Here is a 288,358-nt window from a genome sequence, read left to right on the forward strand (position 1 = left end):
CAATCATTAAACAAGTCATGCTCCGACTTAATCACATAACGGTTCACCATACGTGCATGCTACGGGAATCACAAGCTTCAACACAAGTATTTTTGCTAATTCACAATTATTTACTAGCATGACTCTCATATCACCATCTTCACATCTCAAAACTATATGCAAGAAATCAAACTTCTCATCATATTCAATGCACTTAATATGAAATTTTTATTATATCCCTCTTGGATGCCTATTATATTAGGAATAAATTCATAACCTAAACCAATTACCAAGATATTTAAAGAACTCTCAAAATAATATAACTGAAGTACGAGAGTTTAATAATTTCACAACACTGCCGTGCTCTAAAAGATATAAGTGAAGTACTAGAGCAACATTGCCTAGCTCAAAAGATATAAGTGAAGCATAAAGAGTGTTCTAATAAATTCATGATTCAGTGTGTCTCTCTCTAAAAATATGTGTGCGGCAAGGATGATTGTGGCAAACTAAAAATTAAAGACTCATATCATACAAGACGCTCCAAGCAAAACACATATCATATGGTGAATAAAAATATATCCTCAAGTAAATTTACCGATGGATTGAAGAAGAAAGAGGGGATGCCTTCCGGGGAATCCTCAAGCTTAGGCTTTTTGGTATCCTTGAATATAGCTTGGGGTGCCTTGGGCATACCCAAGCTTAGGCGCTTTCCACTCCTTATTCCATAGTCCATCGAATATTTACGCAAAACTTGAAAACTTCACAACACAAAACTCAACAGAAAACTTGCGAGATCCGTTAGTATAAGAAAAATGAATCACCACTTAGATACTGTTGTGAACTCATTCTTTATTTATATTGATGTAATATTTACTGTATTATAACTTCTCCATGGTTCATACACCCCGATACAACCCATAGATTCATCAAAATAAGCAAACAACACAAAGAAAATAGAATTTGTTAAAAACAGAACAGTCTGTAGCAATCTATTTACTTAGAATACTTCTGTAACTCCAACAATTCTGAAACATTATGAAAACCTGGGAAATTTCTAAACCAATATTGTGTAAAAAAATCAGATCAAAAGCACGTTCGGGTGAGTTTATAAAAATCCTGGACTGAGAGCGGAAGTTTCTATTTTTTTAGCCAAATCAACTTGCAAGCACCATAGATCATCCCAAAGGTCTTACTTGGCTCAAACACTAACTAAACAATAAAACACAATTATTACAGAGGTAATAATATGTGCAGCACACAAAAACAGAAACAAAAGAAAAAGGAAAACAAATAGAATTCGGTTACCTCCCAACAAGTGCTATTGTTTAACGCCCCTATCTAGGCATAATGCAATAGATCTAAGTATTATCATCTTTGGTATGCAATTCCTCCACTGAACACTTGTGAACCCGAGGAGATCCTCTGGTTTTATCAATAATCATACTCCTAGGTGAGAAATCCAGAATTTCACTAGTAGTAATAAGTTCCCTAATAAAGCTAGGGAGAACGCTTATCATCTTAAGATCTTCATCGCTTTTTCTAGAGGATTCACCCTTATTTTTAGGAACATAAATAAACTTGGCAGTCTTAGGAGGAGGAGTGGTTTTAATAGAGGCAAAGTCAGAACCCAAGTTGGTAATAATATCCTCAAGCTTTCCAATTCTAGAAGAATCTTGATCCAAATTTTCGTTAACTATGGGTTCCTTTTCCCTTAGGTTTTTTAAAGTAATTCCTACCTTAGATCCCAAATGAGTAATATGATTATGAATATTTTTGTCCAAGTTTTCAATGATCTCAACGGTAGCAACTTTATTTTCAATAGCATCAAGCCTACGCATCACATGTTCCAAAGTTAAGATTGTATCATTAACCATGAGTGGGGGTGAACCTACCAGATTTGTCATAGCATTGTAAGAATCAAAGGTGTGGCTAGCCAAGAAGTTTCCTCCCATGATGGTATCCAAAATTTATCTATTCCGAGGAGAAACACCCACATAGAAATTGCGAAGGAGAACGGTAGTGAATTGCCTACGAATAGATCTATTTTGAGCATTGCAAATTCTATACCAAGCATCCTTTAAGTTTTCTCCCTCCCTTTTCTTAAAATTAATAACTTCATTCTCATGAATATTAGCGACAGTGGCAAGGACAACCATGAGTTTAAGCGATCTAACACCTAAGAAAAAGAGAAGCGAACGAAAAGACGGACGGAAAAAGGTCGAATAAAAAGGCAAATATTTTTGGTATTTTATGAAAATCTTTTTAGAAGTGGGGGAGAGGAAAATGAGAGGCAAATGGAAAATAAAGTAAATGCAAGCGATGAGTTTGTGATGGGTACTTGGTAATATTGCTATGTATCCTCCCCGGCAACGGCGCCAGAAATCATTCTTGCTACCTCTTGAGCTTGTGTTGGTTTTCCCTTGAAGAGGAAAGGGTGATGCAGCAAAGTAGATAAGTATTTCCCTCAATTTGTTGAGAACCAAGGTATAAATCCAGTAGGAGGAACAAACAAGACTCCAATAGTAGTACCTACACAAATAATCAAACACTTGCACCCAACGCTATAAAGGGGTTGTCAATCCCTTCAGAGTTATTTGCAAGGAAGAGATCTGATAGAGATAGATATAAAATATTGATAGATCTGAAATTAAAACTAAATTAAATAAATTGCAGCAAAGTACTTTTGGTTTATAGATCTGAAAATATGATAGGGAAATCAAATCTCGGGGCCATAGGTTTCACTAGAAGCTTCTCTCATAAAGGAAAATAATACGGTGGATGAACAAATTACTATTGAGCAATTGATAGAAAAGAAAATAATTATGAAGATATCCAAGGCAATTATTATGCATATAGGCATCGTGTCCATATCAAGTAGACCGAAACGATTCTGCATCTACTACTATTACTCCACACATCGACCGACTCGTGCCTGCATCTAGAGTATTAAGTTCTGAAGAAGAGAGTAACACATTAAGTAAGATTTCATGATGTAGAGTGATAAACTCAAGCAATATGATGAAAACCCATCTTTTTACCCTTGATGGAAACGATACAATACGTGCCTCGTTACCCCTACTATCACTGGGTGAGGACGCCGCAAGATTGAACCCAAAACTAAGCACTTCTCCCATTGCAAGAATTACCAATCTAGTTGGCCAAACCAAATGAATAATTCGAAGAGACTTGCAAAGATATGAAATCATGCATATAATAATTCAGAAGAGACTCAAATAACATTCATGGATAATCTGAACATAAACTCACAATTCATCGGATCTCAACAAACACACCGTAAAAGAGTATTACATCGGATAGATCTCCATGAAGATCATGAAGAACATGGAATTGAAGATCAAAGAGAGAGAAGAAGCCATCAAGCTAGTAGCTATGGACCCGTAGGTATGTGGTGAACTACTCACACATCATCGGAGGGGCAATGGAATTGATGTAGATGCCCTCCGTGATCAAGTCCCTCTCCGGCAGGTTACCAGAAAAGGCTCCTGGATTGGACCTCTCACGAAAAGAGGCTCCCGGCAGCGTAACAGTATTTCCATAGCTCTTTTTGACGTTTATGGAATATTTGGCAATTTATAGGCAAAAAATTAGGGTTGGGAGACCTACATGGGGCCCACAAGTCAGGGGCGCGGCCACCCGCCCAGGGCACACCGTGCAGGATTGTGGCCTCCTGACAACTTCCTTGCCCCCTACTCCAAGTCTGTTGTGTGTCTTCTGGTCCAAGAAAAATCTTACCGGAGATTTTATTCCATTTGGACCCCGTTTAATAGTCCTTATCTACATTATTCAAAAGCATGGAAAAAATAGAAACTGGCACTAGGCTCTAGATTAATGGGTTAGTCCCAAAAATAGTATAAAACAGCAGATAAATGCATATAAAACATCCAAAAATATAATATGATAGCATTGAACAATAAAAATTTCTAGATACGTTGGAGACGTATGATGACGAGATGATGTATATACTTCTCGCACCTCGTTGGTTACCCCAAGTGGAAGGTTGAGATGTAGTCAGCAGCAAGTTTTCCCTCACACGGGAACTGTAAGGTTTATCGAACCAGGAGGACTCCTAGGATCAGCAAGTACGTGTCTTCCACCCTGAAGCTAGCAGAAGACGTGGAATTGCACACACAACAAATAACTTTGCTCCCATGGAGTACAGAGAGGTTGTCAATCTCTCCGGCCTTGTAGTTTGCAAAGGATCAAAACACAAGCGAGAAAGTAATAGTGATAGCAACGGAAAAGTAAATGAAAGTAGTAAATGATGGAGGTGTAAACAATGATGATGATATGGACCGGAGTCACATGATGTTCACTAGTGATGTCTCTCTCCCAAAATACGATAGATAACTATGCTTGGGTAAACAAATCACAGTTGGGCAATTAACAGAATTATCAACGCACCGCAATGCTAATTCTGCTACTTGATAGTTAGAGGTTCAATAGTAATGGGCAGTATGCCAAGACAAGTAGACCGTTTATTCATCAACATCTACTTACCAATCATCCACCTTGAGATGTCTATCAAGAACATCTCTCCGGTATTAAGTTGCGAGTCCTACCCAAAGTGTAAACTCAAAGCAACGGACAACCGCATTAACAAACTATGCGTAAGGTAAACAATCCTTGCAACCGTGGTCACATGCACCGTTGTTTTCTCCCTGGTGGCAACAACACATCCCCTTGTATCATGTTTCTGTCACTCAAGCTAGACATCAATGGGCATGAACCCACAATCATGCATAACGCTCCCTCTTGGAGTTATAATCTACTACTCGGCCAAAGCAATAAATAGCAACGAAGAACATGCATGAATCACTAAGGAACATAACATCAAAGGATAATCAAATATATAACTCATAACAATATGAACATAATCTCATAATCCATTAGATCCCAACAAACCAAGCATAGCAATAGCAAGAGAATTTCATAGATGCCTTGATCATGTAGGGCAGCTCACAAGGACTAACCATTGAAGCACAAGATTGGAGAGAAGACATCACATAGCTACTGGTCATGGACCCTCCGGGAAGTGTCCATGGCGGTGGAGAAGCTCCCGTAGGTCAATCCTCCCTCCGACAGGGTGCCGGGAAGAGGTCTCCTGACGCTCTCGATCTCGGAAGCGCTACGGCGGCGGAACGATGGAGAAATTCACGATTCTAGAAGTTGTGGAAGGGTTTCCTCTCGGAGGACTAAATATAGGCCAAAGGAGGGCACCGGAGGAGGTGGGGCCCACCTAGGCGACCTCCTAGCGCGGCCTAGGGCCTAGACACACCAGCAGGTCGCCTGGGCAGCCCCTGGCCCTCCTCTGGCCCATCTTCGGTGATCTGGAAGCTTCTGTTTCGCTGATTTTTTATATATTTTCCTGGAATTTTTCAGGCTTCGGAAAATTGGGTAAAAGCCCCTTCAAAATAGACATCAGCAGACAGAAACTGGCACTGGGTGCATTGAGTTAGTAGGTTAGTCCAAATATGTGTAAAATGATATAAAAGCGTAGCAAAACATATAACATTGTCACCCAAAAGACCATGGAACAAGCATAAATTATAGATACGTTTGGGACGTATCAACGTATCAATACTAAATCTCAAAATTGGGGATGCCCAAGGCACCCAAAGTAAATATTACAATAATTATCAAGCATCTCACATCTCGTCGTTAACAACTATCGGTTAGACAATGTTGATCCTAAGTTTTTATTTGTTAACATGATATGTGCTATTCTTGGATTGTATTTTTGTTTTCTTTGCTGTTTGAAATAAATCTAAGATCTGGAAACCTTTATTGAGAGAGAGTCCTCACATAGCTACTCAATTGTTTGACTGCTCATTGATCTTCACTTATATCTTGAGAGTAGTTTCATGTTTGTTCTTGTGCTTCACTTATATCCTAACTCCTAAGAAAAAATTGCGAATGAATCAAATATAATGAATCTGAAATTATGAATGTGCTTTATGCTTAGTAGTAGTTTCACATTCGATTTAGAAAGTAAAATCTATTGAAGTTCGATGATCACAATATTGGTTGATACGTCTCCAACGTATGGATAACTTATGAAGAATTCATGCCATATTTACCAATGTTTACAATACTTATATATGGGTTTGATGCATTTTATATGATTTCATTAGAACTAACTCAGACCGATGTTGTTTTCAGCAGAATTATCATGGTGTAATTTTTACGCAGAAAATAAAATTTCTAGGAATAGTGTGAAACTTTTTGATGTTTTTCCTGGACAATACGAGAAATACCGGAGCGAAGAACCATTGTAGGGGGCCCACCTGTAGGCCACAAGCCAACAAGACGCGTCCACCCAGTGGGCGCGCCCTGTTAGCTTGTGGGGACACGTCGCTTCGTTTGATGAGATTCCAACGCTAAACATTCCTATAAATCCAGAAACCCCCGAAACTAAACCTAGAACTTTTGCTCCATCGCTGCAATGCTCTCGATAGAAGAAATCTCATCCGAAGCCCTTTTTAGTACCTTGTCGGAGGGGGCAATCATGACCGGAGGTCATCTTCATCATCCGGGTGGTGTCCATGAAGAGAGGGATTAGTTCACCCTAGGGGTTGAAGGTATGTATCAGTAGCTATGTGTTTGAACTCTCTCTCTCTCTCTCTATCTCTCTCTCTCTTGTGTTCTTGAGATGTCCATCGTGATGTATCATGAGATTTGTTTATATAATTGGATCATATGGTGTTCGTCCCTTGCTATCTTGATGTGATGAAATTAATCTTTCCCTTTGAGATTTTGTTATGTCTAATTGAATATTGGATTTGAGATCACTTGATATATGTCTTGAATGTTGACACCCTGGTGAAAATGGGGTGTTCTATAGATTCACTTGATATATGTTTTGGTACTCAACTTGCGGATTCCTGAGGTGACATTGGGGTAATCCATGCATAGGGGTTGATACACATTCTTTTCCAACTTTCTCGATAGAAATCTTGGGTTGCTCTTTGAATTTCTTTGTGTTGGATTGAATATGATGAATCTGAAATTGTTTGATGGATGTCGAATAATTAGCCCACGGATACTTGAGGTGACATTGGTGTATCTAGGTGACATTAGGGTTGATTGATATGTATCATAGGTGTTATTCTAGTATGAACTCTAGGGTAACTTTCAGGTAATTCGCTGCCTACAATAACTTATTCTTATCTTCTCCATTAATAAGAACTTTGGAGTGATTCTTTGTCACACTTTGAGGGATGATCATATAATTCTACTATGTTAGCATTGTTGAGAGATTGCACTAGTGAAAGTATGAACCCTAGGCTTTGTTTTTAAGCATTAATATATCGTTTTGCTCGTTGTTTACTAATCATTACCTTGCTGTTTTTATTTATTCAGACTATAAAAATCTATTTCTAATAGCCATACTACACTTTTATCACCATCTCTTCGTTGAACTAGTGCACCTATACAATTTTCCATTATATTGGGTGTGTTGGGGACACAATACATTTCTTGTACTTGATTGGAGGGTTGTTTGAGAGAGACCATCTGCATCCTACACCTACCACATATTATAAACCTTATTTCATCAACTTGAGGAATTTTTTTTGTTGTTATACAAAACTTTGCACTCGGAGGCTCAACAACGTCTACATGAATAAAGTTGCATAATAGACATCAAGTTCTTTTCTAGCACCGTTGTCGGGGAGGTGGGTGCTTTAAGGTATATCTTTAGATCTTGCAATTGAATCTTTTAGTTTCTTGTTTATCACTATTTTGGTTTATAAAATAAAACTACAAACAAATAGAATTGAGGTGGCCGCAAATGCTTCATCTTTACAATGTATTTCGTGAAAATGATGGTTCGGAAAATTGTGCTCAATTGTTAGAGGAAGAATTTATAGAAATGCTTAACATGAAATCCTTAAATGATTAGAATGATAACAATGTTGTTAGTATTAATTCTAGGAATATTCATGATGCTAATGATATGCAAAGCCGCAAGCTTGGGGATGCTATGTCTGATGAAGACGATATTTATAGTCCCCCAAGTTTTGAGGAGAAAATTTGTTATGATGAAAGAATGACTCCTATTTATTATGATTATATTTATCAAGTGGGTGGAAGAGTGTGAAATCAAGGTACTAATGAGCCCACTAATTTGTAGGGTGCTGAATCCTATTAGGATAATGATGAAATTGGAATTGGAGAGGTCACGACTTTATCCAGTGATGTGTCCACTATTTTGGAAGAGGTTTTAATTGATTATGACAACAAAGTTGCTATATATTTTGATCATGGTGGTGGTGACATGTATGATATATAGAGTAATAATAACCATGAAACTTGTCATCATGATTTTAATGTTCAATTGGATTATTCCAATCAAGTATCACATGATAGTTATTTTGTTGAGTTTGCCCCCACCACTATTATGAATGATAAGAAGTTTACTTGTGCGGGTAGTAATGAAAATTATATGCTTATGTATCATGGAAATAATTATTTAGTTATATTGTTGAATGCCTTCAAGCATATGTGCCTACAAGAAAATTATTATGAGAGAGGAACATATGCTTGTAGGCACTGCAATAATATCAAGTTTCCTCTCTTTGTGTTCAAACTATTGAAGTCATGCTTGTTTTGCCTTCCTATGCAGGTTGATTATTGCTAAAATAAAAAAATTCCTTGCAAAATCCCTATGCATAGGACGAGGGTTCGACATAAATGTGGTTGTCATATGCTTCATGAGCCTCCCATTGTGTTTCAGATATTACTTTTTATGTGAGCATCCTTAAAATCATCATGCCTTTCTAGAAGGTGTTAAAGAAAAGTGCTTGTTGGAACACAACCCCACATGTTTCCTTAATTTTTTGTGTGTTCAAATGATTAAGATATTGTTTTAATCGTGTTCTGTGTCTTTTATTTAAAGAAGGTGCCAAGTAAAGGTTTTGGGATAGTGTGGCTACTTGTTAGTTTGATTGTGTGCAAAAATAGAAAAATTTACGTGAAGTGTAGTATTTCTCTGGTTTTACTAGAAATTCATAAAATTCCGATTTTTTACAAAGTTTTTCTCTGAAAATTCTCTGTGTTTTCCTATTTCTTTCTGAATTTTTAGAATCAGGGAAGTATGGTGTTCATTCAGATCTTCATAGACTGTTCTACTTTTGACAGATTCTATTTTGCATGCATAGTTTGCTTGTTTTAATGTTTCCATCACTTATATTGAGTGATATAAATTATAGGAATGATAGAATACACCTAGGTATTATGTGAGAACAATTATGAATCTTGTCTTGGTAGTACATAAGTGAATGATCTATCTATATTACACTAACCCATCTCACCAAGTTCCGTTAAGTTTTGTGTGATTTAAGTTTTCAAGTTTTGGGTGATATACCGATATGAGGAGAATAAGGAGCAGAAAGAACCTAAGATTTGGATGCCCAAGGCACCGCCAAGGAAATATCCAAGGAACACTCAAGCGTCTAAGCTTGGGGATTGATACGTCTCCAACGTATCTTTAATTTTTGATTGTTCCATGCTATTATATTATATGTTTTGGATGTTTTATATGCATTTATTGTTGGAAATGTGCCCTAGAGGCAATAATAAATTGGTTATTATTATATTTCCTTTTTCATGATAATTGTCTATTATTCATGCTATAATTGTATTAACCGGAAACCGTAATACATGTGTGAATATATAGATCATAAGATGTACCTAGTGAGCCTCTAGTTGGCTAGCTTGTTGATCAATAGATGATCATGGTTTCCTAATCATGGACATTGGATGTCATTGATAACGGGATCACATCATTGGGGAATGATGTGATGGACAAGACTCAATCCTAAGCTTAGCACTACATCGTGTTGTTCGTCTGCTAAAGCTTTTCTAATGTCAAGTATCATTTCCTTAGACCATGAGATTGTGCAACTCCGGGATACCGTAGGAGAGCTTTGGGTGTATCAAACGTCACAACGTAACTGGGTGATTATAAAGGTGCACTACAAGTATCTCCGAAAGTGTCTGTTGGGTTGTACGAATCGAGACTGGGATTTGTCACTCCGTGTGACGGAGAGGTATCTCTGGGCCCACTCGGTAATCCATCATCATATTGAGCTCAGTGTGACTAAGGAATTATTCATGGGATGATGTGTTATGGAACGATTAAAGAGACTTGCCGGTAACGAGATTGAACAAGGTATAGGGATACCGACGATGGAATCTCGGGCAAGTATCATACCGGTAGACAAAGGGAATTGCATACGGGATTGATTGAATTCCCAACATCGTGGTTCATCCGATGAGATCATCGAGGAACATGCGGGAACCAACATGGATATCCAGACCCCACTGTTGGTTATTGACCGGAGAGGTGTTTCGGTCATGTGTGCATGTCTCCCGAACCCGTAGGGTCTACACACTTAAGGTTCGATGACGCTACGGTTATACGGGTATAGGGTACATGGTTACAGAAGGTTGTTCGGAGTCCCGGATGAGATCCCGGATGTCACGATGAGTTTTGGAATGGTCCGGAGGTAAAGAATTATATATAGTAAGTGAGGATTTGGTCACCGGAATTGTTTCAGGCGATACTAGTAATGTACCGGGACCACCGGAAGGGTTCCAGGGGTCCACTGGGAGGGGCCACCATCCCCAAAGTGCTCCATGAGCCTAAATGTGATGGGAGCCAACCCATATGTGGGCTGGTGCGCCACCACAAGAAGCCCAAGGCACAGCCAAGGTGGAGAGGGGCAAAACCCTAGTCGTGGGGAGGCCAACTTGGGCCTGAAGGGTCACCCTAGGGTGCTCTACCCTTGGTCGCCGCCCTCCTTGGCCTCTAGGGCCCACACACCCTTTAGGGTGGGCACCTCCTCCCTCTCCTATTATATATAGTAGCGGCTCTTGGGCAGATTTCACACACAATAATCTCTCCACGGTGCAGCCATACTACTCCTCCTCGTCCTCCATAGTGCTTGGTGAAGCTCTGTCGGAGTACCACGTAGCTCCACCATCACCACACTGTTGTGCTGCCGGAGCTCTCCCTCAACCTCTCCTCCATCCTTGCTGGATCAAGGTGTTGGAGACATCACCGGGATGCACGTGTGTTGAACGCGGGGGCGTCGACGTTCGGCGCATAGATCGGAATCGACAGTGATCTGAATCGCTGCGAGTACGACTCAATCAACCGCGTTCTAGCAACGCTTCCGCTTAGCGATCTTCAAAGGTATGAAGATGCTCTAGAAACTCTCACGTTGTTGGTTTCTCCATAGATAGATCCTTGTGTGGCGTAGGAATTTTTTTGAAATTACTACGATCCCCAATAGTGGCATCCGAGCCAAGGTTCTATGCGTAGATTCTATGCACGAGTACAACACAAAAGTTTTGGGCGCTAATTTTTTCAATTGCTTGCCGTTACTAGTCTTATCTTGATTCGGCAGCATTGTGGGATGAAGCGGTCCGGACTGACTTTACACGTACTCTTACATGAGACTGGTTCCACCGACCGACATGCACTTGTTGTATAAGGCGGCTAGTGGGTGTGTGTCTCTCCCACTTTAGTCGGATCGGAGGTCCTTATGAACGGTAAATAGCATTGACATATCAACGTTGTGGCTGTCATGTAGGTAAGAAACATTCTTGCTAGAAACCCTAATCAGCCACGTAAAACTTGCAACAACAATTAGAGGACGTCTAACTTGTTTTTGCAGGGTATGCTATGTGATATGATATGGCCAAAAGGATGTGATGTTACATATGTGATGTATGAGATTGATCATGTTCTTGTAATAGGATTCACGACTTGCATGTCGATGAGTATGACAACTGGCAGGATCGATAGGAGTTATCTTAATTTTTTGTAAGAGATGCAATGCCATGTGATTACTTTACTTCATTGCTAAACCGTTAGCTATAGTAGTAGAAGTAATAGTTGGCGAGATGACTTCGCGACGACACAATGCTGGAGATCATGATGATGAAGATCATGGTGTCATGCCAGTGACGATGATGATCATGGTGCCCCGAAGATGGAGATCAAAGGAGCAAGATGATATTGGCCATATCATGTCACTATATGATTGCATGTGATGTTTATCATGTTTTTCATCTTATTGCTTAGAACGATGGTAGCAAAGATAAGATGACCCCTCATTAAAATTTTGAGATAAGTTATCACGACCCTAGCTTAGCATTGCTTGGCATTGCATACTCATGCATGCATTCTAAATTCAAAAGGATTTGAATTGAGATATGATCAAGTTTCATAAAGAATTTTGTCAAATGACCAAGATAAAAGTTACTTCAAACAACTACACTGAAATGTTCCTGATTTTCCAATGAAATATTGGAGTGAGATAAAAATGTCAACCAATATTATTGGATCACAGAACCATTTCATATTCGGCATTTGAATTAATTCAACTCTATTTGCATTGGATTTATAAATGTTATAAATAATTTTGTAGATCCAATAATTCTGGAAATTGGTGAGTGATTCTGAATATATTATAAGAGGCCACATATAAATTTTCAGAATTTTATTAAGTGATTTGGTATTTTAAACAAATCTATACAAATCACAGAAATTAGAAAACAAGAAATAACAAAAAAATAAAAAAAGAGAAAGAAGCTTACCTCGCTCCTACCTAGTCCAGCCCAGCCCACCATGGGCACCGCTGTCTTCTTCCTCCTGCCAGTAGGAGAAGCACCTGCGTGCCGACGCGCCGGCGAGCGAGGCCAGGTCCCGCAGCCACCTCCTACTTGCACCCAGCCACGTAGACGACGGGGATGAGGACCCCGTGCACGTCTCCTCCTCTTGCCCCAAGCTCATCTTCTCCCTCGCTCTCTTCTCGCCGTTCCCGAAGCCGCCATGGGTAAGCCGCCGCCGTCCGCGCAGCCTCCGACCTCCCCTCGCCTCCTCGAGAAGACCAGAAGGACCGCCTCGACGCCCTACTCCTCCTAGCGACCGGAATCAAGCCCGGAGGCCCCGTGTCGTCGCCATCGCCGCCGTCTTCCTCACCTCCGGCCGCCGGTCCCCTTCCATCGATTCACCCCCTCCGACGCATCCCCAGCCTGCTGTGAGCTCTAATCGAACCCCTGTGAGCCGCCGAATTCATTCCCCCTCTCCTCGTCGAGCTCCCCCTCCTCCAACCTCCCTAGCCGTTGGAGCCTGAAGCTCCTCTTCGCCGGCCATGTCGCCATCGTCGTTGTGGTCCTCTAACCAGGTGCCCGAGCCCGAGAATGAGCTCAGTGAGCTCCATAGATGCCGTAGAGACCCTGTCCCAGCTCGCTTGTGCCCCACAACCCCACGCCCGAGGAAGCCCGAGTCGCAGCCACCGCAGACCTCGACGTCGGCGTGGATTCCGACAACCATTTCATCTAGCTCCTCCCCCTCTTGATGTGGCCGAGCCTCAGCTACCCGTACCACCTCTCCGCATCTCGAAAGGTTGACCGTAGCAATTTTCTGATGAGCCCCGATGCGTTTGGAGTCGCCGGTGTTGAGCCGCCGGTGGCTTCGCCCCTTTTGACCGGGGGGTGACTCCCCTGAGTCACAGACATGAGGGACCAGCCCCTGGCTTAATTAAGTTAATCGCCTAATTAAATTATTTAATTTATTTCACTAGCATAGGTCACTCACATTGGGCCCTTCGGCTCTAATTTAGGAATTAGAGTTAAACTAATCCTGTTAATAAAATGTGAGACTAACGTGTGGACCCCACACGTTAGGTTTGACTGTGACGAGGTCAGTTGACCTGCTGATGTGAGTGCTGATAAAATAATAGTATTTTCTGTTATAAAATAATTCCAAAGAATGTTATAAATTTTGAAAAATCATAGAAAATAAAATATAACTCCAAATAAAATAAATAATATATGAAAAATGATCAGAAAAATTCAAGCAATCTGATTATGACATTTTCATGCATGTTTGAGAAAGTTAACAACCAACTAGGCAAAATAATGATTAGAGAAAATTTAATACATAGTTTGGAGTTGGAATTTGGAATATATTTGAATTCCACTTCAATTAATAAGACCAAACATTGACCTACGAAACTTAGTACCTCTATATCCCATCTTCATGCATGATAAAACAAGTTATGCATGAGCATCATGTCGAATCAATTAAAAGGGTATTCGAAAAATACCTTGTTTGAAGTGATATTTGAGTTTTGATTCAAACCAGCTTCAACTTAAGAAATGGTAGCTACATTAGCTCTGCCACATTTCATTTTCATGTCATGATCATGCATCATAGTCTTGCATTTCTGTGAAGTAAATATAATTCTTTCTTGTTTGCCGGTGTTGTCCCCCCCCCCCTCGGTAGACGATGGTTCCGATGATGTGATCGTTGAAACTGATGAAGACTCATTACTATCTTCAGAATTGTCAGCCAAGCACACCCCCTTGAGCATTCCGATACAATCCTACTCTCTCGCTCTTGCTCTCTTTTATAGCATTAGGACCAACACGATTCAACAGTTACATGTTCTTTGTAGTTGAACCCATTCCTGTGCATGACCTGTTTTCGCCACAGTAAATACTTGAAACCACTTAGCATGAGTAGCAACTGCTTGAGCCTTGTTGTGCTTACTCATCCATGCTTGCTTACTGTGCCTGCTATGCTTAGAGTCGCGTCGGGTCTGATCCATCTGGACGATGAATCAAAATGGTGGTGTTCATGCTCTACAGTGTGAGAGTAAAGGTGTGAATCCGATTTGGTAAAGTACCGATGAGAGGTTGTGTAGGAGTACATGGCGGGTTGTCTCATTGGGATCGTCCTTAAGAACGGAGTTCTGTGTATGTTATCCAAGTTAGATACTACCATGCATTGGGCCCGAAACCAATGCACCCTATCATCTTATTAATCGCCTAGATCTCTGTCCAGGAGTTGCAATTAGTTTCTAGTGTTTGTAGGAAAAGTGTTGGCGGCCGTGTTTAGCTCTGCCCGATGGGGTAGGCTTCAGTGCGGTAGATACACAGTGGCACGGTGTACCAAGTGTCACCCGAATGGTGGGCTTGGGAACCCTGCACACATCATTTGGGGCCGTAGAGGAAACCTCGGCCGGACTTCCTTGCGGGTTCAGTCTCAAATAGGTGATAAACCTGGACTAGGGTCTTGTGTGGTTAACGGTCGTGGCCGACACCCACGCCAGTGCTTCCGCTTGAAGGTTGCCGAGATGCATGACATGCATATGGTGCTAAGTGGTGAGAGCATGTGTGAAGAAGTATACCCGTGCAGGGTGATTTAATCTGTTCGAATAGTCGCGTCCTCGGATATGGACTACTTGGAAACGAGTTAATTTCTTCTATAGCGTCTACCTTCTTACTAGTAGGTGACGTTTCAGTGTGCCACTGAGAATAGTTTGTCATGATATTGTCTAGGAGTTTTGTGGCTTCCCCTAATGTAATTTCCATAAACGTTCCACCGGAGGCGGAGTCCAAGATATTTCTAGAAGCGAAATTCAAACTAGCGTAGAAGATTTGTATAATCATCCAAAGACTCAAGCCATGAGCGGGACAATTTCTAATCATCAATTTCATTCTCTCCCAAGATTGTGCAACATGTTCATGATCAAGTTGCTTAAAATTCATAATATCATTACGGAGAGAGATAATCTTAGTCGGCGGAAAATACTTGGATATATAAGGATCTTTGCACTTGTTCCAAGAATCAATACTATTTTTGGGCAAAGAAGAAAACCAAGTTTTTGCTCTATCTCGCAACGAGAACGGAAATAGCTTCAGTTTAATCACATCATTATCCACATCTTTGTTCTTTTTCATATCGCAAAGCTCAATGAAGGTATTAAGATGGGATGGGGCATCTTCACTAGGAAGGCCGGAGAATTGCTCTTTCATAACAAGATTCAGCAAAGCAGCATTGATTTCGTATGATTCCGCACTAGTGGCGGGAGCAATCGGAGTACTAATAAAATCATTATTATTAGTATTCGAGAAGTCACACAACTTAGTGTTTTCAGTCATGGTGACTTCAGCAAGCAGACAAGCACACAAGCGAACAGAAAGAAAGTGAAAGAAAAGGGCGAACGAAAAAGGCAAATATTTTTGTAATATTTTGTTTTTCAGAAGTGGGGGAGAGGAAAACCAGAGGCAAAAAAGTAAATGCAAGAGATGAGTTTGCGACAATTACTTGGATAAGCTTCACTTAGAATAATCCCCAGTGCCAGAGATTGACACGTTGACGGGAGACTATTCTTGACTTGATCATCCCCGGCAACGGCACCAGAAATCCTTCTTGCTACCACTTGAGCTTGCGTTGGTTTTTCCCTTGAAGATGAAAGGGTGATGCAGCACAGTAGCAGTAAGTATTTCCCTCAGTTTGAGAACCAAGGTATCAATCCAATAGGATAATCAAGCCAAGTGTCCAGAGTACCTGCGCAAACACAAACGAGCTTGCACCCAACGCAATAAAGGGGTTGTCAATCCCTTCAAGATTGATTGCAAAGTGAGATCTGAAGGCCGAAAGTGCAACAAAGTAAAAGCGTAAGGCTGAAAATATGATGTGAAGTAGACCCGGGCGACATAGTGTTCACTAGAGGCTTCCCTCAAGATAGCAAATATTACGTTGGGTGAATGAATTACTCACGAGCAATTGATAGAACCTCGCAAAGTCATGACGATATCTAAGGCAATGATCATACATATAGGCATCACGTCCGAGACAAGTAGACCGATACTTTCTGCATCTACTACTATTATTGCACACATCGACCGCTATCCAGCATCCATCCAGTGTATTGAGTTCATCATGAACAGAGTAACGCCTTAAGCAAGATGACATGATGTAGAGGGATAAATTCATGAAATAGATATAAACCCCATCTTTTTACCCTTGACGGCAACAACACGATGTGTGCCTCGCTACCCCTTCTGTCACTGGGTGAGGTCACCGCACGGTATGAAACCAAAACCAAGCACTTCTCCCATTGCAAGAATCATAGATCAAGTTGGCCAAACAAAACCCACAACTCGAAGAGAATTACAAGGATATGAAATCATGCATAAAAGATATCAGAAGACACTCAAATAAGATTCATAGATAATCTGATCATAAATCCACAATTCATCGGATCTCGACAAACACACCGCAAAAGAAGAGTACATCAGAAAGATCTCCATGAAGATCATGGAGAACTCTGTATTGAAGTTCCAAGAGAGAGAAGAAGCCATCTAGCTACTAGCTATGGACCCAAAGGTCTATGGAGAACTACTCACGCGTCATCGGAGAGGCAATGGTGTTGATGAAGAAGCCCTCGTATCCGAATCCCCCTCGGGCAGGGCACAAGAACGTGCCCCGGATGGGATCTTGCGGAGACAGAAGCTTGCGGCGGCGTAAAAGTATTTTCGTGGATCTCTCCCGTGGTTTGGGATTTTTCGGGGATTTATAGGCGGAAGAAGTAGGGCAGACGAACCACACGGGGCCCACAAGCCTGTTAGGAGCGGGGCCCCCTGGCCGCGCCTAGGGGGCTTGTGGCCTCCCCCGATGGCCTATGCCTTGGTTCTCACGCCGCTTGCGTATCTTCTGTTCCGAAAAAAATCTTTTCGGAAGTTTTATTCCGTTTGTACTCCATTTAATATTCTCCTCTGAAAAGGGTCAAAAACACGGAAAAAATAGGAACTGGCACTTGGCACTGAGTTAATAAGTTATTCCCAAAAAAGATATAAAAAGCATACAAAATATCCAAAGTTTGACAAGATAATAGCATGGAGCCATAAAAAATTATAGATCATTGGAGATGTATCAAGCATCCCCAAGCTTAACTCCTGCTCGACCTCGAGTAGGGAAGTGATAAAGAATGAATTTTTGATGTGGAATGCTACCTAGCATATTTGTCCTTTGTAACTTCTTTCATGTGACATGAATGTTCAGATCCGTAAGATTCAAAACAATAGTTTGCTACTGACATGAAAACAATAATACTTCCAGCAAACTAGCAAGGTAATCATGAACTTTTGAAATAACAAGGCTAAAGAAAGCTATCCCTACAAAATGATATAGTGTGGGTAAGCTCCATCATCCCCACACAACTAATTTAAATCATGCACAACCCCGGTATTGGCCAAGTAATTGTTTTCGCACTCTTACTTTCTCAAACCTTTTTCAACTCTCACGCAATACATGAGCGTGAGCCATGGATATAGCACTATAGGTGGGATAGAGTGTGGTGGAGGTTGTGAGACAAAAAGGAGGATATGGTCACATCGACTTGGGATATCAAAGGGCCATGGAGATGCCCATCAATACATATCAATGTGAATGAGTAGGGATTGCCATACAACGGATGTACTAGAGCTATAAGTATGTGAAAGCTCGAAAGGAGAACTAGTGGGTGTGCATCCAACTTGCTTGCTCCCGAAGACCTAGGGCAATTTGGAGGAAGCCCATCGTTGGAATATACAAGCCAAGTTATATAATGAAGATTCCCACTAGCATATGGTGGTGACTAAACAAGAGACTCTCAATTATGAAGAACTTGGTGCTATTATAAAGCACAAGTGTGGAAAAGATAGTAGCATTGTCCCTTCTCTCTTTTTCTCTCTCTTTTTTTGTTTGGGATCTTTGGCCTCTTTCCATATTATTGTGGGCATCTTTGGCCTCTTCTTTTTAATTTCCTCACATGGGATAATGCTCTAATAATGATGATCATCACACTTTTATCTACTCACATCTCAAAGCTTAGAACGATGATGACTCTATAGGAAATGCCTCCGGCAGTGTACCGGGATGTGCAACAATCTATCTTGGCATATGAATCGCTAGCTATATTACGATCATGCAATGGCAATATGAGAGTGAAGGCACAATTCATGAGATGGAACTGTGGGAGTTGCATGGCAATATATCTTGGAATGGCTATGAAAATGCCATAGTAGGTAGGTAAGGTGGATGTTTTGAGGAAGGCGTATGGTGGGTTTGTGCACCGGCGAAAATTGCGCGGCACTAGAGAGGCTAGCAAAGGTGGAAGGTGAAAATGCATCTATACATTGGACTCACATTAGTCATGAAGAACTCACATACTTATTGCGAAAGTTTTTCTGAGTAATCGAAACAAAGTGCTAAACGCATACTCCTAGGGGAAGGGTTGGTAGGTGTTAACCATCATGCGATCCCGACCGCAACACAAAGGATGACAATCAATAGATCAATTATGCTCCGACTTCCTAACATAGCGGTTCACCATACGTGCATGTTACGGGAATCACTAACTTCAACACAAGTACTTCTAGATTCACAACACCCTACTAACATAACTCTTAATATTACCAAATCCATGTCTCAAAACTAATTGAGAGGAATCAAACTTCTCTTTCTAATCAATGCACAAGAAGATGGAAGTTTCATTGTATCCTCTTTGGGTGCCTATCACCTTTGGGACTACTTTCATAGCATAAGCCAACTACCAAGTTACTCAGAGAGATCACTCTCAAAAGATATAAGTGAAGATCGAGAGTTCTTATTTCTCGAAAATATGACATCGTCGTGCTCTAAAAGTTCTAAGTGAAGCACAAGAGCAAAGTTTTCTATCTCAAAAGATATAAGTGAGGTACATGTGAGCTAAATTGCCTAACTCAAAAGATATAAGCGAAGCTCAACGAGTATTCTAGCAAATTCACGATGAGTGAATGTCTCTCTCAAAAGGTGTGCAGCAAGGGTGATTGTGACACAACAAAAAGAAAAGACTCCTACAATACAAAACACTCCAAGCAAAACACATGTCCTGTGGTGAATAAAAATATAGCTCCAAGTAATGTTACCGATGGATTGAAGACGAAAGAGGGGATGCCTTCCTGGGGCATCCCCAAGCTTAGGCTTTTTGGTGTCCTTGAATTTGGCTTGGGATGCCTTGGTCATCCCCAAGCTTGAGCTCTTTCGACTCTTTATCCCTTTGTCCATGAGAACATCACCCAAAACTTGAAAAGTTCACAACACAAAACTTAAACAGAAACTCGTGATATCATTAGCACAAGAAAACAAGCTACCACCTCTTGAGGTACTGTAGCAAACTTGATTTCTATTTATATTGGTGTTAGATTACTGTATTCTCACTTTTCCATGGCTAGTCCGCCCCCCCCCCCCCCGATAATATCCATAGTTTCATCAAAACAAGCAATCAACACAACAAAAACAGAATCTGTCACAAACAGACGAGTCTGTAGCAATCTGTATACTTCGTATACTTCTGGTATCTCAAAAATTCTGACAAAGTATGAAAACTGAGGAAATTGGTGTATCAACCAGAAGAAAAAAGAATCAACTCAAAAGCTCTTTCTGGATAGGAATTAAAAATATTTCGTGAGCGCAAAGTTTATGTCTTTTTCAGCAAGATCAAACAACCATCACCAAAACTAGTCATAAAGGTTTTACTTGATACAAACACAAAAATAAACACAAAAAACACAATCATAACAGAATTATGATGGTGTGTACACAACAAAACAGAAAGCAAAAAGCAAAGATAAATCCATTGGGTTGCCTCCCAACAAGCGCTATTGTTTAACGCCCTTCGCTAGGCATAAGGTGATAGAATCACGTATCGTCTTCTTTGGTGCTCAAACCATAAGTAGCCCTCATCATGGATTCATAAGGCAATCTTATTTTATTTCTAGGAAAATGCTCCATGCCCTTCTTTAAAGGAAATTGAAATCTAATATTCCCTTCCTTCATATCGATGATAGGACCAATAGTCCTTAGGAAAGGTCTACCAAGAATGATAGGGCATGTAGGATTGCAATCAATATCAAGCCCAATGAAATCCATGGGTACATAGTTCCTATTTGCAATAATAAGAACATCATTGATCCTTCCCATGGGTTTCTTGACAGTAGAATCCGCAAGATACAAATTAAGAGAGCACTCCTCAATCTCATTAAAGCCTAGAACATCACATAAAGACTTTGGAATTGCGGAAACACTAGCACCCAAATCACACAAAGCATTTCATTCATAGTTTTTGATTTTGATAGTAGGTTTCCACTCATCATGAAGCTTTCTAGGAATAGAAATTTCCAATTCAAGTTTCTCTTCAAGAGTTTTCATCATAGCATCGACGATATGATCGGTAAAGGCCTTGTTTTGGCTATAAGCATGTGGAGAGTTCAGCATGGATTGCATCAAGGAAATGCATTCAATCAAGGAGCAACTATCATAATTGAATTCCTTGAAATCCAAAGTAGTAGTTTCATTACTACTCAAAGTTTTGATATCCTCTACTCCACTTTCAATGCTTTTCGCATCAAAATAGATAGACTCCGAATCATTGGATCGTTTTTCAACCAAAGTGGATTCATATCCAGCCCCATCATCATTAGGTTTGACACTATAAAACAAGGATTCAATGGGAGTCACACCAAGCACTTTAAATTCTTCGTGATTCTCATCACGAGAACACGCCTTTTCAAACCATTCATGTCTAGCACGAATTTGGGCGGTTCTTTCTCTACTCTCATTCATGGAAACACGCATAGCTTTCAAAGTTTCATCCACGTTGATTTTGGGAGGAGCACATCTAGATTTTAAAGCATCAATATCAAGAGACTTTCTATCAACGCTCCTAGCGAAATCATCTATTTGGAGTCGTGTTTCCTCTATGGACGCATTGAAAATCTTTTGCGAGTTGATAAACTCTTTGATATTACTCTCTATATCAGAGGATAATTTATTGTAATTTCCATGAGCATTGTTGTAGGAGTTGCCAAAGTTGTTAGAGGGATTACTAGGAAAAGGCCTAGGAATATAGTTTCCTCTAAAAGCATTGTTGTTGCCAAAATTATTCCTACCAACAAAACTAACGTCCAAGCTTTCATTGCTACTCTCAATCAAGGAAGACAAGGGCATATCATTTGGATCTAAAGGAGCACCTTTACTAGCAAACAATTTCATTAACTCATGCATTTTAGCACTCAACGAGTTAATTTCTTCTATAGCGTCTACCTTCTTACTAGTAGGTGACCTTTCCAGTGTGCCACTGAGAATAGTTTGTCATGATATTGTCTAGGAGTTTTGTGGCTTCCCCTAATGTGATTTCCATGAACGTTCCACCGGAGGCGGAGTCCAAGATATTTCTAGAAGGGAAATTCAAGAGATGGGTTTGCGACACTTACTTGGATAAGCTTCACTTAGAATAATCCCCGGTGCCAGAGATTGACACGTTGATGGGAGACTATTCTTGACTTGATCATCCCCGGTAACGGCGCCAGAAATCCTTCTTTCTACCTCTTGAGCTTGTGTTGGTTTTTCCCTTGAAGAGGAAAGGGTGATGCAGCACAGTAGCAGTAAGTATTTCCCTCAGTTTGAGAACCAAGGTATCAATCCATTAGGAGAATCAAGCCAAGTGTCCAGAGTACCTTCGCAAACACAAACGAGCTTGCACCCAACGCTATAAAGGGGTTGTCAATCCCTTCAAGATTGATTGCAATGTGAGATCTGAAGGCGGAAAGTGCAACAAAGTAAAAGTGTAAGGCTGAAAATATGATGTGAAGTAGACCCGGGGGCCATAGTGTTCACTAGAGGCTTCTCTCAAGATAGCAAATATTACGGTGGGTGAACGAATTACTGTCGAGCAATTGATAGAACCGCGCAAAGTCATGACGATATCTAAGGCAATAATCATACATATAGGCATCACGTCCAAGACAAGTAGACCGATACTTTCTGCATCTACTACTACTAGTCGGTAACCCATGCTTTTGCACGGGCTAGTTTTGTTTATAGTTTGGGTGATATATTCCTCCTATGATGAATTGATGATGGACATTATAGTACTGGATATTGTAGTACTGGTTAAGTGAGAATGTATCAAAATTGTTCTTCAGCCAAGTATGCCACTATCTTTTAAGAACAATATATATATTACCTAAACAACTAAATAATTAATCAATTAAGTCATTTAACTTATGTGGTATTTCAGGAAATATTATGTGAGTTTGCACATTTTACATTGAACGGAATGAAAAATTAAAACAATTGATTACCACACTTACTTGCGATAAAATAAAAGAAGGACTTAATTAGGAACTCAGCATAAGAAAATGGTAATACTAATGTGGAACGTTGTTTTGAGAGAAATCGAAACAATTTAATCATCCAGAGGAAGACCATGCAACTTTATTACCCAGACCGTGTATCTTTTCCCTTGATTCTGTCAACACAAAGACCCCATCGAGAGATTTATCACTGTTACTTATACATGTAGATGCATGTGCACACGGAACACCAATTTATCAAATAATTATCTATGCCTAATAAACCCACATTTAGTCCTACACCGCGTAGCTAATCATGAAAAATTGAAATTTGTAATGAATAGGAGACAAACTACGATTTTGATCCTTCCACCAACAGGATAATATTGCATGCCTAAAATACTAAATAGCACTTAATATGTAAAGCAACCCAAGACAGCAACACAACTAGAGATCCAAATAACAGGAAACAAATATATGCGCAAACAGTCAAATACACTGATTCAATGTTAGAAAGATGGAACAAAAATATTTTGTCATTTATGATATATTGTACGCATAAAAGGAGAACAATATAAAAGGTAGTTCTAATATCATGAAAAGTAATAGTTCAGCATGAAAATGTGGTATTGGTAGGTTTTTGAAAGAGCATTCACACATTCATCCAGCAATAAGTGATACTTTGTTTTCTATTTAGAAAATCTAGCAAATATGGTGGAGGCCATTAGTTTATTAAGAGCACAATAATGCACGAAAGCGACTATTTATTTAGAAGACCAAAAATTATATACCAACCAATTCGCAAAGATACTAAGGTTCTGAAATATATTGATCCTTGATCTCTTATATAAATATGTGTTATGTCAATGGATAGTCCCAAAGAACAATACATTATTTCAACATTCTTGCGGAAATGTAGAAGTAGAACATTATGTCAAGCTTGTAAAAAAAAGAGGCTCATGTGGTGGTTTGAACCAAAATTATTTTGTGTACTAACAAAGAATTTCAGTTAATGCTTCAAGTGATGCATAATCTAGCGTGTAACTGTATATCAAAGGAATATCAATTCATACTAACATATACTAATTTCAAGTAGCACCATCTATATAGACAAACATCATATTTGTCCATCCATTAATTAATTTACCTCACGTGGAAATAGAAAATACATGAATAATGAACCGTTGCACTAAATTCAGTCAAGTATGCCTTTACGTAGGAGATCACCTGAATTAAAATTGGCATTCCTACTGGGCATTTGATGATTTGATCGAACTGCATCAAAATTAAATGTGTCATGCAAAAGAAACAACTCAGATAAATATTCCATACATGAACTTAAGAGCATCCAAAGTGTACATACCAAGGATCTCTTAACTATCGCCATGGCTTGGCTAAAAAAAGGTCATTCGTTCTCGAATATGATTTCAGAATTAATCAGGGCATTCCCTCTTCCTTTCTATTTATATACATACAATTATTCTTTCAATTATATGTGAACGGAAATAGATGAATGCAAGGCATATTTTCTGCGTAAAGAAAGAAATAGAGACTGAACTTTGTCTGCTCTGTCCAGTAAATTCTGCACATTTCTGTATAACATAGTCAACTACAACAACATATGGTTTAGTATCAATGAATCTGTCTATACCACATATAAAATTACTGGAAGTTTCTTTGTGTTACTATTCAGATCTTAATTACATAGCACTATTGTTAGCACCATACAAAATAGAATATGTATTGTACAAAACTCAACTCACACATCAGGTTCTAATTATTTATTACATCAATTTATCAAAGGAACGTCATTGGAATAACAAACTATATATATGAGGACGATCAACCTAGAGGTTAACGTGGGTACCTTTTTTAATCTCCATTGCTGCTTCAAATAAATACTGCAAGGTGTCGCCTTCTTGACTCCTGAATGCATATCTACTCCATGTATATATGTACATATAGCACTATAAAACAGAATTCCATCAGAACATAGCCTATTTTGTGCTTCTAAGATGAAGTTACGTAACTTATTGGATCATGGCATGAGCATAAAATTGAACATATATCATAGCTTTGAAGTTTACCTCTTTTAGAAAGTTCTATGGCAATGGACATAACCCATTACAGAGAGCATGTAGAAAGATGGCCGTGTCTTCTACAATTGAAGGGAAATTGATAACCGGAGATAAACAAAAGGCAGCATGGAGAAGATGAGGAGAGTGACGAATTTTGCAGGCCAACATCAATAACATAAAGAGCAAACTACCTCTATAATAGGGCTAGGCGCTAGGGATGGAGATAGTGGATAAAAAGGCAGAGGAGGATGTGCTCACCTGCGGCATCATTGACGTCGGTAGGAGGGACGATCAGATTGATGGAGATGGGTCGGCAATGACAGCAGATCTAGGAGGTGGCCGATAGAGATCGCCAGATGGAGAGATGGCATGCACATGAGATATTTTGTGAGAGGCAAAGAGGAGGCATGCACGTGGGACTATGTAATCTAATGGCTAGAGATGATTCCTCTAAAGATCTGATGGTTAACAGTTTTATGAGGTTCTGACTAAGATGACCCACACGTGAGAGATCGTGTGAGATGTGGAGAGGATGCATGGGCATGTCTAATAGCTAGATATGCTTCCTAGGAAAATCTGATGGTTAATAATTCTTTTCAGGTTCTGAGTAACCTAGGTTTTTTCGGAAGATCTACATCGTAATAACTCGGTCCCACCAGATGAACGGTTATTAATTTCTAATTAACATGGGAAGTGTCTAATTAGTACATGTATAGATTACTCCACACATCGACCGCTATCCAGCATGCATCTAGTGTATTGAGTTCATGACGAACAGAGTAATGCCTTAAGCAAGATGACATGATGTAGAGGGATAAATTCATGCAATAGATATAAACCCCATCTTTTTACGCTTGATGGCAACAACATGATGCGTGCCTCGCTACCCCTTCTGTCACTGGGTGAGGTCACCGCACGGTATGAACCCAAAACCAAGCATTTCTCCCATTGCAAGAATCATAGATCAAGTTGGCCAAACAAAACCCACAACTCGAAGAGAATTACAAGGATATGAAATCATGCATAAAAGATATCAGCAGGAACTCAAATAAGATTCATAGATAATCTGATCATAAATCCACAATTCATCGGATCTCGGCAAACACACCGCAAAATAAGATTACATCAGATAGATCTCCATGAAGATCATGGAGAACTTTGTATTGAATATCCAAGAGAGAGAAGAAGCCATATAGCTACTAGCTATGGACCCGAAGGTCTATGGTGAACTACTCACGCATCATCGGAGAGGCAATGGTGTTGATGAAGAAGCCCTCCGTATCCGGATCCCCCCTCCGGCAGGGCACCAGAACGTGTCCCAGATGGGATCTTGCGGAGACAGAAGCTTGCGGCGGCGGAAAAGAATTTTCGTGGATCTCTCCCGTGGTTTGGGATTTTTCGGGGATTTATAGGCGGAAGAAGTAGGGCAGACGAGCCACAGGGAGCCCACAAGCCTGCTAGGCGCAGGCCCCCCCTGGCCGTGCCTAGGCTGCTTGTGGCCTCCCCCGGTGGCCTTTGCCTTGATTCTCACACCCCCTGCGTATCTTCTGTTCCAGAAAAAATATTTTCGGAAGTTTTATTCCGTTTGGACTCCTTTTAATATTCTCCTCTGAAAAGGGTCAAAAATACGGAAAAAATAGGAACTGACACTTGGCACTGAGTTAATAAGTTAGTCCCAAAAAGATATAAAAGGCATACAAAACATCCAAAGTTTGCCAAGATAATAGCATGGAACCATAAAAATTATAGATACGTTGGAGACGTATCACAACTCTTTAGTTATATAAGGGAATTGTTTGTGGAAGGGAACGTAAGGCTCTTTTTACTCCTTTCCTTATGTCATTCTTATTCTGAGTCATACTCTTCCTTATTCTACGGGGTTTAAGAATTAGGTTTTCTCATCTATTCATTAGGATGATGATTTACTATGCTGGAGACTTATAGAAAAGTTGTTGTCTTCCTGGATCAGTGTTTCCATAAGAATTCAATTGTTATGTTGTCACTTTTCTTGGAGGTTGCCTCATATTTCATGCCCCTGCAGCCGTTATGTTGTCCGAGTTTTCCAAGGTTTCTAAATAATCTGATGCGATTGCAAATCCTCTCATCCCGAGTTAATGTCTTTTTGGCCAGACAAAGCACACTAATCATTGTGTTGAGGTACTCTATTGCCTCGACATATTTGTTAAAGTGTTAGGAAACCATGTTATCTCCGAAAACCACCCAATAGTTTAGATGTGTTTTGGTTTCCAGTGTGATAATTCTTGCCATCATTTTCGAAAACATCCCATGATGTTATTTAGCTAGTATGTATTCTATTTCTGGGTTCTTGGATCCAAGGATCATTCTGCTCACTTCTGTTGATAGTGTTGCTAGTTCCTTTAGAATGATTAGTACCCCTGTTGTAGTTCCTAAGGTTCATGGTATATCATTCTTCCAACACCATGGACCATCCCTAGCAGAAGTTCTTCATGAACTAAAGATCATAACAAGAGTGTTCGTGATGAGTTCTCTACTCCATATTGTGATTCTGCCAACTCCGCCCCTCTGCATGGGTTATCTGGAAGAATTATGTTGAACTCGTTCGACATGCTAATCTATGCATCCACAACTCGAAAAAATCATGTTCTCTTGAGTTGCCCCTCTTCAATTGTTTCTGACCTTCATTTCTGAGAGGATAGTCAAGAGTAATTGTGCATTCGTGTCATCGATGTCTTTTACTCCTGTGGTCTGTCAAGTTGTTCTATTTCCCAATCACTAGGAGAAGCAAACTCCAGTACCACATCCATTTCTTGGATTGGGTCAAAGTAGTTGTATTCCGCAGATCAAAATGCCAATCTGGCTTTTGTTCTGTTCTATTTTGGAGTATTACCCTCTTTTTGTCAAGAGTGTCGTGAGAATTGCACCATCTCTTATGAGCTCTTGATACAGTGGTACTTCTCGCTATCATTTTTCATCCATCAGTTTCTGTGTTGGTTGTAACCGGAATGTCGACAAGTGAACCATGATGTGTGAAATCAATACTCCTAGCAATGCCATTGCTTAGTAGTTAATGGACAATAAATTCACTCTTTTAGTGATGGTGATTAAATCTTCATCCTAAGATTGATCGTGCTACCTAGTCCATGTTTCATGGTGCAGTTTTCGTTCAATGGGTTAGGATTGTGTCAATCCCTCGCTCTATTGATCATATCATCTTGCCCTGAAAAGCGAGATTGTTCCCGAGCTTAATAACATATCGGTGGTTCGTGATTTTCTGAATATCTTCTCGGAAGTATTACCAGGTTGTTTCCTAACTGTTATGATAGAGCTCATGATCAAGTTGGTTTCCCTATAAGCCACCCCTTCTCCAAGAATCCATGTTGGATACCCCTGAGCTAGTTGGTTAAGCTAAACAACAACTTGGAGAGTTGGAAGATAAAAGCTTCGCCTAAACTTAGTTCATTTTAAAGGGGTATCTTTTCTGTTGTGTGAGTCTTGACGAAAGATGATATTGTCATTGGTTGATTCGTGTGATCAATTGTTGCATGTATTATCTTGTCCAATTTTGATTTGAGTTTGGGCTATTGTCAAATCAAACTCAGAACTAAAGATTTTTGTAACGGTTTCTTACTCGTGGATTTCCTTGAGCATACACCATTGTATTCTTTGATCTGACCAATGCTATTATATTGCTCACATAGTTCTGGAATTCCATCTATATGGATAATTTGATGAACTGTTGTTGAGCCCATTAGCAACACCTTTGTCTTCTCCATAATTTATGTTGAATATTAAGCTAGTGTTGGAAACTTTGTAGACATTGTTTTCATGTATATTCATAAAGTATATGTTAGGTTTAAGAAGTGACTTCCTCTCCATTCACGTGTAATTGGTGCAAGTTACCGACGTGAATTCGAGAAAAGTTATTTTGCTTCCTCTGGAATCATCCCAAGTCAGTCATGCACGTGCGAAGTATTCTATGGTCTGAGAGATTAGCTAACTCCATTCCATATATATTTCCTAGCACACCAACCCACTAATTGATTTGTTCAAGGAAAAGAAGTTAAGTGTTATTCCCGAAGGGACGAGACGGACTTGCACATGGCTTCGTTATCTGCAATGATGGTTCCCAAACCAGAACTCACTAGTGTTTTGTTGTAAGACTTTTCATGTGCTCATCATTTTCTTCGACAGTGTGTTCACGTGGATCTTGAAAATCCAGCTCATGTTTTGGAGTTGTCTTTCATAGTTCATTTTCCGAGAATCTCGCAAGTTTTCTCGTCGATTTGTGTTGCAAACTTTCTTTTCAGACATGCTGAGTCTGAAACATCATGTCACCAACCAGAGCTGAATCTCAGGCAGTTATAATGGTTGGAACTTTTCCTAAGAATTATAATATTGGTCTCTCTGTAACCCGGTAAAGTGATGTCATGTCTAACACACCTAGCTGGAAGACTTGATATTATAATATCTTGCATCAGCAACCTTAGCCACCTCCCCATGAGGACTTTGGATGACTTATTTTAGAAGATGTTTCTCATGGACCATTTGAACCCCGAAGTCCGACCTTTACTTGATGTTCTAGATACCAAGAACTTGAGTTATCTTATTACATCAATGAGAACATTAGAAGTGGAGTGCTAAATGTCTCTCGGTCGAACATCCATATTTCGTTTCCTTAGCATCGCTAAGGAGATATCTGAGAAAGTGTTGTCTTCCTTTGCATCTGCATCCTCCACCATTATTCATCATGTTAGTATGATGTGTCACCAAGATCTTGGCACGGAGGTTGGTAAAACTTTGATGAATAAGGAAATGCTCATGTTCTTGAGAGCACGCTCAGACACTAGGTTATACCCTCGGTATCAATTGGAATGTGTCTTCCGTTTGCCGAGCTACTCTATAACTCTTGTTTCTATCCAAACAGAGTATGCCATTCTTTCAAATTCCTTCAAACGATCACTGGTGAATTGCCTTATTCTGGTATGAAGAGTTTCAATGATCTTTAGATCAAAAGTAATTCTTTTTGCCACTTAAGGGAATAACTCCGTGAGTCACTTTCCTAAGGTGCCCTGTTATGGTATGAAGGGCAATTTAATTCCTCACTACTTTCAAACCCTGTCACCATCTCTTTAAGCATGGGATTGTTGCCTACCAATTGAACCTCTGTCATATGCTTCATTTCCTCGTTTCTGTTATGTGCTTTGTGGCTCAGCCCAAGGGACGTTCCTACGTCTCATTCTATGAGTTGATCATGAGTTGATCGATCTTCGAGGAGATCAAATCTTGTAGAGTCTTTCTGTTCTTTTGTCTTCGTGTTTGATGAAGAACTCAAAGACAAAGATGTCAAGATCAACATGATGCAATGAATCAACATCTTCGAGAAGGGCAATTGGATCATGAAGATTGTGATAGCTAGTGTCCCCTGTTACTCCTATCCTACGCTTGAATCTCGGGACGAGATTCTTGTTTAGTGGGGGTGAGTTGTCACAACCCTAGCTTAGCATTGCTTGCCATTGCATACGCATGCATGCATTCTAAATTAAAAACAATTTGGATTGAGATATGATCAAGTTTCATAAAGAACTATGTCAAATGACCAAGATAAAAGTTACTTCAAACAACTACACGGAAATGTTCCTGATTTTCCAATGAAATATTGGACTGAGATAAAAATGTCAACCAATATTATTGGATCACAGAATCATTTCATATTGGGCATTTGAATTAATTCAACCCTATTTGCATTGGATTTATAAATGCTATAAACAATTTTATAGATCCAATAATTTTGGAAATTGGTGAGTGGTTCTGAATATATTATAAGAGGCCACATATAAATTTTCAGAACTTTATTAAGTGATTTGGTATTTTAAACAAATCTATACAAATGTCAGAAATTAGAAAAGAAGAAATAACAAAAATATAAAAAAAGAGAAAGAAACTTACCTGGCTCCTACATAGTCCAGCCCAGCCCACCAGGGGCAACGCTGTCTTCTTCCTCCTGCCAGGAGGAGAAGCAGCTGCGTGCCGACGCGCCGTCGAGCGTGGCCACGTCCCACGGCCACCTCCTGCTTGCCCCGAGCCAAGTAGACGACGGGGATGAGTACCCTGTGCACGTCTCCTCCTCTTCCCCCGAGCTCATCTTCTCCCTTGCTCTCTTCTCACCGTGCCGAAGCCGCCATGGCTAAGCCATCGCCGTCCGCGCAGCCTCCAGCCTCCCCTCGCCTCCTCGAGAAGACCAGAAGGACCGCCTCGACGCCCTGCTCCTCCTTGCCACCGGAATCAAGCACAGAGGCCCCCTGTCGTCGCCATCACCGTCGTCTTCCTCACCTCCGGACGCCGGTCCCCTTCCATCGATTGAGCACCTCCGGCGCATCCCCGAGCCTGCCGTCACCTCCAATCGAACCCCTGTGAGCCGCCGGATTCGTTCCCCGTCTCCTCGTCGAGCTCCCCCTCCTCCAACCTCGCTAGCTGTCGGAGCCCGAAGCTCCTCATCGCCGTCCATGTCGCCATTGTTGTTGTGGTCCTCTAACCACGTGCCCGAGCCCGGGAATGAGATCCTGGAGCTCCATAGATGCCGTAGAGAACCTCTCCCAGCTCGCTTGTGCCCCGCAACCCCACGCCGCACGAAACCCTAGTCGCAGTCACCGCAGAACTCGACGCCGGCGTGGATTCCGGCGACCATTTGGTCCAGCTCCTCCAACTCTTGATGCGGTCGAGCCTCAACTACCAGTACCACCTCTCCACGTATCAAACGGTTGACCATAGCGATTTTCCAATGAGCCCCGATGCGTCTGCAGTCGCCGGCGTTGAGCCGCCGGTGGCTTCACCCCTTTTGACCAAGGGGTTGACTCCCCTGAGTCACAGACATGTGGGACCAGCCCCTGGCTTAATTAAGTTAAGCACCTAATTAAATTAATTAATTTATTTTAGTAGCATAGGTCACTGACAGTGGGCCCTTCGGCTCTAATTTAGGAATTAGAGTTAAACTAATCCTGTTAATGAAATGTGAGACTGACGTGTGGAACCCAGACGTCAGGTTTGACTCTGAGCAGGTCAGTTGACCTACTGACGTTAGTGCTGATGCAATAATAGTATTTTCTATTATAAAATAATTCGAGAAAATGATGTAAACTTTGAAAAATCATAGAAAATGAAATGTAAGTCCAAATTAAATAAATAATATATGAAAAATGATCAAAAAATTTCAAGGAATCTGATTATGGAATTTTCATGCATGTTTGAGAAAGTTAACATCACCAAGCAGGAAAAATGATGATTAGGGTAAATTTAATGAATAGTTTGGAGTTGGAATTTGGTATATATTTGAATTCCACTTCAATTAATAAGACTAAAAATTGAGCTAGGAAACTCAGTTCCTCAATATGCCATCTTCATGCATGATAAAACAAGTTATGCCTGAGCATCAGGTCGAATCAATTAAAAGGGTATTTGAAAAATACCTTGTTTGAAGTGATATTTGAGTTTTGATTCAAACCAGCTTCAATTTAAGAAATGGTACCTACATTAGCCCTGCCACATTTCATTTTGATATCATGATCATACATCATAGTGTTGCATTTCCGTGAAGTAAATATTGTTCTTTCTTGTTTGTCGGTGTTGTCCCCCCCCCCCTCGGTAGACGATGGTTCCGACGATGTGATCGTTGACACTGATGAAGACTCATTCCTATCTCCAGAATTGTCAGCCAAGCACACCCCCTTGAGCATTCCGATACAATCCTACTCTCTTGCTCCTCCTCTCTTTTATTGCATTAGGACAAACGCGATTCAATTGTTACATGTTCTCGGTAGTTGAACCAATTCCTCTGCATGACCTGTTTTTCCCACTGTAAATACTTGAAACCACTTAGCATGAGTAGCAGTTGCTTGAGCCTTGTTGTGCTTACTCATCCATGCTTGCTTACTGTACCTACTATGCTTAGAGTCGCGTCGGGTCTGATCCATCTGGACGATGAATCGGAATGGTGGTGTTCATGTTCTATAGTGTGAGAGTAAAGGTGTGAATCCGATTTGGTAAAGGTACCGATGAGAGGCTGTGTAGGAGTACATGGCGGGTTGTCTCATTGGGACCGTCCTTACGAACTGAGTTCTATGTATGTTATCCAAGATTAGGTACTACCATGCATTGTGCCCGAAACCAATGGACCCTCTCATCTTATTAATCGCCTAGATCTCTGTCCAGGAGTTGCAATTAGTTTACGGTGTTTGTAGGAAAAGTGTTGGTGGCCGTGTTTAGCTCTGCCCGACGGGGTAGGCTTCAGTGCAATAGATACACAGTGGCATGGTGTACCAAGTGTCACCCGGATGGTGGGCTTGGGAACCCTGCGCACATCGTTTGGGGTCGTAGAGGAAACCTCGGTCGGGCTTCCTTGCGGGTTCAGTCTCAAATAGGCGATAAACCTGGACTAGGGTCTTGTGTGGTTAACGGTCGTGGCTGACACCCATGCCAGTGCTTCTGCTTGAAGGTTTCCGAGATGCATGACGTGCATATGGTGCTAAGTGGTGAGAGCATGTGTGAAGAAGTATACCCCTGCAGGGTGATCTAAACTATTCGAATAGCCATGTCCTCGGATAAGGAGTACTTGGAAACATTACGTGGTACATAGACAATTGAAATGGATACACTAAAATATGCAAGATACGTGTGAGTGCTATGGATGGTGTTCTCGTAGGGAGACAAGAGTGGATCAATGGTGGTGTACTGATTGGTGAATATGTGGACTCGTGTGCGCTATCCCATCTCAAAGAAAGAACTTGTAGTCGTAGTACAGGTTAGCCGAGAGTCAAAGCTAGCTTGCTGCAATGAAACCCCACAATCCCTTCATTGATACTGATGCATATGTAGATAGTTCTGATGTAAGTCTTGTTGAGTACCTTTGTACTCACGGTTGCTTTATTTATGTTTTTGCAGATAAGATTTTAGTCTCATTAAAGGTTTCTACGCGATGTGTTCGATGTTGACCGGAATAGCTTGGAAATCCCAAACAGAGGTCTGGTTCCTTTGGTAGGGTTGTTGTAGCTTTTCAGGCTCTTCCAGCCACTCTTAGTAGATGTCTGTACCCAGACATGTTATGCTTCCGCTTGATGTATGTATGACTTGACTGTCGGGTCATGAGACCCCTGTTTGTATTATCATACTATGTTGACTCTTATGAGTCTTTAATAAAAGCTTGAGTCATAGTGTTATGTTGTGATGCCATGTTGTATCTGCACATATCGTGCATATTGTGTGTATGTTATGAAATGCATTATATGTGTGGGATTTGACACCTAGTTGTGTGCCTGTAGTAGTACCCTTTACGGGGAAATGCCTCTATGTGCTTCCACCGAGCTTTGGTAGCTTGCTACTGCTCCTGACACATTGATTGACCGGCATGTATCCTTCTTTGCTGATGTGTCTGTCCCTTCGGGGAAATGTCACGCGGTGTAATGGGATCCTTGTAGCTTGCTACAACTCGTCTACACACGCTGGTGACCGACACCTGCTTTGCTGGGTTATGTATGCATGTCCCTGTACGGATGTACCACTTGGGTTTATAACTAGCCATGTCGACCCGGGTTCTTTGTCATTTGAATGCTAGCAACACATTCACATGAGCCAAAAGGCACAAACGGTCTCGGCCAAGGTAAGGTGGCAGCCGTGGAGTTTTTTGTGCGTGCGGCCGCAAAGTGATGTGATGTGTTACAGGCTGGGTTCTTATGATTTAGGATCGGGGTCCGGACATAAGTATTCCCCTAAGTGTGCACTGATACGTCCATTTTGCGTCATGCTTTCATGTTGATATTTATCGCTTTTTGGGCTGTTATCACACTTCACGGTACAATACTTATGCATTTTCTCTCTTATTTTGCAAGGTTTACATGGAGAGGGAGAATGCCCGCAGTTGGAATTTTGGCGTGAAAAAGGGGCAAGTTTGAGATACCTATTCTGCGCAACTCCAAAAGCCGTGAAAATCAACGAGGATTTTTTTTTGGGATTTATAAAAAATACTAGGCCGAAGAAGTATCGGAGGGGCGCGAGCAGGAGGCCACAAGACTGCTAGGCGCGGCCTCCCCCCTGGGCGCGCCTAGGGGGCTTGTGGGCTCTCACTTGGCCCTCTGGCTCCCCTCTTTTGCTACAGGAAGGGTTTCGTTCCAAAAAAATCAGGAAGAGGCTTTTCGGAGGATTCGCCGCAGCCACGAGGCGAAACTTGAGCAGAACCAATCTAGAGCTCCGGTAGGACGATCCTGCCGGGGAAACTTCCCTCTCGGAGGGGGAAAACGTCGCCATCGTCATCACCAACAGTCCTCTCATCATGGGGGACTCGTCACCATCAACATCTTCATCAGCACCATCTCATATCCAAACCCTAGTTCATCACTTGTAACCAATCTAAATCTCGCGACTCCAATTGGTACTTGTAAGGTTGCTAGTAGTGTTAATTACTCTTTGTAGTTGATGCTAGTTGGATTACTTGGTGGAAGAGTTTATGTTCAGATCTTTGATGCTACTCATTACCTCTCTGGTCATGATTATGATTATGCTTTGTGAGTAGTTACTTTTGTTCCTGAGGACATGGGGTAAGTCTTGCTATAAGTAGTCATGCGAATTTGGTATTCGCTCGATAATTTGATGTGTTGTATGTTGTTTTTCCTCTAGTGGTGTTATGTGAGTGTCGACTACATAACACGTCACCATTATTTGGGCCTAGAGGAAGGCATTGGTAAGTAGTAAGTAGATGATGGGTTGTTAGAGTGACAGAAGCTTAAACCCTAGTTTATGTGTTGCTTCGTAAGGGGCTAATTTGGTTCCACTAGTTTAATGCTATGGTTAGACTTTGTCTTAATTCTTCTTTTGTAGTTGTGGATGCTTGCGAGAGGGGTTAATCATAAGTGGGATGCTTTTCCAAGTAAGGGCAGTACCCAAGCACCGGTCCACCCACATATCAAACTATCAAAGTAACGAACGTGAATCATATGAACATGATGAAAACTAGCTTGACAGAAATTCCCATGTGTCCTCGGGAGCGCTTTACCTCCTATAAGACTTTGTCCAGGCTTGTCCCTTGCTACAAAAGGGATTGGGTCACTTTGCTGCATCGTTGTTACTTTTGTTACTTGCTACTTGCTACGAATCATATTGTCACACAACTACTTGTTACCGATAATTTCAGTGCTTGCAGATTTTACCTTGCTGAAAACCACTTGTCAGATCCTTCTGCTCCTCATTGAGTTCGACACTCTTACTTATCGAAAGGACTACGATAGATCCCCTATACTTGTGGGTCATCAAGACTCTTTTGTAGCGCCGTTGCCGGGTAGTGAAGCGTCTTTGGTAAGTGGAAATTGGTAAGGAAACATTCATATAGTGTGCTGAAATTTATTGTCACTTGTCACTATGGAAACTAATCCTTTGAGGGGCTTCTTCGGGGTATCTTCACCTCGAACGGAAGCACAAAGTGTTGCTCCTCAACCTGCTGCACCTACTGAAAATATTTTCTATGAATTTCCTTATTGTATGCTTGAGAAACTGCTGGCTAATCCTTTCACAGGAGATGGAACATCACATCCAGATTTGCATCTAATCTATGTAGATGGAGTTTGTTGTTTATTTAAGCTTGCAGGTTTGCCTAAGGATGAGGTCAAGAAGAAGGTCTTTCCCTTATCTTTGAGGGATAAGGCGTTGACATGGTATAGGCTATGTGATGATACTGGATCATGGAACTACAATTGGTTGAAATTGGAATTTCATCAAAAGTTTTATCCTATGCATCTAGTACATCGTGATCGGAATTATATTTATAATTTTTGGCCTCGTAATAGAGAAAGCATCGGTCAAGCTTGGGGGAGGCTTAAATCAATGTCATATTCATGCCCCAATCATGAGCTCTCGAGAGAAATTATCATTCAGAACTTCTATGCTCGGCTTTCTCATGATTATCGCACCATGCTTGACACTTCTTGTACCAGTTCTTTTATGAAGAGAGATATTGACTTCAAATGGAATTTATTGGAGAGAATTAAACGCAACTCCGAAGATGTAGCGACCCGACTCAAGACGAGTCAAGCCTTTGTGTTTCTGTGCCATCCCTGGATCAGTATGCTGGCACACACAGTACATCAATGTATATATCAAAGTGCAATCACATGTAAATAGCGTAAAACTGATATATACCTTAAATATTTCAGCGGAAGCGGTCAAGGGGGTGGAGTCCCAATAAATACCAACGGCAAGTTGAGTGTAGACCGTAACCCTGAATCGTACTCTTACTCGTCGAATAAAAATATCTGCAACATAAGACGTTGCAGCCGTGTAGGTCAGCATATTGAATATGCCGGCAAGTCACATAAGAGAGGGGTGAAAAGTAATCATCTATACTATATGCATATATGGCAGGTGGGGCTATAAGTTTTTAGCGAAAAGCAAGTTTTTCTCCTACATCAAGAGAGGGCTAAAAGCAAAACGTTACTACATTGTTGGTTGTTAACGATATGGTTCCGCCAACCAATTCTCGTACCCATGTTGTCAATAATACCCACATCAATATTATTATTTGTGTTGAGAATTTCAGATAACTTCAGTTCCTTTGGCTCAAGTTGTCCATGACCGTGGACACGGCTAATCGATTAGGTGTCGGGACCCCGATCCTAAGCCATAGGAATCTAGCCTGTAACCCATCGCATCCCTTTGTGGTCTCACGCACGGTTAACTCCACGGCTGCAGCCTTACCTTAGCCGGGACCGTTTGCGTCTTTTGACTCACGTATGCGATAGTATCGCTAGCAATCCAATGTCAAAGAACCCGGATCGACATGTCTAGTCATAAACCAAAGTGGCAGTACCACACAAGGACAGGAATACATGACCCAACAAAGCAGGTGTCGGTCACCGGCGAATGTAGACGAGTCGTAGCAAGCTACAAGGACTCCATTACATTGCGTGACATTTCCGCAAAGGGGACAGACACAGCAGCTAAGAAGGACACATGCCGGTCAACCAATGTGTCCGGACCAGTCGCGAACTACCAAGGCTCGTTGGACCACAAAGGGGCATTTCCTTGTAAGGAGTGCTACTAAAGTTTGTGACTAGGTAATCGAACCCCATACATATCAAGTACGACACACGTACGCATGGCATACCGATATGTATAGATACATCGATGGCATCACAACATAACCATAAACATACAAGCTTTATTTAAGAGGCTCGGAAGAGCCACACACATAATATTACACATTAAGGGTCTCACGACCCATAATAGCAGTCATACAATACAAGCCAGCGGAAGAGTTATAAACTGTCTGGGTACAGACAGTGCAACTAGAAGGCACATGGCCTGACTATACTACAGAGCCGACGTAGGGCCAGATCGTAGCTGGGACACCAGCTACTCGTCATCGTCAATGTCTATGAAGAACCCTCCATTAGGGTCATTAGCAACCTCTGCAACATTTATTAAGCAAACATGAGTACGAAGGTACTCAGCAAGACTTTAGGAGAACTAACTACTCATGCAAGGTATCAAAAGGTATTGTGGGGTTTCATGCGGAAAGCCAGCATTTGACTCGTGGCTAGACAACTTGCATTTTTAAATTAGTTTTGAAAACTTGATTTCTCGCACACGAGTCCACTAACACCACAACAATACACTATCGTGGAATCATTCCGTCTCCATACGGAAATGCCGTCCACGACACTCACGCTTATCTTGACAATTTTATGAGTAGCCATTGAAGTTATCTATGAACAACATATGTCTCCAAGTAGTCCATATCCGCGGATGCGGCTATTCGAATAGATCATAACCCTGCAGGGGTGTACTTCGTCACACACGCTCCCGCCACTTATCGCCATGTGCACGTCATGCACCTCGGCAACCTTCAAGCGGAAGCCCAGCGAGGGAGTCGGCCACGACCGTTAACCACACTAGTACCTAGTCCAGGTTTATCGCCTATCTGAGAGTAACCCGTACGGAAGTCCGGCCGAGGTTTCCGCCACGGCCTCAAACGATGTGCGCAGGGTTCCCAAGCCCACCATCCGGGTGCCACTTGGTACACCGTGCCACTGCCTACCGCATCACAGTCCACCTCTCAGGTCAGCACCATGCACGGCCTCCAGCATTACTATAAACACCAGAAACTACTTGCAACTCCTGGACCGAGTACTACACGATTAATAGGTCGAGCGGGGTCATATTTCAGGGCCCAGCATGTGGTAGTATCTAGTCTTGGATTACATACACGGAACTCAGTTCCTAAGGACGGTTCCAATGAAACAACCCGCCATGTACTCCTACACAGCCTTTCACCGGTACCTTTACCAAATCAAGTTCAACACACGACCTTTGCTCACCGAACACATTCCACATTTCTGTTCATCTCCCAGATGACAGACCATAGACAACTCTAAGCATAGCATGCATAGCAGGATAAGGCACATCATAGCTCAAGCAACTACCAGGTATGCTAGGTTGCAAGGTTCGGCTATTTACTGTGACAAGGTTAAGTCATGCAAAGGAAGTGGGTCCAACTATCGTGGCAAAAGCAGTTGAAGCATTTGATCCTAATGCAATAAATAGGTGCAGGAGCAAGAACATAGGAGTTATCGGGATGATCAAAAGGGTTGCTTGCCTTGTTGCTCACAGGAGGAATGATATCCGTCAGACGGATATTCGGTGGAATCCGGGGGTGCGGAGCCTACCGAAATGAATGGCAACATTCAATAACAATCATATGCAATCAAAATGGTGCATTAGCATGGCATGAGAATGCAAGTGATAAGTTATTATAATCTAGATGTTTTAGGTTTAGAGTTGATTTGAATCACATTCGAATAGCAATTCAAACGGGTATTCTCGGATACCGCTTTAATTGATTCGACCTGATGCTCAGATCAACCTAATGTTAACATGCATGAAATGTCATGTTATGGTACTGATTTATATCTAGGGCAGTGTGTGATCATTGCATTTATAATGAAATTTGGATATTTTTGCAAATTCCATTTATAAAGTGATTAAAGAATTGAGTTATTCTTTATTTCACAATTTAGGGTCCTGTAACTTTTTCAAACATAGTTGAAAATAGCATAATCAGAATCCTTGAATTTTTCTGATACTTTTTCATATATAAATTATTTTCATTTGAGTTACAGATTAATTTCTATGATTTTTGCAATTTTTAGCAATTTCCTGAATTAGTTTTATATTGGAAATTCCATTTATTGCATCAGGCTGACGTCAGCAGGTCAGCCGACCTGTGCAGGTCAAACCTGACAGGGGGGCCCCACTGGTCAGCCTCTCTAGGACTAATCCCACGCTGACTAGCCCCTAATTGGGGTTTGACCAGGCGTGGGGCCCTCTGTCAGCGACTGAGGGGAGGGCGATTACGCCCTAATGGTCGGCCACATCGACGGCCACCGGAGGGTGGTCGCCGGCGACCAGACCCGTGGCGGAGGGCTCGCCAGAGGCGATCCAGACGGCGCTGCACATCACCAAAACGCACGTGGTTTGCAGCTATAGCATGCTCGCGAGGTGGCCGATCTGGCAGGACCATCTGGGGAGGCTAGGGTCGCCGGAAAAGGCGTCGGCGACGAGCCGGAGCGGCGGCCGAAGCTCGGGCGTCGTCGGGGGCTTTGAATCAGAGGGATCCACGCTCAGTTCTTAGCTGCTACGGCATCTACGCGTCGTCCTGGAGCTGATGGTGCCCTCAGAAGGACGAGCTGGACATCGGAGGGCTACCGGAGACGAGCGGCAGCGGCGGTCCTCGTCGGGCTCCGGTGAAACTAGGGCTAGAGGAGGGGATCGACGGGGAAAACTTAGGGGAAATGACCGCATGCTCACGGGGAGTGCAGAGCAGAGCTCAGACGGCTCGGGGAAGGCCTGGGGGCGACGAATCGACGGGAGAGGTCCGGCGGCCGGAGGAGGAAGACGACGACGTTGCGGGCGTTGCAGGGCGCGAGGAAGCTTCGGCTTCTGCAGAGACGACCAGGGCGACGAGTCGGAGCTAAAGGCGTGCTCTGGGAGGGAATCCTATGGCCAGGGGCACGGCCAGCTCGAGCTCGAGCTCGGCTCTAATGGCGGCAGCAGGGAGAAGGAGGGGATCCGGGAGGAGGGGAGGAACCGAGGCGGGGAATGGATAGGGGAAGCTCTGGGGAGCTTATCCCCGTCGTCGCCAGCGCGAACCGGTGGCCAGGCAGGCACGCAGGTTTGTGGCCGCGCCGGAGGAGGCGGCGGCCACCTCCTGCTGCCTACTGGTGCGAGGGAGGGGACGAGCGGGGAGATGGGCCGGGCCAGGCTTGGGCGACAGGTAAGTCTTTTCCTTTTTCTTCTGTTTTTGTTTTTTTTGTTTTGTTATTTATTACTTTGCTAATTATTTCAGCTCCAAAACAAAAAGTAAAAACTATTTTAGACCTCCTGAAATAATTGTTATAATATCCCCACTCATTTCCAAGACTTTCAACATTTTTGGAAAATTATAGTTTCTGATTTCAAATTTTAAATTTGAAACCAGTGGCTTTTTGCATTTATTTAAAAAGCTTAAAGTGTCAAGAAAATAGTTTTCTCCAATGCTCATTTACTTTCATGATTTATCAGAAAGTTTGAACATTTCTTGAGCACATTTTGGGTTCATTGATTTTGAACTAGTTTGAGATTTCCTTTAATTGAAATGGTGGCTAGGGTTTTGAGTTTTTCCTTTGCCACTTTGTTGTTTTTGTTGAAACTTCTCGGATGCAAATGCAAAGAAGACATGAGCACAATGCTATCTTGGTTAAGGGTTAGGGATGTGACAACTCACCCCCACTCAAAAGAATCTCGTCCCGAGATTTAGAAGTCGTCGGGAATAACGCAGGATATTCGAGTCGGAGACGATCCTCTCTTTCCCAAGTTGCCTCCTTTTCAGAATGATTTGACCATTGAACTTTAAGAAACTTGAGGTTTCGACGTCGAGTGGTACGCTCAGCTTGATCAAGAATACGCACGGGGTATTCTCGGTAAGAAAGGTTATCTTGTAGATCAAGCGTTTCGTGGTCCACTTCACGGATAGGATCCGAAAAGCAACACCTGAGTTGCGAGACGTGCAAAACATCATGAACCTTGGAAAGATGTAGAGGAAGTTCCAACTGGTAGGCAACTTCTCCTTGTTTGGCAAGAATGCGGAAAGGTCCAATGTAACGAGGAGCCAACTTGCCCTTGATACCGAAACGATGGGTACCCTTCAAACGTGTAACCCGAAGGTAAGCCTTCTCGTCAACTTCAGAGGTCACAGCCTTATGATGACGATCATATTGGCTCTTTTGACGAGACTGGGCTGTTTTCAACTTTTCACGAATAATTCGAACCTTCTCTTCTGCATCCTGGATCATGTCCGGGCCAAAGAGTTGCCTCTCTCCGGTTTCTGACCAATTAAGAGGTGTTCGACATCTTCGTCCATAGAGAACTTCAAAAGGGGCTTTGCCCAAGCTTGATTGATAACTGTTGTTATAAGCGAATTCGGTGAATGGAAGGCACTTCTCCCAATTCATACCGAACGAAATAACACAAGCTCGGAGCATATCTTCTAGAATTTGATTCACTCTTTCTACTTGACCACTTGATTGAGGATGGAAAGCAGTGCTAAAAGATAGGTGAGTCCCCATGGCATTCTGAAAACTTTCCCAGAAGCGAGAAGTAAAGATACTCCCACGGTCCGAGTTAATTTCCAGGGGAACACCATGAAGAGACACTATTCGAGAGATATATAACTCTGCTAGCTGGCTAGCTGTTATACTCTCACGAATAGGAAGAAAATGAGCCACTTTGGAAAGACGGTCAATGACCACAAAGATAGCATTATTTCCTTTCTTGGTCTTGGGAAATCCGGTGATGAAATCCATGCTAACTTTATCCCATTTCCATTCAGGAATAGCTAAAGGTTGAAGGGTGCCAGCAGGCCTTTGATGTTCTGCCTTAACTCGACGACAAACATCGCAGTTAGCAACGAACTCAGCCATTTCTCTCTTCATCCTAGTCCACCAGAACCTCTGGCGTAGGTCCTGATACATCTTGGTACTACCGGGATGAATGGTGAGAGGAGAATCATGAGCCTCCTTAAGGATTAACTGCCTTAGATGTGGGTTCTTAGGAACCACTAAACGATTCTGGAAGAACACCACACCTTGATCATTCATGGAAAATTCTTTAGCGTTACCGCTAAAAATATTCTCCTTGATCCGTGATATACCCTTGTCACGCTTTTGGCCAGCTATAATTTGATCCTTAAGAGTAGGCTTCGCCACCAGGGTAGAAAGGAATCCTTGAGGAACAATATGAAGATTCAACTTCTGAAAGTCCTCATGGAGAAGTGGTTGACCTTGTTGTAGCATCAAATTGTTACAATAAGATTTACGACTTAGTGCATCGGCCATAACATTGGCCTTCCCCGGGGTGTAAGTTATCCCTAAGTCGTAATCCGAGATTAACTCAACCCACCGTCTTTGCCTGAGATTCAAATCCAGCTGGGTGAAGATATATTTCAGACTTTGGTGATCAGTGAATATTTCACAACGATTACCCAGAAGGTAATGTCGCCAGGTTTCTAGTGCATGGACCACAGCTGCAAGCTCAAGGTCATGTGTGGGATAATTATCCTCATGTGGACGCAACTGTCGAGATGCGTATGCGATCACATGACGATCTTGCATGAGTATGCAACCTAATCCTTGTCGCGAGGCGTCGCAATAGATAACAAAGTCCTTAGAAAAATCTGGTGGTAGCAACACAGGTGCGGAAGTCAGGCGTCTTTTCAGATCCTGAAAACTATGCTCACATTGTGGTGTCCACTCGAACTTCTTATCTTTCTTGAGGAGTTCAGTCAGAGGCTTTGCAACCTTGGAGAAATTCTCGACGAAGCGGCGACAATAGCTCGCTAGACCAAGAAAACTCCTAACTTGCTTAACCGATTCAGGTTGAGTCCAATCAAGGACAGCTTGAACTCTCTCGGGATTGACAGCAATACCCTTACCAGAGATTACGTGGCCTAGATAGGTCACTTCTGGTAACCAGAATTCACATTTTGAAAATTTGGCATAAAGGCGATGCTCTCGAAGTTTCATCAATACCAGCCTTAGATGCTCGGCATGTTCTTGTTCATTCTTTGAGTAGATGAGAATATCATCGAGGTATACTACGATGAATTTATCCAAATACTCCATAAAGATTGAATTCATCAGCCGAGAGAAGGTGGCTGGGGCATTGGTTAAACCGAAGGACATAACGGTGTACTCATATTGGCCATAATGAGTAACAAAGGCCGTTTTTGGAATGTCCCCGTTCTTAATCTTGATTTGATGGTATCCCAACCTCAAATCCATTTTGGAGAAGACTGAGGATCCAGCGAGCTGATCGTACAGGTCGTTGATCCTGGGGAGCAGATACTTGTTCTTAATGGTGACCAGGTTAACTAGTCGGTAATCTACAACCATCTGATCCGTTCCGTCTTTCTTCTTGACGAAGAGGACGGGACAAGCCCAAGGAGAAGAGCTAGGACGAATGAAACCTTTGTTCAAGGCCTCATCTAATTGCTTCTTAAGTTCGGCTAGCTCTAGGGGTGCCATCTTATAAGGTCTTATGGCTATTGGGACAGTTCCCGGAACAAGATCTATCACAAACTCTACATCTCTGTCAGGTGGAATTCCTGGCAGTTCCTCTGGAAAAACATCCGGAAAGTCACGCACTACCGGAATGTCTTCAAGTTCCGGAAGAGGGTTGGCATTTAGGGAATAGAGCTGGCATTTGGCAACTCGAGTAGAGACATTTACGATCTCACCCGAGGGATGGGTAAGCTGGACATTTCTAGAGTGAGTATCAATCTTGGCATAGTGAGCTGACATCCAGTCCATGCCCAAGATGATATTAATATCCGAAGATTTCAATGCTATCAATGAGGCTAGAAAAACTAGCCTGTCTACTAGAATCTCATTGTCATAGGTTATCCTAGAGGTTTGCCATTTACTACCAGGGGTTTGGACAACCAATGGGATTGGCATATCACAAAATGACATGTTATGCAACTGTGCATAACTTTCTGAAATGAAGGAATGAGAAGACCCAGTGTCAAAGAGAACGGACGCTGGGTGATGATTAACAAGAAGCGTACCCAGCATGACGTCGGGATCCTCTGCAGCTTCTTCTGCTGACACATAGTTCACACGGCCACGTGCAAGAGTTGGCTTCACATAAAACGCTTTGCCCGACTTGGCCTGCCCGACGGACTTTCCGGGTTGCTTAGCACCCACATTCTGAGGACACTCACGGGAATAATGCCCTGGTTCTCCACACTTGTAGCATATCACCTGGTTAGCACGTGGTGCAACATTGCTAGCTGGACCACCATAAGCTTTTGATGGAGGGTTGGCCTGATTCGTCTGAGGTGCCACGTAGGATGGCCTCGGAGTATATCTTGGCGGTAGAGAACTGTTTGGAACCCACAGCCTGCGTTTTGGAAACGCGGAACCAGAAGATGAGCCAAAGTCACGGGAGTGCTTCCTTGTGGCTTCGAAGTCAGTATGACCAGTCTCCGCACTGATCGCTTTCTTGACTAGGACTTGAAAGCTTGCACACTCATGGAGGCGCAGATCACGACGAAGCTGAGGGCTCAGACCCTTACGGAATCTTTCTTGCTTCTTGGCGTCAGTAGACACCTCCTGTGTTGCATAGCGGGCGAGGTTACCGAACTCGCAGCTATAGGCATCCACAGACAACTTGCCCTGAGTGAAGGCACAGAACTCCTCTCTCTTTCTGTCCATGAGGCCCTCTGGAATATGGTGCAGACGGAAAGTTGCGCTGAAGTCTGCCCATGTGGCCACTGGTTCAACGGGACGCATAGCTTCAAAATTCTCCCACCACAGATTGGCGGGTCCCTCCAGGAAATACGCCGCGAAGGTCACCTTGTCGGCCTCAGACACATTCGCAGAGCGAATCTTGCGTGAGATGCTGCACAGCCAGTCATCAGCGTCGAGGGGATCGACGGAATGATGAAACTTTGGAGGATTCAGCTTCACAAATTCATTGAGGGACACTGCAGCATTCCTAGGCTGTCGAGCCGTATTCTGCTCAATACGCTCTAGCAGTCGGTTGGTCTCCCTTTTGTTTCTTTCTGCCTCAAGCATCACTTCTACCAGAGAAGGTGGGTGAGGCAGGTCTTCCTGCGACGCTTGACTACCCTCACCTTGCTCATGAGCAGGGGCACAGTTCAACCTGGTGAACACCATCCTGACAAACAAACTCATAGCTTAGACCAATATCATATCAATACTAACTATGGATTAAGAATGTACTGAACACACGGAATGCGGAATGAATATCCGAACAACATGGTAACAAGCAACTGCTATATATACACCATGGTTCATACACACCCTTACATAGTTCAGTACAAACTTACTCGAAGAGCAAACTACTGAAATGGTGGAACTACTCATCAGAGGCTTACAAGCTTCCTGTACATTATTTATCTAGGCCTCCGGAATTCGTTTCACATTACTACCATACTCCACAAGTCACGCAAGACTGTGAACGTACGGCTACTACCATACTATCCTTCCGCTCACAGCTTAGGCATCCGCATAGAACATCTCATAGAGATTACCTCCATGACCCGGAAGCTCAACCTGCGGATCAGGAAACACTCTAGCCTAAGATCCCTGGGATCCATAAGGACACGGATGTGGCCTTGGTCCCCTGACTGGTGGTAAGAGGGGTCCCCGAAGAGGTGTGACTCCTCCTATAGCTGGCCAGTCAACGTGGTCCGGAAGATGGTTCCTAACAGGGTTCAGCATCTCCATCTCTCCATACCCTGTCTGGACTACCGGTGCCAGCTGCGTCAAAGTTGTCCACAGACGGGCACGGGTAGCATAAAGCTCCATGCGGAGAGCACGAGCATCCTTGTTTGTGTTATCTAGCATCTCAACAGTGGACTGCAGAAGTGGATCCTCCATAGAAGAATCAAAATAGACTCCACTGAGGTATCCCTCTTCACCAGACTGAGAGGCCGGAACATAGCAGAACTCTGAATTCTGCAGCAGTGCATGTCTCGCTCTCATAATAGTCAGCATTGAATAGGCAGCATCTTGTACTGCCATGTCAACAGTGACTCCCAACCCATAGGACCAATGGATTGGCTTCTCAGCTCCAGGGTAGTCTGGAAATACCCTAACAGTGCAGATGTACTGGCTCTGGTTGAAGTCTCGGTACTGTTCCTCTACCGTGTACTCGGGGTACCAGCGGTAACCGCACACCGACATCACCCTGACCAGCATGGCCGTATGACCCGGTACATCAATGCAGCTGGTCAGACGTACCACCTGACGAGAAGGACGGCCAGGCATCTGTAAATAGAGAGTAATGCAAAAGCATTAGAGCTCCGAATGCAAAATTGGGCAGCATAACGGCTGTAAATGCTCGAAAACAAATTTTGAGACAACCCAAAAATGGAATAGCGTAACCACTCAACTATCAAGTTCAACTCTCTGGTCACCAAACTTACTTCCTGCTTCCTAGGAATAAAAGAAACCCAATATCTCTCGACCCGTAGTCCTATAAGCTACCGATCGGAAACACGGGCCTAGGAGAAGATGAGAAATCTAGTCCTTAATTCCCGCGGAAAAGACGAGGATGACCAGGATAGAATATCTTGAGAAGAGAACAAGAGTGTTACGTTCCCTTCCACAAACAATTCCCTTATATATAACTAAGAAATTCTAGACTCAACTTCGACCAGTTTGGCTTAGTAATCCTACAGTCAGTCAGGCTCTGATACCAACGCTGTCGGGACCCCGATCCTAAGCCATAGGAATCTAGCCTGTAACTCATCGCATCCCTTTGTGGTCTCACGCATGGTTAACTCCACGGCTGCAGCCTTACCTTAGCCGGGACCGTTTGCGTCTTTTGACTCACGTATGCGATAGTATCGCTAGCAATCCAATGTCAAAGAACCCGGATCGACATGTCTAGTCATAAACCAAAGTGGCAGTACCGCACAAGGACAGGCATACATGACCCAACAAAGCAGGTGTCGGTCACCGGCGAATGTAGACGAGTCGTAGCAAGCTACAAGGACTCCATTACATCGCGTGACATTTCCCCAAAGGGGACAGACACAGCAGCTAAGAAGGACACATGCCGGTCAACCAATGTGTCCGGAGCAGTCGCGAACTACCAAGGCTCGTTGGACCACAAAGGGGCATTTCCTTGTAAGGAGTGCTACTAAAGTTTACGACTAGGTAATCGAACCCCATAGATATCAAGTACGACACACGTACGCATGGCATACCGATATGTGTAGATACATCGATGGCATCACAACATAACCATAAACATACAAGCTTTATTTAAGAGGCTCGGAAGAGCCACACACATAATATTACAAATTAAGGGTCTCACGACCCATAATAGCAGTCATACAATACAAGCCAGCGGAAGAGTTATAAACTGTCTAGGTACAGACAGTGCAACTAGAAGGCACATGGCCTGACTATACTACAGAGGCGACGTAGGGCCAGATCGTAGCTGGGACACCAGCTACTCGTCGTCGTCGATGTCTACGAAGAACCCTCCATTAGGGTCATTAGCAACCTCTGCAACATTTATTAAGCAAACATGAGTACGAAGGTACTCAGCAAGACTTTAGGAGAACTAACTACTCATGCAAGGTATCAAAAGGTATTGTGGGGTTTCATGCGGAAAGCCAGCATTTGACTCGTGGCTAGACAACTTGCATTTTTAAATTAGTTTTGACAACTTGATTTCTCGCACACGAGTCCACTAACACCACAACAATACACTATCATGGAATCATTCCGTCTCCATACGGAAATGCCGTCCACAACACTCACGCTTATCTTGACAATTTTATGAGTAGCCATTGAAGTTATCTATGAACAACATATGTCTCCAAGTAGTCCATATCCGCGGACGCGGCTATTCGAATAGATCATAACCCTGCAGGGGTGTACTTCGTCACACACGCTCCCGCCACTTATCGCCATGTTCACGTCATGCACCTCGGCAACCTTCAAGCGGAAGCCCAGCGAGGGAGTCGGCCACGACCGTTAACCACACTAGTACCTAGTCCAGGTTTATCGCCTATCTGAGAGTAACCCGTACGGAAGTCCGGCCGAGGTTTCCGCCACGGCCTCAAACGATGTGCGCAGGGTTCCCAAGCCCACCATCCGGGTGCCACTTGGTACACCGTGCCACTGCCTACCGCATCACAGTCCACCTCTCAGGTCAGCACCATGCACGGCCTCCAGCATTACTATAAACACCAGAAACTACTTGCAACTCCTGGACCGAGTACTACGCGATTAATAGGTCGAGCGGGGTCATATTTCAGGGCCCAGCATGTGGTAGTATCTAGTCTTGGATTACATACACGGAACTCAGTTCCTAAGGACGGTTCCAATGAAACAACCCGCCATGTACTCCTACACAGCCTTTCACCGGTACCTTTACCAAATCAAGTTCAACACACGACCTTTGCTCACCGAACACATTCCACATTTCTGTTCATCTCCCAGATGACAGACCATAGACAACTCTAAGCATAGCATGCATAGCAGGATAAGGCACATCATAGCTCAAGCAACTACCAGGTATGCTAGGTTGCAAGGTTCGGCTATTTACTGTGACAAGGTTAAGTCATGCAAAGGAAGTGGGTCCAACTATCGTGGCAAAAGCAGTTGAAGCATTTGATCCTAATGCAATAAATAGGTGCAGGAGCAAGAACATAGGAGTTATCGGGATGATCAAAAGGGTTGCTTGCCTTGTTGCTCAGAGGAGGAACGATATCCGTCAGACGGATATTCGGTGGAATCCGGGGGTGCGGAGCCTACCGAAATGAATGGCAACATTCAATAACAATCATATGCAATCAAAATGATGCATGAGCATGGCATGAGAATGCAAGTGATAAGTTATTATAATCAAGATGTTTTAGGTTTAGAGTTGATTTGAATCACATTCGAATAGCAATTCAAACGGGTATTCTCGGATACCGCTTTAATTGATTCGACCTGATGCTCAGATCAACCTAATGTTAACATGCATGAAATGTCATGTTATGGTACTGATTTATATCTAGGGCAGTGTGTGATCATTGCATTTATAATGAAATTTGGATATTTTTGCAAATTCCATTTATAAAGTGATTAAAGAATTGAGTTATTCTTTATTTCACAATTTAGGGTCCTGTAACTTTTTCAAACATAGTTGAAAATAGCATAATCAGAATCCTTGAATTTTTCTGAAACTTTTTCATATATAAATTATTTTCATTGGAGTTACAGATTAATTTCTATGATTTTTGCAATTTTTAGCAATTTCCTGAATTAGTTTTATATTGGAAATTCCATTTATTGCATCAGGCTGACGTCAGCAGGTCAGCCGACCTGTGCAGGTCAAACCTGACAGGGGGGCCCCACTGGTCAGCCTCTCTGGGACTAATCCCACGCTGACCAGCCCCTAATTGGGGTTTGACCAGGCGTGGGGCCCTCTGTCAGCGACTGAGGGGAGGGCGATTACGCCCTAATGGTCGGCCACATCGACGGCCACCGGAGGGTGGTCGCCGGCGACCAGACCCGTGGCGGAGGGCTCGCCAGAGGCGATCCAGACGGCGCTGCACATCACCAAAACGCACGTGGTTTGCAGCTATAGCATGCTCGCGAGGTGGCCGATCTGGCAGGACCATCTGGGGAGGCTAGGGTCGCCGGAAAAGGCGTCGGCGACGAGCCGGAGCGGCGGCCGAAGCTCGGGCGTCGTCGGGGGCTTTGAATCAGAGGGATCCACGCTCAGTTCTTAGCTGCTACGGCATCTACGCGTCGTCCTGGAGCTGATGGTGCCCTCAGAAGGACGAGCTGGACATCGGAGGGCTACCGGAGACGAGCGGCAGCGGCGGTCCTCGTCGGGCTCCGGTGAAACTAGGGCTAGAGGAGGGGATCGACGGGGAAAACTTAGGGGAAATGACCGCATGCTCACGGGGAGTGCAGAGCAGAGCTCAGACGGCTCGGGGAAGGCCTGGGAGCGACGAATCGACGGGAGAGGTCCGGCGGCCGGAGGAGGAAGACGACGGCGTTGCGGGCGTTGCAGGGCGCGAGGAAGCTTCGGCTTCTGCAGAGACGACCAGGGCGACGAGGCGGAGCTAAAGGCGTGCTCTGGGAGGGAATCCTATGGCCAGGGGCACGGCCAGCTCGAGCTCGAGCTCGGCTCTAATGGCGGCAGCAGGGAGAAGGAGGGGATCCGGGAGGAGGGGAGGAACCGAGGCGGGGAATGGATAGGGGAAGCTCTGGGGAGCTTATCCCCGTCATCGCCAGCGCGAACCGGCGGCCAGGCAGGCACGCAGGTGCATGGCCGCGCCGGAGGAGGCGGCGGCCACCTCCTGCTGCCTACTGGCGCGAGGGAGGGGACGAGCGGGGCGATGGGCCGGGCGAGGCTTGGGCGACAGGTAAGTCTTTTCCTTTTTCTTCTGTTTTTTTTCTGTTTTGTTATTTATTACTTTGCTAATTATTTCAGCTCCAAAAAAAAAAGTAAAAACTATTTTAGACCTCCTGAAATAATTGTTATAATATCCCCACTCATTTCCAAGACTTTCAACATTTTTGGAAAATTATAGTTTCTGATTTCAAATTTTAAATTTGAAACCAGTGGCTTTTTGCATTTATTTAAAAAGCTTAAAGTGTCAAGAGAATAGTTTTCTCCAATGCTCATTTACTTTCATGATTTATCAGAAAGTTTGAACATTTCTTGAGGCCATTTTGGGTTCATTGATTTTGAACTAGTTTGAGATTTCCTTTAATTGAAATGGTGGCTAGGGTTTTGAGTTTTTCCTTTGCCACTTTGTTGTTTTTGTTGAAACTTCTTGGATGCAAATGCAAAGAAGACATGAGCACAATGCTATCTTGGTTAAGGGTTAGGGATGTGACATTAGGTTTGAGTACTCTGCAGAGTTTTGCACACGTTCCCCACAAGATTTGATCGCCTCCGTGTATGTCCTCGCACTTCAGGGGGTTTGAAGACTGGATGATCAAAACATGGTCTTTCAACGGGTCCATCTGAATCCCTGTCGGTGCCCATCCAATCCTACCATTCTTCTACATCTGCTAGCACCGCCTGTCCAGAGACGCCGCGTTGTCCAACCAAGCCAGAGCCCATAATGACTTTTGGCTGTGCAGGTAAGCCTTGGGTCTTGAAAATATCCGTCCGTCTCTTTGAGCCTGGGTGAAGCTTTCCGCAGTATGTCATCGCCTCTCCAGCATCCCGGGTCATCCACTGGGTTCTCTAGGGAGCCAATCAACCGTCCTTCACCCAGAGTTGCATTGCGTCCGAGGTCTTGAAAATCTTGTCTTAACCGGTCTTGATTATTTAATCAACCTCGCATCACTCGTGTTATGCACTCAACCGAAATCCCGGCTACTCAAGCATAGCAATATGAAATTTTTCGTCCCGGGGCCAAGTATCGGGGTTGTTGGGTGCCTACCACATGATACTACAATCTATACTACAATTTCCAAGTACCTAAGCAGCATGCAATTGGGCATAGGATGGTAGTATGATCAAAGTGACTTGCCTGGTATTACTTGATGAAGATAGTCGCTCTCAAAATCCTGATAATTCTACTCACCACACTCCGAGCAATCTATCGTAAACAAATAGCATTCAATAAACATTCATGCCAAAAAGGAAGAACCAAAAGAACATAAGAACAAAACATGTCTTTGTGCAAAATAACAACATACTAAGGTTTAATAAAAAAATAGGTTCTAAGTGTGTTGTAAAGTGAAGGTGCATGAATGAGATCAAAAGAGTTAATGGACGAGGAACCATTGCTATATAAGCTCGACTTGCATACACTATGGGAGATGATCAAAAATATTGGGAGAACAACATGAATGTTGTTTGACAAATAGTATACGACATAAGAATTTATTTGTAGAAAGAATTTCTTGAAATGGAGCACTACAACGCAAGTTATAGCGAATTGAAGTATGAATAGAATTTGAATTCCATAAAGGTCAAAAGTATTTGAATTGGAGCATGGTTGTTATGAATAGGAAATTACATAACACTAGTGTTTAGGGGCAAAAGAAATCAATGAAAAAGGTGCTACTGTTTGCAAGGTAAGATCAAATGAATGTTCGAATACAAATTTGAATCGCTCAAATTTGTAAGGTTCAAAGGTCGAAACTAATGATGTACTGGATATAGGAGATCAATATGAGAGTGTAGAAAAAAGAATTACTAGATTTGAAATAGCGGATCAAAAGATACAAATATTTGAATATAATATTGAATCGGCTTAGAACGATGTGAACACTTTTGGGCACTAATAGATAAATCTGATTTGATCAAAATTATAAGTTGAAAAGTTAGAACTAATGATACAAACGGGAATATTACTTTGATACGAATCCGACGCAATTGGATTCATCTAAAACGGAGCTATGGATAAAAAGATATGATCAAAAGAAGTTTGAATATGAATATAAACAAATTTCGAAATTTGAAAATTTCAAAAAGTTGATATGATAGGTTCACAGGATAGGTGGGATCAAGACGAAACTCTAGGCGTTGGTTTCATCAAATTCGGATAAACTAGTAAAAAGTTATGGCTATTTGAAAAATCAGGGCCAAGCTGTTTTACGGAAGAAAAGTGATATGTCTAAAAGAATTCTAATACTAATGTGTAAATACGAAGACTAATTAATATATCTAATTACTCTACCGTATACTAGTGTAGGAATTCTAGTCTAGAAATAATAAACTACGGGAGTACAAAAAATACGACGAAAAATACCTTTAGAATGCAGAGTAAGAATTAATTCCAATGAGGAGACGACTTCCAGAAATCCCGCCGAAAAGAAGGAAAAAATATTTTTATTTAATAAATCTAGTTAAACCAAAAGATTGATTTAACCCGAAATAGATGATTTTTGGATGCTCCTATGGGTCTATACTTATAGGTGGAAGGGAGGTCTAATGGTCCATAGATAGGCAATGTGGGACTAAACATATACGTAACGTGGAGATAAAAGAAACAAAGCCTCTCATGGGCCAGGTAAAGGTTCGGCCGGCCGCAAGAGGTTATTCATGCGAGCCGTGCCTTTTTTTTTTGAACAATGTTTTTTTCTTTAAAAAAAAGTGAAGAAAACGTAAAAAACGAAAATAGAGAGAACATTTTATATAGGCATATTATATATCAAAATTTTCAGAATAAAATTTTCTAAAACATGAACATATTTTCAAAACCAAAAAAATGCTTTTTTAAAAAAATTATTTTTTTGCAATAACTTTAAAATGAAAAGGAATTTGAATTTCAAATAAATTGCAAATACTTAAAATTTGAATCAAGACAGTGTCTCTGATTTTGGAGGGTCATTTTCCTCCTCTTGTTTGATTTTTTTTTAATCAAAGGGTTTTGAAAATATTCAAACTCAAAATTGAAAAGGGATTCAAAATAGAAAATTTTGGGAAAGTCATTTTATTCCCTCTCATTTTTTTTGAGAAGTTTCAAATTCCACTCAAGTTTCAATCACTCAAACAAACAAACAATCAATCTAATAATTATATTAACATTCCAAAATTTATAATTTTGGGATGTTACACAAGATTGGGAGCTTGATGAAGGTAAGGAGTTAGGTATGAATTTCAAGTTTGATTGCGTTAAATCCTTTGTTGAAAGAAATACTTTTTGTCATTTTAGCGCTAAGTATGGACTTGACTCTGAGATAGTAGCTTCATTTTGTGAATCATTTGCTGCTCATATTGATCTCCCCAAAGAGAAGTGGTTTAAATATCATCCTCCCTTAGAAGTCAATGTAGTTAAACCCAATCCAGTTGAAGAGAAAGTCATTGCCTACAGTGATCCTATTGTTCCCAGTGCTTACATTGAGAAACCACCTTTCCCTGTTAGGATAAAGGATCATTCTAAAGCTTCAACTGTGATACGTAGGGGCTACATTAAAACACCTACACCCCCTGAGCAAATTAGAGTTGAACTTAGCATTGCTATTATCAAAGATCTCCTGTCCGACAATGTTGATGGCCATGATATTCACTTCTGTGAAGATACTGCTAGAATTGCTAAACCACATGCTCGAGACAAACATAGGCCTGTTGTTGGCATGCCTGTTGTTTCTGTTAAGATAGGAGATCAATGTTATCATGGTTTATGTGATGTGGGTGCTAGTGTTAGTGCAATACCTCAATCCTTATATGATGAAATAAAAGACGAGATTGCACTTGTCGAGATAGAGCACATTGATGTCACTATTCAGCTTGCCAATTGATACGTCTCAAACGTATCTATAATTTTTTATGGTTTCATGCTGTTATCTTGTCATCTTTGGATGTTTTATGTACCTTATTTATCTTTTTTGGGACTAACTTATTAATTCAGTGCCAAGTACCAGTTCCAGTTTTTTCTGCGTTTTTGGCTCTTTTCCGATCTGATTTTGGAACGGAGTCCAAACGGAATAAAATGGCCAAAATAAAATTTTCCCGAATGGAAGAAGATCAGGGGGCTTGAGGGCCAAGCGAGGAGGGCTACAGGGGGCCCACAAGGCCCCTATCCGCCACCAGGGGGGTGTACAGTAGGCTTGTGGCCTCCCTGGCGCCCCCCTGACCTAGCTCCTTCGCCTATATATTCCCTAAAATACAGAAAAAATCAAGGGATCCACGAAAATACTTTTCCGTCGCGGCAAGCTTCCGTTTCCGCGAGATCTCAGCTGGAGACCCTTCCCAGTGCCCTTCCGGAGGGGACTTTGGAGTTGGAGGGCTTCCACATCAACATCATCGCCCCTCCAATGACTCGTGAGTAGTTCACTTCAGACCTACGAGTCCATAGTTAGTAGCTACATGGCCTCTTCTCTCTCTTGGATCTTCAATACAAAGTTCTCCATGATCTTCATGAGGATCTATCCGATGTAATCCTCTTTGGCGGTGTGTTTGTCGAGATCCGATGAATTGTGGATTTGTGATCAGATTATCTATGATATATATTTGAGTCTTTGCTGATTTCTTATATGATGATTTGATATCCTTGTAAGTCTCTCCGAGTCTTGGGTTTTGTTTGGCCAACTAGATCTATGATTCTTGCAATGGGAGAAGTGTTTGGTTTTGGGTTCTTACCGTGTGGTGACCTTTCCCAGTGACAGTAGGGGCAGCAAGGCACACATCGTGTAGTTGCCATCAAGGGTAACAAGGTGGGCTTTGTCGTAGATATGAGATTGTCCATCTACATCATGTCATATTGCTTAAGGCGTTACTCTGTTATTTTGGACTAAATACACTAGATGCATGCTGGATAGCGGTCGACGTGTGGAGTAATAGTAGTAGATGCAGAAAGTATCGGTCTACTTGTTTTGGACATGATGCCTATAGATATAATCATTGCCATAGAAGACGTCACGACTTTGCGCGGTTCTATCAATTGCTCGACAGTAATTTGTTCACCCACCGTCTACTTGCTTTCATGAGAGAAGCCACTAGTAAACACTACGGCCCTCGGGTCTATTCACACCTATCGTTTCCACTTTTGCTTTTACTTTGCTTTGTTACTTTGTTGCTTTTAGTTCTCACTTGGCGAACAATCTATAAGGGATTGACAACCCCTTCATAGAGTTGGGAGCAAGCTTTTTGTGTTTGTGCACGCACTTGTGATACTCCTTCACTGGATCGATACCTTGGTTCTCAAAATTGAGGGAAATACTTACCACCGCCGCGCTACATCACCCTTTCTGCTTCGAGGGAACACCAACGCAAGGCTACAAGGCCGCGGGGAAATCCTTTGCATATTTGCCTAGGAAGTCCCTAAAGGCGTAGCCATAGCACAAGGATTCCTGGTGCCGTTGCTGAGGAGAATCAAGACGTATCCCGTCAGCACGTATTTCTGGTGCCGTTGGAAGGTCTTTTGTTGCAGTAGTAGAAGTATTTCTGGCGCCGTTGCCGGGGAAGGAGAGATCTATCCAAGTAGGTCTCACAAACTCATCTCTTGCATTTACTTTTTTGCCAGTTGCCTCTCGTTTTCCTCTCCCCCGGTTCAATTTTCCGTTTTCATTTGCCTTTCTCCTTTGCCGTTTTCTTTTGCCTTTGCCGGTCTTCTTGCTTGCTTGTGTGCTTGTTTGTTTGTTGAAGTCATCATGGCAGAAAACACCAAACTTTAAGACTTCTCGAGCACTAATAATAATGATTTTATTAGTACTCCGATTGCTCCCGCCACTAGTACGGAATCGTATGAAATCAACGCAGCTTTGATGAATCTTGTTACGAAAGAGCAATTCTCTAGCCTTCCTAGTGAAGATGCCGCATCCCATCTCAATACCTTCATTGAGCTTTGCGGTATGCAAAAGAAAAGAGATGTGGATAATGACGTGATTAAGTTGAAACGTTTTCCTTTCTCGTTGCGAGATCGCACAAAAACTTGGTTTTCTTCTTTGCCTAAAAATAGTATCGATTCTTGGGATAAGTGCAAAGATGCTTACATATCCAAGTATTTTTCGCCGGCTAAGATCATCTCCTTACGTAACGATATCATGAATTTCAAGAAACTTGATCATGAACACGTTGCACAATCTTGGGAGAGGATGAAGCTTATGATTAGAAATTATCCCGTTCATGGCTTGAGTTTGTGGATGATTATACAAATCTTTTACGCCGGCTTGAATTTCGCTTCTCGCAATATATTGTACTCCGCCTCAGGTGGAACGTTCATGGAAATCACGTTAGGAGACGCTACAAAACTCCTAGACAATATCATGACCAACTACTCTCAGTGGCACACTGAAAGGTCACCTGCTAGCAAAAAGGTACACGCAATAGAAGAAATTAACTCGCTTAGTGCTAAGATGGACGAGTTGATGAATTTGGTTGCTAGTAGAAACGCTACTGTAGATTGTAATGAGGTGCCACTATCTTCCTTGACTGAGAGTAGCAACGCTAGTTTGGACGTGAATTTTGTTGGTAGGAAGAATTTTGGCAACAACAATGCTTTTAGAGGAAACTATGTTCCTAGGCCTTTTCCTAGTAACTCCTCTAAAAATTATGGCAATTCCTACAACAACACTTATGGAAATCAAAACAAATTACCCTCTGATTTAGAGAGTAATATCAAAGAGTTCGTCAACTCTCAAAAGATTTTCAATGCGTCCATAGAGGAAAAACTACTCAAAATAGACGATTTGGCTAAGAGCGTTGATAGGGTGTCTTCTGATATTGATGCTTTGGAAGTTAGATGTGCTCCTCCCAAGGTCAACTTGGATGAAACTTTGAAAGCTATGCGTGTCTCCATGAATGAGAGCAAAGAAAGAACCGCCCAAATTCACGCTAGGCATGAATGGTTTAAAAGGGTGCGTTCTAGTGATACAAATCACGAAGATCTTAAAGTGCTTGGTGTGTCTCCTCTTGAATCTTTGTTTTCACGTGTCAAACCTATTGATGAAGGGGCTGGATATGAATCCACTTTGCTTGAAAAACGCCCCAATGATTCGGAGTCCACCTATCTTGATGATAAAGGTGTGGAGAGTGGAGTAGAAGAAATCAAAATTTTGGGTAGTAATGAAACTCCCACTTTGGATTTCAAGGAATTCAATTATGATAAGTGCTCCTTGTTTGAATGCATTTCTTTGATGCAATCCATTGCAAACTCTCGACATGCTTATAGCGAAAGCAAAGCCTTTACCGCGCATATCGTAGATGCTATGATGAAATCTCTTATAGAGAAGCTCGAATTAGAAGTCTCTATACCTAGAAAACTTCATGATGAGTGGGAACCTACTATAAAAATCAAGATAAAAACTATGAGTGCAATGCTTTGTGTGATTTGGGTGCTAGTGTTTCCGCGATTCCAAAGTCTTTATGCGATATTCTTGGTTTTCATGAGATTGAAGAGTGTTCTCTTAATTTGCATCTTGCGGATTCTACTGTCAAGAAACCCATGGGAAGGATCGATGATGTTCTTATTGTTGCAAATAAGAACTATGTACCCATGGATTTCATTGTACTTGACATAGATTGCAATCCTTCATGTCCCATTATTGTTGGTAGACCTTTCCTAAGGACTATTGGTACTATCATCGATATGAAGGAAGGGAATATTAGATTTCAATTTCCTTTAAAGAAGGGCATGGAGCACTTTCCTAGAAAGAAAATAAGATTGACTTATGAATCTAAGATGAGGGCTACTTATGGTTTGAGCACCAAAGATGACTATACGTGATTCCATCACCTTTCGCCTAGCTAAGAGCGTTAAACAAAAGCGCTTGTTGGGAGGCAACCCAACGAATCTATCCTTTTTATTTCTGTTTTGTGTTTTCCAAACTTTCATAATTCTGTTATGATTGTGTTTTTTGTGTTTCTTTTTGCGTTTGTGCCAAGAAAAACCGTTATGATTAGTCTTGGGGATGATCGTTTGGTCATGCTGGAAAAGATAGAAACTTTATGCTCACGAAAAGAATTTTCCTTCTTTATGTAAGATCTTTTGAGTTGATTCTTTTTTATGCGGATTGCTATGCAAATTCTTCATCCTGTCGTAAGTTTTCAGAATTATTGAAGTACCAGAAGTATACGAAATATACAAATTTCTACAGACTGGTCTGCTGTTAACAAATTCTGTTTTTGTTGTGTTGGTTGCTTATTTTGATGAAACTATGGATAGTATCGGGGGCGTATTAGCCATGGAAGATTGAAGATACAGTAACCCAACATCAGCATAAGTAGAATTTAAGTTTTCTACAGTACCTAAGGAAGTGGTGGTTTGCTTTCTTATACTAATGTTATCACGAGTTTCTGTTTAAGTTTGGTGTTGTGAAGTTTTCAAGTTTTGGGTGCAGTTCTTATGGACAAAAATATAATGAGTGGCAAGAGCTCAAGCTTGGGGATACCCAAGGCACCCCAAGAGATTCAAGGATGCCGTAAAAGCCTAAGCTTGGGGATGCCCCGGGAAGGCATCCCCTCTCTCGTCCTCAATTCATCGGTAACGTTACTTGGGGCTATATTTTTATTCACCACATGTTATGTGTTTTTGCTTGGAGCGTCTTGTATCGTAGGAGTCTTTTATTTTTGTTGTGTCACAATCATCCATGCTGCACACCTAGAGAGAGATACATGCACTCACCGTGATTTTGTCGAGATTCACTTATATCCTTTGGTAGACAATTCAGCTCACTTGTGCTTCACTTATATCTTTTTGAGCTAGATACTTTTCCTCTTTTTGCTTCACTTATATCTTTTAGAGCACAGCGGTGTGTGGCTTGGTAGTTGATCTATGCTTTGAAAGTAGTCTCAAAAGGGGTAGTTATCCAAAGGGATACGAAAACTTCCACCTTCATGTGCATTGAATAGTTAGAGAAGTTTGATTCATCTCAATTAGTTTTGAGTTGTGATTGCGGTAATATTGAAGTTATGCTAGTAAGGTGTTGTGGATCTAGACATACTTGTGTTGAAGTTAGTGATTCCCGTAGCATGCATGTATGGTGAACCGCTATCTGATGAAATCTGAGCATGATTAGTCTATTGATTATCATCCTTTGCGTGGCAGTCGGGATTGCATGATGGTTTTATACCTACCAGCCCTTCCCCTAGGAGTCTGCGTTGAATGCTTTGTTTCGATTACTAATAAAACTTTTCCAACAAGTATATGAGTTCTTCATGACTAATGTTGATTCCATGGTTTAGATGCACTTTCACCTTCCACCATCACTATCTTCTTAGTGTCGTGCAACTTTCGCCGGTGCACAAAACCCACCATTAGCCTCCCTCAAAACAGCCACCATACCTACCTACTATGGCTTTTTCAAATTCATTCCGAGATATATTGCCATGCAACTACTACCATGACATGTGCCACCACGTCTACATTGCCATTGCATGATCGTAAGATAGCTAGCATGATGTTTCCATTAATGTCTATGCCATGCTAGATCATTGTCACGGTACACTACCGAAGGCATTCCATATAGAGTCATCGTTGCTCTATGTTTTGAGTTGAAAGTGTGATGATCATCATTGATGGAGCATTGTCCCATGTGAGGAAATAAAAGAGGCCAAAGAGCCCACCAAAAAAATATATGAGAGAAAAAGAGAGAAGGGACAATGCTACCACCTTTCCACACTTGTGCATATTAAGCACCATGATCTTCATGATTGAGAGTCTCTCGTTTTTTCACCACCATATAGCTAGTGGGAAATTTTCATTATATAACTTGGCATGTATATTCCAATGATAGGCTTCCTCAAAATTGCCTTAGGTCTTCGTGAGCAAGCAAGTTGGATGCACACCCACTAGTTTTCTTTAAGAGCTTTCACATACTCTTAGGTCTAGTGAATCATTTGTATGGCAATCCCTACACATTCACATCCATATCTATTGATGAGCATCTCCACAGCTCATTGATATGCCTAGTTAATGTGACCATCTTCTCCTTTTTTGTCTTGCAACCTCCACCACACTCCACACCACTTATAGTGCTAAAACCATGGCTCACGCTCATGTATTGCGTGAGAGTTGAAAAGGTTTGAGAAAGTAAAGGTGTGAAACAATTACTTGGCCAATACTGGGGTTGTGCATGATTTAAATTCGTTGTGCAATGATGATAGAGCATAGCCAGACTATATGCTTTTGTAGGGATAACTTTCTTTTGGCCTTGTTATTTTGAAAGTTCATGATTACCTTGCTAGTTTGCTTGAATTATTATTGTTTCCACGTCAATAGAAAACTATTGTTTTGAATCTAATGGATCTGAACATTCACGTCACATAAGAGGAGTTACAAAGGACATCTATGCTAGGTAGCATGAAAACATCAAAAATTCATTATTTATCACTTCCCTACTCGAGGACGAGAAGGAGTTAAGCTTGGGGATGCTTGATACGTCTCAAACGTGTATATCATTTTTGATGGTTTCATGTTGTTATCTTGTCATCTTTGGATGTTTTATGTACCTTATATATCTTTTTTGGGACTAACTTACTAATTCAGTGCCAAGTACCAGTTCCTGTTTTTTCTGTGTTTTTGGCTCTTTTCCGATCTGATTTTGGAACGGAGTCCAAACGGAATAAAATGGCCAAAATAAAATTTTCCCGAATGGAAGAAGATCAGGGGGCTTGAGGGCCAAGCGAGGAGGGCTACAGGGGGCCCACAAGGCCCCTATCCGCCACCAGGGGCGGCGGCCAACAGGCTTGTGGCCTCCCTGGCGCCCCCCTGACCTAGCTCCTTCGCCTATATATATTCCCTAAAATACAGAAAAAAATCAAGGGATCCACGAAAATACTTTTCCGCCGCCGCAAGCTTCCGTTTCCGCGAGATCTCATCTGGAGACCCTTCTCGGTGCCCTGCCGGAGGGGACTTTGGATTTGGAGGGCTTATACATCAACATCATCGCCCCTCCAATGACTCGTGAGTAGTTCACTTCAGACCTACGGGTCCGTAGTTAGTAGCTAGATGGCTTCTTCTCTCTCTTGGATCTTCAATACAAAGTTCTCCATGATCTTCATGGAGATCTATTCGATGTAATCCTCTTTGGCAGTGTGTTTGTCGAGATCCGATGAATTGTGGATTTGTGATCAGATTATCTATGATATATATTTGAGTCTTTAATGATTTCTGATATGCATGATTTGATATCCTTGTAAGTCTCTCCGAGTCTTGGGTTTTGTTTGGCCAACTAGATCTATGATTCTTGCAATGGGAGAAGTGCTTGGTTTTGGGTTCTTACCGTGTGTTGACCTTTCCCAGTGATAGTAGGGGCAGCAAGGCACACATCATGTAGTTGCCATCAAGGGTAACAAGGTGGGCTTTGTTGTAGATATGAGATTGTCCATCTACATCATGTCATCTTGATTAAGGCGTTACTCTGTTCTTTTGGACTTAATACACTAGATGCATGCTGGATAGCGGTCAACGTGTGGAGTAGTAGTAGTCGATGCAGAAAGTATCAGTCTACTTGTTTCGGATGTGATGCCTATAGATATAATCATTGCCATAGATTACGTCATGACTTTGCGCGGTTCTATCAATTGCTCAACAGTAATTTGTTCACCCACCGTCTACTTGCTTTCTTGAGAGAAGCCACTAGTAAACACTACGGCCCCCGGGTCTATTCACACCTATCGTTTCCACTTTCACTTTTACTTTGCTTTGTTACTTTGTTGCTTTCAGTTCTCACTTGGCGAACAATCTATAAGGGATTGACAACACCTTCATAGCGTTGGGAGCAAGCTTTTTGTGTTTGTGCAGGCACTTGTGATACTCCTTCACTGGATCGATACCTTGGTTCTCAAAACTGAGGGAAATACTTACCACCGCTTCGCTACATCACCCTTTCCGCTTCGAGGGAACACCAACGCAAGGCTCCAAGGCCGCGGGGAAATCCTTTGCATATTTCCCTAGGAAGTCCCTAAAGGTGTAGCCGTAGCAGAAGGATTCCTGGTGCCGTTGCTGAGGAGAATCAAGACGTCTCCCATCAGCACGTATTTCTGGCTCCGTTGGAAGGTCTTTTGTTGCAGTAGCACCGAGAGATACTATCTGCCCTGTGGGAATTGTTAGGGATGTTAAAGTCTTGTGTGGTAAAACGAAGTATCCTGCTGATTTCCTCGTTTTTGCTACCGCACAAGATAGCTTTTGTCCCATCATATTTGGTAGACCTTTTCTCAATACCGTCAATGCTCATATTGATTGTCAGAAGCAAACTGTCACTGTTGGTTTTGAAGGTGTGTCACACGAGTTCAATTTCTCCAAGTTTGGTAGACAACCTCATGAAAAAGAGTTGCCTAGTAAGGATGAAACTAGTGCCCTAGCTCCTACTAATCCTTTAGAGCAATACTTGCTTGAGCATGAAAACGATATGCATATGGATGAAAGGGATGAGATAGATAGAGTTTTCTTAGAACAATATCCTATCCTTAAGAATAATTTGCCTATTGAACTACTTGGGGATCCACCCCCACCAAAGGGTGATCCTGTGTTCGAGCTTAAACAGTTGCCAGATACTCTTAAGTATGCTTATCTTGATGAAAAAAGATATATCTTGTTATAATTAGTGCTAGCCTCTCAGAGCATGAAGAAAAGAAGTTATTAAAAACTCTAAGGAAGCACCGTGCTGCTATTGGATATACTCTTGATGATCTTAAGGGCATTAGTCCCACTCTATGCCAGCACAAGATTAAAACTGATCCTGATTCCAAACCAGTTGCTGATCATCAACGCAGATTAAGTCCTAAGATGAAAGAGGTAGTCAGAAAAGAAATACTAAAGCTCGTGCAAGCAGGTATTATCTATCCTATTGCTCATAGTGATTGGGTAAGTCTGGTGCATTGCGTCTCTAAGAAGGGAGGTATTACCGTTGTCCCTAATGATAAGGATGAATTGATCCCACGGAGGATTATTACTGGCTATAGGATGGTGATCGATTTTAGGAAGTTGAATAAAGCCACTAGAAAAGATCGTTACCCTTTGCCTTTTATCGACCAAATGCTAGAGAGACTGTCTAAACACACACACTTCTGCTTTCTAGATGGTTATTTTGGTTTCTCCCAAATATCTATTGCACAATCTGATCAGGAGAAAACCACTTTCACCTGCCCTTTCGGTATCTTTGCTTATAGACGTATGCCTTTTGGCTTATGTAATGCACCTGCCACCTTTCAAATATGTATGATAGCTATATTCTCTGACTTTTGTGAAAAGATTGTTGAGGTTTTCATGGATGACTTCTCCGTTTACGGGTCTTCTTTTGATGATTGCCTCAGCATACTTGATCGAGTCTTGCAGAGATGTAAAGATACCAATCTTGTCTTGAATTGGGAGAAGTGCCACTTTATGGTTAATGAAGGCATCATCTTAGGACATAAATTTCTGAAAGAGGTATTGAAGTCGATAAGGCTAAGGTTGATGCGATCGAGAAAATGCCACACCCCACATATATCAAAGGTATAAGAAGTTTCCTTGGTCATGTTGGTTTCTACAGGAGGTTCATTAAAGACTTCTCTAAGATTTCTAGGCCTCTTACCAATCTCTTGCAAAAGGATATTCCTTTTGTGTTTGATGATGATTGTGAGGAAGCCTTCGAAATACTTAAGAAGGCCTTGATAACTGCACCTATTGTTCAACCACCTGATTAGAACTTACCTTTTGAAATCATGTGTGATGCAAGTGATTATGCTGTTGGTGCTGTCCTAGGGCAAAGAGTTGATAAGAAGTTGAATGTTATTCACTATGCTAGTAAAGCTCTAGACAGTGCCCAAAGAAACTATGCTACTACGGAGAAGGAATTTTTAGCAGTCCTGTTTGCATGTGAAAAGTTCAGATCTTACATAGTTGATTCCAAAGTCACTATTCACACTGATCATGCTGCAATTAAGTACCTCATGGAGAAGAAAGACGCTAAACCTAGACTCATCAGATGGTTTCTCTTGCTACAAGAATTTGATTTGCACATTGTCGACAGGAAGGGTGCTGATAACCCTATAGCAGATAACTTGTCTAGGTTGGAGAATGTTCTTGATGACCCACAACCTATTGATGATAGCTTTCCTGATGAGAAATTGAGTGTCATCAATACTTCACGTAGTGCACCGTGGTATGCTGATTATGAAAACTATATCGTTGTCAAATATATACCACCTAGTTTCACATACCAGCAAAAGAAGAAATTATTCTTTGACTTGAGACATTACTTTTCGGATGATCCTCACCTTTATAAGCAAGGAGTAGATGGTGTTATTAGACGTTGTGTACCTGAACATGAACAGGGACAGATCCTACTGAAGTGTCACTCCGAGGCCTACGGAGGACACCATGCGGGAGATAGAACTGCACACAAGGTATTGCAATCAGGTTTCTATTGTCCCACTCTCTTCAAGGATGCCTATAAGTTTGTCTTGTCTTGTGACGAATGTCAAAGAATAGGTAATACCAGTAAACGTCAGGAAATGCCTATGAATTATTCACTTGTCATTGAACCATTTGATGTTTGGGGCTTTGATTATATGGGACCTTTTCCAAAATCCCACGGGTATACTCATATCCTAGTTGTTGTTGATTACGTCACTAAGTGGGTAGAAGCTATCCCAACTAGTAGTGCTGATCACAACACCTCTATCAGGATGCTTAAAGAATTTATTTTCCCTAGATTTGGAGTCCCAGATATCTAATGACCGACGGTGGTTCACATTTCATTCATGGTGTTTCTGTAAAACGCTTGCTAAGTATGATGTCAACCATAGAATTGCGTCTCCTTATCACCCTCAGTCCAGTGGTCAAGTAGAGCTAAGCAATAGAGAGATTAAACTGATTCTGCAAAAGACTGTCAATAGGTCTAGAAAGAATTGGTCTAAGAAGCTCGATGATGCATTGTGGGCTTATAGAACTGCCTATAAGAATCCCATGGGCATGTCTCCATACAAAATGGTGTACGATAAAGCATGTCATTTTCCTCTTGAGCTAGAGCATAAGGCTTATTGGGCAATCAAAGAGCTCAACTTTGATTTCAAACTTGCTGGTGAGAAGAGGTTATTTGACATTAGCTCACTTGATGAATGGAGAACTCAGGCATATGAAAATGCCAAGTTGTTCAAAGAGAAGGTTAAGAGGTGGCATGATAAAAGGATACAGAAGCATGAGTTCAATGTAGGTGATTATGCCTTGCTATATAATTCTCGTTTAAGATTTTTTGCCACGCAAGCTTCTCTCTAAATGGGAAGGTCCTTACATTGTTGAGGAAGTATATCGTTCCGGTGCTATCAAGATCAACAACACGGAAGGTAATTTTCCGAGAGTGGTAAATGGGCAGAGAATCAAGCACTATATCTCAGGTACTCCCATAAATGTTGAAAGCAATATTATCAATACCGTAACTCCGGAAGAATACCTAAGGGATATTTATCAGCGTGTTTCAGACTCCGAAAACGAAGAGGTATGCGATTTGGTAAGAAAACAGACTCCAAAACTTTTCCAGTAGGAATTTTTCTCCGTTTTGGAATATTTAGAAAAATAGAAAAATTTAAAGAAGTCCGGAAAGCGCACGAGGAGGCGACAAGCCTGCCAGGCGCGGGCCACCCCCTGGTCACGCCTGGGGGGCTTATGGCCACCTCGTGTGCCTCCCGGATTCCGTTTTCTAGCGGAGTACTCCTTCTGGTCTGGAAAAAATCATTATACATTCTCCCAAAAGGTCTGACCCTCGTATCACCCAAATTTCCTTTGTTTTCATTTCGAGTCATGTTTCCTGCCGTGGATTTGGGGCAGGATGTCTTCTCAAGATTCACAGGGGGAGAGCTATGTGGCCGATTACCTTGCTAACCCCAAGGTCTATGGGGACTTGGATCCTTATGGCTGGACCACTGATGAGGAAGAAAATTATAATCCCAAGGGGAAGGAACAAACAAGTTCCGATGAGGAGGAGGCTCCTCTACCTCAAATTGGACACACGCATGTGGAGTTCAAGAAGTCGAGCCTCCCTGACTCATGGAAGAAGCCTAAGACTTTTTTTATCCCTTCTCGTTTCTTGTAGGAGAGTAAGCAGGAATTATGCCAAAGGGTGTTGAGGCTTGAAGAGAAAAATGATGATCTGAGGGAGCAGAATTTTATGCTCAAGTGGAAATTAAACAACTTCAGGACCTCTGCAACAACTCCACTACCATCACCTCCAAAGGAAGACAACTGAGCATGGGTATGGGCAATCCCCTTGGCTTGTGCCAAGCTTGGGGGAGTTGCCCCGGTATCGTATCATCATCACATATTTTTCCTTTACCTTTGTTTTAGTTTGTTCCTTTTTGGTTTTATCTTTCTCTAGTAGAATAAAGGTCTTAGTGTTTTAGGCTTGAGTTTTGCTTTGTGTCACCCCCGATGTATTCGAGCTCATGAGCCATATAATAAAGAGTGTCTTAGTTAAGGGCCTTGCCTCATGCCATGATCAAAAGAATGAGAAAAGAACAAAAGCATGAAAAATCATGTAGTGATCTTATGGGAAGTGATGGCTTCACATATAAAAAGAATGATGATTGAAGCTTGTTGAGGGTAGACAAACGTAGACCTTGGTCATTGTTGCAATTAATAGGAAGTGATAAAGAAGGAGAGGTTCACATATAAATATATCATCTTTGACACCATCTATGATTGTGAACACTCACTACACTATTACATTCTTAGAAGTAGAAGTTGGACAAGGAAGACAACATAATGAATTGTGTTTGCTTGGTTCCGAACAATGTTATATGACTAGAGATCCCTTAGCATGTGACGATTGCTTCCACCTCATATTAGCCAAACCTCCCGCACCAAGTAGAGATACTACTTGTGCATCCATAAACCTTTAACCCAGTGTTGCCATGAGAGTCCACCATACCTACCTATGGATTGAATAAGATCCCTCAAGTAAGTTGTCATCGGTGCAAGCAATAAAAATTGCTCCCTAAATATGTATGATCTATTAGTGTGTGGAAAATAAGCTTTGTACGAATCTGTGATGAGGAAGACATAAAAGCGACAGAGTGCATAATAAAGTTCTTTTATCACAGGAGGCAATATAAAGTGACGTTCCTTCACACTAAGAGGACACACATCCAAACCTCAAAAGCGCATGACAACCTCTGTTCCCTCTACGAAGGTCCTATCTTGTACCTTCACTTTTTGCCCTTGTAAGAGTCATGGTGATCTACACCAATTCCTTATTTCGCCTTTATCTTGGCTAACGTCATATGCTAGGGAAAGATCTATATTTATATGTCAACCTGGAAGTAAGAATTCATGAATTATCATTGTTTACATTACCCTTGAGGTAAATGGTTGGGAGGCGAAACTATAAGCCCCTATCTTTCTCTGTGTCCAGCTGAAACTTTGATCTCATGAGTACCACGTGAGTTGTAGCAAATGTAGAGAACGAAAAGATGATTGAGTATGTGGATTTGCTTTACAAGCTCTTCTTTGACTCTTTCCGATGTTGTGATAAATTGCAATTGCTTCAATGACTAAAGGCTATCGGTGGTTAATTCTCGATAAGGTTCTAGATCCATACTTTACTTTGTGAAGGAATTATCACTTTAGTATGAGAGATTATATGTTGGTATTGCTGTTCTGACAATGATCATGATGCCTGCATGTTCGTATCTTGTTTTGTCGACACCTCTCTCTCTAAACATGTGGGCATATTTATTAATCTCGGCTTTTTCTTGAGGACAAGCGAGGTCTAAGATTGGGGGAGTTGATACGTCCATTTTGCATCATGCTTTCATGTTGGTATTTATCGCTTTTTGGGATGTTATGACACTTCACGGTACAATACTTATGCCTTTTCTCTCTTATTTTGCAAGGTTTACATGGAGAGGGAGAATGCCGACAGCTGGAATTCTGGCCTGAAAAAGGAGCAAGTTTGAGCTACCTATTCTGCGCAACTCCAAATCCATGAAAATCAACGAGTATTTTTTTGGGATTTATATAAAATACTGGGCCGAAGAAGTACCGGAGGGGCGCCAGCAAGAGGCCACAAGCCTGCTAGGCGCGGCCTCCCCCCTGGCCGCTCCTAGGGGGCTTGTGGGCTCCCACTTGGCCCTCTGGCTCCCCTCTTTTGCTACAAGAAGGGTTTCGTTCCAAAAAAATCAGGAAGAGGCTTTTCGGAGGATTCGCCGCCGCCATGAGGCGGAACTTGAGCAGAACCAATCTAGAGCTCCGGCAGGACGATCTTGCCGGGGAAACTTCCCTCCCGGAGGGGGAAATCATCGCCATCGTCATCACCAACACTCCTCTCATCGGAGGGGGCTCGTCACCATCAACATCTTCATCAGCACCATCTCATCTCCAAACCCTAGTTCATCACTTGTAACCAATCTCCGTCTCGTGACTCCGATTGGTACTTGTAAGGTTGTTAGTAGTGTTAATTACTCTTTGTAGTTGATGCTAGTTGGATTACTTGGTGTAAGAGTTTATGTTCAGATCTTTGATGCTACTCATTACCTCTCTGGTCATTATTATGATTATGCTTAGTGGGTAGTTACATTTGTTCCTCAGGACATGTGATAAGTCTTGCTATAAGTAGTCATGTGAATTTGGTATTCGTTCGATAATTTGATGTGTTGTATGTTGTTTTTCCTCTAGTGGTGTTATGTGAACGTCGACTACATAACACTTCACCATTATTTGGGCCTAGAGGAAGGCATTGGGAAGTAGTAAGTAGATGATGGGTTGCTAGAGTGACAGAAGCTTAAACCCTAGTTTATGCGTTGCTTCGTAAGGGGCTGATTTGGATCCACGAGTTTAATGCTATGGTTAGACTTTGTCTTAATTCTTCTTTCGTAGTTGCAGATGCTTGCGAGAGGGGTTAATCATAAGTGGGATGCTTGTCCAAGTAAGGGCAATACCCAAGCGGCGGTCCACCCACATATCAAACTATCAAAGTAACGAACGCGAATCATATGAACATGATGAAAACTAGCTTGACAGAAATTCCCATGTGTCCTCGGGAGCGCTTTACCTCCTATAAGACTTTGTCCAGGCTTGTACCTTGCTACAAAAGGGATTGGTCCACTTTGCTGCACCGTTGTTACTTTGGTTACTTGCTTCTTGCTACGAATCATCTTGTCTCGCAACTACATGTTACCGATAATTTCAGTGCTTGCAGATTTTACCTTGCTGAAAACCACTTGTCATATCCTTCTGCTCCTCATTGAGTTCGATACTCTTACTTATCGAAAGGACTAGATAGATCCCCTATACTTGTGGGTCATCATGCACCGTTGCGAAGGTTCGTTGTCTTGAAGCACCACGTGATGATTGGGTGTGGTAGATTCTAACATTCGCATACAACGGGTGTAAGCCAGTTTACACACGCAAAACACTTAGGTTGACTCAACGAGCCTAGCATGTACAAACATGCCCTCGAATACTGGAGACCGAAAGGTCAAACATGAGTCGTATGGATGATATGATCAACATGGAGATGTTCACCATTGATGACTAGTCCGTCTCACGTGATGATCGGACACGGGCTAGTCGACATGGATCATGTAACACTTGGATGACTAGAGGGATGTCGATCTAAGTGGGAGTTCATTAGATGAACTCAATAATCATGAACATAGTCAAATAGGTCTTTGCAAATTATGTTGTAACTTGCGCTATTGCTCCACGGTTTTTGATATGTTCCTAGAGAAAACTGAGTTGAAAGATGATAGTATTAATTATGCGGACTAGGTTCGATAAACTGATGATTGTCCTCATTGCTGCATAGAAATCTTATGTCCTTAATGCACCACTCGGTGTGCTGAACCCCAAGCGTCGCGTGTGGATGTTGCGAACATCTGACATACGCGTTTTCATAACTACATGATAGTTTAGTGCATAATGCTTAAATGACTTAGAATTGAGGCACTAAAGACGTTTCAAATGTCGCGGGACATACGAGATGTTCCAAGAGATGAAATTGGGATTTCATGCTCGTGCCCTTGTTGAGGGGTATGAGACCTCTGACAAGATTCTTTGTCTACAAAGTAAAGGAGAAAAGCTCAATCATTGAGCATGTGCTCAGATTGTCCGAGTACTACAATCGCTTGAATCAAGTGGGAGTTGATCTTCGAGATAAGACAGTGATAGTTCTCCAGAGTCACTGCCACCAAGCTGCTAGAGCTTCGTGATGAACTATAAACATATCAGGGATAGATATGATGATCCTTGAGCTATTCGCCATGTTTGACACCGTGAAAGTAAAAAATCAAAAGGGAGCATGAATTGTTGATGGTTAGTAAAACCGCTAGTTTCAAAGAAGGGCAAAGGGCAAGAAGGGATACTTCATGAAATAGCAAACCAGCTGCTGCTCTAGTGAAGAGATCCAAGGTTCAACCCAAACCCGAGACTAAGTGCTTCCGTAATGAGGGGAACAATCACTGAAGAGGAACTACCCTAGATGCTTGGTAGATGAAAAGGATGGCAAAATCGACAAAAGTATATTGGATATGCATGATATTGATGTGTACTTTACTAGTACTCCTAGTAGCACCAGGGTATTAGATACCGGTTCGATTGCTAAGTGTTAGTAACTCGAAATAAAAGCTACGAAATAAACGGAGACTAGCTAAAGGCGAGGTGTGTTAAAAGTATTTCCAAGGTTGATATGATCAAACATCGCATGCTCCCTCTACCATCGAGATTAGTGTTAAACCTAAATAATTGTTATTTGGTGTTTGCGTTGAGCATAGACATGATTGGATTATGTTTATGGCAATACGGTTAATCATCTATGAGAATAATTGTTATTCTTTTTTACTTGAATAATTCAATGGTCTTGCACCTAATATGAATGGTTATTGAATCTCGATCGTAGTGATACACATGTTCATAATATTGTTGCCAAAAGATACAAAGTAGTAATGATAGTACCACTTACTTGTGGCACTGCTGCTTGAGTCATATTGGTATAAAATGCATGAAGAATCTCCATGCCGATGGATCTTTGTACTCACTCATTTTTGAAACGTTTGAGACATGCAAACCATGCGTGTTGGTAAAAACACATGAAGAAACTCCATGCGGATGGATCGTTTGGACTCACTTGCTTTTTGAATCACTTGAGACATGCAAATCATACCACGTGGGCAAGATGACTGAAGACCTCGTTTTCTAGTGAGATGAAACAAGAAAGTAACTTGTTGGAAGTAATACATTTTGATGTGTGCACTCCAATGAGTGCTGAGGCACGCAGTGCATATCATTGTATTCTTACTTCGTAGATGATTTGAGTAGATATCAGTGTATTTACTTGATGAAACACAAGTCTGAATTATTGAAAGGTTCAAGTAATTTTAGAGTGAAGTTGAAGATCATCGTGACAAGAGGCTAATATGTCTACGATGTGATCGTGGAGGTAAACATATATATCTGAGTTACGAGTTTGGTAAACATTTAAAACAAGGTGAAAATTGTTTCACATGAAAAGTTGTTTCACAAGTCATGCCACGTGGAACACCATAGTCTAATGGTGTGTTCGTATGTCATGGTCATGCCCTATTAGATATTGTGCATACAATGATATCTCTTATCAAATTACCACTTTTGTTTATGGGTTAGGCATTAGAGACAACCGCATTCACTTTACATAGGGCACCACGTAATTCCGTTGAGATGACACCGTATGAACTATGGTTTGGAGAAACCTAAACTGTCATTTCTTAAAAGTTTGGGGCTACGATGCTTATGTGAAAAAGTTTCACGCTGATAAGCTCGAACCCAAAGCGGATAAATGCATCTTCATAGGACAGCCAAAACAGTTGGGTATAGCTCCTATCTCAGATCCAGAAACAAAAGTGTTTGTTTCTAGAAACGGGTCCTTTCTCGAGGAAAAGTTTCTCTCCAAAGAATTGAGTGGGAGTATGGTAGAAACTTGATGAGGTTATTGAACCATCACTTCAACCAGTGTGTGTAGCAGGGCACGGGAAGTTGTTCTAGTGGCGCCTACACCAATTGAAGTGAACGTTGATGATAGTGATCATGAAGCTTCGGATCAAGTCACTAACGAACCTCATAGATTGATACGTCTCCGTCGTATCTACTTTTCCGAACTCTTTTGCCCGTGTTTCAGACTCTAATTTGCATGATTTGAATGGAACTAACCCGGACTGACGTTGTTTTCAGCAGAATTGCCACGGTGTTGTTTTTGTGCAGAAATAAAAGTTCTCGAAATGTCCTGAAAATTTGAGATTTTTTCTGGAATAAGAGAAAAATACCTGTGCAAAGATCCACCGAAGGGGGCATATTAGTGGGCCACAAGCCCACAGGCCGCGGCCACCCCCTATGGTCGCGTCGTGCAGGCTTGTGGGGCCCGCGTGGCACCACCGCCCCCAATCTCAGCTCTATATCTTCTGTTTCGCCTGGAAAAAAATCAGAGAGAAGGTTTCATCGCGTTTTGCGATAAGGAGGCGCCGCCACATCCTGTTCTTCATCTGGAGGGTAGATTTGGAGTCCGTTTCGGGCTCCGGAGAGGGGAAATCGTCACCATTGTCATCATCAACATTTCTCCATAGACAATTCCATGATGCTCTTCATCATTTGTGAGTAATCTCATCGTAGGTTTGCTGGATGGTGATGAGTTGGATGAGATCTATCATGTAATCGAGTTAGTTCTTGACGGGGATTGATCACTAGTATCCACTATGTTCTAGCTTGATGTTGCTACTACTTGGCTATGCTTAATGCATGTCACTAGGGCCCGAGTGCCATGATTTCAGATCTGAACCTATTATGTTGTCGCCAATATATGTGTGTTTTAGATCCTATGTTGCAAGTTGTAGTCACCTACTATGTGTTATGACCCGGCAACCCCGGAGTGACAATAGCCGGAATCAGTCCACAGATGACCATAGTATGAGGAGTTCATGTATTCACCGCGTGTTAATGCGTTGGTCCGGTTCTTTATTAAAAGGAGAACCTTAATATCCCGTAGTTTCCATTAGGACCCCACTGCCACGGGAGGGATGGACAATAGATGTCATTCAAGTTCTTTTCCCTAACAGGTATGACTACATACGGAATACATGCCTACATTAGATTGACGAACGGGAGCTAGTTACATATCTCTCCGTGTTATAGCTGTTACATGATGAATCACATCTGTCACACTCATCCATCACCGATCCACTGCCTACAAGTCTTCTACTACTGGTTCTCGCTACGTTACTTTACCTAAGCTTGTCCCTTGCTACAAAAGGGATTGGGCCACTTTGTTGCTAATATCACTACTGTTGTTACTTGTTACTTTGCTGCTGTTGTCACTACTGTTGTTACTTGCTACTCGGTTGTTACTTGTTGCAAGGCTTTTTCGCACGCCGTTGCCGGGGAGGCTAGGTAAGCGGCACTAACATCCCGTCAACAAGGCTTTTTGTGGCACCGTTGCTATCATACTACCTTGCTACTGATACTTTGCTTGCAAACACTAATCTTTCAGGTGTGGTTGAATCTGAACCATTCAGCTGCTAATACTTGAGAATATTCTTTCGCTTCCCATCTTGGCGAATCAACAAATTTGGCTTGAATACTCTACCCTCGAAAACTGTTGCGATCCCATACACTTGTGGGACATCAAGGCTTTTTCTGGCGCCGTTGCCGGGGAAGCGCAGCTATATTCTCTGAGTAACTTGGGATTGACGTCTGCTGATCACTGTGAGGAATCCGAAAGATCCAAGAACTAAAATCCTACCTTCCACTATGATAAGAGGTAAGGAACTGCCACCTAGCTCTGCACTTGATTCACCTTCAGTTTTGAGTAAGTTTGCGACTTCGCCTCCTGCTAGAAATCTTGATATGTCGCATGTGCTTGATGATGCTACTTATGCTGCCCATGATGCTTATGATGATATGCTTGATACTATGCCTGATGATGCTATGCTAGATACTATGCCTGATGATGCTATGCTTGATACTATGCCTGCTATGCTTGATACTGCTTTGCCACTTGGTGCATTCCATGATGCACATATTGCTAGAGTTGCTGCTAGATGTGATGATACTTCTGAAATTGCTGATATTATTGAAGTAGAACCTACTACTATGCATGAATTGCCTGTTATGCCTGATATGCGCTATGTTATGGAGGGAGAGATAGTTGAGGACTTTCTTGCGTGTAAGGATAGCTATGATGTTGAGAAACTTCTCCGCAACTGGAAAGAAAAATCTTTGAACGCTAGGATGAAATACGACCCGAAGTTTGCCACTTCACCTATCTTTGTGACCGATAAGGATTATGAATTCTTTGTCGACCCTGAGTTAATCACTCTAGTCGAATCTGATCCTTTTCATGGTTATGAGTCTGAAACGGTTGTAGCCCATCTTACCAAACTGCACGATATAGCCACCCTATTCACTAGTGAGGAAAAGATCCGCCACTACTATATGCTCAAGCTGTTTCCGTTCTCGCTAAAGGATGATGCTAAGACCTGGTTCACTTCTCTTGCTCCTGGTTGTGTGCGTAGCCCCCAAGATATGGTCTACTACTTCTCTGAAAAATATTTCCCTGCCCATAAGAAGCAAGCTCCCTTATACAACTTTGCTCAAGCTGAAGAAGAGAGTCTCCCACGGGCTTGGGGGAGGCTTATCCAGCTACTGAATGCTTTGCCTGATCACCCTCTTGAGAAGAACGAAATACTTGATATCTTCCATAATGGACTTACCGATGCTTCCAAAGACCATATAGATAGTTGTGCCGGTAGTGTTTTTAGGGAACAAACCGTAGAACAAGCTGAGATTCTACTGAATAACATCTTGTGCAATGAGAATCTTGGACTATTCCCGAACCACCTCCTAAGCCAACTCCGAAGAAAATAGGTATTCTATTCCTCGGTCCTGAAGATATGCAAGAAGCCAAGAAATCTATGCGAGAGAAAGGCATTACATCTGAAGATGTCAAAAATCTACCACCTATCGAAAAGATCCGTGGTCTCGATAACCCGATACAGGTAGTAGAAGTAAATTCTCTGCGTAGGTTTGATGAGAGTGATATTCCTTTTGATAAACCTTCTAGCTTATGCATGGATGAATTTGATAACTTCGTTGTCACACAACAGAGTTTCAATGATTATGTTAGCAGACAATTGGAAAAGAATGCTCGTATGCTTAGTCATTTAAGTGCTTATGTGGACAGAAACGTCAACGATCTTAAGCTTCTGAGTAAACATGCTTCTATGGTTACTACTCAGGTAGAACAAGTACTTAAAGCTCAGAATGACTTGCTCAATCAGGTGAATGACAATTCCGTTAGAGTCGTCACTAGAGGCGGTAGAATGACCCAGGAACCTTTGTATCCCGAGGGTCATCCAAAGATAACTGAACAAGATTCTCAAGGAGTTAGCACTGATGCACCTAGTCATCCTAGAAAGAAGAAGTAAGATGATAGGAACCTGCAGGCTAGCAACCCTGTTGCTGCTACCCCTAAGAGTCCAAACGATGCCTCTATCTCTGATGCTGAAACACAATCTGGTGATGAACATGAGCCTAATGATGATATCAATAGTAATGTTCATGAAGATGCTCAACCTAACGATGATAAGGATGTGGGGATTGAACCAAGTGTTGATCTTGATAACCCACAGCCTAGGACTAAGAGATACGATAAGAATGACTTCGCTGCTAGGAAGCATGGTAAATAAAGGGAACCATGGGTTCAGAAACCTATGCCCTTTCCTCCCAAACCATCCAATAAAAAGGATGATGAGGATTTTGAGAGATTTGGTTAAATGATCAGACCTGTCTTTCTGTAGATGTGTTTGACAAATATGCTCAAAATGTCTTCGTATGCTAATTACATGAAAGATATTTTGACTAATAAGAGGAGGGTACCTGAAGTTGAGATTTCCGCCATGCTTGCTAATTACACTTTCAAGGGTGGAACTCCTAAGAAACTAGGTGATCCCGGTGTGCCCACTATACCTTGCTCCATTAAAGGCAACTACGTTAGAACTGTGTTATGCGACCTTAGAGCCGGTGTTAGTGTTATGCCTCTCTCTCTTTATCGTAGACTTGAACTAGATAAGTCGACACCCACTGAAATCTCTCTGCAAATGGCCGACAAATCAACTGATTTCCCTATCGGCATTTGCGAGGATGTGCCTGTTGTGGTTGCTAACACCACTATCTTAACAGACTTTGTTATCTTGGATATTCCCGAGGACGATGCCATGGTGGTCATCCTTGGAAGACCCGTTTTAAACACTGCAGGGGTTGTTATAGATTGCAACAAAGGCAATGCGACTTTCCATGTCAACGGTAATGAGCATACGGTGCACTTTCCGAAGAAACAATATCGAGTACATTGCATCAATGCTATCGAAAAAACTTCATCGATTCTTATTGGGAGCTTTGAATGCCCTATTCCTCGTGTCAAGATGAAGTATGATTTGCTTGTCCGGGAGATACACATCCCCATTGAGGTGACCTAGTGACTATTCAAAAATTCTCCGTTCTCTTTTGTGATTCGAGAAAGTTTTGTCGAGGGGATTTGATCAACCCCATTGACGGATTTCTTTCGATGACCATGAGATGGATGAATCGAGGAGTCACAAACCTCTATTCCAAGCTTTCACTTTAGGTTGCTTAGAAGAAAAATGATAGATTTAGTTTAGTTTTCCCTGTTTTCTGTTTTAGCGTCCGGTAGAAAAATACCCCGAAAATAAAAGTTCTCCGAACGCTGTGAAAATCTAGTATGATTTTTTCTGGAATATTTGAAAAATACTGGGACAAAGAGTCTGTCTGGGGGCCACACCAGTGGGCCACAAGCCCTAGGGGCGCGGGCACCCCTCCTGGTCGCGCCACCCAGGCTTGAGGGGCCCACAGGCACCCCCTCCACTCATTCTTGCTATCATGCGCTTCTCCTACCTCCAGAAAAATAGTTTCGCAGCTCAAACCCCTTTTCATGCTCCTCTTGCTGGGATTTTCGATCTCTTTGCTCAAATCACCGTTCTCCGAACTGATTTGGGGAAATTACTCCTTGGTAAGTGACTCCCCCATTGGTCCAATTAGTTTTTGCTCTAGTGCCTTATGCTCCACGTATTTTTGCTGCCTTGGTGACCATGTTCTTGAGCTTTGTATGATGATTCTAGCTGGTCCCAAGTAGTTTTGATGCGAAATATGGTCTCTAGGCACTTGTCGGAGTAGTTGCTATGAGTTTCATTGAGCCTTATTCACTTTTCCTTAGAATCACTAAAAATTTCAGAAAATTTCAGAGATAGAAAAGGGAAAAGATGAGGAGGTTCTTGAGAGGCTCTTCAAGCCGTGACCCCAAGGATGATGGGAGTGAGAAGAAGGCCAAGTATCCGGTCCCTCGAGTCGCAGAAGTTCGCGTGTGCGAATGGCCAAGCGACGCGTTCTTACGCGCCGCTGGAATTTTTGAGGACTTTTATCACTTGGTGGAAAACGCAGGCCTTACCGCCTTCATTGAAGATAAGTGTTTGCAATACCTCCTCCTCACTAATATCTTCATACAAAGCTTTAACTTCTATCCGAGGAAGAATCCTCCTATGGTCGAGTTTAAACTTTATGATGTCCACCAGCGCATGTCACTCCAGGATTTTTGCAATGTTTGCAAATTACCTTACGTTGGCGATATTCATGAACCTCGTCCACGGGACTTGGAAACTTTTATCGGTACAATTGTTGTAGGAGAGGAGAGAGGAGTGTCTTGCGCTAGAGCTGCTAGCATTCATTTTCCCGTGCTTCGGTACTTCTCACTATTTGTGGGAAAATGTTTGATTGGTCGTGGGAAAGCTGGGTCACTTAGTTCCCCAGATCTTGCGGTCTTGTGCGAAGCGCTTTATAACGATAAAACTTATAGCTTGGGCGCTATAGTAGCTCAATGGTTGAACCTTAACCGTTCTAAAGGTGTTGTCTATGGAGGTATCTATGCTACCCGTCTTGCCAAACACTTTGAGATACCTATTAGACTGGAGGAGGAAGAAGAGATCCTTCTTCCCGAGAGATATTTAGATTACGATAGCGTGGTTCACCATGACTTTCTTGCAGGCAGGTACACTATTATGCCCTCGGACATCTACGCATATTGGGGCTTGGCCCAACCACAGGTGCCCGTGCCTGAGCCGCCCGTCGAGTACCAGACGCCAGTTTATCAGTGAGAGCCAGAGGAGCTCACACAGTAGTGGCATCCTCAGTCCACTCCGGAGTACCCCGGAGCTGGTTATTTCCCTCCATTGGAGTAGACCAAGTTAGGCCAAAAGCCTAAGCTTGGGGGAGTACGTGTTCTCACCGACTTTACATTCTTGCTTATGATTTCGCTTTGTTCGTCGGTGTTCACACTTTGCGACTGTATCATCCATGCTAGTTTATTTTCTTTTTCTCGTTTTCTTTTCGTGTGTTTTTCTAGTTTGAGAATAAACCAAAAAGATTTTATTGTTCTTCTTTTGCTTGTTGGGAGCTTTCCCATGTAGATAGTTTTATTTTTCTTTGGGTCAAGGTAGAAGATATTGGTTACAATGTTTAGTGGCTCTTGCATGCATACCTGTTTAGCTTTCAAAGAGCCCTATTACTTTGTCTTATCCTTTGTATTTTCCTGCAGATTCCTGCTTTAGTCCAATGCACGAGCACGCTTATTATTGTTCACATCGTTCGGTCGTGCAAGTGAAAGACAATAATGACGATATATGATGAAGTGACTGAGCCTGGAAAAGCTGGTATGAACTTGATCTATTTTGTTTTTGTAAATATGACTAGCTCATCATGCCTGATTCAGCTTTGTTGTGCGAGAAACATGTTTGCATTGACAACTTAGAGATCATAGTTGCTTATGCCATGCTTACTTAGCTAGGAGCTTATAATGGTTTGTCTTGGTTGCCTACATGAATGTTGAGATGACTATGATGTAGTATGATGGGATGGTATCCTCCTTTGAATGTTTCAAGTGGCTTGACTTGGCGCATGTTCACGCATGTAGTTGAAACAAAATCAACATAGCCCCTATGATGTTCATGTTCATGGTGATTTATGTCCTACTCATGCTTGCACTCAATGTTAGTTAGTCTCAATGCATTTTGATGACTGGTGTCGCTCTCTAGTTGGTCACTTCCCAGTCTTCTACTAGTCTTCACTTGTACTAAGCGGGAATACTGCTTGTGCATCCACTTCCATAAACCCAAAGTTGTGCCATATGAGTCCACCATACCTACCTATGTGTAGTATCTACCTGCCGTCCCAAGTAAATTTGCATGTGCCACTCTCTAAACCTTCAAGAAATAATCTGTTTTGCATGCCCGAACCGCTCTTGTGGTGACAGGGGGCTATTAGTATCTTCCATGCTCGGCGTGTTATCCTCGATATGAGTTTATTCACTATCATTCACGAGAAAGGGGCCGGTAATTGGAATTCCCAGTTCCATGCTCAAATTCAAAATAATAATTGCAAACAAAACTCCCCCAGGATTATTGTTGGTTTGGCCGGTACCCGAGGATTCGGTTAGCTATGGAGTGTGATTGATTGGTGGTGGGGGAGTCAAAACTTTACTTTTCTGTTTGGGAACCGCCTATAGCATGTGTAGCGTGGAAGATGTTGAGAACTCCTAGTCATTGCATTGACAATGAAAGCATGCCACCCAAAATTATTATCTCTGTTTTCAAAGCTTGAGCTCTGGCACCTCTGCAAATCAATGCTTCCCTCTGCAAAGGGCCTGTCTATTTATGTTCCTCTTGAGTCATCCTCCTCTTACAAAAGCACCAATTAGAGAGCACCTCTGTTATTTTTATGCTTTGCTTTTAACTGTGTTGAGTATGACTATGACTGGATCTTCATTGCCATGAATTACAATGTTTAGTCAGCCCTTGGTCTTTGAAGGTGCTCTGCATTTATGTTTTGCGGTCTCAGAAAGAGCTAGCGAGATACCATCAATTCGTACTGCTTCATGTTGTTTTGATTGAAGTGTTGACATTTGAGGCTTATTATTATTTGCTCGATAGTTGATTATGCCTTTGATATGAGTTTACCGTGAGACCTTGATGTCATTTGCTTATGTGGGTTGCTTGTGATGTTGCTGAAATTATGGTTATCAGTTAGACATAGTTGCAACACCAAGATCAAACAGAGTTCATCAAAGTTTTTCTTTTGTCTCTCTCAGTTTGTCAGCTAAGTTGCTTGAGGACAAGCAAGGCTTTAAGCTTGGGGGAGTTGATACGTCTCTGTCGTATCTACTTTTCCGAACTCTTTTGCCCTTGTTTTGGCCTCTAATTTGCATGATTTGAATGGAACTAACCCGGACTGACGATGTTTTCAGCAGAATTGCCATGGTGTTGTTTTTGTGCAGAAATAGAAGTTCTCGGAATGTCCTGAAAATTTACACAGATTTTTTCTGGAATAAAAGAAAAATACTTGTGCAAAGATCCACCGGAGGGTGCGTGCCAGTGGGCGACAAGCCCACAGGTCGCGGCCACCCCCATGGTTGCCCCGTGCAGGCTTGTGGGGCCCACGTGGCACCACCGCCCCCAATCTCAGCTCTATATCTTCCGTTTCGCCTGGAAAAAAATCAGAGAGAAGGTTTCATCGCGGTTTGCGATACGGAGGCGCCGGCACATCCTGTTCTTCATCTGGAGGGCAGATCTGGAGTCTGTTTCGGGCTCCGAAGAGGGGAAATCGTCGCCATCGTCATCATCAACCTTTCTCCACCGACAATTCCTTGATCCTCTTCATCGTTCGTGAGTAATCTCATCATAGACTTGCTGGACGGTGATGAGTTGGATGAGATCTGTCATGTAATCGAGTTAGTTCTTGACGGGGATTGATCCCTCGTATCCACTATGTTCTAGATTGATGTTGTTACTACTTGGCTATGCTTAATGCTTGTCGCTAGGGCCCGAGTGCCATGATTTCAGATGTGAACCTATTATGTTGTCGCCAATATATGCGTGTTTTTGATCCTATCTTGCAAGTTGTAGTCACCTACTATGTGTTATGACCCGGAAACCCCGGAGTGACAATAGCCGAAACCACTCCCGGAGATGACCATAGTATGAGGAGGTCATGTATTCACCGCGTGTTAATGCATTGGTCCGGTTCTTTATTAAAATTAGAACCTTAATATCCCTTAGTTTCCATTAGGACCCCGCTGCCACGGGAGAGATGGACAATAGATGTCATGCAAGTTCTTTTCCCTAAGCACGTATAACTACATACGGAATACATGCCTACATTAGATTGACGAACGGGAGCTAGTTACATATCTCTCCGTGTTATAATTGTTACATGATGAATCACATCTGTCACACTCATCCATCACCGATCCACTGCCTACGAGTCTTTTACTACTGGTTCTCGCTACTTTACTTTGCCTATGCTTGTCCCTTGCTACAAAAGGGTTTGGGCCACTTTGCTGCTGCTGTCACTACTGTTGTTACTTGCTACTTTGCTGTTGCTGTCACTACTGCTATTACTTGCTACTCTATTGTTACTTGTTGCAAGGCTTTTTCTGGCACCGTTGTCGGGGAGGCCAGGTAAGCGGCACTAACATCCCGTCAACAAGGCTTTTTCTGGCACCATTGCTATCATACTACCTTGCTACTGATACTTTGCTTGCAGACACTAATCTTTTAGGTGTGGTTGAATCTGACACATTCAGCTGCTAATACTTGAGAATATTCTTTCGCTTCCCGTCTTGGCGAATCAACAAATTTGGGTTGAATACTCTACCCTCGAAAACTGCTGTCATCCCATACGCTTGTGGGACATCATAGGTCTACAAGGAAATGTCATACTCCAATGGTACAGTAATCCTGTCTTGGAGGTCATGTTGCTAGACAATGAACCTACGAGCTGTGGAAAAGTGATGGTGGGCCCGGATTCCGACAAATGGCTGGAGGCCATGAAATCGGAGAAAGGATCCATGTATGAAAACAAAGTATAGACTTTGGAAGAACCACTTGATGGTCATAAGACAATTAACTATGAATGGATCTTTAAATGGAAGACATGCGATGATGGTGAAAAGTCACCATTAAGAAAGCTCGACTTGTCGCAAAGATTTTTCCGACAAGTTCAATGAGTTGGCTACAATGAGACTTTCACAATCATATCGATGCTGAAAAGTCTGTTGGAATTATGTTAGCAGTTACTGCATCATTTATGAAATATTACAGATCGGATGTCAAATATTGTTTCCTCAACGGTTTCATTGAGAAAAGGTTGTATATGATACAACCATAAGATTTTGTCGATCCTAAAGGGTGCTAACAAGTATGCAAAGCTCCAGCGATCTTTCTAAGGACTGGAGCAACCATCTCGGAGTTGGAATATACGCTTTGATGAGATGATCAAAGTTTTTCGGTTTATACAGGGTTTATGAGAAACTTGTATTTCCAAAGAAGTGAGTGGGAGCACTATAGAATTTCTGATAAATATATGTGTTTGACATATTGTTGATCGGAAATAATGTTGAATTTCTGGAAAGCTTAAAGGGTTGTTTGGAAGGATTTTTTCAAAGGAAAACCTGGACTAAGCTACTTGAACACTGAACATCAAGATCCATGGAGATAGAACAAAAGTGCTTAATAGAACTTTCAACGAAATGCATGCCTTGACAAGTTTTTGAAGGAGTTCAAAATAGATCGGCAAAGAATGTGTTCTTGGTTGTGTTGTAAGGTGTGAATATTGAGTAAGACTAAATAGCCGACCACGGCAGAAGAAAGATAAAGCACGAAGGTCGTCCACTATGCTTTAGCCATAGGCTCTATAGTATGCTATATTGTGTACCGCACGTGAAGTGTGCCTTGCCATGAGTCAGTCAAGGAGTATAAGAGTGATCCAGGAATGGATCACTAGACAGCGGTCAAAGTTATCCAGAGTAACTTGCGGACTAAGGAAATTTTCTCGATTGTGGAGGTGATTAAAGAGTTCGTCTAAAGTGTTACGTCGATGCAAGCTTTAACACTAATCCTGATAACTTTGAGTAGTAAACCCAATTCATATAATGGAGCAGTCATTTGGAATAGTTCCAAATGGTGCATGGTAGCAGTATCTATAGGAAGACATAGAGATTTGTAAAGCACACACGGATCTGAAAGGTTCATACCCGTTGACTAAAACCTCTCTCACAAGCAAGACATGATCGAACCCCAGAACTGTATGGGTTTTAGATTCATTGCAATCACATAGTGATGTGCACTAGATTATTGACTCTAGTGCAAGTGGGAGACTGTTGGAAATATGCCCTAGAGGCAATAATAAATTGGTTATTTGTCGGGACCCCGATCCTAAGCCATAGGAATCCAGCCTGTAACACATCACATCTCTTTGCGGTCTCACGCACGGTTATCCCCACGGCTGCAGCCTTACCTTAGCCAGGACCGTTTGCGCCTTTTGACTCGCGTATGCAATTGTGTCGCTAGCATTCCAATGTCAAAGAACCCAGATCGACATGTCTAGTCATAAACTCAAGCGACAGTTCCGTACAGGGACAATCATACATGACCCAGCAAAGCAGGTGTCGGTCATCAGCGAGTGTAGACGAGTCATAGCAAGCTACAAGGACTCCATTACACCGCGTGACATTTCCCCAAAGGGACAGACACAACAGCTAAGAATGACACATGCCGGTCAACCAATGTGTCCGGAGCAGTAGTGAACTACCATGGCTCGGTGGAAACACGAAGGGGCATTTCCCCGTAAGGAGTGCTACTAAGGCATACGACTAGGTGTTCGAACCCCATCCATATCAAGTACAACACACATACGCATGGCATACCCGATATGCATAGATACATCGATGGCATCACAACATAACCATAAACATACAAACTTTATTTAGAAGGTTCGGAAGAGCCTCACACATAATATTACACAGGTAGGGTCTCACGACCCATCATCACAAGTCATTCAAGCAAGTCTTACAAGCCAGCGGAAGATTAAAACTGTGTGAGTACAGACAGATGGAAAGGTAAAAGGCACATGGCCTGACTATCTACAAACCCAACCTAGGGCCAGATCGTACCTGGGACACGAGCTACTCGTCGTCGTCAACGTCTAGATAGAACCCACCATTAGGGTCATTAACAACCTCTGCAACAAATTATTAAGCAAATGTGAGTACAAAAGTACTCAGCAAGACTTTAGGATAATCTATCTACTCATGCAATGTATCAACAAGGGGTTGTGGGGTTTCATGTAGAAAGCCAGCTTTGACTCTTAGCTAGACAAACTACAGTTTTAAATAGTTTTAACAACTTTGTTTTCTCGTACACGAGTCCACTAGCTCCACATCAATACACCATCATGGAATCATTCTGTCAGCCTATGGAAATGCAATCCACGACACTCACACTTATCTTGACATTTTTATGAGTAGCATTATAGTTGTCTATGAACAACATATGTTTCCAAGTAGTCCATATCCGCGGACGCGGCTATTCGAATAGATCATAACCCTGCCGGGGTGTACTTCTTCACACACGCTCTCGCCACTTATCGCTATGTGCATGTCATGCACCTCGGCAAGCTTCAAACGGAAGCCCAGCAAGGGAGTCGGCCACGACCGTTAACCACGCTAATACCTAGTCCAAGTTTATCGCCTATCTGAGGGTAACCCGCATGGAAGTCCGACCGAGGTTTCCGCCACGACCCAAACGATGTGCGCAGGGTTCCCAAGCCCACCATCCGGGTGCCACTTGGTACACCGTGCCACTGCCTACCGCATCATAGCCCATCTCTAAGGTCAGCACTATGCACGACCTCCAGCATGACTATAAACACCAGAAACTACTTGCAACTCCTGGAATGAGTACTAAGCGATTAATAAGTCGAGCGGGGTCATATTTCAGGGCCCAGCATGTGGTAGTATCTTGTCTTGGATTACATACACGGAGCTCAGTTCCTAAGGACGGTTCCAATGAAACAACCCGCCATCTACTCCTACACAGCCTTTCACCGTTACCTTTACCAAATCATGTTAAACACACAACCTTTATTAACAAAACACATTCTCACGATCATGTTCATCACCCAGATGACAGACCATACACAACTCTAAGCATAGCATGCATAGTAGGATAAGGCACATCATGGATCAAGCATCTACCAGGTATGCTAGGTTGCAAGGTTCAGCTAATTACTGTGACAAGGACAGCTCATGCAAAGGGAGTGGGTTCAACTAACGTGGTAAAAGCATTGAAAGCATTTTGACCTAATGCAATAAGTAAGAGCAGGAGTGAGAACATGGGATTTATCGGGATGATCAAAAATGGTTGCTTGCCTTGTTGCTCAGCAGAGGGGTGATATCCGTCAGTCGGATAATCAGTTGTATCCGGAGGGGCGGGGCCTACCGAATAACAACATACAAATAATAACAATCATATGCAACAATCATGATGCATGAACATGACATGAAATGAAGGGTGATATGTTTCAATATGTTTGGTGAAACCTTAGTTTGCATCTGGTTTGAAATCTGAATTCAAATATTATTTGAAATGGCATATTCATCTTAATTATTTAATTGATTTGACCTGATGTTGTTTCATAACTTTGTTTTTGATGCATGAAAGTAGCACCCATTGTGTTCCTTGAATTTCTTTGATCAATTTGCATATATTATTTGTCTGATTTGGAGTTATATTCAAATTTCAATGAATTTCCAAAGTTTTGCAATTATTCTGGAATTATATTAAAATCAGAATAAGATTTATTGCATCAGCATGACATCAGCAGGTCAGCTCGCCGTTGAAAGTCAAACCTGACCAGTGGGACTCACTGGTCAGTGACTCTCGCCAGTTTTAGATTAAGTTTAAACTTAATTAGCTAATTAACAGGGCTGGACCCACATGTCAGTGACTGTTTAACTTTTAATAAAAACAATATTTTTTATGTTACTGATCTTAATTAGTCTGGGGGCTGGCCCCACTTGCCAGATACACAGGGGAGTCAACCCCACAGGGGATGGGGTAAAACCCACCGACGGCGAGGCTCCGGCGACCACCAGAACAACGGAGGGCCTCAGGTTCGCTATTCCGGTGACCAAACGCACGGTGGAGGGCACCAGACGATCGACCACTCGATCGCAGCTCCATTTTTGCAAAGAGCAGGGGCTGAAACCACCGGAGATGACGCCGGCGACGAGCTCAGCGGCTGCCGGAGTTCGGGCACCCTCGAGATCATAGCTACGGGGCCTATCACACACGGGGTTGGGCTAGTACAGAACCTACACGATGCACTAAAGCTAACAGCGGCCTTAGAATGACCAGCCGATCACCGGAGGCTACCGGCGACGAGGTCCCGCGGCGGATCTCGTCGGGCTCCGGTGGAATCGGGGCCTAGAGCTCGGGATCGAAGGGGAAAATGAGGGGGAAAGCACTCTGAGCTCACAGGGAGTGCAGAGGCGACGAGAGCAGGCTCGGGGATGTTCTGAGGAGGGAGAACAACGGCAGCGAGCTCCGGGGATCTGAGGAGGAAGACGACGGCGACAGCTCGATGCAGGGCTCGAGGGCTTGCTGGCTCACTTGGAAGCTTCAGGGGGTCCAGGCGGATCTTTTGCGAGGCTCAGACAAGTCGAAGGGGAACTAGAGCGACGGGGAGCTTGAGCTCGAGCTCGCTGCAATGGCGGCCGAGAGGGGAAGAGGCACAGGGGGCGAATGAGGAGAGGGAGAGGATGGGAATGAGCTCGGGGAGGCTTATCCTCCCTCTCCAGCTCATCCGGGCGAGCCAGGCACGCTCACAGGTGCGTGGCCGCACCGGAGGGAGTGGCGGCCACCTCCTGCTCCGACTCGCGAAGGAGGAAGACGACAGAAGGGAGGAGATGGGCCTCGGCCAAGGTAAACGCTAGATAACTCTTTTCCCATTTGTTTTTCATTTCTATTTTTGTTAATTGCTTTCTGACTTTGTTTTGTTTTATTTTTGGCTCCGTACTATTCCTAAAATAGTTTGAAACATGCTAAAATGTTATTTGGAATATTTCCAAATATATATAAAAGTTTCAGCATTTTTGAAAACTTTGGATTATTTGTAATCAATTATATAGTTGTTTTCAGTAGCTTTTAGCTTTAAAATAAAATGCCAAAGGCATTTTAAAAATGTATTTCACCCCTGATATATTTTTTTCAACATTTATCAGAAATGATGAACTTTTCTAATGGCCATTTTGACAACTTTAATTTGCCACCAGAATTGAAAAGCTTTTGAATATATAGTTGCTAGTATTTGCTTTGGTTTTCTTTGCTTTGCTTTTGATTTCATGTCATTTTCTTGAATGCAATGAAGAAAACATGAGCACAAGCTTGTTATACTCTATTGGGGATCATGGATGTGACATTATTATTATATTTCCTTGTTCATGATAATTATCTATTATTCATGCTATAATTGTATTAACCGGAAACCGTAATACATGTGTGAATATATAGATCATAATATGTCCCTAGTGAGCCTCTAGTTGGCTAGCTCGTTGATCAATAGATGATCATGGTTTCCTGATCATGGACATTGGTTGTCATTGATAACGGGATCACATCATTGGGGAATGATGTGATGGACAAGACTTGGTCCTAAGCATAGCACTAGATCGTGGTGTTCGTGTCCTAAAGCTTTTCTAATGTCAAGTATCATTTCCTTAGACTATGAGATTGTGCAACTCCGGGATACCGTAGGAGTGCTTTGGGTGTATCAAACGTCACAACATAACTGGGTGATTATAAAGGTGCACTACAGGTATCTCCGAAAGTGTCTGTTGAGTTGTACGAATCGAGACTCGGATTTGTCACTCCGTGTGACGGAGAGGTATCTCTGGGCCCACTCGGTAATCCATCATCAAATTGAGCTCATTGTGACTAAGGAGTTAGCCACGGGATGATGTGTTATGGAACGAGTAAAGAGACTTGCCGGTAACGATATTGAGCAAGGTATCGGGATACCGACGATCGAATCCCAGGCAAGTATCATACCGGTAGACAAAGGGAATTGCATACGGATTGATTGAATCCCCGACATTGTGGTTCATCCGATGAGATCATCGAGGACAATGCGGGAACCAACATGGATATCCAGACCCTGCTGTTGGTTATTGACCAGAGAGGTGTCTCGGTCATGTATGCATGTCTCCCGAACCCGTAGGGTCTACACACTTAAGGTTTGATGACGCTAGGGTTATATGGGAATAGTGTACGTGGTTACCAAAGGTTGTTTGGAGTCCCGGATGAGAACCTGGACGTAATGAGGAGTTCCTTAATGGTCCGAAGGTAAAGAATTATATATAGGAAGTGAGGATTTGGTCACCGGAATTGTTTCGGGCGACACCCGTAATGTACCGGGACAACCGGAAGGGTTCCGGGGGGTCCACCGGGAGGGCCCACCAGCCCCAAACTGCTCCATGGGCCTAAAGGTGATGGGAACCAGCCCATATGTGGACTAGTGCGCCACCACAAGAAGCCCTAGGCGCGACCAAGATGGAGAAGGGCAAAACCCTAGGCGTGGGGAGGCTAACTTGGGCCTCAAGGCCCACCCTAGGGCGCTCCACCCTTGGCTGCCGCCCTCCTTGGCCTCTAGGGCTTCCGCACCCTTTAGGGTGGGAAACCCTAAAGGGTGGGCACCTCCTCCCTCTCCTCCTATATATAGTGGTGGCTTTCCGGAAGATTTAACACACAATAATCTCTCCACGGCACAGCCATACTTCTCCTCCTCATCGTCCTTCATAGTGCTTGGCGAAGCTCTATCGGAGTCCATGTAGCTCCACCGCCACCACGCCGTCATGCTGCCGGATCTCTCCCTCAACCTCTCCTCCATCCTTGCTGGATCAAGGCGTTGTAGACATCACCGGGATGCACGTGTGTTGACCGCGGAGGCGCCGACGTTCGGCGCATAGATCAGAATCCACCGCGATCTGAATCGCTCCGAGTACGACTCCATCAACCGCGTTCTAGCAACGCTTCCGCTTAGCGATCTTCAAAGGTATGAAGATGCTCTACAACCTCTCTCGTTGCTGGTTTCTCCATAGATAGATCCTTGTGTGGTGTAGGAAATTTTTTGAAATTACTACGATCCCCAACATTTATATGTTGTTTTATATTATTTTTGGGACTAACCTATTAATCTAGAGCCTAGTGCCAGTTTCTATTTTTTTCCACATTTTTAATATTGTAGATAAGGAATATTAAATGGAGTCCAAACGGAATGAAATCTCCGGAAAGATTTTTCTTGGACCAGAAGACACGCAACACACTTGGAGTAGGGGGCAAGGAAGTTGCTGGGAAGCCACAAGCCTGCAGGGCACGCCCAGGGGGGTGGCCGCACCCCCTAGCTTCTGGGCCCCCTACAGGTCTCCTAACCCTAATTCTTGGCCTATAAATTCCCAAATATTCCAGAAACACTAAAAAGAGACACGGAAATACTTTTACGCCGCCGGGAGCCTCTATTCGCGAGAGATCCAATCTGGGAACCTTTTTCAGTAACATGTCGGAGATGCAATTGATCACGGAGGGCATCTACATCAACTCCATTGCCCCTCCGGTGATGTTTGAGTAGTTCACCACAGACCTACGGGTCCATTTCTAGTAGCTATATGGCTTCTTCTCTCTCTTTGATCTTCAATACCATGTTCTTCATGATCTTCATGGAGATCTATCCGATGTAATACTATTTTGCAGTGTGTTTGTTGAGATCCGATGAATTGTGAGTTTATGCTCAGATTATCCATGAATATTATTTGAGTCTCTTTTGAATTTTTATATGCATGATTTCATATCTTTGCAAGTCTCTTCGAATTATTCGTTTGGTTTGGCCAACTAGATTGGTAATTCTTGTAATGGGAGAAGTGCTTAGCTTTGGGTTCAATCTTGCGGTGTCCTCATCTAGTGAAAATAGGGGTAGCGAGGCACGTATTGTATTGTTGCCATCAAGGGTAAAAAGATGGGGTTTTCATCATATTGCTTGAGTTTATCCCTCTACATCATGTCATCTTACTTAATGTGTTACTCTGTTCTTCATGAACTTAATACTCTAGATGCAGGCAGGAGTCCGTCGATGTATGGAGTAATAGTAGTAGATGCAGAGTCGTTCTGGTCTACTTGATATGAATGTGATACCTATATGCATAATCATTGCCTTGGATATCTTCATAATTATTTGCTTTTCTATCAATTGCTCAACAGGAATTTGTTCACCCACCGTATTATTTTCTTTTACGAGAGAAGCCTCTAGTGAAATCTATGCCCCCCGGGTCTATTTTCTCTATCATATTTTCAGATCTATAAACCAAAAATACCAAAAATACTTTGCTGCAATTTATTTACTTCAGTTTTACTTTCAGATCTATCAATATTTTATATCTATCTCTATTAGGTCTCATCCTTGCAAGTAACTCTGAAGGGATTGACAAGCCCTTTATAGCGTTGGGTGAAACTGTTTGATTATTTGTGTAGGCACTACTATTGGAGGCTCGTTTGTTCCTGCTACTAGATTGATACCGTGGTTCTCAACAAACTGAGGGAAATACTTATCTACTTTGCTGCATCACCCTGTCCTCTTCAAGGGAAAACCAACGCAAGCTCAAGAGGTAGCAGGGATGCCCTGGAAGGCATCCCCCTCTTTCGTCTTTAACACTATCGGTATATCTTACTTAGAGCTATATTTTTATTCATCACATAATATGAGTTTTACTTGGAGCATCATTTTATATTGTTAAACTTTGCTTGCTTTTATTTATAATCTTGTTTTTAAATAAAAGGTTCCAAGAGTTCCCTTTAGAATGCTTGAATTCCATGTATGACGTGGGCTTTACAAAAACATAAACTTTTCCTATAGTATTTGAATTATCATATTTTGTTGGAACATGTAAAATTTCTTATTTTGTTACACAGTATTGTAATACAAAGTATTTATCATGTCCTAAAGTTTCATATTTTTTGGAGATACATAGGTACACTTTTTAAATAAATTGCTACAGACTTTTCTATTTGGATAGATTGCTGCCATAGTCTTGTTATGTACTTCTCCTAGAGTTTTATGTCTTATATTGATGGATATAAATTGTGGACATGATAGTATACAATACCTAATGTTTCAACACTATTATACAATTTGTCTTGGCAGTACATGAAGTGTTGATTTATCCTTATGTGTACTAACCGATCTCATGAGTTCTTTTCAAGGTTTGTGTGGATGAAGTTTTTGAGACATAGGTGAAATTGGGATATGAGAGGATTGAAAGAGATATGAAAGCTCAAGCTTGGGGATTCCCAAGGCACCCCAATTAAATATTACAAGAACTATCAAGCATCTAATCTTGGGGATTGAAAGTACGTGGGTGTCGCCCAGAGGGGGGCGAATAGGCGCTTTAAAATAATTATGGTTTAGGATTGAACAAGTGCGTAATAAAACTAATGTTTAATTAGTCAAGCACAAAACCTAAAACAACTAGGCTCACCTATGTGCACAAACAACTTATGCTAAGCAAGATAAACAACTGAAAGTGTGTTATATCGACTAGAGGGGGGTGAATAGGAGATTTTTAGAATTTCATCACTGAGGAAATTCCTTTTGAGGAAATTCCTCACTGATGACTAACTTACAGCGGAAGCAGTTAAGGATCAGTAGTGCAATCGTTCACAACAGCAGTATTGCAGAGTGAAGATTATGAAAACAGATTGCACAGTAAGCAGGCATGCAGAATACAGATGATGATTAACTCAAGTGAAGAATTTGGGGTTGAGGAAATTCAGAGAAAGTCTTCAACAAATTCTTCAAACAGTCACAGTGAATGTCATCAACACATAATACAGAGAATGTAAAGAGTTGAGGAATTAGAACCCGATTCTTGGTGAAGACTGTTGTTGATGACCCAGTTCCAACTGCTGTGACAGTTGTACATCTGGTTTGGAGCGGTTTGGTATTGAAACCAAAGGACACCCAGTCCCGGGACACACAGTCCCTACCGTACTCTCCTTGAGCTAAGGACACACAGTCCTCGCCCAACACTCGTGGTAAGTCTTCAGGGCAGACTTCCAAACCCTCACAAACTCGGTCACCCGCCGATCCACAATTGACTGCTGGATTGCTCTAGACCATGACGCCTAACCGTCTGGAGGATGCACAGTCCTCAAAGGTAAAAGGCTTCAGTTCCACACAGGAACAACTTCTTAAGTGATGCTCAATCACTAGGTTTGGTTTGTGGTTTCGGTGGGTGGTATATTTCCTCACTGATGATTTACTCTCGAAAGCTCTGAGGAATTTGGGTTGCTCTTATGACAAGTGTCAGTTTCTAACGGAGCAGCCAACCAGCTAGTGGTTGTGGGGGGCGGCTATTTATAGCCTGGGAGCATCTCGACATGATTTGACATTAATGCCCTTAAATAATATGACCGTTGGAGTGGATAAGACCAGTGACTTGGCATGGCTATCGAAACGGTCGAGACCCTCAACTGTGAGAGTCCTCATGTCACTCATATTCCTCACTTGAGGCTTTTGGTAGGATTTGGCTTGGGTTGAGCATCATGAGGAAATTCATTCCATAGCGCTACTTTGACCCCCTTTAACAGTACGGTGTTCCTATTCATCAAATGCGAAGAAAGTAAAACAGAAAACGTAAATCTTCATGCTTCAATTTCTTCAGAACGATTTTCTTCAGGAACCACCGATCTTCTCAATATCAATATCTTCATGAGGAATATCAGTTTCATCGCAAATTCTTCGCGATTCATTTCTTTAGCTTCAGACCAATTTCTTCAACTGAAGACATATATTTTTAGGGGTCGATATTCTTCAAATATCTCAAACTGCTCAATGACTTATAGATCCTGTGTACACTTATAAACACATTAGATACTTAACATATAAGTCTTCAAACCACCAAAATCACTAAGGGGCACTAGATGCACTTACAATCTCCCCCTTTTTGGTGGTTGATGACAATTAGGTTAAGTCTTCAACAGGGAATAAAAATGTGAAGTGTAAATACTTAATTTAGGAATTTGAAGACAAGATTCACAGAGACTCCCCCTGAAGATGTGCATACCTTGAGGATTTTGCTTTTATAGCATATGCACATTGATGATTTATATCATGGAGATCTCCCCCTGAATCTTGTAAATCATGCATACATATAACATATCATATGAAGAAAATGAAGATGCATGATGAAAAATGGTATCTGACGAATTCCAGCATGCGTGCATTAAAACTTGAGGAATAAGCATGCGAAGAAAAACGTTCAAAAAACGTCAGAGTACCATCGGGCTTAAGTTACAACTCATTACATAAAAACTTCAGAAGAGCCAAGAGTTTGTAACTTAAATATAGTTCATAAGCCCCAAAAATAACTCCCGTGTGAAGACTAACTCTCAAGTTTCTCCCCCTTTGTCATCAAGTGACAAAAAGGGAGAAACTGGGGACTAACGCCCGTGAAAACTTCATTTCTTGGCGGTTGATGAAGATCCTTGGCGCTTCTTGGTTGTAGTCTTCTTCCTTGGGCCTGTTGCGGTGTCGAGCTGTTCCTCATCAGATTCGGCGGTGCGGAAGGACGAGAAGGAGCTGTCTTCAAGATCTGGCACTGGAATGGGCCTGAACTTCTTCTTGGGAGGCCACGACCAGTCAAAGTCCTGCTCAAAGTTCAATTCTTCAAGCTCAGTCTGGGTCTTCAGATGGGCAAGGGTAGCCCAGGTGCGATCAAAAACCTCATGCAGATAGTGATGATTAAGCTTCACACTGTTCTGTGTCTCAGTGAGGGTTTTCACAATGGCACCAAACTGGCGTTTGACCCATTTGTGGTTGTGATCCACCTTCTGATGAAGACTGAGAAGAAGCTCTCTGGTGTTTAGCACGCAAGGAGGAACTGGGCTTGGTGGACGAGTCTCAGTATCGTCCCATGAGGAATATGCATCTGGCTCTTTAAATTGACCATCAAGAGGCCTGCTTCCTTCATCAATTACAGACTTTCCTTTTCCCTCAATGGGCTCGAAAGTCTTCTTATTGACCCGGATAGGAGGCATATAACCAACATGGTTCTGGAAATCTGCGTGAAAGTTGATGCATGTCCTTGTCCTGAGGAATCTCATGATCCATGGTGCATAAATTTTGTGATCATATGGGCACATTGCATTGTCAGCCAAAGTCCTCAAGAAGAAATCATGGATATTCATGGGGATACCGTGAATGATGTTGAAGAGGATATTGTTCATGAGGCCGACGACATCTTCGTCATCATCATGGCCTTTGATTGGCGCTAGCACACTGCAGAGAATGCGGTAGACAGACCGGGGTGTGTACTTGAGCTCATGGACGAGGAATGTGGTTCTTGAGGGTTTTCCTGCAGCCAAAGGCTTCGTGAGGACTTCCATCATTCCATTTGGCAGCTCACGCTCACCATAAAGCTTCACTGCCCCTTCTGAAGGAATTGGTACGGGCAGTTCTCTGAGGAGTTCAGACGCTGGAGCCTTGTAGTGAGTATTTTGGGTCATCCAGTCGAACACCCAAGTGTTGATGTCATCAGCATTGCCCGAGATGTGCAGAGTTGAATAGAACTGAAGAATTAGCTCACTATTCCAATCTGATATGTCGGAGCACATAGGGAGCAAACCTGCATCATGTAGTACACTGAGGACTGGTTCCATGCAGGGAATTTCTTCAAGTTCATCATGAGGAATGTGCCTGTGCTGGAATATCTTGTTGCGGCCACAGAGCATAGAAGCATAGTAGTTCATCTGAGTCCTGGTCCAAAACTTCAGATGCCTCATTTGAGGCTTGTTATAAGGATTCTCTCCGATGAAATACATGCGTTCCTCAAAGAAATTCTCTTTCTGAAACTTTGGCCGCTTTGAGAATGGCAGGCGCTGAACTGGATTGAGATTGTGCTGAGGAATGGGAGGGGAAACAACCATGGAAGTCTCTGGGTTGAGCACAATGAATTCATTGTCAGGGGCGGGAACATTTTCTTCAGCAGTTTCCTCAGGGTGAGGAATTTCTTGCTCAAGCTGAGCATCAGGCTGAGGAATTTCTTCTTCCTTCTCAGCTTGAGGAGTTTGGTCAGCCTGTTCAGTGGGAGGAGCCTGCTCAGACTGGACATTTTCTTCAGCTTGATTTTCATCAGCTGACTTTGTGGCAGAAGCAGATTCATCAGCTGCTGCAGCTGAAGCTTCAGTAGTCTCTTTCTGAGGAATATGAGGTTGAGGACTGTCATCAATTTGTATTTCCTCATCGGTATGCTCCTCAGAGGCAGCATCCTTCATTTCCTCATCTGCCCTTGTAGTGTGGTCACCAAGGACGACCATTTCATATGGGGGTGCAACATTAAGAGGCACCAGGTCCAGAGGGGCAGATTCTCCAGTTTCCTTCAGGCGTTTTGCCTCAATCTTTTCTTCTGCTGAGGAAGCTTTTCTCTTCTTTGCTTCCTTCTCAGCAGCTCTTGTCTTTTTCGCGTCTGATGCAGACGGGATTAATTTCTTCACCCTTGAAGTTTTTCTTGAGGGTGTTTTCTCAACAGATTCTTCAGCTGGCAATGAGGAACCAGCTGGAACAGAGTCACCAGCCTGCTTTGATGAAGCAGCTGGATTAGGAGCAGTTTCATCAGGGGTTGCAGATTCATCAGGAGCGGTCTCGGTGATGATTTCTTCAATAGCCGGCTCATCAGCACGGCGCTCTTGGTGTTGTTCCTCAGCTTGAGGAATTTCCTCCTCATCAGGAGATGCATCTTCTGGCTGTTCAACCAGGGGCTGAGGAGTCGGTGCTGGTGGGGGGTGACGTTTGTTGTAGTCATCAACAGCACTAGTGGCTAGCTTGATGAAATTGCGTTTGATGCTTGTGCGGTCTGACAGTTTCTCACACTTGTCAGTCAAGACTTGCAGCTCTGCCTGGGTGGACACCAATGCTTCAGGCGTCAGCTTGAGAATATTTTGTCTGAGGAATTTCTCCTTTCTGGCCTTTGCAATCTTTGCCTGCTTGGCCTTCTGTTCCTTCCACTTGGCTTCGTTTATGAAGGTAGCCACCATGTGGCTGACACCAGGAGGAAGTTTCAAATCATCAATGGGTGTGTTTGGGTCTTCATACCACACATTGATGAAGTCGAGGAGGACCTTGGGGTCCATCGCCAGAGGAATAGCACTACCTGATGCTTGTGCTACCCTTTCTTGCTTGTTCCTGATGATGGCTTCCAGAGTTTCATCATCATATTCATCACTTACCTCTGATGCAGATGGGACTGTGATGATTTTGCTGGGGCTGGGCAGAGGTGCAGGTTCAGTTGTTGTCAAAGTCTTCAAAAGGGGTGTTGAAGACTTCGTCTCCGAGCTTGTTGCAGCTAGGAGTGAGGAGCTGGAGCTGGCAGTCGTAGTCTTCACGACTTTCCTCTGTACTGGCTTTGGAGGTGGAGCTGAGGACTTTGGTGTAGATGCGATTGGTGCTGAGGGTTTTGGCGCTGATGGTTTTGGTGTTGACTGTTTTGGAACCGAGGGTTTTGGAGCTGAGGGTTTGGTGACAGAAGTCTGTGCAACCTTCTCTTGGGGCTTTGAAGCTTTTGGCTTTGTTGGCACAGACTTTCGTTGAGGAATCTCGGAGCCTGAGGTTTCTGCTGCTGATGAATGAGCAGCACCGGAGGCAGCAGCTGAGGATTCATGAAATTTCTTCACTGCTGTTTCGGCTTGCTTCTTGAGCTTGGCCAGATGCCTTTCTTTTTCATCTGGGTAGTCATCAAGTGTCATAAGACTTGAGGGATGAGCTACTTGATGATCCTCAAGTGGGGCCCTTCTGCCAGGAGGCTTCAACGCGAATTTCTTCGCATATTTTGGAGTCACAAACCTGTACTCCTTCCACTCCTTTGCCCATCTGCGTTCAATTTTCTGCAGCCTAATCTTTCTTTTAGGCATAGTCTCAGGTTCATCATCAGGCGTGCAATAGTCCACGTATATGTCATCAGGAATATCAACAGTTGTGTTCTGCTCCAGTTTCTTTCCACCCTTCTGTTTCCTTTCTTCCTCCATTTTTTTCAGACGAGGAACTTTCTGAGGATTTTGAACTCTTTAGGATTCTGATGAGGCTTGAAGAGTTTCTTCCAGAAACGCTGCAAAGGAGTTAATGTGATGAGAACCGAGAGATTCATCAGCTGACATGTGTGTACCTGTGAACAGAGTATAGTTGCGAGGAATTTGGAGAGGTCATATGCATTCTCAGATTTGAAGAAAATGAAAAGTTTGACAGTTTGAGGAGTATAACCAGTGGTTGAGGAATTTGCTTAAGCATTCTGTTCTTGGGTTACAGAGTTGTACAGATCCGAAAATTCGCACAATTGAGGAATCTCGTGAAAATCTTAGATGCTTAGCTAGTTCATCAATGATTGTGGTGATGGATAGTGTTTGGGGAATCATGTGCGCATCGTATCTTGAGGAAAAACAGATTTCACATGGGAGAGGTAAAATTTCAGATCTAATCTTTTGTAAAAATGGGATATAATTACCCTGGAAGGTGCGAACGAAGAACACAAAAAGGTGGTGTTGGAGAGGCTCTTCGGTCAAGTGTCCAATGCACCCTAACTTGGCAGCAGAGGACGTCTACGGCGGCGGCGGACGTAGATGTTCCGACTCCGGCGTGATCCTGGCGACGAGAAGGTTGAGGCAGTGAAGCTCTTCCTTGCCGGCGACAAGACTACCAGCGGTGGCGCTAGGGTTCGGTGTGCTGTGGCAGGAGAGTGATGAGGCGAAGAAGATGATACCGAGGGGGTTACAGACATATTTATAGCCCGAAAGTTACTGTTTGGCGCAAAAGTTTCGGACCGAATAGCCCTTGCCTCTACGTCTCCGCAGGACACGTGTAGCTCCCGTACGATGCGGTGGAGATAGTGGATATTGTGGCTATCCAATCGTGGGAAGTGGGGGTTCAGTTACTGTTCCTTTGAAGAAAACAATTTTTTGAAGATTTGAGGATTTTCGTTACAAAATCATCAGCTGACAAGGATGCAGTGAGGATTTTGAACAAAGTTTCAAGTAGAACGCATATGATGAATTGAATAGACTGGATAAGTATAGCATAGAGGGAAAATAGGGTCCGATCACATTCACTTAGCAGAAACATCAACTTGAAGAAATAGCAATAAGTGAATGTTGTTGAGGACTAGAAATCACAGTCTACCTAGGCAAATGAAAGTCATCAAGTGTTTTTGAAGATTTTGCAATAGATCATCACAATGAAGAATAGCTGTTTTGAAGAAAAATACATTGTGAGGAATTTGATCATTTGAAGAAAATCAACTTGAGGAATTTCACACTGGGCGGTGGCGTTGCCCACCATATAAGAATGTTGATTACAGACGCCGTGTACAATTGTCGTAGGGCCCTGAGAATCAATTTCTTCGTTAATTTCTTCACATTCAGAGTGACTTTCTTCATTGGTTGAAAAAAATCGTTTCATCATGTGTTGCACATCTAAGTCATCAACTTTGCATAAGTGTTAGGATGTGTGCATGTTTTTACAAAACATTTGAAGACTCTAAGATATTTAGCTCACACCGCAACTTGCAAAACCTTTTCTCATCCAAGGGCTTAGTGAAGATGTCAGCCAGTTGATCATCAGTCTTCACATGGTCGATGAGGATATTGCCCTTGAGGACATGATCCCGAAGAAAATGATGACGAATCTGGATGTGCTTGGTCTTCGAGTGCTGTACTGGGTTGTAGGCAATCTTGATAGCACTCTCATTGTCACAGTAGAGAGGAACATTCTTCATGTTGATGCCGTAATCCTTGAGAGTTTGCTTCATCCATAGTAATTGAGCACAGCAAGAACCAGCAGCAATTTACTCAGCTTCGGCAGTGGAGAGTGATACGCAGTTCTGCTTCTTTGAGGACCAGCAAACCAGTGATCTTCCGAGGAAATGGCATGTGCCAGAAGTTGACTTGCGATCCACACGGTCACCAGCATAGTCTGAATCAGAATACCCTACTAGATGAAGATTGGAGCCCTTGGGATACCATAATCCTAGTGTTGGTGTGTGAGCTAGGTATCGAAGAATATGTTTCACAGCCTTATGGTGTGATTCCTTCGGTTTTGCTTGAAAACGTGCACACATGCAAACGCTAAGCATTATGTATGGCCTAGATGCACATAGATACAATAAAGAGCCAATCATAGAACGGTATACCTGCTGATCGAAATCTTTACCATTTTCATCAGTGCCGAGGTGATCGTTGGTAGGCATTGGAGTCTTGGCACCTTTGCATTCATGCATGTCGAATTTCCTCAGAACATCCTTGAGGTATTTCTCCTGTGATATGAAGATTCCATTGCTTTGTTGACGAATTTGAAGACCTAAGAAGAATTTCAGCTCCCCCATCATAGACATCTGATATTCTTCACTCATCATATAGGCAAATTCATCACTGTATCTTTTGTCAGTACAGCCAAATATGATATCATCAACATATATTTGACATACAAACAGTTCATTATCATAAGATTTTGTGAAAAGAGTTGGATCGAGTGAACCAGGTTTGAAGCCTTTCTTCATGAGGAATTCCTTCAATGTATCATACCATGCCCGAGGGGCTTGCTTGAGGCCATACAGAGCCTTTTTGAGTCTGAAGACTTTGTCTGGATTCTTTGGATCCTCAAAACCTGGGGGCTGAGCAACATATACTTCTTCCTCAAGCTTACCATTGAGGAATGCACTTTTCACATCCATTTGATATAAGATGATGTTATGATGATTAGCATAAGCAAGTAGGATTCGAATAGCTTCAAGTCTAGCAACAGGTGCGAAAGTTTCATCGAAATCTATTCCTTCAACCTGGGTGTAGCCTTGGGCTACAAGTCATGCCTTGTTCCTCACCACTTGACCGTCCTCATCTTGCTTGTTTCGGAAAATCCACTTGGTGTCGATTATGTTATGCTTGCGAGGATCTAGTTGTTTGACGAGCTCCCATACATCATTCAGCTTGAATTGAAGAAGTTCGTCTTGCATGGCTTGGATCCACTCTGGTTCCAGAAAAGCCTCAGCTACTTTTGAGGTTTCTGTGATAGATACAAAAGAAAAATGCCCACAAAAGTTAACTAAGTGTGAAGCTTTTGAGCGAGTGAGAGGACCTGGCGCGTTGATGTCGTTGAGGATTTTGTCAAGTTCTACTTCATTTGCAATCCTTGGATGAGCTGGTTGAGGATTTTGTCTGGGCTGAGGAAGTGGTGCTGTTGCAATTTCCTCAGGAGCATCTTCTTGACTTTCATCAGCGATAGGGATTGTTTCTTCACCAATTTCCTCAGAGGGAACAATGTCTTCAGTAGGCTTAAGCTTTATTGCTTCCTCAGGAGACAGCTTATCTGGATTAGAAGGCAATTGCTCTCTTTGCGAGCCATTAGTTTCATCGAACCGCACATCTACAGTCTCAACAACTTTGTTGTGATAGTTGTTGAAGACTCTGTAGGTGTGCGAGTCCTTTCCATAACCGAGCATAAAACCTTCATGTGCCTTAGGTGCAAATTTCGAGCTATGATGAGGATCTCTAATCCAGCATTTTGCACCGAAGACTTTGAAATAACTTACATTGGGTTTCTTGTCAGTGAGGAGTTCATATGAGGTTTTCTTGAGGAATTTGTGAAGATATACCCTGTTGATGATATGGCATGCAGTATTGATTGCTTCAGGCCAGAAGCGACGAGGAGTCTGATATTCTTCAAGCATAGTTCTCGCCATCTCAACCAGAGTCCTGTTCTTTCTTTCGACGACACCATTCTGCTGAGGAGTATAAGGAGCAGACAATTCGTGAGTAATACCAAGTTCATCAAGATAATCATCAAGACCAGTGTTTTTGAACTCGGTTCCATTATCACTCCTAATATGTTTGATCTTGATGCCGAAGTTCGTCGAGGCCCTTGAAGAAAATCGTTTGAAGATTTCCTGCACTTCAGTTTTATACACTATGATATGCACCCAAGTGTATCTGGAATAATCATCAACTATGACAAAGCCATATAGAGATGCTGCATTGGTTAGTGTTGCATAGTGTGTAGGTCCAAATTAATCCATATGAAGCAATTCAAAAGGACGTGTAGTGGTCATGATGGTTTTGGAGGGATGCTTGGATCTGGTCATTTTCCCAGATTCACAAGCACCGCAGAGATGATCCTTGAGGAATTTGACTGATTCGATGCCAATGACAAGCTTCTTCTTTGCAAGTGTGTGCAAATTCCTCATGCCTGCATGACCTAGTCTTCTGTGCCACAGCCATCCTTCTGAGGTTTTTGCTAGTAAGCAAGTCGCTGGTTGAGGACCTATAGAGAAGTCAAGAATGTACAAATCCCCTCTTCTTACACCTTCGAAGACTTTGGATCTGTCAGATTCCATGATGACTACACATCTATATCTACCAAAGATAACAATCATATCAAGATCACAAAGCATCAAGACTGACATGAGGTTAAAACCAAGGAATTCAACAAGCATCACTTTGTCCATATGCCTATCCTTGGAAATAGCTACTTTGCCAAGTCCCAATACCTTGCTTTTACCTTTATCAGCATATGTGATTTGCTTCAGAGGTGATGGAGTTAGTGGCATATTCATCAGTAGGCTTTTATCACCAGTCATGTGATGTGTGCAGCCACTATCGAGAACCCACTCAGTATTTTTGGGTTTGTCATCCTGCAGATAATTAGTACAGCTTACCATCTCATATGCTTCAAATTTGAAGAATATGATACTAATTTCATCATAACAGAAATGTAAGGACGTGTGAAATATTTCTATTTCATCAATCATTAGCTTGCGTCCTATCAAGCATTTCCTCAGGTCTCCAGAAAATTCTTCAGATGATGATATTCATCTGGAGACCTGACCTGTAGAAGTGATTAGTTTGATTTCTTCACCACCCACATCTGAAGGGGTGGCAAAGCGTTCATCATCCTGCGAGCACCATATGAGAAAGGTGGCATTGAAGCTAATGCACTTCTCTTAACAGTAGGGGGGTTAAAGTACTCATATGAGTATGCAGAGAACTGGTTTGAGGATTTATGAACATAATGACTTGAAGAATAGAGCTCATAATCATATTCCTTGTAGTTTCCCTGCATGTTAGACGCATAAGCACGGGCATGAGCATAGTTTTGACCAGTTGAGGATTTTGATCCTCTTGAAGACTTTGGTCCTCCTGAGGAATTTGATCTGGGGTTCAGATTCTTCAGAGGTGATGTCATGAGGACATTTACTTGAAGATTTTCAAGACAACTTTTGGGAACCCAGATTTTCCTCAGAGGAGGGCCATTCCTGCAGTTAGTTCCAACATATCGAGCAAATACTTCACCAGATTGATCTTTGAACAGTTTATAGTTGGAATCAAATGACTCATCCGAGGAATAGGATAATTCACATGAGAAGCCAGTTAGATTAGATGGATCAAAAGGAGGCCCTGTAGCAGCAACCCATGAGGTTTTGGGATACTGCTCAGGTTTCCAATAAGATCCATCAGCATCCAATTTCCCCTCAAAAGCAATTCCTTCTTTCCTCGGGTTCCTGTTCAAGATCTGCTTTTTGAGCACATCACAAAGGATTTGATGTCCTTTGAGGCTTCTGTACATGCCTGTTACGTACAATTCCTTCAACCCTGCATTTTCATCAGTGACATTTGTGTTTTCCTCAAGTGAGGAAATAGACACAACAGGTGCAGTTGAAGTGTTTGTAGCATTGGTAGCATTTGAAGATTCTGGTGAAGAATTAGCAGTTTCACGATCAATGCATTTAAGACATGGAGGAATAAATTCAACTTGACTAGCGCTAATCTGTTGAGCTAGTAATGAATCATTTTCCATACGAAGATCATCATAAGACATCCTCAGCTTCTCAAGATCAAGCTTCCTTTGAAGAAATTCATAGGAAAGCTTCTCATGATCAGTGAGGAGTGTATCATAACGATCCTGAAGAATATCAAATTTAGACTGAAGATTTTTCATGTCATCAGCGAGGATTTGATTAAGATTCATTTCATCATTCAACAGATCATCACTTTTGTCCAGCAGTTTTTGAAGCTTTTCCAGAGCAGTTTGTTGTTTAGTGGCAATGATGGCAAGTTTACTGTAACTGGGTTTTTTGTAATCATCATGTTCACAGTCACTTGAATCAGATGAGGAGGCATTATGTGATACCTTTGAACCTTTTGCCATGAAGCAATAGGTTGGAGCGAAGTCATCAGCATAGTCATCAGTATGGATGGTGCACTCATTTTCTTCAAGATTGAAGATTGACTTGCTGACGAAATTGGTTGCTAGTGCAAGACTAGGCTTTCCGGATTCTGAATCTTCTCCAAAGCCTTCTTCATCATCACATTCTTTTGATTCTGCCTCGGAATCCATTTCCTTGCCAATAAGTGCCCGAGCCTTTCTGAAACTAGTCTTCTTGTGTGAGGAGGACTTTGAAGATGAGGATTTTGAAGATTTCTTCTTCTTCTTTGAGTCATCAGAACTGTCATCCTTGTATTTCTTCTTCTTTGATTCCTTTCCCCAGCGAGGACAATCAGCAATGTAATGACCTGATTTCTTGCACTTGTGACAGGTCCGTTTCTTGTAGTCCTCAGATGCAGATTCTGATTTCCTCATGTCTCTTCTTGATGATTTACCGAACTGGCCTCGTCGTGTAAATCTCTGGAATTTCCTCACAAGCATTGCAAGTTCCTGACCAAATTCTTCAGGGTCGCAACTGCTGTCATCTGTGTCTTCTTCTTCAGATGAGGAAATTGCTCTTGCCTTCAGTGCACGTGGTCTGGAATAGCTTTGTCCATATAGATCTCTCTTTTCTTCTAGCTGGAATTCATGAGTATTTAGCCTTTCAAGGATATCAGCAGGATCTAGCATCTTGTAGTCTGGTCTTTCTTGGATCATCAGAACTAAAGTGTCAAATGAAGAATCCAAAGATCTCAGCAGTTTCTTCACAACTTCGTGATCAGTGATGTCTCGAGCTCCCAGTGCTTGCAGTTCATTTGATATGTCAGTGAGGCGATCAAAGGTGTCTTGGCAGCTTTCATTGTCATGTCTCTTGAAGCGATTGAAGAGATTGCGAAGAATATCAACACGAGAGTCGCGTTGGGTTGATACTCCTTCATTTACCTTGCACAGTCTCTCCCAGATCAGTGTTGCAGAGCCTAAGGCACTTACTCTTCCAAACTGGCCAGGGCTCAGATGACCATAGATGATGTTCTTCGCTTGAGAATCGAGTTGCTTGAATTTCTTCACATCAGCTGCAGTGACACTAGCAGAAATGATGGGGACACCATTTTCCACAATATACCAGAGATCATTGTCTATAGCTTGTAGATGCATTTGCATTTTGTTCTTCCAGAAGGGAAAATTCTTTCCCTCGTAGGTAGGACATGCTGCAGTCACCTTAAACATGCCTGCAGTCGACATAACTAAAACTCCAGGTGGTTAAACCAATATCACACAGAACAAGGGAGTACCTTGCTCTGATACCAATTGAAAGTGCGTTATATCGACTAGATGGGGGTGAATAGGAGATTTTTAGAATTTCATCACTGAGGAAATTCCTTTTGAGGAAATTCCTCACTGATGACTAACTTACAGCGGAAGCAGTTAAGGATCAGTAGTGCAATCGTTCACAACAGCAGTATTGCAGAGTGAAGATTATGAAAACAGATTGCACAGTAAGCAGGCACGCAGAATACAGATGATGATTAACTCAAGTGAAGAATTTGGGGTTGAAGAAATTCAGAGAAAGTCTTCAGCAAATTCTTCAAACAGTCATAGTGAATGTCATCAACACATAATACAGAGAATGTAAAGATTTGAGGAATTAGAACCCGATTCTTGGTGAAGACTGTTGTTGATGACCCAGTTCCAACTGCTGTGACAGTTGTACATCTGGTTTGGAGCGGCTTGGTATTGAAACCAAAGGACACCCAGTCCCGGGACACACAGTCCCTACCGTACTCTCCTTGAGCTAAGGACACACAGTCCTCGCCCAACACTCGTGGTAAGTCTTCAGGGCAGACTTCCAAACCCTCACAAACTCGGTCACCCGGCGATCCACAATTGACTGCTGGATTGCTCTAGACCATGACGCCTAACCGTCTGGAGGATGCACAGTCCTCAAAGGTAAAAGGCTTCAGTTCCACACAGGAACAACTTCTTCAGTGATGCTCAATCACTAGGTTTGGTTTGTGGTTTCGGTGGGTGGTGTATTTCCTCACTGATGATTTACTCTCGAAACCTCTGAGGAATTTGGGTTGCTCTTATGACAAGTGTCAGTTTCTAACGGAGCAGCCAACCAGCTAGTGGTTGTGGGGGGCGTCTATTTATAGCCTGGGAGCATCCCGACATGATTTGACATTAATGCCCTTAAATAATATGACCGTTGGAGTGGATAAGACCAGTGACTTGGCGTGGCTATCGAAACGGTCGGGACCCTCAACTGTGAGAGTACTCATGTCACTCATATTCCTCACTTGAGGCTTTTGGTAGGATTTGTATTGGGTTGAGCATCATGAGGAAATTCATTCCATAGCGTTACTTTGACCCCCTTTAACAGTACGGTGTTCCTATTCATCAAATGCGAAGAAAGTAAAATAGAAAACGTAAATCTTCATGCTTCAATTTCTTGAGAATGATTTTCTTCAAGAACCACCGATCTTCTCAATATCAATATCTTCGTGAGGAATATCAATTTCATCTCAAATTCTTCGCGATTCATTTCTTCAGCTTCAGACCAATTTCTTCAACTGAAGACATATATTTTTAGGGGTCGATATTCTTCAAATATCTCAAACTGCTCAATGACTTATAGATCCTGTGTACACTTATAAACACATTAGATACTTAACCTATAAGTCTTCAAACCACCAAAATCACTAAGGGGCACTAGATGCACTTACAACAACTAAGTGATAGCAAGATATATAACATGAAACAATATGGCTATCACAAAGTAAAGTGCATAAGTAAAGGGCTTGGGTAAGAGATAACCGAGGCACACTGAGACGATGATGTATCCCGAACTTCACACCCCTGCGGATGCTAATATCTGTTTGAAGTGGTGTGGAGGCACAATGCTCCCCAAGAAGTTAGTAGGGCCACCGTAATCTCCTCACGCCCTCGCACAATGCAAGATGTCATGATTCCACTAAGGAACCCATGAGGGTGGTCACTGAACCCGTATAAACAAGGTTGGGGCAATATCCAAAACTTAGTTGGAGTATCCCAACAACACCACGAAGCTTCACCACAATGGATTGTGGAACTAAGGTGACCTCAATTGCTCGGGGCAATCCTCACAACCTAATTGGAGACATCGACGCTTGCCTGAAGCTTTACACCACAATGATTGAGCTCTGAGGCACCACCAAGATTCTAGGATGCCAAAGCACCCAAGAAGAACAAGCTCTAGGGTACCAAGCACCCAAGAGTAATAAGCTTCTAAAACTTCACTTCCACGTATCACCGTCGAGAACTCAAATAGATTCAACTAATGCAATGGCAAGAACACATGAAGTGGTCAAGTCCCTCAAACTCAAATCCCTCCACAACAACAAAAGCTATGGAGGAATATGAGAAGAAGAACAAGCAGTTCACAAAGAACTCCAAGATCTAGATCAAAGGGGTTCCCCTCACATAGAGTAGGAAGTTATTGGTGAAAACATAAATCTAGATATCCTCTCTCTTTTCCCTCAAGAACTAGCAAGAATCATTGGAGGGATTGAGAGTTAGCAAGCTCAAAGAAGGTCAACAATGTGGGAAGAACACGAGCTCAAGAGTTTAAAACCATTGGGGAAGAAGACCCCCTTAAATAGTTCTTCCCAAATCCAACCATTATGTGCACAAGTCATGCCCAAGCGGTACTACCGCTTCGGTGAGCGGTACTTCTGCTTCGAGCGGTACTACCTCTCCGCTCCCAGTGGTACTTCTGCTAAAAAATGATCAAAGGCACCGAAGGCACCAAATGTGTGGGCGCGCCTAGGGGGGTGCCCGCACCCTGATGTGTGGTTTCCCCCTGGAGCCTGCCGACGTCCCTCTTTGGCCTATAAATTGAAAAATATCCCAAAACCCAACGGGAGCCACGAGAAACACTTTTTCCACTGTCGCAAGTCTCGGTTCTACCGTGTGCCCATGTGGAGCCCTGTTCCGGTGCCCTATGGGAGGGGGGGGTCAATCATGGTGGGCCTCTACATCAACCTTTCTTCTCCCATCATGATGTGTGAGTAGTTTACCACAGATCTATGGGCCCGTAGTTAGTACCTAAATGGTTGTATGCCTATATCTCTCTCTTGATCTTCAATACAATGATCACCGCATCTTCGCTTTGATCTATCTGATGTAATTATTTTGTGCGGTGAGTTTGTTGGGATCCGATGAATTGTGGGTTCTATGTTGAAATTATTCATGATAAAGATTTGAGTATTCTCCGAATTTATTTTCATGATTACCATGGCTTCGTAAATCTCTCTGATCTATTGAAATAGCTTGGCCAACTAGATTGGTATGTCTTCATTGAGAGGGATGCATTGTAGTGGGTTCAATGTGGCGGAGTTCTATATCCCAGTGATGGGAAGGGACAAGGACACGTCTTTCTTTTTCCACTAAGGATAAAATGATGGGGTTAATTCATATTCATTAATTTCTCTTTGTCTAGATCATGTCATTGTTCTCCAAGCATTGCTCTGCTTTACTTAATATTCTAGATGCATGTTGGATAGCGGTCGATGGGTGGAGTAATAGTAATAGGTGCAGGCAGGAGTTGGCCTATTTTCTTATGGACGCGATGCCTATATATACATGATCATTGCTGTGAATATCACATGACTATGCACTTTTCTATCAATTGTCCAACAATAATTTGTTTACCCACCATATGCCTACTACATGAGAGATGTCGTTAGGCAAAACTACGATCCCCGGGTCTATTCACTTATAAGTCTACAAACAGTACAATTACCTTGCTGCCTTTATTTACTTTGCATTTATCAACTATCATCTATACACTTTACTAGCTTGCAAATAACGGGTCCAAGGGGATTGACAACCCTGTTGCCTGCATTGGGTGCAAGTGTTTGCTTTTTTGTGTGCAGTCGCTGAAGACGGTGGCTGGTTGTTACTCCTATTGGTTAGATAAACATTGGTTCTCTATTGAGGGAAAAACTTATCTTTACTGTGTTGCATCACCCGTTCCTCTTCATGGAAAACCCAACATAGATTAGAAGTATCAGGAAGGATTTCTGTGGCCGTTGTCGGGAGTATCACCAACCTACTATCAAGTAACTTCGCACAAAGTATCATTCACTTATTATTCTTTTTATTTGTTGTTATATTTAGACTTATTTAAAAAAAATACAAAAAATATTTATCTTTGCTGGTCACTACTTTACTTCTTTGCTTGCTAGTTTACTTGTCCTGCTTGTTACTTTGCTTGCTCGGTCACCATGTCTCAAGATACTACTAAGATCAATGGGAATATTGTGTTGCAAAATAAAATATTTGGCACATTGGATCAAAATCTTGATGCTCTTAGTGTTTTGAAAAATGAAATGAACGTCCTCAGTGACAAATTGGGATGACTTGGTCAAAGATGACAACACTTGAATTATATGCATTATGCCTAGCTAGGGGCATAACACAATAGCGCTAGTTGGGAGGCAACCCAATAGTCATCTTAATTTTTTGTTTTTACTTTCTATTTGTGTGTGATAAACTGATTGTTGCCTCTCTAATGATTGTGATGTATGTTTATATTAGTGTTTGTGCCGAGTAAAGCCTTTGGGATGATTTGAATGATCGTAGAATTGATGTGATGCAAAAATAGTAACTTTGACGTACAGTGCAATTATTTTGTCATTTTTCTAGAATGTCTTTTTCATCTGAATTTTTTACAAATTATTTTAATACAAATGCCTAAGATCTTCCTTATAGTTCAGATTTTTTGGAGTTACATAATTTTGGTACTTAATTATATCATTAGAGATTGTTCTGCTTTAGATAAATTCTCTTTTTTGCTTGCATAGTTTTCTTTATTTGATGACGCCATGGATTGTATGAGGGGCTATAAGTCATGGAGAAGTTAAAATACAGTACCTTATGCAATAATAAAATATGAACCAATTTATAATAGTACCTAAAGTAGTTGATATGTTTATTATACTAACGGATCTCATGAAGTTTCTCTTGAATTTTGTGTGTTGAAGGTTTCATGTTTTGGGTCCTATCATGATGGGTGAAGGAATAAGGAGCGGCAAGAGCCTAAGCATGGGGCTGCCCAAGGCTCCCCAAGGCAATATTCTACGAAGTCTCAATCGTCTAAGATTTGAGTGCCCCGAAAGGCATCCTCTCTTTCGTTTCAATTCATTGGTATGTCACTTGGAGCTATATTTTAATTCATCACGTGATATGAGTTTTGCTTGGAGCATCGTTTGCTTTAGTTTGCTTTTGTTTTAGTTTTCCACGACCATTTTTCTTTTAATACACCCACTTGAGAGAGACAAAAGATCACCATGATTTATTAGAATACTCTATGTACTTCACTTATATCTTTTGAACTTAGTTGTTTCTCTAGTGCTTCAGTTATATCTTTTAGAGCACGATGGCGTATAGATTTTAAAGAAATAATTGCACTCTCATTCTTCACTTATATTTGTTTGAGAGTTAATAAATAGCAACGGTAATTTGCATGGGTTATAAGACTAGTCCAAAAATAATAGGTATTCAATGAGTGCATAATCAAAACCACATGTAGCACATAAAAGACAAATCATGGTTAATGATATTAATGTGGTAATGTGAAAAATTAGGAGTGCATGATCATTGGTTAATATAGGTATCATGAATTAGAGGTTGTTAACTTTCTGTTCATACAAATATTTTTATGGAATGGTGATGATGTGTGAGCATACTTATTCCTCGTTAAAATCCTAGTGTTGTTTAAGTCGGGGGCATGCGAGTAGTGCTGTGCTTCGAGAAAGCTAACAAAATCTTGCAATAAGTAAGTGGGTTATTTATGAATAATGTGAATCCATGGATATACACACTCTCACCTCCACATATCTGCTAGCCTCTTCGATACCATGCATTGCCCATTCTCACCTTAAGGATCGATGCAACCTTCGCCGGTACATCCAAAACTCGTGACATGATACGCTCTGTTTCACATAAACCTCATTATATCTTCCTAAAAACAGTCACCATACATACCTATCATGGCATTTCCATAGCCATTCTGAGATATATTGCAATGCAACTTCCACTGTCACATCATATGACGTGTACATCCATTGTCATATTGCTTTGCATGATCATATAAGGTGACATAGTATTTGTTGCGAAGCTACCATTCATCATTTTTATACATGTTGCACTTGATCATTGCACATCCTGGTACACTGTCAGAGGCATTCATATAGAATCATACTATAGTTTTTCATGTTGAGTTGTAAGTAAATAAAAGTGTGAATTATTAGGGCACTGTCTTAGTGACGAAAGGATGATGGAAACAATTACCCCCCCCCCATAAGTCGGGATGCGACTCCGGATGAAAAATAAAAGGAAGAGAAAAAAGAAATAAATGAGAGAAAATAGAGAAGGGACAGTGCTACTACCTCTTTTTCCACACTTGTGCCTCAAAGTGGAACCATATTCTTCATATAGAGAGTCTCTTGTTTTGTCACTTCCATATGCTAGTGGGAATTTTTCATTATAGAAGTTGGCTTGTATATTCCGATGACGGGCTTCCTCAAATGCCTGAGGTCTTCATGAGCAAGCAAGTTGGATTCACATACACTTATAACTCTAGTGCATCTATTGCATGGCAATCCCTACTCCTCGCATTGATATTATTGATGGGCATCTCTATAGCCCATTGATACGCCTAGTTGATGCGAGACTTTCTACTCCACTTTCACCCCTTTGAAACCTACCACCATATTCTATTCCACCATTGTGCTATATCCATGGTTCACGCTCATATATTGAGTGAGTAATAAAAAGATGAAGTGCGTTAAGGAGTATGATCTAATTACCTCACTTAACACCATGGTGCTTAACATTTGTATTTATGTGGTGAAGACGGAGCCATGCTATGCTTATATGATAAAATGAATAGGGGTGAACATTCTTTAAGGATCATATATTTTGAAAGTTCATGATTATGTTGCTTATGTTCATGACTATGTTGATGTTTATTAATTCATCATTTCTCAATGATCAAACCGGAAATAGATTAAACGTTGGGTAGCATGTCACGTAAAAAATCTATTTTTATCATTTACCTACTTGAGGAAGAGGAGGAACTAATATTGGGGATGTTGATACGTCTCCAAGGTATCTATATTTTTTTATTTTCCCATGCTATAATATTATCATTCTAGGATACTTTTTGGGTATTTATATACCATTTAATAATATTTTTGAGCACCAACCTATAAACCCAATGCCCAATGTCATTTGTTGTTTTCTGCATGTTTTTGGCTTTTCAGGTTTACTGTACCAAACGAAGTCCATTTATCCCGAAATTTTTTGTTCATTTTTTCTAGACCAAAAGAAGACCTGAAAGCTTTGGAAGGAGACCGGAGGCCACATGAGGGAGACACCACATATAAGGGCACGCCGAGGGGGTGTCTGCACCCTGATGTGTGGTTGGCCCCCCTGTCGCCTCCTGGTGTCCCTCTCTAGCTTATAAATTCTAAAATATCCCAAAACCCTATGGGAGCCACCATAAACACCTTTTCCATTACTCCAAGTCTTTTTTTTGTCGTGTGCCCATCTGGAGACCTGTTCCGGTGCCCTGCGGGAGGGAGGTTCAATCACGGAGGGCCTTTACATCAACCTTGCTACTCCCATGGTGATGTGCGAGTAGTTTATCACAGATCTATGGGTTCGTAGTTAGTACCCAGATGACTATATATATATATATATATATATATATATATATATATATATATATATATATATATATATATATATATATATATATATATATATCTTGATCTTCAATAAAATGATCATCACATCTTCGCTTTGATATGTCCGATGTAATTCTTTTATGCAGAGCATTTGTTGTGATCCGATGAATTGTGGGTTTATGTTCAAATTATTCATGATAAAGATTTGAGTCTTCTCTGAATTCTATTATGGTTATTATTTGCATGATTATTATAGCTTCATAAATCTCTCTGATCTATTGAAATATCTTGGCCGACTAGGTTGATATTTCTTCAGTGAGAGGGGTGCGTTGTAGTGGGTTCAATCTGGCGGAGTTCTATATCCCAGTGACGGAAAGGGACGAGGATACGTCTTTGTATTTCCACTAAGGATAAAACGATGGGGTTAATTTATATTGATTGAGTTCTATTTGTCTACATCATGTCATTGTTCTCCAAGCATTGCTCTGTTTTACTTAATAGTCTAGATGCATGTCGGATAGCGGCCGATGGGTGGAGTAATAGTAATAGGTACAGGCAGGAGTCGACCAATTTGCTTATGGAAATGATGCCTATATATACATCATCATTTCCATTAATATCACATAACTATGTGTTTTTCTATCAATTTTCCAATAGTAATTTGTTTACCCGCCATATGGCTACTACATGAGAGATGCCATTAGGAAAAACTACGATCCCCGGGTCTATTCAATTATAAGTTTACAAATTGTACAATTACCTCGCTACCTTTATTTACTTTTATTTACTTTGCATTTAGCAAATATCATCTATATACTTTACTTGCTTGCAAATAACGAGTCCAAGGGGATTGACAACCCTCTTGTCCACGTTGGGTGCAAGTGTTTGCTTCTTTGTGTGTAGTTGCTGAAGACGTGGGCTGGTTAATCCTATTGATTTGATAAACTTTGGTTCTCTAGTGAGGGAAATACTCATCTATACTATGATGCATCACCCGTTCCTATTCACGGAAAATCCAACGGAGATCACAAGTTGAAGGCACAACTTCTCCCCAAGGTGGTTTTGGTAATTAATCACAACATGTGTGTCATTAAACTTATGATCTTATCCAAGTATATTTTAGTAAAGTGCAAGGATGCATTGGCTAAGGATTGTGAGGAGAACTATGGGATCTATAGAAGATGTGTCTAGAGGGGGGTGAATAGACTACTTCTCTAGATAAAATTCCTAGCCTAACCCAATTTCAAGGAAGGCAGAAATTCAGTAGTTCTAACAAGTCTAGTACACCCTACACATGCTAGTCAACATATATGCCAGCGGAAAAGTAAAGACTTTGCACATGTAAAGGAGTAGAGTTTAGGAGATCAAATGCAAAGAGGTTGACAGAATAGGTGGCGCTATCGTACGTCCATGTTAGTGGACGCTTCAACCCACGGAGGGTAACGGTTGCGAGAGTCCATGGAGGGATCCACCCACAAGGGGTCCATGAAGAAGCGTCCTTGTCTATTCCACCATGGATTCCGCCCACGAAGGACTAGCCTTACTCTTGGTAGATCTTCACGAAGTAGGCGACCTCATTGCCCTTACAAACATCTTGGTTCAACTCCACAACACGAAGTAGGAGGCTCCCAAGCGACACCTAACCAATCTAGGAGGCACCACCCTCCAAAAGGTAGTAGATGTGGTAGATCAATGAACTCCTTGCTCTTGTGCTTCTAAAGATAGTATCCTCAACGCAAAATCACTCTTTCACAAAATAGGCATGGGTAGGAGAGATTGATTTGGTGGAAAGCAGTTTGGGGAGGCTAGAGATCAAGTTTCAAATGATTGAATTGCAATATCTTGGTCTCAACACACGAGTAGGTGGTTCTCTCTCAAAAAATGGATATGGCAATGAAGTGTGTGTTCTGAGTGCTTCTCCCACAAGTGAGAGGTGGGTGAAGGGGCAGATATAGGCAGCACACAAAATCCAACCGTTACACCTGAAGTGGCAAACTCGGTAACGCCGAAGTCATAAACTCTGTGGTACCAATTCACACAAAAGGTAGTAACTTTTGAATCTCGGTGGGACCGATATACACAACTCGGTGGCACTAAAAAGGTGGCTAATGGTCATATGGCCAAACTCGGTGGCACCGATACTCAAACTCAGAAATTCCGATTTTGTGTACCAAGGCAACAGAAAGTTGGTCATCCTGAACTCGATAGCACCGATATGGATTCGGTTGCACCTATTTGGTTGGAATGGCTAGGGTTTCTATCTTAGGTCAAACTCGGTGTGTCCGAAATATGAAAGTTGGTGACACCGAATTCGATTATGTGGAATTTGATAGAATGGTTATGTGGGAAAAATGATTGAGTATTTTGGTGGCTAACTTTGAGCACTTGAGAAACGAGTTCATTTTACTACCTCACCTCCTTTTAATAGTATTGGCTTTCCTATGGACTCAAAAGTGATTTCTCACAATGTAAAATGGAGAGTCTTCTATCTTGAAGCTTGAGCCAATCTTATTCATTTCTTGCATCAAGGGGCATCTCCACATAAGCCTTTAGCCAAAGCTCTCCATGGACCATTCCTGAAATATCTAGGTAAAAGTATTAGTCCAAGAGACAATGCATGTTGTCATGAATTATCAAAACCACCAAGGGAGCATATTATGCTTTCAATCTCCCCCTTCTTGGTAATTGATGACAACATACAATCAAAGCTTCAAATAAGGATAAGCATTAAAATATGACATCTTTGAAGGAAACATGGCTGGTATAGGCTCCCCTAAATGTGTGTAATTCCTTTTAAAGGATGGTTGCTTTGGAATGCATGGACACACACAGGATAGAAGGACCAGACAAGTCATAAACATCCTGGCTATATGCATCAAACCTGAGTGAATGAAGAGCTTCCATGTTCAAAACTCCCTCTTGCAAATAATATGTGGAAGAAACAAGAGATCATCATGAACAAGGATATGATGCATATAGTTTCCTTGAGGATCTTAAGCGTCTTAACATAAGAGTACACTTGGGAAAACAAATGTTACATAACAAAAGAGTGCTCTATTGTAAAGATGCAAAGATCTTCAAAAGTACCAAGATATTGAAGACATATTGAAGATAGTATTTGATGAAATGTATGTCTCCAAGAGAAATAGGAACTTTCTCCCCTAAGGATGAATACGTAATCATTTCCTCTCCCCCTAAATCATATCACTGTAGATATTGGGAGTAGGTAGCATAGATAAGTTCAAACCAATAAAACAATTTTATCTCTCTCCCCCTTAATGTGTAAGGTTTGATATATCTCCCTTCAGGTAGATCTCCCTTTAGGTAGACCTTCCTTTAGGAACAAATATCTCCCCGATTGATATTTCTCCCCCTTTCTGTAAGCTTCTTGGTGATATTTCTCCACTATAAATAGGTTCATTGGATGGAAGCATTGATATTTCTCCCCTTTGGCATTAATTTCCAAAAAGGACAAAGTGTAAGGGCTCATTGAGAGAAAGGGATCATTGATACTTCTCTATTTTATAAGGGTTCCTTGAGTTTGTCTTTTCTCCCCCTTGGATAGTATGTAGGGTTCATCGAATGTTTCCCCCCTTTGATATGGATAAGAGTTCATTGAACTTTCTCCCCCTATGTTAGGGATTCTAGATGATTCTCCCTCTTATATTGTATGGGATCACAAAGATTTTTATCCCCCTAGAAAAATAATTCTAAAATGGATTTTGTCTCAGAAAATTTTCAATAAGACGTTAGGATGCAATGAAACATAGGATCATTGATAATCTTTATCCCCCTAAGCCAAAAATCCAGAAGAAAATACCAGAAAAGCTAAGGCAGTTATGATGTCGGAGTAACCAAGGAAAATTGGTCCGGTAGAACAGAGAATGAGAATCAGGCCTGTGGGAGGAATCGGTTGGACCGAGTTTCCCAGATTGATGAGACCGAGTTGCAATGAAAATCAACTCCTTAACTGAAAATAGGCAGATAAGAATTGAAGAATTCTTTCAAGATATCACTTGTAAAGGGTTCCAATTGTGAAAGAAAACAGAAGTAAAAGAAAAACATAAGGTAGCAGCAAATATTTTTTTATTTGATTTTCTATGTTTTTTTAAATATATACATACATTTAGATGAGAGTTGAATGGTTCCAAGAGAATATGAAATGACGAATGTGAACCATACAATAATCTCCATCTAGATGTGGGGCGGTGACTAGGTCACCTATATTAGAGTATTTGACTTGAGGAGTCAAGCAAGGATGCTTGATCATAGGTTATACTCATCGTTAAGCACAAAATGCGGTTAGCATTTTTCGATTAAGTATTTCATTGTCTTCATATCACTTGAGTTGCTTTAACTCATGAATTGGTGTAAAGCTATATCAAGGATATGAGTACATACCTTCGAATGATGTTGATGACATGGCATGTAGCTGAACTTGTTGTGGATGCTCAAGGTCCATGAAGATCATCTTTGAGTTGGGAGCTATCCATGTCGCTTGGGTTCTCTTTTCACGTACAATGGTTAGTCATGCAAGGAAGAACATAATATATCCAAATGACACGAGTGAAACTCAATATCATAGAATTGTCAAGGACATAATTTTGATGTCTTCTTCCTCCATCTCTAAAGAAAAGGTCGTTGATACTTGGCCATGTCAAGATTGCTTCTGATGTGAATTGATTGAAATCTTGTGGAGTGTATTTCTTCCAAGTACTTACAAAAGGTTAGATGCAATACAAGGGAGCATAGTTTCCAAGATACAAGGTAGGCATATCAATGGCATCATGGAATGGGCAATCAAGCTCATGCCCTTGCATGCATTCGAGTCAGTCTAGCTCAAGTTTGAAGCATCAGTGATGTTCAACTCACTCCTCAAACGACATGACACTTTCTCATCAAGTGGTTTGGTAAAGTTATCAGCTAATTGTTTGATAGTATGAACATGCTTGAGATATATATCTCCTTTACCAACATGATCATGAATGAAATGATGTCGCACTTGGATGTGTATTGTTCTAGAATGTTGCACATGATTATAGATAATCTTAATAGCACTTCCATTGTCGCATAACAATGGAACTTTTCTAACATGGATGCCATAATCCTTAAGCGTTTGTGTCATCCAAAGTAATTGTCCACAACATGATACTGATACGTCTCCATCGTATCTACTTTTTCGAACTCTTTTTCCCTTGTTTTGGACTCTAATTTGCATGATTTGAATGGAACTAACCCGGACTAACGATGTTTTTAGCAGAATTGCCATGGTGTTGTTTTTGTGCAGATACAAAAGTTCTCAGAATGACCTAAAAATTTGTGGAGAATTTTTCTGGAATTAATGAAAAATACTGGCACAAAAATCAGCGGAGGACGTGGAGCGTGGAGCCCACAAGCCCACCACGCATGCCCCCCCCCCCCGGCCATGCCTGGCAAGCTTGTGGAGCCCACGACGCTCCATCGCCTCTCAATCCAGCTCTATATAGTCCGTTTCGTCCAGAAAAAAAATCAAGGAGACGGATTCATCGCATTTTACGATACGGAGGCGCCACCACCTCCTCTTCTTCATCTGGAGGGCAGATCTGGAGTCCGTTCTGGGCTCCGGAGAGGGGAGATCGTCGCCATCGTCATCATCAACCTTCCTCCATCGCCAATTCCATGATGCTCTTCACCGTTCGTGAGTAATCTCATCGTAGGCTTGCTGGACGGTGATGGGTTGGATGAGATCTATCATGTAATCGAGTTAGTTTTGACGGGGATTGATCCCTAGTATCCACTATGTTCTGAGATTGATGTTGATACTACTTTGCCATGCTTAATGCTTGTCACTAGGGCCCGAGTGCCATGATTTCAGATCTGAACCTATTATGTTGGCGCCAATATATGTGTGTTTTAGATCCTATCTTGCAAGTTGTAGTCACCTACTATGTGTTATGACCCGGCAACCCCGGACTGACAATAGCCGGAACCACTCCCAGAGATGACCATAGTATGAGGAGTTCATGTATTCACTAAGTGTTAATGCGTTGGTCTGGTTCTTTATTAAAAGGAGAACCTTAATATCCCGTAGTTTCCATTAGGACCCCTCTGCCACGGGAGGGATGGACAATAAATGTCATGCAAGTTCTTTTCCCTAAGCACATATGACTACATACGGAATACATGCCTACATTAGATTGACGAACTGGAGCTAGTCACTTATCTCTCTGTGTTATAACTTGTAGCGACCCGAATCAAAACGAGTCAAGCCTCTGTGTATCTATGCTATCCCTGGATCAGTATGCTAGCACACACAGTACATCAATGTATATATCAAAGTGCAATCACATGGAAATAGCGTAAAACTGATATATACCTTAAATATCTCAGCGGAAGCAGTCAAGGGAGTGGAGTCCCAATAAACACCAACGGCAAGTTGAGTGTAGACCGTAACCCTGAATCATACTTTTACTCGTCGAAGAAAAATATCTGCAACATAAGATGTTGCAGCCGTGTAGGTCAGCATATTGAATATGCCGGCAAGTCACATAAGAGAGGGGGTAAGAATATCATCTATACTATATGCATGTATGGCAGGTGGTGTTGTAAGTTGTAGCGTAAAGCAAATTTTCTCCTACAACAAGAAGGGCTAAAAGCAAAATTATTACTACGTTGTTTGTTGTTAACGAGATGGTTCCGCCAACCAATTCTCGTACCCGAGTTGTCAATAATTCCCACATCAATATTATTATTTGTGTTGAGAATTTCAGATAACTTCAGTTCCTTTGGCTCAAGTTGTCCATGACCGTGGACACGGCTAATCGATTAGGTTTGAGTATTCTGCAGAGTTTTGCACACGTTCCCCACAAGATTTGATCGCCTTCGTGTATGTCCTCGCACTTCAGGGTGTTTGAAGACCGGATGATCAAAACATGGTCTTTCAACGGGTCCCTCTAAATCCCTGTCGGTGCCCATCCAATCCTACCGTTCTTCTACATCTGCTAGCACCGCCTGTCCAGAGTCGCCGCGTTACCCAACCAAGCCAGAGCCCATAATGACTTGTGGCTGTGCAGGTAAGCCTTGGGTTTAATAAAAAGGTCCTAAGTGTGTTGTAAAGTGAAGGTGCATGAATGAGATCAAAAGAGTTAATGGACGATGAACTATTGCTATATAAGCTCGACTTGCATACACTATGGGAGATGATCAAAATATTGGGAGAACAACATGAATGTTATTTGACAAATAGTATAAGACATAGAATTTATTTGTAGAAAGAATTTTCTTGAAATGGAGCACTACAACACAAGTTATAGGGAATTGAAGTATGAATTGAATTTGCATTCAAAAGGTCAAGAGAAGTTGAACTGAAGTACGATGGTTACGTACAAAAATATATGACATGAGTGTTTAGGGGTAAAAGGAATCAATTGAAAAGGTGGTACGATTTGCAAGATAAGATCAAATGAATGTTCGAATACAAATTTGAATCGCTCAAATTTGTAAGGTTCAAAGGTCGAAACTAATGATGCTACTGGATATAGGATATCAATATGAGCGTGTAGAAAAAAGAATTACTAGATTTGAAATAGCGGATCAAAAGATACAAATGCTTCAATATAACATTGAATCGGCTTAGAACGATGTGAACACTTTTGGGCACTAATAGATAAATCTGATTTGATCAAAATTATAAGTTGAAAAGTTAAAACTAATGATACTAACGGGAATATTACTTTGATATGAATCCGACGCAATTGGATTCATCTAAAACGGAGCTACGGATAAAAAGATATGATCAAAAGAAGTTTGAATATCATTGTGAACAAATTTCAAAATTTGAAAATTTCAAAAAGTTGATATGATAGGTTCACCGGATAGGTGGGTCAAGACGAAACTCTAGGCATTGGTTTCATCTAATTCGGACAAACGAGTAAAAAGTTATGGCTATTTGAAAAATCAGGGCCAAGCTGTTTTACGGAATAAAAGTGCTACGTCTAAAAGAATTCTAGGACTAATGTGTAAATACAGAGACTAATTGATAAATCTAATTACTCTACCGTATACTAGTGTAGGAATACTAGTCTAGAAATAATAAACTACGGGAGTATAAAAAAATACGAAGAGAAATACCTTTAGAATGCAGAGTAAGAATTAATTCCAATGAGGAGACGACTTCGAGAAATCCCGCCGAAGAGAAGAGAATATTTTTATTTAATAAACCTAGTCCAACCAAAAGATTGATTTAACCGAAATAGATAATTTTTGGATGCTCCTACGGGTCTATATTTATAGGTGGAAAGAAGGTCTAATGGTCCATAGGTAGGCGATGTGGGACTAAACATATACGTAATGTGAACAAAACTAAAAGAAAACGTTTCATGGGCAGGAAGCATGGGCCGGCCGCATGCGGCAATACGGGCCTTTTGTGTTTTTTTTTATTCCCGCATGAACAGTGTTTACAGCTTTTTTTGTTTTAAAAAAACAGCAAAGAAAACATATATACAAAACTAAGAGAATATTTTATATAGGCATATTATATATCAAAATTTTCAAAATAAAATTTCCTATAAGATGAACATATTTTCGAGACCAAATAAAATTCTCACAAAATCAGAAAATTCAAACATTGTTGCTGGTTTAAGAAAAATGCAAAGAAAACATTTTGAAAATACAAAAATGGATTCAAATTAATTCCTCTCCATTTTTATATTGAAGGGAATCATTTTACCCTATTTTCCATGTATTTTATTTTTGGAGAAAAATAAATTTGAAAACCACTTGAAAATTGTTTTTGAAACATAATATAAAACATTTTCAAAATAGTCTTGTGAGTTTCATAAGTTCAAATATAATTCCAAATGGCCCCTGGTTTGGAGTGTCATATTGCTCTCAAGATTTTGAATTTGGGCAAGGGGAATTGATTTCATTTAAACTTTCAAATAGGACCAAAATAAGAAATAGATTGCAAAAGGAATTATTTTCACAAACCACTTTTTTTTCATGTCCTTTATTTTGAAGAAGTCATGTTATCTTCTCTCAGTGATTTGTATCGGATGAAATTGGAATTCAAAAGAAAATGGGAAAGTCATTTTATTCCCTCTCATTCAAAAGTTTTTAAAAAGTTTCAAATTTCACTCAAGTTTCAATCACTCAAACAAACAAACGATCATTCTAATAATTATATTAACATTCCAAAATTTGGGATGTTATGTAACTGTTGCATGATGAATAGCATCCGGCATAATGATTAATCACCGATCCAATGCCTACGAGTCTTTTACTACTGGTCCTTGCTATGTTACTTTGCCGCTACTGCTGCTATCATACTACTTTTCTACTGATACTTTGCTGCAAACACTAAATCTTTTAGGTGTGGTTGAATTGACAACTCAACTGCTAATACTTGAGAATATTATTTCGCTTCCCCTTGAGTGGAATCAATAAATTTGGGTTGAATACTCTACCCTCGAAAACTGTTGCGATCCCCTATACTTGTGAGTTATCAAGACCTTTTTCTGGCGCCGTTGCCGGGGAAGCACACCTATATTCTCTGAGTCACTTGGGATTTATGTCTGCTGGTCACTATGAGGAATCCGAAAGATCCAAGAACTAAAGTCTTGCCCTCAACTACGAGGACAAGTAAGGAACTGCCATCTAGCTCTGCACTTGATTCACCTCGGTTATGAGTAAGTTTGCAACATCACCTCCTGCTAGAAATCTTGATATGTCGCCGGTGCTTGTGATGCTACTTCTGCTGCCCATGATGCTTATGATGATGCTATGCTTGATACTGCTTTGCCTGATGATGCCATGCTTGATACTGCTTTGCCTGATGATGTCATGCTTGATACTGCTTTGCCTGATGATGCCATGCTTGATACTGCTTTGCCTGATGATGCCTTGCTTGATACTGCTTTGCCACTAGGGGAATTCCCTGATGCACAAATTGCTAGAGTTGCTGCTAGATGTGATGATACTTCTGAAACTGCTGATACTATTGAAGTAGAACCTGCTATTTTGCCTGCTAGAACTAGCTCTCCTAGACCTGAATTGCCTGGTATGTCTGAGCGCTATGTTATGGAGGCAGAGATAGTTGAGGACTTCCTTGCGTGTAAGGATAGCTATGATGTTGAGAAATTGCTGCTCAAGTGGAAAGATAAATCTCTTAACGCTAGGATGAAATATGACCCGAAGTTTGCAATTTCGCCTATCTTTGTGACAGATAAGGATTATGAATTCTCTGTCGACCCTGAGTTAATCACTTTGGTCGAATCTGATCCTTTTCACGGTTATGAGTCTGAAACGGTTGTAGCCCATCTTACCAAACTACACGATATAGCCACCCTATTCACTAGTGAGGAGAAGATCCGCCACTACTATATCCTCAAGCTATTTCCTTTCTCGCTAAAGGATGAAGCTAAGACTTGGTTCACTTCTGTTGCTCCTGGTTGTCTGCGTAGCCCCCAGGATATGGTCTACTACTTCTCTGAAAAATATTACCCTGCCCATAAGAAGCAAGCTACCTTGCAGGAAATATACAACTTTGCTCAAGTTGAGGAAGAGAGTTTCCCACAAGCTTGGGAGAGGCTCGTCCAGCTGCTGAATGCTTTGCCTGATCACCCTCTTGAGAAGAATGAAATACTTGATATCTTCTATAATGGACTTACCAATGCTTCTAGAGACCACCTAGATAGTTGTGCTGGTTGTGTTTTTAGGGAACGAACCGTAGAACAAGCTGAGATCCTACTGAATAACATCTTGTGCAATGAGAATGCTTGGACTATTCCCGAACCACCTCCTAAGCCAACTCCGAAGAAAAGAGGTATTCTATTCCTCAGTCCTGAAGATATGCAAGAAGCTAAGAAATCTATGCGAGAGAAAGGCATTAAATCTGAAGATGTCAAAAATCTACCACATATCAAAGAGATCCACGGTCTTCATAACCCGATACAGGTAGTAGAAGTAAATTCTCTACGTAGGTTTGATGAAAGTGATATTCCTTTTGATAAACCTGCTAGGTTATGCCTGGATGAATTTGATAACTTTGTTGCCAAACAACAGAGTTTCAATGATTATGTTAGCAGACAATTGGAACAGAATGCTCGTATGCTTAGTCATTTAAGTGCTTGTGTGGACAGAAATGTCAATGATCTTAAGCTCCTGAGTAAACATGCCTCTATGGTTACGACTCAGGTAGAACAAGTACTTAAGGCTCAAAATGACTTGCTCAATGAGTTGAATGACAACTCTGTCAGAGTCGTCACTAGAGGCGGTAGAATGACTCAGGAACCTTCGTATCGTGAGGGTCATCCTAAGAGAATTGAACAAGATTCTCAAGGAGTTAGAACTGATGCACCTAGTCAATCTAGAAAGAAGAAGAAAGATGATAGGAACTTGCACACTAGCAACCCTGATGTTGATACACCTGAGAGTCCAAAAGATGTATCTGCCTCTGATGCTGAGACACAATCTGGTGATGAACATGAGCCTAATGATAATACCAATAGTGATGTTCATGAAGATGCTCAACCTAGCAATGATAAGGATGTGGAGACTGAACCTGTTGATCTTGATAACCCACAACCTAAGAATAGAAGATATGATAAGAATGACTTCGCTGCTAGGAAGCATGGTAAAGAAAGGGAACCGTGGGTTCAGAAACCCATGCCCTTTCCTCCCAAACCATCCAAGAAAAAGGATGATGAGAATTTTGAGCGCTTTGTTGAAATGATTAGACCTGTCTTTCTGCAAATGCGTTTGACAGATATGCTCAAAATGTCTCTGTATGCTAAGTACATGAAGGATATTGTTACTAATAAGAGGAGGATACCGGAGGTTGAGATTTCCACCATGCTTGCTAACTATAGCTTCAAGGGTGGAACTCCTAAGAAACTGGGTGATCTCGGAGTGCCCACTATACCTTGCTCCATTAAAGGTAACTACGTTAGAACTGCTTTATGCGACCTTGGAACCGGTGTTAGTGTTATGCCTCTCTCTCTTTATCGTAGACTTGAACTGGATAAGTTGACACCCACTAAAATCTCTCTGCAAATGGTCGACAAATCAACTGCTTTCCCTATCGGCATTTGCGAGGATGTGCCTATTGTGGTTGCCAATGTTACTATCTTAACTGACTTTGTTATCTTGGATATTCCCGAGGACGATGCCATGGCGGTCATCCTCGAAAGACCCTTTTTAAACACTGTAGGGGTTGTTATAGATTGCAACAAAGGCAATGTCACTTTCCATGTCAACGGTAATGAGCATACGGTGCACTTTCCGAAGAAACAATATCGAGTACATTGCATCAATGCTATCGAAAAAACTTCATCGATTCTTATTGGGAGCTTTGAATGCCCTATACCTCGTGTCAAGATGAAGTATGATTTGCTTGTTGGGAAGATACATATCCCCATTGAGGTGACCTAGTGACTATTCGAAAATTCTCCGTTCTCTTTTGCGATTCGAAAAGGTTTGTCGAGCAGACTTGATCAACCTCGTTGACGGATTTCTTTCGATGACCATGAGATGGAAGAATCGAGGAGTCACAAACCTTTGTTCCAAGCTTTCACCTCCGGTTGGTTAGAAGAAAAATGATAGATTTAGTTTAGTTTTCCCTATTTTCTGTTTTAGCGTCCCGGAGAAAAGTACCCCAAAAATAAAAGTTCTCCGAACGTCCTGAAAATCAAGTATGATTTTTTCTGGATTTTTTGAAAAATACTTAGACAGAGAGCCTGTGAGGGGGGTGCACCAGTGGGCCACAAGCCCTTGAGGCGCGGGCACCCCCTGGCTGCGCTACCTGGCTTGTGGGGCACACGTGCACCCCCTCCACTCATTCTTGCTCTCATCTGGTTCTCCTACCTCCAGAAAAAATCGTTTCACAGCTCAAACCCGTGTTCTTGCTCCTCTTGCTGGGATTTTCGATTTCTTTGCTCAAATCACCGTTCTCTGAACTGTTTTGGGGAAATTACTCCTTGGTAAGTGACTCCTCCATTCATCCAATTACTTTTTGCTCTGTGCCTTATATTCCTCGTATTTTTCTGCCTTGGTGACCATGTTCTTGAGCTTTGCATGCTAATTTTAGCTGGTCCCAAGTAGTTTTGATGCGTAATATGGCCTCTAGGCACTTGTGGGAGTAGTTGCTACGAGTTAAGTTGAGCCTTGTTCACTTTTCCTTTGGGTCACTGAAAATTTCAGAAAAGAAAGATATTCAGGAGAAACTATCATGGTGGTTCCTCAAGCAAGAGAGGTCCCCGTCTTGCGATTCGGGAGCCCGATCCTTACCAACCAAGGGACGCACGGGTACAACCATGTGAATGGCCTTCTGATGAATTTATGATTGAGGCGGGTTTCAAAGACGAGTTTGATGCACTTGTTCACAACGTCGGACTCGAAGAATTCATCTGCGATAAATGTGAAAGTATGTTTCTCTCACTTCCTCTTTTGTTCGTAGATTCAAATTTTCAGTTGGCCGTGACACATCGGTACTGTTCGATCTCTATGACAAATCGTATACCATGGATTTAGAGGATTTCAATAGAATTTGCAAGATACCTATTTGGGCTAGCCTCAATGATCCTCCTAAATCTTCGGTTAGAGATTTTTTTCTCTGGTATAACTGTTCGAGAAACTAGAGATATTGCGCAGTCTACCATGGGGAGCATTTATTTTCCTGCCTTGCATTACTTTGCTCTCTTCATAGGCAGATGCATTAATGGCAAGATTGAGCATTGTCACCTCTGCGCACCCGACCTTAGTATTCTTAAGAGCGCAGTAACAGGTGATAAGAGTTCCAACATGGGAGCTATAATAGCAAGCAGGCTGAATAATAATGCTAATGAAGGGGATTTCTTTGGTGGGATCTATGCCACTCGCATAGCAAATTTTCTTGGAGTACCCATCCGCGAAGGAGATCCCCCGCTCCATACATCTTTCCTTGACCGCGTCGCTTTGACACGCTACCAGTTCCTTGGGAGGGATTCATAATCCCTCCTATACCATTCAATATTTAACCGGCAGCGTGTTTTCCATATTACCCTTCCTGCTCCTGCCTTCTTTGACTTTCAGGTAAAATGAAGATATTACATAACCAGAGGAGAGGCAGAGGAGTATGAGAGGGAGGCAAAGGCTGCTCGTCTCCGTGAGGCAGCTATTCAGGAAGTGGCTGCAGCGCTCCCGTATAACCCCCATTATGATTTTGGGTGTCGCCAGGACCATCCTTGGGAGTAGACCAACTTAGGCCAAAAGCCTAAGCTTGGGGGAGTACGTGTTTCTCACCGACTTTACATTCTTGCTTATGCTTTCAATTTGTTCGTCGGTGTTCACACTTTGCCACTGTATCATCCATGCTAGTTTATTTTCTTTTTCTCGTTTTATTTTCGTGTGTCGGTCTAGTTTGAGAAAACCCAAAAAGATTTTCTTGTTCTTCTTTTGCTTGTTGGGAGCTTTCCCGTGTAACTAGTTTTCTTTGGGTCAAGGTAGAAGACCTTGGTTACAATGTTTAGTGGCTCTCGCATGCATATCTGTTTATCTGTTAAAGAGCCATATTACTTTGTCTTCTCCTTTGTGTTTGCCTGCAGATTCCATCTTTAGTCCAATGCACGAGCACGCTTATTATTGTTCACATCGTTCAGTCGTGCAAGTGAAAGGCAATAATGATGATATATGATGAAGTGACTGAGCTTGGAAAAGTTAGTATGAACTCGATCTATTTTGTTTTTGTAAATATGACCAGCTCATCGTGCCTGGTTCAGCTTTGTTGTGAGAGAAACATGTTTGCAATGACAACTTAGAGATCATAGTTGCTTATGCCATGCTTACTTAGCTAGGAGCTTATAATAGTTTGTCTTGGATGCCCACATGAATTTTGAGATGTCTATGATGTAGTATGATAGGATGGTATCCTCCTTTGAATTATTCAAGTGGCTTGACTTGGCGCATGTTCACGCATGTAGTTGAAACAAAATCAACCTCGCCTCTATGACGTTCATGTTCATGGTGATTTATGTCCTACTCATGCTTGCACTCAATGTTAGTTAATCTCAATGCATTTTGATGACTGTTGTCGCTCTCTAGTTGGTCGCTTCCCATCTTTTGCTAACCTTCACTTGTACTAAGCGGAAATACTGCTTGTGCATCCACTTCCATAAACCCAAAGTTGTTCCATATGAGTCCACCATACCTACCTATATGCGGTATCTACCTGCCGTTCCAAGTAAATTTGCATGTGCCACTCTCTAAACCTTCAAGAAATAATTTGTTTTGCATGCCCGAACCGCTCATGTGGTGACAGGGGGCTATCAGTATCTTCCATGCTAGGCGTGTTATCCTCGATATGTGTTTATTCACTATCATTCACGAGAAAGGGGACGGTAATTGGAAGTCCCAGTTCCATGCTCAAATCTAAAAGATAATTGCAAAAAAAACTCCCCCTGGATTGATATTGGTATGGATGGCACCCGAGTATTCGTCTAGTCGTGGAGCGTGATTGATCGGTGGTGGGGGAGTCAAAACTTTACTTTTCTGTCTGGGAACCGCCTATAGCATGTGTAGCGTGGAAGATGGTGAGAACTCTTATTCATTGCGTTGACAATGAAAGCATGCCACCCAAAATTATTATCTCTGTTTTCAAAACTTGAGCTCTGGCACCTCTGCAAATCAATGCTTCCCTCTATGAAGGGCCTGTCTATTTATGTTCCTGTTGAGTCATCCTCTTCTTACAAAGCACCAATTAGAGAGGACCTCTGTCATTTTTATGCTTTGCTTTTAACTGTGTTGAGTATGACTGTGACTGGATCTTCTTTGCCATGAATTACAATGTTTAGTCAGCCCTTGGTCTTTGAAGGTGCTCTGCATTTATGTTTTGCAGTCTCAGAAAGAGCTAGCGAGATACCATCTGTTCGTACTGCTTCATGATTGTTTTGATTGAAGTGTTGACATTTGAGACTTATTATTATTTGCTCGCTAGTTGATTATGCCATTGATATGAGTTTACCATGAGACCAAGATGTCATTTGCTTATGTGGTTTGCTTGTGATCTTGCTGAAATTGTGGTTATGAGTTAGACATAGTTGCAACAACAAGATCAAACAGAATTCGTCAAAGTTTTTCTTTTGTCTCTTTCAGTTTGTCAACTGAATTGCTTGAGGACAAGCAAGGCTTTAAGCTTGGGGGAGTTGATACGTCTCCGTCGTATCTACTTTTCCGAACTCTTTTGCCCTTGTTTTGGACTCTAATTTGCATGATTTGAATGGAACTAACCCGGACTAACGTTGTTTTCAGCAGAATTGCCATGGTGTTGTTTTTGCACAGAAATAAAAGTTCTCGGAATGACCTGAAAATTTACAGAGAATTTTTCTAGAATTAATGAAAAATACTGGCGCAAGAATCAGCGGAGGACGTGGAGCATGGAGCCCACAAGCCCACCAGGCGCCCCCCTGGCCGCGCCTGGCAGGCTTGTGGAGCCCACGACGCTCCACCGCCTCTCAATCCAGCTCTATATAGACCGTTTCGTCCGGAAAAAAATCAAGGAGAATGATTCATCACGTTTTACGATACGGAGGCGCCATCACCTCCTGTTCTTCATCTGGAGGGCAGATCTGGAGTCCGTTCTGGGCTCCGGAGAGGGGAGGTCGTCGCCATCGTCATCATCAACCTTCCTCCATCACCAATTCCATGATGATCTTCACCGTTCGTGAGTAATCTCATCGTAGGCTTGCTGGACGGTGATGTGTTGGATGATATCTATCATGTAATTGAGTTAGTTTTGACGGGGATTTATCCCTAGTATCCACTATGTTCTGAGATTGATGTTGCTACTACTTTGCCATGCTTAATGCTTGTCACTAGGGCCCGAGTGCCATGATTTCAGATCTGAACCTATTATGTTGTCGCCAATATATGTGTGTTTTAGATCCTATCTTGCAAGTTGTAATCACCTACTATGTGTTATGACCCGGCAACCCCGGAGTGACAATAGCCGGAACCACTCCCGGAGATGACCATAGTATGAGGAGTTCATGATTCACCAAGTGTTAATGTGTTGGTCCGGTTCTTTATTAAAAGAGAACCTTAATATCCTGTAGTTTCCATTAGGACCCCGCTGCCACGGGAGGGATGGACAAAAGATGTCATGCAAGTTCTTTTCCCTAAGCACGTATGACTACATACGGAATACATGCCTACATTAGATTGACGAACTGGAGCTAGTCACTTATCTCTCCGTGTTATAACTGTTGCATGATGAATACCATCCGGCATAATCATCCATCACCGATCCAATGCCTACGAGTCTTTTACTACTAGTCCTTGCTACGTTACTTTGCCGCTACTGGTGTTACACTGTTGCTACTGCTGCTATCATACTACTTTGCTACTGATACTTTGTTGCAGACACTAAATCTTTCAGGTGTGGTTGAATTGACAACTCAACTGCTAATACATGAGAATATTCTTTCGCTTCCCCTTAAGTCGAATCAATAAATTTGGGTTGAATACTCTACCCTCGAAAATTGTTGCGATCCCCTATACTTGTGGGTTATCAAATACCATATGCCAAAGTTTGGTGTATGTATAAGGTACTATCCTTTTTACAGCCAACAGATGACACTCTTTTGGTGCTTCTTGGTATCGGGCACACATGCAAACACTTAACATGACGTCAGGACGTGCGACACATAAATATAGCAATGAACCATTCATTGATCGATAAACCTTTTGATCAACTGGTTTGTCCACCTTAGTGACGTCAATATGTCCACTAGTAGGCATGGGGGTTCTTATACCTTTGCATTCTTGCATGTTGAACTTCCTAATTAAGTCCTTGGTGTACTTGGTTTCAGATATAAATATACCTTCTCTCGATTGTTTGATTTACAATCCAAGGAAGAACTTCAGTTCACTCATGATGGACATCTCATACTACTCTGATATTAGCTTTCCAAACTTTTCCCTAAAATGTGGGTTAGTAGAACCAAAGATATTATCATCCACATATATTTGGCAAACAAATATTTCTGCATTAACTCTTTTAGTGAATAAGGTTGCATCAATTTTTCTAATCTCAAAACCCTTTTCAATAAGGAACTTCGTTAGGCATTTGTACCAAGCTCTAGGGGCTTGTTTAAGACCATATAAAGCTTTACGAAGTTTGTAGACATGATTAGGTTTCTTAGGGTTCACCAATCGAGGAGGTTGTTTAACATAAACTTCCTCCTCAATTCTCCATTGAGAAAAGCACTTTTAATATCCATTTGGTAAAGAGTAATATCATGGCGATTTGCATAAGCTAGAAGAATGGGAATGGCTTCAAGTCTAGCAACATGAGCATAACTCTCACCGTAGTCCATACCTCCGACTTGCATGTATCCTTGGGCTACGAGACGCGCCTTGTTACGTAAAACTTGTCCGTCTTCATCTTGCTTGTTACGAAACACCCATCTTGTACCAATGATGTTTTGCTCGCCTTCGGGTTTTCCAACAAGTGTCCATACTTGGTTCCTCTGTAAGTTGTGTAGCTCTTCGTGCATGGCATTCACCCAATCTGGATCTTGAAGGGCTTCTTCAACCTTCAAAGGTTTAATGCTAGGGATGAAATAATAATGCTCACAAAAGTTAGCTAAATGAGATTTAGAGCGAGTGATTCTCCTAGTTTTTATGTCACCGTAGATTGGATTCAACGGATGATCTCTATCCATTCTTGCTCTAACTCTTGTCAGCTTCTTCTTGTTGGATGGTGGAGCTTCTTCATCATCATCATCATCTTGCAGGTTGTCGTTGACATTGTCATCTCCTTGAGGTGGTGGTGAGGAAGGTCGAGGTGGATCATCACGATGCACTTCTTCCTCTTCTTCATCATGTCGTGTACCTCTTGTGGATGCTTCCATGTCATTTTGTGGTTCGCCTTGACGCGAAGTAGGAGCTTCCACTTGAATTGATGAAGTGCTTTCCTTCACCTCTATGGGATGAATCTTGCCAATGGACAAGTCTTTGATAGATTCCGAAGGTTCCTTATCTCCTACATCATTTGGAAATAGTTCGACTTGCGAACCATTAGTCTCATAAAACTTCACATCTACCATTTGTTCAACTTTTCGAGTGAAGTTCTTGTAGGCACGGTAAGTGTGAGAGTTAGATCTGTAACCGAGTAGGAAACCTTCATAAGATTTAGGAGCAAATTTAGACCGACGATGCTTATCAAGAATATAACACTTAGATCTGAATACCTAAAAGAATCCAACTTGGGGTTTGTTACCGGTGAGTAGGTCGTATGCCGTTTAACCGAGAATCTTGTGCAGGTAGAGTCGGCTTATGGCATGGCAAGCTGTTTCCATGGCCTCTACCCAAAAGTGTCTTGGAGTCTTGTATTCGTAAAGCATCGTTCTCGCCATCTCTATGAGAGTCCGGTTCTTCCTCTCAACAACTCCATTTTGTTGAGGTGTGTACGTCGCCGAGAACTCATGTGACACACCTTCTTCGTCAAGAAAAGTATCCACATTCGTTTTCTTGAAATTTGTTCCGTTGTCGCTTCGAACCTTCTTGATCTTCACTTCAAATTGATTTTGAGCTTTCCGAGCAAAGTTCTTGAAGATCTATATTATCAAAAAACACAAAAAATACATTGTTGCATTCTATTTGCTATCACTCTTATTTGCACCTATCAATCTATCCTTACTTTACCCATGAGGGATTGACAACCCCTCCACGCGTTGGGTTGCGAGGATTTTCTATTTGTGTGTATGTGCCACTTACATAGTCTTGTGGACCTTCCTACTGGATTGATACCTTGGTATCATAACTGAGGGAAATACTTGTCGTTGCTATGCAACATCACCCTTTAAGCTTGGAGGGAAACCAACGCAATCACCGAGGAGTCAATATTTCTGGCGTCGTTGCCGGGGAAGATCAAGTCAAGATCTATCAAGTTCCTACACACAACTCTCATCTCCTTGCAATTACATTATTTTCCATTTGCCTCTCATTTTCCTCTCCCCCACTTCACAAAAATCTGCCTTTTAATTTGCCTTCTTTTCACTTGTTGTCTTCCTGTCGAATTTCTTGTTTGCTTGTGTTCTTGCTTGCGTAGACATGATGCCCCAAAGGAGGTATTATGATGTTCCATATCCAAACATTTTGCTAGAGATTGAGAAAAGTACCAAGGAGTACATGACTATGCAATTTGAGGAAAATAATTTTTTTACGGAGGAGCTTAAGTAACATTCTATTTTGCTCGAGGCTATAACAAAACAACTTGATCATGTTAGTAAAGAAGTTTCTAATCTCAAATCTCAATATGCTCTTACCGAAAATATGCTAGGAAAGATATCTGATGCACAAGCTATGTTAGTGAATCAAATGGAAGCTAAGTCCGATTCTTTAGAGGATAAAAATGATGAAGATATTAAAATGATTGGTGTTTCTTCTATTGATTCCCTGTTTAGTAATGTTAAAAGTAATGATAAGGGAACTGAAGAAGAGTCAACGTTAGTTAGAGGGCATTCCCATAATTTGGAGGGTGAAAATCTTATTGAAAAATTGATAAAAGTGGGATTTAAGAGGTCAAAACTTTAGCTAGTGATGCACCCACTATTTTGTATTGCAAAAACATTAATTTTGGTAGCTGCTCTTTTATTGAGTGCATTCCTTTGTTGCAATCTATGATAATTTCAGGAAATGTCTATGAACAAAATAAAGCTTTTACAATATATATTTCGGATGCAGTAATAAAAGCTTTAGAAGAAAAGTTAGAGCTAGAGATTTCAATTCCTATAAAATTACATGTTGAATGGGAACCCACCATTAAGATCAAGATTAAGAATTTTGAGTGCTATGCTTTAGGCGATTTGGGTTCTAGTGTTTCCACAATTCCGAAATCTCTTTGTGATGTGCTTGGTCTTACCAACATTGAAGAATGTTCTCTCAATTTGCACTTGGTGGATTCCACTATGATGTTCTTATTCTTGCAAATAGGAATTATGTGCCCATAGATTTTATTGTTCTTGATATTGATTGCAATCCATCTTGTCCAATAATTCTTGGTAGACCATTCTTGCGTACTATAGGGGTCGTGATTGGTATGAAAGAAGGGAATATTAAATTTCATTTTCCACTAAGAAAAGGCATGGAACACTTACCTAGAACTAAGAATAATTACCATATGAATCAATCATGAGGGCAACCTATGGACCAAACCCTAAGGATGACATTACTTGAATCTATGATATATCCTAGCTAGGGGCGTAAAACAATAGCGCTTGTTAGGAGGCAACCCAATGAAGAAAATTTATTTTTCACTTTTGCTTTCTGTTCTCCAGTTCTTGCAAAATCATTCTACTGTTATAATTTTATTTTTGTGTTTTATTTAGTGTTTGTGCCAAGTAAAGCCTTTGGGATCATGTGGGGTGTTATTTGCTTTAATCCTTTTGAAAAATAGAAACTTTTGCGTCCAGTGGAAAAAATCATAAAAATCACAGAACCGTCAGAGTGTCTGAATTTTTTACACAAAATTTATATACAAATTCCCTGAGTTTTCTTGAATTTCAGAATTTTTTGAATTACAAAAGTATAAGTAAAATTCGAGCCTTTACAGATTGCTCTATTTTTGACAGATTCTGTTTTCTTTGTGTTATGTGTTTGTTTTGATGATTCTTTGTTTGTATCAGGGGTATAAGCGATGGTAAAGTTCGAGTACAATAGGTATAATGAAAAAACAAAATTGGAATAGGTTTTTAATAGTACCTAAAGTAAAGTATGGTTTTCTTATACTAACATATCTCACGAAAATTTTGTTGAGTTTTATGTGATTGAAGTTTTCAAGGTTTGAGTGAGATCACGATGGATGAAGGAATAAGGAGTGATAATATCCTAAGCTTGGGGATGCCCCATGGTACCCCAAGGTAATATCCAAGGAGTACCAAGCAACTAAGCTTGGGGATGCCCCAGAAGGCATCCCCTCTTTCTTCTAACAACCATCGGTAATTTTACTTGGAGCTATAATTTATTCGTCACATATCATGAGTTTTGCTTGGAGCATCTTGTATCATTTGTGTCTTTGCTTTATTTTCTGTTTAGTTTGTCGTAATAAACCTTGCAGGACACACTCATTTGAGAGAGCCAAATTATGCTATGATTAGTTAGAACCGCTCTTTATGCTTCACTTAAATTTTTTGAGTCATGGAATTGCTCAAGTACTTCACTTATATATTTTTGAGTATGGTGGTGTTGTTATTTTGAAGAAATTTGTTCTAATGCTTCACTTATATTATTTTGAGAGTAGTATAAATTTTGAAGAAATCCTCTCTTGCTTCACTTATATTATTTTGAGAGTTGAAAATTTTACAGAAACTTGTGCTCTCATTCTTCACTTATATTTGTTTGAGAGCTTGTTATTTGCAAAGACAATTTTATTTAATGAAATTAGTCCCAAAGTGATGAATGTCCAGGAAATATATAATAAAAACTTTCATGAAGATAATTGGGTGTTAAACTTGATTCTTTGCAATAGTTTTGAGATATGAAGATAGTGATATGTGAGTTATGTTGATGAGTAATTATGCTTTAGTAAGAATATTGGTGTTAAGGTTTGTGATTACCTATGCATGCACATGAAGTCAATAGTTATGCTATGAAATTACATCCTACTTGTGTTGCATTATTTGGTGTTAGTTATGTTGTATGTTCAGTTATGATGATTTTTGTTCCTTCGTTGGGCGCTTCTCAATCTATTTGCTAGCATTCACTTGTACTAAGCGGGAATATTGCTTGTGCATCCAAATACTAAACCCAAAGTTGTGCCAAATGAGTCCATCATACCTACCTATATGCAGTATTTCAATGCCATTCCAAGTAAATTTGCAAGTGCCAACTCTAATGTTCAAAATAAATTTCGGTTTTGTGTGCCCGTACCGCTCATGAAGCGGCATGGGGTGGCTGGTATCTTCCATGTTAAATAGGTTATTATCAAGATGAGTGTTTATTCACTTGTAATTACATGAGAGTATGGCGATTATAGGGATGTCTAGTCCCAAAATGCAAAAAAGTAATTATTTTATGTTGTCAAATAATAAATTCCTTGGGAAGTGTTGGTATGGATGGTACCGTGGATACAGCTAGCCATGGAAAGTGAATGAATGGTGGAAAAAGGAATAAACTTTATTTTCAGTTTGGGAACCGCCTATAAGTTGTTTAGCATGGAGGATATTGGAAACTCTCACTCATTTTCGTTGACACGAAAAGCATACCACCCAAAAAAATATCTCTAAGTTTATCACTTTGAGCTCTTGCACCACTACAAATCCCTGCTTCCCTCTACGGAGGGCATATCTGTTTACTTTATGCAATTTTTTTATTTTGAATTTGAGTCTCCATATTCTCTTATAAAGCACCAACTAAGGAACACCATTATCATATTTGAGCATTAGATATAGTTAATATTTGGGTGTGTTCATGAATGGATCAATGATAGAGCATGATGGGGTAGGGGTAACGTTCTTTAGCGTTGATATTTTGAAAGACTTGGTTGCTTATTGATATGCTTGAGTATTGAAATTTTTATGTCAAACTATAGACTATTGCTTTGAATCATCTATAAGTCCATATGTCCATGCTAACAAGAAAAAATAATATGATGAACATGTGAGGCATCATTCCACATCAAAAATTCTATTTTTATCATTTACCTACTCGAGGACGAGAAGGAATTAATAGCCAGAATGATTTCACACAACAGAGCATGGATGTGGACTCACGAAATAGTCCTGAGAAGACTGCTTCTGATCCAGGAACTCCAAGCTCCCATGATATGCCAAAGTCACCTATCAGGTTCAGGAAGAAGCTGAACTCAGATGAGGAGGATGCTGACTTCATTCCCGAAGAAAGCATCTCTCACGAGCAAAAGGAGAGAGTAACAGTCAAAAAGATCTCAAAGTCTGTTGTAGGCAATAGAGGGTTGTCTCAATCCTATGAGCAACCTACTGAGTATGGAAGGACAAAGACTCTAGCCAAGAAGTCAAGACAGAAAAGAGCCAGGAAAAGAGTCATACATGTTGTTGGAAGGCCAACATCTATGTATGAAGATCCAGCTGAAGAAACTGAGGAAGAAGAGGAATAGGTACCTCCAAATACACCTCCTTCCAATAATAAAAAGCTCATGGCAGATGCTATGCCCAGCAAGTCTACATCCAAGATAAAGTCTTCTGCTCCCAAGGACAAACATATTGTAGCTCCTAAGCCCAAGAGGACTACAAGGGATATTCCTGCAGTAGAGAAAAACAAAGGCTCTGCATTTAGAGATGTTGCTGCAAAAGAACAAGAACATGATGTGTTGAGAAAATTGAGAGCTCACCTGCGAGAGCATACTAATGCAGATCCCGTCACTGAGGACATTAAAAAGAGGAGAGATCAAGGACTGAGAATATGGATAGCAGTAGATCCCTATGTTGTCAGGAGGAGGACAAATGTCGATGGTCGATTTCACACTAAGAAACAACATGACTTTTTTGAGACTGTGCTATTGGACAAGATTCCAGCTGTGAGTGACATGAGATATGCAGACTGGGACTACATCAAGAAGCATGAGGACTTGTTCCCTCATGTGAGGCAAAATTTCAGGGTTATTGACATAGATGATTTTTTTTGGGAAAGAGATGACTGCTTGGAAAAACGAGATGATCATATAGTTCTACTCCACTTCACATTTCTATCCTGATGGTAGAATTGTGTGGATGACTGAAGGTCAAAAATATGAATCAACTGTTGAGGAGTGGGCTACTATCATAGGTGCTCCAAAGGCATTTGAGAGTGACTTGGATGTTTACTCTGAGCAAAATATGAATCACAACTCAATGGCTCAAATGTACAATCTAGTGCCCCACAAGTACATGAAAACCCACATGCTTGGATATGTTTATATTCTACAGGCTAGGATACCTACCACCAATACCATCATGAGGTACACCCTGATGCCTAAGTCAGGAGATGATAAGATGATCAGAGGGTATTCCGTCAACATGCTACACCACATTGACACTCACGGCATGGTTAGAGTGATGAATCTGATAGTTGAGACTATCAAAAGGATAACTGCTAATCAGAAGAGATCATGTGGATATGCTCCTTACATTGAAATGTTGATAAATGCCAAGATTGGGAAGCATGCATATCTACTTGATAATCCACACCTGGCACTCCAGCCAGAGTTTGAAGACATCGAGGTAGTGATGGACCCTAGCCATCCTAGCTCACCCTCAGCTCGTGTTCAGGTGGAGGCAACAGCAGAGGCAGAAATAGCCAGAGTACCTCCAGCTCCACAGTTGAGGACCAGAGAGGAACATATGTCTTATCTTGTGAGCACCATCCAAGGGATGGAGAAGAATATCTTTAAAATTTTGTTGAACCAAAAGAGTCTTAATAGGATCATGGAGGCAAAATTCCATGACCTAGATATCGAAGTGACGCAGTTGACTACAACTGTTGAGAAGCTAAAGCATGAAGTCGACGCAGTGCACACACCTCGCTCCAGCAGTGATGATGACGATGATACGTTTGTTGGAGATATGCCCTAGAGGCAATCATGCATGATGATATTTCCTATGTGTTTATGAATAAAGATAGTCCTTGGACATTGTCAATGATGTGTATCAACAAGTACGTGACTTGTTTGTGAGACTATGTATTGTATGATTACTGTCCTAAACGCTCCCTAATCGAAAGGGTTGTGTGGACGCGTAGCCATTCAGATTAGCATATGAAACAACACATGGTTCAGTCTCACTAACCATGTAGCATTGGATGCTAGCCGAATAATATGGACTCAGAAAGATGTGGTCAGATTTGACGTAGTTGGATCCGAGTCGAGATAAGGTATGAGTTGGACAGACCCAAGTATGAGACGCGGCGACAGGTCATTTGTGAGTATCTAGTACAACATAAGTTCTATGTCCTAATACCTGAGCTGGTGCATGTACTCGGGATGGTGAAAGACTTGCTTTGGGCCGACCAAACGCTACTCCGTGGATGGGTTGTTACAAAGGTAGTTTTCGGGTTTGTTAAGACCCATGGTGCAAGACATGGTCGAGCAAGATGGGATTTTCCCCTCTGATTTGGAGAGATATACTCTAGGCCCCTCGGGTGATCTAACCTGGATAAGCATGGGCATGCAATGAGGATTATGAGATAATCCTAATGTTGGTCGGATTCACCGAAACGAGAAAGAGGTTGTGCTACAACAAGGATGACCATATCTCCTTGTGCACGACAACATATATCGTGTGGCAAAGGGAACATAAGTATGCAATACAGGTTCGCTTAACCAGCTTCATCGGACACTTGGAGTCGGCATGCTTTGCTAGAGGCCCCTACAAACTAGCCGAGATGGATGTGATCTAACTTGTGACCAAGTGAACGAGAACCCAAGAGGTCACACGCTTAAGGGAAGGAACACATGGGCTTTAGGATCCGTGCGAGGCCCAAGAGTTGAGGTTGTACCGGATGCCTATATATAGTGGAGGTGCAGCACACTTAATCAGTTGATCTCTTCGGCAACGTCATTAAGGCTTTGCATGTGTTGCAACTAGCCACCTCCACCCACCGCCAACTGTCTGACCGGACCTAGTAGTCCGCCGCACAGTGTTCCTCCTGCACACGCGGATACTGTTAGAGGCGGCGCACTTGCGCCGCTCCAGCGAACCTATGTACATGGGATCTGGCAACCGACTGTTTGAGGGAGACGATCCGGAGATCGGCTGTTCGAGGGAGATAGGACGAGGAGGAGACGGACCATGTAGACATGTTTCCCCAATTCTACTTCCGTTGCACGACACTAGGCATCTAGAGCTAAAGATCTGTGATCCATGTCCGTAGCATGTTCTTGAATTTTCTGTGCGTAGGACATTTTTAATTCGCATGCGATGCACCTACGGTAGAACCCAACAACGTCTCTTCCCACTACCACTCAGTTCAGGACTCAAGCCAGATCTGCAACTCTGCCTATTCCACAAGCCAAGCCATCTTCATCAGCTCAAGCGTGAGCACCATTAGCTCCATCAGCTCCACTAGTCCATCACCTCTAGTGTATACACCTCCACCCTAGAGGACATCCGCTGAAGCCTTTGCCAATGCTCTCGTGTCGACTCCATCAACTAATATCGGAGGAGATCTAGCCCGGAGCAACGTTTAGTTCTACACCTTTGAACTTTTTAGTAACTTGTTGCCGAAGGGGGAGAAGTGTATAGATCATTAGGGCTTCGAGAGAGACAGTGTTACTTTTTATTGCTCTCTTTGTTTTTTCAAAGCATTTGGTCTTTTGGATGTCCTAAACTGTGTTGTGTTTGATCATACGCTTTGATTGTTGATGGTACTATTTCATACCTTTGAGCTATCTACATGATGATCATTCACTCATTGTTTGGTGTTATGTGCATTACTATTCATTCATATTATTTATGCGCACCACCAAGATGTATGTGACATGGAAGAGTGACCCATGATCCTAATCGATTGTGCATTTGCATTCAAATGCAAATCTAAATAATGCACAAATTTAGGGGGGGCTCTTGCTTTTCACATACTTCTCAAAGCGATGATGCTAATGATTGATTATATCTTTTGTCGAAGCTTTGATCTATATGTTGTCATCAATTACCAAAAAGGGGGAGATTGAAAGGACAACTTATCCCTAAGGTGGTTTTGGTAATTAATTATAACATATGTGTCATTGAACTAATAGTCTTATCCAAGTATATTTCAGAAAAGTTTGAAGATGCATTGACCAAGGATTGTGTGGAGAACCCCTTGATACAAGGAAATGAATAGGATTGGCGAAGCTTAAAGCTACAAGACTCTGCATTTTATATTTGTGAGAAATCAGATTTGATTCCATAGGAAAGCCAATACTATTAAAAGGGGGTAAGGTATGTATGATGAATTAGTTGCTCAAGTGCTTAGAGATAGCCACAAAAAATACCGAGCCATTCCCCCACAAAAGTTTTCCGCCCAAAGCCTAAACAGCAAAATCGGAGTCACCAAGATTTTCCATTCGACCATAACGATTTTCTATCGCACAGAACCTTTGCCAAATCCTAGAGTCTTGGTACCACCAACATTAATTTCGGTGCCACCGAAACCGGTGAACAAGTGTCTGGTATGTCTTTTTCAAGAATCATAAATCCCGAGTCTTAGAATCGGTCCCACCGAGATTTGGAAACTGCCCTAGGTCACACATATCGGTACCACCGAGATTCCTATATCGGTCTCATCGAGAATTAGAAAGTTGCCACATTTTGTGCAAATGGGTGCCACCGAGATTCACTTTGGTTTCACCGAGTTGGGCAATAATGTTGTAATGGTTGGATTTTTGGAGATGCCTATATATATATACCCATCCACCACCTCTCATTCGTAGAGAAAGCACTCACACATACACTTTTCATATCCATTTTCTAAGAGAGAGCCACCTACTCATGTGTTGAGATCAAGATATTCCAATCCATCCATATGATACTTTATCTCCAGCCTCCCAAGTTGCTTTTCACCAATTCAATCTCTTCTACCAATGCCAAATCTGTGAGAGAGTGCTTGAGTGTTGATGAGACTATCTTTTGAAGCACAAGAGCACGGAGTTCATCGTAATATCGTATCTATTACCTTTTGGAGGGTGGTGCCTCCTAGATTGGTTAGGCGTCGCTTTGGAGCCTCCTACTTCGTGTTGTGGAGTTGAATCAAGAAGTTTGTAAGGCCAAGGAGATCGCCTACTTCATGAAGATCTACCCCGGGTGAGGCTAGTCCTTCGAGGACGTAAGCCATGATGGAATAGACAAGGTTGCTTCTCTGTGGACCCTCCGCGGGTTGAGCCCTCCATGGACTCGCGCGGCCGTTACCCTCCATGGGCTGAAGTCTCCATCAACGTGGACGTATGATAGCACCACCTATCGGCACCACGCAAAAAATCGCTGTGTCAACCTTTGCGTTTGATCTTCCTATCCCTAACATCTACTTACATGTGCATGTCATTACTTTCGCCGCTATACTCTTAGAATTTCATGTCTAGGGTGTGCTTGACTTACAACAACTGCTAAAACTTGCCCACAACTATAATTGGGAAAAGACTAAGTTTTTATTTGGTCAAGTAGTCTAATCACACACCCCTTTAGACATACTTCGGATCATACACAAGTATAAGCCTATACCTGGGTAGGAGTGCAGACAACATATAGAAGTAAAATATGGCAAAGAAGGCCGCAAAGCGAGTTGTGATTGAAGCAAGGGGTCAGGTGTATGAGGACCTCTACTAATGGTTATACATGACGTAAGGCAAAAGGTACATCTATAAAATGGCCAAGATCCATGAGAGGAATACAAGGGATGTGGACCAAGTCAAATGGATGAAGGACGGAGCAGACCATCTCCTCATGAAGGACGAGGAAATTATGCATATATGGCAGGAGTACTTTGACAAGTTGTTCAATGAGGAGAATGAAATATCTATCATTGAACTATACGACTCAATTGATGATACTAGCAAGCGTTTTGTGCGAAAAATCCAGGAGTTTGAGGTCAAGGATGCTTTGAAAAGGATAAAAGGAGGCAAGGCGACATGCCCTTACTGTATCCCAATCGAGGCGTGGAGAGGACTCAGGGACATAGAGATAGTATGGCTAACCAAGCACTTCAACCTTATTTTTGGGCAAACAAGATGGCAGAAGAATGGAGACGGAGTATATTAGTAGTAATCTTCGAGAACAAGTGGGTGTCCAGAGTTGAACTAATTACCGTGGAATTAGGCTGATGAGCCCTACAATGAAGCTATGTGAGAGAGTCATTGAGAACCGCTTAAGAAGAATGGCAAGCATGACCAAAATCATATTGGTTTCATGCGTGAGAGGTTGACCATGGAAGCCATTTTCTTGATACGACAACTTAGGGAGAGATGCATGGAGCAAAATATGGACCTGCATAGGGTGTTCATTGACTTAGAGAAGGCCTATGATAAGATATCACGGAATGTCATATGGTGGGCCTTGGAGAAATACAAAGTCCTAACAAAGTATTACCCTCATCAAGGACATGTACGATAAATTTTGAAAAAGTGTTCTAAGAAGTGATGGCGACTGATGACTTCGTGATTAAAATAGAACTACACAAAGGTCAGCTTTGAGCCCTTATCTTTTTTGCTTTGGTGACCGATGAGTTCACAAGGGATATACAAGGAGATATCCCATGGTGTATGCTCTTCGCATATGATGTGGTGCTAGTCGATGGTAGTTGGACGAGGGTCAATAGGAAGTTAGGACGATGGAGACAAATCTTGAAAGCAAAAAGGTTTTAGACTTACCAGAACTAAAACCGAGACAACAAGGTGCAGTTTCAGTACCACTAGGCACGATGAGGAGAAGGTTAGCCTTGATGGGCATGTGGTGCCTCAAAAGCACACCTTTTAATACTTGGGGTCAATCTTGTAGAGGGATGGAGATATGGATGAAGATGTGAACCATCGTATCAAAGACAGATGGATGGGTTGACGCCAACCTTATTGCATTCTCTATGACAAGAAAGTGACAAAAAAGCTAAAATGCAAATTCCATAAGATGGCGGTTCGACCCGCAATGTTGTATGTCGCTAAGTGTTCGCCAACTAAAAGGCTACATGTTCAAGAGTTAGGTGTGGCAGAGATGCGCATGTTGAGATGGATGTGTGACCGCACAAGGAAGGACGGAGTTGGAAATGATGATATAAGAGATAAAGTTGGGATAGCACCGATTTAAGAGAAGCTTGTTCAACATCATGTGAGATGGTTTTGCATATTCAACGCATGTCTTCAGAAGCTCCACTGCATAGCGAACGGGTAAGGCGTGCTCATAATGTTAAAAAGGTGACATGAGAGGAGTCCGTAAAGGGAGATCTAAAGGACTCGGGTATCACCAAAGACCTAGCCATGGACACAGGTGCGTGAAAGCTTGCTATCCATATGCGAGAATCATGAGTTGGTCGCGAAATTTTATGGTTTCACCATTAGCCTATCTTAACTTGTTTGAGACTAAAGAATGTATTCTTATTGTTGTACAAATAGAAGGTTTCTCATGTATGTAAGAACTGTAGAGACAATATATATAGTGTGTGTCAAAAAATTGATCATATATTTAAATTTTTAATAAAGCATTTGAAAAAATATTGAACAAGTATTCAGAAAATGTTGATCAAACATTTAAAAAGGCTTACTATGTATAAAAATGTAGACCATGTATTAAAATGTTTAAAATTATATTAAAAAATTAATTGAGCATTTAAAAAATGTTAACATGTATCAAAAATATGTTGATCATGTATTGAAAAGTAGATAATATTCTACTATACTCGAAAAATGCTAAACTCTTATCTCAAAAATATTTAATATATATAGAGAAAATATTCACCATGTATTAAAAATAGTAAATTTTGCATTTTAAAAATGTTTATCAAGCATTTTAAAAATGTTTATCAAGCATTTTAAAAAGTTAAATATGCCGAGAAAAATGTTAACCATGCATTAAACCTTTATAATATTTTATTTAAAAAATATTAATTGAGCACTTATTTTTTTGAATATGCATAGAAAAAATGTTGGCCATGTATTAAAAATAATGTTTATCTTCTTATGAATAAAGTTAACAAGGCATTTAAAAAATACTAATCCAGTATTACAAAACATGTATAAAAAATGTTGACCATGCATTAAAAAACACAACAAGAAGCGACTAAAATCAACTAAAATCAATAAAGAAGCGAACTAAAAAAAGAGAAAACAAGCAAAATAAAATGAAAACCGAGAAAGATAAAAATATGAAGAAAAAACGAAACAAAAGAAAAATCCGTAAACACCACGAAATAAACAAAGGAACCCGATAAAATACAAAAATGCATAAGAATAAAATATGTTCTAGAAATAGAGAAAACTGAAAGAACAAATAAAATAAAATGAAAAATAAAAAATGAAAAATACCTTGAAGAAACCACCACGACTGATCTTCTCGATCCGAAACAACAAATGGAAAAGGAAGAAAGAGGAACAGCAATGAAAAATGTTGTTGACAAGAATGAATAAACACTTCCTTTAAGCAAGATATAGCCTTTGCGCTCACTTACCTATTCTAAAAAAAGTTTGTGGGTTTGATAAAATATTAATGAATTTTCAATAGAAATTTGCACATAAGAAAATGAATTTCTAGAAAATAATAAATCTTAAAAGATTTTTCGAATTTGAAAAGGTTTGAAGATTTGATGGATTAAAAAATGGCTATTTTGAAAAAGTTTCATGAACTAAGAAACAATGTGCATTTGAAAAATGTTTGTGGATCTTTAGAAAAATCGCAAATTTGAAAAATGGTTCAGGAATTTGAAAAGGGTTCATATATGTAAAAATGGTTGGCGGATGTCGTGGATTCAATTTTTTCATAAATTTGAATTTTTGTGTGTGTTTTGAAATAAAGTTTCAGAAATGTAAAAAAATATCACGTATATTTAGAATGTTGTTTTTTCTAAAAAATATAAATTTGTGAATTATTTTTAAAAAATATGGATTTGAAAAGAAGACAACTAAAATAAATAAATAAAAAGGGAAAGAAAAAATAATAAAAAGCAAAAATAAAATACACTGAAAAAGACAAGTTGGAAGCATCAAGAACAATTCAAATCGGAATGCAACATAATTTCGCGAAAACAAGTAGGGAAACCGGCGCCTGCAGCGTTCCTTCTCGTTTTTTGAAATATAGAATGTAGAATGTAGAATGCATTGGTCATTAGAAAATAAAAAAAACGTTTATAGAATTTTAGAAAGTTTAGATTTGCGAAAAAAGTCCAATGGTTATGAATTAAGTTCATTGGTTTTTTAAATATGTTCATGAATTTTCAAAAAGTTCACAGAATTTGAAAAACAATCCATCGAGTTTCTAAAAAAGATCATCAATTTTAGAAACAGTTCATTGATTTTGAAAAAAAATCACGAATTTAAGATTATGCTCACAGGTTTTCTAAAAAGTTCATCGATTTCAAAAAAAATCATCATTTTTCAAAAAACCAATTTCAAAAAAATCATCAATTTTCAAAAAAGTTTATCGATTTCAAAAAAGTTGATAGATTTCAAAAAAATCACGGACTAAAATACAAACAGGATCTCTAGATGGACTATATGCAGGCGCCGGTTAGCAAAATTTACCTTTAACTGACGTATATAGCGCTAAATAAGGTTTGCCAGCGCTGTATACAGTTGGATGAATCAAGAAGTAAGAAAAAGGAAAACAAATGGGCCGAGGCTTTGATGAAGGGGGTCTTCGCCACGTTGTAGAAATAGTAGGAAATGGATATAAGCTTTGCATAATGTAAGGTGTTTGGTGGTGTGTTTAGAAAAATAAATCGGATTTTTTAAAGCGTTAGTATTTATTTCTATAGGAAGGATGTACCTCGTGCTATGGTAGGTTCTTAGGAGATGCTAATAAAAATAAACCGGATTTTAGAAGCGCAATGTTCGTTTCTATAAAGGAATGTCTAATTAATTGCCTAACCTTTATAAGTAAGCATCAATGCTTAAAGAAACACCAGTTGATTTCTCTAAGAATCGTACATTATACTCTTCAGATAAGCATTTATGCTTAAATAAACATTGGTATATTTCTCTAAGCACATTGCATTATACAAGGTCAAGCGCTAAATACGAACTTATTGAGTAAACTACAGTTTTCTTCCCCGGTTTTTCCTCACGTGATTATTCAAACCAGTTATGATGTTTCCAGGAGGTTCCAATCAATATTTTATTTTATTTTATTTGTCTTTATTCTACAGTTTTCTTCCGTTCCTTTACATTTCCCATTTTAAATTTCATTAGTTTTTTAAAATTGCAAGCTTTTAAGATTCACGAACTCTTTTCAGTTTCGTGAATATTTTCCAAATATGTACTATTTTTCCAATTTCTGAATATTTTATGCTCATGAACATCTTTCAAGTTCATGACCATTTCCATCTTCGTGAACGTTTTTCTAGTTGGTGAAAAAAATTCAAACCATGAGCCTTATTTCTATCAATGAACGTATGTCGAATTCATGAGGATTTTATAAATTCATGAATAGTTTCCAGATTTGTGGACATTTTTCTATTGATGAACAATTTTTGAATTTGATATGTTTCCCAAATTTGCAAAGAATTTTCGAATTCACGAAAAAATTTCAGTGTTTTTATATCTGTGAACATTGTTTTGATTCCGCAAAATTTCCTCAACTTCGTCGAATATTTACTTGTTTTTGTGAACGTTTTTTGAATTCATAGTTTTTTTTATATATTTGCGAACCTAATAGCGGGCTTTTTTGGATTAATGAATATTTTAAATAAGTAAACCAACAAAACAAAAAACCGGTCATCATACAAAAAATATGGAAAAAAACTTAAGATGGAGAGAAGAAGGAAAATATAATGTGCATGCACAGTCACTCCCGTATGTAGCGACGTTTCTGCACGCGAGGCGAGGCCTATTTAATGGATCATTATCGGAACCATGAAGTTATAGCATTTTTTGCTAGACTGTGTATGATAACGATCGTAAGGTGTCACCTTCATACAACTTACACGTCAAAATGTGAATGCCATGTGGTGAAATGGTCGGCATCACGACATAGATAACGAAACAGATCGTGACAACAACGATATACGTATAGTAAAACTCTGAAAAAATCAAATTTAATGAGTGGATAAAATAAGGGTCTTTTGACCAAGATACGATTCCTGTAATGAAAGCGGATTATACCTTAGACAGGTAGGAATACGAACTATTGTAAGACTAGTCATCAACCCGTGCAACTGCACGGGCTAGAATTTCAAATATGCAGAAAACTAAAAATATGTATATGACATCCATTCTACATGAATACTTTAGAATTCAAATATAGTAATACATAAAAATAGTTCAATAAATTATCATTAAGTCTTTCAAGTAGTATTTATTATATGAAAAGTAGCGGTTGTAGCAATAATTAACACGGTTGTAGCAAAAATCAAATGCTGGTTGTAACAAAAAAATCCAACAAACTCGAGTTGTAACCAAACGTGGATGTAGCTTTTTAATGAACAAAGTGTAGCAAAATGGAAAACGTGGTTGCAACAAATCTGAACGAAAAAATACTGCATGAGCTGGCAAGCCAGCCGCGCGGGCCGAGCACGACCGGCCGAACGATTCGGCCGGCTGGAAGCGTTTCCCTTAGCAAAATACAGAAAAGCGATGCAAAATTAAACATTGACAGAATAATATGCTCCTATAACCTTTTTCTTTTACTTACAATATTCCATTTTTTGGCAAGGACATGTATCGTCATAATATATATGAGTAGTGATGGCTGAGTGATGCACTCCTCGATCTTGTAAGCCCATACTGATAGAACGGCTAGATGACGAGGGAGCCAGGAGACGCCATGTTCGGGCAGTGAAAGTCTTGGGGCTGGTACACATTATGCAAAACCGATATCTACATGAGTGTTTTGTTTTCTTTGGAACTTTCGTGTGGCTGGGCACTTTTATTTTCTTTTGTATGTGTTAGTTACACTTTTGTTTTATGAAGGAACTTGCACATGTTGAGGACTCCTTTTTTTGGACGTGCAGGGAATTTTTTTTACGTCTAGGTATTTTCGTTATAATGTATGTGTTTTTTTTAGAAAGTACACGTGGTGTTTTTTGAGAACATACGTGATTTTTTTTAGGAATTTACCTGGTGTTTTTGGAGATCTTAATGTGGGTATTCAGAAATCCTTTTTTCTTGGTACACGTGATGGATATGGGTGTTGAGAAATCCGTTTTTGGTATATATGTTATGGACTTAGTTTTGACTTGTGAAGGAACATCACGTGGGTGTTGATGACTCGTTTTCTGTACATATAGGTACGTTCCTTTCAGTGCATGTGTTGTTTTTCTTTTTAATAAATGGTTTTTTGAACGTGCAACTTTTTTACGTCTAGGTACATTCCTTTTAATGTATGTGGTATTTTTTTTGAAAGTACACGTGTTGTATTTTGTAGAATGTATGTTTTTTATAGGAATCTTTTGTTCTTGGATATAACGTGGGTATTGACCTTTTTATGGGTACACGCGATGGACGTGTTATTTTTTTTTTGCGAGGGATGGACGTGGTTGTTGTTAAATCTTTTTTGGTATATATGATGGACTTAGTTTTGACTTGTGAAGGAACATGCACGTGGGTGTTAAGGACTCCTTTTTTTTAGGGGAAATCGCCGCTTTATTTAAACTAAGCAACTCGGAATTTCATCCGAGATAATAGAGAGAACAACATCCGGGGGAACCCCCAATCAAACCTTACAAAGTCTATCTCCCAATCCAACCTTAGCTAACTTATCAGCAGCACTATTCGCCGGACGACGCACCCACGAGACCTTGGCGTCATGAAACATACCCAATAAAGATTTAACATCCTGGATCCACGGTCCCAACGCCGACAGATTCTTGGCCTGGTTGTTCAACATCTCCACCACCTCCTTCGCATCCAGCTCGACGTGCACCCTAGTAGCATTGATCTCCAGCGCCACTTGGAGAGCCCGTTTGCAAGCAAGGATCTCGGCTGCGGTAGGATCGACAATAGTGGGGAAATGATGGCAGCTTGCCGCCAGGAAAGCCCCATTGTGATCGCGAAGCACCGCACCTCCTCCCCCACCAATCTCACCCCGGCTGGGCACCGCACCATCGGAATTCACCTTAACCCACCCTTCATCTGGTGGCCTCCATCGCTGTGGAAGTTGTACCTTCGGCTCCGTCGGCGTCTTCCCATTGACCTCGTGCCATTCCGCCATGTGTTGAGCAACACTAGCCATGATTTCATGTGGAGGTGCAAACTGATGGCCCTCTCTACCGTCATTCCGAGCTAACCATAGCCCATATGCAGCTTGCACCATAGTCTCCCTATCCGCCGCCGACGCACCTGCAAACCACTCTAGCAACCAGCGAGCAAGAGCACCCTGGGAGCACAACGAACTCGGTGGGATCGCCACCGAAATCCCCTTCTCCGAGTACAACAATTACGAGAACCGAATCGAATGTGGGCAAGCCCAAAACCTGTGCAGTATGGTCTCTTCTCGTCCGCAGACCAAGCAGAAAACCCCAGGTTTGATCCGCCGCCGGTGGAGTTCAAACCCAACAGCCAGTCCATTCGTAATCATCCGCCACATATGTATCTTTGTTTTCGCAGGGGCGAAAGTATCCCACAACGCCAAGAACCCCTTGTGCTTGTGAGCCGAAATAGAGGGCTCCGGCTGTCCGGTCCTCGATCTCCATCTAGCATGGTTGAAATGGTAAGCTGACTTAACAGAGAAGCATCCATTTTTAGTATAGTTCCAAGCTAGGTAATCCTCCACTCCCGGGCCACCCACTGCAATCTGTTTGATGTCAGTCGCATCATCAGGTGAGAACATAGCGTCGACAAGTTGGACGTTCCATGATCTGCCATCCCGGTTCAACAAATCGGCAACCGTTGTCACATTGGGAATGAAATTCTGTCCTAGGGGCTTCATACTTCCACCCCTTGGGATCTAGTTATCATGGTGGATACTGACCCTTGTCCCATTACCTATACGCCATATCAACCCTTCTCTCAGCAAGTCACGACCATACAAGATACTTCTGAAAGTATAGGAGGCATTAGACGGGCAAGTCGCTGAAAGGATGGAGTGGTCCTGGTAATACCGTTCCTTAAGCACCTTTGCACAAAGGGAGTCCGGTTCTTGCACAAGTCTCCAAGCTTGTTTAGCAAGCAACGCTTGGTTGAACAAATCCGGCTCCCGAAACCCTAGCCCACCATCCCGTTTAGCCCTGCACATCTTCTTCCAAGCTACCCAGTGCACTTTCTTCTTCCCAGTCGCTTCACCCCACCAGAATTTAGAAGAGATCGATGTCAGATTTCGGCACATTTTCTTAGTGAGTTGAAAGCAGCTCATGGTAAACGTCGGCACAGACTGAAGGCCCGATTTTATCAGCACTTCCCTAGCAGCCTTGGAGAGACCAATACCCTTCCATCCTCCTACTTTAGCTTTAGAGCTCTCTGTTACATACTTAAAGTATCCCTCTTTGGATCTGCCAACTAGTGTGGGCAGCCCAAGATACTTCTCACTCAGCGCCTCAGCTCGAATACCAAGAGCCAGCTTAAGTTCATCCTTCACCACATCCTCGCATCCTTTCCCAAAAAAGATAGAGGATTTCTGTAAGTTGATCCGTTGGCCAGACGCATCCTCATATGTCTTTAAGATGCCTTTTAGAGCTACCATATTATCCCTGGATCCCTCCAGAAAAACAATACTGTCATCTGCAAATAGGAGGTGTGTGACATGAGGGCCCGAAGTACCAAACTTCACTCCGTTTATAACTCGATCTGTTTGTGCCTTCTTCAAAAGGGCAGAGAATCCCTCCACACAAAGTAAGACTAGATAGGGGGAAAAGGATCCCCCTGTCTTAGTCCTCTCGAAGGAGTAAAAGCTCTAGAATAGGCACCATTAAGCTTGACAGTAATGCGTGCGGACGCAACACATCTCATGATCATAGAGATCCATAAGTGATCAAAACCAAATCTCTCTAGCATCTGTTGCAAGAAAACCCACTCCACTCTGTCATAGGCCTTCATCATGTCTAGTTTAACAGCACGCAAAGGCTTCTTCCTCTTCCTAGAACGAATAGCATGGACACATTCATAAGCAGTGAAGACATTATCTGTAATAAGGCGCCCCGGCACAAAAGCACTCTGTTCTTCAGATATGATAATAGGAAGAAACACCTTGAGCCTATTAGCCAGTACTTTCGTAGCCAACTTATACAAGACATTGCACAAACTGATCGGTCGGAATTGAGACAGTAACTCCGGTGAGTTTGTCTTCGGGATCATCACAATGACGGTATCATTGAAGGACACAGGCATAGGTGCACCCCCGAGGAACTCATGAACCGCGCAGCACACATCGGGACCTACCTGCGCCCAGTGGTGCTGGTAGAATAACGCCGGTAGTCCATTAGGGTCGGGCGCCTTCGTCGGACCCATCTGGAACAAAGCCGACCTAATCTTCTCGTCGGTGATAGGAGCAGTGAGACCCTCGTTCATCTCCGGAGACACAACGGGCTTGATTTGCTGGAGTAGTAGGTCAGCCCCAGTAGACCCCTCCGATATGAACAGCGACTCATAAAATGTCGCAGCCATTTCCCTCATCTGGTCGTCCGAAGAGCACACCGAACCATCCTCTCGTTTCAGACGCCGAATGGTATTCTTCCTCTTCCTGTGAGACGCCCTGTTCTGGAAATATCTCGTATTCTGGTCACCCGCTTTCAACCATTCCACCCTCGAGCGCTGTTTGTACATGAGTTCCTCCTGATGATATATCTCCCGTAACTGAGCTTCTGTATCACGGACCTCCAGTGAGCATCCGGTAATAAGCGAGCGCTCTTTTGCCATCGTCAGATTGGCCTTTAGCCTGGCTATTTTGCATCTAATAGATCCAAAAACCTCCCTTGCCCATCGCTGCATTGTGTTAGTCGTGGCCCCCAATCTCTGCCAAGCAGCTTCAAGGCCTTGCTCGCCATTCCCAGCAGCCTCCCAGGCCCCTACCACCATCTCCTGATAACCATCATGTCTCGTCCATGCTTCCTCAAATCGAGAGGGCCTGGATGCAGTCTAAGGATGAAATGGACCTGTCTCCAAAACCCTCACCAACAGAGCCTGGTGATCAGACTCCTCTGTCATTAGATGTTCAACCCTTGTATCCGGAAACAAGTGCATAAAACTATCCGAGCACACGGCTCTATCCAGCCGCACTTGAATATTATCCCTCCCATCCCTCTTGTTATCCCACGTGTACTGATATCCCGAAAAACCTAGGTCTGCCAAGCCGCAGTCGGCCAGACAATCCCTAAAATCTTCCATTTGTAAGAAGGATCTAGCATTGCCTCCCACTTGCTCATGCTGAAATAAGGTCTCGTTGAAATCACCCATACAAATCCACGGGAGTTCGTCTTGCGCTCGAAGGTAGCGTAAAGCGTCCCATGATTTCTTCCTTTGCTCCACGCGAGGTTCCCCATAGAATCCAGTGATCCTATAGGTTTTCCCCTCACAGACGATCTCCGCATCAATGAAATATTGGCTCCATGGTCTCACATTTACCTGGACATGGTCCCTCCACCAGAGTGCAAGTCCTCCACTCCTCCCATTGCAGTCCACAGCCATCCCCCCAGCAAAACTACAGCTCCACCTTAGTCTCTTCATCGCCCTCGACTTCTTCTTTGTTTCACAAAGAAAAACCACCGCTGGGTTGTAGGACCTAATGAGATCCCTAAGTTCGCCTACTGTCGAGTCCAACCCCAGTCCCCGACAGTTCCAGGCTAAGATATTCATTGTGTCCGGCTGCCCTGAGTCTCAGGGTCCGCCGATGTACCTTTATCCTCGGAAATACGTTGAAACACAAAAGAGGTTCTCCGCCTAGTGTCCCTAATGAAAGAGTCACGCACAATTTGTCTGTCAGGATCCTCCTTGGCCACCCAGAGCTGCTTAGGGCGGCGCTTTTTGCTCATATCCCCAACCCGAGGTCTTGGTTCATACCGCCCATTTTGGCTGCTCTCAGGTCTAGGCTTTCTGACATAATGTCCCCTCGTCCGCTGCTTGGCCTCAGCGTAGCGTGAACTAGTGCCCGCGCTCGCCCGCCGCGTTGAAGTGTCACGCGCCTGCTGCTCCAACTGATGGCCTTCAGGCCTGGTGTTCATCAGAGTCTCGTCTCTCTTTCCCCCTGAGTCCATATCCTCCTTGAGCTTATGCCACAGCTCTCTCTCCCTGCGCAGCTCTAACTCCTCCCGCAAGTCTCTATCCCGGGTAGACCCATCTCTTCCAGCCGAAGGATGGGAGTATACTGTTGGAACCTTGTCATCCCTGCGTTCCACACCAGTGTGGGAACTAGCTGATTGGGAGAACTCAGCCTGCAGGTTACGTTTTATAGGGATATCCTTTGCCTTTGCATGGTCCTTCCGACTACCACCCGAGTCGCCGGTCCTGCTACTACCCAAACTGACATTCCCTCCTCCGCCTCCCATGCTACCATCCTTCGCCGAGGCCTGCTTCCCAGAAGATGCACGGAGCCAGCCACCCCACTGCAGCTTTGAATGAATCGGCGGATCGCAGGTCCCATCCACATGCACTAAGCGACCACACTCGAAACAGAAGTGAGGGATCTTCTCATAGCTGAAATCATACCAAGTGCGAACTGTGTCATCCGAAGAAGATTTTAAGAAACATCCCCGCACCAAGGGCTCAAACACACATATAGTAGCCCGCACAGGCAGTTGTATCCCCTTAGCTAAGCCATCCTTGTCCACATCTACTCGCACCGCTTCCCCCATCCAATCTCCAAGCGCTCTACCCAGAGCTTCGGTCCTCATATGCGGGGGTAGATCATGCACCAGAAACCATATGTCAATCTTGTCAAAGATCATTGCCGATGGCCGTGTGCCCCCCTCATAATTCTTTATGATCAAAACACAAAAGTCGAACTGCCAAGGTCCATTGTTGAGCACATGCTTCCAGTCCCCCTCACTACCGAAGTGTACCTCAAACACATTATGGCCCAGATCTCTGAATTTTGCCTCCTTGTGCAAGCCCTAGGCCCGCTGCATAGTCCGTTCGAGAACAACCAAATTGAGTGGTCTTGGGGAGCATGATTTCCTAACCACCGCCCATCTACCTGTGCGTGCTCTAACCTGATCAGCGGTCTCGAAATCCAGACCCTCTTGCTCCTTATCCATCAGCACCATCCCGCCCAATCTAGCTGACAGGCTGGCGGCCAGATCTGGGGTTTTGCACTCCACCGGAGACCTAGATGATCCCCTGCTTGCAAGATCGCCCTGCCTCCGGGCCTCTGGCGTTGCCGCCCCCAATTGCTCCGGTGTCGCCCGAGATCCTGACTTCGCCGCCACCTTCCTGGGTTCCATCTCCGGCGCCGCCACCGGTTCCTGAGAAGATCCCCGCTGGACCGTGCTCATGGGTGCGCAGTCGCAGCCCGCAGAACGTCCGTAAACCACACCACCCCCGATGGATGAACCCTAGACCCTAGCGAGAAGAAGGAGATCGCCTCGCAATCGCCTCTCGTCGCCTCTAGGGTTTCCTACGTGATGGACCCTCCCTGTATGTGGCTTGACAGGACTCCTTTTTCTGTACGTGTACGTACATTCCTTTTAATCCATGTTTGTTTTTCGTTTTAGTAAACGGTCTTATGAAATATCATAACCATTAATTTTTAAATCTAACGGCTGACCAAATCTATACCTGACAATAAAGCGGCTTTTGCATTCGTTGAAAAACCCACCATGGCATTTTTATAAAAAAGCCACTGTAATTTTTGTTATTCAACCCGCGCTCCATCATTTATCTGCAACGCAAAAGGAAAAAATGATTCGCTGTAAAAATTATACCCGTATGCATCGCCTCCTCCCATCGACCCTAGGCCACCCTGGCCTGTGCCCAGGCCGCCGCCACACCACTCGACGCCGCAGCCGACCTCAACCGCCACCGCTGTCGATCTCAACCCACTCGCCTCCGCGGCTGTACCTCTCCCCGCTCACTGCCCCCGTTGTGGCGCTCGAGCGCATCGCGTCGACCCTGGTCCACCCTGGCCTGTGCCCAGGCCGCTGCCACACCACTCGCCGCCGCGGCTGACCTCAACCATCACTGTTGTCGATCTCAACCCACCGCCTCCGCGGTCGTACCTCTGCCCGCTTGCTGCCCCCATTTCGACGCTCGAGCACAGCTTCTGGATCAAATCAACGCGACAGCTACAGCGACTTGGGATGATGCGTGTGCTCGATGCAGAACGGCGGCGGCGCGCGGACAAGGTGTGGCGGAGCGAAGTACTTGCAGGTGGAGGCGGGCCTCCATGGCTCACACGGGGAACTCCGAGGTTATGGCGTGGCAACGGCGACTCCTTATGGCCAGATAGAGGCGCCTAAGCCTTGCTCCCCTCATCGTATCCCCTCCTCCGGTAGGAACTCATCATCTGGTGAGATCCCCTCCCCATGCCTCCAACCGTGTGCCAATCACCGACAAGAAATTTTGTTTTGTGAGAATTTGTTTGCTGATGAATGAATGTATTGAATGCAAGATTGCATTGTTGTAGAGAGAGAGAATGGAACACCACCTTCAATGTGTCATCTGGTCCCACATTCTCTACCCCATGAGTGAAATAAGATAATAGTCCATTGATCAATTCACGTAGCCTCTTTGTTTTGCTTTGCTTGTCCCGCTCAATTTCTCATCATGGTGGAATTTACAATGGACGGGTTGATTTCTCAACAAAATAGGATAGGACTGACTACATTAGTTAGTTAGCTTATTATTTTAATAAATCAAAATGATTATAAAAAGATTAAAAGCGTGTGGTATTTTTTTCTTCCGTTGCAACGCACGGGCCCTTTTGCTAGTCTTGTTTATGTGGATTAATATGAAGGCTCGTATAGTGCATCCAATTAATAAATATAAGAAGGTTTAAACAAAAACAAAAGAGTCTATACCCCTATCGTGACTATTGTTTGTGGGATAACCAACTAACCTCGTTTGTTGGTTCAATGGCACTAAGCAAGGTGAGTACTCGTTTATACTCACAAGACTTACACAAACCTTAAACTACTTTATACAACATGTTTCAAAGGAAGGTGTTGAAGTGGTTTAGAAAAGCACTCACTAAACATTTCTATAGAGATACGCTACCGCCTAAGTCTTATAGATAAGATAAGAGAGCGCACAAGCACAAAGGAGCGGACCATCGTTACTTCACCTACCTAACTGCAAACATAACACAAACTTATTTTCCCTCTTGCATCCCCGCAAGGAAGAACCCACAAGGCACTCACACGGTTGGAATATTTTAACTAATGTGTAAGTTAAAGTTGTTCTATGAACTAAGATCAATCACCAAGTTGTCCATAACCTCAAACTAGCTATTCGAATAGAATGTACACATAGTCCCGCCCATTAGAACTAGTTGTTGGCCCATAATAGGCACGAACCAACTAATATGTCTCAAACATATCTATATTTTTATTGTTAAATGTTATTGAGTTTATCACTTTATGTGCTTTGTATGTCATATTATATTATTTTATGAACTAACCCGTTTAGTGCCCACTGTCATTTTCTATTTTTTTCTTCATGTTTTTGGTTTCATAGAAAATGGACACCTATAGAAGTCCAAACACGATGAAATTTTTTGACCTTTTTTTGAATATAAGAGAACCTCGAAGTTTTGGGACGGCAAGAACACCCATGAGGGAGCCACAAGCCAATGGGGCCTGTCCTACGGGATAGGACACGCCATGGTGGCTTGTGGGCCCATTCGTGCCCCGTTTGCCCTATAATATACATATATTCTAAAATCCCCGGAATGAGACTTGAAACAATTTTATCGCGACCGTTGAAATGATCGAGATAGATCTAGAGGGGGTGAATATGTACAATTATAAATTTTAATTGTTACTTAGCATTTTTAGGCAATATTACGGAATATGAAACTGTACCTAACAATTGCAAAGGTGATTCTAGTGCTAAGCAACTACAACATGTAGCAAGGTAAGCAAGAGCAATGTAGTGAAAGTACAGACTAAGAGAGAAGTAACCACGAGTAGGGAGCTAGGGTTAGGGATAACCGCAACTTCGTGAGATGGTGATGTATGTCGATGTTCACTTCCTTTGAGGGAAGATAGTCACCATTAGAGAGATGGATGTTACCACAAAGGCACACCAGCATCATGAAGGCATACCCTATTCTCCCCTTGAGACAACACCACAAAGGCGTTTCTCAACCACTATTGGTAGACTTTGAGGTGGTCTGCAAACCTTCTCAATTTGTTTTGAGGTAATCACAACGAAAGATTCCTCTTCGAAAGACTCCTACCGGCTAGGAGTCTCCGACCTCTAGGAGTAACAAGATTCAAGGGGAAACACTCAAGACTTCCTCAAATCTCGATTCACTATGGTCACAATAGGGAGATGATCTATCTTTTGGTTGGAACAACTCTCAACGGTACTCACAAATGAACTCGGGATCTAAGATTTGGTGTGAGTGGGAGCACTAGGGTTATTGGGGATGTTATATGAATGTAGTGGTCAACCATCTCCCGAAGTGGGAGAGGGGTATTTATACTTCCCCAAAAATGTGACCGTTTGGTACATGAAGTGACTTGCCCAAATGATACAGATACCTACCCAAAAGATCTGGGCAATGCCCGGACGATTGAGCTAAGGATCTGGACGATCTGGTTGGGTCAACTCAGATTGATCGCACATAAGTAACTAGTCATCCGGAAGGGAGTCTGGATGTAAACAATAGGTTGTAGTTCTCAGGTGGTGCCCGGATATCCGGCAAGGACATAGGATGATCTGACGGAAGCTAGAAGAATTTTGTTTTTGTTAGGATGATCAGACGGGAATTCATATTTAAAGTGAACAGGGAAAGCCTCGGACGAACATGATGCGGGGGGAGACTGCTGAGACGACAACAGAGGCGACAACGGATCCGGCGGGCGAGGATCCTAGAGTGAAGGGCGGGGGGGTCTAACGTCGACCATGTGTGCGGCGGATCTGCCCGTGGTGAGATCGGCGCGTTCCTCCTCGACGACGGGGAGCCTTTCGCGGAGATCGGGAAGCCGTCGTGTGAGACCAAGGTGAGTCTTTCTGGAGTTCCTTCTATCACAGATGGTTGTTCTGCAGGTGTTCATCATTGTTGGGAGGTCCGTTTCTCGCTTTCTAACGATGCATCTAGGGTAGATCAATTTGGTTCGCTAGTCGTTCATCAATCGTCTGGGTGGGCGACTATTAGAGATGCGGAGGGAGATATTCTTGCAGGTTGTTATCTTATAGCCGATGAACTGAGGATCGGGCTAGAGATTGAGATGGATGGATTTCAAGTTTTTTTGCTAAAACCTTCTTTCTTGGGGAGCTCATGTGGTGAGAAGATTCAGGATGCTTCGGTTCCTTCTCGTGTGGATGGGAGATTCTGGGTTTTTGCATATCAGGATGATGACCCAGACATCAAGGATGAGGTTCCTTTGGCTTCGTGTTCTTCGATTCCATCTCCGGTATCTCCAGCAACGCCTTTGGGGGTGTCGGTGGAGTGCAAGCTGCAGCGAGACATCCCATTACCAACGAAGAAGAAGGGGGCTCCCCGGCCGAAACCTTGGATCGGGCCTCTTCCTAAGGTAAGCAGAAATCCAATTTCTCTATCTGACTTCTTCATTCCTGGCTGCTGGCCTGAGGAAGATTTGAACCAGCGTCAGCTCAAACCACTACCCTCGATTCAGACTCTCTCGGGTGTGGCGTTGTTGGCGCAGTCTACGCGCAGTATGCGGGACAGTTTCCTGGCTGCCGCTATTTCTGCGGACGGGCCAACTCTTACTACATCGGTGCGCGCTGATCCGCAGGCTGGGTATTTGGCCCAGTCTAGATTAACTCGACCCGACGATGGGCTGTTTGTTCGCCAGAAGGACTCTGGCCTGGGTGGCCTGGCAGTACGTAAGATCGCTAGGGTTGGGTTCCCTCGACAGAAGTCTGGTCGAGCGCCGCTTGGTCTTGCCCTTCGGTCGCCCATCATGGCTGGGAGAGGAGCGCCCTTGCCGCAATCTTCGTCGACCCAGCGCGCGCCGTCGGCCAGGAGCCAGGGAACGGGCAGTGCACACGGCCAAGGGCCCCGCATGCCTGCACAGACTGCTGTCAAGCCATCTGCATCCCCTGCGGTGGTGGGGGTGCAGGTTGTTTCAACTGCTGGCGCGACGGGAGGGCAGGCTGGGGTTGATAACAACCGCATGCAGCCCCGCGGCCGTTGGGGAGACGATGGAGTTAACGTATACGGCGCCGGCCAGCATCGCGGATCTTCGTCGCATGGTGGTGGTCATGGTTACGCATGGCAGTCTAATGCTGGCCATGGTCAGGGTTTCTCGGGCCCCACAGGGAACTTTGTGCCGGGGCCGGCTGGTCCTAAGAGGGGTGGATATCGGCAGCGGTGGGGAGGCCGTGGTGGTGGTAGGAGAGCGCCGCCACAGGTGGATTCTGCTACTACAGACAAGGTTGAGCAGGCGCAGCACCAACCCGAGGCGCCTCCAACCTCTCTCCCTCTGTCGCTAGGGGCTGTGGAGGCTGGTGTTGCTATGGACAAAGGTGTTATCGCTCCTAGGATGGAGGGAGGAGACCGACCAACAAAGTGGGCGCGTAAGAAGGAAAAGATGACGTGCTATCGGTGTGGTGAGAATGGGCATTTTGTGTCCGAATGCTCGGCTGTTCTGTGCGAGCTATGTCTTAAGCCCATGCACGGACCTTCTTCGTGTCCTCTTATGACGGGTCCGATGCCCGTTATGGCTATTTATGGGGTTTGTTCTGAGGAGCTTATGTTTTTTGAGTCCCCTGCTGTGTCCACAACGATGCATGTGCCAGATGTGGCGCTTATTGGTAAGGTCACCGTTGCCAGTGGTTGGTGCAACAGCTCCGAGATCTTGTGTCATCAACTTTTCGGTGGGAGCCTATTGCGATTTCGGAAACTGTTTTCAAGGTGGCGTTTCCTTCCAAAGATGATCTTGCTCGTTTACTCAAGTTTGGCATGTGCAGAGTGCCTAGCACGAGTTGTATCCTGGAGTTTGATGTGTGGACGAGTGATAAGCCTCACGGGTTTCCTCTTGACCAGGTCTGGGTCCGCTTTTATGGAGCTCCGTCTAAGGAAGTCAATGATTTCTCGGTGGCTTGGAGTTTTGGCTCCCTGATTGGTAAAACGGAGCAAGTGGACATGGTGTACACGTGTGCTAACGGAGTGGTACAGGTGTTTGTGTGTGGTTTTGATAGTGGACTGATCCCGGAGGAAGTACTTTGGATTTTTGAGGGTAAGAGATTTACCCTTCGTCTTCAGATCGAGAGTCCATCGGCGGCTGCTCAGGTCACAGTGGATCCTGACGTCGATATGCCAGACATGGATGGTGACTCGAGTGCTAAAGATGCGGACAAAGGAAAGATTCCTCCTCACTCAGATGTTGCTCCTGGGTCGGCTGCTGTGGAACCGAAGTCGGGAGAGGGTGCGTCGGCATCTGGTGGCGTCGTAGGCACCCCATGGACACAGTTGTGCTTCGGCTCTTTCCAGCCAGAAGCGATGCCGGTCAGGCTTGCTGATTATGCTCAGTTGCCGGCTCATGATGTTCGTCATACACAGGTGAAAAGGTCCTTTGGGAACAAGCGGCCAGTGCCTCGCTGCAACCCTCATCACCGGCTGTGGGTCTACAGCCGATTTCCCTGGATCGCTACTTGCAAAATGTCAGACAGGAGGACGCTAGGACAGCGTTGGCTGTGCAGAGTATGGGGATTGTCGAGGGGGACTCTGGGCCCCTAATCCGAGTCTTCGGGCTGAGATGCTTGCCGTTCACTCTCCTGTGGCTCCGGTGACGGAGATGACTGATAATGGGGGAGGTAACTCGGAGGGGTGTTCATTTTCCGAGGATGTTGTTATTCAGTTTGGTGGTATTCCAGATCCTGTGGCTCTGGACAGGAGGGTCAGCGACCGGATTCAGGGGCAGCGTGATGCAGATGACTTGCAGATGGGTCGTGCGACGCGTGTTGCAAAATTGAGGGATGCGGAAGCGTCAACAGGTATGTCTGTTAATTTAGAGCATTCTATTTTACAATTTCCCCCTCTTGAGATTATTGATAAAGCCACGGCTATCGGGGTATCGCTCGGTAATTCAAATGCTGAAGTTGCGAAATCTATTAATGGTCTACTTGACCTAGAGGTAGATAGGGCTCTGGATATTGTTAGGAGCTTGGCGGCGGTTAAGCCGATGAATGATGCGGAGATTGGTGACCTTGGGGGGCTGAATTCTCTATGTGAGAATCTGCTTCCCATAGATGAGCTTAAGGAAGGTCAGGATTCGTTTCTTGATGATAGTTTAGGTGCGGAGGGTGCTTGTCAAACCGACTGAGGTACTCCTGGTTATACGGACCAAGGACATGGGGAGAAAATTAAACGGACATGGAAAAGAAAAGTTTATCCGGTGTCGGCTGTCCGTAGGAGTGCCCGTTTTAAGACTGCTAAGAAATTCTACGATGAAAGATGAGAGGAATTTTTTGGAATAACAGAGGTCTACGTGACTTGGCTAAAACAAGATTCCTTGCTGATGCCACGGTGGAGCATCAGCTACACTTTATTGCCGTTTTGGAGACAGGGAGAGATAAGTTATCTTCTCAGTTTCTGAGTTCTCTTTCCGCAGGGATTGATTTTGATTGGAATTGTCTACCTCCAAGAGGAAGATCCGGGGGGATCTTACTTGGAGTCAGATGTGACACACTACAGGTTAGGGAAGTAGTGTTTGGCGATTTTGCGGTCAAATTTAAAATCACATCCAAAATGGATGGTTTCAGGTGGGCTCTTGTAGCGGTTTATGGGGCTGCTCAACCTGAACTTAAATCTGAATTCTTGGCGGATTTAGTTCGTATATGCGATGAGCAATTGCCATTACTCATAGGTGGTGATTTCAATATTATTCGATGGGCGTATGAAAAGAACAATGACAATTTTGATGGTAGATGGCCATTTTTGTTGAATACTATTATTGAGAGCCTTGAATTACGGGAGATAGAACTCTCAGGCAGGAATTTCACATGGGCAAATTCCTTACCGAATCAAACTTTTGAAAAGTTAGATAGAGTTCTTACTAGTGTTGATTGGGAACAGAAATTCCCTTTGGTCACAGTCTGTGCACTCCAACGGGCGATCTCCGATCATACCCCCCCTTCTATTGGATACTGGGGAGGCATCGCATATGGGTAATCGAGACAGTTTCTCTTTCGAATCCAGCTGGTTTTTAAGAGAGGGCTTTATGGAGATGATTGCCAGGGAATGGAATAGGACTTCGGGTGGTACATCTACTGTAGAACGATGGCAAAATAAAATTAGACACCTGAGACAATACCTTCGTGGTTGGGCTAAGCATGTCTCTGGGACATATAAAGATGAGCGGGAAAGGCTCATTAAATTTATAGATGAGCTGGATCGAAAGGCTGAGTGGTGTTTGCTGGATGAAAATGATCGTCAACTCAGATTTGAGGCCGAACAAAGGCTTCATACTCTTCTTAAACTAAGTTAGAGCAAAAGTTAGAGCAATCATCCTTGGGGATAATAACACTAAGTTCTTTCACTTAGTAGCCAATGGCAAACACATGAAGAAGAGGATAGTGCAGCTTGAATAGGATGAGGGTACAATAGTAGGTCATGAGAACTTAAAATTGTACATCTCAAACTATTATAAACAACTTTTTGGTGCTCATCATGATAGTTTTGTGACTATGGACGAGCACCAGGTAGCAGATATTTCTCAAGTCGGTGAGGCTGAAAATGAGTCTTTATCTGCTCCTTTCTCGGAGAAAGAGGTGCTTGACGCGATAGGAGGTTTGAAGAGTGGCAAGGCCCCTGGTCCTGATGGGTTTCCGGCGGAGTTTTACAAAAACTGCTCGTATATCATCAAGGCGGATCTTATGGCAATGTTTGATGATCTGTAGGCTGGTAACCTACAGCTCTTCCATCTGAATTTTGGTACTGTAACGTTGATACCAAAGAAGGAAGGGGCGACCCGTATTGAGCAGTTTCACCCAATTTGTTTGCTTAATTTTAGTTTCAAACTATTCACAAAGGTTGGAATGGATAGACTAACAAAGATGGCACATTCTGTGGTGCAATCTTCGCAAACCGCATTTATGCCTGGGTGTAATATACTTGAAGGGGTAGTGGTTCTCCATGAGACTCTACACGAAATCCACTCAAAGAAACTTAATGGAGTGATCTTTAAAGTGGATTTTGAAAAGGCATATGATAAAGTGAAATGGTCCTTTTTGCAACAAACCTTGCGGATGAAGGGGTTCGATGAGGTATGGCGAAAGCACATAGATTCCTTTACTACAATAGGGAGTGTCGGGATCAAGGTCAATGATGACATTGGTCACTTCTTCCAGACACTTAAGGGGCTAAGACAAGGGGATCCAATGTCTCCTATTCTTTTCAATATTGTTGCAAATATGTTGGCTCTTTTGATTAAGAGAGCTAACGAAAAGGACCTTGTACGTGGATTAGTACCTCATCTGGTGGATGGGGGTGTATCTATTCTACAATATGCTGATGATACGATACTCTTCATGGAGCATGATTTAGTCAAAGCTAAAAATCTTAAGCTCGTCCTTTGCCTTTTTGAACAGTTATCTGGGCTGAAGATTAACTTCAATAAAAGTGAGTTGTTTTGTTTTGGTGAAGCCAAAAACTAACAACATATTTATAATCAGTTGTTTGGGTGTGTGGCTGGGGACTTACCTTTTACGTACTTAGGAATTCCCATTCATCATCTAAACTTACAAATGCTGAGTGGAAATGCATTGAGGAACGGTTTGAAAAGAAACTTAGTAGTTGGAAAGGAAAGCTTCTTTCTTACGGAGGTAGGTTAGTGATGGTCAATTCAGTATTAACAAGTATGCCTATGTTCCTCTTATCTTTTTTTGAGGTACCTGTGGGGGTACGAAAAAGATTGGATTTCTACCGATCAAGTTTCTTCTGGCAAAGTGATTTGGTTAATACTAAGTATAGGCTGGCTAAATGGGATATTATTTGCCGCCCTAAAGATCAAGGAGGTTTAGGAAATGAAAATTTGGAGACCAAAAATAGATGTCTTCTCAGCAAGTGGCTATTTCGTTTATCGATGGAATCCGAAGGAACGTGGGTACAAATTCTGACGAATAAGTACCTTCACTCCAAAACTTTATCTCAGGTTACGGCTAGACCATTAGACTCGCCGTTCTGGAAGGGTCTGATGCGGGTAAAGAACTCATTTTTCCACAGATCGAGGTTTATCATTGGTAATGGGGAATTGACTAGATTCTGGGAAGATTCCTGGCTAGGAGATGTGCCTTTGGCTCTTCAATACCCGCGGCTGTATCATATTGCCCAACGTCGACAAGTGTCCGTTGCGGCAGTATTTCGCGAGATACCCCTTAATATTCAATTCCGTAGATCTTTAGTTGGTGATAGATGGGTTTCCTGGTTGCATCTGGTTAGAAGGTTAATGGAGGTTAACCTCTCTGATAGGATTGATCGAATTTCCTAGAGATTAACACCGAACGGGTTGTTCACGATTAAATCCATGTATTCTGATCTCATTGATTCCGTACCTATTCCAAAATCCCAACATATTTGGAAGGTCAGAGTGCCTCTTAGAATTAAAGTTTTCTTGTGGTTTGTTCACAAGGTATTTATTTTAACTAAGGATAATCTGGCCAAACGGAATTGGAAAGGTAGCCCCAGATGTAGCTTCTGCCCAAGGGTAGAGAGTATTCAGCACCTCTTTCTCTATTATCCTATGGCTAAACTTGTTTGGCGCTCAATTCATATTACTTTTAACATCCCTCCTCCTGTTAACTTGAACTCGTTATTTGGAACGTGGTTATAGGGAATTGATGTTCAATTGGCCAAATCTATTCGTGACGGAGTATGTGCTCTTCTATGGGCTTTATGGAATAGCAGAAATGATTTGGTTTTTAACAGACTTCGTGATATTCACTTTCTGCAGGTTATCTTCAGAACTACCACACTGATCCGTACATGGTCGTTACTAACTCCTGTGGCAGCCAGGGAGCCTATGGTTACTGGGTGTGTCCGTTGGGAGATGGTAGCACAGGGTATCTTCAACTGGTTTGGATGGCGGCATATTAATAGGATAGGTGTTTAGTCATCTATATCTTTTAGCCACTTCAGGCCTCGGCGTGCTGATCGCCATGTATCTTTTTTTAACTTTCTTCCTTTCGTCAGTTTTGTACTTTGTGAAGACTATGTTTGCTTAATATATGGCTGTATGCATCTCTCGATGCAGAGGCCGGGGCGAGGCCTCCTTTTCGAAAAAAAGACATTCGGGAGAATCATCCGGCTGTAGCCAGATAAAAATTCTCTATGTGTGAAGTCCAGATGATCTAGACGGGCAACCGAACAATCTGGGAAATACGAAGACAATCTAGAAACCTATCCGTATGATTCGACTTCAGCTCAACCCTACTCCTATACCACAGTTATCTAGACGGATGATCCGGCTGGCTTTCCGGATGGTCCGGGCATTACACATATGATCTGGAAAGTTGTCCGGATGACCGATAGAGGCGACGACTAGAGTTTTTTCCTATGTGTTGTGCACATATTCGTAGAATAATATTTGTTTAAGGCACAATAATGGTGGTGACTATAGGAAGATAGTGACAAGATGATGACTTGAGGAAATCTTGTATGAACCCCTTCGATCCCATTTTAATAGTGCTGGGTCTCTATAACTCAAGAGTTAAGTGAAAAACAAAATCATATGCTTCTTTGCTCGTTATCATCATGCTTGAGTCATATGTCATATGCTGTGTCCATGATCCCTACACGATGTTCCTAAGAAAACAAATATCTTGTTGATACGTCCATTTTGCATCATGTTTTACAACTGTTATTTACAATGTTTTTAATCAATATCTCAATTAATGATGTAATTCTTATACCTTTTCTCTCTTAATTTACAAGATACAAACAAAGAAGGAATCTGTCGGCACGTGGAATTCTGTGCTTGAAAAAGCTATAACGCGGATAGATATTCTCTGGAGCTCCAAATCGCGTGGAAATTGACGAAGATTTATCTTGGGATTAATAAAAAATACTCGAAGAAGAATCACCAGGAGGGGCCCTCATGTGACCCACAAGCTCTCGTGGCGCCCCTAGAGCACCCCACCCACGCTTGTGGGCCATCAGTAGGCCTTCGTGGCCTCCGTTCTCCTATATGGTGCCACTTAACCTAGAAAAAAAATCAAGAGAAGACTTTCGGAACGAAGTGCCACCGTCTCGAGGTGGAACATTGATAGAAGCACTTTTTGTTGTCCGACGGAGCAATTCCGCCGGCGAAACTTCCCTCCGCGAGGGGGAAATCGAAGCATTCGTCATCACCAACACCCCTATCATTGTGGGAGGACTCATCCTCATCTAGACCATCACCAACACCATCTCATCTCCAAACCCTAGTTCATCTCTTCTCTTCAATCATTGTGTCAAATACTCACATTGGTACCCGTGTGTTGCTAGTAGTGTTGATTACATCTTGTAGTTGATGCTAGTTGGTTTACTTGGTGAAAGATTATATTTTTAGATTGTTAATAATATATTTATCTCCTCCAATCATGAATATGACTCGTATTTGTGAGTATCCCCATTCGTTGTTCAGGATATGAGAGAAGTCTTGTTATAACTTATCATGTGAAGTTGGTATCCGTTCAACATTTTGATGGCATGCATGTTGTTCTTCCTATAGTGGTGTCATGTGAACATTGACTACATGAAATTCACCATATTTGGACCTAGGGGAATGCATTGTAGAATTAGTAAGTACATGATGGGTTGCGAGAGTGATAGAAGCTTAAAACCTAGTGTAAGGGCATTTCCTGCCTTAAGCGTTTTGGTGTTGATGGCAATGACAATGACAATTGTGGACTAACCATGTGCCTAAGCTACACTGGTAAATCTATTGTGGCACAAGAAGTCGGGCATACCCCGAGACGAAAAATATCAAAGATGGAATTTCTGGCGCTTTTTGTTTCTCTTTGGTCATAGGAAATCCATACTACTAAGGGGGAGTCTGCATCGGAAGGTACTCAGTAATCAAAGCACATACACACTCATATTTGCACCCACATACATATTTTACATTTCAAGGAGAGAGTCTCCCTGACTTCCTTTCATGTGTGAGAAACAGTGTGGCAGTTGTACCGCAAGCATGACCGGTTTTACCGGCCTTAATGGTACATCCGCTGCAACTACCTCCAAAGCGGTGACTCCCTCTGGCTGGGCGGTTGTACCTTCCCAAGTACTGACCTGGTATCGGAGGTGGTTTTCTGTCGGGGAACGTCGCATGGGAAACAAAAATTTTCCTACGTGCACGAAGACCTATCATGGTGATGTCCATCTACGAGAGGGGATGAGTGATCTACGTACCCTTGTAGATCGTACAGCAGAAGCGTTAGTGAACGCGGTTGATGTAGTGGAACGTCCTCACGTCCCTCGATCAGCCCCGCGAACAATCCCGCGAACAGTCCCACGATCTAGTACCGAACGGACGGCACCTCCGCATTCAGCACACGTACAGCTCGACGATGATCTCGGCCTTCTTGATCCAGCAAGAGAGACGGAGAGGTAGAAGAGTTCTCCGGCAGCGTGACGGCGCTCCGGAGGTTGGTGATGACCTTGTCTCAGCACGGCTCCGCCCGAGCTCCGCAGAAACGCGATCTAGAGGAAAAACCGTGGAGGTATGTGGTCGGGCTGCCGTGGAAAAGTCGTCTCAAATCAGCCCTAAAACCTCCGTATATATAGGTGGGAGGGAGGGGACCTTGCCTTGGGGCTCAAGGAGCCCCAAGGGGGTCGGCCGAGTCCAAGGGGGGAGGACTCCCCCCCCAAACCGAGTTGGACTTGGTTTGGTGGGAGGGAGTCCCCCTTCCTTTCCACCCCCTCCTTTTTTTTCTCTTAATTTTATCTTCTTGGCGCATAGAGCCCTTTTGGGCTGTCCCACCAGCCCACTAAGGGCTGGTGTGCCACCCTCAAGGCCTATGGGCTTCCCCGGGGTGGGTTGCCCCCCCCGGTGAACTCCCGGAACCCATTCGTCATTCCCGGTACATTCCCGGTAACTCCGAAAACCTTCCGGTAATCAAATGAGGTCATCCTATATATCAATCTTCGTTTCCGGACTATTCCGGAAATCCTCGTGACGTCCGTGATCTCATCCGGGACTCCGAACAACATTCGGTAACCAACCATATAACTCAAATACGCATAAAACAACGTCGAACCTTAAGTGTGCAGACCCTGCGGGTTCGAGAACGATGTAGACATGACCCGAGAGACTCCTCGGTCAATATCCAATAGCGGGACCTGGATGCCCATATTGGATCCTACATATTCTACGAAGATCTTATCGTTTGAACCTCAGTGCCAAGGATTCATATAATCCCGTATATCATTCCCTTTGTCCTTCGGTATGTTACTTGCCCGAGATTCGATCGTTAGTATCCGTATACCTATTTCAATCTCGTTTACCGGCAAGTCTCTTTACTCGTTCCGTAATACAAGATCCCGCAACTTACACTAAGTTACATTTCTTGCAAGGCTTGTGTGTGATGTTGTATTACCGAGTGGGCCCCGAGATACCTCTCCGTTCACACGGAGTGACAAATCCCAGTGTTGATCCATACTAACTCAACTAACACCTTCGGAGATACCTGTAGAGCATCTTTATAGTCACCCAGTTACGTTGCGACGTTTGATACAAATAAAGCATTCCTCCGGTGTCAGTGAGTTATATGATCTCATGGTCATAGGAATAAATACTTGACACGCAGAAAACAGTAGCAACAAAATGACACGATCAACATGCTACGTCTATTAGTTTGGGTCTAGTCCATCACGTGATTCTCCTAATGACGTGATCCAGTTATCAAGCAACAACACCTTGTTCATAATCAGAAGACACTGAATATCTTTGATCAACTGGCTAGCCAACTAGAGGCTTGCTAGGGACGGTGTTTTGTCTATGTATCCACACATGTAAATGAGTCTTCATTCAATACAATTATAGCATGGATAATAAACGATTATCTTGATATAGGAATTATAATAATAACTATATTTATTATTGCCTCTAGGGCATAATTCCAACATTTTCCACCTCTCGGTTACCCATGCGATACTTGGCGGTGGTGGCACGATAGTTCCTAGATGATCCTGGTCAACTAGTGGTCAAAAGAGTGGTGGTACCACTCCAGACTTAGTCACCACTGAGGTGTGCTCTGGGCGGTTGAACCGGTCCTAGTACCGCTCTTGTATCGGAGGTGGGTTGCCACCTTACGATTACCTATGCAGCACTTGGAGGTGCTGGCCCGGTAGGTCACCCTAGGTTGATACCAGTGGTACTACCGGTGCTGCTAGCGGTTGTACTGCCAAGCGCTTTAATGATAGGGTTCCCATATATGCCGGTTGTACCGACACATAGAGTGGTTGTACTGGTCCCATTGTTTCCTGCACTCACTGGTTGGAAGTGGGGAGGACTGTAATAGGGGGTAGGTTATTCTACCTCGCACCTATCTCTTGCCTCTCTCTCTTCTTCATTAATGCACATGGAGCTTTCTTGCTCGATCTCTCTCTCTCTAGCCAACCAAACTTGTTGCCTTGCTAGGGATTGAGGTAGGAGACCTAGATCTACACTTACACCAAAGGAAATTTAATTCCCCATACTTTATCTTATGGATTTTGTTACTCTTGGGTGTTTGGGAACCCTATAGACGAAAGAGGTCACCTCGAATCCACATTCCATTGTGGTGAAGCTTCGTGGTGGTGTCGGGAGCCTACAATTAAGTTGTCGAGATTCCCCAACCTTGTTTATAAAGGTTCAGTCACCGCCTTCAAGTGCACCACTAGTGAAATCACGACATCTTGCATTGTGCGAGGACATGAGGAGAATAAAATGGCACTATGTCACATCCCAGATTTTCCCCAAATCTGGTATATTAAAAAAAGCACATGGAATTATTATTTTCAAACAAAACCCCTTGATTGTTTGATTTGCTGGTGGAATTGTTGTTTGTTTGAAAAGGAAGTTGGAATCTGAGTGCAACTAGTGGAAACCTAGCTATACAATAGGTGGAACCCAAGCCTTTGAAATATTGTTGGGAAAAGAAAATTAAATAAGCCCAAGAATATCCAAGTCAAATTATTCCCTAAATTATTGGACTGGTTTTGAAGTGAAAATCATTTGAAAACAATTCAAATCAATAGGGACTTAACCAAATATGGCTTGCAATTGATTTTGATAGGAACTAAAATTCCACAAGACCGAACAATGACCTAGAACTCCTCCATATTTTTAAAATGGGATTTGAAACAACTTTGCTTTTGAATCCAAATTCAAATTACCCAAATGCTCAAAAGAAATGTTCAAACATTTCTAAATATTCCATTTGGAATTTAGAAACTATTCACTATTTGAAGAAAAATCAAAATCAAATTCTATTTAAATTAACAAATAAACAGAAAGGAACAAAAGAAATAAAACATAAACATAAATATCTGAAAAAGAAAAACCCAAACCGGCCCAGCAGTAACGCAACCCACCCCTTTCGGTGTCAAAACTAGTAGATCTCGAGTAGGGGGTCCTGAACTGTGGATCTTGGATCATTGGGTAACAGGAGACATGGGAGACGATATTTACCCAACTTTCGGGCCCTCTTGATGGAGGTAATACGCTGCATCCTGCTTTGTTTGTATTGATGATGATGTATCAAGTACAAAGTTGATATACCCCAAGACCGTATGATGTGGTCTAAACCATAGGAGTATTGATCTTAATCTACCCTACGGACTAAAACCATCTAGTTTATATAGATATCGGGGGTACCTAGGGTTACACAATGTCGGTTACGTTAAGGAGTAAACATGTGGATTCCACCATCGTGACTTGGAGTACACGCCACGGCTCACGAGGTCTCTGTCTGGGATATGGTGTCATCAAAATCTTTGGTCCCTTAGTGACGGTCATAGAGCGGCCCACCTGTTCGGCCCGTAGAAATAGGCCAACAGCCCAAGGACCCCTTAATCCCGGACTCCTTTAGTAGCCCCCGAAATGGCCTCCAATGTCGCAGTCTTGATCTAGCATCTCCACGCATCGAAAGTCTTCGGCTTGAGGGGCGAGTTCCCCTCTTATCCATTGTTCGGCTTACTCCAATTCGGCTCGTGGTGCATTCTCGATTGTCAAATGTGGGGACCCCGACTTACGAGTCGAGATCGTCGAATGAACGTGCTCAGTGATCCCAGAGATCAATGCTCACCGAACACACATAAACTGAATAACAAGAGTCTTACATCCATACATACCGTTTGATACAATAAATGACCATAGCGGTCAAGTCTTACATATATAGGTCCTTGAAGGCTGCTACTTCTCAAACAACAGCGCCAAAAATTGACACGTTGACGGAGACTGGGCTTGCGTTGGTTTTTCTCTTGAAGAGGAAAGGATGATGCAACACAGGAGCAGTAAGTATTTCCCTCAGTTTGAGAACCAAGGTATCAATCCAGAAGGAGGGTCTCGTCAAGTCCAGAGTACTTGCGCAAACACAAAAGAGCTTGCACCCAACGCTTCAAATGGGTTGTCAATCCCTTCAAGATTGTTTGGAAAGTGAGATCTGAAGGCGGAAAGTGCAACGAATTAAAAAGTGTAAGGCTGAAAATATGGTGTGGAGTAGACCCTGGGGCCATAGTGTTCACTAGAGGCTTATCTCAAAATAGCAAATATCACGGTGGGTGAAAAAATTACCGTCGAGCAATTGATAGAACCGCGCAAAGTCATGACGATATCTAAGGCAATGATCATACATATAGGCATCACGTCCGAGACAAGTAGACCGATACTTTCTGCATCTACTACTATTACTCCACACATCGACCGCTATCCAACATGAATCTAGTGTATTGAGTTCATGACGAACAGAGTAACGCCTTAAGCAAGATGTCATGATGTAGAGGGATAATATCAAACCAATGATGAAAACCCCATGTTTTTACCCTTGATGGCAACAACACGATGCGTGCCTTGCTACCCCTTCTATCACTGGGTGAGGTCACCGCACGGTATGAACCCAAAACCAAGCACTTCTCCCATTGCAAGAATCATAGATCTAGTTGGCCAAACAAAACCCACAACTCGAAGAGAATTACAAGGATATGAAATCATGCATAAGAGAGATCAGAAGAAACTCAAATAAGATTCATAGATAATCTGATCATAAATGCACAATTCATCGGATCTCGACAAACACACCGCAAAAGAAGATTACATCGGATAGTTCTCCATGAAGATCATGGAGAACTTTGTATTAAAGATCCAAGAGAGAGAAGAAGCCATCTAGTTACTAGCTATGGCCCGTAGGTCTATGGTGAACTACTAACGCATCATCCGAGAGGTCATGGTGTTGATGAAGAAGCCCTCCGTGTCCGAATCCCCCCTCCGGCAGGGCACCAGAACGTGCCCCAGATGGGATCTTGCGGAGACAGAAGCTTGCGGCGGCGGAAAAGTGATTTCGATGATCTCTTGATTTTTTTGGGGTTTTAGGGAATATATAGGCGCAACCCCTAGGGCAGAGGGTGCCCAGGGGGCCCACAAGCCTGTGGGCCGTGGCCTACCCCTGGCCGCGGGGTGGGGGCTTGTGGGACCCCTGAGGCTCCCCTGCCTTGGCTCTCAAGCTTCCCGATCTTCTTCCGTTTCGGAAAAAATCTTTTCAGGGATTTTCTTCCGTTTGGACTCCGTTTCAAAATCTCCTCTGAAAGGGGTCAAAAACATGGGAAAATAGGAACTGGCACTTGGCAGTGAGTCAATAAGTTAGTCCCAAAAAATATATAAAAGGCATGCAAAACATCCAAAGTTTGACAAGGTAATAGCATGAAACCATCAAAAATTATAGATACGTTGGAGACATATCAAGCATCCCCAAGCTTAACTCCTGCTCGTCCTCGAGTAGGGAAGTGATAAAGAATGAATTTTTGATGTGGAATGCTACCTAGCATTGTTTTCCTTTGCAATTTCTTTCACGTGACATGAATGTTCAGATCCATAAGATTCAAAGCAATAGTTTGCTATTGACATGAAAACAGTAATACTTCAAGCAAACTATCAAGGTAATCATGAACTTTCAAAATAACAAGGGCAAAGAAAGTTTTCCGTACAAAACCATATAGTCTGGCTATGCTCCATCATCCTCACACAACTAATGTAAATCATGCACAACCCCGGTATTGGCCAAGTAATTTTTTCGCTTTCTTACTTTCTCAAACTTTTTATAACTATCACGCAATACATGAGCGCGAGCCATGGATATAGCACTATAAGTGGAATAGAGTGTGGTGGTGGTTGTGAGACAAAAAGGAGGAGATGGTCACATTGACTCGGCGTATCAAAGGGCTATGGAGATGCCCATTAATAGATATCAATGTGAATGAGTAGGTATTGCCATACAAGAGATGCACTAGAGCTATAAGTATGTGAAAGCTCAAAAGGAAAACTAGTGGGCGTGCATCCAACTTGCTTGCTCACGAAAACCTAGGGCAATTTTTGAGGAAGCCCATCATTGGAATATACAAGCCAAGTTTTATAATGAAGATTCCCACTAGCATATGGTAGTGACAAAGCAAGAAGATCTCAATCATGAAGAACATGGTGCTATTATGAAGCACAAGTGTGGAAAAAGATAGTAGCATTGTCACTTCTCTCTTTTTCTCTTTTTTCATTTGGGCTCTTAGGCCTCTTTTCTTTATTTTCTCCCTTTTTTTGGGCTCTTTGGCCTTCTTTTTTTTATTTCCTCACATGGGACAATGCTGTAATAATGATGATCATCACACTTTTATTTACTCACAGCTCAAAGCTCACAATGATAATGACTCCATAGGAAATGCCTCCGGCAGTGTACCGGGATGTGCAACGATCTAGCATGGTGTATGACCTTGAAGCATCTCGCTAGCTATCTTACGATCATGCAATGGCAATATGAGAGTGAGGACACAAGTCATGAGACGGAACGGCGGGAGTTGCATGGCAATATATCTCGGAATGGCGATGAAAATGCCATATTAGGTAGGTATGGTGGCTGTTTTGAGGAAGGCATATGGTGGGTTTGTGTATCGGCGAGAATTGCGCGGCACTAGAGAGGCTAGCAATGGTGGAAGGTGAAAGTGCATCTATACCATGGACTCACATTAGTCATGAAGAACTCACATACTTGTTGCAAAAAAATTTATTAGTAATCGAAACAAAGTGCTAAACGCATACTCTGAGGGGAAGGGTTGGTAGGTGTAAACCATCGCGCGATCCCGACCTCAACACAAAGGATGACAATCAATAGATCAATTATGCTCCGACTTCCTAACATAGCGGTTCACCATACGTGCATGCTACGGGAATCACTAACTTCAACACAAGTATTTCTAGATTCACAACACCCTACTAACATAGCTCTTGATATTACTAAATCCAAGTCTCAAAACTAATTGAGAGGAATCAAAACTTCTATTTGTATTCAATGCACATGAAGATGGAGGTTTTTTGCATCCTCTTTGGGTACTTATCACATTTGGGACTACTTTCATAGCATAAGCCAACTACCAAGTCACGCACCGGTGTGCTCTAAAAGATATAAGTGAAGCACTAGAGCAAAAGTATCTAGCTCAAAAGATATAAGTGAAGCACTATGAGCATTCTAGCAAAATCAGGATGAGTGCATGTCTCCCTCTCTCAAAAAGGTGTGCAGCAAGGATGATTGTGACGCAACAAAAAGAAAAGACTCCTAAGATACAAGACACTCCAAGCAAAACACATATCATGTGGTGAATAAAAATATAGCTCCAAGTAATGTTACCGATGGATTGAAGACGAAAGAGGGGATGCCTTCCCAGGGCATCCCCAAGCTTAGGATTTTTGGTGTCCTTGAATTTGGCTTGGGATGCCTTGGGCATCCCCAAGCTTGAGCTCTTTCCACTCTTTATCTCATCGTCCATGAGAACATCACCCAAAACTTGAAAACTTCACAACACAAAACTTAAACAGAAACTCATGATAACATTAGTACAAGAAAGCAAACTACCACTTCTTTTGGTACTGTAGCAAACTTGAATTCTATCTATATTGGTGTTGGGCTACTGTATTCTCACTTTTCCATGGCTCGTACCCCCCGATACTAACCATAGTTTCATCAAAGCAAGCAACCAACTCAACAAAAACAGAATCTGTCAAAAACAAATCAGTCTGTAGCAATCTCTATACTTCGTATACTTCTGGTACCTCAAAAAATCTGAAAACTTACGACGGCCTGGGGAAAAAGCATATCAACCAGCAAAAAGAATCAACTCAAAATCTCTTTTTGAATAAAAATGAAAAATCATTCCGTGAGCAAAAAGTTTCTGTCTTTTTTCAGCAGGATCAAACAACCATTACCAAGACTAGTCATAAAGGTTTTGCTTGGCTCCAACACAAAAATAAACACAAAAACACAATCACAACAGAATTGTGATGGTGTGGACGCAACAAAACAGAAAGAAAAAGATAAATTCATTGGGTTGCCTCCCAACAAGCGCTATTGTTTAACGCCCTTAGCTAGGCATAAAAGCGATAGAATCACGTATCTTCGTCTTTGGTGCTCAAACCATAAGTGGCCCTCATCATGGGTTCATAAGGCAATCTTATTTTCTTTCTAGGAAAGTGTTCCATCCCTTCCTTAAAGGAAACTGAAATCTAATATTCCCTTCCTTCATATCGATGATAGCATCGATAGTCCTTAGGAAAGGTCTACCAAGAATAATATGGCATGTAGGATTGCAATCAATGTCAAGCACAATGAAATCCACGGGTACATAGTTCCTATTTGCAATAATAAGAACATCATTGATCCTTCCCATGGGTTTCTTGACAGTAGAATCAGCAAGATGCAAATTAAGAGAACACTCTTCAATCTCATTAAAACCCAAAACATCACATAAAGACTTTGAATCGCAGAAACACTAGCACCCAAATCACACAAAGCATTGCACTCATAGTTTTTGATTTTGATTTTGATGGTAGGTTCCCACTCATCATGAAGCTTTCTAGGGATAGAGACTTCCAATTCAAGTTTCTCTTCAAGAGATTTCATCATAGCTTCGATGATATGATCGGTAAAGGGCTAGTTTTGGCTATAAGTGTGTGGAGAGTTTAACATGGATTGCATCAAAGGAATGAATTCAATCAAGGAGCAACTATCATAATTGAATTCCTTGAAATCCACGGTAGTAATTTCATCACTACTCAAAGTTCTAACATCTTCTACTCCACTTTCAATTCTTTTAGCATCAAGATAGATGGACTCTGAATCATTGGGGCACTTTTCAACCAAAGTGGATTCATATCCAGCCCCATAATCATTAGGTTTGACACAAGAAAACAAAGATTCAATGGGAGTCACACCAAGCACTTTAAGATCTTCGTGATTCTCATCACGAGAACACGCCTTTTTAAGTTATTCATGTCTAGCACGAATTTTGGCGGTTCTTTCTTGGCTCTCAATCATGGAAACACGCATAGCTTTCAAAGTTTCATCCATGTTGATCTTGGGAGGAGCACATATAACTTTCAAAGCATCAACATCACTAGACATTCTACCAACGCTCTTAGCCAAATCGTCAATTTTGAGTAGCTTTTCCTCTATGGACGCATTGAAAATCTTTTGAGAGTTGATGAACTCTTTGATATTACTCTCTAGATCAGAGGGTAATATATTGTAATTTCCATGGGTATTGTTGTAGGAGTTGCCAAAATTATTAGAGGAGTTACTAGGAAAAGGCCTAGGAACATAGTTTCCTCTAAAAGCATTGTTGTTGCCAAAGTTATTCCTACCAACAAAATTAACTTCCAAGCTAGCGTTGCTACTCTCAATCAAAGAAGACAAGGACATATCATTAGGATCCAAAGGAGCACTTCTACTAGCAACCAAATTCATTAACTCGTCCATCTTGGCACTCAACGTGTTAATTTACTCTATAGCGTGTACCTTCTTACTAGTAGGTGACCTTTTAGTGTGCCACTGAGTGTAATTCGTCATGATGTTGTCTAGGAGCTTTGTGGCTTCCCCTAACGTGATTTCCATGAACGTTCCACCTGAGGCAGAGTCCAAGATATTTCTAGAAGCAAAATTCAAGCCAGCGTAAAAGATTTGAATAATCATCCAAAGACTCAAGCCATGAGCAAGACAATTTATAATCATCAATTTCATTCTCTCCCAAGATTTTGCAACATGTTCATGATCAAGTTGCTTGAAATTCATGATATCATTACGGAGAAAGATGATCTTAGCCGGCGGAAAATACTTGGATATATAAGCATCTTTGCACTTATCCCAAGAATTGATACTATTTTTGGGCAAAGAAGAAAACCAAGTTTTTGCGTGATCTCGCAACGAGAAAGGAAAAAAGCTTCAATTTAATCACGTCATTATCCACATCTTCACTAGGAAGGCCAGAGAATTGCTCTTTCATAACAAGATTCAGCAAAGCGGCATTGATTTCGTATGACTCCGCACTAGTGGCGGGAGAAATCGGAGTACTAATACAATCATTATTATTAGTATTCGAGAAGTCACAAAGTTTGGTGTTTTCGTTCATGGTGATTTCAGCAAGCAAGCAGGCACACAACCAAACAAAGAACATGCGAGAAAAAGGGCGAACGAAAAGGCAAACGAAAAAGGCAAATTGGTGAAGTGGGGGAGAGGAAAATGAGAGGCAACTAGCAAACAAAGTTAATGCAAGAGATGAGTTTGCGACACCTACTTGGATGAGTTCTTGACTTGATCTTCCTCGCCGACAACGGCGCCAGAAATCCTTCTGCTACTTCTCAAACAACAACACCAGAAATTGACACGTTGACGGAGAATGGGCTTGCCTTGGTTTTTCCCTTGAAGAGGAAAGGGTGATGCAACACAGGAGCAGTAAGTATTTCCCTCAGTTTGAGAACCAAGGTATCGATCTAGAAGGAGGGTCTCGTCAAGTCGAGAGTACCTACACAAACACAAAAGAGCTTGCACCCAACGCTTCAAAGGAGTTGTCAATCCCTTCTAGATTGTTTGCAAAGTGATTTCTGAAGGCGGAAAGTGCAACGAAGTAAAAAGTGTAAGGCTGAAAATATGGTGTGCAGTAGACCCTGGGGCCATAGTGTTCACTAGAGGCTTCTCTCAAAATAGCAAATATCACCGTGGTGGAACAAATTACTGTCGAGAAATTGATAGAACTGCGCAAAGTCATGACGATACCTAAGGCAGTGATCATACATATAGGCATCACGTCCGAGACAAGTAGACCGATACTTTCTGCATCTACTAATATTACTCCACACAACGACCGCTATCCAGCATGCATCTACTGTATTGAGTTCATGACGAACAGAGTAACGCCTTAAGCAAGATGACATGATGTAGAGGGATAATCTCAAACCAATGATGAAAACCCCATCTTTTTACCCTTGATGGCAACAACATGATGCGTGCCTCGCTACCCCTTCTGTCACTGGGTGAGGTCACCGCACGGTATGAACCCAAAACCAAGCACTTCTCCCATTGCAAGAATCATAGATCTAGATGGCCAAACAAAACCCACAACTCGAAGAGAATTACAAGGATATGAAATCATGCATAAGAGAGATCAGAAGAAACTCAAATAAGATTCATAGATAATCTGATCATAAATCCACAATTCATCGTATCTCGACAAACACACCGCAAAAGAAGATTACATCGGATATATCTCCATGAAGATCATGGAGAACTTTGTATTGAAGATCCAAGAGAGAGAAGAAGCCATCTAGTTACTAACTATGGACCCGTAGGTCTATGGTGAACTACTCACGCATCATTGGAGAGGTCATGGTGTTGATGAAGAAGCCCTCCATGTCCGAATCCCCTCTCCGGCAGGGCACCAGAATGTGCCCCAGATGGGATCTTGCGGAGACAGAAGCTTGCGGTAGCGGAAAAGTGATTTCGATGATCTCCTGATTTTTTTGGGATTTTTAGGGAATATATAGGCGCAACCCCTAGGGAAGAGGGCGCCGAGGCAGCCCACAAGCCTGTGGGCCGCGGCCTACCCCGCTGGCCGCGGGATGGGGGCTTGTGGGGCCCCTGAGGCTCCCCTGCCTTGGCTCTCAAGCTTCCCGATCTTCTTCCGTTACAGAAAAAATCTTTTCGGGGATTTTCTTCCGTTTGGACTCCATTTCAAAATCTCCTCTGAAAGGGGTCAAAAACATGGAAAAAACAGGAACTGGCACTTGGCACTGAGTCAATAAGTTAGTCCAAAAAATTATATAAAAGGCATGCAAAACATCCAAAGTTTGACAAGATAATAGCATGAAACCATCAAAAATTATAGATACGTTGGAGACGTATCAAAGGCCAGCACACCAAACTTGACCAATAGCGGAGTTATTGGTCGAAAGCGCGAAGCCATGCCATCAGCCTTAACCTATAGGCATTCTGACTGGGAAGCGTCCTAGTTCGTAGGAACGTCACCATGATACTCTTCACCATTTCCTGTTCTCTCATACCTGGTCAATGAAATAACTAGTGGTAAGCCAATGAGTACTTTGAATGTACTCGTAAACAACCCATGATACGGTTTATGCAATTGAGAGTAATACGAAGAGTAATGTATCCTTTGCGGTAAGCACATTTTATTAGTGCACAAACATGGCCAAGTATTTAGATAGTCATGCATCAAGTAGTAAACAGTAACCATCAGAACATGTTACAGATATCAACATAAATATTCCGAGGACTGGACATCTCATGTTCATCCTCCACGTCAAGTCATCAAACTTGACCGAGTAATCACTTTCTCATGTAACACTTTTATACACACACACCCTTGGTTTAAGCGAAAACGACTGGACGTAGTTTAAGCAGGATTACCCAACTATACTTTACCGTGGACACGGCTATTCGAATAGTTTTACACTCTGGAGAGGTTGTACGCTGTACCCATGAGATTCGAGAAACTTCCGTGTCATCCACAATTAGCGGTATATAACATACCCGAGGTAAGTACCTGATCATTGCCTTTCCCCTGACAGCACAAGACAAAGAGTCCACTGGATAGGTACCCAGCCCACATGATGTACGTCTTACGCGCATCGACTCTAGACCGTATCATCCATGCAGGGACCAACGGTGTGTCCGGAACACATAAAAACGGCATAGTCGACCTACCTAATACGACCCCATCACGAGAGTGACCACATATCACACCCTCTACTAGTAATGCGGGCTCTTTGCTAGCACTGACCAAAGTAATCAACAAAGACCCGTCCCATAAAGGGGTATCATGGTCGCACATGTAAGGTTGGGACGGTCGACACATCATAAATCTAATCCCATTTCCGAAACCACTCACACAAAACCTTTCGGGTACACCACTTCTTTCTCAAGTGGTCATCCAACTCAACACCATCACACTCGGACATTAGTGGCCCCCGACGGGGTTTTCGTAAAACCTTTGATATCAACTCCGTGTTACCATCATCATGCATATGCTCATCCTATGTGTAGCACTACTGTCTACTTGTCAACATTTTATCACCGGGACCCTCATAGATGGCAGGGTCATGTTCAATGCAAGTGTTCCAGATGAGCTATCGGGAACACCATGCTGGGGTGCACCGATTAACCTTAACTACATGCATCGGAATAAATAATCTACATGTCATGCATAAAACATTTTCTAAGACATGGTCAAAGGGTTTCTTGCCTTTGCTCACATAAGCCCTCGGGGTCTTTGAGGTCTTCCAGTCCAACTCCGAGTACTCCGTCTACTCTGTCAACTATCGTCGGAAATAATCACAGTAAGCCACACAGCAGGCAGAAATAAAAGTGATATATAAATATGAGTATTATTTTCTTGGACCTCTCTGGTCATAAGAAAAATACCTAAAGCTTTCTCTAGGAGACTTAGACCATGAGGGATTTTTGAATGGATGAAAGGAGGAATAGGGGATCATTTAAGAAGCCTACAGAAAACATTCTGCTAAAAATGAGTGGAGGCACTCATTTAACATAGCATGAGTTTATAAACATTTAGGAAGTTGTTTCACTAGATTTGGAGTTGGTACGAGTATTCTGGGGATTTTCTAACATTGGATAAATAGAAAAAAATGAGCTATTTATTTAATGCAACAGAAACATGCCAGATAAAAATGTTGACTAATGCTTCAAAAATAGTGCATGATATTAGAAGACTCTGGAAATTGGAATCACCCCATTTGGAGTTGATTTGAATCCTCTAGGATTTTTGTAAGGTGGTGTTTAAAATATTCAAATGGGCATTTGAATATTAACCCAACAGAAAAGTCTTTTGGAAAAATGTGCAATGCACATATCTGGATAGATGTTGAATTTAGGAACCTGTAGAATTTTGAATCATTAGATTTGGGGCTTAAATGAATTGTCAATGGATTTTTGAAGTTTCTGATGGAAGAAAAAGAATGAAAAGAGGTTTATGAGGGGCTTATAGTACACACGGGCACAAGATAACTCCTGGGTCGACCTAGTGGCTCGGGCTTGCCAGGGAATGGCCACACCGAAGGTGCCCCTACAGGAATGCGTCTTCAGCGCCGGGAGGCGCAAAATGCTGAAGGGCGCGTCCACTTAAGTGGTGCGGCCCACCTGGCTGCCTCACCGGCCTGCTAACACGTGGGGCCCGCTGGACCTCTCCCTCTCTTCCCCTCTTCTTCCTCCTCTCGCCAGGAGCAAGAGAGCTTCGACCGTCGCGGGTTCCGGCTGCTCCGTGGCGCCGTCCGGTGAGTTGGGGGTTCCGGGCGGACGCCTCACTGCGCGCCGCACCTGGGGACGGTCGAGAGGCCGTAGGGACACCCCGAGCAAGCCGGACGACGGCAGGGGTAACGGCGGCACGACTCCACTGGTGAGCTTGGCTCGGCCATGGGGAAGGGCCCCTGGCCTGTCGAGGGCGTTGGGGGAGTCAAGGGGGTCCCTTCGGAGGGGAGAGTCGAGGCGAGGGGGACTGGCGAGCCCGGTTGCAGGGGAGGCCGAGGCGGTGCCATGGCAGCCGTGGGAGGGAGGAGAGAGCTTGGGAGGAGGGCAGGGGCTCGAAAGGGGAGGCCCTGGAGGTGCACAAGGGAGGAGAGAGCTAGTGGGAGCAAGAGAGACTCGGGGCAGAGGCCAAGAAGGGGAAGGAAACCGAGGGAAGCTCGGATGCGTCTCGATGCTCTCTGGCATGGGGGAATACCCGCGTCCCTGGGGCGCTTGGAGGCTGGCCAGCGTTGGGGAGCGACATGGGAGGCCCGAAGGAACTCCCTGGCAAGCTAGGACATGCGACAGTGCCTCACCCGAGCTGCAGGAAGAAGAAAAGGCGCAGAGCACCGTTATTGCATGCTGCCAGCGTGGTCACCCACTCACCCCTGCCTAGATTGACTTTTTGACCAGTCAAAGTTTTTCTTTCGTGCAGGGCATGCATGCAAAAAGATGACTCTGGAGTTTGGTTGCATATGGGGTTGATTTGAATAAGTTTTGACTGCAGTTTAGTTTGCAGCAACAGACTTAGGATAGAAATGAAGGTACTTAATGGAGAGATAATGGGGTGAAACCATGTCTAGTAGTCTTAGGCATGGAATGGATACAATTCTGCATAGTTTTAGCTCAGGGTGAGTTTAGCTAGCAGTTGCAGTTCAAAGCTATATTTCATCTAGAAATCAAGTTTCAGATGTGCTGCTCATTTTTCCCACATGAGCATGCCATATCTTGGTTTGAAATGAAGCATTAGCATGGTAGATATGCCATGGAAGGAAGTGGGGGCTTTGGCTTAAGCAGAAGTATAGCAAGAGGGGTAAAATGGTGCCGCCAAGGTAAAAAAGAGAGGTAGCTACATGGAGTTACCCTCCAATAATTGACCAGTGGTCATGGAAAGACTACTGGAGGTAAAAGGGAACTAGGAATGTTGTGGTAAAAATTTAGGCTCAAGGAGATTAGTGGAAGGGGCCAAAGTAGGAACTTTGGTAAATGCACACAAGGTGTTTGATGGGTGTTAGGGCTACCAGATGGATCCCAATTGATATGAAACTTAACAGGATCACATAATAGATGAAAATAAGCTTGGACAACAAATTTGGGATTTGGAGGAGAAGGTTTCCAATGTAGACTTGAAAAACCCATGAAATGGGCAGAAATGACTTTTTGCCTACAAAACCATGCAAATAAATTCCCACAAATCCACAAATTGTTGTGGGGGCATTATTTTAGCATTAAAGCATGCCCAAAAGTTTGGGATCAATTAGAGTAACTCTAATGTAAAGTTTCCCAAGGTCAGAAATCAATAGAGAAGGTCTTGAGGGGTTTGGGACAAGTTCATCTATTCTCCTTGATGCACCACTTGGTGTGGATGCATTATTGGAGTATCAGAACATGTCCACCAAATTGGAGCACAATTGGAGACACTTGCTAATGTAGAGTTGCTCAAATTTGTATCTGGACAGATAGGGTTTTAGAATAATTAAGTGAATCAAATTAACTTGGATTGAGATGAAACTTGGCAAGATCATCACATATATCATATGTGACATGCTAGAATTTTACAAGAGTTTATTGAGAATATTTCTTATAGAAATATTCCAAAAGCTTGAAATAGGCAGGAAGGGTTTTGGAGGGTTCTGCCTAATATTTGGAACATGACCATGTGTTGAAACTCTTATATATGGAATATATATGTCCACTAAGTTTCCCTTAATTTTCTCAAATATTTGAAAGAAACAAATATAAATTTCCTTCATAAGGGACCATTTCTGGCCTCAGAAAATGATATTTAAATAAAATGGTAAAATATCTTTTAAAATAATAACATAGTGGTTTTGGGAAGCCATTTTGATAATGTGATTTAAATAAAATATTTGGTGCAAAATAACCTCCCTAATTTGAGGACTTGTAGTGCAAATCCCAACTGAGGGGTTTTTGAAAGCTTAAATCCAGGAAATGCTTTTTGGTCAAAATAATGTTTGGTAAAAACAGTTATCTGGTCCTAAACACATGGGATGATCATTAGGCAAGGCTTTGGGTCAAGGAGGTGAGTTTAGAGAGTAGCAGGAACATTGGATCCAAACACAAGCAAGCAACAATCACATCAAGCATTACAATCAGTCATAATTTTTTTAATTGGTCCTAGTTTTTAAAGTAAGTTAATTAGTCAGGAGAGTTAAAACACATGGTGTTCCATCAAAGCGTCGTGTGGCCCACAAGATTGATTTTTTCTGCTTCAAGGTTGATGATACCCCTCGATTCGTGTGCACTATTTGGAGATAGGTAGTTCCAATACTCATTCATCAAAAAGCCCTTCATAGGTTAGGGGAAAACCACCTATTAAATAAGCGAGGAGTGCTTTAAGAAACAAACTTTGTTCCCCAACCATTGAGAAGAACATCAGAGAGCCTGGAGATATGGCGAGGGTTCCAATATCCTCCTCGCGCCCTCATGGCCCTCTCCCACGCGACTAGGATAGATGCTCCGTTTCTCGTTTCCGTCTGTGCGATCTAGAGGTTCAAGGATATCTTCCTTCCTTAGATCTAGCGCCCTCCCGTTCGGGATTAATTTCCGCAAATGGTGAGGACTTGGCGGAGAAATTTCCTACTCCATGGAAGTAAGAAAGGGTATGCTTCGTTCCATTCCTCTTGCGAGGCTTGGGTTTTCCCATTCACCCTTTTTAAGGGGTTTAATGGAATTTTACGGGATTCAACTCCACCATATTACTCCCGAATCCATCCTTCACATCTCGAGCTTTGTTTCCCTTTGCGAGATGTTTTTGGACTGTGAAGCCCATTTCAATCTATGGTGGAAATTTTTATGTCGCGTCCCCGACACTCAAGGAGGGACGATTTTTGAACTCGATGGAGCCGAAGTATGGCCTATAGCCATGACTAAGTACCGTGTAGGGACCCCAAAGAAAGGCTCTGGAGAGTGGAACTCTGAATGGTTTTATATTGAGACATCCCTTTATTTGATTTAGCTCGAAGGGGTCTACCCAAATTCTTAACCGCTCCCTTACAGAAACTATTGGACTCGCATCCAAATAGCCCTTCCGAGGAGGACAGTGCAAAAATGAAACAGCTGGTCGCCAAGGTGAGGTTGTTAGTACACCATAAGCTAACTATTATTGACGTGATTGCCATAGTCTTTAGTCGAGGCGCCCAACCTGTTCAACAAACAACACAACCACTTATGGAATTACAACAGTTTGAGTGACGCGACCCGCTACAAACGGGAAGGTCCCGCTGAACGGGCAGCAATGACTGTTATACTAGCTGATCTCTTCAAAGGAGAAAAAGAGGAGTTCATCCGCGTGAGCATAAAGGACGGCTACTTGAGTCATAATCCCATTGAATGGGTGAGTATAGTCTTATTTTCATAGTTCGGATGATATATATTAGTTTTGGCTAATTAAACCTTTGGGATTCCCCGAACAGGACTGGAGGCGCTCGATTGAGATAGTTAACTATCGTCCTCCGCAAGCAAAGAATTACTCCTGTGACGATGACCCGGGGTTCCATGACGACCCAGATACATCGGTCATATTTGAGGATGGGTTCTTTTTCCATGAGAGCATTGACGGCTCTGAAGTTGCTCTTATAGTCGATCACCCTCGGATACTCCCTTCCTTTGTGGGGGTAAAAACAAAGCCTCTTCCCCCAAGGGCGCTCGTCCCCCGTTGTGCTGGCTTCAACTCCCAAGGGCTATTGCTCCACGCGCCGAACACTGGTAAGAATAGTGTCGTTCGAACCCACGCCAAACAATGGTAGGGCCTCTAAGCGCGAAGCAGCCACAAGGACTACCTCGACCGTACCTCCATCCAAGAGGTAATGAATTAAATTCATAACTTGGGTATTTTTTAGGGCCACTTGTGAGTATTCATAATTTTTTCCAAGCTCTATAGGAACCAGACATAGCCACCTTCGTCCTAAAACATCGAGAGGGTTCAAGATGGTGAACTCAAACAAAGGCATTCAACAACAGCGGGAGGTAGTGCACAGGTTCCTACCGCAAACCAGCTTCTAGAGGATCCCGAGGAAGTTTCGGTCACTAATTATGAAGTTTAAAGTGTGACGAATCACCGTCGATGGAAAGAGTCACTACATCACCCTGAATTTTCCGAACATGAGTTTAATGCTCCTATTTTGATGAATGCACACCTTGGAGCCGCCCGAGCAGGACTTGAAGAGTCACCAACCCTATGTCAACCAGTCTTAAGGTAAGTGTTTGATTTTAACAACCGAACACAAATCCTAACTTAGTAGCCCCCGAGCCTTAATTTGGTTGGGACGACCGACTTAAAGGTCTAAATAATCTTATTGCGATATTTCATAGGCCTCGCGGTATCAAAACAAGAAATTGTCCGAGGACCTTGAGATCAACCGAGCACAGCTCGAGGCTGCGAAGGCTGAATTCGAGGAAGTGAAGAAATTCACAAGGGAAGCACAAGGTGAGTGATTATGTCAAATAATTCATAGTTGCGGCAAGCACCCTTTTCTAATGAAAATTTTCTTTTATAGCAGTCGAGTCCATAGATAAGTTGCAAAAAGGTGTGGATGCGGCGAGAAAATCACAAAGATATGTTGATTCGTAGCACGAGGCCGACCGTCGGGTATTATCCCGGAATCTCAAAGAAAAGAAAATACTCGAGGCAGAAAACCAATAATAGGCCGGAGAAATTGAGATTTTTAAAACTCAACTTGCACACACCCGCGAAGAGAACCAAAGATTAAAAGGTGGCATGTTCTGTAAGTGAAATTTTGAGCTTGTAGTTGTGTATACATACTATTCCGAACTAACAAGCATACCACATCTCTTTGTAGCTCTCCTAACTGGGCACCCCGAAGAAGAGGCCAGCTTGTTTGGAGAGAACCTTTTAAGGGAACTGTCCATGGTGCATGAGCAATGATGAAAGACGATGAAGAGCATGATCAAGGTGTTATGGCCGACCAAGAAGCCTCCGGAAGGGATGGACGAATTGGTAGATCGTTTTAATGGAGCTCAATATCAGTTTGTGTTGTTGTTTTTTCACGACAAATGCCATGGGTAGGCTTATCGAGAGTGCTTGGGGCCGAAAGGACACAAACAGGTTTCGGGAACAGGATTGATAGGAAGTGATGTTAGACACACGATGTACTCGGGTTCGGGGCCCTCTGTGGGAGGTAATACCCTTAGTCCTGTCGGAGTGGTTGATGAACCAAGAGAACTATAAAATGGTCCTTGAGTTGTTCGTTGGAGGAGGAAGAAAGAGCTAGCCGGCTCATGTTCTGCCTCTCCTATGTGTATTGTTCGTGCGTAAGAATGGCTGACCCTCTGCATGGAGGAGGGCCACGGGGTTTTATAGATGAACCCCCCCGACATACAAAAGGGATATAAGGTACTTTAGAGCTACCCAGCTGGCAGCATCTCCGGCCAGCTAGAGGACCCCCAACTAAGAAGTATTGTCGACTGTGGGTCCCGCCGGCTGCCGGGTCCCATCGAGTGTTGGGGCCCTCCGGCGCGCCGCTGGGATTGGTGCGTGCTCCCCATTCTCGGCATGGGCCGCACTGTGGCCGTCGTCTTTCGGATCCCGGCCGTGGTCAGCGGTACGACCGCCTCCACCATAGGCACACCGAGACAGGTAATGGAGTGGGTAGAGGCATGCCGGCACTATGCGATGCCGATAGGTCGTAGCCGACACTGGTCAGCGGTATGGCTGTCTCCACTATAGCCGTGCATACGTTAGTCCATGGTACCCGAGCTGACGCCCTTTTGCCTTTAGTCGTGAGCCCATGTCACATCAGGGGTGGTGATGGGACAGGTGCTTACTGTCGAGCTCGAGATCGGCCGTCAGGCCGGATGGCAGCTAACGCGTCCATAGCCGGTGCGGACTGCACATTTGACAAAGGAGGAGACGGCACACGAGGCGGTTTCTGCCCCATATCGAGCCGATGCGTGGAGGAGTAGGCCCGATGAGCCTACCCCAGGGTTATCCCCCCGTCGGTAGTCCCCGAAGCAGGGGAGGCCCACGAACTCAGCGTGGCGGGCCTCGTCGGCTTAAAAGTGATGCCTGCGAACCTTTAGGTTTGCGGCCGACCAGCCCGTTGGTCGAAGACGGTCGGGCCTCCAACCGGACGGCTCCCGCGAGACGCCTCGGCTTCTCCATTTGCAGCCATGGTGTGCCACGTGCCACGTGTCGTGGGACATGCCCTGACAAGCCACGCAGACGACAAGATGAGGCCTGTGGGGTGGGACCCGCCCAGCCGCGGCTGATACGTCTCAAACGTATCTATAATTTTGGATGGTTTCATGCTGTTATCTTGTCATCTTTGGATGTTTTATGTACCTTTTATATCTTTTTTGTGACTAACTTATTAATTTAGTGCCAAGTGCCAGTTCCTGTTTTTGGCTCTTTTCACATCTGATTTTGGAACGGAGTCCAAACGGAATAAAATCCCCAAAATAAATTTTTCCCGAATGGAAGAAGATCACGGGGCTTGAGGGCCAAGCCAGGGGAGCTAGAAGGGGCCCACAAGCCCCCTATCCGCCACCAAGGGGGCGGCGGCCAGCAGGCTTGTGGCCTCCCTGGCGCCCCCCTGACCTAGCTCCTTCGCCTATATATTCCCTAAAATACAGAAAAAATCAGTGAATCCTCGAAAACACTTTTCCGCCGCCGCAAGCTTCCGTTTCCGCGAGATCTCATCTGGAGACCCTTCCCGGTGCCCTGCCGGAGGGGACTTTGGAGTTGGAGGGCTTCTACATCAACATCATCGCCCCTCCAATGACTCGTGAGTAGTTCACTTCAGACCTACGGGTCCGTAGTTAGTAGCTAGATGGCTTCTTCTCTCTCTTGGATATTCAATACAAAGTTCTCCATGACCTTCATGGAGATCTATCCGATGTAATCCTCTTTGGCAGTGTGTTTGTCGAGATCCAATAAATTGTGGATTTGTGATCGGATTATCTATGATATATATTTGAGTCTTTGCTGATTTCTTATATGCATGATTTGATATCCTTGTAAGTCTCTCCGAGTCTTGGGTTTTGTTTGGCCAACTAGATCTATGATTCTTGCTATGGGAGAAGTTCTTGGTTCTTACCGTGTGGTAACCTTTCCCAGTGACAGTAGGGGCAGCAAGGCACACATCATGGAGTTGCCATCAAGGGTAACAAGGTGGGCTTTGTCGTATATATGAGATTGTCCATCTACATCATGTCATCTTACTTAAGGCATTACTCTGTTCTTTTGGACTTAATACACTAGATGCATACTGGATAGCGGTCGACGGGTGGAGCAATAGTAGTAGATGCAGAAAGTATCGGTCTACTTGTTTTGCACGTGATGCCTATAGATATAATCATTGCCATAGATGACGTCACGACTTTGCGCGGTTCTATCAATTGCTCGACAGTAATTTGTTCACCCACCGTCTACTTGCTTTCATCAGCGAAGCCACTAGTAAACACTACGGCCCCCGGGTCTATTCACACCTATCGTTTCCACTTTTGCTTTTACTTTGCTTTGTTACTTTGTTGCTTTCAGTTCTCACTTGGCGAAAAATCTATAAGGGATTGACAACCCCTTCATAGCGTTGGGAGCAAGCTTTTTGTGTTTGTGCACGCACTTGTGATACTCCTTCAGTGGATCGATACCTTGGTTCTCAAACTGAGGGAAATACTTACCACCGTTGCGCTACATCACCCTTTCCGCTTCGAGGGAACACCAACACAAGGCTCCAAGGACACGGGGGAAATCCTTTGCATATTTGCCTAGGAAGTCCCTTAAGGCATAGCTGTAGCAGAAGGATTCCTGGTGCCGTAGCACGTTTCTGGCGCTGTTGGAAGGTCTTTTGTTGCAGTAGCAGAAGTATTTCTGGCGCCGTTGCCGGGGAAGGAGAGATCTACTCTTGCATTTACTTTCTTTGCCAGTTGCCTCTCGTTTTCCTCTCCCCCACTTCACATTTGCCGTTTTCATTTGCCTTTCTCCTTTGCCTTTTTCGTTTGCCTTTTTCCGTCGCCTTTTTGTTCGCCCTTTTTCTCGCTTGCTTTCTGTTTGCTTGTGTTGCCATGTGCCTTCTTTTAGCTTGCATCTTTGCTTGCTAAAAATCCGTTGATATGGATCCTCATCCACTTGCTAATCTCTTTAAGAGATCCACTTATGTGGAACCAATTGCTAGTGAGTTGAGTGCACTTGACTTTCTTTATGGAGTTTTGCTTGAGAGGCGTGAATCTGAAAATCGTGATGAAGAAACTTATGAAGTGATTCACGAGGGGTCCTTGGATGAAAAGCATGATTGCAATGGTTTCACTACAAATTCTATTAGTGACAATCATGCTAAAATTATGCAAAACCCTAATCTTGGGGATGCTAGTCTTGCTATGACCACTACTTGTTGCAAAGATCATGATTGGGGTGATGATTTTTCTTTTGATCTTGAAAATTTGTTTAAACCTCATGATGAATATGATATTTGCAATAATATTGAAAGTGGGTTTGGAGAAGTCATGACTTTAGTTGATGATAATCCCACTATTTTTGAAGAGCGTCAACTTTGCATGCATGTGGATCATGAAAAGAATATCCTATGGGATAGCTGTATTGTTGAATTTGAATATGATCCCACATGTAATTGCTATGAGAGAGGAAAATATTGTGGTAGAAACTTTCATGTTACTGCTACTTCAACAAAAGACCTTCCAACTGCGCTAGAAACACGTGCTGATGGGAGACTGTTCTTGTCTTGATTCTCCTCAGCAACGGCACCAGGAATCCTTCTACTACGGCTACGCCTTTAGGGACTTCCTAGGCAAATATGAAAAGGATTTCCCCGTGGCCTTGGAGCCTTGCTTTGGTGTTCCCTCGAAGCGGAAAGGGTGATGTAGCGCAGCGGTGGTAAGTATTTCCCTCAGTTTTGAGAACCAAGGTATCGATCCAGTGAATGAGTATCACAAGTGCCTGCACAAACACAAAGAACCTGCTCCCAATGCTATGAAGGGGTTGTCAATCCCTTATAGATTGTTCGCTAAGTGAGAACTGAAAGCAACAAAGTAACAAAGCAAAGTAAAAGCGGAGGTGTAAACGATAGATGTGAATAGACCCGGGGGCCGTAGTGTTTACTAGTGGCTTCTCTCATGAAAGCAAGTAGACGGTGGGTGAACAAATTACTGTCGAGCAATTGATAGAACTGCGCAAAGTCGTGACGTCATCTATGGCAATGATTATATCTGTAGGCATCACGTCTAAAACAACTAGACCGATACTTTCTGCATCTACTACTATTACTCCACACGTCAACCGCTATCCGGCATGCATCTAGTGTATTAAGTCAAAAAGAACAGAGTAACGCCTTAAGCAAGATGACATGAAGAAGATGGACTATCTCATATCAACGACAGAGCCCACCTTGTTACGCTTGATGGAAACCACTCAATGTGTGCCTTGCTGCCCCTACTGTCACTGGGAAAGGTCACCACATGGTAAGAACCCAAAACCAAGCACTTCTCCCATTGCAAGAATCATAGATCTAGTTGGCCAAACAAAACCCAAGACTCGGAGAGACCTACAAGGATATCAAATCATGCATATAAGAAATCAGCAAAGACTCAAATATATATCATAGATAATCTGATCACAAATCCACAATTCATCGGATCTGGACAAACACACTACCAAAGAAGATTACATCAGATAGATCTCCATGAAGATCATGGAGAACTTTGTATTGAAGATCCAAGAGAGAGAAGAAGACATCTAGCTACTAACTACGGACCCATAGGTCTGAAGTGAACTACTCACGAGTCATTGGAGGAGCGATGATGTTTATGTAGAAGCCCTCCAACTCCAAAGTCCCCTCCGACAGGGCACCGGGAAGGGTCTCCAAATGAGCTCTCGCGGAAACGGAAGCTTGCGACGACGGAAAAGTGTTTTCGAGAATTCCCTGATTTTTCTGTATTTTAGGGAATATATAGGCGAAGGAGCTAGGTCCGGGGACGCGAGGGAGGCCACAAGCCTGCCTACCGCCTCCTCCCCTGGTGGCGGAGTGGGGGCTTGTGGGCTCCCTGTAGCCCTCCTGGCTTTACCCATGGACCCCCTGATCTTCTTCCGTTCGGGAAAAAAATCATTTCGGGAATTTTATTCCGTTTGGACTCCGTTCCAAAATCAGATCTGAAAAGAGCCAAAAACACAGAAAACACAGGAACTGGCACTTGGCACTGAATTAATAATTTAGTCCCAAAAAAGAAATAAAAGGTACATAAAACATCCAAAGATGACAAGATAACATCATGAAACCATCAAAAATTATAGATACGTTTGAGACGTATCAAGCATCCCCAAGCTTAACTCATGCTCGTCCTCGAGTAGGGAAGTGATAAAGAATGAATTTTTGATGCTTTCATGCTACCTAGAATAGATGTCCTTTGTAACTCCTCTTATGTGACGTGAATGTTCAGATCCATTTGATTCAAAACAATAGTTTGCTATTGACGTGGAAATAATAACAATTCAAGCAACCTAGCAAGGTAATTATGAACTTTCAAAATAACAAGGCCAAAAGAAAGTTATCCCTACAAAAGCATATAGTCTGGCTATGCTCTATCATCATTGCACAACGAATTTAAATCATGCACAACCCCAGTATTCGCCAAGTAATTGTTTCACACCTTTACTTTCTCAAACCTTTTCTACTCTCACGCAATACATGAGCGTGAGCCATGGTTATAGCACTATAGATGGTGTGGAGTGTGGTGGAGGTTGGAAGACAAAAAAAAGAGAAGATAGTCACATTAACTAGGCATATCAATGAGCTGTGGAGATGCTCATCAATATATATCAATGTGAATGAGTAGGGGTTGCCATACAAATGATGCACTAGAGCTAAGAGTATGTGAAAGCTCTTAAAGAAAACTAGTGGGTGTGCATCCAACTTGCTTGCTCACGAAGACCTAAGGCAATTTTGAGGAAGCCTATCATTGGAATATACAAGCCAAGTTATGTAATGAAAATTTCCCACTAGCTATATGGTGGTGAAAAAATGAGAGACTCTTAATCATGAAGATCATGGTGCTTAATAAGCACAAGTGTGGAAGGATAGTAGCATTGTCCCTTCTCTCTTTTTCTCTCATCATTTTTTTGGTGGGATCTTTGGCCTATTTTTATATATATATATTTTTGATTTTGGTGGGCGTCTTTGGACTCTTTTATTTCCTCACATGGGACAATGCTCCATCAATGATGATCATCACACTTTCAACTCAAAACTTAGAGCAACGATGACTCTATAAGGAATGCCTTTGGTAGTGTACCGTGACAATGATCTAGCATGGCATAGACATTAATGGAAACATCATGCTAGCTATCTTACGATCATGCAATGGAAATTTAGAAGTGGTGGCACATGTCATGGTGGTAGTTGCGTGGCAATATATCTCGGAATGACTTTCAAAAAACCATAGTAGGTAGGTATGGTGGCTGTTTTGAGGGAGGCTAATGGTGGGTTTTGTGCACCGGCAAAAGTTGCACGACACTAAGAAGATAGTGATGGTGGAAGGTGAAAGTGCATCTAAACCATGGACTCAACATTACTCATGAAGAAATCATATACTTGTTGCAAAAGTTTTATTAGTAATCGAAACAAAGCATTCAACGCATACTCCTAGGGGAAGGGTTGGTAGGTATAAACCATCGCGCGATCCCGACCGCCACACAAAGGATGACAATCAAAAGACTAATCATGCTCAGACTTCATCACATAGTTGTTCACCATACGTGCATGCTACGGGATTCACTAACTTCAACACAAGTATCTCTAGATCCACAACTCCTTACTAGCATAACTTCAATATTACCACAACCACAACTCAAAACTAATTTAGATGAATCAAACTTCTCTAACTATTCAATGCACATGAAGGTGGAAGTTTTCATATCCCTTTGGATAACTACCCCTTTGGAGACTACTTTCAAAGCATAGATCAACTACCAGGCCACGCACCACCGTGCTCTAAAATATATAAGTGAAGCACATAGAGAAAAATCAACTAGCTCAAAAGATATAAGTGAAGCACATGTGAGCTGAATTGTCTACCAAAAGATATAAGTGAAGCTCGACAAATCACGGTGAGTGCATGTCTCTCTATCTAGTGTGCAGCAAGGATGATTGTGACACAACAAAAATAAAAGACTCCTACGATACAAGACGCTCCAAGCAAAAACACATAACATGTGGTGAATAAAAATATAGCCCCAAGTAACGTTACCGATGGATTGAAGACGAGAGAGGAGATGCCTTCCCGGGGCATCCCCAAGCTTAGGCTTTTACGGCATCTTCGAATCTCTTGGGGTGCCTTGGGCATCCCCAAGCTTGAGCTATTGCCACTCTTTATCTCTTTGTCCATAAGAACTTCACCCAAAACTTGAAAACTTCACAACACGAAACTTAAACAGAAACTCGTGATAACATTAGTATGAGAAAGCAAACCACCACTTCCTTAGGTACTGTAGCAAACTTAAATTCTACTTGTGATGATGTTGAGTTACTTTATTTTCAATCTTCCATGGCTAATACCCACTGATACTATCCATAGTTTCATCAAAAAAAGCAACCAACACAACAAAAACAGTATCTGTTAACAGCAGACCAGTCTGTAGCAATCTGTATATTTTGTATACTTGTGGTACATCAAAACTTCTGAAAAATTATGGCAGTCTGAAGAATTTGCGTAGCAATCCGCAGCAAAAAGAATCAACTCAAAAGCTCTTACTGAAAAAAAATGAAAATTATTTTCGTGAGCAGAAAGTTTCTGTCTTTTCCAGCATGACCAAACGATCATCCCAAGACTAATCATAACGGGTTTGCTTGGCACAAACGCAAAAAGAAACACAAAAAACACAATCATAACAGAATTATGAAAGTGTGGAAAACACAAAACAGAAAGAAAAAGGATAGATTCGTTGGGTTGCCTCCCAACAAGCGCTTTTGTTTAACGCCCTTAGCTAGGCATTCAATGATGCTCTCACAAAAGACAAGAATTGAAGCACAACGAGAGCATCCTAAAGCATGTAAAAACCACATCTAAGTCTAACATACTTCCTATGCATAGGTATTTTATAGGAAAACAAATTTCCAAGACAACCAATAGCTGCCATATGCAAGGAAGAAGAAAGAGACAAGAGCAATCTCAACATCACGAGAGGTGATTTAGTAACATGAAAGTTTCTACCACAATATTTTCCTCTCTCATTACATGTGGGATCATATTCGAATTCAACAATGTAACTATCACATAGGATATTCTTTTCGTGATCCACATGCATGCAAAGTTGACGCTCTTCAAAAATAGTGGGATTATCATCAAATAAAGTCATGACTTCTCCAATCCCACTTTAAATATTGTTGCAAATATCATACTCATCATGAGGCTTAAACAAATTTTCAAGATCATAAGAAAGATCATCACCCCAATCATGATTATTGCAACAAGTAGGGGACATAGCAAAACTAGCATCCCCAAGCTTAGGGTTTTGCATATTTTTAGCATGATTGTCACTAATAGGATTTATAGTGAAACCATTGCAATCATGCTTTTCATCCAAGGAGCCCTCGTGAATCACTTCATAAATTTCTTCCTCACAATTTTCAGATTCACGCATCTCAAGCAAAACTCCGTAAAGATAGTCAAGTGCCCTCAACTCACTAGCAATTCGTTCCACATAAGTGGGTCTCTTAAAGAGATTAGCTAGTGGATGAGGATCCATATCACTAGATTTTTAGCAAGCGAAGATGCAAAGATATTGAAGGCACATGGCACACAAGCGAACAGAAAGCAAGTGAGAGAAAAGGGCGAATGAAAAGGCAAACGAAAAAGGCAAAGGAGAAAGGCAAATGAAAACGGCAAATGTGAAGTGGGGGAGAGGAAAACGAGAGGCAACTGGCAAGAAAGTAAATGCAAGAGATGAGTTTGTGAGACCTACTTGGATAGATCTCTCCTTCCCCGGCAACGGCGCCAGAAATACTTCTGCTACTGCAACAAAAGACCATCCAACGGTGCCAGAATCACATGCTGATGGGAGACTGTCCTTTTCTTGATTCTTCTTAGCAATGGCACCAGGAATCCTTCTGCTACGGCTACGCCTTTAGGGACTTCCTAGGCAAATATGCAAAGGATTTCCCCGTGGCCTTGGAGCCTTGCTTTGGTGTTCCCTCGAAGCGGAAAGGGTGATGTAGCGCAACGGTGGTAAGTATTTCCCTCAGTTTTGAGAACCAAGGTATCGATCCAGTGAAGGAGTATCACAAGTGCCTGCACAAACACAAAGAACCTGCTCCCAACGCTATGAAGGGGTTGTCAATCCCTTATAGATTGTTCGCAAATTGAGAACTGAAAGCAACAAAGTAACAAAGCAAAGTAAAAGCAGAGGTGTAAACGATAGATGTGAATAGACCCGGGGGCCGTAGTGTTTACTAGTGGCTTCTCTCATGAAAGCAAGTAGACGGTGGGTGAACAAATTACTGTCGAGCAATCGATAGAACCGCGCAAAGTCGTGACGTCATCTATGGAAATGATTATATCTGTAGGCATCACGTCAAAAACAAGTAGACCGATACTCTCTGCATCTACTACTATTACTCCACACATCGACCGCTATCCAGCATGCATCTAGTGTATTAAGTCCAAAAGAACAGAGTAACGCCTTAAGCAAGATGACATGATGTAGCTGGACAATCTCATATCAACGACAGAGCCCACCTTGTTAACCTTGAAGGCAACCACTCAATGTGTGCCTTTCTGCCCCTACTGTCATTGGGAACGGTCACTACCTGGTAAGAACCCAAAACCAAACACTTCTCCCATTGCAAGAATCATAGATATAGTTGGCCAAACAAAACCCAAGACTCAGAGAGACTTACAAGGATATCAAATCATGCATATAAGAAATCAACAAAGACTCAAATATATATCATAGATAATCTGATCACAAATCTACAATTCATTGGATCTCGACAAACACACTGCCAAAGAGGATTACATCGGATAGATCTCCATGAAGGTCATGGAGAACTTTGTATTGAAGATCCAAGAGAGAGAAGAAGCCATCTAGCTACTAACTACGGACCCGTAGGTCTGAAGTGAACTACTCACGTGTCATTGGAGGGGCGATGAGGATGATGAAGAAGCCCTCCAACTCCAAAGTCCCCTCCGGCAGGGTGCCGGGAAGGGTCTCCAGATGAGATCTCGCGGAAACGGAATCTTTCGGCGGTGGAAAAGTATTTTCGAGGCTCCCTTGATTTTTTTATGATTTTTATAGAATATATAGGTGCAAGATCTAGGCCAGGGGGGCGCGAGGGAGGCCACAAGCCTGCCCACCACTGCCTCCCCCTGGTGGCGGAGTGGGGGCTTGTGGGATCCATACAGCCCTCCTGGCTTGGCCCACAGCCTCCCTGATCTTCTTCCGTTCGGGAAAAAATCATTTCGGAGATTTTATTCCGTTTGGACTCCGTTCCAGAATCAGATCTGAAAAGAACCAAAAACATAGAAAAAAATAGGAACTCGCACTTGGCACTAAATTAATAAGTTAGTCCCAAAAAAGATATAAAGGTACATAAAACATCCAAAGATGACAAGATAACAGCATGCAACCATAAAAAATAATAGATACATTTGAGACGTATCATCGAGCAATTGGTAGAACCGCGCAAAGTCATGACGATATCTAAGGCAATGATCATACATATAGGTATCACGTCCGAGACAAGTAGACCGATACTTTCTGCATATACTACTATTACTCCACACATCGACCGCTATGAAATAGTAGTAGATGCAGACAGTAACGGTCTACTTGTTTCGGACGTGATGCCTATAGAAATAATCATTGCATAGATATCGTCACGACTCTGCACAGTTCTATCAATTGCTCGACAGTAATTTTTTCACCCACCGTCTACTTGCTTTCATGAGAGAAGCCACTAGTAAACACTACGGCCCCCGGGTCTATTCACATCCATCGTTTACAATCCGCTTTTTACTTTGCTTTGTTACTTTGTTGCTTTCAGTTCTCACTTGGCAAACAATCTATAAGGGATTGGCAACCCCTTCATAGCGTTGGGTGCCAGCTTTTGTGTTTGTGCAGGATCTTGAGATACTCTTCCGCCGGATTGATACCTTGCTTCTCAAACTGAGGGAATTACTTACCGTGGCTGTGCTACATCACCCTTTCCGCTTCGAGGGAACACCAACATAAAGCTCCAAGGCCACGGGGGAAATCCTTTGCATACTTGCCTAGGAAGTCCCTTAAGGCGTAGCCGTAGCTGAAGGATTCCTGGTGCCGTCCACACAACAATTTGCGGCGCCGTTGCCAGAGATCTTTTTGAGGTAGAAGAAGTATACCTGGCGTCGTTGCAAGGGATACATAACAAACATGAGTCCCCCTCGCGAAAAGAGTGGGGCCTGATTCTTTTGCTGTGGTAGTGCCTGAGCTTCTGCTGGTAGATAGCCGTTCGGCTAAGGGCCATCTCGCATGCCTCTTTGAGTAGGTCGACGCCGTCTTCTCTTGCTTCTCTTGCGTCCGCCTCTTTATACAGGGTGACGCGCGGCGAGTCGAACTCGACATCCGTGGGGATGACCGCCTCGGACCCGTACACGAGGAAGAATGGTGTGAAGGCGGTCGACCGGTTTGGTTTTGTGTGGAGGCTCCACAGTACAGCCGGCAGCTCTTTGATCCAGCAGTCGACCGACCTAAGAGTGGCGCCACAAGTCTTGGCTTGATGCCAGCCAGAATCAGGCCGTTTGCCCTCTCTGCTTGGCCGTTTGACTGTGGGTGGGCGACCGACGCGAGGTCAAGCTGGATGCCCTCCTTTGCACAAAAGAGCGCCATCGCGCCTTTGGCGAAGGTGGTACCATTGTTGGTGATGATGCTGTGTGGAATGCTGTAAGGGACGGTGATGTCCTTGATGAACCGGATGGCTGGGGATCCGTCTAGCTTCTTAATGGGTCTGGCTTCAATCCAGTTGGTGAACTTGTCGACGGCCACCAAAAGATGTGTCATGCCGCCTAAGGCCGTCTTAAATGGCCCCACCATGTCAAGCTCCCAAATGGCAAATCGCTGCGAAAGGGGATGGTCTTAAGGGTTGTAGCCTCCTTCGCTGAAGCGTTGGCATCCTTCGCACTTGTCGACCAAAGCTTTTGCCTCCTCTAAAGCTGTGGGCCAGTAGAATCCATGGTGGAACGCCTAGGCCATCAGGGTTCTGGAGGCGGCGTGATTCCCGCACTCGTCCTGGTGGATGTCTCTAAGTATTTCATGTCTCTTTGCTGATTCGACGCAGCGTTGAAACACGTCAGTTACACTGCGCTGAACCAGCTCGCAGTTGATGATGGCGTAGGCAGGATATCAGCGTTGGGTCTGTCGGGCCTTGGCTTCATCAGGCGGGAGCTCGCTGTGAAGGAGGAAGGCAAGGATGGGTTGCGCCCATGTCGGTGCCGAGACGGGAGCCGGCTCCGACTCAGGTTGAAGGTCAGGGGCCACCGGAGCCCCGGGGTTTGTCGTTGGAGTCCTCGAGACAGAGCCGTCAGTCCCCGGGACTAAGGCGGCAGCAGGCTTGCCGTCAACCTCCATGAAGGCTGTGGGTTCGGAGCTGGGCGGGCTAGACATGGGGTTCATCGCAGCCGGCGATGTTGGAGAAGCGAGAGGTGCTCCGGGAGCCGGCGAAGGAGGCGGAGCCAACGGAGCTGGTGGAGAGGGCGGAGTCTCTGGACCAGAGGCTGTCGGACCAGATGGATCCGCAGGGACGAAAATCAACGTCGACTCCGGGAACGACTTGATTGATGGCTTGTGCAGCTACTCGAGGGAGACACCGGCTGGGATGGCTTGTCGGGTAGAGCCAATTTTTGCAAGTGCGTCCGCCGCCTCGTTTTCCACCTAGAGGACATGGTGCAACTCGCAACCCTCGAAAGTACCGTTGAGCTGCTGGATGAGGAAGCGGTAGCTGGCCATGTTGGCGATCCTGACATCCCATTCGACAGAGACCTGCTGCACCACGAGGTCGGAGTCGCCGAAGCAGAGGATCCATCGAATACCGATTACTCTGGCGAGCCAGAGGACATGTGCGAGTGCCTCGTACTCGGACACGTGTTTGGAGGCGGCGAAGTGGATTTGGAGGGCGTACTTGAGCTGGTCCCCTTTCGGGGATGAAAGGACGATGTCGGCTCCCAAACCGGTCCGCATCTTGGAGCCATCAAAATGCATGTGCCATTGTGTAGAGTCGGGAGGCGGCGGTAAGAACTAGGTCTCGACCCAGTCCACCAGGAGGTCCGCCACCACCTGGGAGTTGATGGTAGTGCACGACCATAGAGGATGTCGTGGTCGGCCATGGCGATGGCCCATTTGGCGATCCAGCCGGTGGTGTCCCTGTTTCCCATGATCTCTGAAAGTGGAGCCGTGCTCACCACCATGATGGTGTGCTCCTAGAAGTATTGCTTTAGCTTCTTGAAGGAAAAGTACATGCCATAGCACATCTTCTGATAGTGGGGGTAGTTTTACTTGGAAGCGGAAAGGACTTCGCTTAGAGGGCACGACGCTGCCGGTTTAGCGCCGTGTCTACTATCTAGGTAGTGGCGGTAGTTCTGCTTGGAAGGTTGCGTGTGCATTCTTCAGGCCGAAAGTCATTGTTGTGTACCAGTAGGCTCCAAAGGGGGTGATGAAGGAGGTTTTGAGCCGGTCGGTGGGGTCCATCTTGATCTCGTGGTAGCCGGAATAGGCGTCCAGGAAGGGCAGCAAATCGCAGCCGGCTGTGGAGTCGATCACTTGATCAATCCATGACTGGGTGAAAGGGTCCTTTGGACATGCCTTGTTCAGGCTTGTGTAATCCATGAACATGCGCCATTTTTTTGTTTTTCTTTAGCACCAGGACTGGGTCGGCCAGCCAGTCCGTGTGGAAAACTTCCATGATGAAGACGACTGCGAGCAGCCGACGATTTCTTCTCCGATGGTGCGTCGCTTCCCCTCTGCAAAGAGGAGCAAGCTTTGTTTGACCGGCTTTGCATGCGGCTGCACATGAAGCTTGTGCTCCATGTACTTCCTCCGGACACCCGACATGTCCTTGGGGGACCTTGTGAAGATATCCCAATTATCACGGAGGAAGTCGACGAGCTCGCCTTCCTATTTGGGGTTGAGGTTGGCCCCAATGCTGACGCATTGCCGGGGGTTAGCCAGGTCGAGTGGCGCCTGCTTGGTGTCCTTGGACGGCTCGAATGTGGCCTCACTAGCCGGCTGGGATGGGGGAGTCGGCACGGCCTGCTGCTCGGTGGCCTGATGCACGAGCCAGCCAAGCTGCATCTTCTCCTCCGCGATCACGAGCACTTTGGCCAGCTGGCTGCTGTCACGCGCGCACTCGATCGATTTCTTGTAGTCACCGGCGATGGCGATGATGCCTTTGGGCCCCGGCATCTTCATCTTGAGGTAGGCATAATGAGGAATCGCCGTGAACTTGGCGAGAGCTGGCTTGCCTAGCAACGCATGGTAGCGGCTGTCGAGGTCCACTACTTCAAACCAAACTAACTCGGGTGGAAACGAGCCTTGTCGCAGAAGAGGATGTCAAGTTGGATCTTGCCGATGGGAGTGCACGACTGCCCTGACACGATGCCATGGAAGATGGTCCATGTCGGCTGCAGGTCCTTCCCCTTTAGCCCCAACTTGAGCAGGATGTCGCGGTAGAGAATGTTGATGCTGCTACCGCCATCGACCATCACCCGCAAGACCCAGCAGGTGAGTCTCTTGGAGGCGATGGTGGGGTCGAGGCTGAGCGCATGGATGCCGGGATTCGGCATCACTGCCGGTTGGTCAGTGCTACTACATCAAAAGTCCTTCCAATGGTGTCAGAAACGTGCTACGGCACCAGGAATCCTTCTGCTACGGCTACTGTTTAAGGGACTTCTTAGGAAAATATGCAAAGGATTTCCCCCGTGGCCTTGGAGCCTTGCGTTGGTGTTCCCTCGAAGCGGAAAGGGTGATGTAACGCAGCGGTGGTAAGTATTTCCCTCAGTTTGAGAACCAAGGTATGGATCCAGTGAAGGAGTATCACAAGTGCCTGCACAAACACAAAAAGCTTGCTCCCAACACTATGAAGGGGTTGTCAATCCCTTATAGATTGTTCGCCAAGTGAGAACTGAAAGCAACAAAGTAACAAAGCAAAGTAAAAGCGAAAGTGGAAACGATAGGTGTGAATAGACCCGGGGGCCGTAGTGTTTACTAGTGGCTTCTCTCATGAAAGCAAGTAGACGGTGGGTGAACAAATTACTGTCGAGCATTTGATAGAACCGCGCAAAGTCGTGACGTCATCTATGGCAAGGATTATATCTGTAGGCATCACGTCCTAAACAAGTAGACCGATACTTTCTGCATCTACTACTATTACTCCACACGTCGACCGCTATCCACCATGCATCTAGTGTATTAAGTCCAAAAGAACAGAGTAACGCCTTAAGCAAGCTGACATGATGTAGATGGACAATCTCATATCTACGACAAAGCCCACCTTGTTACCCTTGATGGCAACTACATGTTGTGTGCCTTGCTGCCCCTACTGTCACTGGGAAAGGTTACCACATGGTAAGAACCCAAAACCAAGCACTTCTCCCATTGCAAGAATCATAGATCTAGTTGGCCAAACAAAACCCAAGACTCAGAGAGACTTAGAAGGATATCAAATCATGCATATAAGCAATCAGCAAAGACTCAAATATATATCATAGATAATCTGATCACAAATCCACAATTCATCGGATCTCGACAAACACACCGCCAAATAGGATTACATCGGATAGATCTCCATGAATATCATGGAGAACTTTGTATTGAAGATCCAAGAGAGAGAAGAAGCCATCTAGCTACTAACTACGGACCCGTAGGTCTGAAGTGAATTACTCATGAGTTATTGGAGGGGCGCTGATGTTGATGTAGAAGTCCTCCAACTCTAAAGTCCCCTCCCGCAGGGCAGCGGGAAGGGTCTCCAGATGAGATGTCGCGAAAACGGAAGCCTGCGGCGGCGGAAAAGTGTTTTCGAGGACTCCCTGATTTTTTCTGTATTTTAGGGGATATATAGGCGAAGGAGCTAGGTCAGGGGGGCTCCAGGGAGGCCACAAGCCTGCTGGCCGCCGCCCACTGGTGGCGGATAGGGGGCTTGTGGCCCCCCTGTAGCTCCCCTGGCTTGGCCCTCAAGCCCCCTGATCTTCTTCCTTTCGGGAAAAATTTATTTCTAGAATTTTATTCCGTTTGGACTCCGTTCCAAAATCAGATCTGAAAAGAGCCAAAAACACAGAAAAAACAGGAACTGGCACTTGGCACTGAATTAATAAGTTAGTCCCAAAAAAGATATAAAAGGTACATAAAACATCCAAAGATGACAAGATAACAGCATGAAACCATCAAAAAATATAGATAAGTTTGAGACGTATCAAGCATCCCCAAGCTTAACTCGTGCTCGTCCTCGAGTAGGGAAGTGATAAAGAATGTATTTTTGATGCTTTCATGCTACCTAGCAAAGATGTCCTTTGTAACTCCTCTTATGTGACGTTAATGTTCAAATCCATTAGATTGAAAACAATAGTTTGCTATTTTGACGTGGAAACAATAATAATTCAAGCAAACTAGCAAGGTAATCATGAACTTTCAAAATAACAAGGCCAAAAGAAAGTTATCCCTACAAAAGCATATAGTCTGGCTATGCTCTATCATCATTGCACAACGAATTTAAATCATGCACAACCCCGATATTGGCCAAGTAATTGTTTCACACCTTTACTTTCTCAAACCTTTTCAACTCTCACGCAATACATGAGCGTGAGCCATGGTTTTAGCACTATAAGTGGTGTGGAGTGTGGTGGAGGTTGCAAGACAAAATAAGGAGAAGATGATCACATTAACTAGGCATATCAATGAGCTATGGAGATGCTCATCAATATATATCAATGTGAATGAGTAGGGGTTGCCATACAAATGATGCACTAGAGCTAAGAGTATGTGAAAGCTCTTAAAGAAAACTAGTGGTGTGCATCCAACTTGCTTGCTCACGAAGACCTAAGGCAATTTTGAGGAAGCCTATCATTGGAATATACAAGCCAAGTTATGTAATGAAAATTTCCCACTAGCTATATGGTGGTGACAAAATGAGAGACTCTTAATCATGAAGATCATGGTGCTTAATAAGCACAAGTGTGGAAGGATAGTAGCATTGTCCCTTCTCTCTTTTTCTCTCATCATTTTTTTTGGTGGGATCTTTGGCCTATTTATATATATATATATATTTTTGATTTTGGTGGGCGTCTTTGGACTCTTTTATTTCCTCACATGGGACAATGCTCCATCAATGATGATCATCACACTTTCAACTCAAAACTTAGAGCAACGATGACTCTATATGGAATGCCTTTGGTAGTGTACCGTGACAATGATCTAGCATGGCATAGACATTAATGGAAACATCATGCTAGAGATCTTACGATCATGCAATGGAAATGTAGAAGTGGTGGCACATGTCATGGTGGTAGTTGCGTGGCAATATATCTCGGAATGACTTTCAAAAAACCATAGTAGGTAGGTATGGTGGCTGTTTTGAGGGAGGCTAATGGTGGGTTTTGTGCACCGGCAAAAGTTGCACGACACTAAGAAGATAGTGATGGTGGAAGGTGAAAGTGCATCTAAACCATGGACTCAACATTACTCATGAAGAACTCATATACTTGTTGCAAAAGTTTTATTAGTAATCGAAACAAAGCATTCAACGCATACTCCTAGGGGAAGGGTTGGTAGGTATAAACCATCGCGCGATCCCGACCGCCACACAAAGGATGACAATCAAAAGACTAATCATGCTCAGACTTCATCACATAGTTGTTCACCATACGTGCATGCTACGGGATTCACTAACTTCAACACAAGTATCTCTAGATCCACAACTCCTTACTAGCATAACTTCAATATTACCACAACCACAACTCAAAACTAATTTAGATGAATCAAACTTCTCTAACTATTCAATGCACATGAAGGTGGAAGTTTTCGTATCCCTTTGGATAACTACCCCTTTTGAGACTACTTTCAAAGCATAGATCAACTACCAAGCCACGCACCACCGTGCTCTAAAATATATAAGTGAAGCACATAGAGAAAAATCAACTAGCTCAAAAGATATAAGTGAAGCACATGTGAGCTGAATTGTCTACCAAACGATATAAATGAAGCTCGACAAAATCACGGTAAGTGCATGTCTCTCTCTCCAGGTGTGCAGAAAGGATGATTATGACACAAAAAAAATAAAAGACTCCTACGATACAAGACGCTCCAAGCAAAACACATAACATGTGGTGAATAAAAATATAGCCCCAAGTAACGTTACCGATGGATTCAAGACGAGAGAGGGGATGCCTTCTGGGGCATCCCCAAGCTTAGGATTTTACGACATCCTTGAATCTCTTGGGGTGCCTTGGGCATCCCCAAGCTCAAGCTCTTGCCAATCTTTATCTCTTTGTCCATAAGAACTTCACCCAAAACTTGAAAACTTCACAACACGAAACTTAAACAGAAACTCGTGATAACATTAGTATAAGAAAGCAAACCACCACTTCCTTAGGTACTGTAGCAAACTTAAATTCTACTTACGTTGATGTTGGGTTACTGTATCTTCAATCTTCCATGGCTAATACCCCCCAATACTATCCATAGATTCATCAAAATAAGCAACCAACACAACAAAAAACAGAATCTGTTAACATCAGACTAGTCTGTAGCAATCTGTATACTTCGTATACTTATTTTACTTCAAAAACTCTGAAACATTACTACATTTTGAAGAATTTGCATAGCAATCAGAAGAAAAAAGAATCAACTCAAAAGCTCTTACAGAACAAAAATGAAAATTCTTTTCGTGAGAAGAAAGTTTCTGTCTTTTCCAGCATGACCAAACGATCATCCCCAAGACTAATCATAACGGTTTTGCTTGGCAGAAACGCAAAAAGAAAAACAAAAAACACAATCATAACATAATTATGAAAGTGTGGAAAACACAAAACAGAAATAAAAAGGATAGATTCGTTGGGTTGCCTCCCAACAAGCGCTTTTGTTTAGCGCCCTTAGCTAGGCAAAAGGTGATGGAATCACGTATAGTCATCTTTGGTGCTCAAACCATAAGTAGCCCTCATCATAGATTCATAAGGCAATCTTATTTTCTTTCTAGGAAAGTGCTGCAGGCCCTTCTCTAAAGGAAATTCAAATCTAATATTCCCTTCCTTCATATCGATGATAGCACCAATAGTCCTTAGGAAAGGTCTACCAAGAATAATGGGACACGAAGGATTGCAATCTATGTGAAGTACAATGAAATCCACGGGTACATAGTTCTTATTTGCAACAATAAGAATAATCGCTATCCTTCCCATGGGTTTCTTGACAGTAGAATCCGCAAGATGCAAATTAAGAGAACACTCTTCAATCTCATGAAAACCAAGAATATCACATAAAGACTTTGGAATCGCGGAAACACTAGCACCCAAATCACACAAAGCATTGCACTCGTAGTTTTTGATCTTGATTTTGATAGTAGGTTCCCACTCATCATGAAGTTTTCTAGGTATATAGACTTCTAATTCGAGCTTCTCTTCAAGAGATTTCATCATAGCATCTATGATATGCGCGGTAAAGGCTTTGCTTTGGCAATAAGCATGTGGAGAGTTTGCAATGGATTGCATCAAAGAAATGCATTCAAACAAGGAGCAATTATCATTATTTAATTCCTTAAAATCCAAAGTGGGAGTTTCATTACTACCCAAAATTTTGATTTCTTCTACTCCACTCTCCACACCTTTATCATCAAGATGGGTAGACTCTGAATCATTGGGGCATTTTTCAACCAAAGTGGATTCATATCCAGCCCCTTCATCAATAGGTTTGACACGCGAAAGCAAAGATTCAAGAGGAGTCACACCAAGCACTTTAAGATCTTCGTGATTTGCATCACTAGAACGCACCCTTTTAAACCATTCATGCCTAGCGCGAATTTGGGCGGTTCTTTCTTTGCTCTCATTCATGGAGACACGCATAGCTTTCAAAGTTTCATCCAAGTTGACCTTGGGAGGAGCACATCTAACTTTCAAAGCATCAATATCACAAGACATCCTATCAACGCTCTTAGCCAAATCGTCTATTTTGAGTACTTTTTCCTCTATGGACGCATTGAAAATCTTTTGAGAGTTGATGAACTCTTTGATATTACTCCCTAAATCAAAGGGTAATTTGTTGTGATTTCCATAAGTGTTGTTGTAGGAATTGCCATAATTGTTAGAGGAGTTACTAGGAAAAGGCCTAGGAACATAGTTTCCTCTAAAAGTGTAACATCCCAAAATTTTAAATTTTGGAATGTTAGTATAATTATTAGATTGATTGTTTGGTTGTTTGGTGAGTGATTGAAACTTGTGTGAAATTTGAAACTTTTCGAAACTTTTGAATGAGAGGGAATAAAATGACTTTCCCCTTCTCCGGTGAATTCAAATTCAATCTTTTAAAAGCAAAGAGAGAAGATGACATGACTTCTTCAACTATAAATAATTTGAACGGAGATATTTGCATTTGAATTCAACTATAAATAATACATTCTAAAGAGCGGAGGAACATGACCCTCAAACCCACGGGCATTTTGGAAGTTATTTGAACCCTCAAACTTAGAGGGTCATTTGAAAATTATTTGCAAAAGAAAATAAACCTTTTAGGCAATTTTGTGAAAATAATTTTTTTGAAGTTTTTATTTTTGCCGTGGAAAAATGCCCATCATCTATATTTTATTTTTTCTGATAATTTTAGTATATAAAAACTCTTCATTCCGAATTGATTTGATTTCCTTTTTATCGTTTTAGTTTCCTAGTTTTAAAAATAGGAAGGAAATCACTTTATTAGGAAATACCTGCTGGCCCATTAACCACTTTCCTATTCTAGCCCAACAAGAGATCATCTTCTTCTTCTGTTTCCTCTCACGTCACAGAAAACCTTCCATCCATGGAGAGGAGATCCCCACCTCCGGGAATCGCGAAGCCCTTTCCCTCCTAGCATCTCCTGTCGCCTCTATAAGAAGCCCCACGTCCTCCTTGTTCCATTCCCGTTGAAACCGCCGCCTCTCCTCGCCTCTAGCTCGCGCACCCCTCGCCGGAGTTGGCCACCAGAGAGCTGCCAGAAAACTCACAGGAGCTTCACACCTTCGCCCCCTGCACCCTCCTCCACCTCGCCTTCCTCCACCGCGCCTCCCACAACTTCGGCCCTCTCCACCGCCGCCCCCTGCCACCCCGTCGCCCTGCAAACCTTCGGCTCCTCCCCTGGAACCAGCAACTAGGAGGCAGCAGCTCTTCCCACGTCGCCCCCCCCTGCAGACTCCCTCCTCCCCTTCGGCCCCCCCTCCACCTCGCCTCCCTCCCCTCCCTGGAGCCGCCCCACCCTTCTCCCCCCTCCACCACTCCCCCCCCGCCGGAGTGCCCACCCCCCACCGAAGCCCACCCATCTACCACCACTCCAGCCATGGGAGCAACTCCCCAGCCACGGTAAGGCCTTCTTCCTTTTTTTTTTTTTTTTTCTTGTTTTGTTTTTTTAGTTTACCCTTAGATCTATTTTTAACGGTATAGATTAGAGTGACTTACCCCTTCGGTTTTCTAAAAAGAACCGGCGGTTGTTTTATTTAGCCAAACAGTTTTCTTCTATGGTGCGGACGATTGTTTGTTTAGCACCGCAGCGCACACCCCCTAGCCAACCAGCGATTGCCACGTGGACCCGTGTCCACAAATCAGTTTTTCCCTTTTTCTGTTTTAATTCCAAAAATAGAAAAGTTTCAATCTTGTTTAGCCCATATCTTTTGATCCCCAAGTCCAATGATAGTAATTCGTTTTCCTGTAGCCCGTAAATTTCCTGTAGTGTTTAAAAACATATAATTTGTCTATGATTGAATTTTTCAAAATTAAGTTAGATCAGATTTAGTTTAAACCTTGTTTTTCCTATTACAGGAGTTTAAAAATAGCTTTTAATTTGATTCCTTTTGGTACTGATCACTAGTGATCTTATTTATCGGTGGTAAAAATTTCAGATTTGTTTGAGTATTTTAGCTCACTGTTTCATGTGAAACAATTTCTGTTTCACCTCTTTTAGGATTTCGGCTAATTCCTTTTCTATTTTTGTTTTAAAATATTTTCTTTATTATTTCAGAAACATTATTGTTGTTTATGATTAGTTAAACAGTAGTTTTGCAACAAGTTTTTATTTTTTTTTTATTTTTTTTCATGAAATCAATTCTAGTTCCGTAGTAACGTGCAATTGTTTTCACTATTGTTTCAAATCCTGTTTGGGAATACTTTCAAAACGTTTTGTGAAAAATACTTTATTTTATCTTAGTTAAACTTATATCTTAGTACCTTGTTATTATTTTCTGTTAGACAAAACTATTTAGTGTTTGACGTAGTAGAAGAGTCCATAGTCTTATTTGAAGTTTCTTTCGGTTTCCTTTTCGCTCTCTCTTTTGTTTTGATTGTTAGAATGATTGCTAGTATGAGTGCTTATGTGAATGATATGTTTGGTATATAGATTTCATCGGAGAGTGACGAGTAGTCTATCAAGTTATTTTCTTGAGAAATTCTTCTTCGTGAACATCACCAGGCAAGTCACTTTGATCATACTATCACTTATGTTTTTATGCATCATAGTTCTACCATCCTATGCCCAATTGCATGCTGCTTAGGTACTTGGAAATTTTAGTATAGATTGTAGTATCATGTGGTAGGCACACAACAACCCCGATACTTAGCCCCGGGACGACAATTACTTAATGCTATGCTTGAGTAGACGGGTTTTCGGCTGAGTGCATATCACGAGTGATGTGAGGTTGATTAAATAATCAAGACCGGTTAAGACAAGATTTTCAAGACCTCGGACGCAATGCAACTCTGGGTGAAGGACGGTTGATCGGCTCCCTGGAGAACCCAGTGGATGCCCGGGATGCTGGGGACGGCCATGACATCCTGCGGAAAGCTTCACACAGGCTCAAAGAGACGGACAGATATTTTCAAGACCCAAGGCATACCTGCACAACCACAAGTCATTAAGGGCTCTGGCTTGGTTGGACAACGCGGCGACTTTGGACAGGCGGTGCTAGCAGATGTAGAAGAATGGTAGGAATGGATGGGTACCGACAGGGATTCAGAGCGACCCGTTGAAAGACCATGTTTTGATCATCCGGTCTTCAAACACCCTGAAGTGCGAGGACATACTCGGAGGCGATCAAATCTTGTGGGGAACGTGTGCAAAACTCTGCAGAGTACTCAAACCTAATCGATTAGCCGTGTCCACGGTCATGGACAACTTGAGCCGAAGGAACTGAAGTTATCTGGATTTCTCAACACCATTATATATATTTGATGAGGGTAATATTGATAATTCGGGTATGAGAACTGGTTGGCGGAACCATCTCATTAACAACCAACTATGTAGTAACATTTTGCTTTTAGCCCCTCTCTTGATGTAGGAGAAAACTTGCTTTTTGCTAAAAACTTATAGCCCCACCTGCCATATATGCATATAGTATAGATGGTTACTTTTCACCCCTCTCTTATGTGACTTGCCGGCATATTCAATATGCTGACCTACACGGCTGCAACGTCTTATGTTGCAGATATTTTTCTTCGACGAGTAAGAGTACGATTCAGGGTTACGGTCTACACTCAACTTGCCGTTGGTGTTTATTGGGACTCCACTCCCTTGACTGCGTCCGCTGAAATATTTAAGGTATATATTAGTTTTACGCTATTTACATGTGATTGCACTTTGATATATACATTGATGTACTGTGTGTGCCAGCATACTGATCCAGGGATGGCACAGAAACACAGAGGCTTGACTCGTCTTGAGTCGGGTCGCTACAGAGATGGTATCAGAGCACATGTTGACTGTAGGACGTGGCCCTAGAAACTGGAAACTTCCTAGGATAGGATCTCTCAAAAATCTTATTTTCGAGAACACCTTTCACTTCTCATCTCTTCTGATTTCATCAAATGTTCTCTCTCACCTCAAATAGTTATACAATCCCCTTACCCCTTTGACCTCATGAAGAATCAACAGAGTTCTACTTCAAAGTAAAGAGGATTTCACCATGCATTTGAAGAATTGAAGCTACACCAATTGAAGACTCTCAAGACCCGAAGAATTCGAAGATCGTGAAGCGTTCGAATATTTATATGACCATTAGAAGTCCAAACCCCTGTTATATACCCACGTTAGATACGATGATTTGTGAGCCGTCATTGGTGTGTGTTTTCCGACGGCCACAAATAAAACCTATTCTCAAAAATATTGTTTGTATTGTGTGTATCTCCCTCCCTCTCTTACCCGTCTCATCCCCAAAACCTCAACCCTACCAGATGGAGTATGAAGCTGAACTTGTAGTCTCTGGACCAATGACCCAGCTGGAGGCTGAAATATGGATTCAGGACATGGAGAACCACTTCGAGAGCAACTTGATCTCAAGGAAGTATGAAGTGGAACACGCTCTTCAGCACATTACACAAAGTGCTGCTATTTGGTGGAAAATGCATCATGCCATACAAGGATTTAGTGGAGCAGAAACTTGGGACGAATTCAAGAAGGCTCTGTTAAGATCCTCTCTCATTCAGAAGAGCTATGATAATCCGATGAAGAAGCCTTGTGCATGCAAGATCTGGGGAGAAATAGGACACACCCAGGAAGAACACAATGATGGATGCCCTCATTGTGAAGAAAATCACTCATCAGAGGAATGCCCAACTAGTCAGGTGACTTGTTTCTTGTGTGAAGGAACCACCCACTACCCAGCCCACTGTCACATTTACCCCAAGGTGCAACAAGTTGTCAAGCAGCAAGAAGAAGCAATGAAGGAATTGCTCAAGAAGAAGATTTTAGAAGAACTGGCCAGAATGAAGGAGTCCGAAAAGAAGAGAAAGTACACCAGCCAGAGTCAAATCCCTACACATAAAGACCTGAGTCATATCAGATGTTTCAAGTGTAAGGAATTCGGCCACTACAACAATATGTGCCCAGGAAGGAAGCAGGAAACCCAAGGAGCAAAAACGAACACCAAGAAGCCCCGAGACTTGTCGGAACTCATTTGCTTTCGTTGCAAGGAAGCAGGACATTATGCTAGTAATTGTCCAGAGGGGAAGAAAGCTAAAAGATTGAGTAGTTAAGTTTTGACAATGGCAATACGTGTAACATGAAGCCCTCTTGTTATAACTAGTTTATGTAGCTAAATTTTGTAACGAAAGTCTCTGAGATTGTAATAACTTCATGAATCAATGGAACTTATTGTGTCATGATTTCCTATGTTGAAATTGTGTGAGTTGTTTCTCTATGAACAAGGATATCTGGCCATTTTTGAGGATATGAGAAAATATGATCTATGCAGACATGAGTATATTTCATTTTAAGCGTGGTTGTAATCGGTCAACCCACAGGACCCAAGGAGTAGGAATGTACTATGCATACCAAGAAGCCAAACCCACTGAATAAAGTCGAGGGAAATGTTGGATCATATCAAACTATGGGGGTGACAACAGAAGAATGGTGTACCTTGGAATTGGAAATTTGAGGAGAGATTTAATATGAGGAACAAACACTTTTGTTGGTACACAGACCAATGGAAAAGGAAAATGAGTTCAAGGAACACAACCGGTACCAAGGATGCATCTCAGGATTTTCATGAAGGTAATCCCAAGAGCATGAAGGAGTAAGCTATGATGGATCAACAAACGTTTTCTTAGGAGCATACGAAAACCTGAGAGTGGTGAAGAATACGATAAATGTTTTGTTCAGCTTGCAGAACCAACAGATCCATGCGAACTTCGTTCGTGTACAAGAGAAATTCTGCAATGCTTGTGAGGATGCCCAAGTGTTAGAATGCGAGATTCGCTAAACCTTATACAGAGAAATGAATTGGGTGCGGAATGGATTGATCACCATGACGACTTACTCTTATCATTTATCTTGCTATTCGGAATGGTAAATCTGAGAGACTTACCCATATAGAGAGATGACGTTCTTTGAAGCTTTTGTTTAAGCCTTAGAATGGTATGATGAAAGCCCCATGTACATGGCATTTGTTGTCACGCGTAGTAAATTTTACGGTGAGGGTGAAGCCAAGACCCTTCTCTCTGCAGGATAACCACAAATGGTAGACCACCATGAGAATCATCGATAGGTTATTTAGAATGGTCACGAGACTTGTTAGTTAAGAAGACCCAGTGACGGAAGAAGCTTATATCAACAGAAGAACCCTTGATTTTGATGGAAACATTATGAATACAATGGAAGAGCTTCACCAAAGTAGTTACCATGAAGAATATGAGGAGTGAGATGCCAAGATCCCAGAGGATTGTTAATAATTTGAGGGACCAGTAACTCTCATTTTAAGTGTGGTAGCACCCCACTTTGCAGGAGATTGGATTTGTTAGAATACCTCCAAAACCATAACCTTTTCTTTCTAGGCTCTTCGAATCTCGAGGACGAGATTCATTTTAAGTGTGGTAGTTTGTAACATCCCAAAATTTTAAATTTTGGAATGTTAATATAATTATTAGATTGATTGTTTGGTTGTTTGCTGAGTGATTGAAACTTGTGTGAAATTTGAAACTTTTTGAAACTTTTGAATGAGAGGGAATAAAATGACTTTCCCCTTCTCCGATGAATTCAAATTCAATCTTTTAAAAGCAAAGAGAGAAGATGACATGACTTCTTCAACTATAAATAATTTGAACGGAGATATTTGCATTTGAATTCTTTTGTATTTCCATTCGTTTTCTTCGTGCAAGAAATGCCGGGAAATACATTCTAAAGAGCGAAGGAACATGACCCTCAAACCCACGGGCATTTTGGAAGTTATTTGAACCCTCAAACTTAGAGGGTCATTTGAAAATTATTTGCAAAAGAAAATAAACCTTTTAGGCAATTTTGTGAAAATAATTTTTTCTGAAGTTTTTATTTTTGCCGTGGAAAAATGCCCATCATCTATATTTTATGTTTTTTGATAATTTTAGTATATAAAAACTCTTTATTCCGAATTGATTTGATTTCCTTTTTATCGTTTTAGTTTCCTAGTTTTAAAAATAGGAAGGCAATCGCTTTATTAGGAAATACCTGCTGGCCCATTAAGCACTTTCCTATTCTAGCCCAACAAGAGATCATCTTCTTCCTTTGTTTCCTCTCACGTCACAGAAAACCTTCCATCCATGGAGAGGAGATCCCCACCTCCGGGATTCGCGAAACCCTTTCCCTTCTAGCCTCTCCCGTCGCCTCTATAAGAAGCCCCACGTCCTCCTCGGTCCATTCCCGTTGAAACCGTCGCCTCTCCTCGCCTCTAGCTCGCGCACCCCTTGCCGGAGTTGGCCACCAGAGAGCTGCCAGAAAACTCATAGGAGCTTCACACCTTCGGCCCCCCTGCACCCTCCTCCACCTCGCCTTCCTCCACCGCGCCTCCCACCACTTCGGCCCCCTCCACCGCCGCCCCCCTGCCACCCCCGTCGCCCTGCAAACCTTCGGCTCCTCCCCTGGAACCAGCACCCAGGAGGCAGCAGCTCTTCCCACGTCGGCCCCCCCTGCAGACTCCCTCCTCCCCTTCGCCCCCCTCCACCTCGCCTCACTCCCCTCCCTCGAGCCGCCCCACCCTTCGCCCCCCTCCACCACTCCCCCCCCGCCGGAGTGCCCACCCCCCACCGAAGCCCACCCATCGGCCACCACTCCAGCCATGGGAGCAACTCCCCAGCCACGGTAAGGCCTTCTTCCTTTTTTTTCTTGTTTTGTTTTTTTAGTTTACCCTTAGATCTATTTTTAACGGTATAGATTAGAGTGACTTACCCCTTCGGTTTACCAAAAAGAACCGACGGTTGTTTTATTTAGCCAAATAGTTTTCTTCTATGGTGCGGACGATTGTTAGTTTAGCACCGCAGCGCACACCCCCTAGCCAACCAGCGATTGCCACGTGGACCCGTGCCCACAAATCAGTTTTTTCCCTTTTTCTGTTTTAATTCCAAAAACAGAAAAGTTTCAATCTTGTTTAGCCCATAACTTTTGATCCCGAAGTCCAATGATAGTAATTCTTTTTCCAGTAGCTCGCAAATTTCCTGTAGTTTATAAAAACATATAATTTGGCTATGTTTGAATTCTTCAAAATTAAGTTAGATCAGATTTAGTTTAAACCTTTTTTTGCCTATTCCAGGAGTTGAAAAATAGATTTTAATTTGATTCCTTTTGGTACTGATCACTAGTGATCTTATTTATCAGTGGTAAAAATTTCAGATTTGTTTGAGTATTTTAGCTCACTGTTTCATGTGAAACAATTTCTGTTTCACCTCTTCTAGGATTTCGGCTAATTCCTTTTCTATTTTTGTTTTAAAATATTTTCTTTATTATTTCAGAAACATTATTGTTGTTTATGATTAGTTAAACAGTAGTTTTGCAACAAGGTTTTTTTTTATATGTTTTCATGAAATCAATTCTAGTTCCGTAGTAACGTGCAATTGTTTTCACTATTGTTTCAAATCCCGTTTGGGAATACTTTCAAAACGTTTTGTGAAAAATACTTTATTTTATCTTAGTTAAACTTATATCTTAGTACCTTGTTATTATTTTCTGTTAGACAAAACTATTTAGTGTTTGACGTAGTAGAAGAGTCCATAGTCTTATTTGAAGTTTCTTTCGGTTTCCTTTTCGCTCTCTCTTTTGTTTTGATTGTTAGAATGATTGCTAGTATGAGTGCTTGTGTGAATGATATGTTTGCTATATAGATTTCATCGGAGAGTGACGCGTAGTCTATCAAGTTATTTTCTCGAGAAATTCTTCTCCGTCAACATCACCAGGCAAGTCACTTTGATCATACTATCACCTATGTTTTTATGCATCATAGTTCTACCATCCTATGCCCAATTGCATGCTGCTTAGGTACTTGGAAATTTTAGTATAGATTGTAGTATCATGTGGTAGGCAAACAACAACCCTGATACTTAGCCCCGGGACGACAATTACTTAATGCTATGCTTGAGTAGACGGGTTTTCGGTTGAGTGCATATCACGAGTGATGTGAGGTTGATTAAATAATCAAGACCGGTTAAGACAGGATTTTCAAGACCTCGAACGCAATGCAAATCTGGGTGAAGGACGGTTGATTGGCTCCCTGGAGAACCCAGTGGATGCCCGGGATGCTGGGGACGGCCATGACATCCTACGGAAAGCTTCACCCAGGCTCAAAGAGACGGACGGATATTTTCAAGACCCAAGGCTTACCTGCACAACCACAAGTCATTATGGGCTCTGGCTTGGTTGGACAACGCGGCGACTCTGGACAGGCGGTGCTAGCAGATGTAGAAGAATGGTACGAATGGATGGGCACCAACAGGGATTCAGAGGGATCCGTTGAAAGACCATGTTTTGATCATCCGGTCTTCAAACACCCTGAAGTGCGAGGACATACTCGGAGGCGATCAAATCTTGTGGCGAACGTGTGCAAAACTCTGCAAAGTACTCAAAACTAATTGATTAGCCGTGTCCACGGTCATGGACAACTTGAGCCAAAGGAACTGAAGTTATCTGGATTTCTCAACACCATTATATATATTTGATGAGGGTAATATTGATAACTCGGGTATGAGAACTGGTTGGCGGAACCATCTCATTAACAACCAACTACGTAGTAACATTTTGCTTTTAGCCCCTCTCTTGATGTAGGAGAAAACTTGCTTTTTGCTAAAAACTTATAGCCCCACCTGCCATATATGCATATAGTATAGATGGTTACTTTTCACCCCTCTCTTATGTGACTTGCCAGCATATTCAATATGCTGACCTACACGGCTGCAACGTCTTATGTTGCAGATATTTTTCTTCGATGAGTAAGAGTACGATTCAGGGTTACGGTCTACACTCAACTTGCCGTTGGTGTTTATTGGGACTCCACTCCCTTGACTGCTTCCGCTGAAATATTTAAGGTATATATTAGTTTTACGCTATTTACATGTGATTGCACTTTGATATATACATTGATGTACTGTGTGTGCCAGCATACTGATCCAGGGATGGCACAGAAACACAGAGGCTTGACTCGTCTTGAGTCGGGTCGCTACAAAAAGTATTGTTGTTGCCAAAATTGTTCCTACCAACAAAATTAACGTCCAAACTAGCGTTGCTACTCTCAATCAAGGAAGATAGTGGCATGTCATTAGGATCTAAAGGAGCATTTCTACTAGCAACCCAATTCATCAACTCGTCCATCTTAGCACTAAGGGAGTTAATTTCTTCTATAGCGTGTACCTTTTTGCTAGCAGGTGACCTTTCAGTATGCCACTGAGAGTAGTTGGTCATGATATTGTCTAGGAGTTTTGTAGCGTCTCCTAACATGATTTCCATGAACGTTCCACCTGAGGCGGAGTCCAAGATATTGCGAGAAGCGAAATTCAAGGCAGCGTAAAAGATTTGTATAATCATCCACAAACTCAAGCCATGAGCGGGGCAATTTCTAATCATAAGCTTCATCCTCTGCCAAGATTGTGCAACGTGTTCATGATCAAGTTGCTTGAAATTCATGATATCGTTACGTAAGGAGATGATCTTAGCTGGCGGAAAATACTTGGATATGTAAGCATATTTGCACTTATCCCAAGAATCGGTACTATTTTTAGGCAAAGAAGAAAACCAAGTTTTTGCGCGATCTCGCAACGAGAAAGGAAAAAGCTTCAACTTAATCACGTCATTATCCACATCTTTTTTCTTTTGCATATCGCAAATCTCAATGAAGGTATTGAGATGGGATGTGGCATCTTCACTAGGAAGGCCAGAGAATTTCTCTTTCATAACAAGATTCAGCAAAGCTGCGTTGATTTCATACGATTCCGCACTAGTGGCGGGAGCAATCAGAGTACTAATAAAATCATTATTATTGGTACTCGAGAAGTCGCAAAGTTTGGTGTTTTCGGCCATGATGACTTCAACAAACAAACAAGCACACAAGCAAGCAAGAAAACCGGCAAAGGAAAACGGAAAAAAGGCAAAAAGCAAAAGAAAACGGCAAAGGAGAAAGGCAAAAGAAAACGGCAAATGTGAAGTGGGGGAGAGGAAAACGAGAGGCAACTGGCAAAAAAGTAAATGCAAGAGATGAGTTTGTGAGACCTACTTGGATAGATCTCTCCTTCCCCAGCAACGGTGCCAGAAATACTTCTGCTACTGCAACAAAATACCTTCCAACGGCGCCAGAAACACGTGCTGACGGGAGACTATTCTTGTCTTGATACTCCTCAGCAACGACACAAGGAATCCTTCTCGTACGGCTACGCCTTAAGGGACTGCCTAGGCAAATAAGCAAAGGATTTCCCCCGTGGCCTTGGAGCCTTGCGTTGGTGTTCCCTCGAAGCGGAAAGGGTGATGTAGCGCAACGGTGGTAAGTATTTCCCTCAGTTTGAGAACCAAGGTATCGATCCAGTGAAGGAGTATCACAAGTACCTGCACAAACACAAAAATCTTGCTCCCAACGCTATGAAGGGGTTGTCAATCCCTTATAGATTGTTTGCCAAGTGAGAAATGAAAGCAACAAAGTAACAAAGCAAAGTAAAAGCAAAAGTGGAATCGATAGGTGTGAATAGACCCGGGGGCCGTAGTGTTCACTAGTGGCTTCTCTCATGAAAGCAAGTAGACGGTGGGTGAACAAATTACTGTCGAGCAATTGATAGAACCGCGCAAAGTTGTGACATCATCTAGTGCAATGATTATATCTATAGGAATCACATCCAAAACAAGTAGACTGATACATTCTGCATCTGCTACTATTACTCCACACGTCGACCGCTATCCAGCATGCATCTAGTGTATTAAGTCCAAAAGAACAGAGTAACGCCTTAAGCAAGATGACATGATGTAGATGGACAATCTCATATCTACGAGAAAGCCCAACTTGTTACCCTTGATGGCACCTACACGATGTGTGCCTTGCTGCCCCTACTGTCACTGGGAAAGGTCACCACACGGTAAGAACCCAAAACCAAGCACTTCTCCCATTGCAAGAATCATAGATCTAGTTGGCCAAACAATACCCAAGACTCGGAGAGACTTACAAGGATATCAAATCATGCATATAAGAAATCAGCAAAGACTCAAATATATATCATAGATAATATGATCACAAATCCACAATTCATCGGATCTCGACAAACACACCGCCAAAGAGGATTGCATCGGATAGATCTCCATGAAGATCATGGAGAACTTTGTATTGAAGATCCAAGAGAGAGAAGAAGCCATCTAGCTACTAACTACGGACCCGTAGGTCTGAAGTGAACTACTCATGAGTCATTGGAGGGGCGATGATGTTGATGTAGAAGCCCTCCAACTCCAAAGTCCCCTCCGGCAGGGCACCGGAAGGGTCTCCAGATGAGATCTCGCGGAAACGGAAGCTTGCGACGGCGGAAAAGTATTTTCGTGGATTCCCTGGTTTTTTCTGTATTTTATGGAATATATAGGCGAAGGAGCTAGGTCAGGGGGGTGCCAGGGAGGCCACAGTCCTGCTAGCCGCCGCCCCCTGGTGGCGGCTACAGGGCTTGTGGGCCCCCTGTAGCTCTCCTGGCTTGGCCCTCAAGCCCCCTGATCTTCTTCCGTCCGGGAAAATTTTATTTCGGGGATTTTATTCTGTTTGGACTCCGTTCCAAACTCATATCTGAAAAGAGCCAAAAACACAGAAAAACAGGAACTGGCACTTGGCACTGAATTAATAAGTTAGTCCCAAAAAAGATATAAAAGGTACATAAAACATCCAAAGATGACAAGATAACAACATGAAACTATCAAAAATTATAGATACGTTTCCTAGTGACAGAAGGGGCAACCAGGCACGCATCATGTTGTTGCTATCAAGGGTAACAAGATGGGCTTTCATCATAGATTTGAGATTGTCCATCTACATCATGTCATCTTGCTTAAGGCGTTTTCCTAGTGACAGAAGGGGCAACCAGGCACGCATCATGTTGTTGCTATCAAGGGTAACAAGATGGGCTTTCATCATAGATTTGAGATTGTCCATCTACATCATGTCATCTTGCTTAAGGCGTTACTCTGTTCTTATGAACTCAATACACTAGATGCATGCTGGATAGCGGTCGACGTGTGGAGTAATAGTAGTAGATGCGGAAAGTATCGGTCTACTTGTTTTGGACGTGATGCCTATATGTATGATCATTCCATAGATAACGTCATGACTTTGCGCGGTTCTATCAATTGCTCGACAGTAATTCGTTCACCCACCGTCTACTTGCTTTCATGAGAGAAGCCACTAGTGAACACTACGGCCCCCGGGTCTACTCACAATTTTCATCTCTGATTTTACTTTTACTTTGCTTTGTTTACTTTTTGCTTCCAGTTCTCACTTTGCAAACAATCTATAAGGGATTGACAACCCCTTCATAGAGTTGTGTGCAAGCTCTTTGTGTTTGTGCAGGTACTTGTGACTTGACGCGATCCTCCTACTAGATTGATACCTTGGTTCTCAAACCGAGGGAAATACTTACCGCCGCTGTGCTACATCACCCTTTCCTCTTCAAGGGAACACCAACGCAAGGCTCCAAGGCCGCGGGGGAATCCTTTGCATATTTGCCAAGGAAATCCCTATAGGCGTAGCTAGCAGCAGAAGGATTTCTGGCGCCGTTGCCGGGGAGAGATCAAGTCAAGATCTATCCAAGTAAGTGTCACAAACTCATCTCTTGCATTTACCTTTTTTGCCAGTTGCCTCTCGTTTTCCTCTCCCCCACTTCACATTTGTCGTTTTCATTTGCATTTCTCCTTTGCTGTTTTCATTTTCCTTTTTGCCATTCTCTTTTGCCTTTTTCACTCGCTTACTTCCTGCTCGTTTGTGTGTGGGATAGTCCATCAATGGCTATACCCACCACTCCAAACTATACCCCTGAGAACGAAGTTCTCATTTTCAAGCAGAATGAGGAAGAAAATTTAAATGACGCTTGGTACAGGATTTGCAATGCTCAAAGTAGATCTACTCGTAAGCAATCCACTACCGTTCTTCTTCGCAGTTTTATGTTGGAATCTCTCCTTTGAATAGGTATATTTTTGATACCATCGTAGGCGGGAATTTTTTGGGGAGCCATACTGTTGACTCCGATGGACCTATCATGAATTTGGTAGGCTCACCCCCGCTCATGGTTAATGGAACTACCTTGACCTTGGAACACGTGATGCAAAGGCTTGACGCCATGGAAAACAAAATTGCCACAATTGAACTTATTGAGGATTTGGATAGAAAGATCCACAATCAAATTACTCAGTACGGATCCAAAGTGGGAACGGTTTTGAAAAATTTAAGGGAGAAGGAACCTATAGTTAATGATTCCTCTAGAATTGGCAAACTAGAAGATGTCATAACCAACTTGGGTTCCGCTTTTGCCGCTCTGCAAAATACTCCAAATCTCACTCTCAAAAAGACCGTCAAGTCTGTTTTTGTTCCTAAACCTAGTGGTGAGTCATCCAATAAAGATGAAGATTTTAAGATGATAAATGGTCACACTACTTATGGTTTGAGAACCAAAGATGACTATACGTGATTCCATCACCTTATGCCTAGCTAAGGGCGTTAAACAATAGCGCTTTTTGGGAGGCAACCCAGCGAATCTATCCTTTTTATTTCTGTTTTGTGTTTTCCACACTTTCATAATTCTGTTCTGATTGTGTTTTTTGTGTTTCTTTTGCGTTTGTGCCAAGTGAAACTGTTATGATTAGTCTGGGGGATGATCGTTTGATCATGCTGGAAAAGACAGAAACTTTCTGCTCATGAAAAGATTTCTTGTTTTTTTTCTGTGAGAGATTTTGAGTTGATTCTTTTTGCTGCAGATTGCTACGCAAATTCTTCACAAGGTCGTAATTTTTCAGAATTTTTGAAGTACCAGAAGTACACGAAGTATTAAGATTGCTACAAACTGGTCTGTTGTTAACAGATTCTGTTTTTGTTGAGTTGGTTGCTTATTTTGTTGAGTTAACAGATTAGCCATGGAAGATTGAAAATAGAGTAACCCAACATCAACATAAGTAGAATTTAAGTTTGCTACAGTACCTAAGGAAGTGGTGATTTTCTTTCTTATACTAATGATATCACGAGTTCCTGTTTAAGTTTCGTGTAGTGAAGTTTTCAAGTTTTGGGTGAAGTTCTTATGGACAACGAGATAAAGAGTGGCAAGATCTCAAGCTTGGGGATGCCCAAGGCACCCCAAGTTGATTCAAGGATGCCGAAAAAGCCTAAGCTTGGGGATGCCCCGGGAAGGCATCCCCTCTTTCGTCTTCAATCCATCGGTAACGTTACTTGGGGCCATATTTTTATTCACCACATGTTATGTGTTTTGCTAGGAGCGTCTTGTATCGTAGGAGTCTTTTATTTTTGTTGTGTCACAATCTTCCTTGCTGCACACCTAGAGAGAGAGACATGCAGTCACCATGATTTTGTCGAGCTTCACTTATATCCTTTGGTTAGGCAATTCAGCTCACATGTGTTTCACTTTTATCTTTTGAGCTAGTTGATTTTGCTGTATGTGCTTCACTTCTATATTTTGGAGCACGGCAGTGTGTGGCGTGGTAGTTGATCTATGCGATGAAAGTAGTCTGAAAAGGTGTAGTTATCCAAAGGGATATGAAAAATTCCACCTTCATGTGCATTGAGTAGTTAGAGAAGTTTGATTCTTCTCAATTAGTTTTGAGTTGTGGTTGTGGTAATATTGAAGTTATACTAGTAAGGTGTCGTGGATCTAGAAATACTTGTGTTGAAGTTAGTGAATCCCGTAGCATGCACGTATGGTGAACCGCTATGTGATGAAGTCTGAGCATGATTAGTTTATTGATTGTCATCCTTTGTGTAGCGGTCGGGATCGCGCGATGGTTTATACCTACCAACCCTTCCCCTAGGAGTATGCGTTGAATGCGTTGTTTCGATTATTACTAAAACTTTTGCAACAAGTATATGAGTTCTTCATCACTAATGTTGAGTCCATGGTTTAGATGCACTTTCACCTTCTACCATCACTATCTTCTTTAGTGCCGTGCAACTTTCGCCGGTGCATAAAACCCATCATTAGTCTCCCTCAAAACAGCAACCATACCTACCTACTATGGCTTTTTCAAAGCCATTCCGAGAAGACAAGATTCACCAAACTTTACCTAGAATGCTTGGCTCGAGTTGGGAAAGTAGGGTGAGATGGTCAAGAGGTGCCCCTCCATTTGGTATATGACCAAGTGATGCACGTTGCGCGTGTCTCACAGCAAGACTGCCGCGTGGATGCTATAATAGATAATCTTGATGAGCATCCAGATGTTTGATTCTATGTAACTATGTAATTTAGATCAAATATTTCTCCATCCTAACTATAAACGTTGTTTTAACAGGCCATCGGCTCCTACCCCCCCTCACAATGGTCGGCGAGTGTTCCGTACTGTGTAACCTGTGAAAACAGGAAAGCATTTCGCAGAACCAGGGAATCCAGCCATATGGTGCTATCAAACATAAATTGGTTGTGGAGTTATGTTATATTACTTTTTTAACATAACAAACATCTTTCGAAGAAAATAGTTCCTCTATGGATTTCTTTCTTCATGTTGCTATGCTAATCACAAACGTAATAATCGCATATCCACAGTATGAGGGTGATGGTTACTTCAGGAAAATAACCATGGATTTTGGTGAAGTTCACCTAATTATTTTCACTTCCTTTGTAGCCGAACAATTGTTTTCTTTAGAACGCTAGCTTTCGGCTTCACCAGTCTCAGGTACGTACTCGGTGTACCAGTCGTAACAATCATAGAGGTGCTCCCTTTACCCTCTAGCCGAACAATCGGGAACGTAGAGGGTCAGCACAAGAGCATGGCAACCCAGCTTGGGAAAATCTGAAGACAAAATTAATGCATATGATGGCTTTAAAACAATATAGGAAGGATGCATACATGATAAAGGCAAAAACAGATGCATAAAAAATACATTAATCGGCTTTATTAAGAAGCCCCGAGGTGTTATCAAAAAATACATTTAAAGCTATATACCGACGAAATCTTGAACATAGGTCGGTTAAGCAGATCATAACCTGGGACATGCTAATCTAAAAGAGGAAAAGAAAAAACAAAAACTAAAATGAGAAATAAAAATCTAGTCGAGTGAATGACACGAGTCTAGCCGTAGAAGCACCAAAGACAAGCTGCATTCCATGGGTTTGGTTCGTGGCGATAATCGGATGGGTTGCGGAGGCGATACGCTCCTCCTGCAAGTACTTCATCAACTATAAAAGGTCCCTCCCATTTGAGTGAAACTTTATTTTTCTTCTTTTCGGGGAGGCATAACACAAGCTCGCCCACATTATATGCCTTCGCCCAAACTACCCTGCTCTGATAGCATTGAACCTGTTGTTGATAAAAGGTGGAGCATGCTACAGCTATATCGCGCTCTTCTTCCGAGGCATCTAAGTCGCCCTGCCAATCTATCTCGTCTTCCTTTACCTCATACATGCACAAAAGAGTTGTTGCGCGCATGTGGATTTGATTTGCAAAGACTGACAACCAGCTCAATGTTGGACGAGTGTGTGATCGTCTGCGCGAGCCGTGGGCCAAAAGAAGCTAGCCTGAGAAAGCCTTCCTTACCAGGGAATGAGCTGTTGTGTGATGGCCACCCATACCTGTATGTATTTTGTCCAAGAGATGTTTACCTTCTTCTTTGGATATGTGCTGCTGGAGGACTTCAGTGGTGCTTTTCTTGTAATAGCTCACCCTCATCGACCTTGCAGGACATGATTATATTTATTAAATATTAATTTCTACTCATATCCTCTTCCATTATTCACAATGAACTCATGAGGGCGCTGTGGCACCCCGATAGAGGGCCGACACACGTCCGTCTCCAGGATAAGACCGGATGCACGTCAAGAGCATGATACAGAAATTCCAGGCAAATAAGGATTTAATAATATAATGGAGTATTACAATATTGTTGCTTACAACAATATTACATGCTTACAAGGCTAGCTAAATGGCAGCAGAGCTCTTGAAACAGCGGCATCGACGTCCCTGGCTGGGCTCCATAACTCGCAGGACTGGCTTGGTCATGATCTAGCACGACGAGTCTTCTCCTGCAACTGGCCACGTGCAAGGACAGGTGAGTACCTTGAACGTACTCGCAAGACAACCAAATACAGGGCATCCAAACAAGCATGTAACAAAGCAAGCACTATGATTATATAATAGCTATTCTAAGCCTTGCATGGAATCAACAGGAAAAATATAAATCAAGCATAGCATGTCATGGACTAAACATGTAATCTACCTTACCAGTATGACAAAGATCACAACAAGTGCTTAACTAGTTTACTTTAACCGAATATAAACTTACTCTCTTCTGGGTTGTACCACAACCCTCGAGATACTCGTGATCTAACCTGAATGGATCACATCACACGGTCATCTGACCACTCATCAAATAGCCCTCTCTTGGCTAACACATCATGTCATCAACTTCCTCTGATGTTCACACGAGATGAGTTCTTCCATCATTACTATCATAGATACGGTTGACCATCTACTGAGGTCTGGTCGGGCTGTCCATTACCGTGGACATAACTATTCGAATATGTTTGACACTCTGCAGAGGTTGCACACTTTACCCACACTCTGGAGCACTGACCTCAAGATCCCATTCGGGTGGACCAACATTGCTCCAATGAAACTTGCGTGAACCGTGATCCTCTCATCGTACCACTGGCAACCACTCCCTTCTCGGTGTCCTGCCCTGGGTGGCCCTGTGTCCTCATGACACCTGCCACCGTCGTGGCCAAACAAAATTGTCTCAAACGGGGACGGGTACCCAACTGAACTTAACTGGGCTCACAGGGTTATCACCGCCTACCTGATCACGGTGAGCGCGCGTGCATAACCCTCCCTCTTTGGAGGTACCAATGAGAGCAATCACGCAAACAACTCAAGTCACGGCCATCCCATATCGGCAAGAGGTGGTTGTGCAGATGGGCCCGGACAGGTGACTCTGATCAACCAGCTAGGTATCTTATCCTGAATATTATCTGTCATAGCTGACACTCCGATGTCACCACAATTCGATAATCAGATCAAGCCACTACTGCTAAACTATATTCATAAATTGTTGGATAAAACACAAAGTAATCATAGACAGTAATCTCAACAGTATAATAAATGGCAAGCTATTACTTTACCAATTATAGCTGTAAGTGGGACCTTCGGAACCCTCACATAAAATCAGCAAATAAATCGGTAGCCACCAGGATGGTCTTTTCAACACAGAACTGGGGCGTTACCGGAATAACTGAACCTCGGCTCATGACGGCTGGGAAGCAGCTCAGAGCATGAGACGGTGTTGATAAGACGAAAGTAGCAGTTCCCTAAGACGACCGAATCACAACTCAGAGCATAGGGTCACTGCTACGGAAATAAATTCAACAGTTGCCCGCAACGGCCGAAAAGCAACACAGAACACGGGACAACTGCTAACAAAATAAATATAAAATTGGCATCCACCCCGGACGGCCGAAAACAACACAGACTCAGGCATGGTGCGAGTATTGAAAGAAATGCGAGCAAGGATTCCTCAACATCACACACAGCACCTCCCTATGTAGTAGGATATAAGCATTATAAATTAAATATGCAAGAGCAACATCTGCGGGCGTATGTTCGATGAATAGCATTACTAAGGACTGTTATCAATGATGTCACAGTTATATGGAAATGCAGGCTAACAGGTGATACAGATGAACACACAAAGTGCAAGCAAAGTTATCACGCATGTCTGGAGCTCATAGCAAGAGGTTGGCTTGCCTGGGGTCGATGAATACTCCTGTAATAAGCGCAATAACACACCGGAAAGCTTTGCCGGAGAGGGCTTCCCTCTCGAAAGGCTCAAACAAAGGCAAGGGCGAAATGGAAAATTCTACTACATAAACATACCATGAAAATAACACTATCGAAACGGGCTCAACGAGACGAAGATGTGGGCGCTGGTTTTACCTCAATCGGAGTTACGAGTGCAAAGATACGCCCGTTAGAGCACCAGGGACCATTCTATAAAAAGAATATCTGCACATAAGTTCCTAGGGATGAAACCGAACGCGCCTTTCGTCGGAATACATTTCCCTAACAGGAAAACATATTATTCGGGAATACGTCTCCACTTGAAACCATGCGGGCCCGGGGTTTGACCTCCTCCTCAGTCTTACACCCGGGGCCCACCCCTCTTTCTCTCTCCTCTCTCCTCTCCTCTCCTCTCATCTCCTCTCTGCCCGTCCCCTACCTCCAGCCGTGATGGGCCTAGGAGAGGAGGCGTCGGCCGGCGCTGCTGCTGCTGCCCTCCTGCGCGGGAGGAGTAGCCGGCGGCTGGGGCAGGGTCCCCGTGCCCTACCGCGCTGAAGGGAGGCGGCTGGGTCGCCGGGGATAGCCGGGCTAGGCGCGGCGGCGGCAGCCGTGCTGCGGCCATGGCGGCCAAGGGGCTCGAGGCTCGGGGGGCGAGGATACTAGGGGGAAAGGGGCGAGGGGCTCTGCTGCTCCCTAGGAGGGACTCGGGGACGCCCTTTATAGCCAGGGGAGGTGGAGTTCTCGCGACGTCGGAGAAGCTCCGAGATCCATGGAGAAGCTCCAATGGCAGGCACCTCCAGGAGCAAGGGGACGAGGGGGAGAGGGTTCCAGAGCGTGCGGGAGAGTAGGGGGAATCTTGCTAACACCTCAAGACAAGCTATAACCCACTGTGATCAAGCCCACATCAACACGAACGCACAGAGCTCTGTTTTGGCATGCTCTGCCCATGATCACCACGTGGCCATGGCCTTGCCTTGACCCTCAAGATGTCACACCTTGTCAAAGCTTATCTACATACTGTTCTAAGGTGATATGACACATCACACACCACTGGGGAGCACTGAGGTGACCACACCAAGGTCAAATAGTGTAGCGACCCGACTCAAGACGAGTCAAGCCTCTGTGTATCTGTGCCATCCCTGGATCAGTATGCTGGCACACACAGTACATCAATGTATATATCAAAGTGCAATCACATGTAAATAGCGTAAAACTGATATATACCTTAAATATCTCAGCGGAAGCAGTCAAGGGAGTGGAGTCCCAATAAACACCAACGGCAAGTTGAGTGTAGACCGTAACCCTGAATCGTACTCTTACTCGTCGAAGAAAAATATCTGCAACATGAGACGTTGCAGCCGTGTAGGTCAGCATATTGAATATGCCAGCAAGTCACATATGAGAGGGGGTAAAATGTCATCTATACTATATGCTTATATGGCAGGTGGGGTTGTAAGTTTTAGCGTAAAGCAAATTTTCTCCTACAACAAGAGGGGCTAAAAGTAAAATATTACTACACTGTTGGTTGTTAATGAGATGGTTCCGCCAACCAGTTCTCATACCCAAGTTATCAATATTACCCTCATCAAATATATGCAATGGTGTTGAGAATTCCAGATAACTTCAGTTCCTTTGGCTCAAGTTGTCCATGACCGTGGACACGGCTAATCTATTAGGTTTTAGTACTCTGCAGAGTTTTGCACACGTTCCCCACAAGATCTGATCGCCTCCATGTATGTCCTCGCACTTCAGGGTATTCGAAGACCGGATGATCAAAACATGGTCTTTCAACGGGTCCCTTTGAATCCCTGTCGGTGCACATCCATTCCTACCGTTCTTCTACATCTGCTAGCACCGCCTGTCCAGAGTCGCCGCGTTGCCCATAATGACTTGTGGCTGTGCAGGTAAGCCTTGGGTCTTGAAAATATCCGTCCGTCTCTTTGAGCCTGGGTGAAGCTTTCCGCAAGATGTCATGGCCGTCTCCAGCATCCCGGGTCATCCACTGGTTTCTCCAGGGAGCCGATCAACCGTCCTTCACCCAGAGTTGCATTGCATCACGAGGTCTTGAAAAGTCTTGACTTAACCGGTCTTGGTTATTAAATTATTCTCGCATCACTCGTGATAAACTCTCAACCAGAATCCCGTCTACTCAAGCATAGCAATATGAAATTTGTCGTCCCGGGCCAAGTAACGGGGTTGGTGGGTGCCTACCACATGATACTACAATATGTAACCATAATTTCCAAGTACCTACTCAGCATGCAATTGGGCATAGGATGGTAGAACTACGATGCATAAAACATAGGTGATACATGATCAAAGGACTTGCCTGGTGATGTTGACGAAGAAGAATTTTCGTTCTCGGGAAATACGTGATAGAACTATTCGTCACTCTCCGATGAAATCTATATAATCAAACATAGTATTCACATAAGCACTCACACTAGCAATCATTCTAGCAATCAATTAACAAACATCAATAAAAGTTGATGCAATCAAAAATCAATAAGAGAGAGCGGATAAAATCCAAAGGAAACTTCAAAGAAGCTAGGAAGCCTTCTACTACATCAAACACTATATAGTTTTTGTTCTAACTGAAAATAAAACACTAAAATATAAAAAATAAAAGAAAACAAAATATAAAATAACTAAGATAACAGAAATAAAAATTACAAAACAATATTATTTTATAAGTATTTTCAAAATAGGAAATCAAACTAGCAATGCAATCAATTCGCAAGTTAGTATAGAACTAGAATTGATTCCATGCAAACAAATAAGAATAAATAAAATAAAATTTTGTTGTTGTTGAAAATTTGCTCGTAAATATCAAAAAAAAAAAATATAACTTGTCACAATTACAAAAAATAATAATTAAGAACAATTAATACAAAAGAAATAGCAAGAAAAGAAAAAGGCTAAAACAGAATCTGTTTTGCTTAAAACCCTAAGTGAAAATATTTAAAAAAAATTGAAACTTAAACTACTGAAAGATATGCTCAATAGGAAATAGTAGCAAAAAGAATTAATTTAAAATCTATTTTTAAACTCCCAGTATAAGCAAAACAAGCTTTAAATCAAATCTGATCTAATTCAAATTTTATAAATCCAAACATCGACAAGTTATATATCTAAAGAAACTACATAAAATTTGTGATCCAAGGCAAAAAGAATCACCTAATTCGGAGTTATAGACTAATAGATATGAATTTTCTAAGATTGCAATTTTCTGAAAAAACTGCAATACGGGATTTCATGAATCTCACCATGGGTGACAGAGAGGAAGAACTCCGGCGAGGTAGCTGCTCCGGCGAGGTGGGGAGGTTGCCAGCGGGGTGAGGAATCGGCGGGGGTGGGGTGGGGCGCGCAGGGGGGTAGGCGAAGGCACTGGGGCGAGGCAGGGAGCTCCTGGAGGGGGGGCGCTAGCGTTAAGCTCCTGCCGAGCTTGGTGTGGTAGGGAAAATGGAGATGGTGGCGCGGTGGCTATGGGCAGGGAAACGGAGATTTTTTTAGGGGAATGGAAAGAGGAGGTCGAGGGGGTTCTTATAGGGGTGGTGGGAGGTGCTGGGAGGGAAAGGATCTCGCGAATCCCGGGGAGGAACCTTCCTGTGAGGTGCCTGCCATGGCCAGGGAAAGGAAAGCGTTGGAGGTAGAAGAAAGGAAATAACGGGCCAGATTCGGATTTCCTAATGGTCCGAGATAACTTTCCAAATAAAGTGATTTGTTACCTTTTATACAAAAACCGGAAAGGAAACTAAATAAAAGAAAATCTGTAATACTTTTATATAGACATATTATATATCAAAATTTGTAGAAAAAGATTTCCTACGAGATGAACATATTTTCGAGACCAAATAAAATTCTCACAAAATCAGAAAATGCAAACATTGTTGCTGGTTTAAGAAAAATGCAAAGAAAACATTTTGAAAATACAAAAATGGATTCAAATTAATTCCTCTCCATTTTTATATTGAAGGGAATCATTTTACCCTATTTTCCATGTATCTTATTTTTGGAGAAAAATAAATATGAAAACCACTTAAAAATTGTTTTTGAAACATAATATAAAACATTTTCAAAATAGTCTTGTGAGTTTCATAAGTTCAAATATAATTTCAAATGGCCCCTGGTTTGGAGTGTCATATTGCTCCTCTCAAGATTTGAATTTGGCAAAGGGATTTGAATTCATTTAAACTTTAAAATAGGACCAAAATAAGAAATAGATTGCAAAAGGAATTATTTTCACAAACCACTTTTTTTTCGTGTCCTTTATTTTGAAGAAGTCATGTTATCTTCTCTCACTGATTTGTATCGGATGAAATTGGAATTCAAAAGAAAATGGGAAAGTCATTTTATTCCCTCTCATTCAAAAGTTTTAAAAAGTATCAAATTTCACTCAAGTTTCAATCACTCAAACAAACAAACGATCATTCTACTAATTATATTAACATTCCGAAATTTGGGATGTTACAAACCTACCACACTTAAAATAAATCTCGTCCTCGAGATTCGAAGAGGCTAGAAGGAAAGGTTAGGGTTTGGGGGTCTTCTAACAATTCCAACCTCCTGCAAAGTGGGATGCTACCACACTTAAAATGAAGGTTACTGGTCCCTTAAGATTTTAACAAAACTCTGGGGTTTTTGGCATCTGACTCCTCACAGTCTTCATATCTTCCGCTATATTCATAACGTTTCCATTAAAACGAGTGTCCTTCTGTTGATATAAGCTTCTTCCTTTAGTGGGTCTTCTTAACTGACAGTCTCGTGGTCAGTTCTAAATAACATATCGATGGTTCTCATGGTGGTCTACCATTTGTGGTTATCCTGCAGAGAGAGGGGTCTTGCTTTCATCCTCACCGTAAAATTTCTTACGCATGACAACAAGTGCCATGTACATGGGCTTTTCTTATACCATTCTAAGGCTTAAACAAAAGCTTCAAAGAACGTCGCCTCACTATGGGTAAGTCTCTTAGATTTACCATTCCGAATAGCAAGAGAATGATAATAGTAAGTCGTCATGGTGGCCAAACCATGTCGCACTGAAATCATTACCTTGTATAAGGTTTAGTGAATCTCGTATTCTAACACTTGGGCATCCTCACAAGCATTGCAGAGTTTCTCTTGTCCACGAACGAAGTTCGGATAATCCATTAGTTCTGCAAGCTGAACAGAACATCTATCGTATCTTCACAACTCTCAGATTTTCGTATGCTCCTAAGAAAACGTTTGCTGAAACAAGTTTCCTTCTCCAAAAAGATAGTACTTGATCCTTATTAGTCCTGGGGTCTGTGGGTTTTCACGCATACTTGGAATTACTCCGCCTTTAAATTTCCATAGTGTTTCAATCTATCATATTCTTGGGGTAACCATCATATGATAATAATCCTCAGACTTATTTTTTGTATGCACGCCACTCTTTGAGATACTTTCCATTGGTGTGTTTACCATGAAAAGGTATTGGTTCATCCATAAATCATATTCATTTAATAATCAATCCTTTATTACATCCTTAATTTCTTCAAAATTCTAACTCAAAAGTAATTTATTACAAATGCTGCCATCCACATTGTTCGGTATGGTCAAGCATTTCTGCCAACTTTATTCATCTGTCTCTCTTGGAGATACTTTAGTTCCACTCGAAATTTCCAGTGTGCTCCTTGAAATCATCCATCTTTTTCTTCATCATGGTGGTCATGAGCTTCATCTCCATCATCTCCGCACGTACCTCACTCAGGTATTCCTGGGTATGACGGAGTCTTGCTTCAAGTATTTCTCCAATCTGATGTATGGCTTCCATGGCAGCTTCATGAACAACATCAAAGAAGGTTTCTCGTGGTACACGTGAAATGAAAAAGTATTGCCCCATAGTCTTTGGACAAACTCCTTTCACATGGTGGAGGTGTACTTCCACGTACCAAACTTCTACTCCACTTTCCATGAATGGGTAGCCTTTGTAGACTGCATCTCCTTCAAGACGAATGTGCTTCATCATGTCCTTCAGGATTTTCGGGTAATCATGCTCACTGGTCAGGGTCATGATCGTTTCTGGGCCCTTGAGGAATGACTCGTAGAGAGTTGTCATCTGCAGGTGTCAGTAAATAGGTACTTAGAGGAATGTATGTGTCTCCTTGGTAATCATGGTACATTCCTTCTCAGTGGATCATGTGGGTTTACCGATTACTACCACACTTAAAATGAATTATACTCATGCCTGCATAGACCATATTTTCTCATATCCTCATAATTGTTCAGAATTCTTTGTTCGAAGAGAAACAACGCATACAATTTCAACATAGGCAATCATGAGACAATAAATTCCATTTATTCATGATGTTATTACAATCTCAGGTACTTCTGTTACAAAAAATTTCACGCCATGATCTCATGAAAAACAAGAGTTCTTCACATTACACTAATTGCTGCGGTCAAAACTTAACTACTCCTTTTTAGCTTTCTTCCTTTGTGGACAATCGCTAGCAAAATGTCATGCTTCCTTGTAGTGAAAGCAAATGAGTTCTGACAAGTCTCGAGGCGTCTTAGTGTTTGCTTTTGCTCCTTGGGTTTCCTGCTTCCTTCCTGAGCACATGTATTTGTGGTGGCCAAATTCCATACACTTGTAACATCTGACATGACTCAGGTCTATGTTTGGAGAGATTTGGCTCTTTCGAGGGTACTTTTTCTTCTTTCCGGACTCCTTTATTTTGGCCAGTTCTTCTATTTCAAGTGGATAAAACTCCACTTTTTCCGTCGGGAAGTTTCCCAAATACTCTTGGCTTCTCTTCGTGCAATCCTATGAATAATGTCCTTCTTCTCGACATGAGTAGCATGCATTGGAGAAAAATCTTGTCAGACCTTGTCCATCAGGGTCTTCTATATTTTCAATCATCACAGGTTCTTCTAGAATCTTCTTCTTGAGGGTTTCCTTCACTGCATCATTCTGCTGCTTGACAACCTGTTGCACCTTGGGGGTAAATGTGACACTGAGCTGGGTTGTGGGTGGTTCCTTCACAAAGGAAACAAGTCACCTGACTACTTGGGCACTCCTCAGCTGGGTGATTTTCTTCACAATGAGTGCATCCATCCTTGTGTTCTTCCTGGGTGTTTCCTATTTCTCCACAGATCTTGCATGCACAAGTCTTCTCCTTCGAATTGTCATAGCACTTCTGAATAAGTCAGGATTTTAACAGAGTGTTCTTGAATTCGTCCCAAGTTTCTGCTCCACTAAATCCTTGTATGGCATGGTGCATTTTCCACCAGATAGCAACACTTTGGGTAAAGTACTGAAGAGAATGTGCCACTTCATACTTCCTTGAAATCAAATTGCTCCCGAAGTGGTTCTCCATGTTCTGAATCCATATATCAGCCTCCAGCTGGGTCATTGGTCCAGAGATTACAAGTCCAGCTTCATACTCCATCTGGTAGGGTTGAGGTTTTGGGGATGAGATGGGTAAGAGAGGGAGGGAGATACACGCAATACAAACAATATTTTTGAGAATAGGTTTTATTTGTGGCTGTGGAAAAACACACACCAATGACGGCTCACAAATCATCGTATCTAACGTGGGTATATAACAGGGGTTTGGACTTCTAATGGTCATATAAATATTCGAACGCTTCAGGGTCTTCGAATTCTTTGGGTCTTGAGTGTCTTCAATTGGTGCAGCTTCAATTCTTCAATGCATGATGAAATCCTCTTTACTTTGAAGTGGGACTCAGTTGATCCTTCATGTGGTCAAAGGGGTAAGGGTATTGTCTAACTATTTGAGGTGAGAGGGAACATTTGATGAAATCAGAAGAGATGAGAAGTAAAAGGTGTTCTCGAAAATAAGATTTTTGAGAGATCCTCTCCTAAGAAGTTTCCAGTTTCTAGGGTCACGTCCTACAGTCAAGATGTGCTGTGATACCATTTCTGTAGCGACCCGACTCAAGACGAGTCAATCCTCTGTGTATCTGTGCCATCCCTGGATCAGTATGCTGGCACACACAGTACATCAATGTATATGTCAAAGTGCAATCACATGTAAATAGCGTAAAACTGATATATACCTTAAATATCTTAGCGGAAGCAGTCAAGGGAGTGGAGTCCCAATAAACACCAACGGCAAGTTGAGTGTAGACCGTAACCCTGAATCGTACTCTTACTCGTCGAAGAAAAATATCTGCAACATGAGACGTTGCAGCCGTGTAGGTCAGCATATTGAATATGCCGGCAAGTCACATATGAGAGGGGGTAAAATGTCATCTATACAATATGCTTATATGGCAGGTGGGGTTGTAAGTTTTAGCGTAAAGCAAATTTTCTCCTACAACAAGAGGGGCTAAAAGCAAAATATTACTACACTGTTGGTTGTTAATGAGATGGTTCCGCCAACCAGTTCTCATACCCAAGTTATCAATATTACCCTCATCAAATATATGTAATGGTGTTGAGAATTCCAGATAACTTCAGTTCCTTTGGCTCAAGTTGTCCATGACCGTGGACACGGCTAATCGATTAGGTTTTAGTATTCTGCAGAGTTTTGCACACGTTCCCCACAAGATCTGATCACCTCCGTGTATGTCCTCGCATTTCATGGTATTTGAAGACCGGATGATCAAAACATGGTCTTTCAACGGGTCCCTCTGAATCCCTGTCGGTGCCCATCCATTCCTACCGGTCTTCTACATCTGCTAGCACCGCCTGTCCAGAGTCGCCGCGTTGTCCAACCAAGCCAGAGCCCACAATGACATGTGGCTGTCCAGGTAAGCCTTGGGTCTTGAAAATATTCGTCCGTCTCTTTGAGCCTGGGTGAAGCTTTCCGCAAGATGTCATGGCCGTCTCCAGCATCCCGGGTCATCCACTGGTTTCTCCAGGGAGCCGATCAACCATCCTTCACCCAGAGTTGCATTGCATCACGAGGTCTTGAAAACTCTTGACTTAACCGGTCTTGGTTATTAAATTATTCTCGCATCACTCGTGATAAACTCTCAACCAGAATCCCGCCTACTCAAGCATAGCAATATGAAATTTGTCGTCCCGGGCGAAGTAACGGGGTTGTTGGGTGCCTACCACATGATACTACAATATGTAACCATAATTTCCAAGTACCTACTCAGCATGCAATTGGGCATAGGATGGTAGAACAACGATGCATAAAACATAGGTGATACATGATCAAATGACTTGCCTGGTGATGTTGACGAAGAAGTATTTTCGTTCTCGGGAAATACGTGATAGAACTATTCGTCACTCTCCGATGAAATCTATATAATCAAACATAGTATTCACATAAGCACTCACACTAGCAATCATTCTAGCAATCAATAAACAAACAGCAATAAAAGTTGATGCAATCAAAAATCAATAAGAGAGAGCGGATAAAATCCAAAGGAAACTTCAAAGAAGCTAGGAAGCCTTCTACTACATCAAACACTATATAGTTTTTGTTCTAACTGAAAATAAAACACTAAAATATAAAAAATAACAGAAAACAAAATATAAAATAACTAAGATAACAGAAGTAAAAATTACAAAACAATATTATTTTATAAGTATTTTCAAAATAGGAAATGAAACTAGCAATGCAATCAATTCGCAAGTTAGTATAGAACTAGAATTGATTCCATGCAAACAAATAAGAATAAATAAAATAAAATTTTGCTGTTGTTGAAAAGTTACTGGTAAATATCAAAAAAAAAATATAACTTGTCACAATTACAAAAAAAATTAAGAACAATTAATACAAAAGAAATAGCAAGAAAACAAAAAGGCTAAAACAGAATCTGTTTTGCTTAAAACCCTAAGTAAAAATATTTAATTTTTTTTTAAACTTAAACTACTGGAAGATATGATCAATAGGAAACAGTAGCAAAAATAATTAATTTGAAAGCTATTTTTAAACTCCCGGTATAAGCAAAACAAGCTTTAAATCAAATCTGATCTAATTCAAATTTTATAAATCCAAACATAGACAAATTATATATCTACAGAAAGTACATAAAATTTGTGATCCAACGCAAAATGAATCACCTAATTCGGAGTTATAGACTAATAGATATGCATTTTCTAAGATTGCAATTTTCTGAAAAAACTGCAATACGGGATTTCGTGAATCTCACCATGGGTAACAGAGAGGAAGAACTCCGGCGAGGTAGCTGCTCCGGCGAGGTGGGGTGGTCGCCGGCGGGGTGAGGAATCCGCGGGGGTGGGGTGGGGCGCGCAGGGGGGTAGGGGAAGGCACTGGGGCGAGGCAGGGAGCTCCTGGAGGGGGGCGCCGGCGTTAAGCTCTTGCCGAGCTTGGTGTGGTAGGGAAAATGTAGATGGTGGCGCGGTGGCTACGGGCAGGGAAACGGAGATTTTTTTAGGGGAATGGACAGAGGAGGTCGAGGGGGTTCTTATAGGGGTGGTGGGAGCTGCTGGGAGGGAAATGATCTCGCGAATCCCGGGGAGGAACCTTCCTGTGAGGTGCCTGCCATGGCCAGGGAAAGGAAAGCGTTGGAGGTAGAAGAAAGGAAATAACGGGCCAGATTCGGATTTCCTAATGGGCCGAGATAACTTTCCAAATAAAGTGATTTGTTACCTTTTATACAAAAACCGGAAAGGAAACTAAATAAAAGAAAATATGTAATACTTTTATATAGACATATTATATATCAAAATTTGTAGAAAAATATTTCCTACGAGATGAACATATTTTCGAGACCAAATAAAATTCTCACAAAATTAGAAAATCCAAACATTGTTGCTGGTTTAAGAAAAATGCAAAGAAAACATTTTGAAAATACAAAAATGGATTCAAATTAATTCCTTTCCATTTTTATATTGAAGGGAATCATTTTACCCTATTTTCCATGTATTTTATTTTTGGAGAAAAATAAATTTGAAAACCACTTAAAAAATTGTTTTTGAAACATAATATAAAACATTTTCAAAATAGTCTTGTGAGTTTCATAAGTTCAAATATAATTTCAAATGGCCCCTGGTTTGGAGTGTCATATTGCTGCTCTCAAGATTTGAATTTGGGCAAGGGGATTTGAATTCATTTAAACTTTAAAATAGGACCAAAATAAAAAATAAATTGCAAAAGGAATTATTTTCACAAACCACTTTTTTTTCGTGTCCTTTATTTTGAAGAAGTCATGTTATCTTCTCTAAGTGATTTGTATCGGATGAAATTGGAATTCAAAAGAAAATGGGAAAGTCATTTTATTCCCTCTCATTCAAAAGTTTTAAAAAGTTTCAAATTTCACTCAAGTTTCAATCACTCAAACAAACAAACGATCATTCTACTAATTATATTAACATTCCGAAATTTGGGATGTTACAAATAGGTTCCAACAGCAAGGTGTTTGTGCTGTGTTGACACTACCACAGTGCAGCTCTTGGCATGATACTTGGCTGAGGTTGACCACTCACTAAGGTCACTATACTGGCCAAAATGCAGCACAATCCAACAAGTCTATGGGGCACTTCCTTTGCAACTTGGCATACTGAACAGAATGAAGAAGTTGTTGCTAGGGTCAAATGGCTAGATGGAAATGGCTGAAATTTGGAGGAGACTCCTGATTTAGGCATATGAAGACACTGGCAAAGACTCATACCATTTGGACACATATAAATGGTACTTCCTTCACAATGCTTCATTCTGGACAAAATCTTAAATAATTTGCTAGGGAAGAATGGAATGATGGAATAGGATAAATTTTGGTGGGAAAGGATGATTTAACAAGATAAAAAACTATGCAAAATTGCAACTCAAGGGGAACAAGGAATCAAGCACTTCCTTCGCAAAGAGAAGATCTGGACAGAATTTGCAAAGGGAGATTGTGCTTAATTTTTGAATTGGGGAACTTGATCTTCTGATGGAAATGATGATTATATGGATATGAGAAGCTACACAAATTATTTGGGATATTTCCTAGCTACCAAAATGGTAGTTCCTTTGGAAAGGCCCCAAAATACTATATTGGCATAAAATAGTAAAATGAAATTTTCCTTTATTCTATGATGGCCAATATTTTATGAGAGCTTCATACGATCGCAAAGAACATCTCTGCAAGATTTCATGAGCATTGGAGATGGATAACTATTTTCTTGGATTTAATTCCCCAGACAAGCAGAAGCAGGAATTAATTCCAAAGGGGAAATATTGCATATGACTTTGCAATATTTTTGCACATCTGGGGTCTATGAGGGAATGATGATCTCTGGGAAGACTTGAAGGATCAACAAAGCAAGGGAAATGATGGCTCCTTTGAAAACACAAATACATGATTCCTAGTTCCAATACTTTGGAGGTAGGGTTTCAAAAGGGGATTCAGAGAATAAACTGGCAGAAGGACATGGGAAAAGCACGGAGAGGTTGGGCATAGACAAGGTTCACCTGGTCATTTGCCAAATTCCAGAGGAAAAATCCGGGAGAGAAAAGCTAGGAAGGAATAACAGCACAAAAATCGATAACCCGATTTTTGGGGTGTTACAGGCGCATGGCTTCAAAGTCTAAATATCTCTGATGTAGCATAGGGTCATTAGGTTGGGGTGAAATGTTTAGACTTGCGGCTACACGGACAGCATAAATACCACCGTATAGGTCATCACTACCTGTGTTAGAATGGAACCTCCGAGACACAATGGCACCGAGGTTATAAAGTCTTTCACAGTCACCGTGGTGTGAATAATGCTTAAACCGGGGGTGCACAATGCACTACAATCCTTCTTGCAACCTACACATTTTCCATTAAAACAATGCAAAGTTATGAATAATGGGAAATTGAATACTTTTTATTCTAGCTTGTGCCACCCCTCTATCTTCTTCAACGCGAATACTTGCTAGCAACCAATCATAATTAGATTTTTGCGGTTTTCCTAGAGAGCCCCAATAGGGACGTTTGCATGCTATGCAAAATTCTTCTAAAGAAAAAATGAAGGACTTATCCTATAGATTAAACAACACTCTAGAAGAATGAGGATTATGTAGGAATCCATGCGTGAATGTATGAGTATGATTATAGTGTTGGACAAATTTATTTGCAAAGTAGTCGGTGCGGCCGGTATTATAAATGTACTAATTGAATTCCTCCTTAATGCCTACACATGACCAAAGGCACGATTTAGCATTCGACACGACTGTTAGACTGACTCTGGGTTCCACATAAGCTTGCCGCACTAAGCTCTCACTCGATGATTCACCCAAAGAATACCTCCTTGAGGAACTCCTCCTGAAGAAATTCATTTTCCTACACACATATTTCGGAAATTTTCGGACCACAAAATTATGTGCGTAAAACCTTGCAAGATTGATAGCAACTACTCATATGGATGCCTAGAGGTCACATCAAGCATTACTACTATTGGAACTTAAAGAATCAAACATGCAAGATCATTTTCAGTAGCACCAAGTGTAGAAAAATATGCAAAATATAAACCACCAATGCAAAAACTAATTGGATGAACGACATAGTCACATACTGATACGTACAAAATGCATCACTATTTTGTATCATAATTTGTCTCTATTCATTGATATATTTCACTTTATGATGGTCTACTTATAATGTTTTGGCTTATTTTATGGAGTTTCCAACTTTCCGGTGCCGAAATAGCAGACGCAGGGCTCAACGAAGAAAATTGCACGAAGAGTTGCAATATCAGAACATCTCCAATTGAGCTGAAATTTTGAGGAAGAAGTTTCCGAATGGGTCCCGAAGAGAGGACAAAGAAGGGCCGAGGGGGCCACAGGTCACCCAGACGACCTGCTGGCGTGCCCCCCAAGGCTGCGCCAGGAGGCCGCCTCAGTGACGGGCCCCAACCCCGGCACTCTCCTTTGGCCTATATCTCCCTCTTGACCTAAAAATTCCAGGGACAGAAGAGGTTTCGCGATTCCGCCGCAGCTCCACGGAGGAAACCTACAAAGAAGAAAAGGACTTTCCGGCGGGCAGATTCCGCCGGGGATAACTCCTCCTGGAAGGGGAGATCGTCCTCATTGTCATCACCATCATCACGGGCATCATCGAGATCATCATCACCAACACCAACACCATCTCCACCTTCATCCCATCTACTCCACCATTGCGATCGGAGTTGTACCTTGCACTATTCATCCCCTCTACTCTACCGGTGTTGATTACTCTTTTCTGGTGAATGCTATTGAGTTTTGTTGGAGAATTATTGTTATGACAAGATTGTTGATCATATTTTCATAACCTCTGATCATGATCTCTTTTATTTCTTGTGAGTAGTTCCATTAGTTCTTGAGTACATGGGAAAAGTCTAGATGCTAGTAGTCATATGATGTTGAAGTAATATGTGTTGATTGATATCTAAGTTATGGTGTTATTCTTCTAGTGGTGTTATGTGAACATCGACTACATAACACTTCGCCTTTTTAAGGACCTGGGGAATGCATCATGTATAAAGAATGCTTATGCTGGGTTGCCGGAGTGACAGAAACTTGAACCCCAGTTTGCATACTTTTGCATGAGGGAATATTGGATCCTAAAGCTTATTGCTATGGTTAGGCTTTGCCTTAATTTATCTCTTGTATTTTCATATGCTTGCAAGAGGGATTAATTATAAGAGTGTACTTGTCTTATCCTAGACGATGGACTAGTTAAGATCTACCCACATAACACTTATCAATACAAAACATAGTATTAGACGGAATATGACAAAGCACTTGACTATCTTTCCCGTGTGTCCATAGGAACGCCTTATTATTTATAAGTTTAGTCCCTCGGCTTAAACTTTGTGTTCAAAAGGATTGGGACACTTGCTGCACCTTGGCACAATTTACTTTACTTGCATTTATTTCCTTGTTGCTTATACTAGAAACCCCATAAAAACCTACCTTTCAGTATTTGCAGTTATTCCTTGCTCAAGATCACTTGTCAATACCTTCTTCTCCTTGTTGGGTTCGACACTCTTACTTATCGAAAAGGCTACGATAGATCCCCTACACTTGTGGGTCATCAAGACTATTTTTTGGCGTCGTTGCCGGGGACTGTAGCGCTATTGGTAAGGAAACCTTTACATTGTACGTGTTGTTTTTGGTTTACTGTTTCCACTTTTTGTCCCTATGGACAACCCTGCTCTTGGTTTGTTGCTTGTGGGTAACCGCCCCAACGCTATTGTGGTGGAGAATCCTTCCACACCTACTGAAATTGTGCCTTTTAAAATACCAACTGGTATTATTGATTGTGTTCTGGCTAATCGATATGCAGGAGATAGACATCCACGTGAACACTTGCTATATATTTCACAACTATTCTCCTTATTTAAGCTTGCAGGTATATTGATGGATTTTGTTATGAGAAAACTATTCTCTCGATCATTAAAAGATAAGGCTTTGGATTGGTATAGGCTTCTTGATGACTCTCATTTACTAAATTGGCAAGATCTTATGCCTCCCTTTTATTCAAAGTTTTATCCTCTTCATGAAATACATCGAGACAAGAATTATATTTATAACTTTTGGTCTCGTGATGGAGAAAGCGTCGCTCAAGCTTGGGGGAGATTGAAGTCCTTAATGCTCAAATGTCCCAATCATGAGCTCTCCAAAGAAATCATTCTCACAAATTTTTATGCAAGGCTTTCTCGTCAAGATAAAGAGATGCTTGATGCTTCCTCTAGTGGGGCATTCTCCAACAAAAGCACTAAAGCTAAGTGGGATCTTATTGAAATGATCCAGAAGAACACTGAAGACTTGGATATTGATAAAGGTATTGAACCCGTTATAAATTATGAACGTGATTACATTGGGAGCTATGTGAAAACTGATTATTTCAATACCTTTTGCGCTAAGATTGGTCTTGATTCCCAGCTTCTAATTGATTTTTGCAAAGACTTTCCCTCTCACATTGACTCTTCTGAGAAGAAGGAGGATCAACATCATAAACCTTTTAAGGAATTACCTGTTGATATTAATGTTGTTGACCCTATCTTGCATGTAGTTGAATATGAAAAGCCCCCTTTTCCCACAAGGATGAGGGAGCATCCTTTTGTGAGAGGCAACCTGAATAAAAGTGAAAGAACGACCGATGAGCATGAGGACCTGATTAAAGTCGATCCTCAAGTTGCATTAGTCAAGGAGCTTATTACTAGTAATATTGATGATTCCGATATAAATTTTTGTGCTGTTTCCACTAACCTTGTTACAGCAAAGAATAAAGGCCCAATTTCAGGTACTCCAGTTGTATCTGTTGAAATAGGAGATCATAATTATTATGGGCTATGTGAATTGGGATCCAGTGCTAATGCTATTCCTTTTTCACTTTATCAAGAGATCATGAATGAGATTCTACCATGTGAAATTGAAGAAGTTGATGTTACAATTCATCTTGCAAACAAAGAAACTATCTCTCCTATTGCAATTGTGCGAGATGTTGAAGTCCTATGTGGAAAGGTAAAATATCCTACCGACTTTCTAGTACTTGATTCGGTACAAGATAGTTTTTGCCCTATTATCTTTGGTAGGCCTTTTCTCAAAACATGTGGAGCTATTACAGATGGCAGGAAAGGAAAAGTATCTCTGGAATTTAATGGTGAGCCATATGAATTTAACTTTCCTAAATTCTCGAAACAAACTCGTGGTACTGATGTCGGGACCCTGATCCTAAGTCATAAGAACCCAGCCTGTAACACATCACATCACTTTGCGGCCTCACGCACGGTAAACACCACGGCTGCCACCTTACTTTTGCCGGGACCGTTTGCATCTTTTGACTCACGTATATGGATGTGTCGCTAGCATTCAAACGACAAAGAACCCGGGTGGACATGACTAGTTATAAACCCAAGTGGTACATTCGTATAGGGACAGGCATACATAACCCAACAAAGCAAGTGTCGGTCATCAGCGTGTGTAGACGAGTCGTAGCAAGCTACAAGGACTCCATTACACTGCATGACATTTCCCCAAAGGGACAGACACAGCAGCAAAGAAGGATAGATGCCGGTCAATCAATGTGTCCGGAGCAGTAGCAAGCTACCAAAGCTCGGTGGAAGCACAAAGAGGCATTTCCCCGCAAAGAGTACTACGAAAGGCACACAACTAGGTGTCGAATCCCACACATATAATGCATTTCCTAACATACACACAATATGCACGATATGTGTAGATACAACATGGCATCACAACATAACTCTATGAGTCAAGCTTATATTAAAGACTCATAAGAGTCAACATAGTATGATATTACAAACAGGGGTCTCGTGACCCGGCACTCAAGTCATACAAACATCAAGCGGAAGCAAAACATGCCTGGGTACAGACATCTATCAAAAATGGCTGGAGGAGCCTGAAAAGCTACCACGACCCTACCAAAGGAACCAGACCTCTGTGTGGGATTCCCAAGCTATTCTGGTCAACATCGAACACATCGCGTAGAACCTGTTAATGAGACTAAATCTGCTCTGCATAAACATAAATAAAGCAACAGTGAGTACAAAGGTACTCAGCAAGACTTACATCAGAACTATCTACATATGCATGAGTATCAATGAAAGGATTGTGGGGTTTGACTGCAGCAAGCCAGCTTTGACTTTTGGCTAACCTGTACTACGACCACAAGTTCTTTCTTTGAGGTGGGATAGCGCACACGAGCCCACATATTCACCAATCAATACACCACCATGGATCCACTCTCGTCTTCCTGCGAGAAGGCCATCCATAGTACTCACATAATGTTTCCAGGTAGTCCATATCCGAGGACGCAACTATTCGAACAGATTGATTCACCCTGCAGGGGTATACTTCTTCACACATGCTCTCACCACTTAGCACCATATGCACGTCATGCATCTCGACAACCTTCAAGCGGAAGCACTGGCATGGGTGTCAGCCACGTCCGTTAACCACACAAGACCCTAGTCCATGTTTATCACCTATTTGAGACTGAACCCGCAAGGAAGTTCGGACGAAGTTTCCTTAACGCCCCAAAACGATGTGCGCAGGGTTCCCAAGCCCACCATTCGGGTGCCACTTGGTACACCGTGCCACTGTGTATCTACCGCACTGAAGCCTACCCCGTCGGGCAGAGCTAAACACGGCCGACAACACTTTTCCTACAAACTCCAGAAACTAGTTGCAACTCCTGAACAGAGATCTAGGCGATTAATAATCCAAGAGGGTCAATTAAGTATCCCAATGTGTGGTAGTATCTTGTCTTGGATAACATACACATAACTCAGTTCTTAAGGACGGTCCCAATGAGACAACCCACCATGTACTCGTACATGGCCTCTCATCGCTACCTTTACCAAATCGGATTCACACCTTTACTCTCACACTGTAGGACATGAACACAACCATTCCGATTCATCATCCAGATGGATCAGACCCGACACGACTCTAAGCATAGCAGGCATTGTAAGCAAGCATGGATGAGTAAGCACAACAAGGCTCAAGCAGTTGCTACTCATGCTAAGTGGTTTCAACTATTTACTGTGACAAAATCAGGTCATGCAGAGGAATGGGTTCAACTACCGAGAACATGTAACAGTTGAATTGTGTTTTTCCTAATGCAATAAAAGAGAGCAGGAGCGAGAGAGTGGGTTTATATCAGTATGCTCAAGGGGGTTTGCTTGCCTGACAGTTCTGAAGATAGCAATGAGTCTTGATCAATGTCAACGATCACATCGTCGGAACCATCGTCTACTGAGAGGGAACAACACCGGCAAACAAGTAAGAACAATATTTACTTTACGGAAATACAACACTATGATGCATGATCATGATATGAAAATGAGAAGTGTCAGGGCTAATATAGCTACCATTTCTTAATTTGGAGCTGGTTTGAATTAGAATTCAAACATCACTTCAAACACGGTATTTTTCAAATACCCTTTTAATTGATTCGACGTGATGCTCCCGCATAACTTGTTTTATCATGCATGAAGATGGCATATTGATGTACTGAGTTTACTAGCTCAATGTTTGGTCTTATTGAAGTGGAATTCAAATATATAACAAATTCCAACTCCAAACTATTTATTAAATTTACCCTAAAAATCCTTTTTCCTACTTGGTTATGTTAACTTTCTCAAACATGGATGAAAATGCCATAATCAGATTCCTTGAAATTTTCTGATCATTTTTCATATATAAATTATTTTCATTGGACTTATATTTTATTTTCTATAAATTTTTGAAGTTTTACTAGTATTCTGGAATTATTTTATAACTTAAAATAGCAATTATGGCGTCACGCTGATGTCATCTGGTCAAACCGGCCGGGCCAGGTCAAACTGGCCAGTGGGGCCCAGTGGTCAGTGACCCACGGGTTAATCCCGCGCTGACCAGCCTTAACCAAGGCTTTGACTAGCCCTGGGGCCCGCTGTCAGTGGCTCTGGTGGGGGTGGTTAGGCGCTAACGACGTTGCCACGTCGACGCTCACCGGAGGCTGGCCGGCGGCGACCTTAGCTGTGGCGGAGGGCTCGCCGGAGATGGCCTAAGCAGCACTACATGGCACGGTTTCGAGCGCGGTTTGCGGCTATGCGAAGCTGGCGAAGTGGCCATTCTTCCAGGGGTAAGTAGGGGATCTGGGGTGGCCGGAGGAGGCACCGACAACGAGCTATGGCGGCGGTGGGATTCATCCGTGGCGGGGAGCGGGGCTACGGGGCACGGGAGAGCGTGGGAAGAGAGGGGAAATGACGACGAGCTCACGGCGGTTCCATTTGCAGCAACGGCAGGCTCGGGGAGGTCTTCTCGCTGGCGAATCACGAAGACAAGCTCCGGCGACTAGAGGTTGAAGACGATGATGGCGGCGACGCTTTAGGGGCTTTCGGCTCAATTGCGGTGGCGATGAGGAGCAGGGCGACGCAGCGGTTCTTCTGGGCTTCTCGGAGAGGCGAGGGGAGGCCGGAGGTTGCGGCAACAACGAGTGGCAGCTCGAGCAGATCTTGGCCATGGCGAGGAGAAGCGAGGAGGAGAACAGAGGGGGCAAATGGAGAGGAGGGGAGGATAAGGGAGACGCTGGGGGTCTCATCCCCGTTGTCGCGGTGGCCTGGGGAGGCAGGTAGGCAGGGTGGAGCTGGCGCGGAGCTGGCCGTGCTCGGCTTCACCTCTGCCTACTGGCAGAGGTAGAAGACGAGCCTGCCCCTTTGGGCTGGGCTGGCTTCTGCTCGAGGGAGGCCTAGGTAAGCTTCTTATTTTTCTGTTTTCTAATTGCTCACATTTGTGTTGATTTGAAAATAAATCCAAATCATTTTGCAAAATCCTGATAATATTTTTATGTGTCATAAATATAAATATCCAATGGCACATAATAGTTTTAGTATTTATCAAGCTATATTATATATATATATAATATAGTTCCATCTAAAGTAGTTGTTTGATTAATTCAAAAATCCAATATAAAATGTTTCTGTGATCCAAAATATTGGTTGACATTTTTATTTTAGTCCAATATTTTATTGGAAAATTAGGGACATTTCCTTGTATCAATTTGAAGCTATTTTTATGTTGCTTGTTTGAGAAAATTTAAATGATGAAGCTTGATCACTCCTCATTTCATTTTCAAAAGGAGAAAAAATAGGAATGCCTGCATGAGATGCAATGACGAACAACTCTAGATCTCGAGCTGTGACAACTGAACTACCTAGTAATGATAAAATTATTGAAGATATTACTTCTATTGCTATTCCTCCTAAATATCCTTTGCAGCAATTTATGGAAAACCACGAGAATGGTATGCATATGCAGGAAAGGAATGAACTAGTTGATATATTCTTGAGACAACCAGCTATCCTGAAGCACAACCTTCTGGTTGAACCTTTGGGAATTTTATCGAAACCGAAAGAAGACCCGGTGTTTGATCTTAAACCTCTTCCCAGTACGTTTAAGTATACTTATTTATATGAAAAGAAAATATATCCTATTATTATCAATTCTAACCTTTCAGGATATGAAGAAGAGCGATTATTGGAAGTCCTTTGTAAACACCGAGGCGCTATTGGTTACACCCTTGATGATCTTAAGGGGATTAGTCCATCTATTTGTCAGCATACTATCAATCTTGAGCCTGATGCTAAACCAGTTGTTGATCATCAACGACGGTCAAACCCGAAGATGAAGGATGTTGTGCTACTGCGACAACAGACCTTCCCTAGCAACGGCGCCAGGAATCCTTCTGCTACGGGCTACGCCTATAGGGACTTCCTTGGAAAATATGCAAAGGATTCCCCCGCGGCCATGGAGCCTTGTGTTGGTGTTCCCTTGAAGAGGAAAGGGTGATGTAGCATAGCGGCGGTAAGTATTTCCCTCAGTTTGAGAACCAAGGTATCAATCCAGTAGGAGGATCGCGTCAGGTCACAAGTACCTGCACAAACACAAAGAACTTGCACCCAACACTATGAAGGGGTTGTCAATCCCTTATAGATTGTTTGCAAAGTGAGAACTGAAGCAAAAAGTAAACAAACCAAAGTAAAAGTAAAAGTGGAGACGATAGTTGTGAATAGACCCAGGGGCCGTAGTGTTCACTAGTGGCTTCTCTCATGAAAGCAAGTAGATGGGGGGTGAATGAATTACTGTCGAGCAATTGATAGAACCGCGCAAAGTCATGACGTTATCTACGGCAATGATCATATCTATAGGCATCACGTCCAAAACAAGTAGGCCGATACTTTCTGCATCTACTACTATTACTCCACACGTCGACCGCTATCCAGCATGCATCTAATGTATTGAGTTCATAAGAACAGAGTAACGCCTTAAGCAAGATGACATGATGTAGATGGACAATCTCAAATATATGATGAAAGCCCATCTTGTAACCCTTGATGGAAACAACACAATGCGTGCCTTGCTGCCCCTTTCGTCACTAGGAAAGGTCACCGCACCGTATGAAACCAAAACCAAGCACTTCTCCCATTGCAAGAATCATAGATCTAGTTGGCCAAACCAAACCCAAGATCGGAAACTTACAAGGATATCAAATCATGCATATAAGAAATCAGCAAAGACTCAAATATAATGCATAGATAATCTGATCAAAATCCACAATTCATCCGATCTCGACAAACACACCGCCAAAGAGGATTACATCGGATAGATCTCCATGACGATCATGGAGAACTTTGTATTGAAGATCCAAGAGAGAGAAGAAGCCATCTAGCTACTAACTACGGACTTGTAGGTCTGAAGTGGACTACTCACGAGTCATTGGAGAGGCAATGATGTTGATGTAGATGCCCTCCAACTCCAAAGTTCCCTCCGGTAGGGCATCGGGAAGGGTATCCAGATGAGATCTCGCGGAAATGGAAGCTTGCGGCGGCGGAAAAGTGGTTTCGTGGACGCCGTGATTTTTTCTGGGATTTTTGGGAATATATAGGCGAAAGAGCTAAGGAAGGGGAGCGCCAGGGAGGCCACAAGCCTGGTCGCCGCGGGCCCCCCTGGCCAGGACGTCAGGGCTTGTGGGCTCCCCGTGGGCCTCCTGCCTTGGCCCTCAAGTGCCCCGATCTTCTTCTGTTCTGGAAAAATTTATTTCGGGGATCTTATTCCGTTTGGACTCCGTTCCAAAATCAGATGTGAAAAGAGTCAAAAACACAGGAAAAACAGGAACTTGCACTTGGCACTGAATTAATAAGTTAGTCCCAAAAAAGATATAAAAGGTATATAAAACATCCAAAGTTGACAGGATAACATCATGAAACAATCAAAAATTATAGATACGTTTGAGACGGATCAAGCATCCCCAAGCTTAACTCATGCTCGTCCTCTAGTAGGGAAGTGATAAAGAATGAATTTTTGATGCTTTCATGCTACCTAGCATAGATGTCCTTTGTATATCCTCTTATGTGACGTGAATGTTCAGATCCATTAGATTCAAACAATAGTTTGCTATTGACGTGGAGACAATAATACTTCAAGCAAACTAGCAAGGTAATCATGAACTTTCAAAATAACAAGGCCCAAAGAAAGTTATCCCTACAAAATCATATAGTCTGGCTATGCTCTATCATCCTTGGACAATGAATTTAAATCATGCACAACCTCAGTATTGGCGAAGTAATTGTTTTCACACCTTTACTTTCTCAAACCTTCTCAACTCTCACGCAATACATGAGCGTGAGCCATGGTTTTAGCACTATAAGTGGAATGGAGTGTGGTGGAGGTTGCAAGGCAAACAAGGAGAAGATGGTCACATTGACTAGGCATATCAACAAGCTATGGAGATTCTCATCAATAGATATCAACGTGAATGAGTAGGGATTGCCATACAAATGATGCACTAGAGCTAAGAGTATGTGAAAGCTCTTAAAGATAACTAGTGGGTGTGCATCCAACTTGCTTGCTCACGAAGTCCTAAGGAAATTATGAGGAAGCCTATCAGTGGAATATACAAGCCAGGTTATATAATGAAAATTTCCCACTATCTATATGGCGGTGACAAAACGAGAGACTCTCAATCATGAAGATCATGGTGCTTAATAAGCACAAGTATGGAAAGATAGTAGCATTGTCCCTTCTCTCCTTTTCTCTCATTTTTTTGGCGGGCTCTTTAGCCTCTTTTTTATATATATTATTTTTTATTTTTATTTTTGTGGGTATCTTTGGCCTCTTTTATTTCCTCACATGGGACAATGCTCCATCAATGATGATCATCACACTTACAACTCAAAACTTAGAGTAATGATGACTTTATATGAAATGCCTACGGTAGTGTACCGTGACAATGATCTAGCATGGCATAGACATCAATGGAAACATCATGCTAGCTATCTTATGATCATGCAATGGAAATGTAGAAGTGGTGGCACATGTCATGGTGGTAGTTGTGTGGCAATATATCTCGGAATGGCTTTGAAAAATGCCATAGTAGGTAGGTATGGTGGCTGTTTTGAGGGAGGCTAATGGTGGGTTTTATGCACCGGCGAAAGTTGCACGACACTAAAGAGGATAGTGATGGTGGAAGGTGAAAGTGCATCTAAACCATGGACTCAACATTAGTCATGAAGAACTCATATACTTGTTGCAAAGGGTTTAGTAGTAATCAAAACAAACCATTCAACGCATACTCCTATGGGAAGGGTTGGTAGGTATAAACCATCGTGCGATCCCGACCGCCACACAAAGGATGACAATCAATAAACTAATCATGCTCATACTTCATCACTTAGCGGTTCACCATACGTGCATGCTACGGGAATCACGAACTTCAACACAAGTATTTCTAGATCGACAACACCTTACTAATATAACTTCAATATTACCACAACCACAACTCAGAACTAATTGACATGAATCAAACTTCTCTAACTACTCAGTGCACATGAAGGTGGAAGTTTTCATATCCCTTTGGATAACTACCCCTTTTGAGACTACTTTCATAGCATAGATCAACTACCACGCCACGCACCGTTGTGCTCTAAAAGATATAAGTGAAGCACATAGAGCAAAAATCAACTAGCTCTAAATATATAAGCGAAACACATGTCAGCTGAATTGCCTAACCAAAGGATATAAGTGAAGCTCGACAAAATCACGGTGAGGGCATGTCTCTCTCTTTAGGTGTGCAGCAAGGAAGATTGTGACACAACAAAAATAAAAGACTCCTACGATACAAGACGCTCCAAGCAAAACACATACCATGTGGTGAATAAAAATATAGCCCCAAGTAACGTTACCGATGGATTGAAGACGAAAGAGGGGATGCCTACCCGGGGCATCCCCAAGCTTAGGCTTTTTCGGCATCCTTGAATCAACTTGGGGTGCCTTGGGCATCCCCAAGCTTGAGCTCTTGCCACTCTTTATCTCCTTGTCCATAAGAACTTCACCCAAAACTTGAAAACTTCACAACACGAAACTTAAACAGAAACTCGTGATATCATTAGTATAAGAAAGCAAACCACCACTTCCTTAGGTATTGTAGCAAACTTAAATTCTACTTATGTTGATGTTGGGTTACTGTATTTGGAATCTTACATGGCTAATACCGCCCGATACTATCCATAGTTTCATCAAGATAACCAACCAACTCAAGAAAAATAGAATCTATTAACAGCGGACCAGTCTGTAGCAATCTATATGCTTCGTATACTTCTGGTACTTCAAAAATTCTCAAAACTTTCGACAGTCTCAAGAATTTGCGTAGCAATCAGCAGCAACAAGAATCAACTCAAAAGCTCTTACAGAATAAAATGAAAATTCTTTCATGAGCAGAAAGTTTCTTTCTTTTCCAGCATGACCAAACGATCATCCCCAAGACTAATCATAATGGTTTTGCTTGGCAAGAACGCAAAAAGAAACGCAAAAGACACAATCATAACAGAATTATGAAAGTGTGGAAAACACAAAACAGAAATAAAAAGGATAGACTCGTTGGGTTGCCTCCCAACAAGCACTATTGTTTAACGCCTTTAGCTAGGCATAAGGTGATGGAATCACGTATAGTCATCTTTGGTGCACAAACCATTAGTAGCCCTCATCATAGATTCATAAGGCAATCTTATTTTCTTTCTAGGAAAATGCTCCATGCCCTTCTTTAGAGGAAATTGAAATCTAATATTCCCTTCCTTCATATCGATGATAGCACCAATAGTCCTTAGGAAAGGTCTACCAAGAATAATGGGACAAGAAGGATTGCAATCTATGTCAAGTACAATGAAATCCACGGGTAGATAGTTCTTATTTGCAACAATAAGAACATCATTGATCCTTCCCATGGGTTTCTTGACTGTAGAATCCGCAAGATGCAAATTAAGAGAACACTCTTGAATCTCGTGAAAACCAAGAATATCGCATAAAGACTTTGGAATCGCGGAAACACTATCACCCAAATCACACAAAGCATTGCATTCATAGTTTTTGATTTTGATTTTGATAGTAGGTTCCCACTCATCATGAAGTTTTGTAGGTATAGAGACTTCTAATTCGAGTTTATCTTCAAGAGATTTCATCATAGCATCTACGATATGTGCGGTAAAGGCTTTGCTTTGGCTATAAGCATGTGGAGAGTTTGCAATGGATTGCATCAAGGAAATGCATTCAAACAAGGAGCAACTATCATAATTGAATTCCTTCAAATCCAAAGTGGGAGTTTCATTACTACCCAATATTTTGATTTCTTCTACTCCACTCTCTACACCTTTATCATCAAGATAGGTGGACTACGAATCATTGGGGTGTTTTTCAACCAAAGTGGATTCATATCCAGCCCCTTCATCAATAGGTTTGACACGCGAAAATAGAGATTCAAGAGGAGTCACACCAAGCACTTTAGGATCTTCGTGATTTGCATCACTAGAACGCATCCTTTTAAACCATTCATGCCTAGCGCGAATTTGGGCGGTTCTTTATTTTCTCTCATTCATGGATACATGCATAGCTTTTAAAATTTCATCCAAGTTGACCTTGGGAGGAGCACAGCTAACTTTCAAAGCATCAATATCACAAGACATCCTATCAAGGCTCATAGCCAAATCGTTTATTTTGAGTAGTTTTTCCTCTATGGACGCATTCAAAATCTTTTGAGAGTTGATGAACTCTTTGATATTACTCTCTAAATCAGAGGGTAATTTGTTGTGATTTCCATAAGTGTTGTTGTAGGAATTTCCGTAATTGTTAGAGGAGTTACTAGGAAAAGGCATGGGAACATAGTTTCCTCTAAAAGCATTGTTGTTGCCAAAATTGTTCCTACCAACAAAATTAACGTCCAAACTAGCGTTGCTACTCTCAATCAAGGAAGATAGTGACATGTCATTAGGATCTAAAGGAGAATTTCTACTAGCAACCAAATTCATCAACTCGTCCATCTTAGCACTAAGCGAGTTAATTTCTTCTATAGCGTATACCTTTTTGCTAGCAGGTGACCTTTCAGTGTGCCACTGAGAGTAGTTGGTCATGATATTGTCTGTGAGTTTTGTAGCTTCTCCTAATGTGATTTCCATGAACGTTCCACCTGAGGTGGAGCCCAAGATATTGCAATAAGAAAAATTCAAACCAACGTAAAAGATTTGTATAATCATCCACAAACTCAAGCCATGAGCGGGACAATTTCTAATAATTAACTTCATCCTCTCCCAAGATTGTGAAACGTGTTCATGATCAAGTTTCTTGAAATTCATGACATCATTACAGAGAGAGATGATATTAGCCGGTGGAAAATACTTGGATATGTAAGCATCTTTGCACTTATTCCAAGAATCGATACTATTTTTAGGCAAAGAAGAAAACCAAGTTTTCGCATGATCTTGCAAAGAGAACGGAAAAAGCTTCAATTTAACAACTTCATTATCCACATCTTTCTTCTTTTGCATATCACAAAGTTCAATGAAGGTATTGATATGGGATGCGACATATTCACTAGGAAGGCCAGAGAATTGCTCTTTCATAACAAGATTCAGCAAGGCAGCGTTGACTTCATATGATTCCGCACTAGTGGCGGAGCAATCGGAGTACCAATAAAATCATTATTATTAGTATTCGAGAAGTCGCAAAGTTTGGTGTTTTCATCCATGATGACTTCAAAAAACAAACAAGAACACAAGCAAACAAGAAAACTGGCAAAGGAAAATAGCAAAAGGCAAATGAAAATGGCAAATGTGAAGTAGGGGAGAGGAAAACGAGAGGCAACTGGCAAAAAGGTAAATGCAAGAGATGAGTTTGTGACACTTAGTTGAATAGATCTTGACTTGATCTCTCCCCGGCAAGCGATCCTCCCCGGCAACGGCGCCAGAAATCGGCGTGTTGACGAGAGATTATTCTTGTCTTGATACTCCCCGCCAAGCGATCCTCCCCGGCAACGGCGCCAGAAATCCTTCTGCTCCTGCGACAATAGACCTTCCTTGGCAACGCCGCCAGGAATCCTTCTGCTCTGGGCTATGCCTATAGGGAATTCCTTGTCAAATATGCAAAGGATTCCCCCGCGGCCTTGGAGCCTTACGTTGGTGTTCCGTTGAAGAGGAAAGGGTGATGTAGCACAACGGCGGTAAGTATTTCCCTCAGTTTGAGAACCAAGGTATCAATCCAGTAGGAGGATCGCGTCAGGTCACAAGTACCTGCACAAACACGAAGAGCTTGCAGCCAACGCTATGAAGGGGTTGTCAATCCCTTATAGATTGTTTTCAAAGTAAAAACTGAAAGCAAAGTAAAAGTAAAAGTGGAGACGATAGTTGTGAATAGACCCGGGGGCCGTAGTGTTCACTAGTGGCTTCTCTCATGAAAGCAAGTAGATGGTGGGTGAACGAATTACTGTCGAGCAATTGATAGAACCGCGCAAAGTCATGACGTTATCTATGGCAATGATCATATCTATAGGCATCACGTCCAAAACAAGTAGACCGATACTTTCTGCATCCACTACTATTACTCCACACGTCGACCGCTATCCAGCATGCATCTAGTGTATTGAGTTCATAAGAACAGAGTAACGCCTTAAGCAAGATGACATGATGTAGATGGACAATCTCAAATCTATGATGAAAGCCCATCTTGTTACCCTTGATGGCGATGACACGATGCGTGCCTTGCTGCCACTTCTGTCACTGGGAAAGGTCACCGCAAGGTATGAACCCAAAACCAAGCACTTCTCCCATTGCAAGAATGGAAGATCTAGTTGGCCAAACAAAACCCAAGACTTGGAGAGACTTACAAGGATATCAAATCATGCATATAAGAAATCAACAAAGACTCAAGTATAATTCATAGATAATCTGATCACAAATCCACAGTTCATCGGATCTCGACAAACACACCACCAAAGAGGATTACATCGGATATATCTCCATGAAGATCATGGAGAACTTTGTATTGAAGATCCAAGGGAGAGAAGAAGCCATCTAGCTACTAACTACGGACCCGTAGGTCTGAAGTGGACTACTCACGAGTCATTGGAGAGGCAATGATGTTGATGTAGAAGCCCTCCAACTCCAAAGTCCCCTCTGACAGGGCACCGGGAAGGGTCTCCAGATGAGATCTCGCGGAAACGGAAGCTTGCGACGGCGGAAAAGTGGTTTCATGGACGCCTGATTTTTTTTGTGATTTTAGGGAATATATAGGCGAAAGAGCTAGGGCAGGGGAGCGCCAGGGAGGCCACAAGCCCGGTCTCCGCGGGCCCCCTGGCCACGGCGTTAGGGCTTGTGGGCTCCCTGTGGGCCTCCTGGCTTGGCCCTCAAGTCCCCCGATCTTCTTCTGTTCTGGAAAAATTTATTTCGGGGATTTTATTCCGTTTGGACTCCGTTCCAAAATCAGATCTGAAAAGAGTCAAAAACACAGAAAAAACAGGAACTGACACTTGGCACTCAATTAATAAGTTAGTCCCAAAAAATATATAAATGGTATATAAAACATCCAAAGTTGACAAGATAACAGCATGAAACCATAAAAAATTATAGATACGTTTGAGACGTATCATGTTGTGAGAACCTAAATACTCAAGCTTCTAGCCACAGGATTATCTACCCTATAGTTGATAGTAAGTCGGTAAGTCCAGTACATTGTGTTCCCAAGAAAGGAGGTATGACTGTGGTTCCTAATGATAAGAATGTACTAATTCCTTAAAGAATTATTATTGGATATAGAATGTGTATTGATTACAGGAAGCTGAACAAGGCAACCAGGAAGGACCACTACCCGCTGCCGTTCATCGACCAAATGCTTGAAAGGTTATCCAAAAACACTCACTTTTGCTATCTTGATGGGTACTCTGGCTTCTCTCAAATTCATGTTAACACTGCCGATCAAGAGAAGACCACTTTTACTTGTCCCTTTGGTACTTATGCTTATAGATGTATGCCTTTTGGTTTATGCAATGCTCCTACTACTTTTCAAAGGTGTATGTCCGCTATCTTTCATGGTTTTTGTGAGGAAATTGTGGAGGTCTTCAAGGACGATTTCTCCGCCTATGGAACCTCTTTTGACCATTGTCTCCACAACCTTAATAAAGTTTTGTAGAGATGTGAGGAGACGAACTTGGTACTCAACTGGGAGAAGTGCCACCTCATGGTCAATGAGGGAATTGTTCTTGGACACAAGAATTCTGAAAGAGGAATCGAGGTGGACAGGGAATGATTGAAGCAATCGAGAGAATGCCTTGTCCAAAAGACATAAGAGGTATTCACAGTTTCCTCGATCATGCTGTTTTCTATAGGAGATTTATTAAAGAATTTTCTAAAACTTTGAAACCCCTTACTAATTTTCACTATAAGGAAATTCCTTTTGTGTATGATGAAGATTGTAAGGAAGGCTTCGAAGTTCTTAAGAAAGCCTTGATAACCGCCCCTATAGTCCAACCACCTGATTGGAATTTGCCTTTTGAAATTATGTGTGATGCTAGTGATTTTGCTGTTGGAGCCGTGTTAGGACAAAAGGTTGATAAGAAATCGAATTTTATCCATTATGCTAGCAAAACCCTTGACACTTCTCAAAAGAATTACGCTACTACTAAGAAATAATTTTTAGCGGTAGTGTTTGCTTGTGATAAGTTTTGGCCTTACATTGTTGATTCTAAAGTCACTATTCATACTGATCAGGCTGCTATTAAGTATCTTATGGAAAATAAGGATGCCAAACCAAGGCTTATCAAATAGATCCCTGTTTTTCAAGAATTTGATTTGAAGATTGTTGATAGGAAAGGAACAGACAACCCTATAGCAGACAACCTTTCTAGGATGGAGGACATACCACATGACCCTATTCCGGTCAATGATAGTTTTCTTGACAAACAGTTAGCTATTTTGCAGGTGACATCTAATTCAGATCCATGGTATACAGATTATGCTAACTTTATTGTTGCAAAGTTTTTGCCTCCAGGTTTAACATTTCAGCAGCGGAAGAAGTTCTTGCACGACTTGAGGTATTACTTTTGGGATGAGCCACATCTTTTTAGAGAAGGTGTGGATGGAATTGTGAGGAGATGCATACCGGCGCATGAGCAGAAGGATATCTTGAGACAATGTCATAGCACTCCTTATGGAGTACATCATGCCGGTGAGAGGACCGCACACAAGGTTCTCCAATCAGGTTTTCATTGGCCTACTCTCTTTAAAGATGCTAGAAATTACATTTTATCCTGTGATAAGTGCCAGAGAGTCGGTAATATTAGTAGGAGGAATGAGATGCCTATGAATTATTTGCTAGTCATTGAGCCTTTTGATTGCTGGGGTTTTGATTTTATGGGTCCTTTCCCTCCTTCACACAAGTACACTCACATCTTAGTAGCTGTAGATTATGTGACCAAGTGGGTTGAAGCAATCCCCACCGAGAGTTGTGATCACAAGACATCTTTGAAAATGCTCATGGATGTAATCTTCCCTAGGTTTGGTGTACCTAGGTACCTCATTACCGATGGAGGATCACATTTTACACACGGTGCTTTCAGAAAAGCTCTAGCCAAATATGATGTTAATCATATAATTGCTTCACCTTACCACCCTCAAACAAGTGGGCAAGTTGAGCTCACAAATAGAGAGATCAAGTTGATCTTGCAAAAGACAGTGAACAGTTCTAGAAAGGACTGGTCCAATAAGCTAGGAGATGCCTTGTGGGCATATAGAACTGCTTACAAAAATCCCATGGGAATATCTCCGTCTAAGATGGTTTATGGCAAGGCATGCCATCTAACTATAGAATTAGAGCACAAAGCTTTCTAGGCTCTTAGAGAGCTTAATGTTGATCCAAAGCTTGCTGGTGGAAAGCGTCTCATGAACTTGACTTTTCTAGATGAGTGGAGAAATGAGGCTTACGAGAGCGCCAAAATTTTCAAAGAGAAGGTAAAAAAGTGTCATGACAAGAGAATTTTGAAACATGAATTTAATGTTGGTGACAAAGTTTTGTTGTATAGATCTCGTTTCAGGTTTTCTCCAGGTAAATTACATTCCAAATGGGAAGGATCGTACCATATCGAAGAAGTCTACCGCTCGGGTGAAATCAAGATTAATAATTTTGAAGGCACAAAACCACATGTTGTGAATGGGCAAAGACTCAAGCATTACATGGCTGGAGACCCCATCAATGTAGAGGTGGATGTGATACAGGTAGCCACTCATGAAGATCATATTGCAACACTATATCTGACACCAGCAGAGGCAGAATAACAAAAGGTATGAAATACGGTAAGGAAACTTCGCGAACATCAATAAAAGTTCCATTTTATGCGTTTTTGCAAAATTAGGAAAATTCCGAGCCGAAGCGGAGCCGGAGAAGATCTCCAGGTCACCCAGGTGACCTGCTGGCGCGGGCTAGGCCCTGGCCGCGCGAGGAGACCGCCTGGACAACCTGGAGTCCATCTCCGACTCCACTTTGGCTTGCTACCTTCCTTTTAGTGCAGAAATTTTTCCTCTATATTTTCCCGGATCGTCCCGGCTTTGTATCTTGCGATTCCGTGTGTTTTGTTTTCGATGTGTTCGTGCCAGGAAAACTTTTAGCAAACTTAGGTGCTATGGCTTCCCCAAAATCTCCCAAGGACAAGTTCCTCATCAACATCATCAAGTCTTACCTCGCAGAGGTAAAGAGACACCCTCAAACACTTTTGGTGGAGGATGGTGTCCTCCACAAAGAAGAATTGAAGGGACCTGTATAGGAGGGGAGAACCAGGGCCAGGCTGGAAGAAGTGGAGCAAGAAGTCTTCAAGTACAAGTCGATGATTGAGCGTGGTGTTGAGGCCAACTTTGATATCATCGCCGAGCTGAAGAGGGAACATGAGGTGGAGATGAAAGAAGTGTGATCAACCATATCCACACTAGAAACCAAGGTGTTCGAGCTTCAAAGGCACATCTATGACCTTCAAAACCAAAACTGTGAGTAAGAACTTAAGTTTTTGCGCATAGGCCTATCTACCGAAAGCAGGATCTTGGAGACTGAAGAATCCTGTGTGGAAGGAGGACCAGTGCCATGGAAGCGTTTCGCTAAGGATTACCTGAGGAACAAGAACAAGGATGAAGAGTAAAATCTTGTTCCAACCTTGGGGGAGTGCCCGGTATCTTTATTTTATATCCTTCACTTTTCATGGTCAAGTTTAGTGTCATATCATGTCCAGGGAAGTTATCTTATGAAATAGGTGTTTTCATTGAGGTATATCACTCCTTTGTGGAGAGTTTGTATCCGTGAGCGTGCAGTGTCTATGATGGAACATTAATGAGAAGTCTATTGGTTTCTTTGCTGCAGTTGGTATCCTCTTCATGCAATCGATCTTATATGCTGATTCGTATAGGAGTATTGATCTTAGATATCATGTATGGATTTTAAAACTTTATTTAATCTTGGCAAACATAGCATTGGTCATAACAACAAGCATGGGTTTTTCTAGTAGCGACATAGCCAAAAGTTTTATGTTCTTATGCTTGAAGTGTTATGCTGACAAGGAAGACAACTTGATGTTTTATACCAATTCTTTATGTCAAACTTTATATTGTTTTGCATCCAAGTCAACATTATTTGTCTGTTCGTAAAAGCCTTTGTTGGCCAACCGTTGCACTAAGCGGGAATACTGCTTGTGCATCCATACCGTGAAACCTCAACCTTCCCAAGAGTCCACCATATCTTCCTTTTATGTGCTATTTCACCGCCACTCCTAAAGTATATTACTCATGTGCTATCTTTCAAGCTTCAAATATTACTACCTGTTTTGTGCCTATGCTTTAGCTCATGAGGAAGTAGTAGGTAATTCATGATCTTCTCATACTGGGCAAGTTTTATCTTGGGTTTGCATGTCTAATCTGCAAACCCCTAATAGGAGGAGGGACTGGCATGAGCACGCCCAGCTCGTAAAAGATAATAACAACAAACCAAACCTCCTTCATGCTTTGTTGATGAGAAATCAGAAAATTTTGGTAGTGACAAACAAAGGAGACTAAGAGGATGTGATCGTCCCCACTTTCGGAGCCGTTCCTCAAAAGTTGTCCAACATGAGAAGTATTGGGCTATCTACTAGCATTCATTGACAAATTATGCACCTCTCAAAAGTTTGTTTTACAATCTTGTTGATTTCAAAATCCCTAAAACCTCTAGCACATGAGTCTTCCCTACTTCCCTCTACGAAGGGCCAATCTTTTACTTTTATGTTGAGTCAGTAAAACCTACTTCTTTCTATCCTAAAAAGAGCAGACACTTTATGTTGACAAATATGCATGCATTTATATTGTTTAATTGAGAATTGTCATATCACATCTTTGTTAACATTATTGTTAAGATATGTGAGTTGTTTGTTAAGCCTAGCTAAAGCAAACATCTTCCTTTGTGTTAGCATTTTCACTTCTTGACTAATAACATGTTCTTTCAAAAAGCTTTAGTTGATCTCATCAAAATATAAGAGGAAGAGCAAAAGTTAAAAGTTATTAGTTGTTATTTAACCAAGGACATGTTTGCCATGGCTTGATGAGTTTTCTTAGCTCTACTTTTGATTGTAATTGATATTACTCTTTCATAAGGGCCTTATCAGTTGAGATTGCCATTGAGAATGGTTGAGTTTAGTAGATAAATTAAGATGCTTCTTGTCCGTATTCTTATTTATCGACACTTCACTCTCTAAACTTGTGGACAGGTTTACCGAGCTCAGTTTTCGCTTGGGGACAACCGATGTCTAAGCTTGGGGGAGTTGATACGTCCAGAATGCATCACTATTTTGTATCATAATTTGTCTCTACTCATTGATATATTTCACTTTATGATGGTGTACTTATAATGTTTTGGCTTATTTTACACAGTTTCCAACTTTTCGGTGCCGAAACAGCAGACGCAGGATTCAACGGAGAAAATAGCACGAAGAATTGCAATATCAGAACATCTACAATTAAGCTGAAATTTTGAGGGAAGAAGTTTCCAAACGGGTCCCGATGACACGCCAAAGAAGGGCCGAACGGGGGCCACAGGTCACCTAGCGACCTGCTGGCGCCCCCTAGGCCATGCTAGGAGGCCGCCTGAGTGACGGGCCCCACCTCGGCACTCTCCTTTGGCCTATATCTCCCTCTTGACCTAAAAATTCCAGGGACAGAAAAGTTTTCGCGATTCCGCCAACGCTCTGCGGCAGAAACCTACAAAGAAGAAAAGACCTTTCCGGCGGGCAGATTCCGCCACGGAGAACTCCTCCCAGTAGGGGAGATCGTCCTCATCATCATCACCATCATCATGGGCATCATCGAGATCACCATCACCATCATCACCAACTCCAGCACCATCACCGCCTTCATCCCATCTACTCCACCATTGCGATCGGAGTTGTACCTTGCACTATTCATCCGCTTTACTCTACCGGTGTTGATTACTCTTTTGTGGTGAATGATATTGTGGTTTGTTGGAGAACTATTGTTATGACCAGATTGTTAATCATATTTTCATCACCTCTAATCATGATCTCTTTTATGTCTCGTGAGTAGTTCCATTAGTTCTTGAGGACATGGGAAAAGTCTAGATGCTAGTAGTCATATGATGTTAAAGTAATATGTGTTGATTGATATTTAAGTTATGGTGTTATTCTTCTAGTGGTGTTATGTGAACGTCGACTACATAACACTTCGCCTTTTTAAGGACCTAGGGGAATGCATCATGTATAAAGAATGCTTATGGTGGGTTGCCGGAGTGACACAAACCTGAACCCCAATTTGCATACTTTTGCATGAGGGAGTATTGGATCCTGAAGCTTATAGCTATGGTTAGGATTTTCCTTAATTTCTCTCTTGTATTTGTGGATGCTTGAAAGAGGGATTAATCATAAGAGTGTACTTGTCTTAGCCTAGACGGTGCACTAGTTAAGATCTACCCACATAACACTTATCAATATGAAACATAGTACTAGACGGAATATAACGAAAGCACTTAACTATCTTTCCCGTGTGTCCTCAGGAACGCCTTAGTCTTTATAAGTTTAGTCCCTCGTCTTATCCTTTGTGTTCAAAAGGATTGGGCCACTTGCTGCACCTTGGCACGATTTACTTTACTTGCATTTATTTCCTTGTTGCTTATACTAGAAAACCCATAAAAAGCTACCTTTCAGTATTTGTAGTTATTCCTTGCTCAAGATCACTTGTCAATACCTTCTGCTCCTCATTGGGTTAGACACTCTTACTTATCGAAAAGGCTATGATAGATCCCCTACACTTGTGGGTCATCACATACCAAGGAGCAATTCCTCAAAACAGTTTGAGAAATAGAGTTCTGAGCAAAGAGATCAAAAATTTCAGTTTCTGGAGGAATAACGAGAGGGAGGTAGAGAAAGAGAGATGGATTTTTTTTCTGGAGGTAGGTGACGAAGTGAGCAAAAGGGATAAGGCAGTGGGGCCCTATGGGACCGACAAGACATCGGGGCGCGATGAGGGTGGTGGTCGTGCCCTGTTTCCTTGTGGCCCACGGGTGCACCACCCTGCTAGAATTTTTATGCCAAAAATTCTTAAATATTCTAGATAAAATTATGTTAAAATTTTGTGGCATTCTGAGAATTTTTATTTTTGGGTCATTCTTCTATTGCATGGAAAACTCAGACATCAGGATAATCATGGCATTTTATTTTTCTATAGCTAAGCGAACAAATAATGAACTTGTGATACAAAGAGTTGTGAATACTCAATTCGTCAATCACGTGTCTTTCAAAAAGGGCCCACTAATAAGGTTGATCAAGTCTTATTAGTAATTGTTTCTGATTGGCATGAAACAAAGAATTTTCATATATCACTAGGTTACATCAATGGGGATTTGCATATCCCCAACAATAAGATTGTAATATTTCTTGTTAGCAGTAGAAAGAGGGATTTTAAAATCTCCAATGCTAACCGTGGCACAAGGCTTAGTGACATTAATATTTAACCAAAGTTTGCTTCTTTGGAAAATGCACGGTATGTTGCTTGCCTTTGACATGAAATGTAACTTTTATTTTGTTGCAATCAATAACAACCCCTGCAGTATTTAAAAAGGGTCTACCAAGGATGATCGACATATTGTCGTCCTCGGGCATATCAAGAATAACAAACTCCGTTAAGATTGTAACATTTGCTACCACAACAGGAACATCTTCACAAATTCCAATAGGTAAAGAAGTGGATTTATGAACCATTTGCAAAGATATCTCAGTGGGTGTAAACATATTCAAATCTAGTCTTTTATATAGAGAAAAGGGCATCACACTAACACGAGCTTCTAAATCACATAGAGTAGTTTTTACATAGTTTCTTTTAATAGAGCAAGGTATAGTGGGTATGCTAGGATATCCTAACTTCTTAGGCACTTCACCATCAAAAGAATGATTAGCAAGCATAGTAGCAATTTTAGTTTCAGGTATTGTTCTTTTGTTGGTAGTAATATCCTTCACATACTTAGCATACACATGCATTTTCAATATATTAGTCAGGCTATTCCGCAAAAATACAGGTCTAACCATTTCAGCAAGGTGCTAAAATTATTCCTCATCCTTACCTTTAGAAGGCTTATGAGGGAAGGACATGCGTTTCTGAACCCATGACTCTCTTTCTTTTCCATGCTTTCTAGCAACAAAGTCTCTTTTATCATAACGTTTATTCTTAGGAGGTGGGTTATCAAGATCTTCAACAGGTTCTATTTCCACATCATTATTAGGTTCCTTATTACTATTTGGTGGATCTTCTACATGAAAATCATTATTACCAGGTTAACTAGGAGCATGCAAAGACCTATTAATTTTCTTTTCCTTTTCTTCTTAGAAGGACTAGGTGCATCATCATTGGTTCTGTGATAATCACGTTTTATTCTTTTATGGTGACCTTCAGGGTAAAGAGGTTCGTGAGTCATTCTACCTCCACTAGTCATTACTCTAAAAGCATGATCATTCATATTATTATTCATTTCAACAAGCAAATCATTTTGTGACTTGGCAACTTGATCTAGTTGGGTGTGAACCATAGAAGCATGTTTACCTAAACCTTTCACATCATTAGCAATTCTAAACATTAAGTCACTTAAGAGGTCTATCATCAGGGCATTTTGTCTTAATTAGTCTTTGACATAATAATTGAACTGCTTTTGCTTAACAATGTAAACATTATCCGTGCATTCAGTAGGAGTCTTAGTGTAAGGTATATCACTTTCATTAAAGGAATGCAGAAAAATTACCTCTATTACCTGTGTCGGGATATCAAGTCCATGAATTTCTTCAATAGGTGGTAAATTCTTAACATCTTCAGTTTTAATACCTTTCTCTTTCTTAGATCTTTTTGCTTCCTGCATATCTTCAGGGCTGACGAATAGAGTACCTCTCTTCTTTTGAATAGGTTCCAGAGGTGGTTCAGGGAGAGTCCAATCATCGGTATTTTGCAATATGTTATTTAATAATTCTTCAGCTTGTCGAACAGTTCTTACACTGAAAATACAACCAGCACAACTATCTAGGAAGTCCCTAGAAGCATAGGTTAGCCCATTATAAAATATATCAAGAATTTCATTTTTTAAGAGGATGATGAGGCAAACCTCTTAGTAAGTGGAGAAGTATCCCCCAAGCTTGAGGGAGATCCTGTTCCTTAATTTGCACAAAGTTAAATATTTCTTGTAAGGCAGCTTGTTTCATATAAGCAGGAAAATATTTTTCAGAAAAATAATGAATCATATTCTCGGGACTATGCATGCAACTAGGAGCGAGAGAAAGAAACCATTCCCAGCCTCGCCTTTCATAGAAAAAGGAAAAAAAAAGCTTAAGGATATAATAGTAGTGTATATTTTCATCATTAGTAAACAGAGCAACAATATCATTCACCTTCATGAGATGTTCAACAATAGTTTCATTTTCATAACCATGGAAAGGATCAGACTCGACTATAGCTATCAATTTTGGGTCTATAGAGAATTCATAGTCCTTATAAGTGATAAATATAGGAGAAATAGGAAATTTAGGATCACATTTCATTTTCTCCATCATAGATTTTTATTTTAGTTTGCATAGTAGTTTATTCAAATCATTCTTATCCTCACAAGCAAGAAAGTCCCTAGCTACTTCTCCATCCATAACATAACCTTCACATGCATAAGGCAATTCATATCTATTAGGAGAGTGAGGTGTAGAAGGTGATTCAAAATCTTCATCGGTTGCAACATTTTCAAGTTCTCTTGCTTTAGCAAGATGAGCATCAAGTAATTCATTCAGTGGCACAGTTTTAGTTTCATCAAATATAGAAATAGTGTCCACATTAATTTCAGAAGTAGCATCATCAAGTTCATGTGAACATACCAGGATGAGCAATAGGTGGTGGTGTAACAAGCCGATTCAAAACAGTAGGCGAACCAAAAGGAGAGCAAGATTGCAGTTCCTTACCTCCTCTCGTGCGAGAGGGGATGATCTTAGTTCGAGTGTCTCTCAGATTCTTCATAGTAGGAATTGGATATCCTCATGCTAACACGATAAATATAGCTATGATCCCCGAGAACAGTGCCATAAAAAGGTCTTGCTAACCCACAAGTATAGGGGATCGCAACAGTCTTTACGGGTAGTATTTCACCCTAATTTATTGGTTCGATACAAGGGGAGCCACAGAATATTTATAGGCCTTGACAGTTGATATGTCAATTCAACCGCACCTGGGATATCTCCCTGCAACAAAAGATTTAATACCACGTCGAATAGTAGTGGTAGAAGTGACAGTGATAGCAGCAGTTTTAGTAACAGCAGTAACAATAGCAATTGAGTAGTAGGTGTGACAGTAACAAAAGCAGTAGTAACTTACCAAGATATAGTATTTGTAAAATGTAGGACCATGGATCAGAGATGAAAAGATACGGATGAAATCAATCATGTAACAGTTACACACTAGAGCGACACAGAACTAGCTCCAATTCATCAATATAATTTAGGCATGTATTCCGTATGTAGTCATACGTGCTTGCGATAAGAACTTGCATGACATCTATTGTCCTACCGTCCCATGGCAGCGGGAATGCGGGATCCTATTGGAAACTTAGAGATATTAAGGCCTCCTTTCAATAGAGAACCGGAACAAAGCATTAACACATGGTGAATACATGAACTCCTCAAACTACGACAATCACCGGAAAGAATCCCAATCATTGTCACCTTGGGGGATGCAGATCATAACACGTAATAGGGAACTACAACTTGCAAGATAGGATCCAAATGACTCTTATATTCATCGAAACATAATAGGTTCAAATCTGAAATCATGGCACTAGGGCCCTAGTGACAAGCATTAAGCATAACAAAGTCATAGCAACATCAATCTGAGAACATAATGGATACTATTGATCAAGCCCGATCAAACTTAACTCGATTACATAATCAATCTCATCCAAAACTCATCATCATCTAGGAGGCCTACTAAGGAATTATTCACACCCGATGGTGCGTATCATGGAATTGTTGATGGAGAAGGGTTGATGATGACGACGGCGATGAATCCCCCTCTTCGGAGCCCAAACGGACTCTAGACCAGCCCTCCTGAGGAAGAACAGGAGGTGGCGGCGGCTCCATCTCGTAAAGCATAATGAAATCTTCTCTCTTATTTTTTCTTTGAGAATAGGAATTTATATGACTGGAATTAGGGTCGTGAGAGCCACGTGGGCCCCATAAGGCATCAGGGCGCGACCAAAGGGCTGGCCACACCCTGTTGCCTTGTGGCTCACAGGAAGCCACACTCTGGTGGTTCTTCGCTCCAAAAATCCTTATTTATTCCATAAAGAATTCAAAAAAAAGTTTCATCCAATTCTAAGAACTTCTATTTCTGCACAAAAATAACAGCAATGTAGTTGTGCTGAGAACAACGTTAGTCCGGGTTAGTTCCATTCAAATCATGCAAATTAGAGTCCAAAATCAGAATAAAAGTGTTTGGAAAATTAGATACGTTGGAGACGTATCTATGACACCCCCTCATCTTCCTCTTCTTCCCTTCTTCTTCTTCCATCATTGTTGTCATAGGGATACGCCGCTCTCCCCCTGCTCGGTCCGCCCCCCTCTACTCTTATAGGGCTAGTAGATTACTCCAATTAATTTACTCTAATTACTAGAGTTTTGTGTAAATTAGTTTATGTTAAAACTACTGCTTGTGTACTGGAGTAATAACTAAACAAAACATAGTATAAGAAAAGTTCACGTAGTATATCAACCGTAACAATTCTCATCCAAATACAGAATTACTATCATGAAAATATGATGTGAAGTTGACAATCCATAATTTACAATTTTCTTCTAGGAAAAACAAATCATTTAAATTATCACCATTATAAAAGGAAGCACATGCACACACAACTATAAACTCGTGAGTCTGGATCCTCTTTTATTTTACCAGTATTAGCAAAAGTAGATCCTATTTTAGTTGGCAACTATTATTGTTAGGCTCCAAATTAAATTAGCTTAATTTTTAACACGATTTGGTGCATGCCCCAACTGCTGAAGAAAAAATAGTTGTGACAACAAAATGTTGCAACCACATCTTTACAAAGAACAAAAACAAATAATAACATATTTGACTACTCGGTTCTCCTCAAATTAAACAAAGTGCAATGGTGATGGGCATATCTTTCCTCATTAATAGGTTCAAATTATCGTCAATCCTAGGATGAAATGCACGAACAAATTCATGCCAATAGTTGTGAATCGAAAAAGAAAGAAACACACTCACCTTCTTGTGCAACGAACAATCAAGAATACAACTGCAAATACTCCAGGAATAAGGGTGCAAGCATGGTGTTGTACATGATTTATCCAGAAACAGCTGGCGTAGGAACTTATTCTGAATTCTTTGTAACGCAAAGGTCAATCTAAAAATATTTTCTTCGATCTTGAAACCTCGTCCAGTCTAAAAAGAAATAATTAAAAGGAAAATACATATGTGTCAACATAGAGGGAGTTCTATTTACAACAATGGTCGTAAAATATAGTGCTACATCCGTGTAATAACATCTATATATAACAACCATATAGAGATATGAATAATAAAATGGATGATAAAGGAAACTGCACCGAGTAATGCACTACTATAGGATACTGGAGAAAAGTAAATATATGTACGATCTTCAATCTTGCATGCAAATAATATGTTGGTTTTGTTTGTCAAGAGTTATGTAGGTCACCGTAGGAACATCTTGCTTCAGGCTTTCGACTCTTACCTCATAGTCCCAAACCATTTTATTTAGTAACTAATGTGCAAATAAATCGGCATGGAACTAAGCTGAGATAAAAATAAGTTTGAATTTTTCTTATAAAATCAAACCACATAGGCGCTAACCAAAGGGTGAATAAATCAATTCTGATTTCTATGTTACTAAAATCAGATCTAATTGAGATGCATCTCGCTTGCACGAAGGTTAGTCCCTATACGATGTATACTAATCTGAAGAGGATCGTGCAAATTAGGATTAAGCATGTGTCAAGGGGTACAAAGAGTGAACCATGATTGAATCACTAAAACAACGGTCAAAGTTATCCTTAGTAACTAATGGACTAAAGGATTTTTCTAGATTATGGAGGTGGTTAAAGAGTTCGTCGTAAAGGGTTACGTCGATGCAAGCTTTGACACTAATCCGAATAACTCTGAGTAGTAAAACGGATTCGTATAGTAGAGTAGATATTTGGAATATTTTCGAATAGCACGTAGTAGCATCATCTATAAGATGACATAAATATTTGTAAAGCTCACACGGATCTCAATGGTTCAGAACCATTGACTAAAACCTATATCACAAGCAAGACGTGATCAAACCCCAAAACTATATGGGTGTTGTATTTGTTAAAATCACATAGTGATGTGAACTAGATTATTGACTCTAGTGCAAGTGGGAGACTGTTGGAAATATGCCCTAGAGGCAATAATAAATTTATTATTATTATATTTCCTTGTTCATAATAATCGTTTATTATCCATGTTAGAATTGTATTAATAGGAAACTCAAATACATGTGTGGATACATAGACAACACACTGTCCCTAGTGAGCCTCTAGTTCACTAGCTTGTCGATCAAAGATGCTCAAGGTTTCCTGACCATAGACAAGTGTTATCACTTGATAAGGGGATCACATCATTAGGAGAATCATGTGATGGACTAGGCCCAAACTATGAACATAGCATGTGATCGTGTCATTTTATTGCTATTGTTTTCTACGTGTCAAAGTATTCATTCCTATGACCATGAGATCATGTAACTCACTCACACCGGTGGATTAACTTGTGTGTATCAAATGTCACAACGTAACTGGGTGACTATAAAGGTGCTCCACATGTATCTCCGAAGGTGTCCCTTGAGTTAGCATGGATCAAGACTGGGATTTGTCACTCCGTGTGACGGAGAGGTATCTCGGGGCCCACTCGGTAATACAACATCACCCACAAGCCTTGCAAGAAATGTGACTCAAGTATGAGTCACCGGATCTTGTATTACGGAACGATTAAAGAGACTTGCCGGTAACGAGATTGAAATAGGTATAGGGATACCGACGATCAAATCTCGGGCAAGTAACATACCAAAGACAAAAGGGAATGTTATACGGGATTATATGAATCCTTGGCATAGAGGTTCAACCGATAAGATCTTCGTAGAATATGTAGGATCCAATATGGGCATCCAGGTCCCGCTATTGGATATTGACCGAGAAAGTGTCTCGGGTCATGTCTACATAGTTCTCGAACCCGCAGGGTTTGCACACTTAAGGTTCGATGATGTTTTAGTATAGTTGAGTTACATGTGTTGGTGAGAAAAGGTTGTTCGGAGTCCCGGATGAGATCACGGATGTCACAAGGGTTTCCGGAATAGTCCGGAAACAAAGATTGATATATAGGAAGTTGGTGTTTGGATTCCGGAAAGTTTCGGGCATTGCCGGAAGTGTACCGGCAGTGACGAATGGGGTCCGGGGGCGCACTGGGTGGGCCCACCATGCCCCAAGGGGTCCACGTGGGTTTATTGGATGCACAATAAGGTGTAATGGGCTGAAAAACTAATCCAAAGAAAGCCCATGAGGAAAAAGTGGAAAATCCAAAAGAGGTGGGAAAATAAGGAAGGAGTCCTAATCCAAGCGGGATTGGAGAAGGACTCCTCCCTCCCTCCCACTTCGGCCAACCCAAGGTCGGTTTCCTTGGTGCGCCAAGGCTGCCCATGGCTGCCTCTTCCCTCCTCCTATATACACTAGAGGTTTAGGGCTTTTTGAGACACAACTTTGCCACGTGCAACTCAAACCTACACCTCGTAGTTCTTCCTCTAGATTAGATTTCTGCGGAGCTCGAGCGGAGCCCTGCAGGAATAAATCATCACAAACACCGGCACGCCGTCACGCTTCCTGAGAATTCATCTACTTCTCCGTCTATCTTGCTGGATCAAGAAGGCCGAGATCGTCATCGAGCTATACGTGTACTGAACGCGGAGGTGTCGTCCATTCGGCGCTAGATCAGAACGAATCGTGGGACGATAGTTATTTGAATCACGAAGATGTACCACTACATCAACCGTGTTTCTTAACGCTTCCCGCTGAGCGATCTACAAGGGTATGTGGATCAAATCTCCCTCTTGTAGATGAACATCGCCATGATAGGTCTTCGTGTGCGTAGGAAATTTTTTGTTTGCCATGCAACGATCACCAACAAGGAAAGGTTCACACAAAATGGGAATAATCATCCAAGGTCACAAGCTAATAAAGATAACCAGAATTACTTGCAATAGCTGAGGTCCATAAATCACTATGAATTACTGAAATGGAAAAGACACAAGTGTGGAAGACAAGCTAAATGGAAGGCGAACGTGCTTGCCGACACGACAAGCACGACAAGTGTGGATGTATGTTTTATCACAAGAGAAAGAAAACCCTTGTATGATGTACAAAGTGCAGCGGAGCCCGTTTGGCCAAGGCGTGCATGCCAAAGGTCAACCCCGACGGAGAGGGCGGATGGTACAACATCGGAAGATGATGATGGTGGATGGGGTAGAGATCACATCGAGTGTCACATTGATGAAGAATCATTCGAGTGCACTCATCCTTTACAGGGAAACGAACTTTGTCAAATTTAAAGTGATGGTATTAGTACGAGTAAAGGAACATAAAATACTAGATTTTTGATAAGGTTGGGTAAACAACAACTTTATGAAGAGATAAGGGCGTGGAGTTAGAAAAAATGAAATGGAGTCAACATGTGTAATATGGTGAGAGGAACCATCACCCATGATGATTCGTGAAGTGGTATAAGTGCGGTAAGAGGATGACAAGTTACCGGGGTGGGATGTCATGTGAGCAAGTGTTCATGAACCAGTCGCCACCAACATCGGAAGAGCTTGATGGGGGCGGGTTGGAGCGCAGTCAACAACGTGGGATTCGACACAGATGACGCTGGGTGACCCTGCAAAATGAAGATGTGATACGTCTCCAACGTATCTATAGTTTTTTATTGTTCCATGCTACTCCCTGTGTACCATAATATTTGTTGTTGAGGAGAACTAATCTAGCTCTTCCGAACAACAAGTATTTAGGAACAGAGGGAGTATTATATTATTAATCTTGGATACTTTATATGCATTTATATGTTATTTATATCATTTTTGGGAACTAACCTATTAACACAGTTGCATAACATTCCACACTGGGTCTTCTCATTCCTTCATTTCAGAAAGTTATGCACAGTTGCATAACATGTCTTTCTATGATATTCCAATTCCATTGGTTGTCCAAACCCCTGGTAGTAAGTGGCAAACCTCCAGGATAACCTATGACAATGAAATTCTAGTAGACAGGCTAGTTTTTCTAGCATCCTTGATAGCCTTGAAATGTTCGGACATCAATATCATCTTGGGTATGGACTGGATGTCAGCTCACTATGCCAAGATTGATACTCATTCTAGAAATGTTCAGCTTACCCATCCCTCAGGTGAGATAGTCAATGTCTCTACTCGAGTTGCCAAATGCCAACTCTATTCCCTTAATGCCAACCCTCTTCCGGAACTTGAAGACATTCCGGTAGTCCGTGACTTTCCGGATGTTTCTCCACAGGAACTGCCAGGAATTCCAGCTGACAAAGAGGTAGAGTTTGTGATAGATCTTGTTCCGGGAACTATCCCAATAGCTAGAAGACCTTATAAGATGGCACCCCTGGATCTAGCCGAACTTAAGAAGCAGCTAGATGAGGCCTTGAATAAAGGTTTCATTCCTCCTAGCTCTTCTCCTTGGGCTTGTCCCGTCCGCTTCGTCAAGAAGAAAGACGGAAAGGATCAGATGGTTGTGGATTACCGACCAGTTAACCTGGTCACCATAAATAACAAGTATCCGCTCCCCAGGATCAACGACCTGTATGATCAGCTCGCTGGATCTTGAGTCTTCTCAAAAATGGATTTGAGGTTTGGATACCATCAAATCAAAATCAAGAATGGGGACATTCCAAAAACGGCTTTTGTCACTCGTTATGGCCAATACGAGTACACCGTCATGTCCTTCGGTTTAACCAATGCCCCATCCACCTTCTCTCGCTTGATGAATTCAATATTCATGGAGTATTTGGATAAACTCGTCGTAGTATATCTCGACGATATTCTCATCTACACGAAGAACGAACAAGAACATGCCGAGCATCTAAGGTTGGTATTGATGAAACTTCGAGAGCATCGCTTTTATGCCAAGTTTTCAAAATGTGAATTTTGGTTACCAGAAGTGACCTATCTAGGTCACGTAATCTCTGGTAAGGGTATTGCTGTTAATCCCTAGAGAGTTCAAGCTGTCCTTGATTGGACTCAACCTGAATCTGTTAACCAAGTTAGGAGTTTTCTTGGTCTAGCGAGCTACTGTCACCGCTTTGTTGAGAATTTCTCCAAGGTTGCAAAGCCTCTAATTGAACTCCTCAAGAAAGATAAAAAGTTCAAGTGGACACCACAGTGTGAGCTTAGTTTTCAGGAACTGAAAAGACGCCTGACTTCTGCACGTGTGTTGCTACCACCAGATTTCTCTAAGGACTTTGTTATCCACTGCGACGCCTCGCGACAAGAATTAGGTTGCATTCTCATGCAAGATCATCATGTGATTGCATACGCATCTCGACAGTTGCGTCCACATGAGGATAATTATCCCACACATGATCTTGAGCATGCAGCTGTAGTCCATGCACTTAAAACCTGGCGACATTACCTTCTTGGTAATCGTTGCGAAATTTTCACCGATCACCAAAGTTCGAAATATATCTTCACCCAGCCAGATTTGAATCTCAGGCAAAGACGGTGGGTTGTGTTGATTACGGATTACGACTTAGGGATAACTTACACCCCGGGAAAGGCCAATGTTATGGCCGATGCACTAAGTCGTAAGTCTTATTGTAACAATTTGATGCTACAAGGAAGTCAACCACGTCTCTATGAGGAATTTCGGAAGTTAAATCTTCATATTGTTCCTCAAGGATTCCTTTCTACCCTGGTGGCGAAGCCTATTCTTAGGGATCAAATCATAGCCGTGCAGACATATAATAAGGGTATATCCCGGATCAAGGAGAATATTGCTAGTGGAAACGCTAGGGATTTCTCCATCAATGAGAAAGGTGTTGTGTTCTTTCAGAACCGTTTAGTGGTTCCTAAGAGCAAACGTCTGCGGCAATTGATCCTTAAGGAGGCTCATGATTCTCCTCTCACCATTCATCCTCGTAGTACTAAGATGTATCAGGACCTACGCGAGAGGTTTTGGTGGACTAGGATGAAGAGAGAAATTGTTGAGTTCGTTACTAACTGCGACGTTTGTCGTCGAGTTAAGGCAGAACATCAAAGGCCTGCTCGCACCCTTCAACCTTTAGTTATTACTGAATGGAAATGGGATAAAGTCAGTATGGATTTCATCACCGGATTTCCGAAGACCAAGAAAGGAAATAATGCTATCTTTGTGGTCATTGACCGTCTTTCCAAAGTAGCTCATTTTCTTCCAGTTCGTGAGAGTATAACAGCTAGCCAGCTAGCAGAGTTATATATCTCTCGAATAGTGTCTCTTCATGGTGTTCCTTTGGAGATTAACTCAGACCGTGGAAGTATCTTTACTTCTCTCTTCTGGGAGAGTTTTCAGTATGCTATGGGGACTCACTTATCTTTTAGCACTGCTTTCCATCCTTAATCAAGTGCTCAAGTAGAAAGAGTGAATCAAATCCTAGAAGATATGCTCCATGATTGTGTTATATCATTCGGTATGAATTGGGAGAAGTGCCTTCCATTCGCTGAATTTGCCTATAACAATAGTTATCAATCAAGCTTGGGCAAAGCTCCTTTTGAAGTTCTCTATGGACGAAGATGTCGAACACCTCTTAATTGGTCAGAAACCGGAGAGAGGCAACTCTTTGGCCCGGATATGATCCAGGATACAGAAGAGCAGGTTCACATTATTCGTGAAAAGTTGAAAACAGCCCAGTCTCGTCAAAAGGGCCAATATGATCATCATCATAAGGTTGTGACCTTTGAATTTGATGAGAAGGCTTACCTTCGGGTTACACCTTTGAAGGGTACCCATCGATTCGGTATCAAGGGCAAGTTGGCTCCTCGTTACATTGGTCCTTTTCGCATTCTTGCCAAACGAGGAGAAGTTGCCTACCAGTTGGAACTCCCTCCGCATCTTTCCAAGGTTCATGATGTTTTCCACGTCTTGCAACTCAGGTGTTGCTTTTCGGATCCTATCCGTGAAGTGGACCACGAAACGATTGATCTCCAAGATAACCTTTCATACCGAGAATACCCTGTGCGTATTCTTGATCAAGCTGAGCGTACCACTCGACGTCGAAACCTCAAGTTTCTTAAAGTTCAATGGTCAAATCATTCTAAAAAGGAGGCAACATGGGAAAGAGAGGATCGTCTCCGACTTGAGTATCCCGCGCTATTCCCGACGACTTCCAAATCTCGGGACGAGATTCATTTGAGTGGGGGTGAGTAGTCACATCCCTGGATCCCTAACCAGGGTTTAGTATTGGTGCTCATGTTTTCTTCCATTGCATTCAAGAATTTGAAACAAACTCCAAAGAAGTGGTGAAACTCAAACCAAAAACCCTAGCCACTTCTTATTCAGGGAAAATTCAAATCTTGGCAAAATCAATGAACCCAAAATGGCCTTCTTAAAAGTTCAATATTTCTGATAAATATTGAAAACAAGTTATCAGGGGAGAAAACTATTTTAAAACACCCTTGGCATTTTATTTAAATTCAGAAAGCCCCTGAATTCATAATTAAATTTGAATTCAAATATTTTCAAGTTTCAAAAATGTTGCAAACCTCACGAGTAGTTGGAAATATTCCAACTAACACTCAGGGCTATTCAAACTAATTTTTGAATTGCTTTTTGAAGCTAAAATAAATAGCAAATAAAATCAGAAAATAAAAGAGAAAACAGAAAAAGAAGAAAAAGAAGAAAAAAAGAAGAAAAAAACCTAAGCTATGCTCACCTGCGAGGCCCAGCCCACCAAGGGCAGGGTCGTCTACTTCCTCTACCTTCTGGCAGAGGAGAGATCGACCACGGCGGCCTCCTCCACCTCCTTCTTCGCCGTGGTGTTCTCCGGTGCCCCCAGGACAGCGCGACAACGGGTTGACTTCCCCAAGCGCGTCCCTATCCATCCCCGCTCTCCATTCCTCCCCTCCTCTCGGTTTCTTCCCCTCTCCTCCTGCCGCCATTGACAGGAGCTTGAGCTCGAGGAGCCCGAGCTCTCTAGCCACACGGAAGCCCCCCGAGTGCTCCATCCTCTCCGCAACATCGAGCTCGACGCGCACGCCAACGGAATCGTTCTCCCCGAGCCCTGCAACGCTCCATTGCTGTCGTCTTCAACCTCCGACCACCGGCAAATCGACGGTGGATAGCCGGCTACAGCCCCTCCCCGAGCAGTCTGGGCCAACCTTCGTCTCCACCATGAGCTTGCGAACATTTCCCCTCTGTTTCCCCTCTCTCTCCGGCACTCTAGCCACGGGACCGACGAGCCCGAGCTTCGGCAGCCGCCTCGTCTCGTCGCCGGCATGTTCTGGCCACCTATAGCCCCTCCTGATGCCTGTAGTGGATGAGGCCGAGCCTGGGGATCATTGCAGTGCTCTCGGCACTCGATCCCGAGCACCACAGCACGCCCTGGTGCATCTCCGGTGAAGATCCACCACAGATCTAGTTGCCACCGGTCAGTCTGTGGCAGGGGACGACGTTACCGGCCTAATCCCCATTAATTAGCACTAAGTAGCCACTGACAATGGGCCCTAGGAGTGGGTCAAACCCACTTAGGGGCGGGTCAGCGCGGGATTATCTCCTGTGTCGCTGACCAGTGGCCCCCACGTGTCAGGTTTGACCTGACCAGGTCGGTTGACCTGCTGACGCAGTGCTGACGTGGTTATGACGCAATAAAGAGATTTTCTGATTTAAATGAATTCCAGAAAATGCCAAAAACTTCTAAAAATCATAGAAAATAATCTGTAACTCCAATGAAAATAATTTATATATGAAAAAGTATCAGAAAAATACAAGGAATGTGATTTTGATATTTTCAAACATGTTTGAAAATGTTAACATTACCAAACAGGTTAAATGATGAATGGGATAACCTTATTAAATATTTATGAGTTGGAATTTAAAATCCATTTGAATTCCACCTCAACTATTATGACCAAACAATGATCAAGAACAATCAGCACCTCAAAATACCATCTTCATGCATGCTAAAACAAGACTACCTGAGCATCAGTTCGAATCAATTAAAAGGGTATTTGAAAATACCTTGTTTGAAGTGATATTTGAATCTTGATTGTCATTGATTGATATTGTTTTATCGATAGGCTCCGCTCCTCAGGATTCCTCCGAATATCCGACTGACGGATATTTTCCCTCTGCTGAGCAACAAGGCAAGCAACCATTTTGATAATCCCGATAAATCCAATGCTTTCGCTCATGCTCTTACTTATTGCATTAGGATCAAATGCTTCAAATGCTTTTGCCACGTTAGTTGAACCTACTTCCTTTGCATGACCTGTCCTTGTCACAGTAAATAGCTAAACCTTGCAACCTAGCATATCTGGTAGATGCTTGAGCCATTATGTGCCTTATCCTGCTATGCATGCTATGCTTAGAGTTGTGTATGGTCTGTCATCTGGGAGATGAACAGAACTGTGAGATTGTGTTCAGTAATTAAAGGTTGTGTGTTGAACCTAATTTGCTAAAGGTACCGGTGAAAGGCTATGTAGGAGTACATGGCGGGTTGTTTCATTGGAACCGTCCATAGGAACTGAGTTCCGTGTATGTAATCCAAGACTAGATAGTACCACACGTTGGGATACTTAATTGACCCTCTCGACTTATTAATGGCTTAGTACTCGGTCCAGGAGTTGCAAGTACTTTATGATGTTTATAGACATGCTGGAGGCCGTGCATAGCGCTGACCTTAGAGGTGGGCTATGATGCGGTAGGTTGTGGCACGGTGTACCAAGTGGTACCCGGATGGTGGGCTTGGGAACCCTGCGCACATCGTTTGGGGCCGTGGCGGAAACCTCGGCCAGACTTTCATGCGGGTTACCCTCAGATATGTGATAGACCTGGACTAAGTATTAACGTGTTTAACGGTCGTGGCCGACTCCCTCGCTGGGCTTCCGCTTGAAGGTTGCCGAGGTGCATGACGTGCACATGGCGATAAGTGGCGAGAGCATGTGTGAAGAAGTACACCCCTGCAGGGTTATGATCTATTCGAATAGCCACGTCCTCGTATATGGACTACTTGGAGACATATGTTTTCATAGATAACTATAATGGCTACTCATAAAATTGTCAAGATAAGCGCGAGTGTCGTGGACGGCATTTCCGTATGGAGACGGAATGATTCCACGGTGGAGTATTGTTGTGGTCTTAGTGGATTCGTGTGCGAGAAATCAAAGTTGTCAAAACTATTTTAAAATGCAAGTTATCTAGCCATGAGTCAAATGCTGGCTTTCTGCATGAAACCCCACAACTCCCTGTTGATACATTGCATGAGTAGATAGTTTATCCAAAAGTCTTGCTGAGTACTTTTGTACTCACGTTTGCTTAATAATTTGTTGCAGAGGTTGTTAATGACCCTAATGGAAGGTTCTACCTAGACATCGACGATGATGAGTAGCTTGTATCCCAGCTACGATCTGGCCCTAGGATGGGTGTGTAGATAGTCATGCCATGTGCCTTTATCTTTCCATCTGTTTGTACTCAGACAGCTTTACTCTTCCGCTGGTTTGTAAGAATTGTGTGTATGAATTGTGTGTATGGTTTGTAAGAATTGTGTGTATGCCCTTGTTTTGGACTCTAATTTGCATGATTTGAATGGAACTAACCTGGACTGACGCTGTTTTCAGCAGAATTGCCTTGGTGTTATTTTTGTGCAGAAATCAAAGTTCTCCAAACGTCTTGAAATTTACGGGGAGTAGTTTTGGAAAATATCAAAAATATCTGCGCCAACTTCCACCTCAGGGGGTGGGCCAGTGGGCAACAAGCCCCTGCTCCGCCACCACCCCCCTGGTGGCGGTGGGCAGGCTTGTGGGGCCCATAGGCACCTGCCGCCCCCAACTCCAGCTCTATAAGTTGCCTTTCGTTCGAGAAAAAATAAAAAGAGAAGTTTTCGTCGCGTTTTCGATACAGACGCGCCGCCACCACCTGCTCTTCATCTCAAGGGCAGATCTGGAGTCCGTCTTAGGCTCCGGAGAGGGGAAATCGTTGCCATCATCATCAACAACTTTATTCCCTCTCCAATTCCATGAAGCTCTTCGTCGTTCGTGAGTAATCTATTCGTAGGCTCGCTGGGCGGTTGTGACATCCTCGACTTTTGCTACAGTAGCTATTGTAATTAAGCTACAATGATCACCCGCTAACGATGCCACATCACCGAGAATTCCCATCTCAGACCCGCGTTGACTCAAGTCTATCCGGATTCAAAATTTGAAAACAAAAGAAAAGTACTTTATAAGTTCATTACAAATATTAAAAGAATATGTATATGAAAGAAAGAATTAAAAGTATGTATAATAAATTGTAAAAGAAAGTATAATAAAAGAAAGTATTTGAAAAGAAAAATCAGATAGTAAAATAAATAGTGAAACAAAAAAAAAAGAAAAAAAAAGAGAAACAAAACCAACCGGCCCAACTGGGCCAAATGGCCCAGCCGGCCTCCCCAACCCCTCTCAACCCTAGCGCCCCCCCTGGCGAGGGAGCCACTGCCTCGCTCCCTCCCGTCCCATCGAGCGCCACCAGCCTCCCCCTCGTGGGGGGCCCCACCCCCACCGACACAGCCCCCCACCTCTCTCTCCCGTAACTCTCCCTGCCCACGACAGCCCCCACCCCACGCCAGATCATCCCACTCCCTCCCCCACGACCCTCCCTCCCGCACGAACCCCTTCTCTCCCCCCCCAGGAGCCCCTCTCCCCCCTCAGATCCACCCCTCCCTGGCCGGCGAGCCCCCCCCCCCCCGCCGGCGAGCCGCTTCCCCCCACCAGCCCTCCTCCCCTCCCGCTGGTGGCCCCCCTGCCTCTCCTCACCGAGGAACCCCCCCCCCCCCCCACGTCGGCCGGAATCCAACACCTCCGGCGGCCGAGGCCCTCCCGGGTTCCTCCCTGGCCGGCCGACCCAGGCCAGGGGCCTCCCCCCGTCGCGCCCCCTTCCTCCCACTCGGTCCAGGAGGGACCGGGCAGGGAGACCGGCCCCCTCGGCCCCCTTCACCACGCCGGCGAGCCCCTCCCCCACCGGGCCTCCCCTACACCTCTTCCTTGCCGGAACCGCGCCGTCACCGTCCCCTTCACCACCGGAACAGCGCCGTCACCGTCACCGCCTCGTCCTCCTCCTCGCTGTCACCTCCACTTCCCGCGAACTCCGACTTCATCGAGCCGTCCCGTCAACGTTGGTGAGCCCCTCCTTGGGCTCCTCCCACCGTCGTGTTCCCCTCACCGTCCCGGTTCCGTTCCGGCAAACGAGGCTTCGATCCGTCGATGGTAGACTCCGGTAGGAAGGATTGAACATTAGGTTCTTCTATGTGGAGTTAGCAGAGAACCTCTCTGTTATAGTTGTTAACAGAGAGAGGGAGATGAGAGTTTTGAGAGAAAATTAAAAAAACAAATGTTGTATTCCATATGTATGTATGTATGTATTTGATACCCGTATTTATGTATGTATTTGCGTATATAGGCATGTGGAGAAATACGACATTTGTATGGTTATGTATTTGTGATTAAAAATGTGTTTTTGGCCTAGGGTCACTTACCGGTGGGGCCAATGCACCCGCTGTCTATGACAGGGAGGCCCCACGCGATAGTTAATATAAATAATAATAAATAATGTTTTTATTAAATAAATAAATAGATATATTAGTTAAATTAATTAATTAGAATAATTAGGGTATGACACGTGGGTCCCCCACTAAATTAATCTGATTAATTAATAATTAATCTTAATAAAAACTTGTGCCTATGACGTTCGGGACCCGCTTGTCAGTTGACGAGTCAAATGTTGATGTCAGCATGACATCGCGATGATGTCATAATAGGATTTTATTAAAATAGCTAAATCTGTTTTTAATTCGTAAATAATTAATAAAACTTTGAAAATTAATATTAAATAATCCGTAAGTCAGATCAAAATAATTTCAACATGAAAGTTGATCAGCAGAACGAGACGAACCCGGATACACGGCCCGTTCGTCTGTCACGCGTCCCTAGCATAGCAAATTTGGAACGTTTCCATCGTTTCGAGTATAACCGGTAGTAGCCCGAGACCCGGAAAATATCGTCAGATATTCTTCCGACCCGTCTATGACGGATGATGCTGCGTTAGTTCATGTCTAGCCTGCATCTTGCCATGTCATGCCTTGTATTGCATCGGTGCTATTATTTATTGTTTCTTCCCCCTCTTCTTCCCGGTAGACCCCGAGACTGACGCTGCTGCCGGGTACATCTACGACCCTGCCGATCAGTCCTTTGCCGCAGAGCAGCAAGGCAAGCAAACCCCCCTTGATCATTCCTATATCGCCTATGTCTTTGCTCCTACTGCTTGCATTAGTATTTTTTCTACTGTTGTAGTTAGCTCCTATATCTAATGCATAGCCTGTTTTTGATGAACTGCTACTTTCAGTCATGTACCTTTAACCTGCTTAGTATAGGTGGAGCAGTCATCCCCTCTGACCCCGTAGTTCAGTTGCCCCGCTTGTTTTCAAATCTCGATCCCTGATCGACGAGCCAGACCCGACACAACACATACACCCCCCTTCGTTGTACGACGCTATAGGGATACTATCGGGTACCAAGGGTGACACCTCGCTAAGTACTCTTGATGATATCTCTGTAGTATAGCTAGTCGGTCGTGGTTATCGAGGGTGATTGCTCTTTCACCATTCCCGATGACGCCTCTGTCGTGCAACCCCGCAAGTGTGGGACCCCCGAGGGTGATTCCTCTAAGCCCACCTTGACGGGTACATCGTTTGGAATCCAACGAGGGTGATACCTCGGGTTCCCCCGATGTTACAACCACACAGTTACTCGACCATGTTACTGGGATCATTGGTGATTAGTTGTAAGACGGGCGGATTCCCGTGAGACTGTGTTGCTGGCCTAATTAAAATGTTAATGGATTTGGGTATTTGATCTGGGTTGGTCGGAGACCTTTTCGCACTAACCGGCTACGCGGGAAGAATTATGGGTACTCGGCGTCGCGGTATCAGCCAAAGCTTTTCAGATGCCAGCAATGTAGCGGCGCGCGCCCGAGTGGTCCCGAGATGCATCGCGCTTGTGATTAAGGGATGCTAGGACCGACGTCGGCCGCCCATGCCACGTGCAGGAGCGTGAAGGGGAACTGGGCCCACGAACCCTTTGTGCTTAGGAGTTAGACCGGCGGGCTAGCCTCTCTGATTAGTCTTAGGTGGGGCTGCGACGTGTCGATATTCCGAGGCCGGGCAGGACCCAGAAAAGTATGTCTGGCCAGAGTGTTATCGAGCGTGACGGGACATGTGGTGCACCCCTGCAGGGATGAAAATTAACTATTCGGATAGCCGTGTCCATGGTTACAGGACGACTTGGAGTTGTGCCCTGATCTTTTACAACTACAATTGTTACTTAACTGGAATTAGTTTGCCTCGGGATTGCTTCCTCGCAGGGAGTCGAGGGAGGATCTTTAGGCGTGACCTCACTTTAATATTGCTGCAACAATATGATTATTAATGTGTTACCCCTGTTCTACTCTCGTCTATTGCAGCAAGACCCTGAAGATGCTAGTCTTCGATAGGACTAGGCCTTCTCTCTCTATTCTCGCATTGTTGCAGTCAGTCCACATATACACCCCCCTTCTTTGATACTGATGCATAATTAGAATAGTTCTGATGTAAGACTTGCGAGTACTTTGGATGAGTACTCACCGCTGCTTTGCTCCCCCCCTTGTTCCCTTGATCCGCTTGCTGCGACCAGATGATGGAGCCCAGGAGATGGAGGTCCCCGCTACCGACGACTGCTACCCCGACGGTGCCTACTACTACGTGGAGGCCGCTGATGATCAGGAGTAGTTAGGAGGTTCCCAGGCAGGAGGCCTCGCCCCGTTCGATCGTTGTATCTTTTGTGCTAGCCTTCTCTAAGGCACCCCATGTTTTATGTCTGTACTCAGATATCTCTTGCTTCCGCTGACTCGTGTGTTTATCGAGCTTTCGTATTCTAGCGCTCGAGGCCCCTGGCTTGTAATATGAAGCTGATGTTATTTTATTTGTGTCTAGAATTGTGTTGTGATATCTTTCCGTGAGTCCTTGGGTTTGATCGTACGCATTTGCGTGTATGATTACCGTACGATTAAGCCGAGGGCGTCACAAGTTGGTATCAGAGCCAACTGCCTGTAGGTAGCCCCCTTTCCAACTCCTTGGCCGAAGTTGAGTCTAGTGTTTGAAAAACTTTACTAACACTGATGTTGTGGCTTACGGGCCCACATCTCAATTGGGTGGTATTAGTATCTTTTACTCCTTTCCTATACTCTGGGCTCTACTCTCTCTTCTCTTTCGGGTTAAAGATTTTACTAACTCTAACATTAGGTTCGCGTAAATATTTCCTCGCGAGGAGTCTCGTATTCCAGACGATGGCTTGATCCATCAGAAGACTCCGAAGTTACTCTCTGATGTTATCTCGAGAACTAGTGCCTATCGCTCTTGCGATTTCCTTTCCTCCGACTACCACTATGGGTGACTACATACATATGTCGTTCATACTTTCTTCTCCAATTGTTCTTGTTATTACGAGATGCAACGAATTACCTTATCAGGGATTTGTCCGTTATCAGTTGTCATGGGTTCCGATAGCTCTCTGAATTACTACTCGGTCTTCCGAAATCCTCCGTAGCCACATGTTCATGACCTTTCTCACCTGCTTGCATTATGGTTAAATCCATATGTCTAGCAGCATTCATTAAAATCCTTTGTGATTTTCCTGTGATTTTATTGATTCTACCTTTTTGTGAATGCACACGATCATCTGTTGTGACTCATAAATTATCTACCGGCTCAGAGTCCTTCCAGACCGAGTTGGTTCTCGACAAATCAATTTTTGGTGGGTTGTCCATCTAAGTCCATTCAACCTACTTGTATTTGATTGGAGCATCTGATTATGATACGCCAACCTGGAAATCATAATTCCTTTGGTAATTAAGTATCAATATTTTTCAGATGTTCTATTAACACGATGCATTGCATCCTATATCCCTCTGATGGAGTACCGTTACTCACATCAGATCATTTGTGGATTGTCAGACTCATTCCGAGTTATTATCCGACGACATCCTTTGCTTTAGAAAATTCTTGTGATTGCTTCCCGTGACACATGATGCCATTGGTAAATTGTGTCTTCTCCCTTTGATAAGTTGTACCATACGATTTGTCAGCCATGCCCTTCAAGCATGTGTTAATTGCTCTTGGAGTGTATGGTATATGTTCCTAAGATACCCCGATGGGTTGAAGCTATGCCTTCCTAAATCAATATGACCCGAAGAGTTTTCTCGAGTCTTACTCTTCTGGTGTTATGCCGGCTATTCTTTCAAAGCTACAACCTGATCAAAGGCGAGGAATAAATGGCAGGTGATGCATTGATGAAGTGGGAGTCGACCTTGAACTCTGTGTTCATGCCCATGGAAACAACGTTGATCCTATTGTAGAAACTTCTCGGATCAATAATCATTCATTATATAATTTAAATCTGGTATCTGTGATCTTGTCCTTTACAATCGTGGTTCCGACCATGTTTTCCTACCTTGATTTCATTCTTAGACGAGTTAAAGTACTTGTCTTCTTCAGATCAGTACATCGGTCCAAACCTTAAAGTTGATCTACCTCCGAGTATTATTCCTTGTAGCTCAAGGATATCGCGGAGCTATGAAACTTCTTGTGAGCTCCTCATCAACTATGATATTTACCTTAATTTCAGTTGCCTCGTGTTTGAGTTGTTGGACACGCGAGTACATCGATAACTGAATCGAGTGCACATTGCAATTCAACAACTCTTAGTAATCTTCCTTGCTTACGAGTTTGTACTCGATCATAACAATCCAAGCTGTTAAGCTACATCATCATCGGCATCCCGAGCTCTTATAGGGTATCAATCGAATGCATGTTGTCAAATACCATCGTTGCCCCTCGATGATATGTTTTATCATCGACAACCTTCTCGCCTTCCCTCCTACACAAACATGTTCATGTTTTGTGTTGTCCTTCGAGTTCCTTGCTAATTCAGCTTATGTCACCTTCTACCTTGGGGTATTACTATCCTTTCTGCCAAGAATGTTGTGAGCATCATTGCACCTCTTAAGAATCCTTGACATAGTAATACCTCTCACCATCACCATTGATTTCTTGGTCCCAAGTTGTTTCTAACCGGTATACCGACAAGTGAACTCTGATGTGTGATTCCAATACTTTTGTCAACCCTATCACCTTGAGGTTAATAACTGATTGTTTCCTCCTTAGTGTGTTGGGTATTGACTCATCATTTTAGCATTGGTCATGCTACTCACTAAGTATTTCCGAGTGCACCCTTTTACCAATGTTTAATTGTTGTTGTTCCCTCGAGCATACGACATTATACCATTTGATTTGACAAATGCTATCTCTTTGATATTATAATTTTGGCTGTCAAAATTTTGAGGGATTGTTGTTGAGCACATCGGCCACACCCTCAACTTCTCTATGTTCCACGATGAAGCTCCTGAAATCATTATCCTTGTGCCTAGCTCATGAAGAATATGTGGATAGTAGAAGTGTATTTTCCCAAAGTTCACGTGCACTCTTTCCACCGTGAATACGTGAAAGTTTTGTTTCGCTTCCTCTTGGGAAATACCAAATCATTCACGCATGTGCGAAGTGTTATATGTTTTGAAGATTTGTTATCTTCACTTCATATAATTTTCTCCTAGCACGCGAAGCCACTGACTGATTTGATCAAGGGAAAAGAAGTTCCTCCATAAGAGCTAATACAGACTTACACATGGAGCCTTGATATCCTCGATGATGTTTTCCAAATGAGAACTCGATTGCCTTTTGACGTAAGAATTCTATGTGGGCACGAATGTCTTGACATTGTGTTCATATGTCTTATAGTCGAACTCATGATTCAAGGATTGCTTGTGTAGTTCATATCATGAGACTCCTGCATCATCATGTTTTCTTCTCAGGTATCTTGAGCCTGAGGTATCCTAACACCAATCAGATCTGAATCTGTAACAGATATGATGGTTGGAACATTTTCCAATAATTATAACTTTGGTCTTTTGTAATCTGGTACGGTGATGTCTTGTTTGGAACATCGGGCCGGAGGACCTATTGTTATAAACTCTCCCACATGTAAGATTCGCCATCCTTTGATGTGGAAACTATATGACTTATTTCATAAGTTGACCCTCATGAATCCTCTTTGTGCGCCCATTGGTCCAACCTTTGTATGATGACCATGTCGATGCTACCTCGAAGCACGGATGTGGTACTTCAATTTAAACAAGAACATTGGAAGTGCAATGCTAAATTTTTCCTGATCAATTATCCAAACCGTATGGTATGGGTAAACATCATGATTCTTCTTGCCTTTTTGTCTAAATGATTATGTACTTAATGACCTATTATGTATACCATATTCTATGTTTTCCTCGGGAGTGGTATACTTTAAATTCTTTGTGGGAGTGGACACATTCTCATTCCCATTGGTTTGTTTGAACTTTCTAGTGGCATAACTTATCTAAGCAGTGTTAATTCCCTGCTTAGGTAAAATTCTCGGTATATAAATCTGTCAGTAAGACCGTGTTACTATTGTGGATAACATTCCGGTAGCCGCCGGTGGACGAGAACCTTGCCTATTGGCCCGCCTCGTTTCAACGAGCAGGAAAATGGTTCTATTCGTTCCCCGCCCTTGGTATCGACGATGTTGCCAACATAACTGACAGGTTATCCTCTGACATGTCTTGTTACCAAGACCGTATAATATGTCACCCCTCTACCTACTCCCGGCCCACATGGTGGACCCATAACCCAAGTTCCACAGGATTGAAACCTGGCTCTCCTGTACATCTTTGACTCCAAAGTATCCTTTGCACTTGGCTCATATGGAATTCCCGAGCCACCGTTCAAAGTACCGATCACTCTGTGGTCCAGATGTTACCCAACATGTTGAAGATCAAGTCCACATT

This window comes from Hordeum vulgare, chromosome 5H (assembly GCF_904849725.1).
Source record: "Hordeum vulgare subsp. vulgare chromosome 5H, MorexV3_pseudomolecules_assembly, whole genome shotgun sequence".
NCBI classification, from domain to species: Eukaryota; Viridiplantae; Streptophyta; class Magnoliopsida; order Poales; family Poaceae; genus Hordeum; species Hordeum vulgare.